General features: G+C 41.4%; 8 protein-coding genes across 21 annotated transcripts; 6 read left to right on the top strand and 2 right to left on the bottom strand.

Annotated features, from left to right (window-relative positions):
* Positions 1-26,678: 26,678 nt before the first annotated feature.
* On the top strand, positions 26,679-79,479 carry ubr2 (ubiquitin protein ligase E3 component n-recognin 2). Of its 4 annotated transcripts, none has more exons than XM_080449821.1 (48): positions 26,679-26,776; positions 36,974-37,236; positions 37,610-37,688; positions 38,125-38,232; positions 40,078-40,208; positions 40,535-40,673; positions 41,595-41,657; positions 42,782-42,902; positions 44,761-44,786; positions 44,855-44,933; positions 45,738-45,826; positions 47,674-47,772; positions 50,225-50,388; positions 50,483-50,582; positions 50,990-51,118; positions 51,504-51,687; positions 52,057-52,118; positions 52,452-52,562; positions 52,962-53,027; positions 53,524-53,643; positions 58,333-58,396; positions 58,975-59,099; positions 59,880-59,932; positions 60,588-60,690; positions 60,782-60,830; positions 61,426-61,580; positions 62,890-62,992; positions 63,989-64,098; positions 65,024-65,104; positions 65,507-65,679; positions 66,638-66,840; positions 67,607-67,700; positions 68,256-68,423; positions 69,238-69,329; positions 69,413-69,485; positions 70,239-70,387; positions 70,840-70,895; positions 71,614-71,710; positions 72,444-72,511; positions 73,020-73,158; positions 73,542-73,638; positions 74,495-74,622; positions 74,724-74,832; positions 76,047-76,103; positions 77,124-77,201; positions 77,521-77,691; positions 78,049-78,150; positions 78,638-79,479. In XM_080449821.1, the coding sequence occupies exons 1-48, from the start codon at positions 26,690-26,692 to the stop codon at positions 78,777-78,779; spliced, it is 5,259 nt and encodes a 1,752-aa protein (XP_080305947.1). In that variant the 5' UTR covers positions 26,679-26,689; the 3' UTR covers positions 78,780-79,479. The 4 variants fall into 4 exon arrangements, with proteins under 4 accessions (XP_080305947.1, XP_080305946.1, XP_080305945.1 ...); XM_080449820.1 differs by lacking the exon at positions 44,761-44,786 and adding an exon at positions 44,688-44,713; XM_080449819.1 differs by lacking the exon at positions 44,761-44,786 and having other exon boundaries at positions 44,829-44,933.
* A 9,626-nt stretch (positions 79,480-89,105) lies between these two features.
* Positions 89,106-97,433, top strand: prph2b (peripherin 2b (retinal degeneration, slow); the record flags this gene model as incomplete). Its single annotated transcript, XM_080449718.1, has 3 exons — positions 89,106-89,686; positions 95,260-95,506; positions 97,233-97,433. The coding sequence occupies 3 exons, from the start codon at positions 89,106-89,108 to the stop codon at positions 97,431-97,433; spliced, it is 1,029 nt and encodes a 342-aa protein (XP_080305844.1).
* Positions 97,434-103,179: 5,746 nt separating this feature from the next.
* Positions 103,180-130,767, top strand: znf318 (zinc finger protein 318). Of its 3 annotated transcripts, none has more exons than XM_080449814.1 (19): positions 103,180-103,682; positions 107,029-107,144; positions 108,317-108,737; positions 110,049-110,273; positions 112,340-112,569; positions 113,422-113,637; positions 113,688-113,709; positions 114,620-114,700; positions 115,593-115,744; positions 116,332-116,478; positions 116,679-117,121; positions 117,447-117,541; positions 117,851-117,950; positions 118,463-118,539; positions 118,987-119,247; positions 123,512-123,706; positions 124,420-124,516; positions 125,015-125,133; positions 127,017-130,767. In XM_080449814.1, the coding sequence occupies exons 1-19, from the start codon at positions 103,344-103,346 to the stop codon at positions 130,101-130,103; spliced, it is 6,423 nt and encodes a 2,140-aa protein (XP_080305940.1). In that variant the 5' UTR covers positions 103,180-103,343; the 3' UTR covers positions 130,104-130,767. The 3 variants fall into 3 exon arrangements, with proteins under 3 accessions (XP_080305940.1, XP_080305938.1, XP_080305939.1); XM_080449812.1 differs by having other exon boundaries at positions 123,509-123,706; XM_080449813.1 differs by lacking the exon at positions 113,688-113,709 and having other exon boundaries at positions 113,422-113,656; positions 123,509-123,706.
* A 5,114-nt stretch (positions 130,768-135,881) lies between these two features.
* Positions 135,882-153,221, bottom strand: LOC308100745 (deoxyribonuclease gamma-like). 7 transcript variants are annotated; one of them, XM_080449832.1, is made up of 11 exons: positions 152,704-152,871; positions 152,167-152,252; positions 147,393-147,481; positions 147,112-147,198; positions 144,155-144,267; positions 143,479-143,591; positions 142,864-143,021; positions 142,202-142,298; positions 141,259-141,370; positions 136,571-136,640; positions 136,156-136,292 (listed from the first exon to the last, which is right to left on the bottom strand). In XM_080449832.1, the coding sequence occupies exons 1-10, from the start codon at positions 152,705-152,707 to the stop codon at positions 136,612-136,614; spliced, it is 888 nt and encodes a 295-aa protein (XP_080305958.1). In that variant the 5' UTR covers positions 152,708-152,871; the 3' UTR covers positions 136,156-136,292; positions 136,571-136,611. The 7 variants fall into 7 exon arrangements, with proteins under 7 accessions (XP_080305955.1, XP_080305954.1, XP_080305956.1 ...); XM_080449834.1 differs by having other exon boundaries at positions 141,298-141,370; positions 152,704-152,866; XM_080449831.1 differs by having other exon boundaries at positions 136,163-136,303; positions 152,704-152,868.
* Positions 153,222-156,290: 3,069 nt separating this feature from the next.
* Positions 156,291-165,537, top strand: LOC308100743 (intermediate filament protein ON3-like). Of its 3 annotated transcripts, none has more exons than XM_080449824.1 (11): positions 156,291-156,624; positions 157,679-157,887; positions 158,593-158,653; positions 159,326-159,421; positions 160,339-160,503; positions 160,787-160,912; positions 161,940-162,160; positions 162,718-162,758; positions 163,104-163,145; positions 163,739-163,780; positions 164,225-165,537. In XM_080449824.1, exons 1-11 carry the CDS (start codon positions 156,373-156,375, stop codon positions 164,296-164,298), a joined length of 1,329 nt encoding a protein of 442 aa, XP_080305950.1. In that variant the 5' UTR covers positions 156,291-156,372; the 3' UTR covers positions 164,299-165,537. The 3 variants fall into 3 exon arrangements, with proteins under 3 accessions (XP_080305950.1, XP_080305952.1, XP_080305951.1); XM_080449826.1 differs by having other exon boundaries at positions 163,104-163,149; XM_080449825.1 differs by lacking the exon at positions 163,739-163,780.
* A 7,433-nt stretch (positions 165,538-172,970) lies between these two features.
* ppp2r5d (protein phosphatase 2, regulatory subunit B', delta) lies at positions 172,971-197,402 on the top strand. Its single transcript, XM_080449823.1, has 17 exons — positions 172,971-173,083; positions 174,512-174,586; positions 180,028-180,202; positions 180,756-180,955; positions 181,870-181,980; positions 183,037-183,129; positions 183,297-183,427; positions 184,096-184,155; positions 184,534-184,642; positions 184,834-184,887; positions 184,981-185,151; positions 185,974-186,101; positions 188,133-188,234; positions 189,662-189,734; positions 189,955-190,002; positions 190,899-191,009; positions 194,404-197,402. Exons 1-17 carry the CDS (start codon positions 173,051-173,053, stop codon positions 194,542-194,544), a joined length of 1,815 nt encoding a protein of 604 aa, XP_080305949.1. The 5' UTR covers positions 172,971-173,050; the 3' UTR covers positions 194,545-197,402.
* A 9,262-nt stretch (positions 197,403-206,664) lies between these two features.
* On the bottom strand, positions 206,665-214,633 carry mea1 (male-enhanced antigen 1). Its single transcript, XM_080449835.1, has 4 exons — positions 214,551-214,633; positions 211,935-212,230; positions 210,990-211,098; positions 206,665-209,496 (listed from the first exon to the last, which is right to left on the bottom strand). The coding sequence occupies exons 2-4, from the start codon at positions 212,187-212,189 to the stop codon at positions 209,321-209,323; spliced, it is 540 nt and encodes a 179-aa protein (XP_080305961.1). The 5' UTR covers positions 212,190-212,230; positions 214,551-214,633; the 3' UTR covers positions 206,665-209,320.
* Positions 214,634-214,795: 162 nt separating this feature from the next.
* dnph1 (2'-deoxynucleoside 5'-phosphate N-hydrolase 1) lies at positions 214,796-221,342 on the top strand. Its single transcript, XM_080449836.1, has 5 exons — positions 214,796-214,878; positions 214,988-215,133; positions 215,579-215,653; positions 216,952-217,062; positions 220,229-221,342. Exons 2-5 carry the CDS (start codon positions 214,998-215,000, stop codon positions 220,345-220,347), a joined length of 441 nt encoding a protein of 146 aa, XP_080305962.1. The 5' UTR covers positions 214,796-214,878; positions 214,988-214,997; the 3' UTR covers positions 220,348-221,342.
* Positions 221,343-235,000: the final 13,658 nt, after the last annotated feature.

Genomic DNA, 235,000 nt, shown 5'->3' with positions numbered 1-235,000 from the left:
ATAATATTCCAAACACTAAATGTACTTAAAGGTCCTATGACATGGCCAATTTTTCATTTTCATTCTCCAAAAACAATTATAAAAAATAAATGAAGCAATTGAAAAAACACGGCCCCCACACACATTAGAAGAACAATATCAGTCACCAGAATCAAGGACATGTGTTTTCAATGAGTCTAATGTGGTTAAAATGGAGTTTGAAGTTACAATGGGTTTGTAATGGAAGGGGGCGTGTGTAAAAAAAATTATATCAAATGTCTAAATACTGACTCAAGCAGCAAAAGCTCGCTGAGTAGATGTTAAAATGACCCCAAACATGTTTGAAAGTGAAATATCCCTTTAAGTTACAGTACTCAAGTAAATGTACTTAATTACTGTCAGAATACAAGCACAGCCCAAACAATCCAGGACAAGGATACGTACACCTTGACATGAAGTGAACTCCGCCCTCTGTTCTGATTACAGCTGATATATAAATGTGTTTTATGGCGTTTTATGGTATGTGATATCGTTGCTGTAGGGTGGAAACCTTGTATGTCCACAACCGTCCTTTTTTAATAGGAAACGGTTGTGATCGCGACACGTTGTGATCTTGTAAATCTGCTATTTTCACTACTTTTGTGCAACACTCTTGTATGATGAAGTATGGCGTTCATTTATGAAAAAAAGAAAAGAAAACATAAAACGTTGAAATGTGGAGATACAAGGTCTTCTGCCCCACGACAACGATAATATATTGTCAGGTTGTTATTAGCAAAAACACAGTTGATCACAGTCCAACCTGGAGAGAAGAAGACTGACCTCACAACCACCACCAGCTTCTTTTTTCCCCAGAACCAAATCTCAACAAACATACAACAGCAATATTTGGGAAGGACGGTGGACGATAGTGGACAATACTCCCCTTTAGATGTGTACAGCTTGCTATTGGAGCCAGAGAGACAGCCTCATCACAGTTGTTTTGGGGTTATAAACACTATAAATTATGATCTAAGTCGCTGTCATCAGGTCCGACATGACTAAGGACAAACGTTGGGGTCAGGGAGGCTTGGACAACCCAGGACTGGAGCTGGACGATGTCACTTTCCAGGTGAGACTGCTGCTGCTGGAATCAATCCAGTATTCATAATTACCGGACATACCTTGGTCTTTTGTTCTTATTTTGTTACTTAGGCTTGTTTTTTCTTGGCCACAGTGTTTGCATGTTATATAAACAGATGCTAAGTTAATGGTTTACCTGGTATCCCATTAGTTTCAATGTGATTGTTATTTTGATGGTATATTGTTTAGCAGTGGTGGAAACCACTCAAGTACTGTAATTAAGTTCAATTTTGAGGTATTTGTACTTTACTTGAGTATTTCCAATTTCCAATACTTTCTGATTTGATTCATCATGGTTAAAGTAAACATGCTTTGAGAACGCACTGATTGGCTGTAATTTGCTTGCAATGCGTTGTGAGCTTGTCAATCGGCGGCTAAGTTAATCACTCCAATGAAAAGCAGGAGCCAACGCTGTATCTAAATTAGTAGCCTACATCTATACAGTGGTGGACAAAGTACTCAACTCCAGTACTCGACTCCAGTACTAGAATAAATATATAAAAATATATTATCTATGCACACGTGCATGCTTAAAAAAATACTTAGATATTCAGAAGTGCAAATTACATTTTCTTGTATCATAGCACTATATTGGCATTTTGTTATTTCCCCTGTCTCCAAAATGTAAAGATTTTCCAGAAATGTTAAATCCAGAAAATAGGGAAAATAGCCGGTCTACAAGACAAGCTCACAATGGGCATGTATGTGAGCATGTAGATCGGCTATTTTCACTATATTTGAAACAAGGCTTAAGTGATTAATTCATAATGTAGGCCTTTTTACCTTCATATAAATGTTCATATAAATGTAGTCGAGTCAAAAGTACAATATTTGTCTTTGAAATGTAGTGGAGTATCCAAAAATATTATATATATATTTATTATAATTTAGTTTTTTACCGTCCACGACTGTATGTTTATCCTGTGTGCACTGATAGATGTGTCTGCTCTGTCACACCCAGCTCAGAGTCCAATTAGTTTGGACTCGGGCCATGTGTGACTGATTAAATCAGCTATCACCCATTCTTAATCACATACACCAGGCACCTGCATGTTTATGTGACCTGCTGGCCAGTAGGTCTGTGAGATCCTCCTCATCCCAGGGCCTGCTGGTTGTCCCACGCAGGAGATTAAAGACGTGATTGAGCCTTTGTGAGTTTTTTGTGGTTCCACAGATAGAAAACCCATACATTTTCCCCTTAGAGATTTTCGAAAATATTTATATAAATTATTTTAAGCCTGGAACCAAGCCATCCAGGCTCCTGGTGAATCATGACCATAAAACATTTCATTCTGTGTTTCATTTGAATATTTAATATTATTACACGGTTGAATGCTTGATTCTGATTGGTCAATCGCTGAAATCAGCGGTGTGTTATTTCTGAATAATGACGATGAGCTCAATAACAGACCGCTGTCTAATCAAAGCCTCAGAGCACATGTTGCGCTGCTTGAATTTTATGCTGTATCCAACATGACAGCCATGTAAACAAACACACGTCATTTACAACTAAACATTGCTCTCAAGAATGTTTTTGAAAACATTTGAAGCGAGATCCCTTTAGGATCATTAAACACCTCGGCTTCGCCTCGGTATTTAATCATCCTGTTGGGTGTTATTTCTCAACAACTACCACTGTGGTGTCAATTATCCCTTGCATTTTATATACTGTATTTAATAAACACCCTTTTGGGGGGGGGGGGGGGGTTTCAAATATTTTAGAATGTACTTACTTACTTATACCCACACCACAGCACTGATAACTAGAAAGGTGCGCTCCTCTGGGCGCAGATCTCCGCCAGGCCAGGTTGACTATAGACAAATCCACAGACGCGCTGCCTGTAGCTGCCTGTAGGCGGCCATTGCTGCGGTGTCGCGTCCGCGGAGCGTTGACACTGCAGCAATGGCTGCGCGCAGGGCAGCGCTACGTGGATTCGTGAATACCCATGTCAGTGGCGAGGTGCAACCATCAGGACACGAGGAAGCTGAGGGGGGAAAGAGAGTTTGTACAACAGACCGCACGCAGGTGCCTATAACTTTGATCAGAAGTGGGGTAGACAATTTTTAGGGTCCCCAATGGTTCCATTTGTCGGGTCCATAACTTTGGGACAAGGATTTGCGCTATGTGGCACTGCGTGGTTTCAATGTTCAGGTCTGTGACTTTTGAGAGTGTACAAATGGAACCAAATGAGTTAAAGTAACACTTTTGCAGAGCAGGTGCCATAGATTAAAAAAAACTAAATTGAAATGGGTGTCCATGGCATGGTCTAATGCATATCAAACTGGGAGTCCTTGAAATGAAAAAGGTTGACCATCGCCGTACTGATGGTCAATGTGTTTGTGTGTCTCTAGACAGACAGTCCAGCTGTGTGTCCCCAGACCTATCAGCCCCCCAGGAAAGTGTCTTCAGCCTCAGGGACCTCTAGGACAGTGAAGGCAGTGGTCCGATGGGCATCGTACACCTGCAGCCGCTGGAAACACTCCGCTAGACAGAGAATCAGGAGAAAACTCACTGGTATACACACACACACACACACACACACACACACACACACACACACACACACACACACACACACACACACACACACACACACGCAATTTTCTCTCTGTGCGTTTTTCTCTCTACAATCACAGAGGTGTGCTGGAAGTGGTTTTCAGCGGGGGCTGCCAACTTAAGTATGATTGTTTTCTTGCACATCATACAGTAGGTGCACCTATAGACCTCAATGATGTGCACTCACTGTGCACTGTTCACATCAAAAGCCAGGTGCAGAATAAACTAATACACTAACAACCAAAACACTAGTTGTATGGTGGCACAGCAACATCATCATCAACAACAACAATAAAGCCTATTAGCCTGCAGAACCAAAACCAAAACTGCACAGCAGCAGATTTACAAAGGAGAAAAAAAGGCTTGCTATTATAGTCCTGCAAGTATAGGTTAACTGCACAGTGCACGGTTAAATAAAGTGAAGTCTTACCTTGCGCCAAGCGTTGCCTTGTGTTACAGTTGCTAATGAAACGTTGCGTCATGGTACTGTTACTTTGCACATGCAAACTAATTAGATACATAGACAACTAAATTAGATGTATCTAGACTTACGTGCCAACTGTTCATTTCTGGCTCATCAGGTTTTAAGATGCAGATGCTTTCTGACAAGGCAGCTGACACAGGCAGGCACACAAGAACACACAACATTCAACATACGTGTCAGCGCAGCCTCTTTGAACAGCACTGATGTAGTGATGTTGTGAAAGACAAAACTGCTTGGTGTTTTATTGGACAGTCAACTGTCATGGGCTGAACATATTGATAGCATTATAACAAAAATGGGAAGAGGCATAGCGATGGTCAGGAAGTGCTCCACCTACTTGACATCCACTATCATGGGTCAAGTCATTCAGTCTCTGTTTTTTTGTCATCTTCACTACTGTCCTGTCATATGGTCAGCGGCAACTAAGTCGGATCTGAACAAATTGCAACTTGTTCAGAACAGAGCTGCCAGACTGGCACTTCATTGTTCATCACGCACTAATATCTCATAAATGCGTACATGCGTACTCGCCTGTCCTGGTTATCTGTCGAACAAAAACTGATCTGTAGTCTCCTTATGTTCTTCAGGAACATTATTTTAAATCAAACACCAGATTATTTTTGCGAACAGTTATTAAAATCAAACAACACACACAATTATTTTACCAGGAATGCCAGCCGTGGCCTTTTAACACTTCCTGCCCCAAGAACTAATCTCCTCAAACATACAGTTATATATAGAGATATATCCTTCTGGAATTTGTTGCCATCTCACATTCATCTTATGCAAAATAACTTATCCTTCAAAATATTGTTAAAGACACACTTGTTGCAGCAGACCACATGACCGGAATCTTAATCTTGTGTTGTATTTAATTTTTGTATAATGTAAGGCTATGTAATTATGTATTTTTCATGTTTTATTTTTGTATGCATCTTATATGGACCCCAGGAAGACTAGCTGTCGCTTTGGCGTCATCTAATGGGGATCCATTCAATAAACAATAAACAATGTTTCAGAGCGCTGAAAACCTTAGCTGCATTCATGTAGTTCACTCAACGTCGTATCGTGAATGTAAAAGGTATCCACATGTCCTACGGATGTCTGTAGTTAAACCCAGGCGGTGAAATCATATTCCGCTGTGAAACAACTGTTTAATTTGGGTATTTAGAGAAGCCGGTCGCGTTTTTTGCGGCGTTTTAAATGAAAGGAGGTGTCATTCACTGCCACCGTTTTTCCTTTTCTCCTTTGTACATATTGTGTTTGTATTTGTTGATGTATTAGGCCTGTTATCCTTTTTTATCCCTAATGTCTGACTGTACTACCTGCTGTTTACATTTCTGACCAATTAAGTATTCAACCAATTAAAATACGGTGCATAACAAAGCACTTGTTTCGTCCAGGTGAGCTGTTGACCCTGAAGTACAAAGGGCTGGCTGAGGACGAAGATGAGGAAGAGGAGGGTGACGTCACAGACGGAGCAGCCAGACTTCTCAATAAGAACCTCCTGGATCACTTCAGAGAGCTGGCTGCTAGCAACCAGGAAACTGACCAGGTACTGACCACTACCAGGAAACTGACCAGATACTGACCACTACCAGGACACTGACCAGGTACTGACCACGACCAGGACACTGACCAGGTACTGACCACGACCAGGACATTGACCAGTCACTCACCACTAGTAACCAATAAACTGACCAGGAAACTGACCACTAGTGACTAGGAAACTGACCAGTTACTGACCACTAGAGACCAGGAAACTGACCAGGAAACTGACCAGATACTGACTACAAGTAAATGAGCAATTTGAGTTCTCCTGTGAGGTGCGAGGCCACAGGATGTTAGTGTCTAGGTCAATGGTTCTCAAAGTGGTACAAGTCCATGGACCCTCAGGGTTGAGGGGGTTCTAAATTTACCCATGCAAGTCTGTAACTCTGACAGTATACAAATGGAACCAAATGGGTCCATTTGGTTCCATTTTTATTCTGTCTGAGTTAAGTTTGAGAACCACTGGTCTAGGTCAACTTTGACGATGGAGAGGGCCACTCAATTTCCACACTCACTGGAGGGGGCCACATTGTGCATCTGTACTGTTACCACCAGTATTATACTGTAACCCATCACTCAAATCTAACATAATAGTCATAAATGTAATAATAAAGGGATATTAAAAACAAATTTTCTGTGTAATATTTATTTTATTTTATTTCAGACGCATTTATAGTTACAACAAAAAACACCATACATACAACAATACACAAATAACACAAATACATTGGGCATACAAAAAAGTAAAATGTTGGCTAATACAATGGACTGAAGAAATGAAAACGGGTCTGTCTGGAATACAATAATATATTGTCTCTGTTGGGTGGATATCTCATATTATGTCCAAAACTTTTCAGGATCCAAATTGAAAAGTAGCTCGAGCTTGTAGATCTGCTACTTTTGATGCTTTTGTGTGACGCTGTAGTAAGATCAAGTAGGGCGTTAATTTACGAAAAAACACAAAAAGTTAGAATATGGAGATTAGAGGTTTCTGCCCGACAACAACGATATCAGTATTGGGATCATTTTGATCCATTGCATTAAGTGAAGTGTGGCCTCTCTCTCTCTCTCTCTCTCTCTCTCTCTCTGTGTGTGTGTGTGTGTGTGTGTGTGTGTGTGTGTGTGTGTGTGTGTGTGTGTGTGTGTGTGTGTGTGTGTGTGTGTGTGTGTGTGTGTGTGTGTGTGTGTGTGTGTGTGTGTGTGTGTGTGTGTGTGTGTGTGTGTGTGTGTACTGTAGGTGGATCTGCAGTATTTAGACACATTGATTTCAGATGGAGCAGATCCCAACAGTACAGACAAATATGGACAGACGGTTCTGCATGAGGTGAGACCATACACATTCACAACATGCACACACACACACGCACGCACGCACGCACGCACGCACGCACACACACACACACACACACACACACACACAGTGTTTCACAAACACTTAAAGGTAGGGTAAGTGATATTTTTTGGTTAAAACAAAAAGTATTTTGTTAAAAGGTTAAAATACTATATTCTGATAGTAATCATTGCTATAGAGTGTTTTTTCAGTAAAAGATGTCTCCCTGTCTCTCCAGCTCTTTAATAAACGGTAGGTGTCAAAATCTCAGCCAATCAGGAGAAAGTACCCATTTTAAGCTTAATTTGTATAGTGTTGCAGTTCAAATTTTGCCTGCTCATTTCTTAGTGTCATCACTTCCAATTTCACTTGTTTAATCTGTATCCTGATTGAGTTCTCTGTCCTGGTTGGATAAAATTGGAAATGAAACTGAAACTGAAACGAAACACATCAAACAACAGTTTTCTAATATTTGTTTTCATTCTTATTTATTTTTTTAAATCTAACATTTTCAGAAATTAAAAAGACATTTCAAACATTTGTCAAGAGAATTGCATACATAAAAAATAATTAAAACACTTTTAAGAGGTAGTGAAAATAGCCGATCTACAAGCTCACAGATCTTGTAGATCTGCTATTTTCACCAGTTTTGGGTCCCGGGGAGACATAAAATGTCTCTTTTGTGTCACGAGCTAAAACGTTTGGGAACCACTGCCATGAACCATACCATATACTGTGACCATATTTGTCCCTCGAGAAACGATAATATCACCGATACGCAATATCTGCCATAATTATGTTCATCTTTACGTTATTTGACATCACACTCACATTGGACAGACCAGATATTGCTTGAGTGCTCCAGCACATGTGTTAATTTTCAACACCAGGAAGCTTTTCTAAACAAAACATTTAATTCACTATAATCAGAATCAGACACAATACATAAACTATGAAACAAAGGCAACATAATCATAACAATAAACCAGTTAAAATCTATTCATGATGTGAGCACTGTTTTTATTTGAACCACAATTTGAGTCCTCTGTTAAAAAACATTGCCAATCTGTGGGCATGCTGCAAGAAATGTAATCTATGATACGTATCGTACATCTGTGTAACTGAAGAAGAAGAAAAAAAGTCAACTAATTACATTTACTCAAGTACTGTACTTAAGTAAAATGTTTAGGTACTTTTACTTTACTTAAAGGTAGGGTAATTAATATTTTTTGGTTAAAACAAAAAGTATTTTGTTAAAAGGTTAAAATACTATATTCTGATAGTAATCATTGCTATATAGTGTTTGTTCAGTAACATATGTCTCCCGGTCTCTCCAGCTCTTTAATAAACAGAAAATACATTTTTCGGTAGGTGTCAAAATCTCAGCCAATCAGGAGAAAGTACCCATTTTTAAGCTTAATTTTTATAGTGTTCCAGTTCCAATTTTGCCTGCTCATTTCTTAGTGTCATCACTTCCAATTTCACTTGTTTAATCTGTATCCTGATTGAGTTCTCTATCCTGGTTGGATAAAATTGGAAATGAAACTGAAACTGAAACGAAAATGCATTTTCTGTTTAATAAAGAGGTGGAGAGACAAGGAGACTCCTTTTACTGAACAAACACTCTATAGCAATGAGTACTATCAGAATATAGTGCTATTTAACACTTATTTTAACCAAAGCAAATCACTTACCCTACCTTTAAGTATTTCCAATTTTTGGAAGGCAAATATTGTACTTTTACTCCACTACAATTATTTTAAAACTTTAGTTACTAGTTAGGCTACTTTGCAGATTTTTATTATTATTATTACAAAATATACATTAACCATTACACTTTGGCTATTTGAAAATAGCCAATCTACAAGCTCAGAACACGTCGCGACACGTTGTGAGCTTGCAGATCTGCTATTTTCAAAAGATTTTAATACATTTTATACAGCATGATACCTTGTGAAACGGGACATTCTGCATAATGAGTACTTTTACTTTTACCATTGTTCTCGCGTTAATTCACATTAATATTGTTTGAAAAAAAAAACTTCCGAACGATGATGTCACTGGTAGGTGGGTTTCTTAAGTGTCCATAACCCTCCTATGAGATAGACCGACTAGAAAGAACTGGTGCCATATTATAATGAGCATTAGTGAGGACCAATTACATGAAGATTTGATAGAGAGTTGAAAATGGGTGAAGTCGTCCTTTAAGTAAGAAAATCAAGTACTTTTTCCACCACTGTGTATAGATCTCCAGGGCGTGGAATGTGGATGTGATGTGGTTCTTCCTGGAACGGGGTGCTGACCTCCACAGACCAGATGGGTTTGGGGTCACAGCCCTCCATGTGGCAGCTGCACTGGATTACCAAGAAATGATCCACTTCCTGCTGGACCATAAAGGTACTACACAATACACAACCTCATGGGTCTTCAACAGGGGGTCTGGGACCCCTATAGGGAATCCTCAGAGTTACTACAGGGGGCCGCCAAATAGGAATAGGAACTTTTTTCTTTCTTTCTTTTTATTTTAATTTTTACATTAACCACTGTCAAATAATTCTGAAATAAGTATAATTTAAGAGAACTCATAGTTTTGTGTGTTTGTGTTTTTGTATCCATCAGAACAGCTGATGTGTAGCTATCGCAGGGAACATTATTCTTGAAGTGACATGTACCTTTGACCATGTAAGCAACCATTGGTGTAGATCAGTAGATCAATATCTTCCCCAGCTACAGTTGTGTGAGCCAACGCCTTACCCTGAATGTGTGTGTGTGCAGGGCCGGATTAGCACTATGTGGTGCCCCAGGGCGACCTCAAGTTGAGGTGCCCCCCGCGAGGTGCCCCCCCCCCACCCGAAATCGTGCACTCGCGCGTTTTGTTAGTTTCTTTTCGGTTTTTGGTTACTTTATTTCGGTTATAGGGTTAGGGTTATGTTAAGGTTATGTTATTTAATTCTTTTTTTTTGGGTAGGCCCAACGGCCTATGGGTAATCCGGCCCTGTGTGTGTGTGTGTGTGTGTGTGTGTGTGTGTGTGTGTGTGTGTGTGTGTGTGTGTGTGTGTGTGTGTGTGTGTGTGTGTGTGTGTGTGTGTGTGTGTGTGTGTGTGCGTGTGTGTGGCTCCACATTTAGTTTCCGTTGTTTCTTTCTGACCAAGTGTCCGTACGGGCGGGAAATGAGAATGTGTTGTGCTGTCCTCTTCTCTGCAGTGGACATCGAGTGTCGCACTGTCAAAGTCCAACAGACTCCGCTTCACTTTGCTGCCAAGAACGATGCAGTTGAAGCCGTCAAACTGCTGGTGCAGGCGGGAGCCGACATCAACAGCAGAGACTACAAGAGCAGAACTCCTCTACAGCTAGCCGCTAACCTGGGTACTGACAGTACTGTAGCGTTAACATCACAGGTTCAATCCCTCTAACACAATGGTTCTCAAACTTTTACATTTCAAGGTCTCCCCTTAGTAGTAATCATTGCTATAGAGTGTTTGTTCAGTAACGGGAGTCACCTTGTCTCTCCAGCTCTTTAATAAACAGAAAAGGGATTTTCTGGTCAGGATACCAATCTTATACAAGAGAGAACTTATACAGGATACAGGTTAAAAAAATGTAATAGGAAGTGATGACGCAAATAAATGAGCAGACAAAACTGGAACAAAATAAAATGTAAGCTGATAAATGGGTTTCGAGCGTTTCGAGCTTGCAGATCTGCTACTTTTATATATATATATATATATATATATATATATACATATATATATATATATATATAAATAGATAAGAGGTTTCTGCCTGACAGCAACGATATGATGTTTTCCTAATCCTCTCCTCATCCCTTTGTGCGAGTGTGTGTGTGTGTGTGTGTGTGTGTGTGTGTGTGTGTGTGTGTGTGTGTGTGTGTGTGTGTGTGTGTGTGTTTGCGTGTGCGTTCAGATCGTAGTGAAGCAGCCAGAACTCTGTTAGGCTTGGGGGCGGATGCTGGTGTGAAGGACATTGACGGACAGCTCTGTATCACCGCTATGATTGACAGGATGATGCCAGTGGTGAGAAAGTCCCGCCCACTGCCTGCCAGAAGGGCTGTGATTTGACGATCTGTGATTTGAAGATCCTTAATGGGCATTGTTCAAATCTGCTTAGCTGTGCCAACATCACTGTAGGCCTAACGGCATAATCGCTTTTATAAAACGGTTACCCAATATGGCAACTTGGAAATCACTGACTTATTTTTCTTGTTGCTTTTTACCCCTTTTTCTCCCCAATTTAGTCGTTATCACCCTCCCCGCCCGGCTAACCTCCCCCGAACACGGGTCAATTGTGTTCGTAGAGACTGATACATATATATTTTTAAAGCAAACTTTTGTAACTCAAATCTTTGCTTCTGGGGGTCCCTGGAACAACATATTTTGAGATGGGGGTCCGTGGCCAAATACATATAATTTTGGGTGTTTGAGCACCACTGATATAGCAACAATAGTTTTTAAAAAAACTGATTTTTGAAGACATTTTGTAGAATTGGCCTCAGGTCTTAATGGGTTAATGGGCTGTACGCTGATGATGTTGTGGTGTTTTATCAGGCTCATCTTGCCCTGAAGCAGTTCCATGTTCAGGACAGGATGACCAGACAGCAGTACTACCACCTCCACCTGCTGGAACCACCTCAGACTGACACCGCGGAACCTCAAGGTATGCTGTGTACCCAAGCCCCCAGAACCCAGTGGTTGCATTGAAGTGCATTGGACATGCTGGCCATTCATAGGTACTGCAGCTTAAAACGGCTGGGACCACTGTACATGAACGAGCGAAAACGGTTTCGACCAATGGGATCGACTCACGAGCTTGCGCACAAGCTTGTGCACGGGGCTGCGCACCGAGGTGACGCAAAACGCGTCACCGATGTGACGCAAAAAGTGTCACAGTGGCCCCAAATAGGCATTTGGGGCCATCACACTTCACAACCCGGAAGAAGGGGTGATTTCGCCTCATGCGCTGGGTGAGCAACTCAATGCAAGTGGATGGGAGAGGATTTCCGGTGCCCTCTCTATTATTTTTGGGCGGTGTAGCCGCCCCTATAAGTGGGGTTGGGACACCTCATTAGTACACATTTGCTGTACTGTGATTGGCTCATTAGTACACCCCTAGCTGTACTGTGATTGGCTGACTCTATTGGCTGACTCTATCCAGCACTGTGATTGGCTAGCGAGACACATGATGACATTAATAACCTATAAATAGGACTATGCACTTAAAAAAAAAAATAATAATTAAGTGAGCTTCCATCACTGTGATGACCACTGTGATGACCACACCGCCCACTTCACACTGGGTGTGATTTTTTAACTCTATGTGTGTACCACAGTGCATGGTTCTCCAACCCTTTTCTGGATCTAGGGCCCACTTGAAAATCTTGAAAGCGTTCGAGGGCCCACCCATCTTGGAGATATCTGTTCATCTGATCCAATTTGTTTGTATTTGTCTTTTCAGAGAAAGTTGTCAGTGAACCCACAACTCCAGTAAGTACCCGTCAGTAACATCACTACAGTGACAACATCTCACAGACTCACACACACACACGCACACACACACACACACACGCACACACGCACACACGCACACACGCACACGCACACACACACACACACGCACACACACACATACACGTTCAATATCACTGTATCGCTGTAGTGACATAGTGACAGTTCAGTATCACTGTATCGTGTGTCTGTGTATGATCTAGAGTAAACTATGACCCTGTAAGCAGTGTTGGACAAAGTATACTCAAAAGTAAACAGAACAGAAAAAGGACACTAGTAGAGCCCTGAGGGACTATATTCTGATAGTAATCATTGCTATAGACAGTATAGAGTGTCTCTCCAGCTCTTTAATAAACAGAAAATATATTTTCAGGTAGGTGACAAACTTTCAGCTAATCAAGAGAGAGTACCCATTAATCAGCTTCATTTAGTGTTCCAGTTCCAATTTCGTCAGCTCATTTCTTTGTGTCATCACTTCCAATTTCACTTGTTTAATCTGTATCCTGTCTGAGTTCTCTATCCTGATTGGATAATATTGGTATCCCAACCTGAAAATGCATTTTCTGTTCCGAACAAACACTCTATAGCAATGAGTGCTATCACAATATAGAGCTACTTATTTTAATCAAAGAAAATCACTTACCCTACCCTACCTTTAAGTAATGTACATAAGTACAGTACTCAAGTAACAGCCCACCACTGCCTGGTAGAGGTGACCTAGCTTGTTTCTATACTTGTTTGTACTTCTACTCCACCACATCTCAGAGGCAAATATTGTACTTTTATTCTAAATATTGTACTTTTACTCCACTACAATTATTAGAAAACTTTAGTTACTAGTTACTTTGTGGATTTTGATTATTAGTACAACACATTAACCACTTCAGCCCTATTTCAACTATTTGAAAATAGCCGATCTACAAGCTGACAACGCGTCGCGATGCGACGCGTTGTGAGCTTGTAGATCGGCTATTTTCAAAAGATTTTTATACATTTTAGACATATGATAACTTGTGAAGCGGGACATTCTGCATAATGCATGAGTACTTTTCCTTCTAAATGTAAGCACATTTTGATTGTGTTGACCTCTGACCTCTTGTGGTGTGTCAGTTGGAGTGCATCGTGCATCATGGTCGTCTGGAGCTCATCATGCATCCTGTGGTCCTGAAGCTCATCGACATCAAATGGAAACTCTACGGCAGGTTGGGATGGATCATCATTTTAAAGAGCATGCTCTTTAAATAAAATTGTGTGGTGTTTTATTGTGCGTTTGTTTTTTACCCCAGATACCACTGGAATAATGTTTTAGACAGAAGAATATAAACTGTATTTTGGAGGGGGAAAAAAGAAACAATAATAATAATTTGAATCACCGGACGGAAACTAATGGACTAATTCCAATATTTCTTACACTACTCTTGTGAGCTTGTCTATATCTACTATTTTCAGCAAAAGCTTTCCCCACAATAACAGAAAACAGCTCAAAACTCTCCTCAACCATATGGGGTTTCAGTTGTTAAGCTCTCATTAGGAGGTACATGTCGGTGTGTGCGTGGGTGCGTGCGTGTGTGCGTGGGCCAATGAGATGAGGTTTCTCCGAGAATCATCCTTCTTCTGTCTGTCCAATCATGTCCAGATTGGGGGCGTGGCTATTTCTTGTCCTCAACTTCCTGTTCATCGTTGCCTGGACGGCGTTGGCGATCGCTGTGTCGGCCCGACAACACACACCTGAGATCTTCCCACTGGTATCACACGCACGCACGCACGCACGCACGCACGCACGCACGCACGCACGCACGCACGCACAAGATAAAATCTCACCGTATATATGTACAGTTTTTGTATATTATACTAACCAAAACTAAACTGAAATTGAAAAACGAATGAATATTTTTTGTTATGAAAAAGATATATATATATATTTTAAAAACGTTTTAGCGCGGAAAAAGGTGGGGGGCGGCCACACCCTTTCGCACCCTAACTGAGGTGCCTGTGGTTGTAGGACTGGTGGTGTGTGTCCCTGCTGTGCGTAGCGGTGGTGCTGACGGTAGAGGAAGTGTTCAGGGAGATCTCAGACATGTGTCGCTCACGCTTCAGACGCAACCTCTGGAAGGACTGGTCGTCACGGCGACTCACTGATGACCTAGCAAACACACACCCAATGTGGCCCGAGGTAACACACACACACACAGTTTTTGGTGTCTTATAATCCCGTAAGGGATGGGTTTTATGACAAAACACGAAGAACTATAAAAAATCATTCATTCATTCATTCATTCTTTCTCTCTCGCACGAACGCACGTGTTGTGTTGTGTTGTGTTGTGTTGTGTTGTGTTGTGTTTTGTGAAGGAGAGACATTTCCTGGAAAATCAAATCAAGGAGGTGAAAAAGAAAAAGGGGAACTACATACAAGACCTCTGGTACACACACACACACACACAAACACACTCAAGCACACAAGCATGCACGCACACACATATTCACACATACACACTGGTCATTATGTCATAATGTCGCTGTCGGACAAAAAAAATGTAAAGAGTCGCACAACGCGCCGCATTGTGAGCTTTTTTGTTCAACACTCTTGTATGACGAAGTATAGAGCATTAATTTACGAAAAAGAATGATAAAAAAAACATTAAAAGTTGAAATATGGAGATACAAGGTTTCTGTCCGACGGCATGCAGCATGTGATAGTTTTTTGTTCCGTTGCGTGTGTCAGGAACCTCTTTGATTGGTTGTGTTTGTCAGGAACCTCCTTGATTGGATGTGTTTGTCAGGAACCTCCTTGATTGGTTGTGTTTGTCAGGAACCTCGTTGATTGGTTGTGTTTGTCAGGAACCTCTTTGATTGGTTGGTGTACGGGCTCCTGGCGGTGGTGTTTGGCATCCTGGTGGCGGCAATGTTTGTGCGTTCCCCAGCGCTGCACACCACCAGTCTGAGAGTGTTTGCTGTGGTCATCATCTTCCTCTGGCTCCGCTTGATGAAGCACGTCAGAGCCTTCAGGTATTAGCAAACCTTTATTAGAATGTTTATAAATATGTTTGAACTTACGGTGCTGCAGCACTGGGAACCAACATCTGGGCACCAACGTCACTTTTGCCTTGGGCAAAAGTGAAAGAAGACTCTACTACTATCGGGTAAAGAGCGCCAAAATATTGAAACAATGGCTGCTGAAGAAGCGGTAAAGCGGTTAAACGCGCTGGCAGCACCCGCTGTTGGAGCTAATTATTCATTGTGTGTGTTCAGTAAAATTATATTTAATTTTTTGTGTGTGTTCATTAACATTATATTTCGTTGTGTGTGTTCAGTTAAATGGTATTTCATTGTGTGTGTTCGGTAAAATGATATTTCATTTATTATGTGTTCAGTAAAATGATATTTCATGGTGTGTGTTCAGTAAAATGATATTTCATGGTGTGTGTTCAGTAAAATGATATTTCATGGTGTGTGTTCAGGGTGATGGGGCCGTTCATCGTCATGTTGGGGAATATCATCGGGGACGTGATGCGTTTCTTCTTCCTGTACGCTGAGATATACATCCCCTATGCCTGTGCATTCTGGATTATATTTGGAGGTGATATATAAATATTATTTTTATAAAATCTTCTATTCTTTAAAATGTATTATTAAAAAAGATTAAGGCCAATTAAAACTACAATCCGGAACTTATCTTAACCACTTAAACCCTATACACACTTGATTGTGCTTTTGATTATTATTACAAAATATACATTAACCACTTCAGCTCTATATGTAGATCAGCTATTTGAAAAAAAAAGCTGATTCTCACAACGAGTTGCGATGCTACACACTGTGAGCTTGTAGATCTGCTATTTTCAAAAGATTTGTATTGTATTGTATTGTATTTTACTTAAGTAACAAATGTGAGTATTTCTTCCACCAGTGTGTGTGTGTGTGTGTGTGTGTGTGTGTGTGTGTGTGTGTGTGTGTGTGTGTGTGTGTGTGTGTGTGTGTGTGTGTGTGTGTGTGTGTGTGTGTGTGTGTGTGTGTGTGTGTGTGGAAGTGTACATTCGATCACAGCCTGGAAGAGGCATTCCTTACCAAGATGTTAAAGTACCAACGTCTCAAGGATGCTATTATACAGCTTGGTTACAAATGTAACCTGCATTGGCTAAATCTGTTCAGTGTCTGTGATAAATTGATAATTGGCAGTCGCCACATATGGAGGAGACGATGCTTCCTGTATCCTGAAACACTTGTTGTTGAGTTTCCCCAGTTGTTGCATCTTCTATTGCTTGTGTTCAAGAATTCCTTGTTAGGCCAGGACAGCTGTCGTAGCGGCAGTGGTGGAAAGTAACTAAGTACTCAAGCACTGTACAAATTTGAGGCACTTTTACTTTACTAGAGTATATCCAATTTTCAATACTTTTACTTCTACTCCACAACATCTCAGAGACATTGTACTATTACTCCACTACAATTATTTGAAAACTTTAGTTACTAGTTTGTAGATTTTGATAATTATTACAAAACATACCACAAACATATTAACCACTTCAGCCCTTTATACATTTTGGCCATTTGAAAATAGCAGAACTACAAGCTCACAATGCGTCGCGGTGTGACGCATTGTGAGCTTGTAGATCTGCTATTTAAAAAATATTTGTATACGTTTGAAAACTGTTGAAATGGGACATTCTGCATAATGAGCACTTTCTACTTTTGGTACTTTAAGTGCATTTTGATATGAATACTTTTATACTTTTACTCAACTACATTTAGAATTCTGGACTTTTTCTTGTAATGGAGTATTTCTACATTGCAGTATTGATACTTTTACTTAAGTTAAAAAATTTAGTACTTTTTCCACCACTGCGTAGCGGTCAGGGCACCTAGGCTGCTAATGCACAGCATGTCAGCATGTCGCGGGTTTGAATCCCGCTCCCGACGACCTCGGATGCGTGTCACTCCCCATCTCTCTCTCCCCATCTCCTGTCAGTCTACTGTACTGTACTGTATGGTAAAAATAATTCCTTGTGAAATGTGAACGCAAACAAAGATGTTAAATGTGTGTGCAGGCATGGCGTCCATCCCCAGCATGCAGACGGTGGGGGCGTTGCTGTACAGCCTGTACCGCCTCACCCTGGTGGACGAGTACGACTTCGACGCCATGGTGGCGGCAGACTCTCTGATGGCCCACATGCTGTGTGGCAGCTTCCTGTTCCTGTCCTCCATCCTGTGTGTCAACCTGCTCATCGCCCTGCTGTCTGACACCTTCCAGAGGTGTGTGCGTGTGTGTATGCGCGCGCCCGCGTGTATGCGCGCGCCCGCGCGCGCGCGTGTGTGTGTGTGTCAAGGTTTCCGTTAGCCGGTATACATTGGCCATCGACCGATAAGGAAAAACATCGCGGAAAAGGCAGTTCACTCATCCATCATCCGCCCTCCTGACTTTAATTCTGTTCTTTTTGGCAAGCGACACCTGCATGGTGGAGTAGATGTGCTTTAGGAAACTATAAACACAGGAACAGATTGCATCTGTGATAAAGTGGAAAGAAGAAGTTTCAATAAACTAATTAATAATAAAGTGTTCAAATAATTGTAGTTGCCTCTCAGATGTAGGGGAGTAGAAGTATAGCCTAAATGATGATAATAGAAAAGAAAGTAAAATAAAAATTTTACTTAACCCATTTACTGTAGACGAGAGGTCAATGTTTAAAAAGCCTTCTAAATCCTTACCTGCGAATCTTCTTTTTATTCCAATTTTGTATTATTCCAATTTTCTTAATAATAATAATCCTGTTGCTATATACATGGCAACAACTAAAATGTCACAGATGCTTTCCCGGTTTTAAAGGTATAACAGCGTATAGGCTTTCCCGGTCTTAAGTACAGACAGTACATGATTAAATTGGCTTCGTCACTTTACTCCACTGCATGTCTAGAGTACATAGTGTCATGATAATGCACCATTGTGGATTCATTGTGTGTGTGTGTGTGTGTGTCCGTGTGTGTGTGTGTCTGTGCGTGCGTGCGTGCGTACGTAGGGTGTATGAGAACTCCCAGGCCAACGCGGTGATGCAGCAGGCGTCCGTCATCCTGCAGGTGGAAGAGGCCCTGCCCTGCCTCCGCCGTTACTACGACAACCAGCACATCCACCGCCACTGTGCGCCCCTGGCCGAGTTCTACGATCATGACATCATCAACTCCACCCAACACCACGCCATGAGCCACCTGACCTCTCAAATTAAGGTGTGTGTTTGTGTACGGCACTGTTTCCAAAACATGTGTGGGTCGTGGATCCATTTTCATGAGTGAATATCCCTTCATTTTTTGTTTTGTTTCCACAACCCGTTGTGAGTTTGTAGATCAGCTATTTTCACTAGTTTGGGTCCCGGGCAAATGTTTGATTTCCCTTTTGGGTCTTGAGCTAAAAAGTTTGGGAACCACTGGTGTGTACGGTATGATGCATACAACCGCCATGTCGCCGCTGTCGAGTGAAACCCTGACAGCGTTCCTTTTTATTATCGTTGTTAAGCGGTGCTTCCGCTTCTACGAGTATGAGCAGGGCATCAACAGTTGCAGCTGATTGCAACACAAAGATGCAACCAATTACACTAATTAAACACAAACAGGAGACACGGCGCAACATATTCGCCACTAAGACATGCACACACACCAGCTTCCACACATCAAATAGAGTAGTACCGTCTGAATACCAGCACATACACACATAGAATAGTACCGTCTGAATACCAGCCCCACACATCAAATAGAGTAGTACCGTCTGAATACCAGCGCCCACACATCAAATAGAGTAATGCCCACACATCAAATAGAGTACCATGTGAATACCAGTGCCCACACATCAAATAGAGTAGTACCATAATACCAGTGCCCACTTATCAAATAGAGTAGTACCATATTCAAATAGAGTAGTACTGGTTGAATACCAACACCCACACATCAAATAGAGTTGTACCATCTGAATACCAGCACCCACACATCAAATAGAACGTGTTGTTGTTGTGTTATGAGGTTTTATTGGTGGTTTTCTGTCCATTTGTTTGGATGTAACAGGAGATCATGGATGAGTTCTTACAGATCCAGAGAGACAGCAGCACAAAGAAGGGTCACAGCTGCAATGAAACACATGATGAAACACACTCTGACACTGGGTCTGTACACACACACACACACACACACGCATGTACAGACACACACACACACGTGCGTGCACGCACGCATGCACGATAAGCACACAATGTGTGCATTATTGCATTTTTAGACTTCAGAAGTTGTTAAAATTGTTGAATTAATGTGTCTCAGTTTGTTATATATTATATAAGTGGAAATCGTGGGGAAATAGCACAATTTCCAAATGTAGTGCTGGAGAAACTCTTTGTTTGTTATAATACAATATATTATATTATAATATGATATAATATAATATAAGACAAAATAAATTAGCTGGTGCAATTATGCTGTATCTTTCTGTCTGTCTCTCCTACACTGTCTCCCTCTCAGCTTTCTGTCTGTCTGTCTGTCTGTCTGTCTGTCTGTCTGTCTGTCTCTCCTACACTGTCTCCCTCTCAGCTTTCTGTCTGTCTCTCCTACGCTGTCTCCCTCTCAGCTTTCCGTCTGTCTCTCCTACGCTGTCTCCCTCTCAGCTGTCCCACTGTCTGTCTCTCCTACACTGTCTCCCTCTCAGCTTTCCGTCTGTCTCTCCTACACTGTCTCCCTCTCAGCTGTCCTACCGTCTGTCTCTCCTACGCTGCCTCCCTCTCAGCTGTCCTACTGTCTGTCTCTCCTACACTGTCTCCCTCTCAGCTGTCCTACTGTCTGTCTCTCTCACAGTGGTGGTAACATGCAGTTCTCCTCTCTGCCACTAGGGAGTGCTGGTCTCCAGTGCAGGAAGAGGATGAGGAACAGGATGGGGTTGGGGTGATGAAGGTGTTAGAGAGAGTCCACGTGGAGCAGCAGAAACAGTGTCAGGAGCTGAACGCTCTCAAAACACAACTAGGGGAAATACACAACCTGTTGAACACACTGCTGCACAACACAACACAACACAACACAGGTCTGTACACAACCTTTGACGAACACACTACTATGTTTGTTGCTGCTATGTCTGATTTGTTTTGATAGGTGGTTATTTTTGTAATATAGGCTCTACACACAGCAGCCATATTGGAAAGAAATTGGGCCTCTTCCTTACTTCCTTCACAGGTCTTACCAATGATACTAATGAAGGCTATGTTCCATTTACTGTAGCACAGTGGTTCTCAACACTTTTGAATTTCAACGACCTCCATAACTCTGAGAGTGTACAAATGGAACCAAATGGATCCTTACGGGGTCCATTTGGTTCCATGTGTACACTCTCAGGGTTACACACCCGTAAGAGGCCATTTGGAACCCACCTCAAGGAACCATGAAGGTCCATAGACCCCACTTTCAGACCCACAGGTGTAGCAGAGTGTTTCTAATGAGCCAACATGCACAATATCAGCAGCCTGACTCTGTTTCACCGAAATGGAACAGAGCCTTCATTAGTATCATTGGTAACACCTGTGAAGGAAGTCAGGAAGAGGCCCAATTTCTTTCCAATATGGCTGCTGTGCATAGAGCCTATTGGTATTAATAATGAATATACTTGCACCCAATGTCCAATGTGTGTGTACCCGTATGTGTGTTTGCGTATGTGCGTGCGTGCGCGTGTGTGTCTCTCACTTTAGAGGACTGATGAATCAGAGTTCCTCAGGGGCTGACTGCCCTGTCAATCAGAGCTGAAGATGACGTAGGCTCCACCCCCAACAGCAAGTAGCATGGAACACATGGAGGGACAGAAGAAGAGAAGATTGGATGACAGATTGTAATTAACTAAAGAGTTCATCTATAAAACAATTGTGTAAATAATAATGTAAATATTTTAAAAAGCCTTTGACTAATGCATGGCAAACCTGCGCGTTGCGGCACACAGCCTTCATCAGGGTGACTAAATATATATATATTCAAACTTTTTTGCAGGCTGTCATCTACAAGCTCGGCTATGTTTGAATACCTGAAGCATACATTTGGGTGAAAGTGGTTGAACTGATTTTGATGCTATTCTAACAGATTTTGCCGTGGACCCCCCTTAAAGACGGTGCCCCCCCCCCTAAAACATAATCATCAGGTATTATGGTTATACTAGGATGAAGATTTTTTTCAAAAAAGTGTACAGAAATTGTTAAAATTATGTTTTTATGTGGACACGGCTCCAGTTCATTAAGTATACCTGGTTCTCACCTTAGCACCTCCTCCACCACCTTAGCACCACCCACCTGTCCTAGTCCCTCCTCCTCCTCATGCCCACACCTGTTGTGTTATGATAATGAGGGGGAGGGTATATTTTTACTATGTCACTAAAGCGCTGTTTCTCTATTGGCACATTTGACCCTCAAGGTTTCAGCCTCCAGGTAGAAACTCAAAATAGTCAGAGAAGACATAAAACTCCATAAAAACACCACCAGGGGGCTTAATGAAGTTCTATCAACCTCATAGACACATGAAAAACAGAAAAAATGCAAAACCATGGCACCACCTCTTTAAGCATCCCTGGGGGTCCCTGGACCCCAATTTGAGAACCACTGAACTACATAACCCAAAGTGTAATTTTTTGTTTTTTATGAAGGTTAAAGTTCAATATTGTTATAGTAGCCATTACTATAGAGTGTGTGTTCAGTAACAGGAGTCTCCACCTCTCTCAAGCTCTTTAATGAACAGAAAATACATGTGTGTGTGTGTGTGTGTGTGTGTGTGTGTGTGTGTGTGTGTGTGTGTGTGTGTGTGTGTGTGTGTGTGTGTGTGTGTGTGTGTGTGTGTGTGTGTGTGTGTGTGTGTGTGTGTGTGTGTGTGTGTGTGTGTGTGTGTGTGTGTGTGTGTGTGTGTGTCAAGGTTTCCGTTAGCCGGTATATATGTGTGTGTGTGTGTGTGTGTCATCATTTCCAAGTTCACTTGTTTATCCTGTATCCTGTATGAGTTCTCTCTCCTGATTGGATGAAATGACTATCCTGATCTGAAAATGTATTTTCTGTTATATAGAGCTGGAGAGACTGGGAGACCCCGGTTACTGAACAAACAATCTATGCAAAACACTGATAATAACTATCAGAATATAGAGCTAAACTTATTTTAACAAACAAATAAAACAAAAACACAGCTGTAATATACTTGTATAATAATTGTATAATAATGTAATAATAATACTGTCCACAGTTTTAATAAATGGTAAAGTGTACATAAAGTTGTCTCTGTTATTGTGCTGACATCAGTAGTGTATTCCACAAAGAAGGATTAGTGAGTTGACTGCATTTAGTCAAAATGTTAAGAAATCCTTGAATTTCCATTTAAAAATTCTCTCAAAAATCGCAAACGCTTCTCTGTGTTAAGAAATAAAAGCGCTTCCTCTGGATGCCTTTTAAGTTTAGGCAGTGGGTGTTCAGCTATACATTTAACTTATACCACCGAAGTGGAAAAAGCGGCACTCTAAAATAAAGGACACAAGACAGGCTCAGATACAAATTCTCATTTATTGAGAACGTTTACGTGTTTCGGCCTCAGCCTTCCTCAGAGCAGATTCAAAAGTGATAATGGGGGTGTAGGCCCCTCTTTTAAGCATACACATAATCATCCCTAGCCCCGTTTGGAACCTCACTCTCCACGATGGCTCCGAGATGAGGTCCCGCTGTACCGGCTCCCGGCAGAGTCGGTCCAAACGTAGTGAATATTACCTTTTTCGCAACTTCGTATCCAAAAAGTAAAGGTAGTCCCAGACACCTACAGATGTTTAAGATTCTTATGGAACGTAACATTTTTAGGCAGGGGTTGATTATTTTTTTTTATCGCTTATTTAGTCAGCTTGTGCCATGTTTTCCCATTCAACCTGGAAGAACCCCTGACGGCAGGTGCCAGTACTGCTTCCGATTCGGCTACAATGGGAAAACATGGCACAGGCTGACTAAATAAGCGTTTTTTTTTCAACCCCGGAAAAATCTTAAACATCTGTACAGTAGGTATATAGTACTTTTGTTAGAAGGATAACCCCTTGAGATGCACCATCTAATTTTCGAGGGGGTCCGTAGCACAAATGAACAGGACATACAATATACAACAAGTACATTCATGCAGACAAGACAAGAGCTCCCCCTAAGCTAGCCACTCCCACCCCACCGGTTCAACCCCAAGTAGCAGAATTCATATGGAGACAAAACCCATTAGAACAGGAAAACCATAATACAGATACAGACATGCTCAATCAGAGTACAGGGTACTGGCATTGAGCATTAAGCAAAACAGTATATACATGCATCCATAACTAGAAACATGAACAGGGTGTTAGAAGGTGAATGAAAATGTGTGTCTGGGACTACCTTCACTTTTTGGATACGATGTTGCGAAAAAGGTAATCTTCACTACGTTTGGACCGACTCTACCTCTTCCGGGAGTCGGTACAACAGGACCTCATCTCGGAGCTATCGTGGAGAGTGAGTTTCCAAACGGGGCTAAATCATCCCCACCTGTGTAGGGGGGAGGTCCTTGCTTGACAATCAGTTGATCAATTACACCATATTACAGTCACAGACAAATTAGCAGTTCACAACAATATCAGTACACACAATTACAGATCATGAAGAAATCACAGACATTAATTTTTTTTTTTAGACATCACATCATGGTTGAAATCATCTTAATGGCACAGAATGACCACATCAGGGACTTAGAACACATCAGAAAGACTTTGAACACAACAAAAAATAGACCTCAGAAACGCCAATACGATTGACAGTGCACATTCCTTGTTTATAAGAAGGGTTTGTAGAAGAAGTCATCATTTAAGCCCTGCGGTTGCATGGTGTTGAGTTGATAAATCTAAAAAAATTCTCTCTGAGACAACCTTGGGGAGGTTACCCCCTCCAGGGGCAGTAACTTGTTCAACCCATATAGTTAAAAATAAGGTTCAACCCCTACAAAGCGCCAAGATGAGGGTGAACCATGATTTGCCTCAAGGTAGTGTTTAGCCATGGCTTGCTCAATATTTCCTGTATAGCAGTTTTGTGTTCAGTGATCCTCACATTATTTTGTTTATACTTTGTACCTGTCAAAGGATGTGAGAATAATTTGCAATTGGTGGCATTGTGGCATTGTGCACACTGTCCACATCTATAGTTACCCTTGAGGGACAGCCAGATGGAACGTTAAGGCCTAGATGATGAGTGAACCAATTTGTCTCTAAGAGTTGGGGCTCTTCTGTGTGCAAAGAGAGGAGAATTAGTCGTTATGTTATAACACTGATAATACCTATCAGAATATAGAGCTAGAGTTATATGGAGCAGTTCCATCTGTAAAAATAAGCCAATATGTTAATATTATTTGTTTGATCTGTTTAGAGCAGTAATTGAAATCTGACACAAAACACAATCTTGGCGGCTTCACATCTTTTTTTACGTTTTGTTAGCAAATCGTTCCTTGGAATCTGTTGAGCTTGGTTCACAGATTGATCAAGGATCATGACAGGGACTTTGTTGTTAAATGTTTCTAGTGAGGAATAGTTCCGTCTGATTGATTGATTGATTGATTGATGTACTTTATTTAGTAAGACATGAGAACAACAGTACATGGAAGTACAAATTCACAATACAAGGTCTACTAAACTGGAAGACTCATTTTTGAAAGTGAGTAGGGTTTTACACTCCTTTACTCCTTTTGGTAGGGCATTCCACATTTTTGATGAATAGCATGAGAACGAGTTCATTCCCTTTGTTGAGCCAAATCTGGGTTGAACATGATTCGTGGAGCTGCCTCTGGTGTTATGATCGTGGACTTCATTAACGTTTTGGAAGTATTTTGACAAATACAGGGGGATCCCAATGTTGTGGTGTATCTTGAAGACCAGGCCCATAGCAAGTTGCTGTACTCTGTCCTCGACCCTAAGCCATCCAATCCTAGCAAAATGAGCAGGGGTTAGATGGGTTTTGTGATTGAGGCCAAGAAGTAGCCTTACTAGTTTGTTTTGGGATGTTTGGAGCCTTGTTTTTAAGGCCTTGGAGGTGTTGTGATACCATGAGGAGCATGCATAATCGTAATAACCTTGTATGAGGGCCCCTGCAAGAATCTTCAGAGTATTCTTACTGACTAGACGTCCAATCCTATACAAAAAGCGTATTCTTTGGTTGACCTTTCTGATCACTCTTTCTGCGTTTTTGTTACCGGAGAGGTTTGCCTCCAAGATGGAACCCAGGTAGGTAATTTCCTCCTTTCTTGTGATAACATCAACCACTACTTTGATCGTGAAACTCTCAGCCTTGCTAAGGTTAGAACTGGACCCAAAGAGGATGGATTCAGTTTTATCCAGGTGTAATGATAGTTTGTTGTCAGAGAGCCAGATACAGATCTTGTTGAGTTCAGAGCTGAGAGTTTTCTCAACCTGCAGCCTATCCCTGTCCGAAACCAGCAGAGCCGAGTCATCTGCGAACAGGAACAGTTTGCAGTCGCACGCTGAAGACATATCGTTGACATGTATCAGGAACAGTAAAGGTCCTAGTATACTGAGACCCAAGAACTGTCATGTTGGAATGTTGCGTTTCAGGTGACTGGGATGGTTTGAGCTAAAATGTAATAAAGCATTTATTTCCATGGGTTTTCTATACATTGTGGCTGTGGCTGTAAGTTGAGGCAATAAACTACCATATGCCTAAAATATCGGATGTGGCTGTAAGTTGAGGCAATAAACTACCCTATGCCTAAAATATTGGGTGTGGCTGTATAAGTTGAGGTAATAAACTACCCTATGCCTGAAAATATAATCGGCTGTGGCTGTAAGTTGAGGCAGTAAACTACCCTATGCCTAAAAATGTAATCGGCTGTGGCTGTAAGTTGAGGCAGTAAACAACCCTATGCCTAAAATATCGGCTGTGGCTTTAAGTTGAGGCAATAAACTACCCTATGTCTAAAATATCGGTTGTGGCTGTAAGTTGAGGCGATAAACTACCCTATGCCAAAAATATCGACTGTGGCTGTAAGTTGAGGCAATAAACGACCCTATGCCTAAAAAAAGAAAAAGAAAAATCAGCTGTAGGTTTTCTGGTGGGTTTCCGCTTCCTGTTTAGTGGCTCGCGACGGAGACACAGGATAGATCCAAGATGGCGGCCGTGCAGCCTGACAGGGAGCTGCAGACTTCGGCTTTATGTCAAGAATTCGTCAACTTCTCCGCCAAGGACACCGCCTCGGTGAGTACATGATGTCACCGTGTGACGTCACCAAGGCTGGCATACGTCACGTGGCGTCTTTTGACGTGTCATGATGTCATATTAGCCGTTTTATCCCAATAAACATCTGACGTGTTTGTTTCACCCGAAGCATCAGCAGCCCAGCCCCAGTTTCCCCCAGTGTTGCCATGTCCGCTTATTATAAGTGACTTTGGGCTTGTTTTTCTGCAAAGTTGCTTGTAAATATTGGTGGTTGTGTTTTTTTGGGGCTTGTTCCTAAAGTGCAGTTGTTTATTTGGACTTGTTTCTAAAGTGTAGTTGTTTATTTGGGCTTGTTTCTAAAGTGTAGTTGTTTATTTGGGCTTGTTTCTAAAGTGTAGTTGTTTATTTGGGCTTGTTTCTAAAGTGTAGTTGTTTACTTGGGCTTGTTTCTAAAGTGTAGTTGTTTATTTTTTAGCTTGTTTCTAAAGTAGTTGATTATTTGGGGTTTGTTTTTGTTTCTAATGTGTAGTTTATTTGGGCTTGTTTCTAAAGTGTAGATGATTATTTGGGCTTGTTTCTAAATTGAGTTGTTTATTTGGTCTTGTTTCTAAAGTGTAAGATGATTGGGCTTGTTTCCCAATGTTGTTTAAACCAGTGTTTTCATTTTCAAGTCAAGGACCCCCAAATTCATATGTATTTGTCTGCGGACCCCCATCTGAACACATTTTATGCCAGGGACCCCTATACAAGATTTGTGTTGTTAAAATGTTTTGAAAATAGCAGATTTTGCGAGCTTGTAGATCGGCTATTTTCAAACAGCCAATGTATATTTCTTATATTTTATTATTATTATAATATTATTATATTAATATAATATTATAAAATGTTATATTTTATATTATATTTATTATGTTTAAAGTGCTCATGTGGCCCATATAGTCGCTTCTTTTGGGGCTTGTTTTCATAGACGTGGTTGCTTATTTGTCTCACAAGATCTGGCAACACTGCTAGTCTCCCCCTGTCTGTCTGCAGGCTAAAGCTAACAGGCTAGCCAGCTCGCCTTTAATACAAGAAAAATACCTTATTTATTCCTCCTGTCCTCGGGTTTGTTCGTTTGTCTTTAACGTTTTGACGACAAACTGTGCTTGTTGACCTGGTTTTAGGGGCTGACACGCTTCAGAGGTGTCATGTTTTGTTGTTTTTTACTTCGTATCAAAGAGAGAATCTGTAATGTCACGTTAACATGGGGTTTAAAGGGGGATGATGGACACAGACTTAAACAAACACCAACAATAACAATAAAACAGATTTAAAGGGGGATGATGGACACAGACTTAAACAAACACCCACAATAAAATAGATTTAAAGGGGGATGATGGACACAGACGTAAACAAACACCAACAATAACAATAAAACAGATTTTAAAGGGGGATGATGGACACAGATGTAAACAAACACCAACAATAACAATAAAACAGATTTAAAGGGGGATGATGGACACAGACGTAAACAAACACCAACAATAACAATAAAACAGATTTTAAAGGGGGATGATGGACACAGATGTAAACAAACACCAAACATGACAATAAAATGGGATATGGACACAGCCATAAACATCAACAATAACAATAAAACAGATTTAAAGGGGGATGATGGACACAGACGTAAACAAACACCAAACAATGACAATAAAGCAGCAGTGGAGGCATGTTTTTATTCTCTAGGGTCACTATAATAAGCATTATGATCCACAAGTTACACTACATGACTTTAAACTTTATTTGAAGAAGTTTTGTTGTTGTTTGTTTATGGTTTGAGCATTTTGTTTAACCACTTAAACCCCATATACTTCATGTTGTTGGTCAAATAGAGACAATAACCGATCTACAAAGTACAAACTTGTATGAATGTTATCTACTTTATCGTATCTACGAATGTTATCTACTTTCAGCTATTATGACATGCAAAGCATATGGTTCATGAGGATAAATGTGGTTTATACAAATACATGTTGACTTGACAGTGTGTCAGTGATTGTAGTCGGTTGTTATGTGACAGCTTGACAGTGTAGATTGTAGGCTATAGTGTAGCTTGTAGGCTATATGACAGTGTAGATTGTAGGCTATATGACAGTTTGTAAGATTGTAGGCTATGTGACAGTGCAGATTGTAGGCTATGTGACAGTTCATAGATTGTATGCTATGTGACAGTGCAGATTGTAGGCTATATGACAGTGTAGATTGTAGGCTATATGACAGTGAAGATTGTAGGCTATATGACAGTGTAGATTGTAGGCTATATGACAGTGTAGATTGTAGGCTATATGACAGTGAAGATTGTAGGCTATATGACAGTGAAGATTGTAGGCTATATGACAGTGCAAATTGTAGGCTATGATAATGTGACAGTGCAGATTGTAGACTATGATAATGTGACAGTGTGTAGGCTATGTGACCGTTTGTAGGCTGTGACAGTGTGGATTGTAGGCTATGTCACAGTTTGTAGATTGTAGGTTATGTGACAGTGTAGATTGTAGGCTACATGACTGTACAATCACTGACACTGTCACACAACATTCTACAATAACTGACGCTGTTTGCCTAAACAACAGACATAAGTTCCATTGTTTAATGCCAAAAACACAATTAAATTGTTAATCGCAATTATTTGTCTGACAATTAATCGTCAACTTAAATTTTGTAATCGTGCCAGCCCTTATATTTTGGTTATTTTTTGACTTTTTGTGTGCTGTTTTAAGTACTGGGAGCTGATGATAGGTGTTGTTGTAAGTACTGGGAGCTGATGGTAGGTATTGTTGTAAGTACTGGGAGCTGATGGTAGGTATTGTTGTAAGTTCTGGGAGCTGATGGTAGGTCTTGTTATAGGTACTGGTAGCTGATGGTAGGTGCTGTTGTAAGTCCTGGGAGCTGATGGTAGGTCTTGTTATAGGTACTGGTAGCTGATGGTAGGTGTTGTTGTAAGTCCTGGGAGCTGATGGTAGGTGCAAGTCCTGGGAGCTGATGGTAGGTCTTGTTATAGGTACTGGTAGCTGATGGTAGGTGTTGTTGTAACTGTAAGTCCTGGGAGCTGATGGTAGGTGCAAGTCCTGGGAGCTTATGGTAGGTCTTGTTATAGGATCTGGTAGCTGATGGTAGGTGTTGTTGTAAGTCCTGGGAGCTGTTGGTAGGTCTTGTTATAGGTACTGGTAGCTGATGGTAGGTGTTGTTGTAAGTCCTGGGAGCGGATGGTAGGTGCAAGTCCTGGGAGTTGATGGTAGGTGTAAGTCCTGGGAGCTGATGGTAGGTTTAAGTCCTGGGAGCTGATGGTAGGTGTTGTTATAAGTTTTGGCAGCTGATGGTAGGTCTTGTTATAGGTACTGGGAGCTGATGCTAGGTGTTGTTGTAAGTACTGGGAGCTGATGGTAGGTGTTGTAAGTACTGGGAGCTGATGCTAGGTGTTGCGCTCCACCTCAGCAATCCATCTCCCATGGGTCTAGCACATTGAAAAGGGGACAGCCTCCCTCGTTCTTTGCCGATACCGACAATAAGCCACTCCAACCTACCTGCCTACTTACTTACGTACTTATTATAAGTTATATCTTAGAAACTTAAATACGTTTTACTTTGATTGGAACATTTTCTATCTTTTCTTTCTTCTTTTTTTTCCTTCAAAATATCGGTAATATATCAAACATTGGTGATAGGTGGTCTAGGACTCCCCCAGAAATTGGGATCGGCACCATACCCAGAAATCTGGCATGCATGGCTCAGGCTAGTTCAGTGATTCACAACCCTTTGAACTTCAAGGACCCCCACTTTGATATCTATGCATTATTAGGCCACAGACCCCTGTTAGATACGGTTGTTTTTAATCTCTGGGACCCCCAATCTACACCGTATAACCACCAGTGTTCATTTAACTCTTGAGACTGAGAGGGTACACATTTGTAACCCCTCAGAGTTACATACCTATAAGTGTCCATTTGAGGGTCCCAACTATTCAATCATTTAGCTGGGGACCCCCTGGAACCCACCTCAAGGACCCCTTGGGGGTAGGGCTGTCACGATTACAAATTTAAGTTGACGATTAATTGTCACACAAATCATTGTGATGAACAACTTAAATGTGTTTTTGGGGCATTGAACATGTGAATACAATATTAATTTCTACTTTGGTTTTTAGGCTTCATTATCACACATTGCACAGGTCAGATATGACAAATAACTTGAATATACAAAATAATTACTGACACATTTAATAATTGTATACCATACTATAAATACAAATTGCAGAAATAGCTCTACAAGCTGATACATCTGCTATTTTTGGTAAATGTTTGACAATGTTTCAACATGGCAACAATAGTGACGATTATGCAAAATAATTGTGATTATCTCAAATAATTGTTGTGTGTGTGTGTGTGCGTGTGCGTGTGTGTTAGAAAGGTAACCTACATTTCCTCCAGGTCAGTGTGTCAGACACGGTGTGAACATGTAACATCATAATATGTTTGCTCTGTGGGGTTAATCTGCAAACCCATGCACACGTATGCATAGGTCTGTCAAAATTATTACATAGTTGCCTAATCGCAATTATTTATTAATCGTTTCCATGTTGAGAAAGGTTCATACATTTTGAAACACTTTCAAAAATAGTAATATTTCTACTATTTTGTAACACACTTTGAATATAAAATATGGCATATTTTGGCCATAATACACCATAATATATACGTTTTTGTCATATCTGCAACCGTGCAACTTTTGTTTACAAGGCCTAAAAAGCCACACAATTAATTGTAATGACAATAATCGTCAAGTAAAATGTCATAATTGTGACAGTCCTATGTATGCATGCATGCGCGCGCGCGTGCGCGCACACACACACACGCAAACGCACACGCACACGCACACACTTCTAGTTGGATTACTATGCTTTTTAGGACGGCAATTTTCTTTTGTCATTTTTAACTCTAAAGGTACAATACACAACAGGAACATTTATTAATATATGCGATGAATTCACATTTATTCAAACTCTTGTTTGTGGGATGAGTACATCCACACAACGCGGATATTATGTCGAAATAAAGCAATGTAATTATTATTATCCTACTATATAACCTCTGTCATCAAAACCCGTCTGTTCTGCCCGGTTCTCCTCAGTGGATTGAGAAATTGATCTGAACTTGCGCACAGGTATTGACCATTAGCATATGCACACAACTGTGATGCCTGTTTTTCCCAAAATGTAAGCTGTTTATTAGCAGATATTATTAGCAGATATACAAGCTCATAGTGTGTCACTTTGTGCCACGCCATGAGCTTGTAAGTTGTAGATCTGCTATTTTTGAAAAATCTTGAACATTTGTGCAAATCTTTGAATATATATTTCTTAAGTGATTTTTTTTTACTCAAATATTTGCTTCTGGGGGTCCCTGGAACAAAATATTTTGAGATAGGGGGTCACACGCCCAGCCAAATACATATCATTTTGGGTCTCCTTGACATGAAAAGGTTTGAGCACCACTGATATACAGTAGCAACATACGTTTTTCTGAAAACTGTTTGGATTTGTAGAATCGGCCTCGGGTCTCAATGGGTTAAACTGAGTAGGGCTATCACAATTATGAAATAATATGTGTGACAGAAAGTTCAGGCAGACTTGAGTTGACAGGTAGAAATGACTGATTGGTTGGAGACACTGAACAGCCTGTCCCTGTGGCAAAAAGCACTGTGTGTGTGTGTGTGACAAATAACTTGATAAGAATGTTCATATTTTCAACCATTTTCAAAATTTGTGGAAATAGCCGATCTGCATTTTTCAGCATGGAAATTATTATGACGATTATGCACAAAATAATTGAGATAATCTCAAATAATTGCGATTATGTAATAATTGTGACTGGCCTGGCCATAAGTCCACTATTTATCTATTTTTCTCTTTACGGCTGTGAGGGTCCAGGGTCTACTTGTCCACCAAGATGTTACAAAATGGGACAAAACACCAAATAGACTCTGTGCATTTTCCTTTTCCCAGAAGGCGGTGTAATGCAGTGGTGTAAAGTAACTAAGTACATTTACTCAAGTATTGTACTTAAGTAATATTTTGAGGTATTTTTACTTTACTGGAGTATTTCCAATTTTCAGCACTTTTGCTTCTATTCCACTACATCTTAGAGGCAAATATTGTACTTTTACTCCACTATAATTATTTGAAAACTTTAGTTACTAGTTACTTTGTAGATTTGTATTATTATTACAAAACACACATGACCCACTTCAGCCCTGTATACATTTCGGCCATTTGAAAATAGCAGATCTACAAGCTCACAATGTGTGAGCTTGTAGATCTGCTATTTAAAAAAAAAATGCTATTTTCACATTTCACCCATTTGAAAATGGGTGAAATGTGACATTCTGCACTTTTACTTTTGTACTTTTAAGTATATTTTGATACCAATACTTTTGTGCTTTTACTCAAGTACATTTTGAATTCTGGACTTTTACTTGTAAGGGCGCGCTCCCACCGCACTTTTATTTTACCTCTGGGGCAGAATCTGCCAATGCTTTGTCAATGCAAATGCGTGGATTCCTGGTCTTGCGGATTTTTTCCAAGAATCTACGCATTTGCATTAACAAAGCATTGGCAGATTCTGCCCCAGAGGTAAAATAAAAGTGCGGTGGGAGCGTGCCCTTACGGAGTATTTCTATATTGCAGCATTGATACTTTTACTTAAAAAAATTTAGTACTTTTACCACCACTGGTGTCATGAACATTTCCTGTTCCGGGTAGAGTTTCCCCCCCAAGACAAAAAAAAACCCACACCATCTCCGGTTAACTTCCTGTATCTGTGTGAAGTAGGTGGCTGCCTTTTTGAGGAGACCGGAAGCAGGTTGGAGGCTATTCATTCCAATGGAAGAGTGAGCGTGAACACAGCTTCTGAACCATTCTGTAGCCCATTGGTTCTCAAAGTGGGGTCCTTGGGGGGGGGGGGGGGGTTACCAGGGGGTACCCAGCAAAATTAGTTAATAAAGCGTCACAATCATTTTAACCCCTTTATCCATATTTTATACTTTGGCTATTCAAAAATAGCAGATATACAAGCTCATAGCGTGGCACCCACCGAGTGCCGCGCTATGAGCTTTGTAGATCTGCTATTTTTGAAGAATCGTGAACACAAATCTTTGAATACATATATTTTTTTTTTAAGCGAACATTTGTAACTAAAATCTTTGCTTCTGGGGGGTCCCTGGAACAACATATTTTGAGATGGGGGTCCGCGGCCAAATACCTATCATTTTGTGGGTCCTTGACGTGTGTGTGTGTGTGTGTGTGTGTGTGTGTGTGTGTGTGTGTGTGTGTGTGTGTGTGTGTGCGTGTGTGCGTGTGTGCGTGTGTGCGTGCGTGCGTGCGTGCGCCGATCAGAGCTCATTCTGCTGACTCCAACATGTGTAAAAGCACTATCTCAGCTGTTCTTAAAAGGGACGTAATCCATGTGCACTGTGTGTGTGTGTGCCTGCCCCATCCTCAAAGAGAGAGACTGTGACCACAGTGTGTGGTTCATCACACTGGGCAACACCTAGCCGGTTGAGTGTCTAAGTGGAAGTACCGGAATTTGATGATGACGTTGTTGCTTTTCAAATCTGTTTAAATTCTCCATGAATGAAACGAGTGTTGTGATTGGTTAAAAAAGACAGTTTCCGGGGGGAAATACATACGATGGATTTACATCGTACGTGTTTGCAGATCTACAAACACGTCGCATAGCGATGCTGTTTTGAGCTTGTAGGGCATTCACCGAATAGTCGAATATTCGAATATTCGAATATCAAACCGACTATTCGACTATCAAACCACTATTCGATTATTAGAGAAAAAATTAAATTTTTGTGTGGCTTTTCTACAGCAGACATGCAGCTGTGAGCTCTGGTGTGACGTCAACTCGCATTCCTTAAGTCAAGTCATCAATGCCATTAAAAAATAAAAAATAAAAAAAAATATTATTTTATTTTTTATAATCAAATCGATTAATCGAATATTCGAATACTTATAGGTCGAATAATTCGAATACTAAAAATCACTATTCGTGAATGCCCTAGCTTGTAGATCGGTTATTTTTGCTACTTTTGTGTGACACTATTAGTATTGTGACGAGGTAGGGCATTAATTCATGACAAATATAAAAAGTTGATGTATGGAGATAAGAGATTTCTGCCTGACAGCGACCATATTTGGGTTGTTTTGTAGACAGACGACTACTGTGTGTGTTCAGAGATGCTGGACTGCTAGCTGTGTGTGTGACTGTGTGTGTGTGACTGTGTGTGTGTGTGTGTGTGTGTGTGTGTCCTGCAGCAGTTAGTAATGCGATCCTGGAGAACAGCATGCAGGCTGCAACCTCACTGACGCACATCATGGTGTGTGTGTGTGTGTGTGTTTGTGTTTGTTTGATAGAGCATCAACAGGCTGTTGGTGTTGGGTACAAACACACACAATCCAATACATATCGTTGCTGTCGGGCAGAAAACTCTTATCTCCATATTTTAACTTATTGTGTTTTTTCGTAAATTAACGGCTTACTTGATCATAATACAGTCACAGTCACACAAAAGCATCAAAAGTAACAGATCTACAAACTCTAAACGAGGAAAGAAAGTTTTGAGCTTCTGGGGCCAAGATAGCTGATCTTCAAGCTCACATTGTGAGCTGCTTAAACTTTAGAAACCGTGAACTGTATCAGTTAGCAGGTTAGTCCTGTTTAACTCCTACAGTACCTGCTGTCTCTGTATCGCATTACTGGTTCTTTTGTAGGCCAGCCTTTTGTTTACCTTTTGTCAGTCCGGTCTCCATGGTGACAGACATTGCCCACCCAACGGTCAGCTCACTTCCTGTATGACTGTTGAAAGGCCTGTCACAATTATTACATAATCGCAATTATGTTTTGCATAATCGTCACAATCATTTCTATGTTGAATGTTCATATATTTTAAAACAATTAAAAAAATAGTGCAAATAGCAGATCTACAAGCTGAAAATGTGTCACGATGTGACGCGTTTCAGCATTGTCTCTTTTTCAGGTTCTACAATTTGAGGGTCCCTCCTTAACACATTCCACGCCAGAGTTTAATCTCATAATGTACTCACCAGTGCCAGCGTTTTATTGTTTTTTTTATTTATTTATTCACGTCGCCACAGACCTCGTTAAATCCCTTTTATCTAGCATAAAACTGTTTGTAAACACAGCGGCGATCCGACTGCGTCGCCCAGTGAAATCCCCTTCAAAAACCCAGCCGCCATCTTGTAGTTACAACGGTTTATGTTAAACAGCGATCAGCGACGAGAAAAACTACAACCGAGAAAATGGTGCTTTAGTGTCCGCTTTAAAATGGAGGCGGATGGCAACGAAAATATCCGGAGAAGAATAATTCCGCTTCCGGTGGTGCTACAATGAAATGTGACGTAGCGAACGAGGCCTACAATGAAATTTCAACCTGTGAGTAAAAAAAAAAAAAAACTGCGACTGGCACGTGGCGGCTTTAAATAGGTTCGCATAGATATACGCGACTGGCACTCGACTATTGATGAATCCAGTGGTTCTCAAACTTTGTCACGTTAAGTGTTAACATCCCAACTTTCCCTAGTAGTTACTTGTCATTTTCATATCGTTCTCATCAGTGTTAATTTTGACAGCAAATCTTGATTTAGTTTATGAATAAAAGGACATATAGTTTTAATCATGTTTTAGTCATCTGAAATGTTTTAGTTTTAGTCTAGTTTTAGTTGACTAAATATCATAAGATTTTAGTCGACTAAATCTACAGTTGATTTTGTCGACAAAAATGTAATTTAGCGGGCCTTGATGGCGTCGTAATGAAAGTATGAAAGTAATGAAAGTATGCATTCTGAAAGTAGCTGATGTACAAGCTCACGCTGCGACGCGTTGTGAGCTTGTAGATCAGCTATTTTCAGAGCGCACCGCCCGAGCGCAACCAAACATAAAATGACTTCTCTTTTAGTTCTACTGGATCTCTTCTCCACTAGTCCCTCCCTAACATTTGTCTAGTTTTTATTTGTTGACGAAATTGTCAATATATTTAGTCTCAGTTTTAGTCATCATAGCTTAGTTTTTATTTCGTTTTCGTCGACGAAAAGGTAGTCGACGAACATTTTTCTCCCCATTTTTACTCGACGAAATGAACACTGTTTTCCCCATCCCTGTTCCCTCTCTCCAGTCATGGCTCCTCCAGTCTCCAGACCTCTGCAGTCAGATCTATGGCCACCTGGCAGCGTACGTGCCCCGGATCTACTGCCTGGGCCCCAACCTCAACCCCCAGAGCGAGGACCTGCTGTCCCAGATGCTGCTGCTGGCCCCTCTGGAGTGGTTCCTGTGTGGAGAGGAGCCCGCCGTGGGCCTGGCCAAGCTGGAGGAGAACCAGTCGCCCTCGCACCTCTGTGGACACGTCTTCAAAGTGGGAGAGCCAACCTACTCCTGCAGGTTTGGTTTTGGCGCACAGCGGTGGTTCTCAAAACTTTTTCACGTCAAGGACCACCCAAAATTATATGTATTTGGCCGCGGGACCCCCATCTCAAAATATTTAATTTCAGGGACCCCCCAGAAGCAATTGGGGGTTCCTTGGCACAAAACAGTTTGAGAACTACTCATTTAGAAAGCATTTGTAGATTCGGCCTTAGGTCTTAATGGGTTAATCTCTCTTGCATTTTTTGTCTTTTGTTAGAAACGATGTTGCAACAAATTCATGTCTGAGTGTCAGACATGAGCCGTTTGTGTCATGTCGCAAGACAGGTGATGTTTATTTTATAAAGCTTTATATTTTCTTTATTTTCTGAAGTAATTTCTTGTCTTTCAGGGAGTGTGCGGCGGACCCAACTTGCGTCCTGTGCATGCAGTGTTTCCTGGGCAGCGTTCACAAAGAGCACCGCTACAGGGTAACACACACACACACACACACACACACACACACACACACACACACACACACACACACACACACACACACACACACACACACACACACACACACACACACACACACACACACACACACACACACACACACACACAGAGCCACAGACACAGAGAGAGAGAACTGTCATACACAGGTGTGTGTGTGTTCCTGACATAATGGGGACAGTTAAGTCCCAAGTAATTCAATTGCTCACAAATGTGGTCTACTGTATGACAGGAATATTGTCATTGGTGCCTAAGTCAGGTTTTCAATGACGGCCACTGTCTTTTGCAGGTGTGTTTGTGTGTGTGTGCGTGTTTGTGCACTTAACTGTACAAGTCATCTAGCCTGAATTGATGTCTAAACTCTTGTGTGTGTGTGTGTGTGTGTGTGTGTGTGTGTGTGTGTGTGTGTAGATGACTACGTCAGGTGGAGGAGGGTTCTGTGACTGTGGAGATGACGAGGCGTGGAAAAAGGCTCCTTCTTGTCAGAAACACCAGCCTAACATCACAGACTCACAGGAGGTAAACACTAGTACACTTACACTAACTAGTAACTCAGATGTTTCCAAAATTCCAAATTGTTCAACATTTTCCATTTTTGGGGGAAAATAGCAGATCTACAGGATCAGGTGTCACGTATCAAATCAAATCAAACTTTATTTATATAGCACATTTACAACAATCGAAATTGACCAAAGTGCTGTACATAAAGGATCAACAGAACAGGCCTGTGCGACAACATAGTCACAGGACATGCAAAAAATAAAAGCATATGAAACTAGATAAAGTGCTCCTCGGAGCACAGGTCTCCGCCAGGTAAGGTACGTTATTGTGGCCTCCTGGTGGCGCTATAATAGGCCAATGTGAAAAGGGTGCCATTTATTCTTAGGCCTTTCACGGCAATCTTTTGTTCCGAAAATGTGTTTTGCTAAATTAGACCTGCTGGTGGCGCTATAACAGGCCAATGTGAAAAGGGTGGCATTTCTTCCTCTGCCTAGAGGGAATGTGCGTGTGAAGTTTCACGGAAATCGCAAGCTGCGTTCATGATTTGAGGCATTTTGTTCAAAACGGACCAATCCTGCAAACTTTGGAAGCAAACCTTAGCCAATGAGGATGGAATATGGGAAATCGGACAGATCCGTGTTGATCACATGACTATAGAGATACTGTATACCAATTTGCATGACGTTTGGATAAAATCTGTAGGAGTGAAATAAAAAAATGGTTTTGCACAAATTCGCCTCCTGGTGGCGCTATAACAGGCCCATGTGAAAAATTTGAGGCAGAGGTTCTGAATTGGCAGGGAGTGAGTGTGCACAGTTTCGCAGCGACCGGGCCAACGGTGCCGTAGATTAGCTGCTAATGGACGGACAGGACACACGGACGGACGGACAGGGTGCAAAACATACTCTCTCGCCATGCCTTCCGGCCTGGCAGGGACAACTAGATAAGACAAAGACTCAAACAACATTAAAAGCTAGAGAAAAAAAAATTGTATTGAGTACAGATTTAAAAACCCCAATAGTCTGTGCACTTCTAATGGGAAGGGGTAAGCTGTTCCAGAGTGTGGGGGCAACAGCAGCAAAGGCACGGTCACCCCTGGTTTTGGGAACCTACAGAAGCAAATTGTCAGCAGACCTCAGAGCCCTAACTCGGGAGTAAGGTTCCACAAGTTCACCGAGATGTATAGAGTTAATGTGATTAAATTGAAGTAACTACACTTTAGAAACCTCCATCAGACTGCTAAACATGTAGGTCTGGTGAAGCCCCCCCCCCCCCTCGAGGACGTTGGACTATTCCACTTGATGGACGCTAGTAGCAAACATTTAAACACATAGGTTGCATATTAGTTATATTATTTTATCATGCTTTTAAGTTTTTTTCATGCTTTTAAGTAGTAGTTTTGAATGTAGTTTGTGTCTTTTATAGTGACCTAGGTATATATGTATTGACTGTATGGTGTCTTTTAACCACTGCACAAATGAACTTCCGAAAGGAAAATAAAGTTGTTTGAAGTTGAAGTTGAAGTAGAAAGTCAAGTGACTTTACAGGAATACAGGCCTAAAGTCGCTTATAATAAGCAGACTTGGCAACACTGCTGACTACCCATGATAATCACCTATCTGTCACCTATTTGAGTGTAACCAATCCTGAATAACTATGCAAGTGGTCACATATTTGTGTGTAACCAATCCTGACTAACCATGATCATGGTCACATATTTGTGTGTAACTAATCTGACTACGGTAACTATGGTCATGGTCACATATTTGTGTGTAACCAATCCCGAGTACCCATGATAATGGTCACATATTTGTGTGTAACCAATCCTGACTAACCATGATAATGGTCACATATGTGTTCCAGGACCCTCTGTCTCAGCTGTCAGATGACATGACGGCTCGCTGTCACAGCATGTTTTCTGTCATCCTCAAATACGCCGTGGACATGCTGACCTGGGACCAAGAAGACCAGCTTCCACTGGGACTGGAACCCCCGTACGACACACACACACACACACACACACACACACACACACACACACACACACACACACACACACACACACACACACACACTAGAGATACAGTAGGCGTTTGGATTTTTTTTGTTGTAAATATGTTTAGTATTGCGTGGTTAAATGCTCTCAAACGTACAATGTTGCTGTGAAATGTACAAGCCTTGAACACAGCAACCGTATCATATGTACCATATAGTCGCATTTTTTTGTAAATTGATGCCCTACTTTGTCAATTTGTAGTTACATCATATCGTTGCTGTCGGGCAGAAACTTATCTCCATATTTTGTATGTGTGTGTTGCAGAGAGCGGGCGGATACGTACTACTGCATGCTGTTTAACGATGAGGTTCACACCTATGAGCAGGTGATCTACACGCTGCAGAAGGCCGTCAGCTGCACTCAGAAAGAGGCCGTCAGCTTCGCCACCACCGTGGACAGAGATGTGAGTTCAGCACAAACTCCACAACTACAATTTTGTCGCTGTCGGCCAGAAACCTCTTATCTCCATATTTAAACTGTTTGTGTTTTTTTCGTAAATTAATGCCCCTACTTGATCTTACTGCATCGTCACACAAAAGTATAAAAATTTGCAGATCTGCAAGCTCAAAATGCTGCGCGGCGCAACGCGTTTTGAGCTTGGCGATCTGCTACTGTTTTGGATTTTGAATCCTGAAAAGTACACATTTTTGACCTTGAAAAACGATTTAGCTCTCTTATCCAGAGTGACTTACAATAAGCAAGATAAACAAATACATGGAATGCAGAGAGACAGTGTAGTGCCTCAGTAAATTAGGATCACAAGCAAACCAAGATCCTTGCATCAGTCTAAACAACGTACTTGTCACGATCTGCAGTTTCTTTAGCCTAATTTGGGTTTGCCCGGGCTATTATTTGCAGTTTCTTCAGCCTAATTGGAACTGTAACAAAATAATGGCCTGGTGCAGGCCGAGGGAAAAAAATTATAAAAGCCTGCTGCAAATAGCCGCCTGGTTCCTTTTCAGCGCCCGGGGTCATAATCGATTTTGCGTATTAAACGCCCCGGCTACTATTTGGAAATATACGGTAGTAACTATAGGATACCAGGTAAACAATGAACCTAGCATCTGTCTAATAACATGCTATCTACATTTTAAAAAAGTAACATTGTGGTCAAGAAAAAAGCAAGCCTTAACGCTTTAAACCCACCAGGCGCACAAGCATAAGCACGCGGACGCTGATGTTCTTCCGCTCAATGAATGCAGCCGTTCTCACCGGCCGCGCATGGACACTCCATTCGTGCACGCGAAGATTTTTTTCCCCCGCTTAACATGATTTAATATACTGTGTGTGTGTGTGTGTGTGTGTGTTTGTGTGTGTGTGTCAGGGGAGGAAGTCAGTTCGTTTTGGAGACTTCCAGTTCTGCGAACAGGCCAAGACAGTCATAGTGGTGAGTTGACTGTTAAACACTGTACAATACTGTAGCATATCAGAATCAGAATCAGAATCAGTTTTATTGTCACATCACAGGTTTACAAGGTAAAAAAGTGGGTGAAATTCTTTTTTGTACATCGTTCCCATCGCAACGTTAGTTTCCATAGAAAGAAGAGGGGGGGGGGAGAAGAAGAGGGTGGGGGGCAGGTGGGAAGGAGATCAAAACAAGAGAGCAACAGAAGGCCAGACAAGTTATCTACATATTTACAAATTACCTGAGATAATAAAAAAAAACTAAAAAAACTAAACTAAGGTGCCTGAGCATAGCAGCAATGTATTGTATACTGTGCATGTTATACTTATACTGTGCATGATAGACAATGGACGTTAAGGTGCTTAGAGGAAAAGGAGCACAATAAAAAAAAAAAAAAAAAAAAAGACCCATATACTGTGATTGATCATAGACTGTAAAAAAAAAAAATCATACTTTACCAGTTGCACGCTGGTATCGTGCACCGAAAAATAGCCCATCTACTGCTATTTTTGGGCTTTAGTGTCATGGTTAAAAATGGCATTCAAACTGGGAAGGCACCCGTGTCATTTTAGATTTTTGCGTTGGCTATTCAAAAATAGCAGATGTACAAGCTCACAGCACGTCACTTCGTGCCGCGCTGCGAGCTTGTACATCTGCTATTTTTGAACATTGTTGAAAAATCTTGAAAGTGTGCGAGAGTACTGATTTTGAAGGCATTTGTAGAATCGGCCTCAAATACAAACCTTTGTGGGGCGCCCGCTGCCGGTCTAGCGTTCCAGGCGCATTCCACATATAGGCTCCAACAGCGCATTGCGGGTTCAAGTCCCGATCTTTGCTGCTTGTCTCTCCCCGTCTCTCTCTCCCTGTTTCCTGTCCGTCTCTCCACTGTACATACTATCAATAAAGACAAAAACAAAAAAAGTGTCCCCAAATTTGGCTCATGTCAGGAACACACATACACCTGTGTATGACAGCTCTCTCTCTCTCTGTGTGTGTGTGTGTGTGTGTGTGTGTGTGTGTGTGTGTGTGTGTGTGTGTGTGTGTGTGTGTGTGTGTGTGTGTGTGTGTGTGTGTGTGTGTGTGTGTGTGTGTGTGTGTGTGTTTAGAGGAACACCAGTCGGCAGTCTAAACCTCTCAGGGTCCAGGTGATGCATTCCTCGGTGGTGGCTCATCAGTGCTTCGCTCTCAAAGCTCTCACCTGGCTAGGACACGTCATAGGGTACTCAGGTGAGTCCTAGATCAAAAAGACCAAAAACCCTCAGGAAACGTTGGTGTCTTTTTAAATAAACTTTTTGCATCGTGGCTAAGAGCTGTGCGGCCTCATCCTTTGTCAATACTTTTACCTGCCGTGGCCAGCACCTCATCAACATAGGTGTGCTCTCCCTCCTCTATGTTTGCCTAACGAGTCCTAGATCCTTACCTCCTCCTCTCCTAACTCCCTCTATTCTATGCCACTCTGTTCTGTTCTTTTCTATTCGTTGTACATTTTTGACAGCAAATTCAGTTTTTTTAATACAATTCCATGTAGTTTTTGTCAAATTTTAGTCATCTGAAATGTTTTAGTTTTAGTCAAGTTTAGTCTTTAGTCTTTTTTTACACCACGACCCCATATTATGAGGGAACTTTTTTTGCGACCTCATCAACCCCCCCCCCTAAATGTAACTCTGCGAGGGTACAGATGGAATTAAATGAAAAGTAAAGTACAAATACATGGACCCGTGGTCCATGTATTTGTACTACCCGCCCATAAGCATTTAGCCAAAATATGTTGTTAGAAGTTCTAGCAACATATTGCTTGAGACAGAGTTTATTGATCCAGCTCCCCGATTTTATCTTTGGCCACCGGCTGTGGCGTTCTTCTCTATCGCGGTAGCTGTTGGCAACTGGTCTGGTTGTCTTGTCTTTGAGAATGATCTCCCCACTCGCTCGGTAATGTTACATCGCAATCTAAATTTTACTCCGCGAGAGTACAGATGTAACCAAATGGACCCGTGGTCCACGTATTTGAACGTAAGTCTAAGTAAATCGTTTATGAACAGCTAAAATCTGTTCGTGTGCCTCAGCCTCTGCAAGGGCTTGTGTGTGTTGTCTTGTGCTGATGCTTGTTCTCGGTCGGTGTTGGAGGCGGAGCTGTGTGTGTATGCGGAGTGGCCGTCCTCTTCACGTTGGTCGTGACGACCTCACTTTTCCCCCCTTTTTTTTTACCGTTTCTTGCAACAAAAAAAAATAAGACGTTTTTGCTTGCCAATGCGTAACCGCAACGGCACCTTCCCGCGACCCCACTTTGGGTCGCGACCCATAGTTTGAGAACCGCTGGTCTAGTCTTTAGTTGATTAAATATCATGAGATTTTAGTCTGCTAAATATACAGTTGAGGCCGTGATGGCGTCGTAATGCCTGATTTATACTTAGCTGTGTGCCAAAAATAGCCGATTTTTGGAGCACGGCACCCAGCATAAAATGAACTGGATCTCTTCTCCACTCGTCCCTCCCTTACATGTTTGTCTAGTTTGTATTTGTTGCCAAAATTGACAATATATTTAGTCATAGTTTTAGTCGTCATAGCTTAGTTTTTATTTCGTTTTTATTTAGTTTTCGTCAGTGAAAAAAGGTCGTCGAAAGTTTTAGTCGTCGAAATTAACACTGCTTGTATTCTAAATGCCGAATAAATAATGGACCTTGATCTGAAAAGGGTTGAAAGCCACTGTGATACATACATACATATATACTATGTTCTACTGTGTTGTGTTGTTGCACAGTATCACATTGCCAGCAGCTCAGTGGCCTTGTGGTTAGAGTGTCCTCCTTAAAATTGGGAGGTCAGGGTTCGATTCCCTGGCCGGGTCATACCAAAGACTATACAAATGGGACCCAATGCCTCCCTGCTTGGCACGTGAATCAGCATCAAGGGGTTGGAATGGGGAGTCCCTGTGACATACTAGCCTCATGTCCAGGGGGGGGTGTACTGTATTTCATTGTGTTCGTACTAGTTAATACTCATCTGTGTTTGCAGATGCTCTGAGGAGGGTGCTGTGTCAGGTTGTAATACATAGTGTTACATTATATATTATTATATTATATTACAGATGCTCTGAGGAGGGTGCTGTGTCAGGTTGTAATACATAGTGTTACATTATATATTATTATATTACAGATGCTCTGAGGAGGGTGCTGTGCCAGGTTGGTCTACAGAGAGGACCTGAAGGAGAACAGTCTCTGGTCGACACTCTGATGCTGTGTGACTCCAAGATGTGGAAAGGTAACACCTCACTGACCGACCGACTGTTTACTGACTGTTTACTGACTGTTTTAGTGATTATTTCTGTACTTGAAGTCGAGCTGAAATGAAAACTAGAAAAATGTGCTCCTCAGAGCACAGGTCTCCGCCAAGGCAGGTAGCTTATTGTGTGTGGGCCAGCAAAGTTTCACTGCAATCGGACGCTGCGTTCATGATTTGACGATTTTGTTCAAAACGGGCCACTCCTGCAAACTTTTGAAGCCAATCTTAGCCAATCAGGATGGAATATGAAAAATCGGACAGATCCGTCATGATCACATAACTATAGAGATGATGTGTACCGATTGCCGTGATGTTTGGACAAAAGAGTAATATCCAAAAATGGGTTTTGCAAAAATCGGCCTCCTGGTGGCGCTATAACAGGCCGATGTCAAACATTCGGGCAGAGGTTCTTCCATAGACCTCCAGGCAGTGTGTGTGCACAGTTTCACACCGATCGGTCCAACTATGCCGTAGATTAGCTGTACACAAACAGACAGAAAGACAATTGCTAAAACATAGTCGCGGCCTGGCAGAGACAAAAATGAGTTTGTAACCCTTTTAGATGAAATGCTGGGTCATATTTTGCACATGTTGAACAATATAGCCAAAGAATAATAATCTTGCACACAAAGCTATGATACATTTAAGCTGCAGACACTAGAGGGCAGTGTTGTATGCAGTTAACCTCCGTGTGGAGCTTGGTTTTCCAAGTACAAATGAAACCGTCTTCCAATGTATTTGTGTGTTTGTGAATAACTTTGTTGTGTGTGTGTTTGTGTGTAGGAGCGAGGAATGTGTACCATCAGCTGCTAATGAGCAGCCTCCTCATGGATCTGAAATATAAGAAGCTGTTTGCCATCCAGTTCGCTAAAGTAAGAATTGTTGTATTTTTTGTAAATTTAAAGTGAAAAACTTTATTACACACACACACACACACACACACACACACACACTTTACCGTAAATAGCAGATCTACAAGCACACAGCGCCTCGCTGTGCGAGTCGTTGTGTGCTCGTAGATCTTCTATTTTCGACTAATGTGGTTAATGTAAAAGAAAAGTTCCAATCTCACAATGATTTGGCGTGTAGTAACTCTGAGGACCCCACCAAGGGGTCCCCTGCTGCAGACTTTATATCGTATCGTATAGTTTTCCTACCAGCCAGATTATTTACTCATCAAAGACTACTTTTACTAGAGTGGTAAATGATTTACTCATCCAAGACTACATTTACCACAGTGGTGCATGATTTACTCATCAAAGACTACATTTACCCTACATTTGGTTATTCTGGGTTCCTGTAGCAGTTTCCCCACTGCAAATGAATAGTAATACATAGTAGCCCAATTCTTTTTCTTAGGTTAATGGTTAATGAACCGCTACCGAGTTTCGGTTAACGGTTATGACAAGCATTCAAAATGGTCATCCAATAATTACTTTTATTTCTACAAATATGGAATGTGGCCACAATAAATTCCCCACAGGCCGGATTTGGCCCGCGGGCCGCTAGTTGAATATATAGGCTATATAGGGTAAGAAATTAACTTTGTTCCACTTTATTCCACTTAAATTATTTTCGAGGGTGTTTTTTTTTTTGCTTTTCAGGGGCACTGAAAACAAATTATGAATATGTTTATTAAACATAATTTTCACTGAAAATTCAACTCAGTTAACGACCTTAAATGGTTAACTTAATTCATTTTCTATATTAAAGGTAGGGTAAGTGATTTGCTTTGGTTAAAATAAGTGTTAAATAGCTCTATATTCTGATAGTACTCATTGCTATAGAGTGTTTGTTCAGTATTAGGAGTCTCCTTGTCTCTCCACCTCTTTATTAAACAGAAAATGCATTTTCGTTTCAGTTTCAGTTTCATTTCCAATTTTATCCAACCAGGACAGAGAACTCAATCAGGATATAGATTAAACAAGTGACATTGGAAGTGATGACACTAAGAAATGAGCAGGCAAAATTGGAACTGGAACACTATAAAAAATAAAGCTTAAAAATGGGTACTTTCTCCTGATTGGCTGAGATTTTGACACCTACCGAAAAATGTATTTTCTGTTTATTAAAGAGCTGGAGAGACAGGGAGACATCTGTTACTGAAAAAACACTCTATAGCAATGATTACTATCATAATATAGTATTTTAACCTTTTAACAAAATACTTTTTGTTTTAACCAAAAAATATCACTTACCCTACCTTTAAGTCCACATCCCAGTTCAAGAGGATGAGGCATGTTGCTCTAATGGATTCAGTGGATTTTGGGTGAAATGTTCCTATTAAGTTGTGGGAGCAAGGGGTTTGACCTCTGACCTGACCCAGAGGGCAAAGGTCAACCTCTTCCACCTGCTGCTCCTGTCTTGTCTTGTCTGTCTGTTTGTCTGTGTGTTTTGTCTTGTCTCTCCTTCTGTCTCTCTGTCTGTTGTCCTGGATGTCTGTCTCTATGTGTCTATATGTATGTCTGTCTGTCATCCTCCTGTCTGTCTGTCTGTCTGCATGTCTGTCTGTGTGTAGAACTACAGGCATCTGCAGACAGACTTCATGGAGGACGACCACGAGAGGCTGGTGTCGGTCACGTCTCTGTCTGTCCAACTCTTTACTGTCCCCACCGTGGTGAGTACTGTCTGTCTGCAGCGCTTCCTGCTCCGCCCACACACACGCCTGTCTCTCTCTCTGTCTGTCTGTCTCTCTCTCTGTCCACTGGTCCTCTGGTAGAACTATGAGCGCTTGCAGAGTGACTATGTGAAGGACGATCATGATAGAGAGCACAGCATCACCGACCTGTCCGTCCAAATATTCACTGTCCCCTCGCTGGTGAGTACACTGTGTGTGTGTGTGTGTGTGTGTGTGTGGGTGTGTGGCTATACTTCTGAGGAGCAAATGTCCCCACAGATATAGTAGAATATGAGAAATAGACGTTGCGTGAGGAACGTGTCCTCACAAGAGAAACGGGTTGTTTTATGGTTGGAAAAACATATGTTTTAGAGAATTATTAGTTATTAAGGTTAGGTTTAGAATCAGGCATTTAGAAGTTTAGGGATTAGAGTTATGCCAGATTTTTTTTTTAACGCATGGTGGTGCTTGTTTCCATTGTGGTCCATTGTACTCAAGTCATCGTCGTGACATACAATACATTGCTTATCAGCAAACAACACTAAAAGCAGCAATTACATTAACAGAAAATAATTGGGGTGGGAAGGGGGCAGAGGATGTCATGCAGGTTTTGTGTCTCTGGGGGCAAGCTAGTGGCGGACCAATTTATCTAAGTCCAATTATATTTGGATAACAGCTGTGTTTTTTAGGTCTGATTTAAATCTGGCTCAGGGAACTGAGAAGTTTCATGTCTGGCACACTGGCACCAAAAAGTGGCAATGCCTGGTAGGGCATGCCACAATGTAGCAGAATGCACTTTTCCCCACATGTTTGCTGAATTTAACCCATTAAAACCGGGAATGCATCTGTGTAACCACTTACACCATTATTTTATACTTTGGCTATTCAAAAATAGCAGATATACAAAACATTTTGAGATGGGGGTCCGCGGCCAAATACATATCTAAAAATGTTTTCTAAATCCTAACAGTATGTTGCTATATCAGTGGTGCTCTGACTTTTCCATGTCAAGGACCCCTAAAATTATATGTATTTGGTTGCAGACCGCCATCTCAAAATATTTTGTTCCAGGGACCCCCGAAGCAAATATTGGAGTAAAGGCTGGGTATCCCTTGCTGGGAAAAACTAAATAATTGTAGATTTTTAAATAAAAATGTATTGATTCTTTAGAATGTCTGACTAGCCTAATATTGTATTGTAGAACGTCTAATATCCTACATATTGTACGGTAGAACGTCTAATAGCATACAGTACATATTGTATTGTAGAATGTCTAATATCCTACATATTGTATTGTAGAACGTCTAATAACCCACATATTGTATTGTAGAATGTCTAATAGCCTACATATTGTATTGTAGAACGTCTAATAACCCACATATTGTATTGTAGAATGTCTAATATCCTACATATTGTATTGTAGAATGTCTAATATCCTACATATTGTATTGTAGAACGTCTAATAACCCACATATTGTATTGTAGAACGTCTAATAACCCACATATTGTATTGTAGAATGTCTAATATCCTACATATTTTATTGTAGAACGTCTAATAACCTACATATTGTATTGTAGAATGTCTAATAGCCTACATATTGTATTGTAGAACGTCTAATAACCCACATATTGTATTGTAGAATGTCTAATAGCCTTCATATTGTATTGTAGAATGTCTAATAGCCTAGATATTAGAAAATACTGTGCCAATCAATGCGCCTTATCCCTTCGCATCACGTCCTGCTGCTCTATCATCATTCAGCTGATGAAATGGTTGCTTGCAACAGTCCTTAATGGCCTTATTTGCTGCATGTGTGCCATTGCTACTAGCACAAAGGACTCCCTTGCATCAGGGGAGGACGAATCTGTCGCTTGGTGTGCTTCATCTGCCCCTCTCCACATGGTGAAGGGGTGAGAGCAGGGTTGCCATGTCCACTTATTATATGCAACTTTGGGCTCGTTTTTCTGTGTAGTTGCTTGAAAATATTGGTTAGTTGCGGGTTGCGGCTTTTTGGGCTTGTTTCCAAAGTGTACTTCCTTATTTAGGCTTGTTTCCAACTTTCTTAATTATTATTTAAACCAGTGGTTCTCAAATATTTTCATAAAGAGTTTTTCAAAATAGCAGATCTACAAGCTCACAATGCGTGGCATCGCGGCGCGTTGTGAGCTTGTAGATCGGCTATTTTCAAATAGCCAATGTATATAGGGTTAAAGTGCTCATGCGGCCTATATTCTTTTGGGCTTGTTTTCCTAGACCTGGTTGCTTATTTCTCTCGCAAAACCTGGCAACACTGGGTGAGAGTGGTTCAAACTAGCAATACAATACATGTTTAGAACTTAGAAAGTATCTTCCATAACATGAATAGTCTCTAACCCTAACCCATAAAAGTAAGGTTAACGCCTCAAATCTGATGATTTGTGGAACAGCAGCAACATAGGCTTAGAATGATAATCATTAAACTTTCAGTCGATGAGATTTTATTTTTGCTTTATTCCATGGGCCCAAACCTAATGGGCTGAGAGCTATAGTCCTCTGTAGTTCCAACCCTGTCTCCTTCAACACTGTACTACTACTGTGTGTGTGTGTGTGTGTGTGTGTGTGTGTGTGTGTGTGTGTGTGTGTGTGTGTGTGTGTGTGTACGTGTCTGTCCAGGCTCGCATGTTGATGGTGGAAGAGGACTTGATGAAGACCATCATCAGATGTTTCGTGGACCACCTGCGACACAGAGACCTCCAGGGCCGCTTCCAGTTTGAGCGCTACACGGCCCAGCAGGCCTTCAAGTTCCGACGAGTCCAGAGTCTCATAGGAGACTTGAAGTAAGAGACCGCCCTGACAATCCTGTCTTTAACCCATTCAGTCCGGGAACGCATAGGTTGAAAGTGGTTAATTGTGTCTGTCTGTCTGTCTCAGGTATGTGTTGATCAGTAGACCCACAGAGTGGACAGACCAGCTCAGAGAGAAGTTTCTTGAAGGACTCGACACCTTTCTGGAGCTGCTCAAATGTATGCAGGTAGGTTGGTCCATATCCATGTCAAGAATACAGTTCAATATTGATTTAGAAAAAAACAATGGTTGCCCACCAGCGTTATTTAATTGAAAAGTGATGGCTCACTATCCTGGCATGCAGACTGATTCGCTCTGTTCAGCAGACATGTTTTACTTTTAACTTTTTAGCTTCTCAGTCTGGCAGTCTTCCTACTGTATGTGAAAGGGGGCGGTTTCGGACGCCCAGGCGTGGAAGACTGAGAAGCAAAGTTAAATTAATTAATTAATCAAAAAGTCATCTGAACGGAGCGAATCAGTCTGGATTTCCGGCTAATGTCATATTTTTCTCTCTGCCGTCTGCCACACCCTCTGTCCTGTCTGTCTGTCTGTCTGTCTGTCTGTCTGTCTGTCTGTCTGTCTGTGTGTGCGCAGGGCATGGATCCAGTGGTCAGACAAATAGGTCAGCACATAGAGATGGAACCAGAGTGGGAGGCGGCCTTCACTCTGCAGATGAAACTGACACACATCATCTCTATGATCCAGGAGTGGTGCGCTTCTGACGTAAGACACGCGCGCGCACACACACACACACACACACACACACACACACACACACACACACACACAGTCACACACACACCCCATAAAGCCTTGAATTCATGGAGATTTTGTATGTTTGTAATCCAATATTTGACCTACATTGACATACATTGTTTTTGTTTTGTTCCACTTTTGCTTAGGCCAGGTAAACTCATGTTTTCTCATGCCAATAAAGCCCCTTTGAATTTTAAAATTGATGTGTGTGTGTGTGTGTGTGTGTGTGTGTGTGTGTGTGTGTGTGTGTGTGTGTGTGTGTGTGTGTGTGTGTGTGTGTGTGTGTGTGTGTGTGTGTGTGTGTGTGTGTGTGTGTGTGTGTGTGTGTGTGTGTGTGTGTGTGTGTGTGTAGGAGCGTGTGTTGACGGAGGCCTACAGGAAGGTGCTCTGCACTCTGAGCCAGTGTCACAGCAGCTTCACAGAGGGGGAGCAGCCCATCGTGCTGGCCCTGGCCGGGCACTCTGTGGAGACCATACGCTACCTGGTGTCCCAGGACAAGGTGTCCATACACCTGCCTGTCTCCAGACTGCTGGCTGGTAGGTCCATGCACACACACACGCATAGTGGCACAGAACCTTCTGTTTTGGTTTCCTCTAATATTGATATCCTCTCCTCTCCTCTCTCCCCTCGTCTCCCTCGTCTCCTCTCCCTGTCCACTCTCTCCTCTCCTCTCCTCCCCTCCCCTCCTCTCCCCTCGTCTCCCTCCTCTCCTTTCTCCACTTTCCTCTCCTATCTCTCCTCTCCTCTCCTCCCCTCTCACACTTTTTGCACTCAAATAATCTGGAAATAATTTCTCAAACTTTTTGGGTATTTTCCTTTCGACAAATATATGGTCATGTATATGTTTTTTGGGGTGTTTTTTGTCAATAAAAAGCATCAACCAATCAAACCCACTCCCCTCCCAGGTCTCCACGTCCTCCTCAGTAAAACAGAGCTGGCGTATCGGTGTCCTGAAAACCTGCCCCTGGTCAGTGGCACACATTTACATTATAGTGTGTATATATACTGTATATGAGGTGTGTACTGTTTATATTGTTTATTGTGACAATGTGTGTACTGTGTATAATGTGTGTTGTGACGATGTGTGCATTCTTTGTGGCGTGTTGTTCAGAGTGATAGATGTGTGTACTGTTTATAATGTGTGTTTGTGTGGTGTATTGTCCAGATTGTGTACTGTTTATAATGTGTGTCTATGTGGTGTGTTGTCCAGAGTGTGTACTGTTTATAATGTGTGTCTATGTGGTGTGTTGTCGAGAGTGTGTGCTGTTTATAATGTGTGTCTATGTGGTGTGTTGTCCAGAGTGAGCTCAGCCCCCCCATGCTGATAGAGCACCCCCTGCGCTGCCTGGTCCTCTGCGCCCAGGTGCATGCTGGGATGTGGAGGAGGAACGGATTCTCCCTCATCAACCAGGTAGTCTGTCTGTCTGTCTGCCTGCCTGCCTGTCTGTCTGTCTGTCTGCCTGTCGGTCTCTCTCTCTCCCTCCGTATATATTCTTCATTCTGTGCTGTTACAGTAGATCCCTGTGCATTTTATATTTATATTTCCCATAATGTGAGAGTAGATCCCTGTGCCCTGTGTGTCCCTCTGCATTTTTGGAGTGCGGGATCACTGAAAGAAAACTACAAGTGCGAGCTGATATATACAGTATATATTATGTTATAGTATAATATGTTCTATGTAAAGTTGCTTCAGAATGTATGATTGACTAGATCTCTGTTTTAGGTCTATTACTACCACAACGTGACAGAGATAGATCTCTGTTTTAGATCTATAACTACCACAACGTGACAGTAGATCTCTGTGTTTTAGATCTATTACTACCACAACGTGAAGTGCAGAGTGGAGATGTTTGACAAAGACCTCATCATGCTGCAGGTAAGCAGCTGTACACTGGCTACAGTATTATGATCTATTCTCTACGTTGGATCACAATGATCTACTTCAGTGGTTCTCAAAAAGTATCATGTTTATCATTATCAAATATTCTGTGCCAGAGACCCACTAAAAGAAGATTGATTTTGTTAAAGAAAATCATGATTATTCAAAAATGTCCAAATATTTTCATAACAGATCTACAAGCTCACAACGCGTTGATATGCAAGTCGTTATGAGCTTGTAAATTGACTATTTTCAAATAGTCAATGTATAAGATAGGGTTAAAATGGTAAATTTTGACTTTGATGCTATAATAGCAAATTTGCTGGGGACCCCCTGGAATGTCCCCTCAAGGAACTCTGCGGGTCCCCGTGCCCCACTTTGAGAACCATTGATCTAGTTTATACAGTAATTTTACGACTAATGTGATCTACTCTGTAGATCACGTAATCTACATCACCTCACTGTTCTAAGTAAAGTGATGTGCTGTCATCAGGTCGGGGCGTCTATGATGGATCCAAACCATTTCCTAATGATAGTCCTCAGTAGGTTTGAGCTCTTCCATGTCTTCAGCTCCGTGGACTGCAGGAAGAGATACAGCCGAGACACCAACAAGGTACCCGTCTCACCCCCCCCCCCCCCCCCCCCCACCCCGCCATCCTACACTTGAGTCGTTTGGATGACTTGCATACGTGGACCGAAAAAAGGCGGTGTAAAAGCTCCCAACACGTCATGCTGTCGGCTATTTTAATATGTTAAAACCAATTGATAACTGTCGAGTGGTGACAGTCTTTTTTAAAAACAGAATGAGCGCAACTGCTAGTTGTAAAAAGGTGGAATTGTTCTTCATGAATAGCCAATCATACAGTTAATACACAGAATCTCTGTAGTCGTTTATAGTTCACGTATCTCGAGAACCGTTTGACCGACCGATTTCAAATTTAGCATACGTGTTGCAGACGACCCGAGGGAGTGCAGTGTGCGGTGTCGAGTTGGTCAGATAGGCTGTTGTCCAGAACCTCCAATCCGACTGATACGCCCATCCTATATTAAAATTGGCTTGAGGGAGAACGGGCTGGCCGGCTGGCCTTCCGGCGGGCAGACCACGTTCTCACGCTCATGTCACCATGACTTAGCTATAACCATATAAGGAGTGTGTTGTCTAACCTCAATGTGTCGTCGCGGCATCAGGCGCAAACAAAATCAGTCAGCTCCATATATGGGCACAAAAGGGGGCATGCCCATATTGGGCATATACTGATGATATCAGGGATCTCCATATATGGGCATAAAAGGCACATGGACTGATAGATAGAGATCTCCATATATCGGCCATATACGAGCACTGACAGATACAGAGATCTCTTTATTGTGCGATTTAGGTGTGTAGTTGTACAAAAGGCAACATCAGCCTAAGCTTGATTGTAGCCTAAATAAGTTTCCGTCTTACACCGATAGACGGATGTGTTCCGCTCAATCTTCCTCTACATTTTTCAGCTTTCCACAGTAAAAAACTAACAAAAAGGAAGCCTTTTGCACACCTACAAAGGCCACAGCTGCGTAGAAGACCAGAAGAGGGGCCCAATAATAATAATAATAATAATGGATTTTATTTATAACGCACTTTACATTTCAAGAAATCTCAAAGTGCTTACAGAAGGCAAAGTTTAAAAACAGAAACATCACACCAATAAAAGAAAACAACAACTAAGAAACTGAATAAAACAATTAAAATATGGGGGCATAAAGCCTAGAGGTAAAACCAGCTAAAAGAATGCTTTGCTAAAAAGGTAGGTCTTTAATCCTCTTTTAAAGCAGTCGACCGACTGTGGTGCTCTCAGGTGGACAGGGAGGGCGTTCCACAGTTCGGGGGCGACCGAGCAGAAAGCCCGGTCGCCCATGGTGCGTAGATTGGCCTTGCGGGTGTTGAGGAGGTTGGTGTTTGAAGAGCGGAGGTTGCGGGTCGAGGGTTGCAGGGAGACTAGGTCCTTGAGGTATGAGGGAGCGTTGCCGTGGATGCACTGATGTGTCAACAGGGATATTTTGTATTGGGTCCGGAAAGCAACGGGAGCAAAGCAATGTACTGAAAGAAACAAAACTCCTGCACACTGTCTACAAATGCAAGAAAGCTTCTGTTAGACCTTCATCAGGTTATCTTAAGGAATTTCCACAGGAAAACTAGGGGCGCTGTTGCGGAGGCTTTCTCCTCAAATGGTTTGTTTGATAGGTCGCCATAGTTAACCGCTAAGTTTGAGTGAATCCTGGTTATCGCGGCTATTGCTGTTAGTGGGTCCACATCACGGACACCGTATTTGGCTATGACTGACCACCCAGAACCCCTTATGGAGATCTTAGTCTGAAAACATGGATTCTATATTTGGACATGGCTGGCCTTGGGAATCCATATATGGATATCGCTGACGCATATTTACATGTCAGGATGACATGAGACATCTAACCAATGATACATATATAAGGAGACAGCCTCCAGGGAAAGAAGAATTCAACCAACACTCTTGAATTCCCCAACCGTCTCTTACCAGACTTGGATACCATTTACAGTACATATCTTCAAGACTTTATCGTCAGGTTTCATCAACTTACGTAAGGATCAATCTTGACTCGACGCCTTTACCTGGTTCTTCTTGACGGAGCTACCTTTGAAGCTCATTACTCAGACATCTCGGTTCAAGTCCTAAATTATATTTGAGGAATCTTATTTGATCCCTGTTGGAGTTGTTGAGAAATGATCCGCTGGACGCTGCACGGAGGACCAAATAAACACAATCATGCTGCTGTTGTAGTAGGACGCAAAGTCTACTCATTTGGATGGGCCATGAATGACAGGGATGATCTGATTGGTGTGCAGGTCTTCAACACCGTGTCTTTACAGTGGATGGAGGTGTCCCCAGTGACACCTGGACGAGGAGAACATCACTTTGAAGTTCCCTCCAGACGCTGCAACCACACAGCTGACCCCCCCAAATGTAGATATCGCCTAACAGCTGTGCTGATAGGCGGCGATATCTACATTTGGGGGGGTCTTAAATTAAACACGAGGAAGTACTGCAACGTGCTTTATGCATTTGAAGTCGACACCCACAGATGGTTCAAGCCTGAGGTTTCTGGAACGGTTCCAGAGGCGACTTGCTACCAGTCAGCCTGTGCCTTGGGGAATGTCATGTATATCCATGGCGGATACACCTTAATATCTGGATTCACTAATGACACCTACAAGTTGGACACCACCACAATGGTCTGGTCTTTAATTAACACCAGAGGAAAAACACTGCCTGAATTTCCTCACCCTGCCACCATCATTGGAACGAAGATGTTTGTATTTGAGCGATATAGCGACCACCTCAAAGTGTTTGATACAGAGACCAACTGCTGGCTGAACACGCCTCGTGCGCAGCTTCTTGCAGAAAAAAATTTTGGTCATTCAGCTTTTGCCTACAATGGAGAGCTGTACATATTTGGATCCCTCAATGATGGAACACTGTTCAAATTCAATCCAGAGACCTTATCCTGGACAAAGGTTGTGCCCAAAGGGAAAATCCCGTTTGGGATCGATCATATGTGCTGTTGCATTGTGGGAGATCGTGCCATCCTCTTAGGAGGATGTGAACCAATCAATGGCCTTTGCATCTTAGATTTAAATCCTAGTCTGAAGACCTTATGCAAGCTATCTGTTATTGAGTACAATTTGGAGCAGTCAGGACTCCCACACAACATCAAGTGGGAACTGGCAGCCATGACTACCAACAGCCAACATAAATAAGTAAAGACAGGGTCGTAGTCTCATGTGAATCTCAGACTTCATAATGACAAATGTTAGACCTCAGTCACCTATGTATGATCTATCTATAACATAATGTCTCCCTATTTGGGCAAGGATTCATTCCTATGTGACTGCTATGGACTTCCATTATGAAATTAAAGGGAAATCTATCAAATATAAAAGGGAAAAAAGACAAGAAAGAATACATTTAAATAAAAAAATAAAATAAAATGAAAACAATTCAGACCAATCAGAGCACCATTGAATTCCATTATAAGATGTAAGATTAACAAGTTTAATATTTCCCTAAAAATAAATACTTAAAAAAAAAAAAACTTAGATGTTTTATAAAACAAAAACAAAAAATAATGAAATGTGGTTTTAATGGACCATGTCACCATCAATACAACACATGTCACTTCCTGTTGGCTCATATATTGTACACAAACATTAGTACATTAATGCAAGGGTTTACAATTGGAGGTTCATAGGCCACTAGTGGTCCGTAAAGGCATTACACGTGGTCCCTTACCGTGCATTCACTAATGTAGGAAAGAGAAGATCTTATTTAACTTTTCCTTCTTTGTCTCCGCCAGGCTGGACGGCCAAAGGCTGGATACTATGTTTTCACCCAGTCCTGTCCGTCCGTCCTTGTGTCTATGAGCAGCTTATCTCCGGCTAGCCTGGGATCAATACCCTTTTATTTTCGGTTTTCTGTTCTGGACCGGAATTAACTACGTCATCAGGCGGCCGGAACCCACACATTTGTTTAGTTTGGTATAATCGTTTTGTTTCTTTTGGTATAATAATCGTTTGGTATGTCCCATCTTTTAACTCGTAGCGCGACTAGCAAGACTAAACTAATTGATTCGCATTATGTGGGGAAAAAAAATGATAGGACGCCAACCGGAACACACCACCGGAACCCAATTATTATTATTTTCTAAACCGGATCACAGGGCTCAGGTTTATAATGAATATCAGGCTTTTCTCCGCGGTAGAAAGCCTAGTGACGCGAGGTTAATCTGCGGCACCTTTGGACTTATTTTAACCACCAAATCTTTGCGTGATTGGAAAAAATAAATTCTCTAACAACTTGAACCCTAGCTTCCCTATTCTGAGGAGAACTCTAGGCAAAGAGGATTGGTGTAGAGTGAAAAAAAGAGCAGACCAAGTACACAGTGAAAGGTCAAGTTTACTAAGTAAGAAAAAGTGTTTAAGAACAAGGGGTTGTTCCTGCAGGCGTGGCATAAATAATAGATCCTGGAATTGTAAATGAGGGCAAAGACAGAGCCAAGTTGAAGGTACTATAAAACTCCTATAGGACAGGGGCATTATTGAGCAAACATTTATTTCTGACCAAGTTTGGACTTGTGAACTGCAACTTTAAGTGGTTGCCATTCACCGTAACCGACTGCAACAGCAGAACATCATTCAACGTCAAATCTACTTTATTGATGCTCTCTCTCTCTCTCTCTCGCTCTCTCTCTCTCTCGCTCTCTCGCTCTCTCTCTCTCTCTCTAGGATGTAGTCCAGCAGAACAACACATTGATTGAGGAGATGCTTCACGTCATTATGATGGTTGTGGGTGAGTTCATGTTTATTGTTTAATATCAATGTTCTGTGTTGCAGAACAATACACCTGACAAACACCATGTACGTTCTTCACACTGGCAGCTAAAAAGCTGCTACAGGATACCATTCATTTTCAATGGAAGCCAGCGACATGAAGATAATTGTGACAGGCCTAATGCTGCGTCGCTTTGTATCTTTTGTAGCTGCCTGTGTGAACGCGGCATTTGTGTGTGTAGAATATGACAAGAAATGGTTGTTTCATGGTTGACGTTTACAATTCGAAAAATATTCAGGTCGGGATTAGGATTAGACATTTAGAGGTTAGGTTTAGGGGTTGGAGTTAGAGTTAAACATGATTTATTCTTAGTTGCGTGCCAGTGTCATGCACCGACAAATAGCTGATCTATAAGCTCACAAAGCTCACTTGCGACACCTTGTGAGCTTGTAGATTTTTCGACTTTAAAAAAAGAATACGGCAAAATGTATTAAAAATGGCATTCATAAAGTCGCTGTCCTAAAATGTTGATGTCCTCACAAGTATAGTAATACAAACCCATGTGTGTGTGTGTGTGTGTGTGTGTGTGTGAGTAGGAGAGCGCTATGCGTGTGGTTTGGGGCAGGTCCATCCCTCTGAGGAGATCAGAAGAGAGATCGTCCATCAGCTCTCTATCAAACCCATGTCTCACAGCGAGCTGGTCAAATCTCTGCCTGAGAATGTAAGATATGTCTGTCTGTCTGTCTCTGACCGTTTGCCTGTATATCTGACTGTCTCTCTCATAGAGTTACCAAAGTCCTGACGTCACTCTCGCTACCACCCCGGTCACGGAAGTATTCTTTTTTCTATTGAAAATCCTAGATCGCGTCATATAAGAACTGTGTTCCAAAAATAAACGAATCAGCCCAGCGAATTCTGTTTATGACATTGGTTCTCAAAGTGGGGTCCCCAGCAAAATGAGTTAATATAGCGTCACAATCATTTTAACCACTTTAACCATGTTTTATACTTTGTCTATTCAAAAATAGCAGATGCTATGAGCTTGTAGATCTGCTATTTTGTTTTAATCCCTGGCACAAAATATTTTTGAGATGGGTGGTCCGCAGCCAAAGGCATATCATTTTGGGGGTCCTTGACATGAAAAAGTTTGAGTACCACTGGTTTATGATATTGAGTTACATTTGATAACATCTGTGTTTGGAGAAATAAAAACAAACATTTTCTTATTTCTTTGGATAACTTGGTACTTTTTCACCGTAAAATCGGCCTGCTGATTTGTTTATTTTTGGAACATAGTTGACGTGATCCAAGATTTCCCTATGGTATTTTCAATGTGAAATAATTACTCTGTGACCCAGGGGGAATAACGGCCTCTAGTGGCAGTGATGGCAGAATTCGGTGCTCTATCGTTTGTAGTATTAATGGTTCCAAAAAATGTAATACAAATAAATCCAAATAATGGTTCTAGAATATATATTTACTGAGTACTGTTTGCTTGCAGGAGAACAAGGAGACGGGGATGGAAAGAGTGATCGACACTGTGGCACTCTTCAAGTAAGTATCGTTTTGTATTTTGTTGCTGTCGTGCAGAAACCATTTCACTTTTTGTATTTGTTTTTGTAAATTAACTCCCTACTTGATCATACTACAGCATCACACAAAAGCATCAAAAGTAGCAGATCCACAAGCTTGTAGATCTGCTACTTTTCATATTTTTTCATTCGAATCCTGAAAAGTAACATACAGTATGAGGTTTTCACCCGACAGAGACGATTTCAAACATGAAATGCAACAGAAAAAAACATTTTCAAGCTAACGCTGATACAATGACAAATGGACGGCATTCATACTACTTATGTCTCACATTCAAACGTCAATGGTTAGAACTTCCTACTCTGTCGGGTGGAATGTCCAAATCTTTTTTTATTATTATTACATTTCTTTTTTTAAATAGTGCAAACAAGTACAAGCTCACAACGCTTGCAGATCTGCTGTTTGCACTACTTTTTGTGTGACACTCTTGTATGACGATGTAGGGCGTTAATGTACGGAAAAACAAAACGACAAAAATGTGAAAGATGGAGATATGAGGTTTCTGCCCGACGACGTCACATCATTAATACATTTTGTGGATGCTACTGGATAAAAAGTGAATAATAGTGAATAATTGTGTGTGTGTGTGTGTGTGTGTGTGTGTGTGTGTGTGTAGGAAGCCAGGTGTGACAGGTAGAGGCCTGTATGAACTCAGACCAGAGTGTTGCAAACTCTTTAACCTCTACTTTTACCACTACTCCAGAGCTGACCAGTCCAAGGTACACACTCTATCTCACTCACTCACTCACTCTTACACACTGGATGTAGAGGTTGTCATGGTAACCTCCGTGTGTGTGTGTGTGATTCCAGGCAGAAGAAGCCCAAAGGAAACTGAAGAGACTGATTGGAGAAAACTCTGGTAGTTATTATTATTATTTTACCTACCTTACCCTACCTTATTATTAAGGTAGGGTAAGTGATCTTTGTTTTGTTAAAACAAGTGTTAAATAGCTATGAGCTTGTAGATCTGCTTTTTTTTTATCATGCAAATCTTTGAATATATATTTTCTAAAGCGAACATTTGTAACTCAAATCTTTGCTTCTGGGGATTCTACAAATGTCTTCTGAATCCTTACAGTTTAAAAAAAACTAAAAACTTAATGTTGCTATAATATCAGTGGTTCTCGAACTTTTTTCATGTCGAGGACCCAAATGTAATTTGGCCACGGACCCCCATCTCAATATATGTTGTTCCAAGGACCCCCCAGAAGCAAGATTTGAGTTACAAATGTTCGCTTTAAAAATATATATATATTCAAAGATTTGCACAAATGTTCACTATTTTTGGAAAATAGCAGATCTACAAGCTCATAGCGCGGGGCTTATATATCTGCTATTTTTTAATAGCCAAAGTATAAAGTAATGGTTTTAAGTGGTTGCACAAATGCTTTTCCCGTTCTTAATGGGTTAAAATCCTAGCGCCGACCTCTCTGACATGCTGTCCTTCCTCACAGCTCTGCCTCCACCAGTGCTGCCTCCACTGTGTCCGCTGTTTGGCAGTCTGGTCAACCTGCTGCAGAGTGACGTGTTCCTGGTCATCCTGGGAGCCGTGCTGCAGTGGGCCGTGGAGCCTAGCACAGGACACTGGTCCGAGTCCATGCTGCAGAGGGTGAGAGAGAGAGAGAGAGGGAGAGAGAGAGAATGAAAGGGACATGGACTGACGGATATAGAGATCTCCGTTTATGGGCATAAAAGGGACAAGGACTGACAGATACAGAGATCTCTATTTATGGGCATAAAATGGGCAAGGACTGACCATATACTGTAGGAGCATTTCAGTCGGATCGGCGGTGCGACGTGGGCACCTCTAGTACTATAAAATTGCCTGAATTTGGTATGAGTCTCATGTGCTATTTTCTACTAAGCTTTCGGCATACTAAAAAAGAAGTTTGTCATACTAAATCGTATATTGGTATGTGATTTGGGCCAGGGCATTGTAGAGAGGGGGGGGGGGGGTTGATTGAGGCAGCGATGCTTTCTGTAGATTTTTTTGCACAAAGGGATTTTAACCCATTTCAATCCGGGAACGCATCTGTGTCATTTTGGAATTCTTTGGCTATTCAAAAATAGCAGATATACAAGTTCATAGTGCGGCATGCCCGCGCTATGAACTTGTAGATCTGCTAGTTTTGAAAAATCGTGAAAATGTGTGCAAATCTTTGAATATATATATATTTTAAAGCGAACATTTGTAAAATATGTTGTTCCAGGGACCTCCGGAAGCAAAGATTTGAGTAAAAAAATTGTTTTAAAAAATACACGTATTCAAAGATTTGCACAAAATGTTCAAGATTTTTTCAAAAATAGCAGATCTACAAGCTCGTAGCGCGGCACTCGGTGCCGTGCGATTAGCTTGTAGATCTGCCGTTTTGAATAGCCAAAGTATAAAATAATGGCTATAGCTCAAATCTAAAATGACACAGATGCGTCCCCGGATCGAATGGGTGAAACCACTTTAACCCATTTAGACCTGAGGCCGATTCTAAAAATGCCTTCTAAATCCTGACTTAAGTTTTCTGAAAAACGTCAAATATTTGTTATTGTTGCTATGTACTGTACATAGCAACAAGAACCCCAAAAGGTGTTCCCGTCCTGAAAGGTTTAGTTGCAAATAGGGGTTCCCGTCCAAAATGGGTTAAACCCTATATTGTTGACTGGAGTCCCTCGCTGAAAATAGCTGATCGACAAGCTCACAACGTATCGATCGGCCACAACGGTTGTCGATCTGCTATTTTCTGTGAAAGCTTTCCCCACAATATGGATGATGGGGTTTAAGTGGTTAGGCCAATGGAATGGGTCTTTTATTCAACTTAGGTTCAGGATGCCATTTATCACGACCTTGAAACAGCCATATTAGATTTGAAAGACTTGTTTTTTTACATAATTCCTGTTATGTTTAATCGTGTGTGTGTGTGTAGGTCCTCCATCTAATCGGCATGTCACTATTGGAGGAACAGCAGCAGATAGAGAACAGCTCTGGAGACGACGACATCCTCTTCAACTTCACTAGCAAGATATCACGTTAGTGTACACACACACACACACACACACACACACACACACACACACACACACACACACACACACACACACACACACACACTCGCACACACACACATTTAATAATGTATGTCCACATAAGAGATACACTACAAGGAAACAAATATTTACAAGGTGCTGTAAAAAATATAAAGTCAGCAAATCTTGAACAACTACCCACACACCCGCCAAGTAACAGCGTCTTTGCCGTATTTGGCCGCTACCAATGATAGAAGAGATTGCACAGAATTTTGCAAACCGTATAGCAGCTTTTTTTTCAGCATCGCAAGTTGTTGGAAGCCTTCTACAACCAACAAATCATATCAAATCAAACTTTATTTATGTTGCACCTACAACTTATCTCTGATAGTATGGAGGTTCCTCTAAGCTAGAGGACACACACACACACACACACACACACACACACACACACACACACACACACACACACACACACACACACACACACACACACACACACACACACTCATACACACACTAATACACACACACACACACACACTAATACAGACCAGCAGTTTGAAGTTCATATTCTTTCTGAGATAAACGTGACATCCCACTTCTCCCTTCATAACCGTTGCAGACTGGATATTATTATGTCGATATTGTGTCTTAATCAGCAGAGGAGAAATTCACATTCATCGCCAGTGTAAAACTTCATACTTAAAAGGGTTAGGGAATGCACCGATATATAATTGGTATCGGACGATATTTTACAGTATCTGTAAGTATCAGCAAATAAAGTTGATGTTCATGGCAGTAGCCGATATTTATCACTTGTTCGGAACTCAACACAGTGTTTTGTTGAGTGTTTCTCTTATAATCAGTCTGTTATCACAGTCACAGAATGTTACTGCCTTCAAACTACAAACCAGATTGTCAACCCCTTCTGTAAAAACCTATATGTATGTGTGTGTCCGTGTGTGTGTGTGTGTGTGTGTGTGTGTGTGTGTGTAGGTCCAGTTGACAGTCCCAGTAACTCGGCCAGTATTCTGGCTCTGTTAGAGACTCTTCACAACGCTCCACACCTAGAGGTCCATAAAGACATGGTCCACTGGATCCTGAAGGTACACTTTTTACCTAGAGGTCCATAAAGACACGGTCCACTGCAGTGGTTCTAAACCTGACATGATTTTGGGAGGGGGGGGTCCCCAGATGACAATCAAAGACTTTTAATTATGATTATTTTGGGGGGTCACGGCCTGAAAAGGTTGAGAACCACTGGTCCACTGGATCCTGAAGGTAAACTTGACCCGTGATGGCTTTGTAATGCCCGATTTATATATGCCCGAAAATAGCTGATCTACAAGCTCACAATGCGTCTGCGACACGTGAGCGTGACACCCGCTCACAGCCAAGCACGAAATTACTTAGTCTTAGTTCTACTGAAGTGGTTCTCAACCAGTGGTCCGGGGACCACCAGTGGTCCTTGAGGGGGTTCCGGGTGGTCCCCAGCCAAATGATGGAGAGTTGGTAACTAAATGGACCCTTATAAATAAATAAAGGACCTTGATATGAAAAGGGTTGAAAACCACTGTTCTACTGGATCTCTTCTGCACTAGTCCCTCCCGGACATTTTAGTCTAGTTTTTATTTGAGGACCCCTAGGGGGTCCTCAGAGTTACTACAGCGGGGGCTGCCAAATATTTGTGTAATATGATTTTTTACACAACCACTTGAACCCTAGCGTCCCTATTCTGAGGGGAACATTAGCCAAAAATAGCAGATCTACAAGCGCACAACGCCTCTAAACGAGGCGTTGTGAGCTTGTAGATCTGCTATTTTTTGGCAAAGAGGTTTAGGTGTAGAGGGAAAAAAAAGAGAACAAGTAAAAAAAAAAAAAGTTTAATCTGAAACACAATTTTATACAATATGGAGGGGGTCCCTGCTTCATCTCTCTCTCAGCTAGGGGGTCCTTGGCCTCAAAAACGTTGAAGACCCCTGTTCTAGTGTCATGTCCCAATGTTCACTGTAGTGTTTCTTTGGTCTCCAGGTGGTGTCCAGCAACAGAACCATGAGAGAACGATCTGCCTCTACGTCTGCTGACACAAGCAACACACACACACATGACGAGGTCTGACACACACACGCACACATACATACACACACGTACACATACACACTCGTGAGTGCAGACTGACGCAAACAACACACCTGCTTACAACCATTTTTACACTCTCAGAGTTAAATAAACACTAAGAATTTTGCAGTGTATATTGGGGTCCTAGAAATGAACATTTTATCAAATGGGGGTCCGTGGCCTAGTACAGTAGTTCTTTAACTTTTAAGGACCCCCAAAAGTATTCATTAAAATTGTACTTGGCCATGGCCAAAAATAAATAAAAATATATATATTTAAAAAATGCCAAAATGCCAATCTACAAGCTCACAACATGTAGCATCACGGCGCTTTCTAAGCCGATAAGTGGTTAGACTGATTTTGATGCTTTGATCCGTGTTTGTCGCCGCCCTGCAGGCGGTGCGGGACAAGGACAAAGCAGAGAGGAAGAGGAAGGCGGAGCTGGCTCGCCTGCGCAGGGAGAAGATCATGGCTCAGATGTCCGAGATGCAGAAGCACTTCATCAACGAGAACCGAGAGCTGTTTGAGCAGAGCCTGGACGAGCTGAAGGACACCCCTGTTTCTGACAGGTACGCACAAGCACAGTGTTCTTTTTCACAGTAAGGGGACGATAATGATTATTGTTTATCGTGATAAAAAAAAAACAGAACTCTCTCGATAATCATTTCGCGGACATTGGTAATGGTGAAATTGTTCTCCATCGTACAATGGGATCAATTTGCCTTTTTGCCGATCTGCAAAGAGTGCACTTGGTACGCTCTTTTTTCACTCTACAGCGTGTTTTGGGGCGAGTGTTCTTGTATTCCAGCGGCTCAGTGACGTCATTTTGTAGTATTCCACTCACCACGGTGGGTGGGTGGATGATTAAAACTGGAGCATGTAGACCCCCTTAGGAGACCATTTTGTGTACCGTTTTGCTCCTAGCGGCGAAGCGTGGGTTGGGCCTATCATCCTAAATTAAGCATATTTGCTGCAGTTCCAGAGAAAAGGTGGCATACCTACAGTATGAATAAATGAGGGGTTAAAAATAAAAGAAAATCTCTCCCTGTCTCTGTCTCTGTCACGTCTGTCTGTCTGTCTGTCTGTCTGTCTGTCTGTCTGTCTGTCTGTCTGTCTGTCTGTCTGTCTGTCTGTCTGTCTGTCTGTCTGTCTGTCTGTCCGTCTGTCCGTCTCTCTCTCTCTCCCTCCCTCCCTCTCTCCCAGTTCTCCCAGTATGGCTCCAGAGGTGTTGGTGTGTGAGGGTCCTAACCTCTCTGTCTGTCTCTCTCTCTCTCTCTCCCAGTCCTCCCAGTATGGCTCCAGAGGTGTTGGTGTGTGTGTGGGTCCTAACCTCTCTCTCTCTCTCTCTCTCTCTCTTCCAGTCCTCCCAGTATGGCTCCAGAGGTGTTGGTGTGTGTGTGGGTCCTAACCTCTCTCTCTCGCGCTCTTGCTCTCTCTTCCAGTCCTCCCAGTATGGCTCCAGAGGTGTTGGTTTGTGTGTGGGTCCTAACCTCTCTCTCTCTCTCTCTCTCTCGCTCTCTCTTCCAGTCCTCCCAGTATGGCTCCAGAGGTGTTGGTGTGTGTGGGCCCCGGTCGTGCCGGTCCTAACGAGCAGCGTCAGCTGGTCACCTGCATCCTCTGTCAGGAGCAGCAGGAGGTCAGAGGTCATGGCCAGGCCATGGTCCTGGCCGCTTTCGTCCAGCGCTCCACCGTCATGTCCCAGAACAGAAGCACTCCACTGCCCGACCCAGGTGTGTGTGACGTGTGTATTATTTGTGGGTTTAGCCCATTCAATCCGGGGACGCTCTGTCATTTTAGATTTCTTTGGCTATTCAAAAATAGCAGATATAAGAGTTTTTTTTTTTTTTTTTTAATCGTGAAAATGTGTGCAAATCTTTTTTTTTTAAGCGAACATTTGTAACTCAAATCTTTGCTTCTGGAGGTCCCTGGAACAATATATATATATATATACATATATACATATACATATACATATATATTTTTTTTTTCTCGCTTTAAAATATATATATTTAAAGATTTGCACAAATTGTCACGATTAAAAAAAAAAAATAGCCAAAGAAATCTAAAAATAACAGATTCTTTCCCGGTCTAAATGGGTTAAGCCAATTCGGAAACAACGCTGAAGTTGATAAGGACATAACATTCACAACGTCAACTCCCAGACATTTCATTAAACCTGTGGTTCTCAAAGTGGGTCCAGAGACTCCAGGTGTCCTTGAGGGGACCAGCTAAATGAATGATTATAGCATTACAAAAATACGCAACGTGTTATCATTCAACACCCGAAATATTATCAAAGTATTCTATGGCACCCCTGGACCCACTTTGAGAAACCCTCCTTTAGAGAGTGGAGTCACAAGGGCATAGTCACTATAAAATATATTTGTATAAACCAAAAGTTTGCATTATTCGATTAAATTGCTCCTGTGAAACAAATAAGAAAGGACATCATTTTGTGTGTAGCTGTATATAAACGTATATGTTTTGTTTCTTCAGAGCACCATGATCCTCTGTTCACGCACCCCGACCTGAATTGTGGAACTCACACAGGGAGCTGTGGTCACATCATGCACGCGTCCTGCTGGCAGAGGTGGGTACTGCAACAACACAGCTGGTACATACCGTACCGTGGTGGCAGCTTGAAAACCACCACCGGTATTGTAATTGTATATCAGACATGAAGTCCACATAACCAGCTCTGACAGTGTGATAAAACCTGGTTCTGGAAACGGATCCAAATGTGATGGAACGGATTCCCGGTTCCTCAATGTTGGATCCGGTTCCTCTGGATCTCAACCCTAGTGACATGCTCTTTTATGTGACTCTCAGAATCAAGTCAGTGGTCCCTTCACTTGTATCCATGTGTCTGTCTGTCTGTCTGTTTTGCTTGGTCAAGTGACTGATACAGAGTAGGGCGGCAACTACTGATTATCGTCATAGCGATTAAATTGGTTATATATCAACGAATCAATGCAACGTTTTTTGTAATTTATTTTTTATATTTGTTTTTATTTTTATTTTCATAAATGATTAAAGCAATTAGTCAACTGTTTTACCCCTGATAGTCATTTGTCATTTGTCTTTACATTGTACTGCTTGTAACGGCTACAATTCTCTCTCACTCTCGTATACTTTGTGTGTGCAGGTACTTTGAGGCGGTGCAGGCCAAGGAGCAGAGGAGGCAGCAGCGTCTCAGAGTTCACACCTCCTACGATGTGGAGAACGGAGAGTTCCTCTGTCCGCTGTGTGAATGTCTGAGTAACACCGTTATACCTGTCCTACCCAGAGTTATACACACCCAGCACTCACACAGGTACATACCAGCGTTCCTCTCCTGTGTGAATGTCTTCATTTTTTTCTCTTTTTTTAGTAGACGATAATTGTTTACCCCTTTTTTTCTCATAATTTATCCATTTACTCCATCGTCTGTTATAGTATGTTATACTATGTTATACTCAGTATGTTACACTCAGGCCCATCGTTTCTAATTCTGTAAGTTATTCTCTCCATTTCCAATGTTTCTTTCCATTTCTTTTTTAACAGTGGACGTTTTAGCCAATTATTAAATTCCTAGTAATTTGTTTTAGGGCGGCAACTCAATTTCCAGTTTTGTCTGCTCATTTATTTGTTTCATCAATTCCAATTTCGATTGTTTATTCTGTATCCTGCATGACCGACCTAAAAATTCATTTTCTGTTTACTATAAAGAGCTGGAGAGACAAGGAGACAAGCACTCTATAGCAATGATTGCTGTCAGAATATAGAGCTATTTAACTCTATACCGTAATTCACATGACAAAAGAAACAGATCTACAAGCTAACAACGTGTCACAATCTGATGCATTGTTATTGATCTGTTCTCCTCACTCGAGTATAAATCAGTCAACACTACAGAGATATTACATTGTACTAGGCAGCATGCTGTTTATGGGCCTCGTACTCCAGCACGCTATGCCCTAGGATAGGTAATGTTGTAAAAATGTGGCACGGAATATGGAATGGAATTCTCTGAGTCTACTGCATGAGTAGACACGAAGTGTTGCCTTAAATGTAACACAACCGTGTGTGTGTGTGTGTGTGTGTGTTTGTGTGTGTGTGTGTGTGTGTGTGTGTGTACACGTGTACAGTGGTGAACAACTGAGTTTGGAGGAGTGGGTGAAGTTGACGGCTCAACAAGTTGCTGCTTTGCACACGAATGCCAGGAAACACAGTACACAGGGTGAGTAGTACTTCTACTACAACAGCTAATACTATTTTCAATGCCTCACAAGTATAGTAATGCAAAACTGTGTCTGTGTGCAGGTGAAGAGGAGGAGGAGCCAGTTACAGAGGCGTGTCCTGCACCAGAAGGCTTCAGATTGGAACACACTCCCAGGTCAGACTCTGCCCACTCTGAACACGCCCTCATTACTAATGATTCAGAGTAATAGTAATTAGACTCTAAATTAGGTCCCAAGTACGAACCAAATCCAAATCTCTAGGTACCGGGCACCCATAGAAATGGAAGGAATCAAATCAGAATCGATAAAATTCTAATCATTTAAGCCAACGCTAAAATCTAAAATGTCACGGATGCTTTCCTGGTTTGCAGAGTCGGAATCGGAACGGAATCGATAAAATCCTATTGATACCCATCCCTAGACTTAGTCATAGGGACCAAATCTCTTTGTCGTTGTGAGCTTGTCATTTTTTTGATGAATGTTCACCCCAGAATAGGGATGCAAGGGTTAAAGTTTTAGATCCAATACTTTTTTCATATCGTTGCTGTCGCGTGTCCAAAACTGTTCCTTTTTTATTATTATTTTAAAAATAGTGAAAATAGTTAACCTACATATACAAGCTCACAATGCATGTGTAAAGAAGGATTTCATATCGTTGCTGCCAGGCAGAAACCAGCTAACTCCATTTTGACGCTTTTGCATTTTTTTTCCATAAATCAGTGCTATTGAAACACCCTTTACGTCTGTGTGTTGGTAAAAAAATATATATATTATCATAAAAATCATAAAAATGTGCCAATTATTTGGGGGCCTACTTTGGCCACGAACCAAGTTGAGAACCAGTCCTTTCCACTCCTGGTTGTGTAGTATTGTTATAGTATTGTTGTGTGTATTGTTGTTTTGTGCAGCAATCCGTTCTCCAGTAGCATTAAGGAGATGCTGACGACCTTCGGCACGGCGACCTACAAGGTCGGCCTGAAGGTCAACCCCAACGACCATGACCCCCGAGTCCCCGTCATGTCCTGGTCCAGCTGCTCCTTCACCATACAGGCTATAGGTACGCACGCACATGCACGCACACACACACACACACACACACACACACACACACACACACACACACACACACACACACACACACACACACACACACACGTTGAAAAACGTATGTTTCTATATCAGTGGTTCTCAATTTTTTTCATGTCAAGGACCCCCAAAATGATATGTATTTGGCCGCCGACCCCCATCTCAAAATATGTTGTTCCAGGGACCCCCAGAAGCAAATATTTGAGAAAATGTTTTGCTTAAAAAATATAAATATATGCTGTATTCAAATATTTGCACAAATGTTCAAGATTTTTCAAAAATAGCAGATCTACAAGCTCATAGCTTGCCGCGCTATGAGCTTGTATATCTGCTATTTTTTAATAGCCAAATGATCAAATATGGATAAAGTGGTTACACAGATACGTTCCCGGTTTGAATAATTAGTATTTTATCTGTTTACAGAGAGACTGTTGGCGGACGAGGAGAGGCCTTTATTTGGAAGTTTACCCTGTAGACAGGTAATTCTTGTTTTTATTAGTTTCAGTGTTTTTTTTCTTTCTCTCCTCTACAGAGCTCTGTATGTCATCCTTTTCATGCCTCCACTGGCGACACCCAGGTTTCTGGGTCGTGTCCATCATTTATTCTCCCCAATTTAGTCATGTGTGTCAATCCACCTGCAGCACAGCAGAAAAAGTACCATGTGTCCATGTGTCTCCTCTGATGCATATGAAGTTAACACCGTTTTTATTCATAAATACATACATCACTTTTTTATTGCATTGATATTGAACGGTTTGATGAACTGGTTCAAGTTATTATGGAACTGGAATGAACCATTTGCTTCCTCTTTTTTGGGGATTTAACCGCTTAAACCCCAGTACCCATATTGTGGGGAATAAAAGCTTTCGCTGAAAACAGCAGATCAACAAGCGAAAGCTTTCCTATCCCCACTATAACCGGAAACTGAAAAGACACTAGTACCCAGCCCTGAGGGACTGGGCCATAGAGGGTTTAAGTGGGCAATATAATTCACATTTTTTACTGATGTGGTTGAGTTTATTTAATAGTGTTTCATGCTGTGTGTGTGTGTGTGTGTGTGTGTGTGTGTGTGTGTGTGTGTGTGTGTGTGTGTGTGTGTGTGTGTGTGTGTGTGTGTGTGTGTGTGTGTGTGTGTGTGTGTGTGTGTGTGTGTGTGTGTGTGTGTGTGTGTGTGTGTGTGTGTGTGTGTGTGTGTAGGATGACTGTTTGACCTCTCTGTGTAGGTTTGCCTCAGCCTGTTGGATGTCCTCTCCACTGTCCACAGTGCACACACACTTCATCAGACTGCTGTCAGGTACACACACACAATTGTATTTATTCAATTGATAGTTATTGCAAGTTCACAACATGGCCCTTTGACCATCTCAATCTGGCCCTCAAAGTCCTAAAAGAAAAACAAAATGACCCCCCAAAAATCTACGTCTTAACCCAGAGGTATTTTCATATTTTTTTAGCCAGTGCCAGAGTTTTTCCATTGAAAAAAATAAAGTACTCAGGAGCCGAAATACAGCATTTTTAAGTTTTAAGTTAACAAGGAAGTGGATAGGAGTCTAGATCTTTGACTAATCATATCTCCTTGGTCTTTGGGTGAAATTGAAAAAATGATTATTATTATTATTATTTATTTTTATTTTTATTTTTTTACTTCGCGTAGATCTACGCGATTGGCACGTGGCGGCTTTAAATAGGTTCGCGTAGATCTACGTGATTGGCAGTGAATCAGTTAATAGGCAGCATTATGTTAATTGTTTTAATTTAACTTGACTCCAATTAATTATTGGTAATTAATATGTACCATTTGACTACATACCTACATTCCATATTCCATCCGTTATGTACTCAAATGTTAAATGTTTGTTTATAATGTAACAGAGAAACAGTCTGCCTTGAGTCCATATTTATAACGCATATAATGCAATATGTTTGATAATGTGAGTGATACAGTAACACTCTAAAAAAGTAGTCTGTCATCATGTCTACCAAACAACAAAGTTTCACAACAACAATTATTGTGTGTGTGTGTGTAGCTGTTGTCCCAGACCCTCAGGTTCAGAACACTCCATGTATCCTGGATGTAGACATGTTTCATCTGCTGGTGAGTTTGTCTGTCTGTCTGTCTGTCTGTGTGTCTCTCTCCCTCTCTTAGTTACTGTTGTAACAGGTTTCTTTACACATGTAAACCTGTGATGTGACAATAAAGATTATTCTGTAACAAGTTTACTTAAAGGTCGGTTCTATAATGCATTATAATGTTATACTCGTTATAAATGTTAATAATTATGCATAACAATAAACAAGGTTTATGAAGTATTATAAGTGCTGGTCATAATTCATTATAAGCTCAATGGAACAGCACATTATAACTACCATAACTTAGTCAGTTATACTGTAAAGTGTCTTCCATATAAGTTGGTATGCATAATTATAAACATTAAAATGTGTTATGAAGCCTTATAAACGTGACTATAATGCATTATATATGTAACTATAATGCATTATAGAAGTGATTATAATGCATTATAGAAGTGATTGTAATGCATTATAGACCCGACCTTTAAGTAAAGAGTCACAGATGATTCTGATTCGACCGTCTTGCCTGTCAGGTATCCAGTGTGATGTCATACAGTTCGGTCCAGTGTCTGGACCAATCAGGACAGAGTACACTTGACTCCGCCCACCTGCACCTCTTCAGCCTGGTGACTGTGGCTCACCTGGTGCAGACCCTGATAACATCTGTACCAGGTACACACACACACACACACACACACACACACACTGCATACATCCTATATTAGAATTGGCTTAAGGGAGGACCGCGGGAGGGCGGGCAGACGGACCTCTGATGTCGCGCTCATGTCACCATGACTCAGCCATAACCATATAAGGAGTTCCCAATGCAGCTATGCCCAAATATGGACTATTAGATATACTGATGACATCAGGGATCACCATATATGGGCATACTGTAAAAGGGACAAGGACTGATACAGAGCTCTCCATATATGGGCATATCAGTCGGATTGGCAGTGCGATGTACGTGGCCCGAACCTCTAGTGTTTCAAAATCACACAATTCTTCTAAAATGTGTGTGTGTGTGTGTGTGTGTGTGTGTGTGTGTGTGTTAGGGGAGGTGGCCATGGATCAGGAGTCAGGAGGAGCAGAGAAGGAGGAGGAGGAGTTAACCTTCCTCCTCTACAACAAAGTCAGAAGTCACCTGAACAGGTAACACACACGTTTTTTTTTACATTGGTTGCACTGGTGCACCTAACCTTTGCTAAAATCTTTGCTTCTGGGGGTCCCTGGAACAACATATTTTGATGGGGATCGGCGGCCAAAAACATAATTTTGTGGGGTCCTTGACAAGAAAAATTTGAGCACCACTGATATAGCAACAATAGTTTTTCTGAAAAATGAAGACATCTGTTTAGACATTTGACAGTTACAAATGTTCACTTAAAAAGATATATATTCAAAGATTTGCACAAATGTTCACGATTTTTCCAAAAATAGCAGATCTACAAGCTCATATTGTGGCACTCGGTGCCGCACTATGAACTTGTATATCTGCTATTTTTGAATAGCCAAAGAAATCTAAAATGACACGGATGCTTTCCCGGTCTTAATGGGTTAAGCAATATCAGTGGCCTAATCACAACGAAGCAAACAGAAATGTACATGCAGTTTGTGACGCTCCAACAGTATGGACACGTTTGGAGTAGTTGTCGGGGGGGAGGTGATTTGCTTCCCGTCCATCTATCGCTAAGCAGAGACGTCGGGGGGGCAAAGCAGGGTTTTTTTTGTGTCCCTTGGGTCAGTCCTTCAGGGCAGGCAAGAGCTCACTTGGGAAAGAAAGGCCTTGTCTCTATGGTGGCTACGCTTCTCTCCCCACTAGAGAAATGGTTGTTTAATGGTTGAAAAAAAGATTTTTCAAAAATAGCAGATGTACAAATACGTGTGTGTGTGTGTGTGTGTGTGTGTGTCTGTGTGTCTGTCTGTCTGTCTGTCTGTCTGTCTGTCTGTCTGTCTGTCTGTCTGTCTGTCTGTCTGTCTGTCTGTCTGTTTGTCTGTCTTGTCTCAGTCTTCCAGAGGTGTGTTCAGGATGGCATCTGTGGCGTTGTGTGAAGACAGGAGTCCTGCCGTTCCTCCGCTCAGCCGCCCTGTTCTTCACACACCTCAACTCCACGCACACGCCGCCCGCACTGCAAGGTAACACACAACACCCGCACTGAACTTTGAACCAAAAAAGGAATTATAATTTTTTTAATGGCCCAGTAACATCAAGAAGTAACTTTTCTGTTTGTGTGTAGTTCCAGGTCCTGGCCAGTGGGAGGCGTTGTGTTCCTACCTCAGTCTGCCCTCCAACCTGCTGCAACTTTACTACAGACACCGCCCACTGATGGACACACTCATACAGGGGTACACACACACACACACACACACACACACACACACACACACACACACACACACACACACACACACACACACACACACAAAGGTGTGTCACTAACCGCGTAGGACTGAATAACCGAAATGAAGTCACATAGAAACATAGATATTAACAGAATATTAATGGAATCAATCACTTCATCACGTCATCATTAAATATAATCGAATTGTTCGAATTGTTCCTCATACAATATATACCGAATGAGATATAGATATGTATGTTACAATACATGTTTTAGCCTCTATTTGAACTGCCCACACATACTGTAGGACTGCAAATTTATTTATTGATATGACTTTACCAAATATGGTCCAAATGCCCATTACTAACACGCACACATACATTTGTATAACTATACATGTGAGGACATCAACATTATAGGGCAGCGATTTTATGAATGACATTTTTACAGTCTTCCCATTTTTAACCCTAATCTTGAAGCCGCAAATAGCTTTATCTACAAGTTGTGAGCTTGTCGCTAGAGATTTTCGGTGCGTGACATTGCCGTGCAACTAAATGTAACTCTGGCATAACTCTAACCCCCAACCGCTAAACCTAACCTCTAAATGCCTAATCCTTAAAGGTTTCATGACATTCAGTTTTACAACACATTAAAAGTCTTTGTCATGGTCCTTCAAACGTGTATACAAAGTTTTAACTGAAAATTCCACTCCAGTTAGCCTTTGCAGGTGTTTTTCTCTCACATTTCTAAAGCCTTTTCAACTGCAATGAAAAAATAAATCTTTGCTTGCGGGTGTCGCTGTTGAGGGATTTTGCCTGTCAATCATCACCTCTGCTCCGCCCCCCCCAAAGGAAAGGATAGGGGAGGGGAGGGGCGAGGAGGGGAGTGGGCGGGATTAATGGCCTGTGACTTCACTATCCAAGGGCCAATCTCAGATTACTTTTCAGCCTAATTATTCAGAAAACCCCAGACCATAGAAAATCCACTGAATGTTCAAAGTTCAGTTTTTTGGGGTGTAATTGAGGTCATAAACCCCCCCCCAAAAAACATAAAAAAAAGTGAAAATGAATGTCATAGAACCTTTAATCCTTTTCCTAATTGTAAATCTAAATCCTAACTCTAAATTATAATTTTTTTTAACCATAAAACAACCATTTCTCTTGTGAGGAGCAGGAAAAGGGTGGTAACTGTGTTGTCATTGTGTCCTCCTGCTTGTAGGTGGTGCTGTCATCCAGGGGTCAGACAGGCTTTGCAGAAAGACAGTCCTCTGGTCAGGTAAGGGGACTTCTGATGCTTTCCATCAACAGACCGAACGAGAAGTTTGTGTCTAAACATGAGCACCTCTAACCCAGGTATTATCCCGGGGTTTGGGGTTCGGGTGGACCCTTGAAGACCTCTACTGCAGTGGTTCTCAACCTTTTTGGATCAGGGCCCACTTGAAATTCTCAAAAGCGTTCGCCGGCCCACCCATCTGAGCACTCTACACGGCAGTCGACCGGCTGCAAACTTTTCGGATGGAGGTCCCTTACGGGTCCATTCGTACACTCTCAGAGTTAAGCCAACTCTCCACCGCGCCCGACTCGGCCGCGGAAGGCGTTGGAAAATCCTGTAGTGTAACGCCAGCTTTTGTCGACTAAAATCTGATGATATTTAGTCAACTAAAACTAGACTAAAACTAAAACATTTCAGATGACTAAAATATGACTAAAACTAAATGGAATTTTATTCAAAAGACTGTGACTAAAACTACATAAACATTTGCTGTCAAAATCAACACTGGCCGGAACTGATGCAGACCGCTGGCGTGGTGGAATTAGCCGTGGGTGGCGACGGCCAGGAGCGGGTTCTTCCTGCACCGGTCTTCAGCCACGGCGCAGCCCAGCAGGCCGTGGGCGGCGATGTAGTCTGGGAGACTCCTTAAGCCCAGCCCGGTGCTGCAAAAAAAGCAGATAAACAATTGTGTGAATCAAACTAGAAAAGATCTCCGCCAGGCCTGCTCGCCTACCCAGGGCTGTGTTAGTCAATGTGCAGCCGTCAGTACACGACTGAGAGATGGCTGAAGATTTTAATGGTCTACATTTAGGGCCGAGCTTCTTCGTCTTCTCTCTGATTCAGTGACAATGTGTACTATCACTTCATAACACTGCAGTAGAGGTCTTCGCAGTTCCACCCCCTGAACCCCAAAACCCAGGATAATACCTGAGACTAGTCCAGGTTCAGTGTTTAATTATTATGTGTGCATTTGTTTCGTTTGTGTGTTAAAAAGACAGCGGACTGACTTCCTGTTTCCTGTAGGTATCCCAGAGAGTCCAACAGACTGATAGAGCTGCCTGAAGACTACAGCAGTCTGATCAACCAAGCTTCTAGCTTCACGTTAGTATACACACACACACACACACACACACACACACACACACACACACACCTTATACATACTTACCTATGCACAATTTTACATCAGTTATTTAGATATTATTAACCAGTGTTTTAACATAACTGTGTGTTGTAAGGTTATTAACTGTAACAGTCTGTAACTAAAAATCTAAAATGACACAGTAGTTCCCGGATTGAATGGGTTAACAGTGTGTGTGTTGTGTGTTGCTCAGCAGTCCCTGGTCAGGAGGAGAGAAGTCCAGAGCCCCTACGCTGTGTCTGGTGTGTGTTAACAATGTGTGTGTTGTGTGTTGCTCAGCTGTCCCCGGTCAGGAGGAGATAAGTCCAGAGCCCCTACGCTGTGTCTGGTGTGTGGATCCATGCTGTGCTCCCAGAGCTACTGCTGTCAGACCGAGGTGGAGGGAGAGGATGTAGGAGCCTGCACCGCCCACAGCTACATCTGTGGAGCCGGACTGGGAATATTCCTCAGGTAGACAGATCTCTCTCTCTCTCTCTCTCTGTGTGTGTGTGTGTGTGTGTGTGTGTGTGTGTGTGTGTGTGTGTGTGTGTGTGTGTGTGTGTGTGTGTGTGTGTGTGTGTGTGTGTGTGTGTGTGTGTGTGTGTGTGTGTGTGTGTGTGTGTGTGTGTGTGTGTGTGTGTGTGTGTGTGTGTGTGTGTGTGTGTGTGTGTGTGTGTGTGTGTGAGACCTGGAAAGCCTATATTGTTGTTATACCTTTCAATCCAGGAAAGCATCTGCATCATTTTAGTTGTTGTTACTATATATCGTTGCTGTCGGGCAGAAACCTCTTATCTCCATATTCAATATTGTGTGTGTGTTTTTTTTCAGGGTCAGAGAGTGCCAGGTTTTGTTTCTTGCTGGTAAAACTAAAGGCTGTTTCTACGCTCCGCCTTATCTGGACGATTACGGAGAGACAGACCAGGGCCTGAGGTTAGACATCACACACACACTCTCAACTCAAAAGTGTATTTATAAAGCACATTTAAAATGACAGAAGCCAACCAAAGTGCTATACAGGGCAACAGAATAAAACATTAAAGTACGACACGGTAAAAAACTAATGGGAATGCAATTAAAACAAAAAGCAACACGCACCTGTGATTGATATAAACTGATCTAAGGAGTAGATGATAGTCTCTTTTAGTACGTCTACTAAACGGAAACCAGCTAATTAGAATCAAGGATTGGGACTAACTGTTTTAGAATCTTATATAAGATCTGCAAGGAGGGGGGGGGGTCCCCTTCCACACACACACACACACACACACACACACACACACACACACACACACACACACACACACACACACACACACACACACACACACAGTTACACATGTTATGGTGTTTGTTTTTATAGCCGTTAAACTCACAAATGTATGTGTGTGTGTGTGTGTGTGTGTGTGTGTGTGCGCAGGAGAGGTAATCCGCTGCATCTTTGTTCGGATCGTTATCTAAAGATTCAGCGTCTGTGGCGACATCACAGCGTAACCGAGGAGATAGGCCACGCCCAGGAAGCCAACCAGACTCTGATGGGCATTGATTGGCAGCACCTCTGATGTTGGCCTTGCCCCTACCCCCCCTACCCCCCCACCCCTACGGACTCCGACCACAGCCACACGGTTGTGGCCACGCCCTTGCCAGACTTTGACCACACCCGCTCTGCAATGGCCACGCCTACAAGAATTGAATTGCCCCTTTTATCAAACTAACCAATAGGCTTCTTCCGAGCACTGGTTATGCCTAATTTATGCTCGCGTGATGAAGTCGCACGTCGTTCTTTTCGGCACGTGACACTGTCGTGCGACGTTGTATGAATCGCTCTTAATGCCTAATTTCCACTGAACTCTGTGTGTTCACAAAAAAGTTTCATTATTTTTTACGTGCTCGAGGCAAATGACATACGAGAAAAAAAGAAGAAAAAATAAACGGAAGGAGGTGTTTCGGAGAAGTTTAAGGAACAAATAAAACCACACAGAGCTCAGTGGAAGCGAGGCGTCAGAGATGAGCTCAGAATGGAGATTTGTACTCATTTGAATTGTTGGTTGTGTTTTTTTTATTTGCTTTTTGACAGACGTGTTTATGGTTGTTCTGCTCGTCTGTCGCAGGATGCATGTTTGATTTGATTCTCCATCTTCACTTTGTTTCAGCTTCAGGGTTCTTCTTTCTGTTTTGTTTTTAACTTAATAAATATGGTTCGTGTCGACGAACCCTGTATCGTTTATCTGTAGGAAGGACTCATTAAATCAATGAATTGAAGCATTTACCTGCTGTCTTTCTTGTGTGTGTGTGTGTGTGTGTGTGCGCGCGCGTGTGTGTGCGTGCGTGCGCGTGTTCCCAAGTCAGAAGTTCCCAAAGTCTTCTATGTCAACACCCCCAAATAGTTATAGCCTCTGGCCTCTATAACTACAAATGGCTTAAAAGAAAGGAAATAGAAGTTCATTTTCTTCTGTAATTCAAAAAGTTTAACTTTCATATATTATAGATTCACTGCACATAATGTGAAACATTTAAAACCTTTTTTTTATTATGGCATACAGCTCATGAAAATCAAGAATCCATATTCTGTATCAAAATATTTGAGTATTACATAAGACCACTCAAAAAAAATATTTATACAAATATGTTGAGCATCCGAAAAGCATGTTAATTTATGCACTCAAAACTGGATCTGGGCTACTTTTTAACAAATTACTTCATCAATGGGGCGTGGCATGGAGGTGCCACTGTTGAGGTTTTATGGAAGCCCATGTTTGCTTTGATAGCAGCCTTAAGGCTCATCTGAATTATTGAGTCTAGTGTCTCACCTTCTTCTTGACCAGTTTTGGGACTAACTACTTTTTGCGGTTACTAGTAACATAAGTAGTAACTTTTTCCTTGATCGGTAATACGTTATAGTTACTGACATTTTAATGGCCGCGTAACCGCGTTACTCGTTACTTTATGTGAAAATAGAGGATTAAAGGTTTATAATCCGACTTCTAATTCCCCACTACTAGCCATGTCTGTGGCTTCCCCTCCGCTCGCCACAGCTGCGGGCAGCAGGGCTACTCGCTCAGTGTTCAAACTGTTGGTGTTGAGAGGGGACGATCAGGGCAATCAATTCTCACCTTTTTCTTGTCTCAAAAAAGGAAAGGTATAATCCCGTTAAGCTACAGATACCTGTAGTTCCGACCGCCTGTCAATATGTTTTCGATGGGTTGAAACATCAGTTTAAACATTTTTTTTAGCCAGCCTGCAACTCCATGTTGAATATAGACGTGTTCATTACCGGGAACGTGCATGCACTGCACGTTCGTGAACATGGAGTGGAGGCGCGTTCAAGATCACGTTGAGCCGTCTGCTCCAGTCTAGAGCCAGGCAGAACTAAGAATGACATGATTTCAATGTTGTTGTTGAAGACATTATTCCTAATTATAACTAGTTACTTTTTTCTTTTTTTTTAAGTAACTTCCCAACCACTGCTCTTGACAATACAACATAGATTCTCTGGGGTTCAGGTCAGGCCAGTTGGCTGGTCAGTAAAGCACAGTAATACCATGTAATACCATCAGTAAGGGTGGGAAAAGTACTCAAATGTTTTACTACAGTATAAGTAAAAGTATCAATACTGCAATGTAGAAATACTCTTGTTACAAGTAAAAGTCCGGAATTCAAAGTAAAAGTCGTACAAAAAAGTATTGCTATCAAAATGTACTTAAAGTACCAAAAGTAGAAAGTACTCATTATGCAGAATGGCCCATTTCACAAGTTTTCAAATGTATAGAAATCCTTTGAAAATGGCAGATCTACAAGCTCACAATGCTTCGCATCGTGACGCATTGTGAGCTTGTAGATCAGCTATTTTCAAATGGCCGAAATGTGTGTTTTGTAATACTAATCAAAATCTACAAAGTAACTAGTAATGTAAAGTTTTCAAATAATTGTAGTGGAGTAAAAGTACAATATTTGCCTCTGAGATGTAGTGGAGTAGAAATAAAAGTACTGAAAATTGGAAATACTCCAGCAAAGTAAAAAATACCTCAACATTTTACTTAAGTACTAGTAGTTTTGGCACTGTGAGCAGCTAGGTGCCAAGTCCCGGACCGGGAACCTTGGCCGCTCGACCTCCTGAGTCTACAGTATCTGCAGGCAACAGCCACCACCTGGGTGGATGTGAACAGTCTTTGACCTCTGCGGGAAACAAGGAACTCACACCTCCACCAATAAGGTAGCACCTTGTAAGGTTCTGTCCTGCTTCTAATGGCTGATAGAACTTCATGATGCATGTTGTTGTCGGGCAGAAACCTTGTATATCATTTAAACTTTTTATGTTTTTTTCCCCCGTAAATTAATGCCCTACTTCGTCATACTACAGTGTCACACAGAAAGTTTTATAAATATTGATACGATGGAAAGTATTAACAAGAGCTTGTGACTAAATAACTACATTGCATTGGATCCATTGGAACACATCAGGTTCTTCCTCCTGAAAAGTAACCGTTTGTACATAATAGGTTTCCACCCAACAGTGATGGTGTATCACTACTTCCTGGACTAATGAGAAACAATGACATGACATAAAAACAAAAGTTCCTCTCTCACTCCCAGTTCTACTTTACAAACATGTTTCCTGGAGTTCTCTTCTATAAACTGTCTGATCCTTCACCCAAAACATTCATGCAGATAGACTTTGTTTTGTCTAATTAGTAGCTAATTATTTTGACCCCTTTTCCTCCCTAATTTTGTCATTATCCCAATTAATTCCTACCGACACAGATTTCTTTGCTTTGATTTTTTTCTTTATTTTTTACCCCCTTTAACGCCCCAATTTAGTCGTTATGGCGATTAATTCCTCTACACATTTCAGTGTGTTGTCACTGCTGTTGTATCCTACTAGCTCACCTGCCAGTAAGGTGCCCCCACCGGGAGGACGTAGTGCCTCCATCCTACTCCTACTAGTAGGGGGTACTAACCACCAAAAATGGCCAAATCGTTACGCGGCGGATAAAAGCATGAAATTTGATACAGATGTCCCTTGGGTCATCCTAAAACATCCTAGAAGGGGTGCCCAAAAAAATCTTAAACAGGAAGTGAGTTATGGACAAAATTCAAAATATATCATTGGCCACCTAAACTGTTGACCGTTGACTCAAAAGACACCAAAAGAATCTCCAAAAAGCATAACATTTGGCACATATGTCCCTTGGGTCATCCTAAGACATCCTAGAAGGGGTGCCCAAAGGAATCTGAAACAGGAAGTGAGTTATTGACTAAATTGAAAATGGCCGCCTAGTGTTGTCGATTGACTCAAAAGACAACTAAAGAATCTCATAAAAGCATACAATTTGGCACACATGTCCTTTTGGTCATCCTAAGACATCCTAGAAGGGGTGCCCAAAAAAATCTTAAGCAGGAACTGAGTTATTGACAAAATTGAAAATGGCCGCCTGCAGTGTTATCTATTGACTCAAAAGACAACTAAAGAATCTCATAAAAGCATACAATTTGGCATACATGTCCCTTGGGTCATCCCAAGACATCCCAGAAGGGGTGCCCAAAAAGATCTTAAACAGGAAGTGAGTCATTGACAAAATTGAAAATGACCGCCTACAGTGTTGTCGATTGACTCAAAAGACAACTAAAGAATCTCATAAAAGCATACAATTTGGCATACATGTCCCTTGGGTCATCCTAAGACATCCTAGAAGGGGTGCCTGAAATCATCTGAAACAGGAAGTGAGTTATTGACTAAATTGAAAATGGCCGTGTACAGTGTTGACAGATGATGCAAAAGACACTCATAAAAAATAATCTCATAAAAACATGACATTTGGTACAAATGTCCCTTGGGTGATCTGAATGCATCCTAAGGGGTGCCAAAAAAAAAGTTTTAATAGTCTCTAAATGGAAAGCACTCCTCCCACACGGGCTGCACTGCTACAATATTCAAATCGAGCAGCCAATCTGGCATTTGGTCCAGAAGCCTGAAAGCTATGCAATCTCTACCATCTCGTGTCGTATTGAGTCTGCATAATATGCAGACTGCCATGGTCAACTGTTTAAACAGCCATTTAGAATTTCTTCGACATGGTCCTTTCCTAAAAAGTTTAATAAACAAGCAAACAAACAAATAAATAACCCCTTCTAGGATATATTAAGAAGCACTCAATGTACGTACCAAATTATACACTTTTATGACGTCCCTTTATGTTTTCTTTTGTGTCAACTGCTTTAGGCGGTCACTTCCTGTTTAAAACCTTTTTGGGCACCCCTTGTAGGATGCGTTCAGATCACCCAAGGGACATTTGCACCACATTTCATGCTTTTATGAGATTCTTTAGGTATCTTGCATCATCTTTCAACACTGTAGGCGGCCATTTTCAATTTAGTCAATAACTCACTTCCTCTTTCAGATTATTTTGGGCACCCCTTCTAGGACGTGTTAGGATGACCCAAGGGACATATGTGCCAAATTGTATGCTTTTTGGAGATTCTATAGGCTTTTTGAGTCAATCGCCAACGCTGTAGGCGGCCATTTTCAATTTAGTCAATAACTCACTTCCTGTTGAAGACTTTTTTGGGCACCCCTTCTAGGATGTCTTCGGATGACCCAAGGGACATGTGTGCCACATTTTATGCTTTTTGGAGATTATTTTGGTGTCTTTTGAGTCAACGGTCAACAGTTTAGGTGGCCATTTTGGATTTTGTCCATAACTCACTTCCTGTTTAAGATGTTTTTGGGCACCCCTTCTAGGATGTTTTAGGATGACCCAAGGGACATCTGTATCAAATTCCATGCTTTTATCCGCCGCGTAACGATTTTTCACTTAGTGCCCCCTACTATACTCTTTAGCGCTCCCTACTGACAGGTGCTGCCCCAGCCTGTAGGAGTAAGTACAGTGACAAAGATCATCCTCCCTGCCCGGCTTCCCTCCCTCGAACACAGGTCATACCACTGTGCCCTAGTAGGCTTGCTGATTTTGTGTGTGTGTGTGTGTGTACCCAACTTATCTCGCAAACCACTGGAACGGTCAGTGGCAGATTTCTGGTGCACACACTATACACATTACTGGAACCTGTCTTATTTTTAGTACGTAAACTCAGTGTGTGTTTTCATCTTCAAAGATCTTCAACAACATCATACCTGTCATCTAAGATGACGGGTATGACGTTGTTCCTCTCCCCCTTTGACCATCCTTCTGTATGTGTTCCTGAAGAAATGGATCAAACTGTGCAAATAGTTCCAGCAATCCGAGGTCATTTCCATTCCTCTGAATGCTAGGCCTCTCTCACTCAGGAACTGTATTAAAGCCACAATGCGCCTTAAAATAATGTTTGTTGACATTGATTCAATAGAGTAGCACTGCCCTCTAGTGTCTAGCAAAATGAATCATAGCTCCGTTTGAAAGACTGATTGACAGGTGCTGGTCATAATATAAACAAATACAAGTCATTAAACAAAAATACTGCTAATGATATTACACAACAATAAAAATGCATAGTTTAAAGATGTGATTGTAGTGAGGGTGTGTCTCTGTGAATGTCTTCCCAATCACAACTCTCTCTCTCGCTCTCTCTCTCTCTCTCCCTCTCTCTAGCTCTCTCTCGCTCTCTGTGTGTGTTGCGTGCCACAGTTTGTGACTCCGTCCTTTTAACTCTAATACACAGCAATCCTCAGTCAGCTTTCTAATCTGTTCACGTGTCCAACCAAGCTAATCACACACACACACACACACACACACACACACACACACACACACACACACACACACACACACACACACACACCTTACTAGAGTGTGTAAGCTGCTGCAGCAGTAAATGACCCCTGCATGGCCCTTGTGACTTGAGTCAAATGGTGTCACCATCATGCACTTGTTGCTGAATAATACGTTAATTAACGATTGTATTTGCAGCAAGAAAATAGATTTTGTAAATGAATGTCCTACTTGATCATACTACAGCATCACACAAAAGCATCAAAAGTAGTAGATCCACAAGCTCGAAACACGGCGCAAAGCGACGTGTTTTGAGCTTGTAGAACTGCTACTTTTGCCATTTTGGAATTTGAATCCTGGAAAGTAACTGTTTTCCACCGGACAGAGAAGATTTATAAAAATTATAATAATGAGGAGACAACACTGGAAGTGAAAGTTAAATTGATGCTGATAAATTGATGATACTCTTTCCTGACTGTATGTAAACAGTATGGGGGGGGCAAATATCACAGGGAGGGTGTGAGGCCTAGACGTACATGGAGGTACTGGTAGTCCAACATTCTAAACATGTTGCACAAAACCATAACTTGCTTTATATACCTGCATGATGTCAATGTCTGACTTGTCATACAGAAAAACATGTCATACAAGTAGTTGAAAATCACAAGTGTGAACGTGCATACAGCATTTAATTCCCCCCCGTCTTCCCCTTTTGCATTAGCCTGGTAAACCATCCCGGTCGGTGAATTCTCATTTCATTTTCATTCAGCAGAAGGTGAATTCCACCACCGGGCTACTTTTGCGTTCCCTAGATTGGCTTCCGGTTGCACCCAGTACAAAATACTGGTGATGATGGTCTACAAGGCAACCAAAAAGGCATGGCACATCCATCCCCCATACCTTGAGGACATGATCCAACCCTACAACCCTTCCCGCTCACTTAGATCAGCTACTGTAACACAGGAATGCTGTCTGTGCCTTCCATAAAACACCCTGGACAATATTACACATGTCCTAGTGTAGACTCTAGTCTTCTGTGGAAAAGAACTCTCCTTGTAGCTCCTTTTTTTGATGGATGCTCGTTTACTATGCAGATGTGTATTGGTCTCTTGTTCTCACAATTTATTTATTTAGATTTGTTTCATTGACCACAGATGTTAAGAATGTTATTTGCATATTCTTTGGACGTATAGGTTCATTGTTTACCTGGTACCTGTTCTCTCTTCACAGTATGTGACTCTTCACCGCATGTGTAAATCACTCCGGATAAGAGCATCTAATAACTATGCCTAAATTGTATATATCTTTTTTATTTAGAGTAGCCAATTATTTTTTTTACCCCATTTTCTCCCCAATTTAGTCGTTGTACCAATTAATTCCTCCCCACACACATTTCTGTGTGTTGTCACTGCTGTTGTATCCTACTGACTCACCTGCCAGTGAGGAGCCCCCACCGGGAGGACGTAGAGCCTTCGTGCTACTCCTCCCGCCCAACACTCCCCACTGACTGGTGCCGCCCCCAGCCCGTAGGAGTATATGCAATGACCAATATCACCCTCTCCCTGCCCGGCTTCCCTCCCCCTGAACATGGGCCAATTGTGTTAGACGCCCGACAAAGCCAGATGCACCTCGGTGGATTCGAACCCACAACCTCCGTGGTGATGGGAAGAAACTTTACCACTGTGCCACTCGAGCACCATAAAAATGTAATTGAAAATTTTAACAGAAAAAAATATTTCCTTCTTTGTTTCTTTGTTTCTTTGTTTCTTTCTTTCCCCCCGTCTTTTCTGTCTTTCTGTGTGTTTCTGTCGGTTCATGTGCGTGTAATACCTGGAGCTGGGGTCATTTTAGGGTCATCTGAGGGGCAGAGCTGTTTTAAACTGGGCTAAACTGGTCCAACTCTGCTGGGACCTCTGGAGCTTAACGTATGAAAATAGTGCGCGCACATCCGTTAGTCCAGGTGCTTAGTCAAACAAAGTATAATGAAAAAGAATAAAGTCTGCACACTGGTAGTTGCAAAAAGCTCCAGAATGTATTGCTCGTCAACGTTTCGGCCTGTTCAGGCCTTCATCAGGACATATGATGTGTTCTGATGAAGGCCTGAACAGGCCGAAACGTTGACGAGCAATAAATTCTGGAGCTTTTTGCAACTACCAGTGTGCAGACTTTATTCTTTTTCACCTCTGGAGCTTAACCCTTAACCCCAACACACACCCCTGGATACTGCTTCAACAGCATCTAACACTTTTATTACAGTATCATTATTATTATTATATGAGCATAAAAGGTTGAAAAATACAGATTGTTTCAAATCTGTTTTCACTCAGGCCTCATTCAGTCAAGACTGTGGTTGTACTGGTCAGCTCCTAGTGACCAACAGTAGAAGACCGTAGTTGTACTGGTCAGCTCCCAGTGACCAACAGTAGAAGACCGTAGTTGTACTGGTCAGCTCCCAGTGACCAACAGAAGAAGACTGTGGTTGTACTGGTCAGCTCCTAGTGACCAACAGAAGAAGACTGTGGTTGTACAGGTCAGCTCCCAGTGACCAACAGAAGAAGACCGTGGTTGTACTGGTCAGCTCCTAGTGATCAACAGAAGAAGACTGTGGTTGTACTGGTCAGCTCCTAGTGACCAACAGTAGAAGACTGTGGTTATACTGGTCAGCTCCTAGTGACCAACAGTAGAAGACCGTGGTTGTACTGGTCAGCTCCTAGTGACCAACAGTAGAAGACTGTGGTTGTACTGGTCAGCTCCTAGTGACCAACAGTAGAAGACCGTGGTTGTACTGGTCAGCTCCTAGTGACCAACAGAAGAAGACTGTGGTTGTACTGGTCAGCTCCTAGTGACCAACAGTAGAAGACCGTGGTTGTACTGGTCAGCTCCTAGTGACCAACAGAAGAAGACTGTGGTTGTGACCAACAGAAGAAGATTGTGGTTGTACTGGTCAGCTCCCAGTGACCAACAGAAGAAGATTGTGGTTGTACTGGTCAGCTCCTAGTGACCAACAGTAGAAGACTGTGGTTGTACTGGTCAGCTCCCAGTGACCAACAGTAGAAGACTGTGGTTGTACTGGTCAGCTCCCAGTGACCAACAGTAGAAGACTGTGGTTGTACAGGTCAGCTCCCAGTGACCAACAGTAGAAGACTGTGGTTGTACTGTCCATCTGTGCGTCCGTCCATAATGTCTGTCCGTCCGTCCCAGCCTTTGTTAACGCAATATCTCTGGAACGCCTTGGAGGGTCTATAATGGCATTTGGCAAAGACCTCCACTTGAACTCAAGGATGAACCGATTAGAAGCTCATCAAAGGTCAAGGTCACTGTGACCTCACAAAATACGTTCATTAGATTATTTCAAAGTCTTCATTCACCGTATAATGAGTCTGGACAGACACTGATGGCAAATGGTTGGTGGTGGCAGTCCACCGCAATGCCGTATTTCTAGTTTTATTCATATCTTGACCATGCACCCATATGTATAATTGACATTGTGCCTTCTTGTTATGTGACATTTTCTTTCTTTCTTTATCCTTATGAACTGCAAAACGTTGGGAGCCTAATTGTATATAAATAATTCCACCCTCGCTTTTAAACCATGTGTGAACTTGTGATGTGGAGTTGAAGCTGCTGCTGCTGGAGGGTTTGTCTCCGATCCCAGCAGCTATGGTGGGAGCTTCTTGCCCAGCAGGAGGCTCCTTCAGGATCCCAACTGGCTGATGCTTAAAACAACAAACCAATTAGATGGTAAGACAGCAGATTAGAGCCACAGCTAATCTCCTGCAAGTGGCATTAGGGCAGATTACCTGGAATTAGGATGACGTACGGGCAGTCAGAGGCTCGTTCGCAGAGACTCACGCGCCAACGCTTTCTTTCGCAGGAAAGTTCTCCATCTGGAATAAGCTGTTGAATCCGGACCGCCATTTAGGAATATTTATTATTTGGATTACCATTTTTTTTTGTATTTTTTTAATTATTTTTTTGTATTGTTTGTCCAGCAGCAGTATGGACATTCCTGTTCCTGATGGACTTATGGTCGGACGGTTGCGTTGCTCAGCTCCCTCCTGCATCACGTTACTTTCCAACTGAAGACTAAACCATCGGATTAAAACAATTTAATAATATAGAACGCAGCAAAAATATATTTGAACTTTTCGTCTAAGCTTTAGTTTTGAATTTGCGGTTGAAAACATGGCGTTTATGCCGGTGAAGTTTGACCTGCCTAAGCGCGTGAAGCTGGCCCAGGGACTGTGGCTGCTCTACTGGCTGTCCGTGATGGCCGGCATCCTCATCTTCAGCATGGGCATCTTCTTCAAGATCGAGCTGCGGAAGCGCAGCGAGATGATGGACAACAACGAGAGCCACTTTGTGCCCAACCTGCTCATCCTGGTGGGGCTGGTGGCGTGCGCCGTCAACGCCTTCGGCGGCAAGGTGTGCCACGACTCGCTGGACCCCGCCAAGTATCCCAAGTGGAAGCCCATGCTGGAGAAGTACCTGCTATTCTGCTGCGGCTTCAACGTGGTGCTGCTGGTCACCGCCCTGCTCTGCTTCCTCATGCAGTTCGCCATGTACCTGACGCTGGTGGAGGGCCTGAAGAACAGCATCAAGTTCTACAAGGACACGGACACGCCCGGCCGCTGCTTCATGAAGAGGACGCTGGACATGACGCAGGTCGAGTTCCGGTGCTGCGGGAACAACAACTACAGGGACTGGTTCGAGGTGCAGTGGATCAGTAACCGCTACCTGGATATGAGCAATGAGGAAGTTAGAGAGTGAGTAACATATTTAATAACAACACCTAGAATGAATTGTGCTGCTATAACGGCAGAGCTGGGAGTTATGGGAGCATGATTGACCGTTGTGATAAGGCTGCAATACTGTACGTCATATCGACCAGAACTTCTAATAAGTTCTACCAGGGATTTGAACCCAAGAGCTCCCACATTTCTACTGTTGAGCTATGAAGGGCATCTTCTTTGAGCAGAGGATGAATTGCAATACCTGTTGTCAACCAGTAGTGGTCCTACTACCCGACCACAGGATCTAAAGGCCAGTCCACACCAATGCAACTCCTTGCAACAAAACCGACCAGTTGCAGACCGGTGCCATTTGGGGATGATGGTGCAAGGAGTTGCATTGGTGTGGACTGGCCTTAAATATCTTAATATAAGGAGACCAAATACAACCACCACCACAGTGGTGTTAGTTATATTGTATTAATATACTGTACCATGCAGATTGTTCAAAATAATGTTTTATTCACAAAGAAAGTTTTGCATTGCAGCTTTTTAATGCAACTGACGTTACAGAGTTGCACTAGTTTTAACTGGGCCTTCAGGGAGAAGAAGCAGAGGAAATGCATGCTCTGTGAGTCAGAGGACAACCGGATGGTTCTGGATGTTCTAAGCCTCCTAGCAGCTTTCTGCAGGAGGGGGCAAAGACCTCATTAAAACATTAACATCCCACTAAGTAATCCAGGAATAATCTACTGTTGCCAAGGAGGTTAGTGAGACAAACCACTGGCAGAGGAGAGAAAGGGTTAAATATAGAGTGTGACAAAATTAACCTCGTATATAGCGTAGAAAGACTATCAGATATCGATACCGAAACGTCTGGTGATATAAAACTAACAGCGTCGCAGGAAACAATGCAAAGACTTTACTAGTCAAGGTTCTTCATATCGGATTGGTTTTCAAAGCTGTAGGTTTGTTAGCAGTTGTTTTTGCTGCTGTTCTAGAACCATGCATACATCGAATTTAGATTTCCCCAGATGTTTTGTATAGGTGGAGATCGCTGAAATTTAGGCTACCACTGCAGGTGAAATGAACTTTAAGGATTGTTAAGTAGGCTACTTAAACACTGTATGATTTGTTGACCGGGGTTCCCCAGGGGTCTGTACTTGTACCCCTCCACCAAATATCTTGATTTACTCTCGGGATGTTTTCATATTAGGACATGAGCAGAATAGGGGACGCTAGGGTCCATGTGGTTAGGAGGTCGACCATGAAGGAAGCTAGGGTGAGTGGAGACAGGCTGATGATCCAGATTGTGATAAGAACATAATCTACCTGGAGCTGGATTTTCCACTGTCCTCCTTACAACTCAAACACACACAGACTCATAAACAGGCCACTGTTCTGATCATGAACATACATGTGTTCATATTCCATATATACAGTATGGAGTAATGACATCACTCAGTTGACATCACTCAGGCCCATGGGAAATATGGCAGCTGTCCAATCAGTGTGCTGAACTAGGTGTTCCCCAACTATTCCAAGCCAAGGACCACAAATTGCCATAGCCTCTGGCTATTGTGTAAATGACTTTTAAAATTAAAGAAGAAGAAAATAAAATGTAGAACACGTTTAATGATTTATCTTAGAAAGGTTTAGAAATGTGTTGCTGATTTGCCAAAATAGGGATGAAAGTGGTTAAACTACTCTCATGAATTGAATTTGAAATGAAACAAAAAATAAATAGCCTAAATAAACTAGATTTTCAGGCCTGAAAATCTATTTTCAATACGACGTAGGTAATATGCTATGAGGCTAACGATATATATTCCCTTTTCTTCTCCTTTCTAATTGGACTCCCTGGCACCCTCTGAACAGCCCCCCACTTTGAACACCTGTGAGCTGAACTTTCATATTGAGCAACCTCGCTGCTGACGGAACTGGCCATGACAAACATAGTTAGTTCAGTTAGTTTATTTAGTTTATTTATTTCGTTCATGATTTAACAAAACAGTTGAACATAAGGAATAAAGGCAGCAAGATAACTATTGGCCGAAAAGGTATGGGCTGAAGCCGAAGCTTATTATGCCCACCTTATTAATATTTAAATTAATTGTCGCAATAGAAAAAAAAGGAAACATAGATGACATGCAGCCATCAAACACAGCGAGGAGACACCGCAGTTTAGCTGAGAGCAAAGAAAACCGTGACCTCCAGAGGGTCACATCGTGTTTTGGGCCAACTCTCAATTTTGCTGGTGTAAAACTAAACAATTTATTATGACTTTGATTTAAAGCTACACTATGTAACACTTTTAGTGAATCGAAATGTTATTTTGAACCCATCTGCATGGTACACAACACAACTGCAGTGGTTGTAGGCCGTCTCCTCGCTCTTCTATTGAGACATTTAGATCCTGTGGTCTTGTAGGACACCTACTGGTTGACAAGTGGTACTGCCTGAAGGAAGCAATCTCCCCTGAGCAAGCAGGCATGCTCCATTAAGTGGTAAAGATTTCAGCATTTGCACAGGGGACCCCGGTTCAAATCTCGGGTAGGACATGAAAGTTAGTGTTTTTTGTTTGATTGAATACTTTATTTGTCAGAAATGTGAACAGTGCGTGGTAATAAGGCTAAAAGGATAACACAAAAAAGTCCTGGGGACTTGTTTCCATTGTGGTCCTATGTATTCAATGCATCAACAACAGCTTTAAAGGAGTAGTTCATCCAAAAAATGACTTATTTTCTATCAATTACACACCTGATGTGGGAGTTTTTTTTTTTTTTGTCTTATTCCTCTGATTCCTGAGACAATAATTTGCTGACCGGGTCATCGGTCAGTAGGAGAGTCAGTAGGAGAGTCAGTAGGAGACTACTCACTCTTTGAAGTCAACTACTGGAGACTGCACCGGTCATCAAATTATTGGCGGAGGAATGCGACAAAAGGCGCACCTAGGCTCCTATGTAGCCTGACAGTGCATCGCGGGTTCGAGTCCCATTCCCGACGATCTTTACTGCATGTCTCTCCCCATCTCTCTCCCTGTTTCCTGTCAATCTTCACTATACGCTATAAATAAAGGCAAAAAGAAAAGAAATGCGACAAAAACAAAAAAATCTCCATGAATTCAAGGCTTCATGGGGTGATATAAAATAAGTATTTTTTTGGGTGAACTACTCCTTTAATCTAGAGAGACAACGTGAAATGAACAGTCTCCCGTTCTCTGTTAAGCACATGAACCCTAGTGTCCATATTCTGGGCATATAGGTGAACATTCTGCAAAAATTGGCTGATCTACAAGCACGACAGGTTGGGAGCTTGTAGATGTAGATCAGATCTATTTTCAACCAAAGCGCTGGGGGACCCTGTGGTCAATGCCGTTTATAGGGTTTAAGTGGTTAATAGGAATGGCCCATTCACTGTTAATAGGAATGCTCCAAGCTGACAGCATGATTGTCAATACAGGAAGGAAGGTGTCACTACCCTTTAAGAGGATCTACGTGTTTTGTCATGTATAGATGTTAATGCACTTAAGAGATATAGCTCACTCTCTCTCTCTCTCTCTCACTCACACACACACACACACACACACACACACACACACACACACACACACACACACACACACACACACACACACACACACACACACACACACACACACAGGCGCGTGAATCAAAACCACCGACTAACCAGAAATATCAGATGGATGTATTTTATTTAACCAGCTGCTAAAAATGTAATGCCCTGTAGTGTATAAAGTCAAACTCATATTAAGTAGAATAGGTTACCTGCCTGTGTTCAGACTGTCTGTAACAGAATCATTTTTTATTTGATTTACAAGTTAGTAGCTAAACTAGACTGACATCAAACCAGCCCATAGAGAGGGACTATAGGCTAATGATGTTGTGCTACTCCAGTTCTTACAATTATATTTTATACCGTATCTCTTTGACTGCCGAAGGGGCCAGCAGTCTAGGCAAGGCAGTTTTTATTTGTATAGCACAATCTCAACAAGGCAATTCAATGTGCTTTACAAAGATCATCAAGCAAAGGAAACTAATTATAATTATACAATTATAAAATGACATTAGGATGCATAAAACAAAAGAAGTAAAAATAACAGATAGTTACAGTACAGAAGAGAAAGAAAAAGAAAAAAGGCAGCGGCACGCTGCTGGTGTTTCCAAAACTCCCATTGTAAACAATTAAAAACAATTAAAAAGAAGCAGCACCTTAGCACACCATCGGTGCTTCATTCACGAACTGCCCACCTGACACCTTGTTATCCATAGATTGCAAACCACACTGCTATTAGACTCTGTGTCTTGTCTGTCTGTAAGTCCAAGCATTTCATAGACCGCTACTAGCTGTAAGACATGTAACCGCCACAATATAATTAGAAAAAGAAAACGTATAAATTCATACATATATTATATACACAGCAGGCATTTCAGATGCTCTCACCCAGCGTGACACATACATCAAATGCATAGAGACAGTGTAGTGCCTCAGTGACCTACTGTAGGATCATAGGTAAACCAAAACCTAGCATCAGTCTTAACATGGACTGTGTGCTTAACTGTGTGTGCAAGTGTGCGTGTGTGCGCGTGCGTGAGCAACGTATTGTCAATTTTGGGTTGTATTTGCTGCCGGGTGAAATCCTCTAAAAGTCTACTTTGGACATCCCCCTTCTGTTAATAAATGTTTATGCCCAGTGGGGATATGTTTTATCCCTGACTGAATTAAACATGTGCATTTACTTTTGGGAAATGCATGCTCACAACGTGTCATATTGCAACACATTTTGAGCTTGTAGATCTGCTATTTTAACTATTTGCCATACAACGAAGTATATAGGGCTTACAGTAAGTGGTTAAGAAAATGCCTCCCTCTCTGTTTTTTTCACTGTGTAAATATATCCTCTTCAAGTTTTTTTCAGGCCAAGGACCCCTTAGCTGAGAGAGAGACAAAGCAGGGATCCCCACTACATATGTTGTATAAAATTGTGTTCCATATTAAACGTTTTTGTTTTAAATACTTTCAGGGTTTCAGAGCTAGCTCACCACATTTAGCTGATTGTCTCATTGTCAAGTATTCCACAGATTTTAATATTTATTTCAAGTGCAGCTTTGATGGCTACATAGATTGGTTTGACAACACTATCACCAGTGTTGTGTAAATTAAATGTTATGTGTTTGTTTATTTACAAATGATCTTTGCTAATAATATGTTGGATTCATATTAAAGCTGCATTATGTAACTTTCCTCTTGTACCCCGGTACCCGGTTGCTGAATGTTTTACCATTGAGCTAATAGAGCCTGCCTGCTTGCTCAGGTGATAATTGATTAAAAAAAAACTTGTGTCAGATCCTGTGTCTAGGTGAGACATGACCTTTGACACAATCTAAACAGTCTTCAACAGGACTCTCAAAGTGTGGTCCAGGGACTGGGTTCCTTGAGGGGATTCTAAATTGACCCTTACAAGTCTGTAACGCTGACAGTGTACAAATGGAACCTAGGTTCCATTTGTACACTGTCAGAGTTACAGACTTGAAATTCAAAAGTTTGGGAACCACTGCTCTAAACGTTTCCATGTGTCGTCCCCTCAGTCGTCTCAAGAGCAACGTGGAGGGCAAGTTCCTGATGGACAGCGTACCGTTCAGCTGCTGCAACCCGGGTTCTCCGAGGCCCTGCATCCAGCACCACCTGACCAACAACACCGCCCACTACGACTACGACCACCGCATCGAGGAGCTCAACATCTGGACGAAAGGCTGCAGGGACGCCCTTGTGTCCTACTACGGAGGAATGATGAACTCCATCGGAGCACTGGTCCTCTTAACCATCATATTGGAGGTAAGACACACCCAGGTGCGCACACGCGGTTGTATAAAAAGAAGGGGAAAAAAGCTGCTCTACAAGCTTGTAGATTGGCTATTTTATTAGTGTCACAACACGGAATGCAACTAGGCACAACACTAAACCCAACCCCTAAACCTAACCTCTAAATGACTAACACTAATCTTTTCCTAATTGTATAAGTCTAACTCTAAAAACCTTTTGTAACCGTAAAACAGCCATTTCTCTTGTGAGGATCTGGAAAATTGTCCTGTCAGCGTCTATTCCTCAAATTCCATTATACTTGTGGGGATATTTGGCCCTGACAAGTATGGCAATAAAAGCACGCACACACACAAACACGCACACAGGTACACACAGGGATGTAACCAATATTAAGAATGATATTTAGAGAGCATGTTGTTTAGCCAGATTCTATAGGTTTGATGTTTACCTGGCATCTTTGAAGCACGGAATAGTTTCCTTTGGACTGTATTTACATGACCATTTGCCCTGTCGTTTTGCTGACTGAGGTTCATTTTATTTACTCTGATCTTATACTTTGTAATTCACTCTGGATAAGAGTTGATGTTAAATTCTTAAATTCTAAACCTTTATCATTGATAAACCAGCCTTATCGTTAACAAACAGAATGTTTTACCTGCGCGTGATGTCACAGAGGGAGGGGTCAGTGCATGCTTAGCAGGTTTAATCTGGACAGGATCTCGTTGCCATGGTGACAAGCTGGCTGTTATCTGGGTCAAAACAAGTTTAACCTGAATACTGACGTCAGTCAGCAGGATATAGGATCACAACCCCTGCCGGACACTCTGAACTCACTCAATCCATCGGCCGATCGATCGGCCGATCAATCAATCAATCAAGTTGTGCACCAAAAACACCAGATTTACAAGCTCACAGCATGCTGTCATGCTGTGATGTGTTGTGAGCTTGTAAATCGGCTATTTTTGGTGCACAACACAGCGTGTGACTAAGGAGAAGCGAGAGAAGCATGCCTATGAGAGAGTAACGCCTGACTATTATGTGGTGGTTTACACACCTCCACAGGACAACCGTGGGGCGTAGCAGCTTTTGGGGTGGCAGGAATTAGCATCACAATTTCAGAATTGGGTGGAAAAAACCCTAACCCCAAGAAAAAATGTTTTAAAAAGTAGAAACAAATTTAGACTAACAATGTAGGAATACAGACGTTTTGATCGAGAAACACTTCAACAGGATTATGTATGATCCTAGACCAGTGACATTACAAATGGCAGCAGTCTGGACTTTACAGACCGCTGCCATTTGGCAATAATGGCCGCGAGTAGTTGCAAGTTGCAGTTGCATTGTTTCCACACCAATGGAACTCCTTGCAACAAAACCGTTTTAAGGCCATTCCACAACAATACAACTATGCAAACACCATTGGGGATAATGGTTGCAAGGAGTTGCAAGGAGTTACCAGGAGTTGGTGGCTTCGCGGCCCGTTTCGAGCTTGTGGATCTGCTACTTTTGATGCTTTTGCGTGACACTGTAGTATGATCAAGTTGGGCATTAATTTACGGAAAAAAAAGAAACACAAAAAGTTAAAATGTGTGTGTGTGTGTGTGTGTGTGTGTGTGTGTGTGTGTGTGTGTGTGTGTGTGTGTGTGTGTGTGTGTGTGTGTGTGTGTGTGTGTGTGTGTGTGTGTGTGTGTGTGTGTGTGTGTGTGTGTGTGTGTGTGTGTGTGTGTGTGTGCCACAGTCTGTGGATATGGCTGGTCTGAAGTACCTCATCACATCCTTGGAGACCCTGACGGACCCCGACAACCCAGAGAGTGAGAGTGAGGGGTGGCTCCTGGAGAAGGGTGTGAAGGAGACCTTCGACGACACCATGGCTAAACTGAAGGCACTGGTCTCAAAGAACACGGTGGAGGAGGGGGCCGGCGAAGCTCCAGCTACCTGAGACCCCCCCCTTTCTTACCAGAGGACAGTGGTCTCTCTCACCCCCAAACCCCCCCCCCACGGTGCCCAAAGAGAGGAGAGGAGAGGAGCCATGAGGAGTTAAAGAACACACATACACACACAAACATATGCACGCACGCACCCACACACGCACACATATACGTACGGTGACTGCAATGGAAATATGTCACGTGACTTTATTGCGATATCCTGAAAGATTAGGTATTCTATGCATGTACAGTATGTGTATTGTTTTTTAATTTATCAAAATAAATCGATCAATCAATCAATCAATGAAAACGTAGATGAGCTCCAGAAGTTATTTGAATGTTTCTATTGTTCAGAAGAACTGAATATGTAAATATTTTCAAATGAGAGTCTATTTTTAAAATGGTTCCCAGGAAACAAAAACAAAAACAAATGCTGTATATAATAAATTGGGGTTGAGATTAAAATCAAATGAAAATGTACACATTTATAGATAAATATCTATTATACAGACCCAGAAACCATCAGGCCTGTTACCTCTATGATGTACAGTAGACATGAAACTTGACACACACACGCGCACACGCACACACACATACACACACGTTTCAATTGCTCTGCCTGAACTGAAAAATACATCTCACTTCCTGTCCCTTACACTAAAGTGTGTGTGTGTGTGTGTGTATGTGTGTGTGCGTGTAAAGGAGGTGCTGATATCATGGCAGCTGTCATCAATGTGTTTACAGGGAGGTCAGATAACCAGATGGCCTACTGCTGTCTGACTCTGACAAGCGAGGAATACAGCTGCAGTCTCTTTGTAGGACGGCCATGTCTCTGTGTGTGTCAAGTTTCATGTCTGCTGGCCTGGGGATGCAAAAATAAGTGTAACCCCAGTTCTTTGAGATGACGAGCGAGATATCTCGCTCGTCATATCAAAGAACCGGGGCTACGTTCATGTCTTCTGGGAAGCAAAGGAACAACGCTCCTCAGCGAGGAGGTGTTAGTTCTGTGGGCTCCGTTGGAGAGCACCTGCAGGGGTCACAACACCTGGATGTTTTGTATCGTGATGCCTCATTTACGTTCCGTCGTATGGTGGTGTCACGGTCCTGAAAATGGCCGATCTGCTGTACAGCAATCTGATTGCCAAGCATTCCGTTGAACACTTGAGGGAGTGTTGCGTCAATTAAACATTCCGGACATCCCGCAGAGCTTTGTGGGAACGAGACGTGAACTAAAAATGCGTTGTGAGCTTTTATATTGATTGCATATTTTCAGTCGGTGACGCCATCGTACAATGAAGTGTAAATAGGGCTTAACTGAAAAGAACAGATGTATCAGTTTGACAGATATAAATGTAGAGATTAAGATGGTTTTCAGGTTTTCAGAATACACGAGGAAGAAGTCTTTAAGTTACCAGATATGTAATATTTGTATTTTTATTTCTTCTCAGAATGTATTATAATTTTTTTGTTCTTGTTTCTATGGAGAGTAACGGATTGGGTGAAGCTTGTAGCAGTTCTGCCTGTATGATTAAACACATTGTGAGTGACAGCGCACGTGTGTGTGTGTGATTCTTTATACAACTATCGGTGTCTTCTACATCCCTGTGTCTTTGTGCACATTAAACATCACAGGTTTGAGCCCCCACACACTGTCCCAGCGTCCCATTACAGGTTTGGACAGTTCAAGAATCAAAAGGGTGTATTTGTCACTCACTCATACAGGTACAAACAGTGACATTTTGGCATGTTCAACAACAAGACAATATAACGACAAGATAATAAGAAGAATACTACTGGACATAAGTAAAATAGGAAAAAATATTACATTTACACCTGGTATCAACATCCAGATTATATCCACAAATTATGAATCCAATTACATTTACACCTGTTGTTAACATGCCTTTCATATCTAGATTATATCCAAATATTATTAATCCAGTTTACATTTACACCTGGTATTAACATCACAATCGACTAACAATTGACAGCTAGCGGCAATTAGCAAACAATTCGCCAACAGCAGTATGGGTTTATGGCAAGGAAGAACGCTTATGATAAGGGGCCGAGAGAGGAAGTGTGGCATTTCAAAGTCAGGAGTGGGGGAGAAGTATGTCAGAATGTAAATGAGGATAGCGTGACAGTGGTGAGGAGTGCGTTAGGAGGCAAAAGTAAAGGAATTCATGGAAGACAAAACCAGGTAGTCGAGAACTTCAAATATCTCGGTGCCTGGACTGCTTTGACGGAACAGGATCTGAATGTCCGGAGGGCACTTGGCTGGAATGCCCTGCATGGGATGAGGATAGCCGTAGATTACGACTCTCCAAACATGTACAAATGCAAAAAAAAATATGTGCTTACCATTGTGCCCCAAATGTTAACTCACTCTACAGGGTTCTGGTGCAATGTGTAATAATCCATATTTTTCAATAAATAAGTGTTTTAATCCCGTCTGTCTTTTTCCCCCTTTGTTTACTTCCTGTTTACATTTAGTGTAATTCCGGATGCGCTTCGTCACTACCGCCCATTGGGAATTTCCGACAGAATCGGCCACAGACGGGATTAAAACACTTATTTATTGAAAAATATAGAATATGGAACATTGCAATAGAACCCCTTAAAGTGAGTTTACATTTGGGGCAAGAAGGTAAGCACCTTTTCTTTTGCATTTGTACATGTTTGGAGACCCTACGGGCTTAGGAGCTGGAAATCCAGTGGGAAATGGGGCGATGGTCGCTACGACTCTTGTAGATTGAAAATGTCAGAATCGATAAAATACATCTACGAGAGTCGTAATCTACGGTTAGGATGAGGAGAGTGTGGAAATCTGACATGAAGACCTCAAGACGCACAGCTCTTTGTGGCTACATTGGAGTCAGCACTGCTGTGCAGGGCGGAGACATGGACCCTCACATTACAGCAGGTAAAGGCCCTGGATGCCGTCTACACAAAAATGCAACAAATGGCAAATAGGTGTCACATGGACGGACCACATCAGAAACGTGGACCTCTACGGGGGCCTCCCACAGGTCAGGTCACAGACAAGAGAGAGAAGGATGAGGCTGGCCGGGTACTGTCAGGCACCCGGAAGTGGTGGCGAGCAAACACTGTGGGAGCCAACCCAAGGATCAGCTGGGAAAGAGATGCGCCAGCTACGTAGACACACAGCGGAGCTATCAAAGCTCAGACTAAAGAAATGTAGATCTACAAGTTGATCTACTATTTTTGAAAAAAATGTAAGTGGTTATCCATGACTCACTTCTTTTCATTAGCTTTTAATCATCATTTCTATTTATGTTCAGTTTCTATTTGGTAAATAAAATGGTGCATTTATATAGCGCTTTTATCCAAATCGCTTTACGTAGATTGTGCATTACATTCACCCATTCACACACACATACACCGATGGCAGAGGAAACCATGCCAGGCACCAACCTGCTCATCGGGAGCAATTAGGGGTTCAGCGTCTTCAAGGACACTTCGACACTAACTCTGGAGCCCGGGATCTGAACTGGAAACCTCACGGCTTCCATCCGGCTGCTCTATGGCCACTCTACCCCTGAGCCACTGCCGGCCGCCCGTGTGTATGGGTGCATGTGCACATGCATGTTTTCAAGTTGATGTTGTTATGTACAATGTTGCAATGTTGATTGCAAACGTGCTCTAAATAAAGATTGTATTTCATTAAACTAAACTGAATTGATTGATTGATTGATGTAGTTTATTTAGAAAGACATGAGAATAGTACATGACAGTACATAACAGTACATGGAAGTACAAATTCACAATACAAGGTCTACTAAACTGGAAACCCTCATTAAGCATTACGCTTGTTTAAGATGAGAACCCCATGCACACAAATCATGATGAAATATAAGAGGCAGGCAGATATACACACTACTATACAGAATGTCATACAATCAGCTTTCAGGTTACTGGTATGACGAGAGAAAAAAAATAATATATATATATACAAAAGAGGAAAATGAAGGAGGGGGGGGGGGGGTAGGGAGGGGTAGGTTAAGACTTAGACAGGGGCCATTTCCGAATTGCAGCCTCCTGAAGGTGTATCTTTAGGGCAGTTTTGAAAGTGAGTAGGGTTTTACACTACTTTACTCCTTTTGGTAGGGCATTCCACATTTTTGATGAATAGCATGAGAACGAGTTCATACCCTTAGTTGAGCCAAATCTGGGTTGAACATGATCAGTGGAGCTGCCTCTGGTGTTATGATCATGGACTTCATTAACATTTTTGAAGTATTTTGACAAATACAGGGGGATCCCAATGTTGTGGTGTATCTTGAAGACCAGGCCCATAGCAAGTTGCTGTACTCTGTCCTCAACCCTAAGCCATCCAATCCTAGCAAAATGAGCAGGGGTTAGATGGGTTCTGTGATTGAGGCCAAGAAGTAGCCTTACAAGTTTGTTTTGGGATGTTTGGAGCCTTGTTTTTAAGGCCTTGGAGGTGTTGTGATACCATGAAGTGCATGCATAATCATAATGACCTTGAATGAGGGCCCCTGCAAGAATCTTCAGAGTATTCTTACTGACTAGGCGATCAATCCTCCACAAATAGCGTGTTGTTCGGTTGACATTTTTGATCACTTTTTCGGCGTTTTTGTTACCAGAGAGGCTTGCCTCCAAGATGGAGCCCAGGTAGGGTAATTTCATCCTTTCTTTTGATGACATTATTATGAAGCTAAAGCTATGTTTACTAAAACGTTAAATTATTGTTCATTTGACAACAAAAAAAGGTTGTTGTTTTTTCTTTATCCTAAAGTAATAAGTATTGATTGATTCTTCCCTTCTCGTTGTGAAGAAATGCTGTCAATTCAATTAAAATTAGCTTGATTGGCATGGGAGAACATACGTTTACATTGCCAAAGCACGTGTCAAAATATAATAAAACATTACTTAAGGAAATGGGTAAAGTATGGCTATATACAGTAGGAGGCTCCAAATTGGAGCCTCCTACTGTGTATAGCCTAATACTACACGAGGAATGTGTGACACAATGCTGTAGCCTCGTTGTAAGCATGTTATATGGGACTAAGCTGTCATGTCTCTGCTTTACCAGTGGAGGGCAGCAACATACCGGAAGCGCGTGTGCAGCCAAAACAGAAGATCACAACACACTAAAATCAGACCATGAATCAGACACAAACATCCCAAGTATTCCTTCAGTACAAGAGCCTCATCGTACAGAAGCCCTTTCGTGTGTGTGTGTGTGTGTGTGTGTGTGTGTGTGTGTGTGTGTGTGTGTGTGTGTGTGTGTGTGTGTGTGTGTGTGTGTGTGTGTGTGTGTGTGTGTGTGTGTGTGTGTGTGTGTGTGTGTGTGTGTGTGTGCGTGTGCGTGTGCGTGTGTGGTGTAAAGCCTTTATATATATCTATGGTGTAAAGTAGCTATCTACTTAAGTACAATTCTAAGGTATTTTTTTTACTTTACTTTGTACTTTTACTCCACTACAATTATTTGAAAACTTTAGTTACTAGTTAGTTTCTTTGTAGATTTTTTATTATTATTACAAAACATGTAGTTTTGTACATATTTTAGTACTTTAAGTACATTTTGATACCAATACCTAGAGTACTTCTACATTGCTGTATTGATACTTTTACTCAAGTAAAAACATACTTTTTCCATCGCTGGTCATATTAGCATTTTATTACATAACGTGGTCGAGGTTTTATTTTGAAACACACGAGCGGAAGTGCGTCTCTGTGTCACTCAGTAGTGTTAACTTAACGCTAGAGCGCAGAGCGCCGCCATGATGAAGAACCACAGCCAGGCTGCAACTCTCATTTAGACGCTATTATTGTTTATTTCCACGCAGTAAAGCGAACAAACAGACAGGCTGTGAACGACTTAAATAGACTTTTAACACGTTTAAACACAGGATTAAGGCTTTAGTGTTGGCGTGATGTACCGTGGAGGAGGACGGCCTCCGCCGAGAGGAGGCTATAATGCTGCTCCTCCGTACGAAGGAGGGGGAGGAGGAGGCCGCGGTCCTCCTCCCGGGCCCGGCGGCTACCCGCCTCCCTCCTACCGGGAGGAGCGCGGCCGCTCCCGGCCTCCTCCTCACTACCAACACCACGGAGGAGGAGGGGGTGGAGGTGGAGGAGGAGGAGGACCCCCCGAGCCCTACCGCCGCTCCCCTCCCCGGAGGAGGTATCCTTCACCCGGGGCGGGAAGGGACCGGGGCCCGCCGGACCGCGGACCGCCGGACTACTGGCCTGGAGGAGGACCTAAAGTTAGAGAGGTAAACTACTACTAATGTTAAGTTAGAGAGGTAAACTACTACTAATGTTAAGTTAGAGAGGTACTAATGTTAGGTTAGAGAGGTAAACTACTACTAATGTTAAGTTAGAGAGGTAAACTACTACTAATGTTAAGTTAGAGAGGTAAACTACTACTAATGTTGAGTTAGAGAGGTGAACTACTACTAATGTTGAGTTAGAGAGGTAAACTACTACTAATGTTGAGTTAGAGAGGTAAACTATTACTAATGTTGAGTTAGAGAGGTAAACTATTACTAATGTTGAGTTAGAGAGGTAAACTACTACTAATGTTAAGTTATAGAGGTAAACTATTACTAATGTTAAGTTATAGAGGTAAACTACTACTAATGTTAAGTTATAGCGGTAAACTACTACTAATGTTAAGAGATAAACTACTACTAATGTTAAGTTAGAGAGGTGAACTACTACTAATGTTAAGTTAGAGAGGTGAACTACTACTAATGTTAAGTTAGAGAGGTAAACTACTACTAATGTTGAGTTAGAGAGGTAAACTACTACTAATGTTAAGTTATAGAGGTAAACTACTACTAATGTTAAGTTAGAGAGGTGAACTACTACTAATGTTAAGTTAGAGAGGTAAACTACTACTAATGTTAAGTTAGAGAGGTAAACTACTACTAATGTTGAGTTAGAGAGGTAAACTACTACTAATGTTAAGTTATAGAGGTAAACTACTACTAATGTTAAGTTATAGAGGTAAACTACTACTAATGTTAAGTTATAGAGGTAAACTACTACTAATGTTAAGTTATAGAGGTAAACTACTACTACTGTTAAGTTATAGAGGTAAACTACTACTAATGCGAAGTTGGAGAGATAAACTACTACTAATGTTAAGTTAGACAGGTAAACTACCACTAATGTTAAGTTAAGAGAGGTAAACTAACTACTAACGTTGTTAAGTTAGAGGTAAACTACTAATGTGAAGTTAGAGAGGTAAACTAACTACTAACGTTGTTAAGTTAGAGGTAAACTACTACTAATGTTAAGTTAAGAGAGGTAAACTACCACTAATGTTAAGTTAAGAGAGGTAAACTAACTACTAACGTTGTTAAGTTAGAGGTAAACTACTACTAATGTTAAGTTAGAGAGGTAAACTAACTATGGTACTAACGTTGTTAAAGGGTAAGACCACTTTGGTAGAGGTTTGGGTTGTGTAGTTACCTTGCCATGATGTAACTCCAAAGGTAGACAAGAAATAAAAAATAATTGCTCCATTGATTAGAAATTGATAATTCAAAAAATGCTCCTCATTGACTTACATTGTACGGTAAAACAGCTCTCAAAGTCACTCTTTTAGCTCATAAATGAACCCAAACATAGCTGATTCAGGCAATACAGAACATCACCAAACCCAGTACTGTTTTTTTTTTTTTATAAAAATGTCAACTTCCTGTTGATTTTACTATTTGAAGATCTGGATCCGCGGATCCAGTCCAGGTTTTCTACTTATTAAAAATGGCAAAATCAACAGGAAGTTGACATTTTTATTAAAAAAAAAAACAGTACTGGGTTTGGTGATGTTCTATATTGTCTGAATCAACTTTGTTTGTGTTCGTTTACGTGCTAAAAGAGTGACTTTGAGAGCTGTTTCACCGTACAATGTAAGTCAATGAGGAGCATATTTTGAATTATCAATTTCTAATCAATGGAGCAATTATTTTTGATTTCTTGTCTACCTTTGGAGTTACATCATGGCAAGGTAACTACACAACCCAAACCTCTACCAAAGTGGTCTTGCCCTTTAAGTTAGAGGTAAACTACTACTAATGTTAAGTTAGAGAGGTAAACTAACTACCGTACTAATGTTGTTAAGTTAGAGACGTAAACTAACACTAACTTCAAGTTAGAGAGGTAAGCTACTAACGGTGCTACTGACGTAAATAACTGTTAACAGGATAGATAGGTTGGCACTGGGACATCTGGGTAGTGGGCACCTCGATGTAAAATTGGCTATTTTGTCCAAAATGTTAAAAAAAAAAAAAAAATTAAGTTACGTTACTGTATACATATATTTAGACATAGGTAACTAACAGACTGGATAGCAGCTGGACTTATCTATTAGCTTTTGTCAGAAATGTAAACAGCACGTCGTACAGTTAGACATTAAAGCTAAAAGCATAACACAACGAAGTCCTGGGGACTTGTGTCCATTGTGTCCTATGTATTCAATTCATAAACATATTATACAAAATTAATACAATAAATAGATGGGAAAATTACATTTACCTCCCCTTTTGGTCTCCTGAATGATGTTTTTTTTTACGCCAAATTTGAAAGAAACCAGTGTTAAAGGGCAAGACCACTTTGGTAGATGTTTGGGGTTGTGTAGCTACCATGCCATGATGTAACTCCAAAGGTGGACAAAAAATCAAAAATAATTGCTCCATCGATTAGAAATTGATCATTCAAAATATGCTCCTCATTGACTTACTCGAAGCTGGGTACTCGCTCCAGTCCGGGGGACCCCCGTATGGTAAAACGACTCTCAAAGTCACTCTTTTAGCCCGTAAACAAACACAAACTAAGTTGATTCTGACAATATATAGAACATCACCAAACCCTGTACTGTTTTTTATTTTATGAAAATGTCAACTTCCTGTTCATTTAACTATTTGAAGATCCGGATTCGTGGATCCAGTCCGGGTTTTGTCCCTAGTAAAAATTGCAAAATCAACAGAAATGTGTTTAACTTTAGCTTTGGAAACTTTAGCCTCGGTGCCCCCCCCGAGGCACAATTGGTCTGCTGGAAACCCTGGGTTAGGCATAGTTTAGGAATAAGGTTAGGTTTATGCATAGTTTTACTGAGGTTACATTGAGGAATAAGGTTAGGTTTAGGCATAGTTTTACTGAGGTTACGTTTAGGAATAAGGTTAGGTTTAGGCATAGTTTTACTGAGGTTACGTTTAGTAATATTAAAGGTTAGGTTTAGGCATAGTTTTACTGAGGTTACGTTTAGGTTACGTTTAGGAATAAGGTTAAGTTTATGCATAGTTTTACTAAGGTTACGTTGCAATACCTGGTGGCGACCGTTCCGAGGTCGCCAGATTTTACCCGGGGCGAGCATTCTTGTATTGCTATAGGTTATATACAGTATGCAAACATGTGTATAGGCACGTTTTGCCAATTCAATATCAATCAATCAATCGGTTCTACCAACAGTGAACATTACCTAGGTAAAGTAACAAAGCTTTGTAGTTACTGTAATTGACAACATGAAACACTGAACTCAATAAATCAATAAACAACAATGTCATGAGATTTTATTTTGCTTTAATCCATGTGTGTGCGTTTGTTTGTTTTCAGAGATCTCCTTCTCCGCGGGGAGGAGCGATGCCACTTGATCATAACCTTGTTATCACTGTTGGCAATGAGTTGACAGGGCCGCCTGGCTCTGCCCCCCCTCGGCACCTACAGAACAGGTAACTGTACGAGACAGAATTCACAGGAATGCTACGCACACACCAGTCCCTGTAGTGGTGCGGAAGGATCCAAGTGTCTAGTCTTCTATAGACATCAAAGTGGCTGCACGCACTTAATAGCTCAAGTGCCAAACTTCATGAAAACCTTCGGAACATATTTTTTCAATAAGATGGAGTTAGAGTTTCGCTTTACTGTGGAGAAAATATTACTCCAAACTAAGGACACAAGGAAACATGACAGTCTCCAGTACAGTTCATATTAACATCATGACAGTCTCCAGTACGTATTCCAGTTCATATTAACAACACCAGTTTACTCGGACCGATTAAAAGTTGGCAGCGACACAAGGTGGGAAACTGGGAATGCATTCCATTATCTGGCTATACCCGTTGTACTCGTCAGATAACTTTTTGTACCTGTCTGAGTATCCAGTGTGATACCAATTAGTTTATGATGATGCCAGCAAAGGGATATCCATATATAGGTGTAAACGGTCATATAACTACAGCTGGTACAGTGACACAATCGTAATGCAAGGCTTGGATGATCCCTGAAGTCGATTGGTTGGGTTTGCCGATCAGGGCAGATAGAGACAGACATTCTGTGATTTTTGTTTTTGTTTTGGACAAACGCCGGTCCGACCGATTTCCCACTCAACACATTCTCAGGTCACCGGCACCACAAACCAAGTTTGAAGTAGGTTGGGTTGGACAGTGCATGAGTTATGCCCTGGATAGTTGCACACAAAGACAGACGCAGATTTCAGAATTTCTGTCCAGTCTCCAGTACATATTCCAGTTCGTACAGACATCATGACCGTCTCCAGTACATATTCCAGTTCATACTGACATCATAACCGTCTCTAGTACATATTCCAGTTCATATTAACATCATAACCGTCTCTAGTACATATTCCAGTTCATATTAACATCATAACCGTCTCTAGTACATATTCCAGTTCATATTAACATCATAACCGTCTCTAGTACATATTCCAGTTCATATTAACACCTTATCAGTCTCCAGAATATATTCCAGTTCATATTTACATCATAGCATTCTCCAGTACATATTCCACATCGTATTAGCATCATAAGTCTCGTCTACTTCAATATTTCAGGTCATATTAACTACATCATGTTCATATTGTGTTACTGTGTTTATTTCACAGAGATGCTCCACCAAGGTCCAGTCATGACCGTGGCACCAGGAGGCGGAGTCCGAGCAGGGACAGGGAAAGGGGGCGGAGCAGGGGGAGGAGTCGCAGCAAGGAGCGAAGCAGGGCCAAGAGCCGCGGCCGGAGCAAGAGCCGCCCCCGGAGCCGAACCCGCAGCCCCAGCCCCGACCGCGCCCGGGCTCGTAGTCGCGCTCGCAGCCGGGTTCGAACTCCCAGTCCGGACCGCACCAGAGCCAAGAGCCGGGGCCGAAGCAAGAGCCGCGCCCGGAGCAAGAGCCGGGACCGGAGCAAGAGCCGGGGCCGGAGCAAGAGCCGGCCGCGCAGCAGATCCAGATCCAAGTCCAAGTCCAAGTCCAAGTCCAGGTCTAGGAGTCGCAGCAGAGGCCGTAGCAGAGGCCGGAGCGTAGCACGCAAGGTACTTACTTTACTTACTGCTGTTGCTGTTCTTAATTCATCTATTAGCACATAGAGTGCCAGATGTTTTTTTAAACAGGGTACAGCCAGTGGCAGCGTTTTTATCGATTTTTACCTTTTCAAGTAGTCACAAAATATTTTCCGTGATCACCGTCCTCACGGCGATCCCCTCATTACACACACAGGGGTCTCGTAGAATCGGGGGGAAAAAAAAATCTGATCGCGGTAATCCGTTCCATAATTGCAGCCAGTTGAAAATGGCATGTTTCGCCAAAAATACATAGTAAAACACAGGAGTCGAGATACAGAATATTTCCCAAATACTTTAACCAGGAAGTGAATGGAGCTGTAAATCTTTGGAATACATTATCTATGGTTCTGTTTGGAGAAAAGAAAACGGCTATAGCCGGTTTTGGCACTCAACGGTTGGATTTGAAAAAACAGCTATAGCCGGTTTTGGCACTCAATGTGTTAAGACCTGAGGCTGATCCTACAAATCCTTCTAAATCAGTAGATCTCAAACTTTTTGGTGGCAAGAACCTCCAAATCTTTTTCACGATTTTTCAAAAATGTTCAAAAATAGCAGATGTACAAGCTCACAGCGTGGCAAGAAGTGACGCACTGTGAGCTTGTATATCTGCTATTTTTTTTATAGCCAACGCTAAAATCTAAAATGACATGCTCTCCCGGTTTTAATGAGTTAATTATTTGTTATTGTTGTTTTATTGCTGCTACAATGCAAATGCAAAATAATTTTACTCTATTGCTGCTTGTATATCGTCGCTGTCGGGTGGAAGGAAACCTTATGTCCAAAACATAACTTTTCAGGAAATGGAAAAAAATAACCTGTGTTCCAATGGAGTAGTTATTATTTAGTTGTTGAATGTTAATACACAGATCCTTTTGTCCATTTCCTTGAATAGACAGCGACGATATGTTACATTACTTTCCTGGCCAACACTGATAGATTTTTTTGTTTTATTTGTTTATTTCAGACACTGTTAAAAGACAAAGAATACATAAAACAAACAAAATAAAAACATATGACAAATACATGTAGTACTCTAGAGTGCATGGAAAAGGGCATAGGATGATGTTTAAAACGTATCTACTCCTACCCCGCATTGCTCATTGTTATTTTCTATCAAATAACATTTAGAAATACAATTTAAAGATTCAAAATCTATGTAAGAAAAATACTCTGGAGACAAGAGACAAGAAACAAACAAACGACTTATTGTGTTCATCTTCAGAGCTTATTACAATATCCTTTCAACATTGGATGTAACGATGAAACTCTTTGATCTTTCAGCCTAGTCGTGAGCGCAGCCGCAGCCGTAGCGTGAGCACCAGCAGCACCAGCAGCAGTCAGAGCAGCGGGGAGGACGACGAGGGCAAGAAGAAGAAAAAGAAGAAGAGCGAGTTCCAGGAGCTGGACATGGCCAGGAGGAGGAAGGCGTTGGAGGAGACCCTCGGCCAGCCCACCAAGTCCATCCTGAAGAAGAGACTGGACTCTGAAGACTCCACTCCTATCAGGGTACTTACTGGGAGAACTGGTTCTCACTTTATTTCTGTGGTGTGTTGTTAGTTAGTGGTCGATGGCTGAAAGAATCCCTCGAGATGTAGATTAACCACTTGAACCCCGTCATCCATATTCTCAAGGGAACATTCGCCAAAAATAGCCGATCGTGAGCTGGCTATTTTTGGAAAAAGACTTTTGGTGTAGAGTAGACGGAAAGAAAAGCGGTGAAAGTACAGTTGTACCACAAGTCTGGTTCTCTTTAGACAAGAGGGTCTTTTGGCCAATCGAACTAATCGGTTGAATCGATTATAAAAAAGAGAAAGGATTCTAATAATAGAGGGATTTTAATGCTAGAGGCTTTACTATTATTATTTGGTAGGTTATTTATGACCAGTGGTGGGCATCTGCATGGCGGATCCACATGGCGAAAAAGTCGCCATGTTGGTTGATTTATCAGTGGTTCTCAACCTTTTGGTGTTCCCAGATGACAGTGAAGTGAAACTTTTAGGAGTTTAAGACCTTTTTAATACCTACAAATCATCAAAAGTAATCAACAAACTATACTATAAAAACTGGTGAAACATTGGCCAAATTGTCAAATAATATAAGAAAGAGGCAAACATTGTGAAAATAGCCGATCTGCTTTCAGATCTGCTATTTTCACAATATTTACCTGTGGAACCGAGTCAAACCAAATGTAATGCTTCAATTCCTACAATTCCAAGTGCTTGTCAGGGTGGGGGGGGCTTTTATAAATGCAACTTTTGTGGCACATAATGTGCTATAGTTTTCAATTGTTAACCATAATATGGGGGATTTCTTTTGTGTACCCCTGGCTATTAGAAATTATTTCTAGGCTTGAGTACTTGGCATATCTCCCGATAATATTCAATTGAATGTACGTATATGTCACAGGTAGATTGGCATTCCAGGTAGATTGGAAGTGGAGCGCTTGTTTTTAGGCTCGGGGCGGGGCTGCGATGCGAGGACGACGAGAACACAACATGGATACTTACTGGCCTCAGTGGCGCACTTCGAAAATCATTGGACTCCCCATCCACTACCACTGGGAGTCTGGGTTTGACTCCCGCTCGGGACATTACTTTTTCAAACAACCGCGGACTATTTTTTTTCGCCGATAAAGTATAGTTTTGGACCATGACGGAGGCGCGCCGGCTCAGGAGACCTTGAGGCCAAGGAGTCGCGCCCGAGCGCCTCCAGGCGCGAGTGCCCGCGACGACCGGCCGATGGTCTCCTAGTCGACTAAGCGCCGTCCGAGTTATGTACCGATAGGCACAGAATAGTAAATGATGTTGTGGGGACTGCGTTTGCCCCGCTATGGTTTGCCCCAACTGCCACTCACTGCACTAACATAGCCCGCCAGCCCCGCCTCCTCAGTCTCGCCCCCTTGTTCGCGGGTGTGCGCGCGCGCGCGTGCATGTGCGCGTATGCGTGTGTGCGTGCTCGTTTGTGTGCGTGTGCATGCGTGCGTGTGTGGTGTGGGACTCATGTGTGGCTTGCATTGCCCTCTGGCGTTGGTTCTACAGAATTGCCTGGGGGGCGGACGGGCGGTGAAAACAAGCGCTTATTTTCCATTCTACCTGGAATGCCAATCTACCTGTAACATATACACTACAGTGCAGAGAACATAAAATAAATCATATGTTCTGTTACATGTCTTTAAATACAGTAGCATAAATGGACCTTTGAAGGCTGCAAATGGTAAGCCTTGATAATATATCGTCTGTCATGTGGAAATCTCATTATGTCCAATACTGTTGGTTTTCAGGATTCAAATAAAAACACAGCAAAAGTAGCAGATCTACAAGCTCAAAACCTGTCACTTTCGAGCTTGCAGATCTGCTACTTTTGATGCTTTTGTGTGACGCTGTAGTATGGTCAAGTAGGGCATTAATTTATGAAAAAACGCAATAAGTTAGAATATGGAGATAAGAGGTTTCTGCCTGACTGCAACGATATAAAATATAGTGTTTAAAAGAAATGCTGTACAGACCCTATGTTTGAGAAACGGCGCTCCAGAACGTGTTCAACAACGTTCTCCTTCCTGTTCCCTGTCCCAGAGCGTGGACTCGCCCCGAGGGCTGGACACGTCCAGCATGTCCCGCGTGGCGGAGCGCCTCCTGGGGGCCGTGAAGGGCATGGAGCCCGACTCCCTGGCCTCCATGCTGGCCCAGCTCAGAGAGCACCCCCACATGGCCCAGCGGGCCGGCCTGGACCAATCAGAGATGGCCGGCCTGCTGGAGCTGCTGGGGGGAGGAGGAGCAGGAGGAGGAGGCAAGCAGGACGACAGGTACGGAGGGAGGCGTGTCAAAACCAGCAGGACGTTTTAGTGCAGTGCTTCTCACATGTTCTAATTTCAAGAATGCCCAGTTTGATATGTATTAAGGCACGGCCCCCCATAACTCTTGACAGTGTACAAATGTTAGCGTCCATTTGGTTCCATTTGTACACATAGCCGTATTTTGCTTGTCTTAAAGGAGTAGTTCCCCCAAAAAATTACTTATTTTCTATCAATTACACACCCCATGAAGCCTTGAATTCAAGGAGATTTTTTGTTTGTCGCATTGCTGAGCCAATAATTTGATGACAAGCAGAGACTCAATTGAGTACTGACTACTTGACCAGCCACCCAGTCATGAAATTATTGGCTCGGGAATGCGACAACATCATCTGGTGTGTAATTGGCAGAAAATATGAGGAGTGTCTCTGCTTCCATGGGGGGGGGGGGGAGCGTGTCACTGCAACCCTCCGTTCTGTAGTTATTGGCTGTTGAATATAGCTTGTTCTGGCCAAAAACGCGGAAAAACCTTTAACATTAGACAGGACGGGGCTGGGTTTGTTGTCATCACATTATTTCCGGGTATACTCTTCTCCGGAAGTCATAGGATCACTCATAGGTTGGCGAAGAGCGCCATCTAGCATAAACACTGAAAACACTGTTTTGACGTGTTACACATCATTGGCACTGTGGGCTTTGGAAAAAAATGTGTTACACTGAATTAAGTTAAGACCTGGTACAGACCAAAAATATCACTTGCCCTACCTTTTTAATGTTATGCTTTATTATTATATTAGAAATGATTCAAACGATTAATGCAACAAAAAAAAAACAATTGTGATTAACCCACATGATTGCGATCAGGCGATTCTATACTAACCGTGACAGGCCCAAAGACGACATCGACGACGAGGAGAAGTTCTTGTACGGAGACAGCAGCGAGGAGCCCAGACCTCCTGCTGGGACGACCTCCTCCTCCTCCCACCACCCTGGGTACTCTGACCTGTACGCTGACGTGACGGAGGACTCCCTGTATGGAGACTTGTACCCTCCACAACAACAACAACAACAACAACAACACACATACAACCTGACACAGGTTAGTACCCCCCACAACAACAACAACAACAACACACATACAACCTGACACAGGTTAGTACCCTCCTCCACAACAACAACAACACACATACAACCTGACACAGGTTAGTCACCGCTCAATCTGGGAACCCATTCGGTAAAAAGAAAAGGGGGGGAAGAAAATGTCTTTAGTTTTTGCCTCTGGGGGCACCGCCTCTTTATTTGTGTAGAAACACAAACTCGTTTATCTCTCCTCCCCTTTCTTAGTCCACTTCCTCCCGGGTCCTTCTGTGTTTTTGTTCCTACTAACAACAACACTACATGTTTAAGGCAGTGGTGCTGAGTCACCACTTAGTCTCGCGTAGCCAGACAACTATTCCATAATCTCCGAATGCTATATATAGCAGTGGTTCTCAAACTTTTTCATGTCAAGGACCCCCACTTCTGATATTTAATTTGGGTGCGGACCCTGATCTGAAAATGTGCTGGGGACCCCCAGTAGAGAAGATTTTGTTCAAAATCTTCCAAACATTTGAGATTTTTTTAAATATTGCAGATGTACAAGCTCTGAGCGCTGTGAGCTTGTAGATCTGCCATTTTTGAACAACCGTCATCTGTTCATTGCAGCGCAACGCATTGTGAGCTTGTAGACCTGGATGTTTTCGGTGTGCAACACCGCACTCAACTAAGTATAAAAAAGCTTTTAATGGAGATGCGGTGTACGGCATAGATTTCTACACAGAGTGGGCAATTCTTTCAAAATAAAATATTCCAGTTTCAGTTTACTCCAGTCTCAAGTTCAGAAGAGTTTTGGTTCTCTTGAATGCTGCCTTCGAGAACGGCATGGAAAGATGTACTTGCATTTCTTTCACCATAGAAAATGCTGAATTAATGGTCTGGAGAGGGCACTTTTTTACAGACGGGTAAAAGGGCAGGGGCTCAAGCCCTGTTTTTCATGTCTATGTGTGCACGTGCCTGTCCTCAGGTGCAGTCCAGTGGGACAGAGGGACCGTACCAGACCAGCAGCAGACCCAGCATAACTCCAGACCACAACATCACTGTTCAGGTACAATGTCCTTTTACTGCAGTCTTTCCCAGACAGTGGGCCGGTGTCCATTTTTGGACCAATTCTTTTGGGTCTTGATGAGTACATATCCCTTTTTCGTTATCTACATGTTTTTATTATTATTATTTCAAAATATTAAAAAGCAAAAAAACGTCAGAGAAATGCCATACAATATTAAAAACTTAAAAAGTAGTGGAACTAGATTGCCTCTGTCCAATAGTCTGGGTCGCATTGGATTTCTCTTTTGGGTCTTGAGCTAAAACCACTGCTTCACAGCTCCTGTACCACTCCCTTTTATCCTGTTAACCAATCAATAAACCTTATTTCACAAATAGCGAAAATAGCTGAAGCTGATATAAGCTCAAAACGTTTCAATGTGTTATGCGTTTTGAGCTTGTAGGTTGCTGTTTTTAGAAAATTTTGGAAATGTCATTCTAATTCTCGTCAAAGTTAAAAAGTAATTTCTAGACAGCATGTTATTTAGACAGATGCCAGGTTCTTTGTTTACCTGGTATCCTAATAGTTTCAATGTACAAATTACTATTTTGATTGAGTACATTGTTTAGACTGATGCTAGGTTCTTGTTACCTGTGATCCTAGTTTACCGAGGCACTACACTGCTCTCTCTGCATTTGACGTATTTGCGTATTGTAAGTCGCTCTGCATGAAGAGCGTCTGCTAAATGCCTGAATTGTAATGATTTTCCTTCAGCCCTGGTGTTAACGATGGTCTGTTTGTTAATGAGATGAGATAGACTGAATTAATCCACGCAGGGAAGTGAAGGTGTGTTTTATTTGGGTGTGGTTGTTAAGGTGTCCAACCCCTCCTCCTCCTCCTACCGTCCCGGCACGGAGCCCCTGTTTACACTGTTGTTATGCGTGTGGTTGTTAAGGTGTCCAACCCCCCCTCCTCCTACCCTCCCGGCACGGAGCCCCTGGAGGAGAGCGAGCGGCAGGCGGTGGAAGAGTACGAGAAGCTCCAGGACCTGCTGAAGACCATCGGCCTGGACCTGGGCGTGGCTGACATCAGCAAGATGGCCGCCAGGTAGGGGGACATTAGCAAGTTGTCTTGAAACATTCCAAGGTCCTTCTGTAGTTGAATCAGCGGGGGGTGGGGGGGGGGGAATTCTCTGAAACGTAATCATGATTTAATAATTGTTTTCCTACATATATTTATTTAATGTTCTATTCATCATACAAATATGCCATTGCCTGCATCCCGATTGGTACAACAGATGTTTGTATAAATGTTTTGTGTAAATGTTTATCGCTGTCGGGCAGAAACCTTTTATCTCCAAATTTCAACTTTCATCATTTAATGCCTTACTTTGACAGGCAAGTGTCAAGCTAAAGTAGTGAAAATAGCCGATCTACAAGCTCAATTGTGAGCTTGTAGATCGGCTATTTTCACTATTTCTGAAAATCTTCGTTCCTTTACCTGAAAAGTAACGGTTTTGGACGTAGGAGGTTTCCACCCAACAGCCGCGATATCATAAGCGATATTAACGCTTTCATGTTGTAGATGAGGGGAAAGTGGGATGTTCTCAGAAAGATCACAGCTTATGAAATAAACGATCAATCAATAAAGTGAACTATGGATTTAATGTCAAATGTGTACCCCTACCTACCCAGGACCAAGGAGCGTCTCCAGGGTAGCAAGCCCCCGCCCAAGACCCCCACCCGCCGCCCCGACAGGAGGAGCGAGCGGCGGGATTCGTCAGGGAGGAGCTCTGAGGGGAGCGAGCGTGGAGGGAGGCACCGGAAGAGACGGAGGAGGAGGTTTGTTTTGTTGTATGGTACAGCAGTTAATCAAACTAATTGATTGCATTTATATTTTTAGGGATGGTTACATTGTTGTTATGGTCGATAACTGATTTTATTTTCAGTCTTGAGATTTCATTCCGCTTTAATCCATGTGTGATGTCTCTTCCTGTGCGCCGCAATGACAGCCAGTGTTGTATTGTGCCTGTGTTTTGCAGTGACAGTCGCAGTTCAGACAGCAGCAGGAGCAGCAGCAGAGGAAAGAGCTGGAGCAGCGACGAGGATCGCAGTCGGACCCGCCGCAACAGGTCTCCTCCCTCCTCCACCTCCTCGCTGCCCCGCAGCGTAAAGGAGGTGAAGACGGAGAAGCAGCAGCAGCAGCCTCCTCCTGCCGCCCCCGACCCCAGAGCCCAGCACCCCCAGCCCATCCCCCACCACCCCGCCGCGATGTCCCCTTACGGCCAGACCCCTCCCCCCGGCATGGTGCCTCCCAACTACCCCCCGCCGGGCTACTACATGCCCTACATGCCCCAGCAGTGGCCGCCCATGTACCCTCCCCCTGGCATGGTCCCGCCCCCCCAGCAGAGTCCCCACGACGACTACGGCAGCCCCCCGGACCCCTACAAGCAGCCCTACATGAAGCCAGCCCAGACTGACCCCGGTAAGACCAGTTAGCCAGTCCAGAATGACCCGGGTAAGACCAGTTAGCCAGTCCAGACTGACCCGGGTAAGACCAGTTAACCAGTCCAGACTGACCCGGGTAAGACCAGGACTGCAGTAATAATGATTCATAAATCATCGTTTACAGTTACACCTATTTGATCCTGCGGGAGCGGGGGTCCTTTTTCAGCTTTACCCAGCTTTTTGCTACCCAAGTGCTCAGACTTGAGCGCTGGGAGGGAAGCAGATAGGGGTGAAGTGTCTTGCTCTGAAATCGAACCTATTATCCTATCGGTATAAAACGTAAAGTGTAATGTTTCCATCAGGATTACAGAGTTCCGTTCAGGACAAGAGGGAGAGCAGAACGAGTCGAGATTCCAGCGTCTCTGAGGAGCAGAACAACCAGAGTCAAAAACAAAAGGTTTGGACAAAACCAAACGCACCATAATACCCAACAACACAATACGTCTCGTCGTCTTTGCAAATTAACAAATATTATTAGCATTATTGATTTGATATATGATATGATATAATATCGTCTCTGTCGGGTGGAAACCTCCAAAACTATTACTTTTCAGGATTCAAATTCAAAGATCAGCTCTACAAGCTCGGGCATTAATTTACGAAAATAATTAAAAAAAAAGTTAGAATATGGAGATAGAGGTTTCTGCCCGACAGCAGCGATATGATAATTGTTATGGTTATTTTCTCATTGTTTGTGTGTGTGTAGGTTCTAGAAGAGAGGGAGAAGCTGAGGACGGAGAGAGACATTCGTATGAAAAAGAAAGAATATCTGATGAAGGAGCTGGAGAGACTCAGGAAACAACAAGGTGACCAGCAACCAGTGCCTTGCCCAAGGGCAGCTTCAGCTCTCTCCGTCTTCTCCACAGCTGTACAATGTTATATAATGATATTATCTCTGGATGTCATTGCGTTTGACAGAAATAGTGCTGCATTATTCCGGGTCAAACGCCCTGAACCGTAGAAATTAATATACTGAACTAAATATACAGTTGAGTTAGTCTATTAACATTTCACGGGTTTAGCTAACGTGTAAGCGTCCACTCATTCAGCTTGTCAATCAATCTTTTAATTTACAAACTAAGATAAGCAACTCTGGGCCGCTCACTTCTCTTAGCAGTACAGGTCAGTACTAGTCCATCCCTAACAATTTTCGTCTAGCTTTTATTTGTTGATGAAATTGTCAGTATATTTAGTCATAGTTTTTGTCATCACAGCTTAGTTTTTATTTTCGTCAGTGAAAACAGGTTGTCAACAGACATTTTTCGTCTTAGTTTTTAGTCTAAATTAACACCGGTTGTATTTGGTGTGTGTTTTGTAGGCGAGCTGCTCAGAAAGAAGCGCAGAGAGAAGGACGGTCATAAGGACCCTCTGCTGTCGGAGATCAGCCGTCTGCAGGTACTAGGCATGGGACTATTCACCCACCATTAACCCTGACAACATCGACAACAGGCTCTCTGCACAGCAGCCATTTTGGAAAGAAGCTGGCCCTCTTCCTCACTTCCTTCACAGGTGTTACCAATGATACTAATGAAGGCTCCTTCTAATAAAGACCTCCATAACTCTTAAGAGTGTAAAATGGAACCAAATGGACCCGTAAGCACGTGAGAGGGCCATTTAGAACGCCCTTAAGGAACCATGAGAGTACCTGGACCACACTTTGCACTTTTCCAGTGACCCTGACTCTGTTTGACCAGAATGGAACGGAGCCTTCATTGGTATCATTGGTAACACCTCTTTCTTTCCAATATGGCTGCCGTGCATAGAGCCTGTTAATCCCAATCAGAAATATCTTTTAAAAAATCCAATTGAAATAATCCATAATGGTCCCACCCCCGTCTGCAGGAGGAGGTGATGAGTCAAATCTCCGACCTGAGGAAGGAGCACGAGGCGGCCGAGAAGAAGCGCTCCGAGATCGACAAGGTGGCCCTGATCCTGGGCCTGACGCCGGGCGAGCGGCCCCGCCGCCCCGCCCGGTCCGCCCCCGCCGCCGCCGCCAAGCAGGAAGACGACTCGCCGCCGCCGCAGAAGAAGAATAAACGCGACCGAGGTGGCAGTCCCGAGAAGCGCCCCCAGTCCTCCTCCTCGTCCGACGCCCCGGCCAAGGTAGTAAACGCATCCACCACCATAGCGCCACTCGCAGACACACGGCAGGAACTACACCACGCTGTGGTCTAAAAGCATTGGTTCTCAACGTCTGGTCCGGGGCCCACCTAGGGCTGTTACGATTGCAAAATGTACGCTGATGATTAATTGTAATATAAAAAATTGCGATTAACGATTTAATTGTGTTAAAAAACACAATTTCTGTTTGCCAAAAATTGCACAGGGCAGATATGACAACATAACTCAAATATATAAAGAAATTACTGTCATTTGATCATTTTATAATTTCAAAGTAAAAAATAATGATAGTAATAGTGGAATTAGCTGACCACTTTGTGACGCATTGTAAGCTTGTAGATCTGCTATTTCTGCTTTTTTTTTAATATTTGAAAATATTCCAACATGGAAACGATTATGACGATTATGCAAAATAATTGCGATTAGACGATTATGTAATAATTGTGACAGGCCTAGGCCCACCAGGGGTCCGAATGGAACTATTTTTTTAAAATCTCTGGTACCCCAATCTACACTGTAAAATTAAGACCCGTAACAGGTCCATTTGGTTCCATTTGCACACTCTTGAGTTACAGACCCGTAAAGGTCCATTTGGACCCCCCTGGTGGTCCCCGGACCCGATGTTGAGAAGTTGAGAACCATTGGTTTAAAGTGTCAAAGGTCATTAGTAGGGTTTAAAAGAATATTGTATTAACTGTGTGAAACGGAGAAAAACTGTACGATATTAATCCCCCCATAAAGACGTTTATAGTGTTTTGTTAAGTAACATTTAACCTAATTGATGTTTATATAAAAAATTCAACCCTAGCTATGACCTGTGGCCTTTAAACACATTATAACAACATTATAGAGAGCAGTCTACATTATAGAGAGCAGTCTACATTATAGAGTACATTATAGAGAACAGTCTAACTACATTACAGAGAACAATGTAACTACATTATAAAGAACAGTAACATATTGTAGAGAACACTACATTATGGAGAACAGTCACATTATATAGACAAGTCTACATTATAGAGAACAGTAACTACATTATAGAGAACACAGTAACATGCACTAACATTAGGACATTATAATGAACATTCTTTATTGATAGAGAGCTGTCTATAGAGAACAGTTTTATCCTAATAGATTACAGTATAAGAGCAGCTCAAGGTGGCTACAGACATTGGCCAGTTACTGGACCGTATTTAGACCGTTATATAGGTGAGTATGTAGCTAGATGGATGGATATATAGATTAAATAACAAACAAACCAAACAATCTGCAATCCATAACTTTCATGTTCTACCTGGGATTTGAACCCGGGTCCACAGCGCCAGCACACACATTTCTACTGTCGAGCTATAAGGGACTTCTCGTTTGAGCGGAGGCTAAATTGTGTTGCTCAGTTGTATTACCGGTAGTTATATTGCATTAACAAAACTCTACCATACAGATACCATGCTCATAGTAATGTTTTATTCACGCATAACAAATTATGGATTGCGGCTTTAAGAACCAATCCACAGGGGTGAAATGTTTCACAACGTGACTAGAGACTTAGTTAGTCTGAAGAAAGCTCCACGGAACCCCAGCACAGCCAGATGAAACCATACTGCCATGATATCTGCAGTGTGCGAGGAGGGAATTCATAATAATTGATGATTCTCTATTTAAAGACTGAGCTATAGCATCTTAAGTTAATGACTAAGACCTTTGTTTTAGTCCTTTGTTGTTACAGCATGTATTATACTTCAGCTTTAACTCCCAATGATATAAATGAATATGTCACATTTTGGTAATGATGAGAAGGAGGAGGCCGCACAACTCTTAGCCACGACAATAGTCTTCCACAGGGTTTTACATTTTGGTAATGAAACTGTTAAATTGTAGTGGTGTTCAACAGATTCAATGTTGAACAGGTTAAGGCCATAATGTGATAACTGGTGATGATACTTTTCCTGCTGTAATCATGACCTACAGTATAAAGGGCTATTCACACCAAGCATCATAACTACAACTAATAATGATAACTATGATTATAATTATGCGAGCGATACTGTATTGAGTTTTGAAAGGCAGCAACTGTTGAAAAAAACAACAAAGACATTGTGTGAGGAAAATATAATGCAACCTCTAATTTACAAATGCTCATGTGATGTTATACGTACATCCATACGTTTTGCGGTATACATTTACGTGTAATAATCGTGAAACCGTGGTTATTTCTCTCACTATAATTGTACCATCAGAATCTATAATTGTCCCACTCCTAGTCAGAGCCCACACACAGAGGCAGAGGGGGAGAGAGAGATCTGTGGTGCTGAAAAACACCTGCAATAGGCTATATGGATAATCTGACTCTGATTATTAATTATAAGAGGCAAGATAGTTGTAGGCTGCCCAAGGTAATAACAGCTAGCCCTCCATTCATAATCGTCTCCTTACGTTAATAGTGACAAAACTACCACTGATTCCGAGGTTGTCTGAGACGTGATTGCGTTCCAGATGTCCTGCTGATGAATTTTGATTGGCTGTCAGTGTTTCCATCGTTCATGAATTCGCTCTTAATCCAAACGATATCGTTCACCACTATCGTCGTAGTTATTGTTGTGGTGTGGATGCTGCCATCCACTTTAGTCAGAACACTCTTTATAAGTTATCGTGTTTGGTGTGAACACTGAACAGCCCTGGAGGATCATGTTTATTAGCCTGGTAAACCATCCCGGTCGCGTTAATTCACATTATGGGTCTTGGGGCATAAAGGCCAGACCAGTGTGCAGAAGACGCATGATAATGTGAATTCACGTGACCGGGATGGTTTACCAGGCTACATGTTTGTGTGTGATCACTGTGACGTGTATGACCAAAAAAAAAAACATTTAGCGAATGCATTTATTAACATCACAACAACTATTATTATTATTATAGTTATTATTATTAACTAGATGTTATTTGGAAAATTCTCTTGACATTTTGATTGACACGGTTGAAAATACGAGTGCCAGCTGAGGGCTTTGATCCATTCATGGACAGTAACAGAGGACCGGTCTCATTAAGTTATTGTTCACATATAGTACTTATCATCGCTGTTGGGGAAACAGAAACCTTGTTGTTCCATATTTCATGCGTTTATGTTTTCAATGTATGCCTAATTTTATACTTTGTCGCATGACAGTGTTGTGCAAAACAATTGCTGATCTAAAAGCTCACAACGCGTCAATATGCAATGCATTGTGAGCTTACCACTTTTGATTTATCTATTTTGAAAGTGTTCACCTATATGATCAAAATAGGGAGGCCAGGGTGAACGTGGTTAAGTGTGTCTGTGGGTTTTATAAACATTGAACTTTTTGGGGGGAAAAGTAACATTTTTTTGGACATGCAAGGTTTCCACCTGACAGCGACAATATATCGGGGCCCTATCCTGCGCCCTATGTTGCCCCTTACCCCTTATGGCTAAACCTTTTTGGCATTTGTTACTATTTTGAAAAACATTTTAAAATCGTGAAAAACTCAAAATAGCTGATCTACATCTACACGTTGTGAGCTTGTAGATCGGCTATTTGAACCATTTTAAAATGTTTTTCAAAATAGTAAAAAATGCTTAGAAAGCAAGATACGGTCTCAGTCTCTTCTCATAGGACCAGAATGCAGATATGTGGCAGCCTGTTTCCGCCTCTAACTAAACTTAAAAAGGGGCAGAATTTCTTTCTCTTTCTTTTTCTCTTGCAATTGCAGAATTCTGAGTTTTCTTTGTCACAAATTTGATGGGGAAAGAGCAATTGCAAGGGAAAAGAATTGAAATAAATGGATCAATTGGATATTATGAACTTTGATGGATTTGCAGGGACTGATTGAAATGATTAAGTAATAATTATTTTAATGTTATTGTGATGACGAGGCTGTTAACGGAGCTCATCAAAATCGGATTGTCTTATATTGGTCCTCAGCACAGTCAATTTAAATCTGACGTTATGACAGATTTGAGCGCCTAAATAAAAGACAGTTGGATTTTTCGTAAATATCGGTTGAGTAACTTCATCCTGTCTGGGACCCAGATCAACTCAGTGGAAGGTAAGATATTTTATATCCATTTTTAGGATTCAGGGGCTGAGAGTTTAAACAAATCATTCTTCAGATGTTTCTGGGATGTTTCTGCACTCGTTTGTGTGTGTGTGTTTGTATGTGTGTGTGTGTGTGTGTGTGTGTGTGTGTGTTCCTGTAAAAATTAACTTCATTAACTTGTGTTTCTTAGCAGAGCGCCGCTACGTTGAAAAACCAGTCTCCAGAAAAACCAGAGCTGCCCGTCACTGCCCCGGCCCCGCCCCCGACTCCGCCCTCTGAGCTGTTTGAATATTATGACGCGGGAAACCACTGGTGCCAAAACTGTAACGTCACCTCGGGGTCCATGTTTGATTTTTTCACTCACTTACACTGCAAGTCGCACCGGAAGGTTTGTGTCAGTACTTCTATAATAACCACGGTTCTATGAACACCTGAAATATTATGTCACTTGTGTTACATTACTAAGGGCTGTGTATATTTCACTTGTGTTACATTACTAAGGGCTGTGTATATTTCACTTGTGTTACATTATTAAGTTCTGAAATGCAGTATATATCACTTGTTTTACATTACTAAGGGCTATGAACGCGTCTTGTAATATTATGTCAATGGTTTTATATTTTCAAGGGTCAGGAGCATGGCGTACCATAGGACCATATTTCATACAGTAGTCTCTTTCTTTGTTAGTAATACTACTAATAAAGCTCTTGTATTGGGAGATATTACTGATATAACTCTATATTGGTAATATTACTATTATATTTTATTAGCAATATTACTAACATTGACTTGTTCTTTGTTTATTGAAATTGTATTGATTTGGGTATCGATCACTTTGCAATTATTAATGATAAACATTGTAGAGCATACGTGGAATGTAACTCACAGTGTTTTGTATTCCGAACATTCAAGACTTTACAGGATCGAGAATATATCATGAACTTTACAGCATTGAGAACAATACAATATAAACTCTACAGTAATAAGAATATATGGTGTAAACTTTGACTGGTAGACGGCAGCTTTGCAGCCATTTTCATGATCAACACTTTTAAGTGTTTGGATACTTACTTAACTCTAATTCTGGGCCCTTTTTCTCAGACGCTGGACCCGTACAACAGACCTTGGGCTTCCAACCCGACCAAAACAAGCAGCAAGACTTACTCTGCTGAAGAGAAGATGACCAAACCGGCTAAAGGTACTTCACCGTCACCAGGATTTCACCAATCCTGAGCTTTGTTTAAATGTTTTTTTATTTAATGATTGAGCTGTTAAATGTTTTAGTAATCCCCTCCCTTCAGGTCCGGCTGTCTGCTGCATCTCCTGTTGTTGTGTGTCTTTAAGAAAACCTTGACTCTGAAGTTCTGAAACACTTCGTCCGCTGTGCAGAACGGACTCGCGTTCGGAGCTCCGCTGTCCCTTCATCCAAAAAAAAAAAAAAAACTTTTCACTGTTCTCATCAAGTCCACGTGGATTATATTATGCATTGTGCTTGTATTATGCAGCATATTCCGTTTAAAGAAAAAATACACATTGTCCTGAGATTAAATTCTGAATGAGTTTGACTAACCGTTGTCGTCTCATGACAGGTTGTGAGAGCAGGCCGGCCGGCATCCAGGTAAACATGAATGACTGCAGCCGTTGTTGCTGTCTTTCAGGTTAACTCTGCTTTGCTTTCTCTCTGTTTTTGTTCCAGGGTCCGAGTTCTTGCTCCCCGTCAGAGGTTTCTTCTGCGTGCAGTGTAAAGAGTTTTATGGCGATGCCATTTGTGCCGAGGAGCACGTGACGACGCACGCCCACAATGAGAAATACAAGGTACACATCGGACGTGGGCCTGCCTGGAGAGTAGACCGTTGATTGATTTTAATTGAATACTTTATTAGACAGAAATGTAAACGGCATGAGGTACAGTCAGACACTTAGGCTAAAAGGATAACACAAAAAAGTCCTGGGGACTTGTTTCCATTGTGGTCCTATGTATCCAATTCAACATAGCATAAAAATAACAAACATAAAACACTAGTAATGTACAAAGGAGAAAAGGGAAACATGTCGGCAGTGATTGTCACCTCATTTCCTCCAGTTTAACCTGTTTGTTAGGGTCTGGCTGTTTGATGCATATCTCATACTCTTTTTCTAGAGGTTTCAAAACCTTGCCATGATGTAACTACAAATATTGGTGAGATGTCTTCCAGTAGTTGCTCTGTGGGCACTTGGGTGGCACAGGGCTAAAGGGTTTGAATCCACTGCTGGTGCATCTGGTCTGGCCGGGGCGTCTGTCCAACACAACAGGCTCTATGCACAGCAGCCATATTGGAAAGAATTTGGGCCCCTTCCCTACTTCCTTCACAGATGTTACCAATGATTTGAATGAAGGCTCTGTTCTATGTAGTGCAGCGAGTGGTTCTCAAATGTTTTAATTTCAAGGACCCCCATTAACTCTGAGTTACACACCCTTAAGGGTCCATTTGGAACCCTCCTCAAGGAACCATGAGGGTCCCTGGAACACACTTTGAGACCCACTGGTGTAGCAGAGCGTTTCCAGTGAGCCAACATGCACAATATCGGTACCCTGACTCTGTTTGACCGGAATGGAACACATCCTTAATTAGTGTCATTGTTAACACCTGTGAATGAAGTAAAGAAGCGGTCCAATTCTTTTTCCAATATGGCTGCCGTGCTTAGAGCTATTGGCCCGTGTTTGGGCAAGGGAAGTCGGGCGGGGAGGGTGATCGTTGCTGCTGCACGTACTCCTCCAGGCTGGAGTGGCGCCTGTCAGTGGAGAGTTCTGAACCGTGGAGGAGCAGGACGGAGGGCCCTCCCAGTGGGGGCTCCTCACTGGGAGGTGAGCCAGCAGTAGGCTACGACTGCGATGGGAGCACAGAAATGTGTGGGGAGGAATTCAGTTTGTGTAATGACAAAACTGGGAGAAAAATAGGAGGTAATTATAATTGGTTACTCTAAATTTGAAAAGAATAATGATACAAAAATTATTATTATTGTTGCTTTCTACATTACGAACTGATAATCCAAAAATGTCTCCCCATTGACTTACATTGCACAGTGAACCTTTTTTTCACCTTTTAGTGAACCATTGCTGCTGTTGTTTCTTAATAAAAATGTCAAATGTTATTACAGTATTTGAATTTCATTTGTGTGCTAAGTGACTTTGATACCTGTTTCACTGTGCAATGTACAACGGGGAGATTATTTTGGATCATCAGTTTTCAATCAATGGAGCAACTATGATATTGCACCAATTTTTTAAGTTGCATCATGGCAAAGTAACAACACAATTGTTGAAACATCTGTAACGATAGGTTTAGTTTGTATCTGAGGAATCGGTGATGTTAGAATGATCCACAGGTCTAAAACACCTCTACAAAACTTCACATCCTGTTTATGTTCGCTGACAGTCGTGTTCCTCTTAGGTTGATATCACATTTCTTTAAATATATATATATAACTGTCAATCTCAACATAAGAACATTGATAGATCTTTGTTAAAGCATTTCTACTAGGGAGAGAGGACAGAAGAAGCGCTTCATGATTCATTTAAATGTTCATCTGCTTTTTCTTTTAAGATAAATGTTATGACAAATGAAGCACTTCAGATTATTGTCTTGGTTGATGAGCACAAATGTGAGGCAAGAAGAATCCAAACAAGTGTGTCTGTGTGTGTGTGTTGTGTCCAACAGAAACAGATGCACGAGAACCCCCTCTATGAACAGAGGAGGAACTTAGACCGTCAGGCCGGCCTCACGCTGGAGGCTTCCAACAAGAAACGCAAACATGAGGAGGAGCTGGGTAATGGCAAGGAGAAGGAGGAGTCAAAGTCAAAACACAAAAAGGAAAAGAAGGACAAAGACAAAAAGAAGGACAAAGAAGAGGAGGTGAAGAAAGCTGAGAAAGAGGAGGATGGAGATAAACCCAAAGCTCAAGCAAAAATCAAGAAAGAGGAAATTAAACCTGCCAGGAAAGAGGAGGAAATTAAACCTGCCAGGAAAGAGGAGGAAGAGAAGACCACCACACAGGACAAAAAGGATGAAGATGAGAAGTTCAAACCCATCAGCAAGAGGGAAGATAAGGGCAGGCACATCAGAGAGAGAGAGGAAGAGGAGGAAGACAGGTCCAGGTATAGTAAGAGAGATGAAGAGGACAGGTACAGATACAGCAAGGAGGACGACAGGTACGACAAGTACCCCACACGCTCCCACAAAGACGACGACCGTTCCTGGTATGGCCGCGGAGACGACCGCTCCAGATCCGGCCGATATGGGGAACCCAGGTCCAAATACGACAGGGAGAAAGAAGACGTCAGAACCAAGAATGAAAAGGAATCTAAACCGTTCAGAAAGCCAGAGCCTTCTAAAGAGGAGCAGAGACCAGAACCCAAAAAGGAAGCTTTTGGGCCTCAGCCAAAGCCGTATGAACCACCCAAAGTCCTGTGTGGTCCCAGTCCGGCCATGAGAGCCAAGCTGCGCAAGCAGAGCGCCGAAACGGCCAAAACAACGGCCCCGCCCACCCCCACCACTACCACCACCACGACCACCACACCTGCTCCATTTGGAAAGTTTGTCTGGAAGAAGAAGGAGAACGTTTTAGCCAAGGAGGCTGAGCAAATTGCGGCCCAGTTCCTGAAAGAAGATGAAGCCGCCGTCCAGGAGCGAGAAACCATTCTAGCCGAAGACTCATTTGCAAAGTCTGTGGCCGTCGCACAAGAGATAGCTCAGAAGCTGGCTGGCGGGCGCGGGGCCGCTCCTCCTCCCTGGACCAACCAGGGTGCCGGCCGGGGCAGGATCCGACCCAACCTTCCCGCTCCGAGTCCTGCCATGATGATGAGGAAGTCGGCCATGTTCTCCAAACCAGCTCCTCTCCCTTCCTTCCTCAACTACGTCTCTCCCAGACCTCAGCTCTTCGCCACACCTGGTCCGTTGGGAGATTTCAATCCTGTGGTACATGGTTACCAACACAATACACCTCCACCTGAGGTTCCATCACAGAGTACAGCTGAAATGAAGGATGACACCGCTAAAGAAACCCCTGCATCGTCAACACAATCTATGGTAACAGCCACAGTTCCTGTGGCGAAGGTGACAGAATCTGTGGTGATGGCTACAGAAAGTATATCGACCAGAGCAACTGTGGCAAAAGCTACAGGATCTGTGGTAACGGCTACAGAAAAAATAATGGCCATAGGACCTATGGAAAAACCTACAGAATCTGTGATAGCGGCTACAGAAGATTTAACAGCCAGAGCAATTAACTACGCTTCAGCATCTATGGTAACAACGGCTAGAGAAACTATGGTAACAGCTGCAGAATCCATGCTAACCACTACAAACACCACCATGGTGGCAATAGAGCCTGACTGTTTCGTGCCAGGTGTCCCACGGAGCGAGCAGACTCGGGCTGTGTTCGTCAAACCGCCACCTTTCATGAATAGTGGTGATGGAGCTCAGAAGTCTGAGAAACTCAAGTCCAACCTGGCCGCAGCCAAAGCTAAAGATCTGTTTGATATCTTCTATAGCAGCATTGGACCCTCGGCTCTGGCTCTCGGCCCAACAGAAAAGAAATCTACTGGCAGTGGCAACAAAAAGATCAACTCTCCTGCCTCTCAAGCACAGCCTCAGGCAAATCCAAGTCAAGCAGAACCGCCACAGTCCACTGTAGCCCAATCCAAACCAACTCCCCAACCTGTGCCACAGTCCCAGAAAGTACCTGAAAGCAGCCACACTGAAGTTTCATTATTGGCTCCTAAATCTGAGCCGGTGGAGTCCCAACCTCCCTCCCAAGCTACACCCCAAAAAACACCTGAGACCCAGCCACCTCCCCTTACCCAGACCCAGCCCCTTCCTGATATCCAACCACCACCCCAGATCCATTCACCACCCCAAATCCAACCCCTACCCGAGATCCAACCACCACCCCAGACTCAACCCCTTCCTGAGATCCAACCCCTTCCCGAGATCCAGCCACCACCCCAAACCCAACCACCTCCTGAGATCCAATCACCACCCCGAACCCAGTCACCACCTCAGAAAGAAACACTTCCTGAGACCCAAACACCCCCCCAGACACAGCTACTTCTCGAGACCCAATCACCTCCCCGGACCCAGTCACCCCCCCAGACCCAGTCACCCCCCCAGACCCAGTCACCTCCCCGGACCCATTCACCTCCCCAGACCCAGTCACCCCCCCGGACCCAGTCACCTCCCCGGTCCCAGCCAGATCCGGACACCCAACCATCACCCCAGACACAGCTACTTCCCTTGACCCAATCACCTCCCCAGACCCAGCCTGAACCCCCATCTGCCCTTGATTCTCATCCATCCCCAGAGCCTCTTCTTCAACCCACGCTAGACAGCGAACACCTCCTCCTTCAGCACATCACCCAAGCTGAAGCTGACCTCGACCCCAAGCCCTCTCCTAAAGCTAAAAAAACCTCCCCTCAGGGCAAGAAAACTCCTCCGGCTCGCCGGGGTCGACAGACCCGATCTGGTACCCGGTCCCAGACCAGGTACCAGACCCGCAGACAGCAGCAACAGCAGGAGCATTCCGACACAGAATCCGACTCTGTTCTGGAGTGTTCTGAGCAGACCTCCCAGGACGCCACCGGGCAGGAGACCAGTGACCCGGGTTCTCAGGCTGAGAATGTGACGCCCCAAGACGACCCATCTAACGTTGAGAACCCCGACAATCCCACAACCCCCACCCCCGAAACCTTAGGGCTCCCATCAGACATGATGACGTTGGGCTTTGAGTATGACTTCAGCTTTGAGTAGAAGCTGAACCAGGGGCTGTTTTAATTTCAGTGTAACATTAAAGATGGTCAGTAGATGATAAACCTGTTTGTTCAGTCGACCTGCAGGCAGCTTGAGATGTGACTCAACGGCTGGAGTAGAAGGACTTGACTCTGAAACCATCAACCTTTTTTATGTTGATAAAAGCAAATGCTGTCTTTTACAAACCTTTGGAGAGGTATATTTGTCCCTGGTTCTGACAGCAAATCTCTTCTTTCTCTGTCAAAGTAACATACTGTATGTATACTGTGTGTGTTGACGAGCTCAGACTCATGTTCATTTCTTCTTTTTGTTTTATTTCCTCATTACGTCAAGACAAGGTGTTATTGATTACAGGAGCCACAGATCTCATGGTCACCAAGAAAGCCACAGATGGTAAAAGTAGCTCAGCATGGACCAAACGATTCCCCTGAAGAATGTTGGTTTGTATGACGACCTCATCATGCGATGTTCCCCTTTATAGCACAGAGAAATCAAATATTCCACAAAAAAAACAAAAAAACATTAACTCATTTTTTATGTTATTTCCTAGCCTGCTGATCTGTGTACTTGTAGCTGAAAGAATCAAAAAAAGACAAAAAAATAAGCCTGTCCTGATGATGTTGCATAATTTGTGTTCAAATAAAAAAATAAATGGTGACAGTTGTACAGCCATGTCTGTAGTTTCATTCACATGAATCCAACACCCTGCTTCATCCCTCTCTCAGCTAAGAGGTCCTTTGGCTGTGTTGGATGTTGAATAATATATTGTAGGTCTGCAGTGCTCTAGTTCAGTGTTCACCAAACAGTGTGGGGTAAAGATCCTTTTTGGTTTTTATAGTTTTTTCATTTCAAAATATATTTTTTAGAAGTCAAAAACAAATCTATTTTCATTAATTGAAAATATTTTTTTTCAACAGAATTCCAAACATTTCATCAAACAACTTTAAGAAGTAGTGAAAATAGTAGCTCTACAAGCTCGTAACACGTTGCTATGCGACGTGAGCTTGTAGATCTGCAATTTTCACTAGTTTGGGTCCCGGAGAGACACCAGATTTCTCTTTTGGGTCTGAGAGCTACAGTTTGGGAACCACTCACTGCGCTAGTTCAGATGTGTGAAGGTGATACTTTGATTATCAGACTGCAATCCACTGCTGGCTCAAAGTAGAGAAGTAATTGGCTCTCTGGGATCAATACAAATCGATTTTAAAATGATGGCTTTTTCATTTTGAAATTCTCAAAGCCAGATGTGGTACACAGCTCACACACAGCTATGGTGTAGTTGGTATAATGTCCCTTTTTATGCATGAAGTAACTGCAAACACCTACACAAGACTTCTCTGGGGATAGTTGCAAAGTTTGACCACTAGATGGCTGTATGGTATCAACTGAAGAAAATAATAGAAAAAAACATTTATATAGATCTCTGCAGCAACAGACATTGTCTTAATTTAGTTCTAGGTTATACCTGTGGCCTGCAATTGGTACTGTATGATATAAAATGTGAATCTGTTAAATCTTTTGATCAGCAAGGGGGACAGAATAAAGTAACCTTGAACTTCAACCACAAGAAGTCATTGTGTATTATAAACTTGCTTTGCTACCCGATAATCCAAGTCATTGTATTTATGCTCTTATCTCTGTCACCTCTTTGCACAGTCTATATAAAACATAGGTACATGACAAATAGTGTTAAGTACATTTTGAGGTATACTTTATACTTTAGTATTTCATTTTGTTGGATACTTATACTTATTCTCCAGTACATCAATTATAGTATACTACAGTTACATTTGACAATTTAAGATTATGAATACAAAATGTTATATGTAGTGATAAATGATCATACGTTATTAGGGTAAAGTACCCAGGATGGCTTACCAGGCTAAACCGTAATACTTAAACTCAAGTAACATTTTGACTACGGGATAATATAACATACTTAACATATTTGTACATTGAAGTATTGCTACTTTTGAAAGGCAAACGATGTACAGGAAGTCAACACAGGACTACAGAGGTTCTCAAACTTTTAATTTCGAGGACCCCCCCACGGACTGCTGGGGGTCCCAGGACCCCAGATTGAGGACCATTGGAGTAATGGTAATGCAGACGAGTGTTGCTGACCCACATGAAGATATAGGTAAGACACGTCATCCCACTGTGGGTGTAAATATTAACCCCAACATATTTACACCTTTAAATGAACACACTGTTTATTACAGTGTGGTGTTAATGAACACACTGTTAAATGACAGTGTGGCTTTGGGGTTCATATTTACACCTTTAAAATAACACTGCTTATTACAGTGTGGTGTTGCGGTTCATATTTACACCTTTAAACACACCTGCCAACCTCAGACCGTCCGATAACAGGAGATTTCCTGTTAAACTCTTTTTAACAGAGTAGATGTAATTTCCAGTATTCTGGTGGATTTGGGGAGTTTGACACTTTTATCTGGCGCCAGATAAAAGTAAGTAAAGCGCTTTACTTACAGGATCCATTTAAAAAAAATGAGAGACATGACACTTTATTAGCGAGACAGTCTTTTATTATATTATTCCTCATTTTGCTGGTTTCCCCTGAAACCCCTTTACTGTTACATAGTGGAACTGCCTTAGAATCTCTGCTGATGATGTGGCCATAGCTGAATGGTTAGAGCCTGCCTGGCAAGCCATAAATTCCAAGTTCGATCCCAGGCCTCAGCAATGTGTCAAAGTGTCCCAGAACAAGACACTTCAATCAATTACACACTCCATGAAGCCTTGAATTCATGGAGATTTTTCCTGAGCACAGACTCAGACATAATTATTGGTTGGATCGGCGGTCCCAGTAGGTGTGAGGGTAGCGTAGCGGCCAGAACCTGAGTCTAGTAGAACATAATCACACTTTTTTTTAGTGTGACATATGATCTACAGCCTGTAGATCATGTGTTTACCTGTAGACTACAGGTAAATAAAGGCAGAACCCCCCCCCCCCCCAAAGAAAGAGAAAAAATATAATTATATATATATATATATATATATATATATATATATATATAAATTACAGTGTGGTGTTGGGGTTCATATTTACACCTTTAAATTAACACCGTTTTTACAGTGTAAGATGTAGTTGAGCTTAGCTTCAGAACAAAATTAATACTGTAGTTGTTGCTTGGTAGGATATAGGTAGGGGCTACTAGAACTGTAGCGTAGTCCGCAGATTGTGACCTAACAAAAGATGTGACTCCAGAGAGCACTTTTTTGCCACTTCTGAGAAATCCATGAATGTAGCAATAAGGTGAAAAGATGGGTTGGGAGGTCACTTATAAATAAAAGTTGATAAAAAAGGCCTTTTGAAATCAAGGGCAGTAATTTCCTCTAGCGTCAATCTGATTGTAAACAATTTTACCAGAATAAGTTTATAGGATTTAATACAGTATCACAATCATTTGAACTGCTTTATCCATTTATACATTGTTTATTCCAAAATAGTAGATCTACCAGTACCAACTTGTGACTGCTGTGTACATCTGCTAAAAAAAAATCTTCTCTTCTGGGACTCCCTGGCACAACACATTTTCAGATGGGGGTCCGCGGCCAAATACATAAATTCGGGGCGGGGGTCCTTGACTAGAGAAAAAAGGAGGGGGTCCGTAGGCCCCGGTCAACAAAGTATATCAGGTTTACAAGGGTCTTTCGGCTAATTCGGCTAAAGCAGTTCATCTGTTTCAATCTGCTTCTGTTCTCTGCGTCTTCCCTCCTCTGCACATGCACTGGACTCAGATATTTTACTTAAGTAAAAGTAGCAATACCACAACATAAAATACTCTGTTACAAGTAAAAGGCTTTAAAAGCAAGGCTTCAAACATCCCAAAACAAACTAGTCAGGCTACTTCTTGGCCTCAAACACTGAACCCATCTAACCCCTGCTCACTTTGCTAGGATTGGATGGCTTAGGGTTGAGGACAGAGTACAGAAACTTACAATGGGCCTGGTCTACAAGATACGCCACAACATTGGGATCCCCCTGTATTTGTCAAAATACTTCCAAAACGTAAATGAAGTCCACGATCATAACACCAGAGGCAGCTCCACGGATCATGTTCAACCTGTTAACCTAAACCTTGAAATTGAAAAGGTGGAGAATCACTGAGCTATAACTGCTACACTCTTTCAGAGTCAGGCTGGCGTTTGAGAGTAAGTGAATGGCCATCCTTGAAACCTATAGTTTATATTGAAAAATATAGTCATACATACTCGTTATAGATGCAGGGTTTTCAACTGGTGGTCCGTGAAGGTATCTGCATGTGGTCCCTGACCAAGCGTTGAGTAAAATAGGAAACTGAATCCCTGTTCATAGTTGATTAATGTGTAACTGATTAACTTTCTTACAATTAATTGGCCCATGTTCGGGGGAGGGAAGCCAGCTGAAGTGCTCCTTTAACCACTTTAAACCTGGTATCCCTATTTTGGGCAGTTTATTATCAGAGGCAAAAAAGTGACCACTTAAAAAGGGTATAACACTTCTGATGTCATTTTAATGTTTACTCTGGCTTTTGTGACACCAAACAGTTTATTTTCTATTGGCTTGATTCAATATTTAGATATTCATTTTATCAGACACACCCCCTTACTATAACCCATTGTAACGTCAAACTCTATTTCAACCATGTTAGTAAGTAAGTAAGTAGCTTGGAGAGGCTTATTGTTGGTATCATCCAGAGTGGTCTGTCCTGTCCCAGAGTCTATCCCTGTTTCATAATGCTCTGGGAGATGGATTGCTGAGGTGGAGCGCAACACCTACCATCAGCTCCATAAGAAGCTGGCAAGCTATGGTGATGAGATTGACTTGAGAGATAGTTTTCTGATAGAGGGTGGGACTGACGGTGCTGTTGTGGGTGGGACCGACGTGGTTTCAATGGAGTCGCAGCAGGTCAGTGCCCTGTGTTATGTGAGACAGAGGTGTCCCTGTTCAGTGAACCAGGAGACGTGGCCCTGTCTAAAGAGAAGCTCATTGCAGAGCAGAGGAACGATGTGGAGTTGACAGAGCTGGTTGACAGTGCTGTTACTGAGGAGGAAGTGGAGTCCATATCAAAGGGGTATTTTCTGAGTGACAACCTGCGTATGCGTAAATGTTCTGTGGAAAAAAAACCTGTTTACTGCAAGCTTTTGGTCATAGACCTCCTTCAGGCAGAAAGTGAATGCAGCATCGTTCAAACTTACATCACTTCATTAGTTTGTCTACTGAGACAAGAAACATCAAATTACATCAAATAATTTACAATATACATGTAACAGAACAAAGGAAGAAAAAGAGATTCTATGACATGCAGACATCAGGCAGTAGCTAACATACAGCATAGAACATATTCTGTTGAGGTCTTATTTATTTAAAAAGCTACCTTTTCAAGTTAAACTGACCGGTGCTGCGTAACTCCACCTCAACAGGGTAGTGGTCACTCACTTTTAGAGCCTGTGGGCAAAAACGGTTGTGCGCATATTATTTTATTGTAAAAATGTTCCTTCTTTATGAACACATGGGTTAAAGTTCTCACTCGCCACGACTGATTTCAGTCATGTGGAGTCCATAGCAGCCAGCATGTCTTCTATGGAAACATAGACGCGGTTATTCGTTATTTTAAGATTAAAGAGTATTCGAAGTGGTCAAACTAGCAATAGAATAAAGAGTGTTTGAATTGGTCAAAGTAGCAGAATAGAATACATGTTCAGAATAATCTTCCACAAAACCCTAATGGTCTCGGATATTTCATAAAAGCAAAGATTAAAGCCTCAATCTGTGATTTCTTCAATTTGTGTAGAATAGCAAGAACATAGGTTTACGAAAATACCTAAACATAATTCTAATAAACAAAATGTTTCAGTCATGAGATTTTGTTTTGCTTTATGCCATGTGAACATACACCAGCTTTAATTAGAAAATGTTTTATCCAATCAGCACTGGCCCCAAAAATCATTCTAAATGACCAGAAAAAATAAACTGATAATAATAATAATCACAGAATCAAGAACAATACAGGAGCCATATAATGTAAGATTCATTGGACAGCTTCAATGAGGTGAACATATAATCTAACATTCATTGGAAAGCTTCAATGTGGAGACCCTGTGTTTCAGCAGGATGATCTGTAGATGAAGTTTCTCTCGTTCCAACAGAAGGTTTTCCTTTTGAAGTTTCAGCACGTCCATCTGTAAGCTCTCTGGGAGCAGAGCACACACACACACACACACCTTTAAAAAAATCCCACGATTATCCCACGATTTTTTCACCCGGTGCCAATTACACACACACCACACACCTTTAAACCTGGCATCCCATGTCAACATAGGTGGACATTTTTACAAATTTAAATTGCGTATTTTTAAGTTCCAAAACCTGGAAAAAATAGCAGTTCTACAATGTCACAGCACGTTGAAATGCTCGTTGTGAACGAGAAAAATCTGATCAACATCAAGTTGCCACTCACACTACAACCCCGACAAAACAGATCCTTGGACGACGCCATCGCTACAGCACTGCACACCACCCTCTCACACCTAGAGAGAGACAAGTCCTATGTGAGAATGCTGTTCATAGACTATAGCTTAGTGTTTAACACCATAATCCTCATCAAACCCAGCAATGATTTTCTATAAGAACTATGCCAGGTGGTGTGGATGGGAATAAAAACTTCTGCCCCCCGACCCTCAGCACGGGAGCCCCACAGGGATGTGTTCTGAGCCCCCTTCTCTACTCCCTGTACAATACAACTGCGTGGCCATGCACAGTTCCAACCAAGTGGTCAAGTTTGCGGAAGACACCACAGTGATATAGGCCTGATCACAATGATGAGACAGCCTACAGGAGAGAAGTGGAGAACCTGTGGTGCCAGGAGAACAACCTGGCTCTCATCGACAAAACAAAAGAGCTAATCTACAGGAGGCCTCGTAAAGAACACCCATCCAGATCGGCGGTGCTGCAGTGGAGAGGGTCAAAGAGTTCAAATTCCTCGGGGTGAACATCACTGATCTCACCTGGGATGCGTAGACAGAGTGGGTAGTGAAGAAGGCACCGCAACGCCTCTACTTTCTCAAACAAAGCGATAAACAGAAAGACTAAAGAAGGCCGGCATGGGCCCCTTTCTACAGAGGCACCACAGAGAGCATCCTGACTGGCTGCTTCACTGCCTGGGGCCTGTTCCTCGAAAGGTGAATTAAATAAGCCTGGATTTAAGTCAAATCCAGGCTTGACAAAGTCGGATCCGTATAGCCTGGTTTATTCGGTTCCTGGAACGCCAAGCCAGGCTGAAAAGGAGCGACTTTGTCGAGCTAGGCCTTGTCAAGCCAGGCTGTGTCGAGCCAGGATAATGAAGCCAGGCTTCACTTATTTCTATAAAAGACCATGAAAGTCGATAGCAGAATCCTTGAACTTGACCAATCATGGAGCCCAAAACCAGAGCGGCGTTCTTCTCTGTGGCTGAACAGCAGCACTGCAGCAGCTCATGGAATCTTACAAGGAAGTAAAATTTATAATAATCAAGAAAGGAAACACGGCCGCAATAAATATAGATCCAGGGAGAAAGCGTGGCAAAGTATTGCCGACAAATTAAATGCACAAGTTGTCCAAAAATATGCAATTAATTTATATACAAATCCATAAATATATAATTCAGTTAGGTTTAAACATAAGGAGTTTAAGTGAATGTTGGAATTATAATTATAAACACTTAGAATAATTTTCTAATTTCTAATTTCTAAAATCGAAGATCTACAAGGGAAAAGCTTGCCTTTTGGCGGCCGGGGGTCCACGGTCCACGGGGGTCAACGGGGGTCAACGGGGGTCCGGGAGTACACGGGGGGCCGGGCCCCCCCGTGTACTCCCGGACCCCCGTTGACCCCCAACAGAGGTCCGGGGTATACGGGGGTCCACGGGGGCGGGGGTCCACGGGGGTCCGGAGGTCCATGGGGGTCCGGGGGTCCATGGGGGTCCGGGGGTCCACAGGGGTCCGGAGGTCCATGGGGGTCTGGGGGTCCACGGGGGTCCACGGGGGCGGGGGTCCACGGGGGCGGGGGTCCATGGGGGGGCGGGGGACCACGGGGGCGGGGGTCCATGGGGGGCCGGGGACCCCCGGCCGCCATAAGACAAAAACATTTCGGGCTTGTAGATCTTAGATTTTCGCATAAGAATTGAATAAGTGTAGAAAAACTCATTGGTTTATGATTGGAGTCATTGGACTAACAGCTATTTCACAAAACTTGAAGAACAAGGCACTGGATTAATAAAGCTTGGCTGTTAGCAGCAGGCTAACTTCACAGCTAAATTGCCATGGTAACTAAGCTAGGCTTGCTTCAATTCTCTTTTGAGGAATCGGATAAGGCTAAACTTAGCCAGGGTGAACTGGCTAAACTAATCTTCAAGATAATTCACCTTTTGAGGAACCGACTCAGCTCTAATCCTGGCTAAATTAAGCCAGGATAGGTGGTAAAGCCAGGCTTTAGCTCTAATTCACCTTTTGAGGAACAGGCCCCTGGTATGGTAACTGTACCAACCTCAACCACAAGGCAATGCAAAGGGTTGTGCGAACAGCCGAGCGCATCAGTGGATGCGACCCCTCCCTATCCAAGCCCTATCCAACGAACGCTGTGTCAGCAAAGCCTGCGGAATCATCAAAGACCCAAGCCACCTTAACCATGGACTGGTTTCAGAAAATGCTGCATGAAAAATGCCTACGCAGTCCCAGTCTCAGGGCCAACAGCAGCAGACTGCTAATAAGCTTCTTCCCCCCGTACAACCAGGCACATTACATGAACAATCTGACAAGAATAAAAAATAAACCAGGCCAGAAGAAAACAAGCTAAACTACCTAAACTCTATATAGAAGCTACTGTCGAGTAGTTTATTGGTACTGTGGCAGTTACTGATAAATGTACATTGTAGATACACTGATACATTTTTATTATCCTACTAGTATAAAACTGCTGACTTTTTTTGCTCTTGTTTTCTCGCTTTCTTTTTCTTTTCTTCTTCTTATTTTTACCTACTGTATGCTGCTATGTTGTCTGAAGGAAGCCTAACAAAAATAGGGTTTACTCTGCTGTACCTGTACACAAGATAACTTTGAACCTTGAAAACTGTTGCTATAACTGAATAAATATTTATGTATGAAAGAGAAAGGCATTTATAAGATAAGTTCAGTCAGACAACTCTTGGATTAAATTTAGAATATACATTTTATTGAGCATAGATATATGAAGCATAGTTTGGCGTCAGGGCTCTGTATCTATTCATTCCCTGTAAGCATGAACATTTTAATAAATGTTACATGCCAAATAGAATTACAGGGAATGAATTAAGACCCCCAATGGGAATCTAGAAACAGAGCCTACAGGTGGATGCCGGGGAGGCGGTGGGATTGAGAATCTTCATGGGCAGCAGCAGACAGCGAGGTAAGCGACAGACAGCGGATGATACGGCAGGAGACAGCGATGACAACAGAGGAGAGCAACAGCAGCACGACAGCACAGCCCGAGAGAGAAGCCAGAATGAACAGGTAGGCAGAGAAGTTTAAATAACCGCCCAGATCAGGAGAAGAGTGCATGTGACTAGTCACCTGATCAGGTTGGCGCTCTGCCTTGAGTTGCCTGCCTGAACTAGCTCCGCATCATTCTTTATTTAAAAGATACCTTTTCAAGTTGGGAAAAAAAAAATCCCCCAAAAATTGGGATCCCCCTGTACCTGTCAAAGTCCACGATCACAATACCAGAGGCAGCTCCACGGATCATGTTCAACCCAGCTTTGGCACAACAAAGGGAATTAACTCTTTCTCATGCTATGCAACAAAAATGTGGAATGCCCTACCTAAAGGAATAAAGGAGTGTAAACTATACTCACTTTCAAAACTGCCCTAAAGAAACACCTTCAGGAGGCTGCAATTCCAAACTGGCCCCTGTCAAAGTCTTAACCTAGCCCCCCCCCACCCCCTCCTGAACTCTTCTCTTTTTCTTTTGTACATATTTCTTATGTCTCATACCAGTAACCTGTAAACTGATGGTATGACGTTCTGTATAGTAGTGTATATCTGTCTGTCTCTTATATGTCATCATGATTTGTGTGCATGGGAACTCATTTTAAACAAGCTTAGTGCTTTACGAGTTATCCAGTTAAGTAGACCTTGTATTGTGAATTGTACTTCCATGTACTGTTTCCCATGTCTTACTAAATAAAGTACATCAATCAATCAAGTTCAACTGAAGCTGTTAAGTTGATTTACGCGAAAATCTCCAATTCTTAGCATTCCTTCTCAGCAGTGACTCTTACCCTTCCCTAACGCTGCATTGTGCACACGCATAAGAGAATATCTTTGTGAAGGCGCCGAAAAAATGTGTCAACTTTTTTTTACATTCTTTAAAACAAGTGGGCCCGCAAATTGGGAAAACACCAAGATTAGTAAGTAAAACAAATATATAATATTAAAAAGAATAATGTAAAAAAAAAAAGAAGAAAAAAGTCATGGTATTTTTCTTTAAAACCTTGTAAAATTATTTTTGATTGATCATATAAAACAAATATCGTATGTTGAGTGGAAACCTCATGTCCAAAACTGTTACTTTTGAGGATTCAAATTTAAAAAAGCATCAAAAGTAACAGATCTACAAGCTACGAGCTTGCAGATCTGCTACTTTTGATGCTTTTGTTTGATGCTGTAGTATGATCAAGTATGGTGTTAATTTACAAAAAAAACTCAAAACGTTGAAAGGTTTCTGCCTCAACAGCAACGATATGCTCTAGCATGTTAAGTGGTCAGATGGGTGAGCTGTGAACACTGACCAAGAAAAGGACCACTGCTTTAAAACAGTGGTTCTCAAAGTGGGGTCCGGGGGCTACCAGGGGGTCCCCAGCAAAAGTAGTTAATATAGCGTCACACTCATTTTAACCGCTTTAACTATTATTTTATAATTTAGCTATTTCTGAAAAATCTTAAAAATGTGTGCAAATCTTTGAATATATATATATATATTTTTAAAGCGAACATTTTTAACTCAAATCTTTGCTTCTGGGGGTCCCTGGAACAATAGATTTGAGATGGGGGTCCGCGGCCAAATACATATAATTTTGGGGGTCCTTGACATGAAAAAGTTTGAGAACCACTGCTTTAAAATGTGTTTTCCTTTTTACCTTCAGTGGGTGTACAGTGTGCCAGAGGTGGTGTCATACCGGTTGTGTGTTCTGCCTGATCACTGCTGCGTAACTCCACCTCAACAGGGTAGTGGTCACTCACTTTCAGAGCCTGTGGGCAAAATCATTTTAAATTAAGAATGGACCACAATGGAAACAAGCCCTCATGACGTTTTGTGTCATCCTTTTAGCATTATTGTATAATTGTACCTCTGAAACCATTTTGCAAACTGTTAATAAAGTATTCAATCAATCAATCAATCAATGCCCTGACGAAATATCCACACACAAGCACATTAGTTCTACACGGACGGAGGCAAAAACATAGAATGTAAATGTATAGGAAATTAGCTGTGGACATAAAGTTGCTTGTTTTGAAACTGGAACAGAACTAATATTAACCACTTGAACCCTGGCATCCATATTCTGTTATGTCATAAATAATAGGGAAATATTTGGTTAAAAAGACAAACATTTTGGAAAACACAGATGTATAATATAAGCTCACAACGTGTCACAAACGCAAACGTGCTGTGAGCTTGCGTAGTTATATTGCCTATTTTCGGCGAAGAGAATTGGTGTAGAGGGAGAAATAAATTGCACCATTTAGACTCCTGGGGGAGCAGCAGGTTCAAGTGGTTAACATGATATCAACATTTCTTACCCATCCTACAGTATATACTTAGTTGAACAGTCCCCCATTGGTCTATACTAGGCCCTCTCCTGTTTCCCCCTCTATATTACACTAAATATCTTCACCAAAAATAGCTGATAACCTCACATGTTTGTGAGGTTGCAGCTCTGCTATTTTGCGAGACACTGAATGTTCAGCCCAGAATATATAGGACACTATAGGATTCATGTGGTCAAGACAGTCTTTAAGGCACTGTGTCTGAAATCATCATCATATCAGATTTTGAATATAATGAGTCCATAAATTCACCTTTTTTTCTGTCATTTCAAACGCTGTTTGGAAATTGAACGGCTTTGCTGAGTGTGGAACAATGGCATCCAGCATGTCCTGTCCATACACAACGATCCTACGAGGGAGACACGCATTATTATTATTATGCTGACAGCCAGTGGTGGAAAGTAACTAAGTACATTTACTGAAGTACTGTACTTAGGTACAGTTTTTTTTCACTTTATATCTACTACATCTCAGAGGCAAATATTGTACTTTTTACCCCACGCATTATTTGACAACTTTAGTTGCTAGTTACTTTGCAGATTTTGATTATTAGGACAAAACATGCATAAACCAACTAAGCCCTATTTTATACTTCAGCTATTTTCAAAAGGAACTTAAAGATTTTGAAACCTTGTGAAATGAGACTTTCTGCATAATGAGTACTTTTACTTTTGGTACTTTAAGAACAATTTGATGCCAATACTTTTGTACTTTTTCTTGAATACAGAACTTTTAACTTGTAACAGAGTATTTGTAGCCTATATAGTGGTATTGCTACTTTTACTTAAGTAAACAAATTTGAGTACTACTTCCACCACTGCTGACAGCTTGTGCACTTAATTCAAGACAAGAAAATCCTCTTTTCCGGCCTTCGGTGTGGATGCCAGTTCTAGTAGCAGAGAAAGTGCACATGCCTGTCGTAGGTGTGTTCGTTCCCCGTGTTAGCGGTCGTGTCCACATCATCGCCTATCAGCCAGTGGAAGTTCTTGTCACTGCGGATGCGGATCTCTTTCATGTCCTTATCTGAGACATACGCCCCGTCTGCGTTGAAGTCCCCAAGGATCATTATGTTCTAGGGGAGAGATAAGAGATCCACATACCGGTTATCTGTGTTTAAAATGTCCCCAAGTAACTTACAGTATCAAAATCAAAATATGATTTAATATTATACCTGTACATAAGATGTAATGATAAAGACCACCTTGAACCTTGAACATAGTGATGTTGCAGTAGTAGTGTTAAGCACTAGAGATATTCTACACGTATACTGTATCTGCTGCTAAGTGATGTCTTACCCACACAGGAGTTTTCGTATTTACTGTATATTTCATATTGTCCTGTTATCTGACTTTTGTCCCTTTCTATATATTCTAATGACTATTCTTTCTAAATGCAAATCTTTGGGAGCTTGTATGGAAAATAATTTCACTCACTCTTTTACACCTGATTATTATTAACTTATGTGATGATATGACATGAAGTTGAATCAGGAGTAGTAATATTGCAGTAGTAATACTTTGCAGACTCACGTCACTCTTCCATTTGTCTTTGACCACCAGGAAAACCTCATAAAGCTCGTCCAGCTCTTTCTCAGAGTCCTTTGGTGTGGTGTGAACCGGGATCAGAATGATGTCTTTCAGCACTGGAACAAAAATGTCAAAGTTTTGGAAAATCTTCCCAAAATACAGACACCAGGGATAATGTGGTTCAAATTAATATTAGCACACTGTGGCCATATAAGGTCACGGTGTGTAAAACACAAACTCGATTAACCTGTCTATAAAATGTCTATTATGTCTATCTCGCCAGCCCGTCAAAGCAAACAAATAAAACAAAGACCCAAGCCAAACAAACAAACTCAGGCACCTGACAACGGAAACGATAAAAAGGTGCCTTCGTGTTTACCGAAGACTTTGTGAAGTGTGATCATGGGATTAATGCTAGGGTTAGAGAATACACAAATTACAGACCTGCACACGACTACACAAGACACATTACATTATGTAACAGCTAGATGCCCGTTACACCCCCCCCCCCCTTTTTTGTTTTTTTTGCAGAAAACCTGTTCAGTTTGTGTGTTTGTCCGCGGCCAATTACACATTGATTTGGAAGGGGGGGGGGGGCTTGACATGAAAAGGTTTGCTTCATGGAAGGTGAGGAAACCCACCAGTGTTGTGTGGTTTGAAAGGAGAGTAGGAGACCCACCAGTGTTGTGTGGTTTGAAGTGCAGAATGTACGGCTCTCTCTGGAAAACATCCACGTCGCCCACCTGGTTGTCCTCGTACTGATAACAGTCGTGCAGATCCACCACGTCATCCCTGACAAAGACACAGTGACATGCTTGCATGATGCTAATGATGCTGTAGCCTACATGTATCGTCACTGTCGGCTAGAAACCTTGTACATCGTCTGTCGGGTGTAAAGTCCCAGAAATGTTACTTTTCAGGATTCATATTCAAAAACAGCAAGAAGTAGCAGATCTACAAAAAAGTAGAAGATCTGCAAGATCTTGTAGATCTGCTACTTTTGATGCTTTTGTGTGACATTGTAGTATGATCAATTAGGGCGTTAATTTACGGGGGGGGAAGCAGAATATAGAGATAAGAGGTTACTTTTAAGGAAATGTATAGAAAGAAAGGGGAAAATCAAACATTGTGTTTCAATGGATCTTATGTATTATCCAATTATTTAGTCACAAGCTCTTGTTAATACTTTTCATTGGTTAAATGGGGTTAGAAACTCACACATAACTCACTTTCAAAAATGTTCGCTAATAGGAGTGTCAAGTGTCAGGGACACTTTGACAAATGAAGAATATTAACCCAAAGAATGTGATTCTTACCTTTTGAAAGGATTTTAAAGGAGATGACAGGCCCTCTCTCAGAGATCTAGTCATTCTACAGTAAGTTGTATAGCTGCATGGCTCTTAAGGTACTTTATTTGCAGTGTTGAGAAATGTAATCAGGAAGTGGTTCCAATAGGTTCCAATAAGTATTATCCAATTATTTAGTCACAAGCTCTGGTTAATACTTTTCATAGGTTAAATATTTATTTTAAAAAAATATTTGCTTCCAAAGTTTGCAGGAATGGCCTGTTTTGTACGAAATGCCTCAAATCATGAACGCAGTGTCCGATTGCCGTGAAATTCTGCACGCACATGCACATCCCCACAAGGCCAAGGAAAAAAAATCCACAGAATCCAGGGAAAAACATAATGTTGATTGTATGACCTACAGTTCAAGAGTTATAGGCCAATGTGAATCTGCCTGTTATAGCGCCACCATGAGGCTGATTTGAAAAATGTCAGGTGGCATTTCTTCCTTGGCCGAGTGGGAGTGTGCATACAAAAGTTTCACGCTGCGTTCAGAAATTTTGTACAAACGGGCCACTCCTGCAAACTTTGGAAGACAATCTTAGCCAATAAGGATGGAATATGAAAAATCCGACAAATCTGTCTTGATCACATGACAATAGAGATAGTGTACCGATTTGTGTGATGTTAGGACAACATTTCTAGGAGTAATATAAAAAATGTGCTTTGCACAAATCGGCCTCCTGGTGGCGCTATAACAGACAGATGTCAGACAAAATAGCCTGCTTATTTTGTAAAAAAAAGTCATTTTTACCAATTACCTGAATGCCCCCGCCCCCCAGTTAAAAATCACTCTAACGATAGAAAGCAATACATATATTTTTTTAACACTCATCTTTTAATTATTATCATTACAAACTAATAAAAGAACCCTTGTTGTAAAAAAAGAACTAAGTTGTCCTTTAAAGGTATCATGACATTCATTTTCACTTTTTTTATTTTCAATGTTTTATTTGGGGTTTTATGACCTCAATTACACCCAAAAAACCTGAACTTAGAACATTCAGTGGATTTTCTGTGGTCTGGGGTTTTCTGAATAATTAGGCTGAAAAGTAATCTGAGCTTGGCCCTTCGACAGTGAGGTCACAGTCGATTAATCCCGCCCACTCTCCTCCTCGCCCCTCCCCTCCCCTATCCTTTCCTTTGGGGGAGGCGGAGCAGAGGCGATGATTGACAGGCAAAATCCCTCACCAGCGACACCCGCAGGCAAAGATTTCTTTTTTCTTTGCAGTTGAAAAGGCTTTAGAAATGTGAGAGAAAAACACCTGCCATGGATCACTGGAATGGAATTTTCACTTAAAGCTTTTTGTACACTTTTGAAGGACCAGGACAAAGACTTTGAATGTGGTGTAAAAGTGAATGTCATTAAACCTTTAAGTGTCTCGCTGCAGGGACATGTTGACGCTTTGACACAGGCAGACATGCAGGCCCGGAGGCAAACCGGCAAACCGGTTACCCTCTGCCTTACGTGCCTTTTACTAATTGGTATCGTTGACAATAAAGTTGAACCTTGAACCTTGAACCTCTGGTTCAAAAATGTTAGTAGCAGTGTTAAGTATCTTGCTCAGTGACACTTTGACATGTCATGCAGGGAAAAACTTTAGAAATTGTATTTTTTTTTTATGTACTTAAAGAAAATGGGATATTTACTCGTGACCAGTGGTGTAAAGTAACTAAGTACATTTACTCAAGAACTGTACTTCAGTACAATTTTTAAGTATTTTTTACTTTACTGGAGTATTTCCAAATATGCAAATATTGTACTTTTACTCCACTACAATTATTTGAAAACTTAAGTTACTAGTTACTTTGTAGATTTTGATTATTATTACAAAACATACATTAACCACTTCAGTCCTATATACATTTCAGCCATTTGAAAATAGCCGATCTGCAAGCTCACAATGCGTCGTGATGCAACTCATTGTGAGCTTGTAGATCTGCTATTTTCAAAGGTTTTCTATACATTTTATAACTTGTGAAATGGGACATTCTGCATAATGAGTACTTTCTACTTTTGGTACTTTAAGTACATTTTGATACCAATACTTTTGTACTTTTACTCAAGTAAATGTAAAATTCTGGACTTTTACTTGCAACAGTACTTCTACATTGCAGTATTGATACTTTTACTTAAGTAAAAAAATGTGAGTATACTTTTTCAACCACTGAATGTGACCAATTGTTGCAAACCTGGCCAAGCTGCTGAAAAGGATATTTGAAAGGGCTATTTCATGATAGATGTAATAATACAGTATGTGGTATAACATCATAAATAATTTAACTTCACCTGTATAAAAATAAGAACTGCTCCTTATACCTGGACCTTCCCAGGCGCACACTGATTTTAAGAGTGTAGTGATGGGTTGTGTTGGCACTGTGAAATAGGACAGAGGAAAACTCAGCAAATAGAAGACATACAGACACAAATGTGTCATTCATTTTATATGAAAAACAATTGCATGTAGAATCACACTAAAGATCCGATACACCCTAGGGGCGTTGATTGGCTATTTTTGCAGATTGTTTGTCCCAGAATAGGGAGGCTTTTATGGGCTCATGTAAGATCACCTGTTGAGTTCTTTCAAGAAGCGGTTGACTGAAGCTCCACTCACGTCCACCACCTCCAGAATGACCATGATGTCGTACCGAGACACAATCTACAATTCACACAATAAGGAAGAAACTCAGCAATGGTGGAAGAACTACTCAGTTCTTTTTTTATTATTATTACTTAAAGTGGCTTGTAGATCGGCTATTTTCAAATAGCCAAAGCAGGACTGAAGTGGTTAATGTATGTTTTGTAATAATAATCAAAATCTACAGTAACTAGTAACTTACATTTTCAAATAATTGTAATGGAGTAAAAGTACCATATTTGCCTCTGAGTAGAAGTAAAACATATTGGAAATTGGAAATACCCCAGTAATGTAAAACAAATACCTAAAAAGAATTGTACTTTAAAGTACAGTACTGGAGTAAATGTAACAGTTACTCCCCACCACTGAAACTCTGACAGAATGAAAAACTGGTTTGAAACCAGATATAGATACTGTAAATGGATACAGTATAGATAGCAATCTAACTGGTGCATCCGACACCGTCATCACCACGATCAGCTGCAACAAAACATAACAAAATAATAAAAGGACAACCTTGTAGTAACGTCACGTGCAAACCAATCCCTGGGCGTTGCCCAAAACATCCACGCCATGCAACTGAAGGTGGCAACACCTAACACCACAGAGGGGCTAAACTAGTCATTCATTCATTAAAAGGTGTTGTAAGTGATACTGTAATGATTCAAATAAGTGTTAAATAGCTCTATACTGATAGTAATCTAGACCCTCCAGAAAAAACGCGGGCACAAATCCTTGATTATGCGGGCAAAAATCATTGATTATGCGGGCTAAAATCCTTGATTATGCGGGCTAAAATCCGAGATTTTACGATGAAATATGCGGGGTCTTTATGTGATTTTATGCTGTGAAATTGCGTGAAGTTGCAAAATATCCGCAAAGGTGCGAAATATACAAAAATATTGTTGCATATTTTGCATATTATGCAATGCGCATATTATGCGATACTATGCGATGCACATATTATACGATGCTACAGTATGCGATGCGCATATTATGCGATGCTATGGGATGCGATGTGCATATTATGCGATGCAATGCGCATATTATGCGATACGCATATTATGCGATGCAGCCTTTTTGGAAAAAAAAAATCCCCCGTATAATTATGCACCATTTTGCTGATTATGCGGTAAATTATGCAATCACATAATCGTGTTTTTCTGGAGGGTCTAGTAATCATTGCTATAGACTCTATAGAGTTTGATCAGATCAGTAATATTTTTTTTCAGGTCAGGATACTTGTTTTATCCAATTAGGAGAGAGAACACAATCATATACACGAATCCACGGAGCGCTGCTCTGCGCGCAGCCATTGCTGCGGTGTCAACGCTACACACCGCGACACCGCAGCAATGGCTGCCTACAGGCAGCGCGTCTGTGGATTCGTCTATAGGACAACCAAGTGATTTTGGAAGTGACAAAACAACGAGCAGACAAAATTGGAACAAGATTCTCTCCCCTGATTAGATAAAATTGGTATACTGACCTGAAAATGTATTTTGTGTTTAATAAAGAGCTGGAGTGGACCATACCACCGGCCTTGCGGTCCGGGCACCTGGGCTGTGGTGTGGCCTGACAGTGCATCGCGGGTTCGAGTCCCATTCCCGGCGATCTTTGCTACATGTCTCTCCCCATCTCTCTCTCCCTGTTTCCTGTCCATCTTCACTAATACTCTATAAAATAAAAGCCCAAAATGCTTTTGAAATAAAGAGCTGGAGAGACAGGGAGACTCCAAATACTCTATATAGCAATGATTACCATCACAATATAAAGCTTTAACTTAACTTTTTTAACTAAAGACATGCTCCAAGTAATATAAATGTGTTAATTAATTAATTTGACTTATTATCCATTTGATATTGTATATTTTACACAGATTGGGGCTTCCCTTGCTTAGCTAAAGAGTTGAAATGAAGATTTAAACCAAAATAATCATTCATTCTAGGTCAGGGGTGGGCAACTTTGATGATGGAGAGGGCCACTATATTTCCAAACTCACTCCAGAGGGCCACATTGCATATACTGTCTCGCCGTATTTTAACTTTTTTCACCATTCTGTCACACAAAAGTAGCAAAAATAGCCGATTTACAAGCTCAAAACAGGCCCGGATTGGACGGTCTGGCACTTCTGGCAGATGCCAGAAGGGCCGGGCAGTCTGGGGCTGCGGCCAACCCTAAAACCGAAATAAAGTCACCAAAAACCAATATTTCAAGCAATTTTTCGCCAATTAACCGAACCCCCGCTATGGGCCGGTGAAGATCACAAATGCCAGGGCCGATTTTCTGTGCCAGTCCGTGCCTGGCTCAAAACATGTCGAGCTGCGACACATTTTGAGCTTGTAGATCTGCTATTTGTGCTAATTTTGAATTGGAATCCAGATTTTTGTGCTTTTTTTTTATTGGTATCCTGAAAACTTTTATTTTATTTCAAATGCATTTAGTTATACTTATGTTATGTTACTGTATGAACTTAAATACAACTACATTGGACATAAAAAGACAATAGAATTTTAATACTAGTCATTAAGCTACTAATATAGACTGAAGTAGTTAAAGCGGGTCATGTTTGCAATTGTAAAAGCTGATAATCTATCAGTATTCCGATATTAACCTGCAGGCAGCATTAAGTGAAGGTGGGGGCCGCATGTGGCCCCCGGGCCACTAGTTGCCCATGTATGTTCTAGGTTGTAGCTGCATGGCCCAAGGTGTGCAGTGTTGAGCAACTTACTCAGGAATATTACTTGGTATGAAAAGTATTAGGTTACTTGTTTACCTTTGCTACGTCCCCCCCCCCCCCCTCTTCTGAAACAGTCATGTAACCGGTTTAGCCAGCTCCTTTTAAAACTAGCCTACTTCAGGCTAGACAATTAACCTCAAGGGAGGAGTCAACTATCATCAAAACTGCACACATTGTAGCCTCTCAAACATGACGGTACACCATCGTGTGTGTGTGTGTGTGTGTGTGTGTGTGTGTGTGTGTGTGTGTGTGTGTGTGTGTGTGTGTGTGTGTGTGTGTGTGTGTGTGTGTGTGTGTGTGTGTGTGTGTGTGTGTGTGTGTGTGTGTGTGTGTGTGTGTGTGATCAGCCTTTGGTGGAACGTATTATGGCCTTGGGATACAACTGTCAACTTAATGTCCTTGTGTTTGAGACTCTGGGCCACGTTCACAAACTTGTGCTCCGTGGACTGACATTGGGAGGATTGCAAAAGACAAATGCATACATACTTGAGTAGCCTAGTTAAGGGGGGAGAAGAAAAAAAAATCATCTGTCACTTTCTGTATAGTAAGTCTTCAATGTATTATTTTCTTCTGTGTGTTAATAAGCATGTGCTGCAGTTGCATCTGGTTTGACCGTAATGTATACCTTCATCTGATCAGTGTTTGGATCTATTGTGTATTGAGCTTTTTGTGCAGATCCAAATAAAATAATTCAAATATAATTACTCATTTGCAAATTGTAATCCCTTACACCAGGGGTTTTCAACTGATTGTGAATCAGGGACCGCCACCCTGACTAAGAATCAACCTGGGGACCACTGTTGTGTTGGGAGGGGATATGGGCGTTGTGTGGGGGGAAATCTTGAAATTAAATAATGACTTGTTACCGCAACAAATTAAATCAAGCCCAGTCATTATTTAACTGAAATATGCTAGTGGTCCAGAGCTAAAAAAAAGATAGAGAATCCTGATCTATTCCCATCCCATGGTTACCCATATTCCGTTCTCTTAACCTTCTATATTAAACTCATGTTAACTGATATACTGATTGTAACTTGTATGAGCGAGCAGACAAATGCGATTATGGGCACATTTCCTAAAAATGATGACTTAACCAGGTCACCCTTTTTCTGTAACTGACAACATTGACTCGCCATCATAGGTCACCAGGTCATTTAGTGCACTTTAATAAGAAAATACATTTAAGAAAATACATTTTTAAAATATTCACTTTACTAAATGCATGGTCAGGGACCACATGCAATACCTTCACAGACCATCAGTGTTCCACGGACCACCAGTTAAAAACCACTGCCTTACACTACTGGTTACAGGGGAAAGTCATATTACAGTAATACGTTGCTTTGTAAGTTACTGTCCAACACTGTTTGTTTCCCAGTGATCAATTTCTCAGTGATGGCTGGGAGGCAGCCGTCACCTACAACTGGCTACAAACAAAACATCTGCAATCTGACTTACTAATCGCTGTCCTGGATTCTTTTTACCATGCATGACCTTAACACAACCACACCTACTGTCGTGCCAAGGACCCCCAAATTGATATACATTTGGCCGCGGACCCCCATCTGAATAGGTTTTGTGCCCCCATAATAGAAGATTTGTGTAAAAAAAAAAATGTGTTAAAAAATGTTCAAGATGTTTTGAAAATGTTCAAAAATAACATATGTACAAGCTCGCAAGCTTGTATATCTGCTATTTTTGAATAGCCAACATGGATAAAGTGGTTAAAATGATTGTGATGCTGACGCTGTATTAACCCATTTTGCTGGGGACCCCATCGAAACCCCCCCAAGGACCGCTGGGGGTCCCCGGACCCCACTTTGAGAACCACTGGTGTAGCCTACACCTACCTCCCACATACATACATACACACACTCACACGGTGTCAGTGTATGTATGTATGTGTGAGTCACACCATTACATTACACCATTACAGTAACCATTGTAAAACAGGATTATTCTATACCTTGACCAACGTTGAGAGGACATCGGGATCGGAAATCTTAGCCAGTCCAAATCTCTGTACGTTGAAAGATGCGATCTTCATAATGCCTAGAAAAGAAGAGGTTGTCAGAGGCTACTCAGTCAGTAAGATCACTCGCCTTTGAATCACAAGGTTCTGGGTTCGAGCTAGTGCAGGGGTTCCTAAAAGATACAAACTTACGAAAATACGTTATGAGTTAACCACTTAAACCCCATTTCAAAAATTGTGAAAATAGTCAACGCGTCGTGAGCTTAGATGTAGATCTGCTATTTTTAATACCTTTGATTTTTTCTTTTTACATTTCTGAAATTATTTTGCTTTTTTTTGTATTTTCTCTTTCTCACATTTCAGATTTTCTTTTTTAAATCTTTTGAAATAACAGAAAATGTTTAGGAAAAAAAAAAAAGAGGGATTATTTACTCACAACCCATACAAATGGTTGCAAGACCCAAAAATGGGTCCCAACCCATAGTTTGGGAATAGACACCCTCGTCGCTCAGCTGATCCAACCTTAATTACACATGCAAGAGGAGCGAGAGGGTCACCAGTCACCAGTTGCCGTTCAGTTACTGTTGGCATGTCATGGCCACAAGGTATAGGATGTGAAATAAAATGTGCCATCTCGTGGGCACTACAACTGTGGTGTGCCCACTAGATAGGATGTAGTGGGCACATCATGTAGAATATTTTGAAACGATGACTTAAAACTCAACCTCGACAGATCACCTCGCCTCTTCAGTATAATAATATAATACAGATTTTGAAATTGTCTAAAGTATTTTAGTAGATTTTTTTTTTCGACTCTCAAATCTACCCCCACACACACACAAAACACATAGATAAAACATTTTCGCAGCACAGAAATGTTCTCTCATACACACCTTTTTGTTTTGGTCTCCTCTCTACTGTACTGTTGTCTCGCTCCTCATCTACAGTGTGAGATGTTGTGTGAAGATAGAAGCGTTATACTCAACAGAGGCAACAGAATAATTACCGTGGGAGCGTAGGTGGAACTATTATGTGCTATTGTTACGTGTTTTGTTGCTGTGTGATGACAGTTGGAGTATCAGTCATGATGAGACACAGCATGACCGACTACTGAAGGACTTCGGGTTGACAGACCAGTTTTGTGTTCAGTTCAGTTCCACACACTTAATGAACCCAGTAGTTTTGAGCTCGAACGAGTCTTAGCAAGCTAGAAATAAAAGAGCCAAAACTGTCCTGATTATGCAACCGAGAGAACAGAAAATGTATGCGTGGCAATGAGCGAAATTCCCAGTAAATTCTTACAGCTCAGTAAAACAGCACACTCTTAACTCTCTGAATTCCATACCTGTAGTGACTGTGTACATACTAACATTCCACATACACCGAGTCCATAACTTAGTGTCAATGGACCAGTGGTGGAAGAAGTCAGATTAGTTACATAACCCATTTAGACCTGTCACCTGAGGCCCATTCTAAAATGCCTTCTTTCGTGTATCGTAATAGTAATAATATGTAAAATATGACGACGATAATATGACAATATAATATCGACATATACTTTTGTCACATCCACACTTTTGTGGATGTGATGGTGCAGACGTGTGGGCTCAGCCGACTCCCAGTCCCGCTTCCAGGAAGTTGCTAGCCATGCCCTTGTAGACAGGTCCTCAGGGACGGAACCAAGCATCTCTTGTGCTGTCCTGTTGTAGGGGTGACGGGACTTGAGTCTGCTTAGTTGTTGTTTCGTGCAGGATATGCCAGTCATGTTCTTGGGTTTTCCTTGCAAGTGCGAGGGTAGCAGCCTCTTTTCGGAGGCCGGCCGGGGCAATTCCAGCTAGGACTGGAAGGTAGGACGCGGGGTGGGCTTAAGGAAGCCAGTTATGATCCGAAAGGCATTGTTGATGAAGCTGGAGCACTGCCAGACCTTCGTGGTCGACCGTCGGGATGGATACCCGTCCTGGCGTGGGCTTGCATCCCCCCCGACTTTTTACGCCTTGGTCTGCCAGCTTGACCATGATTGGGTGGCGACATTGGTTTCACAAGCTGGTCTCTCACCAGCTCTCGTTACTTGCAGGGGAGGCCGTGTGAAAGTGAAGGTCTTCTCCCCCCTATGCCTTTTAAATCCTTACAGCTTCCTGAAAAACTCATGTTGCTATAGCTAAAATCTAAAATGACCGGATTAAATGGGTTAAGTAAAAGTAGCGATACCACAATATAAAACATACTTATCATATAAGTAAAAGTCCCAGATTCAACATTTTACTTAAAAGTAATGGCATCAAAATATAGGCTACTCAATGTAGAAGTACTCATTATGCAGAATTAATTTTTCAAAATCTTTAGAAAATAGCCAACCTACAAGCTCGTTGTGAGCTTGTAGATCGGCTATTTTCGAATAGATAATGAAGTATAACATAGGCCTTAATTGGTTCATGTATGTTAATAATAATCTAAATCCACCAAATAACTTGTAACTAAAGGTTTCAAATAATGTAGTGGAGTAGAAGTATAAAGTATTTGCAAAATGGACATAGTTACTCATGTAAAGTAAAAGTTCTTCAAAATTGTACTTAAGTAGAGTACTTGAGTAAATGTACCACTGCATATGGACCAACACCTTGTTTTGCCTCTTTATAACATTAGCCTTTATTGTCCCGTTTATAGTTGGGGAGTATAATCACAGTTTCAAGAATATAAAAATTATATATGAGAATGAATGTATGTACCGTAGGCATTTCCTTTAACCACCCTATCCACAAGTTTCTGAGAGAGTGCACTGGGGAAAATTATGTGTGAATTATGGGCAACAATTCCTTTTGTCAGTCATTCAGTTAATTAAAATTTCATTTGAGTGATCCTTGTCAGTAAGCAATAAAGTGGGAACACAACTTGTCAGAAATCAAAAAGGGTCATAATATAGTCTGCTTACTTACCCTATAAGATCTCCATTCCCCCAGGTGATTCTAATTAATGGTCAATGCTTATTATCAAGCGCTGAAGTCACTTAAAAAGCACCATTTAATCTCCATGCAGAGATGCAGGTGTCACAGCAGTAAACAGCAGCCAGTCAAAATGAAAACACAGAGCTAGGGCTAGGCTACTGCTAAGAGCAAGAGCAAGAGCCATTGATCATTCATTTGAATCAGCTGTGTGGAGGGAGATGTTGTAGGGAAAGTAGGCTCTAGGCTGACTATTGACTGACATGGATCACTCAAATGAATTGAATGACTGACAAGACAACAGAAAGTGATGTCCATACTTATGGAACACTGGAAACTCTGGGCCCCCCAGGGTTCTATACATGGTAGACGCATTGTGACCCTGTAGATGGGCTATTTTTGCTGAATGTTCGCCTGTTGTGATGTGAATATATAGGGACGCTAGGGTTCATGTGGTTACGTTTCTAGCAATTCACACAGTAACATCTTCAGTGTTAACTTAATTCATCTGTTTAATAACTAAGTTATGAAGTTGAAGTTCAAAGGGATCAATTAAGAGCTCCCTCTGGTCCCCCACCCCCCCCCCCCCCCCCCCCCACAGACTTTTCAGTCCCTGCAATGGATGAATGTCAACATAAACAGTGGAACAAAACCAAAATAAACAGCCAGAGGGATGTCTTTCTGCAGGACAACACACCAGCATAATTATATAGTGGCTGATAGAGGGAAAGAATGCTAAATCAATATATAAATACATGTAATATATTATTTTTTTTCTAATTTAGGCTCAAAGTTACCTAGTCTGCCTTTAATGTTTCCTACGCAAAATATATATATTATTTGTTTTAAGACATTTTGAAAATAGCTAATATGTAGATTGGCTATTTTCACTGTTTTTGAAATAGGGCTTAGGGCTTAAGTGGTTTTTGGACACACCTGTGGCTAAATACTGCCTCCTTGGTTCTATTCAAGGAGGCAGGATTCCTGGCCCACGGCAGGAATGCAACCTGTTTGTATAGCGATGGGTAGCTGGGGGCCAGACAGGGACCCGGGGAGGGTGGTATGTGACACACCGACTGGTTCCTCCACATTGGTGAGCCAAATAACTTCACTATCAAGCCACACCCTGTGTTGTGCGTATAAAAAAGGCTACCTCGCTCTGGCATGACACACAGGACACCTCTCACCGACACGCTAATCCTCTCTCCACACCAACAGGGACTCCTTCTCCACCACCGCACACCACGACCACCGACCAACCATGAGTGTGAGGAACCAACGCAGCGGCCTGTACAGGGCAGGGGGTTTCAGTAGCACGTCTCTGGGGTCCTATAACAGGACCAAGGCCAGCTTTGGACCCCACCTGGGGGGTCCCATCACTCCTGTAACGTTCAACAAGAGCCTACTGGCGCCGCTCAACTTGGGCATTGACCCCACCATCCAAGCTGTCCGCACCGGCGAGAAGGACCAGATCAAGGGCCTCAACAACCGCTTTGCGTCCTTAATCGATCAGGTAAGAGAGGCCTTGTTATCACGAGTTGAGAAAGTTGAATGTCTGACTTACAGCGCGACATGACATTGCTTCATGTCATGTCATGTCCGGTGATGTGACACGTCCTGTATTGCAGAATCACAACTAAACTAATACTGGAACCCCCAATCTACACTGTAAGATCCTCAGTGTTCGTTTAACTCAGAGGGTGTATGATAACCATTTAATGGACCCCAAAGGGTCCCATTTGGTTCCATTCGTACGCTCTTGGAGTTACAGACCCCGTAAGGGTCCATTTGGACCGCTGGTGGTCCCCGGACCCGAAACAGTGATTTATGACATAAATTCATAGCCTGGCATCGAGTATTCAACTGACATTACATTCTAAAAGCCAGAGGGTTTTAGTGCATCATTTGTGCATCAATTTATGGTCAAGTACTCTGAATAGTAACGCTGACAATCCAATCCATTGCAGTTATTCAGAATCAAACATTTAGTACAGTCAGTGGTGGAAAGTAACTACATAAGTACATTTACTTAAGTACTGTACTTAAGTAACATTTTGAGGTCTTTGTACTTTACTTGAGTATTTCCAACTTCCAATACTTTTACTTCTACTCAACTACATCTCAGAGGCAAATACTGTACTTTTACTCCGCTACAATTATTTGAAAACTTTAGCTACTAGCTACTTTTCAGATATAAATTATTATATTAAGAAACATACATTAACCACTTTAGCCCTATTTTATACCTAGGCTATATGAAAATAGCCAATCTACAAGCTCACAACGCGTCGCAATGCGACGCGTTGTGAGCTTGTAGATCGGCTATTTTCAAATATTTTAGTACTTTTACTTTTGGTACTTAAAGTACATTTTGTTGCCAATACTTTTGTACTTTTACTCAAGTACATTTTGAATTCTGGACTTTTACGTAACAGAGTATTTCTATATTGCAGTATTGGTATTTTTACTTAAGTAAAGCATTTGAATACTTTTTCCACCACTGAGTACAGTCAGTATCAAACACCTGTTAATGGTTTGTTGGCTTTGTTTGTTTGTGTTTTTCCCAGGTGAGATTCGCGGAGCAGAAGAACAAGATGCTGGAGACCAAATGGAAGCTTCTGCACGAGCAGACCACCGCCTCGTCCAACATCGAGCCCATGATGAAGGCCTACATCTTCAACCTGCAGAGGAAGCTGGACATGGTCGTCAACGACAAGAGCAGGCTGGACCAGGAGAACCACAGCATGCACAGGAGCGTGGAGGACTTCAAGACAAAGTAAGACATTAACCCATTAGAACCGGGAACACATCTGTGTAACCACTTATCCATTATATTATTATATTATATTATATGTAACCATTATACTTTGACTAAAAATAGCAGATTTGCAAGCTATGAGCTTGTAGATCTGCTATTTTTTGGAAAAATTGTGTTTCTTTTTGCAAATCTTTGAATGTAGTATATATTTTTTAAACATACGTTTTTAACTCAAATGATTACTTCTGGGGATTCCAAATCCTATTTTATTTATTTTTTGTATTATGTTGCTATACATCAGTGGTTCTCAAACTTTTTCATGTCAAGGACCACCCAAAATTATATGTATTTGTCCGCGGACCCCATAGAAACGGTAGCCTTTCTCTTTCAGCATGCTGAAAAAGAAGCCGTTGCTCTTCACGTTGAATAAAACACAAAAAAAGTTTGAAATCTCGTTTGAAATGACCAAACCTGCCTACCGATGATGTCACTGGTAGGTAGGTTTCTGAACTGTCCGCAGCCCTCCTCTGAGACACATTTCTGTGCCATCTTATAATGAGCATTAGATTAGTGAGGAGCAATTATATAAAGATAGGTTGGAAATTGGCGCGTCGTGGTACTTTAAGAATTGCATGTTTGTGACGTTATTCTTAGTCACATACGTAAATGTAACTAGATATGACACTAACAGGTGTGTTTTTGTTTTCCTGTGTCTGGTTTCAGGTATGAGGATGAGATTCACAAGAGGAATGAAGCAGAGAATGAGTTTGTCATTCTTAAAAAGGTACAAATCATCGTTATACAGTACTGGAAAATGCATTAGTTATTTCCAGTAAATAACAGCAACACCACTTTCTTAACCTCAACAAGCAAACAATTTTCATTGAGAGATTCAAATATCTGCATAGTGTAAAAATAAATAAAAATCTATTGATTTGCATCCATTTTTACATTCTCTGAGTTCAAATTAAAACTGGGGATTTTACTGTGTGTTGTTGCAATGTTTATCCGTGGTTGTTAACCTATTGGTTCTCAAAGTGGGACCCCCAGGGGTCCTTGGGGGGGTTCCAGGGGGTCCCCAGCTAAATTTGTTAATACAACATCACAATCATTTTAACCACTTTAACCATATTTCATAAAGTGGCTATTTAAAAAATATCAGATATACAAGCTCACAGCACGTCACTTTGTGCCGTGCTGCGAGCTTGTATATCTGCTCTTTTTGGGGAGAAAATTGACAAATCTTGACATTTTGAACAATTTTGAATTTGTTAAACATAAATCTTCTCTTTTTGGGGGGTCCCTGCACGAAACATTTTCAGATGGGGGTCCGTGGCCAAATACATATCAATTTGGGGGTCCTTGACATGAAAAAAGATTGAGAACCACTACTGTGTTGGGAGTGGGACATGATGTACAACACATATGTATCTGATGAAATGGTGTCTTCATCTAGGATGTGGATGCTGGCTATCTGTCCAAGGTGGATGTGGAGGACAAGGTCTCCAGTCTGGTGGAAGAGCTCAACTTCCTCAGGACACTCTATGACACGGTAAAGCATCTTCACACAATTCATCACGTCGTTGATTCTAATAAAGTATACAGTACCTATCCACACCAACACAAACCCTAGCGTCCCTGTTCTGGGCATGTCATCATTATAAGCAAACATTCAACAAAAATCGGCTGAAAATAGCCGATCTACTAAGCAGTGGTGGAAAAAGTACTCAAGTTTTTCACTTATCAATACTGCAATGTAGAGTAAAAGTACAAAAGTATTGGTATCAAAATGTACTTAAAGTATCAAAAGTAGAAAGTACTCATTGTGCAGAATGTCCCATTTCACAAGTTTTCAAATGTATAAAATGTGGGAAAATCTTTTGAAATTTGCCGATCTACAAGCTCACAATGCGTCGCATCGCGACCCATTGTGAGCTTGTAGATCGGCTAATTTCAAATGGCTGAGATGTAAATGGTAAATGATGCATTTATATAGCGTTTTTATCCAAAGCGCTTTACATAGAATGTGCATTACACTCCCCCTTTCACACACACATTCATACACCGATGGCGGAGGAAACCATACACGGCACCAACCTGCTCATCGGGAGCAATTAGGGGTTCAGTGTCTTGCTCAAGGACACTTCGACACTAACTCAGGGGGAATCCGGGATCGAACTGGGGAACTCACAGGTTCCCATCCGGCCGCTCTACCGGCCACTCTACCCCCTGAGCCATTGCCGCCCCAAAATTGTACTTAAGTACAGTACTTGAGTAAATGTACTTATAGTTACTTTACACCATTGGGGCCAAGTATATACCTCTGGGGGACCTCAGGTCAATGAAGTATAAGATTTTAAAGGGTTCAAAATAATGTATTTGAGCTATAAAAACCTGACCGTTGCAATGCTAAAGCGTTTACCATCATGGTGTTTTTTTGTACTCATAACGTTGTTGGTTTTGCCACAGGAACTGAGAGAGCTGCAGGAGAGCCTCAAGGAGATGTCTGTGGTCGTCCAGATGGACAACTCCCGCGGTCTGAACATGGACCAGATCGTGTCCGAGGTCAGAGCCCAGTATGAGGAGATCGCTGCACGGAGCCGCACGGAGGCCGAGAGCTGGTACAAGGTCAAGGTGAGGAGAAGATCAGTGGTGGACAGTAACTAAGTACATCTACTGGAGTTCATTCCATTTCAAACCTTTATTTATTCTCAAAGGACATTGAGGTTGCCCTCATTTGCAGTGTCGTTGAGATGCATCACAGTACAGTTTCATTTTCACATCAATATTCATATAAACAATACAAAACAAAAACAAAGCAGAAACTTCCCCCTATCGTGTGTTACAACACAAACCTATCAGGTGTGTGTAGACTAGTAAGTTAACCAACTAAACTTCTTCTACTCAATCCCACCAGTTTGACCAGATGGCCTCCACGACTGACCAGTACAACAGTGAACTGAGTCAGACCAAGGGGGAGATCGCAGAGCTCAAACACCTGATCAGCCGTCTGCAGAACGAAATCCACAATGTGAAGGCACAGGTGAGTACGGTACACACCGTGGAAAGTAATTAAGTACACGTACTTAGGTACAATTTTGAGGTACTTTTACTTTACTGGAGTATTTCCAATGTTCAATACTTTTACTTCTACTCCACTACATCTCAGAGGCAAATATTATACTTTTTACTCCACTACAATTATTTGCAAACTTTAGTTACTAGTTACCAATAGATAGATAGGTGTAGATTTAGATTATTATCACAAAACATACATTAACCACTTCAGCCCTCTATATATTTTGACCATTTGAAAATCGTCAAATGGACGATTTGACGTTTAAAAAAGAAATATCTTAATAGTTATAGTTAGTTATAGTTATAGTTACAGTTATAGTTACTAGACCATACCGTGGGGGGATATGCGCACATGATTTGGCAACCCGGGAGCCAGTGAACACAAAAACGCTAATAAACAGCTGACATTTGGGGAAAGCGAAAAACGGGCCTCGGTGTTCCGTGCACATGGTAATGGTCAATGGCTGTGTGCAAATTCAGATCAATTGCTCCTGCCACTGAGGAGAACCGGGCAGAAGAGATTTTGGGCTCACCACCACAGGGGGCCCCAGAGAAATGAGTTAGACATAGCGGCACAATAATTTTAACCACTTGGCTTTGGGTATTCAAAAATAGCAGATATACAAGCTCATAGTGCGGCACCGAGTGCCGCACTATGAGCTTGTAGATCTGCTATTTTTGAAAAATCTTGAAAATGCGTGCATATCTTTGAATATATATATATTTTTAAAGCGAAGATTTTTTAACTCAAATCTTTGCTTCTGGGGGTCCCTGGCACAAAACATTTTCAGATGGGGGTCCGGGTCAAATGTATATCAATTTAGGGGTCCTTGGCATGAAAAAGGTTGAAAACCACTGCTTTAATCCAACTATAGGGATTGATTATGAATAGATTATTTTATTAAAATATCGATTATTAATGTTTTTTTTAAATGGATTAAATGGATTCTTACGATTAACCGTTGCACCCCTATAATCTCCAATGTCCTCAGCGTATCAAGCTGGACGACCGGATCGCGGAGGCAGAGGCGACCGGCGCAAAGACGGTGAAGGACGCCGAAGCTCGCATCAGCGTCCTGAAGCAGGTTCTGCAGAGCGACAAGTACAACATGGCCGAACAGGTCAGAAACTACCAGGAGCTGATGAACGTCAAGCTGGCCCTGGACATCGAGATCTCCACCTACAGGAAACTCCTGGAGGGAGAGGAGGAGAGGTGAGTGCCTGCCTGAGATTTAAATGGTTAACAATGTTCAGTGGACCACTGGTTCTCAACGTGGGGTCCGGGGACCCTCAGAGGACCTTGATGGGGGGGTTCCATGGGGGGTCCCCCAGCTTAATGATTGATAGTTAGTAACCAAATGGACCCTTAAGGATCTGTAACTCTGAGAGTGCGCTTACGAGTCAGTTTTGGCTCCATTTTGTACGCTTTCAGGCTTAAATTACCACTAAGGATTTTTACAGTGTAGATTGGGGGCCCAGAGATAAAAATCGTATCACATGGGGGTGGTGGGGGACGTGACGTCACACCATTTGAAGTAATAACAGCGAACCTCTCAAGATGGCGCCACCTTTCCACTGAACTCAATGGATGGGGGCCGCCATGTTGTGACAGCCAATGCAGGTTGAAAACGTGTACTAAAAATGCACATTGAAAAAGTAGTGCACATTGTAAAGTGCTTCGGATAAAGGCACAATATAAATGCACCATTTACCTTTTTTCAATGCTCTGGGTTGTGAAATCTTACAGTGTGTAACCTCTGTCACTCACAGGATTGGACATCAGTCTATCATCAGCATTCACAACAACAGCGGTAAGCATTTCACACCTTCAAATGTACACAGCACACACTCAATAGTGTTTGAAGCTTACTGTATAAGACACTCATAAGCAGTGTGACATGTTGTGAGCTATTTTCACCAGCATACATCTATTAGTATAAATATAGGCTTTAGTCAACAGTTTTCAACGTGGGATCCAATGTTTGTAGATTAACCACTTAAGACATATTTTATACTTTAAAGTATGTCAGAAATAGGCAAAATAATGTTCTATTTGGCTGTGGGATTGCATAATACAGGTTGTGTAAAACGTGTAAAAAAAGGTGTCTACAGATGTATTTGTAGTCGGTGTTCTTTAACTGCTCTCTTTCCTCCAGGCCTGTATTATGAACCTATATGCACGTATCCAGGACCAAGACGTACGTATGTAACAACTTTTCTTGTAAATGAATGCCATGCTTTGTCATACTAACTGCAGTGTCACACAAAAGTAGCAAAAATAGCCGATCTACAAGCTCACGCACAACGCGTGAGCTTGCTTGCTTTGATTGCTTGATGCTTGCTTTTAAGGGAATGTGAAAGAGGTTAAGTGTGCGTGTGTGTGTGTGTGTGTGTGTGTGTGTGTGTGTGTGTGTGTGTGTGTGTGTGTGTGTGTGTGTGTAAAATATTGAACCAATGAAAAGCATTGACTGGAGCTTGTGGCTGTGGGTTTCTGTATCGATGGAGTAAACAAACTTGTGAGCTTGTAGATCTGCTAAAGTTTTTATACATTTGAAAACTTGAAACTTTTGTACTTTTCCTCAATTACATTTTGAATTCCAGACTCTCACTTGTAACAGAGTATTTCTACGTTAAAGTATTGATACTTTTACTCAATTAAAAAATGTGAGTACTTTTTTCACCACTGATTTTACCACTGTGGGGCTTCGACAATGTTTGCTGCCTAAACAGCTTAAAATGTGGGACCCTACGTAGATTTAATCAAACTCTACTTTTCTTCTGTTCCCTCCAGACTCTGTGCTGAAGTTTGATGAATCAGAGATCGAACGACCAAGTAAGTATTTTACAACTGTGGTGGGAAACTTATCTCTTTCAACTTTTTGTGTGTTTTTTTTCCCCGTAAATTAAGGCCCTGGTTCAGTGGTTTTCAACCAGTGGTTCGGGAACCGCCAGTGGTCCTTGGGGGGGGGGGGGGGGGGGGGGGGGGGGTTACCAGGGGGTCCCCAGCGAAATTAGTTAACATAGCGGCACAATCAGTTTAACAACCACTTAGCTTTGGCTATTCAAAAATAACAGATATACAGTACAAGCTCTATGAGCTTGTATATCTGTTATTTTTGAAAAATCTTGTGCTGGGGACCCCACTTTGAGAACCACTGTTCTAGATCCCAAGAGTTTTCTGAAAAAGTATGTTGCTATATTGTGTGTGTGTGTGTGTGTGTGTATATTTATAAAATAAATCTGTTTTTAATGGGTTAAACTGCGTTCTTTCCTGCAGGCTCCCCTGGGATGAAGACCCCGGTTCTCATCATGACCACCGAGACCCAGGACAGCACCATCAACTGGAACTGAAACTGAAACTACAGTACAGGAAAAATTTTTGTAAAAGGAAGTATCATGGTTATTATTAACAGAGCCTGGTTACTGTGTTGTGCTCGTATCCCTTACATACGAGTGTAATAGCCTACGCAGAGTTTACTAAACCCAACGTACCTGTGTATTCACTTATGCCTTATACAGTACTTCATAATATTTGCCATTATTTGGCATTTTGAATACTGACAAACGTTAACTCAGTTGCATGATCGTTTAAAATCCAATGTATAACTACGCATCCGGATGTTGCTTTTGTTGTTTTACATTCATTGTCATTTGTGAAATAACGTCTTCATGTACTGTTAGGGACAGCCTTACTGTCTTTCCATTCTCTGTACCAGTAGTATAAAGTAGTGTAACTAAGTACATTTACTCTCAAGTACTGTACTTGAGTAAATGGGAATTTTTACTCAGTACTTTTACTTCTACTCCACTACATCTCAGAGGCAAATGTTATACTTTTACTCCACTACAATTATTTGAAAACTTTAGTTGCTTTGTAGATTTAGAATATTATTACAAAACTTACATGAACCACTTCAGCCCTATACATTTCGGCCATTTGAAAATAGCCGATCTACAAGCTCTATTGACATTTTATACATTTGGAAACTTGTGAAATGGGACACTCTGCATAATGAGTAGTTTCTACTTTTGGTACTTTAAGTACATTTTGATACCAATACTTTTGTACTTTTACTCAAGTCATTTTTTTTATTTCCGCACTTTTACTTGTAACAGAGTACTTCTACATTGCAGTATATTGATCATTTTACTTAAGTAAAACATTTTAGTACTTTTTCCACCACTGCTTCATGCTGTATACTGTTGTGAGTACTGTACAACATAAGGATGGTCTGGAGAACTATACTGCTCATGTAATTAAACTTGTATCTCAGAAATACAACGTGCCTGTGACTTTGTTTGCTAAATAATCATTTTAATTTAATGTATTCATTTTTTTGTATACATAGTATAGCTATCAGTGAAATACATGTATAAAAAGCTCTTTATTTCACAAAATAATGTGTATATTGAAGGAGCCATTCTGCCTGTGATTGGCAGGCAATGACATAAGGGACACAGGTGCAACAGGCCAGTTAATGAATGGCATGGTATGGGCACGCTGGGGAGATTTTCCTTTTTTTTTTACCGTTCTTTGGTATTATGTGATTCCCTGTTACACTAAATAAATGGGAACCTCACCCAACAGCAGCTTTTGGTTTGGACATTACATCATTGAAACGCGTCAACAACGGATTTCCCTGTGCCCAGCCGAGTGGCGAAATGTTTGTTTGAAATAGTCACTACAGGTATGAGAAACTCCTGAGTCAAAAGTTTCTTACACACTCAGCCCTGCGCCAATCAGAGTTACAGTACACTAATTTGAAGAAGGGGAGGCTCTATGCACAGCAGCCTTATTGGAAAGAAATTGGGCCTTTCTTACTTCCTTCACAGGTGTTACCAATGATACTAATTAGGGCTCTGTTCCATTCTGGTCACACAGAGTCAGGGTGCTAATATTGTAGCCCGGTTGCTTAAGACCAGATTTTTGAAAAAGGGGGACACGGCTGACAAAAGCGCCAATTTTTTTCTACATGCTCTCCATCACCATAAGTTTCATTTTGGATGGGGAGCCACGTCAAAAAGATGGCAGAAGGCGGCCATCTTGGATCTCAAAGATGGCCACCATGTAATATCTATAAGTGCCAATATCTCGGCTTCAAAGCCACTTAGAAGGTCAATCTTGGTGTCAAAATATACATTTTCTGGGTCGAGGAATGCAATAAAGCTATTGAGAATTCCACTAGATGTTTATTTGTGCCACGATCAAATAAATATGGTCATTCTAGCAACATATTTACATAATTTTCAACTCGGTTAGCAGTCAGACACAGAAAATGGAGCATGAAGTGAATTGACATTCAAATTATCTGTCCCATTGACAACTGCAAAGCTCTGTGCAATTCCAGTGTGCCTTCTTGCATGAGCACCTTGCACCACAACCAAGTTTACAACCGCACTTGACCAGTTCATTGCAGGCTTTTGACGCCATCGGTAGAATGCTCCACACAGGGAGCCAGACCTGGTTGTTGTCATCCAATGTCCATCCCCATCCTTCTGGACTGGGTGTCGGCTGCTGGGCCAGTTCAGACGTGGACCAGATCCCAGACTGGTAGGCAACTCGCTTCACGTGCTGCAACAGTGAATCTTGCGTTGGTGGAATGTGTTCCATCGTTTTGTTCTTCTGGCAGAACAACTCTCGCCGTGCTTCATTGACAGATTCCAAATCACTTGTCTTATCATACATGATGACTGTGCAACGCTCAAGAAGCTGAAAGTGTTGGGCATCTATGGTCACTGAAGTGTATGGATTTTCTGCCATGTAGTTGAAGGCCTGGGTGACCTCAGGGTAGGACTTCCATGCCACCCATGCTGACTTCTTTCCTTTCCCGCAGAATGCTGATGTTGTGTCACAGCCTGTGTAACAGTGGAAGATTGGAAGTGTGCTGTGGACTTGTCTTTGCCCAGAGCATGGCAGATGGTGTTTTTATGAACATAGGTGTAGTTCTTGCCAGTGCCAAAAGCAACCCAGATGTCTGCAGCTGGATACTTGGTGAGCAGGGCATGGAACTTGCCGATGAGGATAACGACAACATCCGTATCCACAGTGCGTATCAAGCAGGTAGAACAGCCATGTTCCAGGGCATCAAGCAGGTGAATCAATATCCTGGTGTCGGCCTCTTCGTGGTTACATGGCAGCATGGAGTGGCTGGTGTCTGTGCCGACCGGACGCAGGAAATCTGGCCAATTCCCCGGCAGCTTGTTCTGACCAGCCACCTTCCGTCGTATCCCTTTGCCTCGCTTCTCCCTTGTTGACTCATTTATGCTGCTGGTGATGTAAGTATCCCAGACCACATCAACTCTTTTGGAGATCTACAAAGTCCAATCCATTGTGTGCAAGAGACGAGATTGGCAAGGGGCAGGCAAAAATCTAAGGCAAGGGGTCGAAAACCAAAGGGGCAGTCAGAGAAGGCAGAGGTACCGGCAATGGCTGGGCAAAAACGTAGTATAGAAAACAGAACAGAGATCAGTTAGGGCAAAAAACTTGATTTTGAACAATGCTTGAGAGCTTGGGTAAACACAAGGCAATCTGGCAAGAGACTGGAGAGAGACTGAGGCTTAAGTACTGTAGGCATGATTGCAGGTGAGTGAATGCAGGTGGTCACACTGGCAGGAACCAGATCCAGACACACCCACACCCTAGGGACTAACAGGACACAGGTGGAGATAACTAATAATCACAGGGAGGAGAGACAAGGCAGGTAAACAGTAACTAGGCAGACAGGAAACAATAGGAACGATACTACAAAATAGATAGGAAAAATAGGAAATAACAAGAGTCAGATCTGTCAAAGTTTAATAAACACACACACACACACACACACACACACACACACACACACACACACACACACACACACACACACTCTGAGATGTTGTGCATAATCTAGACGAAGCATGCATAATTGTGTACATATATTGCCAGAATTTACCAAATTATCTAATATTGGCTGAATTAGTCACTTATTGATATTCCCTATAGTTTTATTGCATTCCTTGTCCCAGAAAATGTATATTTTGACACTAAGATTGACCTTCTAAGTGGCTTGGAAGCCGAGATATTGGCTTTTATAGATATTGCATGGTGGCCATCTTTGTAATCCAAGATGGCCGCCTTCTGCCATCTTGATGACGTGGCTCCCCTTCCAAAATGAAACTTATGGTGATGGAGAGCATGTAGAAAAAATTTGACGCTTTTGTCAGCCGTGTCCCCCTTTTTTTGTTAACAGCCCTGACTATTGTGCATGTTGGCTCACTGGAAACACTCTGCTACACCAGTGGGTCTCAAAGTATGGTCCAGGGACCCTCATGGTTTCTTGAGGGGGTTCTAAATGGCCCCTTACGGGTGTGTAACTCTGAGAATGTACAAATGGAACCAAATGGACCCTTACGGGTCCATTTGGTTCCATTTGTACACTCTCAGAGTTATGGGGGTCCTTGAAATTAAAAGGTTTGAGAACCACTACTGTGCTACACTAAATGGAACAGAGCCTTCATTAGAATCATTGGTAACACCTGTGAAGGAAGTAAGGAAGGGGCCCAATTTCTTTCCAATATGGCTGCTGTGCATAGAGCCTTCTACAAAAGACACTGGTGTTTAAAAACTGTGTATTAACAGGACAGAGGCAGAGGAGAAAACTGTGAAATCAGCTGGAGCAGTGTGGGCGTGGCCTCAACGCCACTGTGGCCTCAGGGCGTACCTTTTTTATTTGAGGGACAGAAGGACAAAGTGAGGGAGGGGCCACAGCAGCCACGGCCTTCATTAATTGATTGATTGAAATACTTTATTAGTCAGAAATGTAAACAACATGACGGTCGGTACAGTAAGACATTAACCCATTAAGACCGGGAACGCATCTGTGTCACTTTGGATTTCTTTGGCTATTAAAACAAAAATCAGATATACAAGCTCATAGTGCAGCACCGAGTGCCGCGCTATGAGCTTGTAGATCTGCCTTTTTTTTCGTGGAAAATGTGTGCAAATCATTGAATATATACATTTTTAACTCAAATCTTTTGCTTCTGCATGGGGGTCCCTGGAACACAATATTTTGAGATGGGGGTCCGTGGCCAAATACATATCATTTTGGGTGGTCTTTCACATGAAAAAAGTAGAGAACCACTAATATTATAGCAACATACATTTTTTTGTTTTTTTAAACTGAAGACATTTCTAGAATCCCAAAGAATAAAGAATGTCTGCTTTAAGAAATTATTATTATTATCATTCTTTTTTTTTTAAGCAGATCTACATAGCCAATCTTTTGAATAGCCCAAAGTATAAAATTAAAACAGTATGCGTTCCCGGATTGAATATTAAGGCTAAAAGGATAACACAATAATATGTGTCATCATGGCATGATGAAATTCCTGTCCTGCACCAAAGCATGCCAACCATGTCTGCTGTGAAGTCATGCCATAGCAAGCCGCACCCTGACTCCACAGCAGACACAGTCTAGTGACACAGAGACACAGAGAGGAGGAATAACAACAACACCACCTTGATGTTATGTTATATACGGAAGAATGTGTTACACACACAATGACAGCTGTCTAAGGTGTAATGTGTGTCATCTCCTTATAGCTGTCAACCAATGTGGTGCTGCAGAAGCCTCCATACTGATGGGACCTTACATAATCAGTATTCACAAAAAGAAAACGAAACTATATAATCCTATATTATATTAGTATATCTATATACTATACCATATTACTATACTATACTATACTATCTATATACTAGCTTTTTACAGTGTGCCTATTAGTCTTACTATACGTCTGAGCCCCTGTGAAACAAATATACTGTGTATGAAAGGTGTTACAGTACTGTATACAAATACATTTGTATACAAATACATTTGTATACCCCCACATATTTAGAATTGTTTGTCTCATTTGTCAGATTTGGAAAGGACATAACAAATTGTCTGGGTGGGGGGGGGGTGCCATGTGCAGACCCCTGGATAAGGGTAGGAAAGGACACAAGATAAAGAGATCATAAAACCAAACATTCTATCACACATCGACATCACCAGACTTAACAAACATATCACACATCACCAGACTTAACAAACATATCACACATCACCAGACTTAACAAACACACATCACCAGACTTAACAAACATATCGCATCACCAAACTTAACAAACATATCACACATCACCAGACTTAACAAACATATCACACATCACCAGACTTAACAAACATATCACACATCACCCAGACTTAACAAACATATCACACATCACCAAACTTAACAAACATATCACACATCACCAAACTTAACAAACATATCACACATCACCAAACTTAACAAACATATCACACATCACCAGACTTAACAAACATATCACACATCACCCAGACTTAACAAACATATCACACATCACCAGACTTAACAAACACACATCACCAAACTTAACAAACATATCACACATCACCAGACTTAACAAACATATCACACATCACCCAGACTTAACAAACATATCAGAGCATCCCAAGGACATAGTAATGGGACAGTTGGATTTGCACTTGGTGGTGGAGGAAGTGACACTGGCTGTGAACTTGAACTTGAAAATAAGAGCTGAACGTCTAAAATAAAACTCTTTTTCATGCCTGTCTTGAGATGAGAAAGGTGAGTGTGTTAAAATATGGAGGGCTGGAACTGCACCTTCCCCAGTCTGCCTCTTGCTGTGCCTCCCAGCCAGAACAGCCAAGACCTCTGTAAGTAGCAATAACGACAGAATTATATCACTTATCAATATCATCATGAGACGACAATTGGGCTATGCTCTGCCTACACATTCATTGTGTTGTGATCCAGGCTAGCCTTTAAGAAACCTTCCCCCCTTTATCTAATCATCAGCTTTCTATTACCTGGCTCAATAATTAAGAATACACAAAGCAGAGTGGACTTGACAGTTATGACGCTTCATGTTATTCAATCGTTGGAGGCAGCCAATTCAAATCATCATCTCAGTCCTGGTTATTTTAGTTCTTCTGTCAATACCCATTTCACTTTCCCACTATTCCTATTGAGAGAATCCAGTTTGTTGGCGAGATGGTGAATGGAATCGCTACTTTTGGTTCCTTGATCACAGAGCACAGAAGAAATTGATACAAATTATTTGGAAGGCTCTATCAAAGTTCAACGTCACTTACTGTAAATGTTTTCTTTGATTTGCCGTCTCTATATCCAGGCACCCTGCTGGCTGCCTTCTTCTCCTTCTATGCCCGGTTTAAGTTCCCTGGTGGTGTCATATCCCTCAGGATCCCCAATGCAACACTGGTTGTGTTTGGGGTAATGCTTTCATATGGATCTATTGTTATGTGAGTGAGTCATTAACCACTTGAACCCAAACACCCCATTCGATTTGATTAACACATTGTAATATAAAATAGAAACAATACATATACCTCTGTACTTTTTGCAAACTGTTAATAAAGTATTCAATCAATCAATCACGTGAGCTATTTTTGCCCAATATGACATGTCCAGAAAAGGGACATTGGGTTCATGTGTTAAATAATCAATAAGGATCCAATAATGTTAACGTGAGGTGGAAACACTCCTACAGATACTCCAAGAAGCTGTCTGGCAGAGATAATTCACTTCTGACCAATTAATTAGAAACTCTGCCCAGTAGAACACAGACCAACGCCAAAGTGGCAGTTTGTCTATTGCCCACACTCACTGCCAGGTTGCCTTTTTGGCCAGTCAGCAGGAAAAGTGAACCAGTTCTTCCTTGGACCAGGACCAATGGCAGTGGTGGACAAAGTACTCCATCCTAGTAGGCCTACTTGAGCCAAAGTGATACTCCTGGTCAAATATTACTCAACTACAAGAGAAAGTTGCCGAGTCAAATTTCCACTTGAGTTAAGGTAGGCTACTTGAGTAGTAGCTTTAAAAAAATACTCAAGTAGAACATGCTTTTTTAGAAATACTTGAGCATTCAAAAATAAGGATTAAAAAGTACATTTTCTTTTTAACATCAATGCGCAATTAACATTTTGACAAAAATGTTAATTGCGAAAGATTTTCCATACATTTTGCAAAGCTATAAATAATGGTGAAAATACCAAATCTACAAGCTTACAACGTGCATTGTAAGCTTACTATAGCTGCAGTGGCATCAAAAGTACAACATTTGTCTTTGAAATGTAGTGGAGTGAAAGTCATAAATATCCCAAAAAACACAAATACTCAAGTAAAGCACAGATACACAAAAAAGTTACTTAAGTACAGTACTCAAGTAAATGTACTTCAGTCCTGCTGACAGTGACTGACAGATGGGGGTGAAGGTGCAATCATGCTCACCACCTAGCACTCACCTCTCCTTGTATCACTTCTTGTACCTCACCCCCTAGCACTCACCTTCAGACTTCACCTCACCCCCCAGATGTACGGTATATTTACACATTCACTTCTTGGATGTACATTACACCTACACCAGGGGTTCTCAAAATGTTCAATGTTGCTTGATTCAGTATTTAGATATGATTGGTTGAATACTTTATTTACATTTTGTATAGTAGGCTACAGTGGTACTACAGTGGTATACAATATGATGCTAAAAGGATACACAAAAAGTCCTGAGGGCTTGTTTCCATTGTGGTCCTGTGTAGTAGATGTTAGGTTGATGTGGTTTCCTAAATACTGATCTGATCTGTTAAAGTTGTAAATTGCAATTGCAACTTATGAATCATAAGAGTAAGACTGCAGACATCAGATTTATGAAAGACAAGGCTGCAGGGCATATCCTCTGGTCACAGGATTCCACGGGTCACCAGGTTGCGTGTAACAGCCAGCAGCATCGCCTCGCCCTTGTCATAATAAAACTCTGAAAACCAAAGTAATTTCCTCATTGGCCAGGAGGACAGGAGGCGGTCCGCTTTCTGTCCAATTACAAAAATAAATGCCACGGTTCGTCGCTAGGCAGGTTAAAGGCCCCGTCAGCCAATCAGGTGCCTCCGAGGCGCAGAGCGCAGACAGACCGACGCAGCGAGCTGAGAGGAGCCGAGCGACAGCGTCTGAGTGCCGGGGAGCTGCTGACGGATGTCCCGCTGAAAAACCTCCAGCAGCAGCAGCAGCATCCATCACCATGAATAAGACCAAGAGCAAGAAGGACAATAAGGTGAACATGGACATGATGATGAGTGATGATAACATGAACACCAGTCATAATGTGAAGGCTTGATTGCGTGACGGTGTGAATGTTAATATTAATGTGTTTTTATTGGGCATATGGAGCTAGCCATAGCGGGCTATAGCAGCCATATTACCCAGTTATAACGTTAATGACAACGATAGGTTGTTGTAGAGTATTATGTTGGAAATATACACATTATATTATTGCTTTGCATATTTTTTTAATTTTTTTATGATAAGTTGGATTTTTTTCTTTTTTAATTAAATGTGCAATTACAAACGTGACGTGTTATTTTAATGGAGTATTTTATAGCTTTTTATTTTATTCAGTTTTAAATTATTTTGTATATTTTTTAATTTCATATACATTTATTAGATTATTTTCATTTTTTTTGTATTGGGGGGAGGAACTGTTACTGTAGCTTGTTGATGCTTGTTATAAGGCCTAGCTAAGCTAATACGTTAGCTGCATTAGTGTGTTGAATCCAACATTCATTGATTGATTGATTGATTGATTGATTGATTGATTGATTGATTGATTCATTGATTCATTGATTCATTGATTGATTGATTGATTCATTCATTCATTGATTGATTCATTGATTCATTGATTCATTGATTCATTGAGTCATTCAATCATTCATTCATTCATTCATTCATTCATTCATTGATTCATTGATCCATTCATTGATTAATTAATGAATTAATTGATCAGGGTCTGAAGGACAGTTGGTCTTCTCTTGATAAATCCATGAATCCAGTGGTTAACAGAAACCCTGCACAATACATGATGCTACATCAGCTGTCTAGCTGTAAATCAACTCATATTTTATTCAGTGTTTGCTTAGATATAATACCATGGTTAAATGTGCTGTGTGTTCTATTGGGGGGAATGATTACTGTTATTTATCGTCAAATATATGCTATATATGATCTAATAATACCGTTTTACAGTATATATATCCTCAAATATACTGTCGTGTACTGTACTGTATAACTAATGAAATTCTCAATGAAGCAGTGTAGGCATCATTTGTGATGCTGCGTAAAATCCAACTTGTCAGCTTCACACCGTTTAGTCCAGCCAGAATGTATATTGTATATATATATATATATATATATATATATATATATATATATATACCTCATATGTCCAAAACTGTTACTTTTCAGGATTCAAATACAAAAATAGCAAAAGTAGCAAATCTGCAAGAGCTTGTAGATCTGCTACTTTTGATCTGCTACTTTTGATCTGCTACTTTTTGATCTGCTACTTTTCTGTGACGCTGCAGGATGATCAAGCAGGGCATTCATTTACGAAAAAAACACAAAAAGTTAGAATATGGAGATAAGATGTTTCTGATATAGATGTATGTAACAGAGTAAATAAACAACAGTGTGTTGTGGTTGACAGGAGCCGGTGAAGGCTGCTAAGAGCAGCAGTAAAAACAGCGGCAGTAAAGAAACGCCAGCGGAGAACTCTGATGAGGTGAGTCTGTCAGTCTGACAACCTGTTTAGACATTTACAGATAAACCACTATATTCTGATAGTAATCATTGCTATAGAGTGTAACGCAGAGAATAATGTTTTAGGTGGGTTGCCAAATTTCAGCCAATCAGGCGATAGTACCCATTTATCAGCTTAAATTTTATAGCGTTACAGTTCCAATTTTGTCTGCTCATTTATTTGTGTCATCACTTCCAATTTTACTTGTTTATCCTGTATCCTGTTTGAGTTCTCTCTCCTGATTGGATAAAATTGACATCCCGATCCAAAAAAGCATTTTCTGTTTACTAAAGAGCTGGAGAGACAATCTGTTACTGAACACTCTATAACGATGCGTACTATCAGAATATATAGTTATTTAACACCTACTTTAACAAAGGAATATCACTTGCACAACCTTTAATATACTGCATAAACATTATATTACATAGACTATGAAGACATTATATTACATACAGACATATCACATACTGAATGCACACGTTTTATCTTCTTTTTTTATGACTGATAACTGGCCCTCATTAACGGTTAATTAACTGTTAATTAAAATGCACCATTTAGAATGGATTAATGTCTGTGACTCCCTCGGGTTTCAAATGAACACCCTGCCAGGACTGCATGTACGGCCATAAAACTGCTACAGGGAACCCAGCAAAACTAAATAATGGTAAATGTAATCCTCGATGAGTAAATAATGGATACTATATCCACCACTCTGGCTACTAGTAGGGAAAATGTATTTCTTACGTACATGCACTGGAGAGGTTTGCTGTCACAATCTACTGGGTCATCATGGATTAAACCATTCAATCCGGAAACGCATGTGTGTCATTTTAGATTTGAGTCATATTTAATATTTTGGCTATTTAAAAATAGCAGATCTAAGCTCATAGCGCTAAGAGCTTGTAGAGCTGCTATTTTTGCTTAACTCAAATCTTTGCTTCTGGGGGGGGGTCCCTGGAACAACATATTTTGAGATGGGGGCACGCGGACAAATATATATCATTTTGACATGAAAAAGTTTGAGGACCACTGACATAGAAAAGTTTTTCAGAAAACTGAAAGTGGGGTTATGGTGGGTATGGGGCTTAATTGGGCTTCAACTCAACCGGGTCTGTTTGGGTTGGATTATAATTTCAGGCCTCTAAAGCAGTGGTTCTCAAACATTTTCATGTCAAGAACCTCCAAATTGACATGCATTCTGCAGACCCCTATCTGAAAATAATTTCTGCCAGGGAAATGTTTTCAAGATTTATCAAAATGTTTCGAAAATAGCCGATCTATAAGCTCAAAATGGGCAGTAATGGGACGCGTTGTGAGCTTGTAGATCGGCTATTTTCAGACAAAGTATAAATAAGGTTAAAATTGTTAAACTGCTCCTCGTTTGCTGTGGACCCCTGGGGGTCCCCAGACCACACTTTGAGAACCACTGCTCTAAAGACATGATAAAAAATATTATTGTAATTTGTAGAATTGAGAAAACAGAAGAAACAGTTAATTTCCGCAAACATATCACACTTAAGAACTCAAAGGCAAGAGTGTTCTTCAGTGTGCTTAGATTCTGTTCTTACCTAAGAACAGATCACAGCTAAGAAAACATTGGAGTATACCCAAAAAAAAAAGGGTTTAAGAAGAAATGTCCTCTTAAGAACGGTTGCTGAATGAGGCCCAATGGCTTCTATTTCAGCATGCTCACTTCCTAGGAGTGAAAGAGAAAGGCCGTAGTTTCAATTAGCTTGGAATTCCCATCAATAATGTCACTGGTAGGCAGGTTTCTGAACTGTCCACAGCTTTCCAATGAGACACAGAGTGAGTAGACAGAAATGGTACCATCTTATTATGAGCATTAGTGAGGACCTAGTATATGAAGACACGGTTTTAATGCCTTTTAACAGCGACTTTACAACTTTTGTTGAGGCAAAAGAACAAACAATTGCCTTATATTGGCTTACAGACTACTCAGCAACGCGTTCAGAGAATATCTCTTCTTCATTGCTGCCTGCAGAAGAGATATTCTCCAAACGCGTCTCCCTCCTTTTAGTTTTTGCTTGGATTTCTGCCTCCTTGGGAACCCTGGTACTCTCCACTTTTTTGTGTGATACATATTGTTGCTGTCGGGCAACTATCTCTGTTTTTACATTTTCTTTAATAAATCAGTGCTAGTGAACACCCTTTACGTCTGTGTGTAGGTTTTACAAATATTGAACCAATGAAAAGTATTAACCCATTCAATCCGGGAAAGCATCTCTGTCATTTTAGATTTCTGTATATATTCTTCATGCAAGTCTTTGAATATATATATATATAACATTTGTAAAATATTTTGTTCCAGGGACCTCCAGAAGCAAAGATTTGAGTTAAAAATGTTGTTTTAAAAAATGTATTCAAAGATTTGCACAAATGTACAAGATTTTTCAAAAATAGCAGATCTACAAGCTAGTAGCGCGGCACATGGTGCCGCACTATGAGCTTGTAGAACTCCTATTTTTGAATAGCCAAAGTATAAAATAATGGTTATAGCTCAAATCTAAAATGACACATGCGGTGATGATAATATCACATTCAAGTATCTGACAATGTATAAAGTCACCATACCAACTTTGATGAGGCAGTATTGTGTTGTTTTAAAAACATGTTTGTTTTTTTCTTTCACGCTGTTTCAGAAATGACAGATTAGGACGTGGACGTACATTATCGCCTCGATCGCAATTATTGTGCATAATCGTCATAAGAATTTCCATGCTGAAAAACGTTCATACATTTTCAAATTGCAGAAATAGCAGATCTACAAGCTCACAATGCGCAGAGAGGCAAAGTTTTGTGAGCTTGTAGATCGATTATTTCATTATTTCTAGTTTTAAAAAAAAAATCTTTGTACAGTATATTGAAGTTATTTGTCATATCTGCTCCAAGCAACATGTTATTTACGAAGCCTAAAAGACAAACAGAAATGTTTTTTTCTTTTTCAATGTTAATGCCAAAAACCCAATTAAATGATTATTTACCACAGTCATTTGAGTGACAAGTAAAATGTCATGACGGCCCTAAATGTCCCCGTTACCTCTAAATGTCTCTGAAACCTCAGAGACATTTGGTTCCATTTGTACACTCTCAAGAGTTTATTTTTTTTGTGGTCCTTGAAATTAAAACAAGTTTGAGAACTGCCGTGCTAAATGGAACAGAGCCTTAATTAGTATCATTGGGCCTCATTCAACAACCGTTCTTAAGAGGAAATTTGTTCTTAGGACCCACTCACGCAGTTTTCAAGAAGATTTTGGCATACACCAATGTTTTCTTAGCTGTGATTTGTTCTTGGGTAAGAACAGAATCTACAAACACTGAAGGGCACTCTAGGCACATTTGAGTGCTGATTATGTTTGCGCAAAATAACATTTTCTTCCGTTTTCTTCAATTCTACAATTGTATAATATAGGATTTAAATGACAATAATATTTTTTTTATCATATCTTTAGAGCAGTGGTTCTCAGCAGTGTGGTCTGGGGAACCCCAGAGGTCCTTGAGGGAGTTCTCGGGGGTCTAAAGCTAAACAAGGAACACTTTAACCCTATTTTATACTTTTTTTTTGGGATAGCGCATCAAACTATTTTCGACATTTTGATAAATCTTGAAAAAAAAAGAAAAATGCACAAATCTTCTCTTATGCGAGTCCCTGGCAGAAAATATTTTCAGATGGGGGTCTGCAGCCAAATACATTAAATTTGGGGGTCCTTGACATGAAAATGTTTGAGAACCATTGCTTTAGAGTTTTCAACGGTTCTGAAAATTACACTCCAACTCGAACAGACCCGGTTGAGTTGAAGTCCAAACCCCATCCGTGTTTTTGTAGCCAGGTCTAAGAAAACAAGCCCAAAGGAAGCAACTAGGCCACATGAGTACACACACACACACACACACACACACACACGCACACGCACACGCACACGCACACGCACACGCACACTCACACACACAGCTATTTGAAAATAGCCGATCGACAAGGTCACAACGCACTCACAACGCCTCACAGTGCGTTGTGACCTTGTAGATGTGCTATTTAAATTTTTATTTGGCACCCCTCTGCCTGTAGTAACTCTGAGGACCACCTAGGGGTCCCGGACCCCCTGTTGAAGACCCATGATCTAGAATTCTAGAGGGATAACATTGCCTCCAATATTTTCTACAGATTGTTATTGATTTCTTGGTTTATATATTTCTGTCATTAAAGGGATATTTCACCTTCAGACATGTTTGTGGTCATTTTTACCTCTCTGGCTTTTGTGTTTCACCACAGACCTTGAATCAGTATTTAGATATTTAATATTCATTTTATCAAACACGCCCCCTTCCAATGTAAACCCATTGTAACTTCCAGGTTAGATTAATTTAAAACACACGTTCCTGCTTCTGGTGACTGATATTGTCCTTCTAATGCATGAGTGGGCCGTTTTTGTTTTTTAATATTTTCTTCAATAAATGTTTACATTATATATATATATATATATATATATATATATATATATATATATATATATATATATATATATATATATATATATTTAACATGGTTAAAATGGAGATTGAAGAATATCTAAATATTTAATCAAGCAACTTAAAAACTTTCTGGGGTGCAACACAAAAGCCAGAGTACACATTACAATTAGCCCCAAGCGTCTTTGATAGTGAAATATCGCTTTAAATCACTTTCAGGTGGGGAAACAAAGGCCATGTTTTATGGAATGTAAATTGAATGACATTTTCGCTGTTCACTGGTCTGTCTGGATGAATATAGGATGTATATAGGAACTAAACATTTTGGTGTTTTGACATTTATAATGTATGGCTTGTCTGTGCGTGCCATGTGTGTGTGTGTGTGTGTGTGTGTGTGTGTGTGTGTGTGTGTGTGTGTGTGTGTGTGTGTGTGTGTGTGTGTGTGTGTGTGTGTGTGTGTGTGTGTGAGAGAGAGGGGGTTAGGGTTATTGACAGACAGACAGACAGACAGACATACAGCAGTACATTATGAAAGCTACTGTAACAGCATTTATTGATCTGTTAGTCTATGAACGGATCCATGATGTGTGATCTGTATAAAAGGGACATAAAAATAAAACAAAAACAAAAAAAATTGTCACACCTGTGCAGTCCCCAAACTCCCCAATTTTCCCTTCCATCTACTGTATGCTGCCATACAAAGCCAAATGGCAGTAATTACATAAATAAATATATAATAATAATAATAATAATAATAATAATAATAATAATAATAATAAAATAATAAAAATATAGTGTGTGCGACTGTGCGTGGTGGTTTGGCATGAATCCCATAATAATGTATGATTAATAATAATGTTGTTAATTGTCCATCAGTCCATCATATTCATATACAAACATGATGATTAATACTTATGTATGTCAATCATCACCAGGCCCAGCAGCAGCAGAGCAGTAAGAGGCCCAGTAACAGCACCCCCCCTCCCACCCAGCTCAACAAGATCAAGTACTCGGGGGGGCCTCAGATCGTCAAGAAGGAGAGGAGACAGAGCTCCTCTCGCTTCAACCTGGCCAAGAACAGAGAGCTGCACAAACTACCTGCTCTGAAAGGTACAGGAATGTTGACAAAATATATACTATTATTCAAAATGTCTCTGAAACCTCGGAGACATTTGGTTCCATTTGTACACTCTCAAGAGTTTTTTGTGAAATATGAAATAAAAAAAGGTGGCCAGTGACTTTGACCAGTTTCACTTTCAAAACATCATGCATGTCACACAAACAGAATGCGGCACACAACACCAATGGTTTTGATAATGTGGATTGTAGAAGTTAAATGGTGGATTTGTGGATAGGACTCTATATGAACAAACTTGTTATATCAACAAAACGCATCGCATTCTGTTTGTGTAACATGCATGATGCAGAGGTTTTGAAAGTGAAACTGGTCAAAGTCATTGGCCACCTACTGTAGTATCATTGGTAACACAAACAAACATAAATAAATATATGTATATTTTTTTGCCGATACCGATATTGACCGATAACGGCAAATATCGGCCGATACCGATAAGTGGCCAATATATCGATGCATCCCTAATTTTTGGACATATGAAGTTTCCACCTGACGATATAACGCCTCACTGACCTCCTGTCTCCTCAGATGCGCCCCCCATCGAGCAGGAGGAGCTGTTTGTCCAGAAGCTGCGTCAGTGCTGCGTCCTGTTTGACTTTGTGACCGACCCGCTGAGTGACCTGAAGTACAAGGAGGTGAAGAGAGCCGGTCTGAACGAGATGGTGGAGTACATCACCCACAACAACGACGTGGTCACCGAGGACATCTACCCTGAAGCTGTTATCATGGTACGCACACACACACACACGCACACAAGCACACGCGCACGTGCACGAGCACTCACACACACGCACACGCACACGCGCACGCGCACGCGCACACGCACACGCACAAGCACTCACACGCACGCACGCACGCACACACACACACACACACACACACACACACACACACACACACACACACACACACACACACACACACACACACACACACACACACATTAACACGGGCACTCACACATGTACGCACGCACAGTGGTGGAAAAAGTACCCAAAGGTTTTACTTAAGTAAAAGTATCAATACTGCAATGCAGAAGTACTCTGTTACAAGTAAAAGTCCGGAATCCAAAATGTACTTGAGTAAAAGTACAAAAGTATTGGTATCCAAATGTATTTAAAGTACCAAAAGTAAAAGTATTAAAATGGTTGAAAATAGCCTAGGTATAAAATAGGACTACGGTGGTTAATGTATGTTTTATAATGTAATTATTTATATCTGAAAAGTAACTAGTAACTAAAGTTTTCAAATAATTGTAGTGGAGTAAAAGTACAATATTTGCCTGTCAGATGTAGTGGAGTAGAAGTAAATGTATAGACAATTGGAAATTGAAAATAGTAAAGTAAAAGTACCTCAAAACTGCACTTAAGTACAGTACTTGAGTAAATGTACTTAGTTACTTTACACCACGCACGCACGCACGCACGCACGCACGCACGCACGCACGCACGCACGCACGCACGCACGCACGCACGCACGCACGCACGCACGCACGCACGCACACACACACACACACACACACACACACACACACACACACACACACACACACACACACACACACACACACACACACACACACACACACACACACACACACACACAGTTTTCAGTCAGGTTTTAATGCGTTGTTTTATTGCAGTTTTCAATCAACTTGTTCCGGACACTGCCTCCATCGTCCAACCCGACCGGAGCAGAGTTCGACCCTGAAGAAGATGAACCCACACTGGAGGCTGCCTGGCCTCACCTACAGGTAACGACACAACATGCACACATGAGCTCATTCATACACACACACGGTCGCACATCACGCGTCTGTGCGCTCAAGCACGCGCGCGCAGACACCAGTGACAACACACGCACAATACGCTCATCAAAATTAGAAACCAAATGCACAATGAAGACAGCAAAGACATACTAAGAACTTAAGTTAATTGAAGAACAACATATATATTTACCATATACGTACTATACAACATATGTTGTAGCCCGTCCCGTAGCACTTGATCTAACCTTGATGACCATGCAGTCTTATGCAAAGGTTTAAATGAATTTAGGTAGCATGTTATTTTGACAGATGCCAGTTCCATTTGTTGACCTGGCATCCTATAGTTTGATGATGATATTATTCTGTTTAGACAGATTGCTAGGTTCTTGGTTTACCTGTGATCCTAGATTACTGAGGCACGATGCATTTGATGTATGTGTTTACTTTGCTTACTGCAAGTCGCTCTGGATTCAATTATTTATGTTGTACAGTGTTACAATTATACTGTAAACATATTATTTAACTTCATGAACCCTAACATCCCTATTCTGGGATGAACATTCGGCAAAGAGGTTTGGTGTAGACTGTAGACGGAAATACCAACTACTAGGGATGCACTGATATGGAAATTCTTGGCCGATATGTTTAAAATAACATGATTTCCCCCTTTTGTGCCAGGGAAACAAATACATCTTCATTATAAGAAATAACTGTTCAGAATCTGCAGAAACACAACATAATTGTGTCCTAACTCCTGTAACTTCAACCAGCAAAAAAAAAAGAAAATCAACCGATGTTGACCGATAGTGGCAAATATCGTCCGATACCGATATGTGGCCGATATGTTGGTGCATCCCTACCAACTACCCTAACCCTAGTATAGATCCCTGGGGGACCTCGGTCAACTAAGTTTATAAAGTTTAAGTCGATATGGAATTTTATGTATGTTTTCTCACTTTGGGAAAGCATTAAAAAGGTTTGACTATCTATCTATCTCTCTCTCTCTTATTTGTCTTTCTTTCTGTCTGTCTGTTCCTCCAGTTGGTATACGAGTTCTTTCTAAGGTTTCTTGAATCGTCCGACTTTCAGCCAAACATTGCCAAAAAATACATCGATCAAAAGTTTGTTATGTCGGTAAGTAACGCTGACCTTTCACCGTTAGCCCCCGACTCTGACCTTAAGGTTGAACCTCAGTATTGAGTGTGTGTTTGTGTGGATGCGATGTTTATTTTCTCTAGTTGTCTTTAATCATTGTTACAGCATAGTATGTTTCAATAACTATAATACAATCATGCCCCTAGCTGCTGGAGCTGTTTGACAGTGAGGACCCCAGAGAGAGGGACTTCCTGAAGACCATCCTCCACAGAATCTACGGGAAGTTCCTGGGACTGAGAGCCTACATCAGACGACAGATCAACAACATATTCTACAGGTAATAAATCAATAATATATCCCACAGCTAATAGATTAATAATATATTCTACAGCTAATAGATCAATAACATATTCTACAGGTAACAGATCAATAGGATACAGGTCCAACGGGTGCGTAACAATTGTGGGCACCTCAATGTTAAAATGGCCATTTCTTTCCAAAATGTACAAAAATAAATAATTTGTAAAATGTTCTGAAGTAATGTAAAATATACATGATTTGAACATGCATGGTACAGGGTTCCCGCGGTCATGAAATTCCTGGAATTATTTTGAAATGAGAAAAACTGTTTCCCAGGCCTGGAAAAGGTTTGGAATTAATTAAATGCTTTGGAAAATGTTATACATGTTTTTGGCTACTGAGTTTGTTCATAAAAACATGTCACAAAACATGTCTATGTGAAATACCTGCGGCCTAAGGTTTAAAGGACGTCACGTGACAAAAATAATAGATTCTATGCTTGGCTGCGCGTGGGTGCACTCCGAAAAAAGCCATTCTACAAGCTCACAACGTGTCATGTACCTGATACCGCTGGCGCTGTGGTAGCCTAGCATGCAGATTAGGTGACGGTATAGGCTACTTAAGGAAGACAATTGCCAGCAGTTAACGGTACTTCACACCCCATCAGATGTGCAACCCAACCCTGTCTCTCCATTCTCTTCCCAGGTTTATATACGAGACAGAACATCACAATGGTATTGCAGAACTACTGGAGATATTGGGCAGGTAACACACACACACACGCACACACACACACACACACACACACACACACACACACACACACACACACACACACACACACACACACACACACACACACACACACACACACACACACACACACACACACACACACACACACACACACACCTATCAACATACATCAAAAACTGACTCCTTACCCTCCTTCAAAACCATCATAAAAGAGCACCATTGTATAATCGTACTGCTGTACTATTTAATACTGTTAATAAAGTATTTAATCAAAAACAAGCATGCTTGAATATACCTGCAAGCACATATGTACACTGATGTCAGTGAACTTTAAATCTCTCCCCCCTCTCTCTCTCTCCCCCCCTCTCTCTCTCTCTCTCACTCCAGTATAATCAATGGTTTTGCTCTCCCTCTGAAAGAAGAACACAAGATGTTTCTGATCAGAGTGCTGCTGCCACTGCATAAAGTCAAGTCTCTGAGTGTTTACCATCCACAGGTACAAACACACACGCACCCACGTGCACACACACACACACACACACACACGCACACGCACACGCACACGCACACGCGCACGCGCACATGCACACGCACACGCACACACACACACACACACACACACACACTTCATAATGCACCAATACACATCCTTAAAAGATGTGTCTGTCTGTCTGTCTCTTTCCCTAGCTAGCGTATTGTGTGGTCCAGTTTTTGGAGAAGGACAGCAGTCTCACTGAGCCGGTGAGTAATGGCTTAATCGGCTTAATCTAGTAGTATGACTGTAGTTCTAACATGTTAATCACCTCTCCTCTCCTCTCCTATCCTCTGCTACAGGTGATAATAGGTCTGTTGAAGTTCTGGCCTAAGACCCACAGTCCTAAGGAGGTGATGTTTCTTAACGAGCTGGAGGAGATCCTGGACGTCATCGAGCCGTCAGAGTTTGTGAAGGTCCAGGAGCCTCTGTTCAGACAGCTGGCCAAGTGTGTGTCCAGCCCTCACTTCCAGGTGCACGCACGCACGCACACGCGCGCGCGCACGCGCGCACGCACGCACACGCACGCACGCACACACACACACACACACACCAGTGTTAATTTCGTCTACTAAATCTACGACGAAAAATGTTCGTCGACTACCTTTTTTTCACTGACGAAAACTAAATAAAAACTAAGCTATGATGTCTAAAACTATGACTAAATATACTGACAATGTCGTCAACAAATAAAAACTAGACTAAAAAGTCATTTTATGCTTAGTTGCGTGCGGGTGTCGCACTCCAAAAATAGCCGATCTACAAACGTTGTGAGCTTGTAGATCAACAATTTTTGGCACGCAGCTAAGTATAAATCAGGTATTTACGACGCCATCACGGTCCACCAAAATACATTGTATTCAACTGTAGTGCGTCGCATCACCACGGAAAAATAGAATAAATATTCGGTGACTCATTGTCTATTTCTTGCTTCAAATGTTTTCAAAAACATTCTTGAGAGCAATGTTTAGCTGTAAATGACATGGTGTGTTTGTTTACATGGCTGTCATGTTGGATACGGCACACAATAAAGCAGTGAAGATTGAGTCTTTGATTAGACAGTGGTGTGCTATTGAGTTCAGCGGTCATTATTAAAAAATTACACAACGCTGAATTCATTGATGGACCAATCAGAATCAAGCATTCAACCAAGCCGTGTAATATAGTTTTCTATTGCATTGTTTTATTATTGTCCAAACGTGTGAAACTGTCTCTCTCTGTATGTGTGTGTGTGTGTGTGTGTGTGTGTGTGTGTGTGTGTGTGTGTGTGTGTGTGTGTGTGTGTGTGTGTGCAGGTAGCAGAGAGGGCGTTGTATTATTGGAACAATGAGTACATCATGAGTCTGATCAGTGACAACGCTGCTAAGATTCTCCCCATCATGTTTCCTGCTCTTTACAAGAACTCCAAGAGTCACTGGAACAAGTAAGACACACACACACACACACACACACACACACACACACACACACACACACACACACACACACACACACACACACACACACACACACACACACACACACACACACACACACACACACACGTGACAGGTGTTTTTCGTACTAAGTTTTAATTTCTAAATGTTGGCCCTTTAGTTTAGCCTAGTTGGGTCTATTGTAATTGTTTTGTTGCCTATGCTGTTTTTATGCCTTGCTTTTAATTGTAGCACTCTGAGATTCGTGAGAATGTAAAGTGCGTTATAAATAAAATGTATTATTATTATTATTATTAAAGTACAGCGCAGTTTGCGCTCTCTTCTCAACTGCACAGCAAAAAATTATAATAATAAAGAAAAGAAAAATCCCACGTCGACACGCAAAATATTGAGTCGTTCTAATTAGGGGTGGGACGATATGGGTACCTCACGATACGATATATATCACGATATTATGCCCACGATAACAATATATATCACGATATTCGACGATATTCGATATATTGCGATATCACGATATTCGATATATATTGCAAGAAATGTCACCAACGATATATCACGATAGTCCTTGTATTCAATTCATAAACACATAAAATAGCACCAAACAGTTCAAAATCATCATTACACAAATACAGAGTAGGAAAAACAACGTATCACAAACAGTAGTATATCGGCAGTATATCGATTATTTATCGCGGGAGAAAGTATCGCGATATCGATAGATCGTCCCACCCCTAGTTCCAATCCCTAGTCTGGTTATAGTTTCATGTATGAATAATGCCATAGGTGTCAAAGAACATAATTAACTGATCACATGTTTCTTCGAATATCATTTTATATTTTTTATACATTTATGGACAAATTATTGAAGTTGGCGTCGATAGACTTGTGGTTAAGGCACATACCACTATATAAGCTCTGTTGCAGCCAGACAGTGAGTCGCGAGTTCGATTCCTGAGCCCGACAACCTTTGCTGCCTGTCACTTCCCATCTCTCTCTCTCCCTGTTTCCTGTCAATCTTCACTGTGCTATCCAAATAAAGCCAGAAAAGACCTCAAACAATATCTTAAAAGAAAGAAAAGGATTGAAGCGTTGGAACAAACCCTCAGTCATTGGGAATGTCAGTTTTGCCATAGATGATTTTTTTCCTCATGTGAATAATGTTATCAATTGATATGGATCCATTTATACCTCTGATTAGATTAGATTCTTTGATCTGAGATGGGAGTTCAATGATCTATGAAAATTAAATTCCAAGACCTTCTCCTTGGAGAATTTTAAGCCCAAAGGGAAATTCCCTCCTTTGTTGGTTGGGTAAAATGTGCTGTTGCATGGTGGGAGATCGTATCATCATCTTTGGAACACGACTCATCTTACATATCTTGCACCTAAGTCCTAGTGTGAAGACTTTATGCCAGCCAGCTGTTATTCAGTAGGCCTACGGCCTGGAGAAAGTCAGGACTCCCACACAGCGTCAGGTGGGAACTGGCAGCAATGACAACGGCAACAGATAACAGTTTAATAGAAAGAAAACAAAAATGGATGGTTGGTTTGCTGGTTGGCCGGCTGGCTTGTTGGCTGAATGGATGGATGGATGGATTTACTGGAAAGTAAATTAATGCTGGTTGAAGTTACATGATTTAATATTGTGTGCTATATGAAATGTAAGCTTACCTTAACCCATTTGGACCTGAGGCCGATTTTAAAAAATGCCTTCTGAATCCTGACTTAAGTTTTCTGAAAAAAAATATTTATTCAAAAATTACAACAAATGTATGTTGCTATATACTGTAAATAGCAACAAGACAAAAAACAACACAATTCAGAGCAGTGTTGAGAGTAGGCCTATTGCATTGTAATGCGTGGACACATGGACTGACATGTAGAGTTGGCTCAATTCTTACCGTTTTCTGTATTGTATCAAAAAAAGGAAAGATAGGCTCGGTATGCGTATGCTACCGTATGCTGTGAAGTTTCTGATCTAAGATCAGTGTAATAACAGTGTGTTTGCGTTTCAGAACCATTCACGGTCTGATCTACAATGCTCTGAAACTGTTTATGGAGATGAACCAGAAACTGTTCGATGACTGTACACAACAGTACAAGGCTGACAAACACAGGTAACTCTCGCTCGCTCGCACGCACGCATGCACACACGCACGCACGCACACACACACACACACACTAAACTGACTCTTTTCAAGCTGACTACTAAAGGCGGTTACACACCGGCGAATATGCGAATATACGCAAAATTCGGACTCGTTCCGAATAATTAAAAGACGCTTTTTTCGCTCCGCGAAACTGGTGTGGAAGCTTGCATTGACTTTATAAGGTTTTAAAAAAAAACGTATTATTCGCATGAAAAAAATCGCCCCGGTGTGTAAGGACCTTAACATTGTTGACCACATGAACCCTAGCACCCCTATATTGGGTGGAACATTTCCCGAAAATAGCCAATGGTGAAGATCTTTAGTGTAGCCCATAAGAATAAGGTCAGCTTTGTATCGGGCTCACTAGTGTGGTAATAGCTCTGCATTTCTAGTAGAGTTCTCAACGGGCCTGAAAATTAAGGCTCGGCTCGACCCAGCCCAAGTAAGGTGAAGGCTGAACCGGGCCCAATCTGACAATTACCATAATTGTAGGCCAGAGGCCCAATAGCCAAATGGTTCCTCCGCCGCCTGTGTGTGAATGCATGTGTGAATGTGTGTGTGAATGTGTGTTTGAATGGGTGCACATTGTAAAGCACTTTGGATTTACCATTTTACTGTATAATGTTTAGGTGCTTTTACTTCCAATACTGCATATTCACACTCCACTACATCTCAGTGACAAATATTGCACTTTTTACTTCACTACAATTATTTGACAGCATTAAAGGGATACTTCACTTTCACATAAAATAAACATTTAAAAAATATATTAAAAATAAATGAAAAAAGTAATGGAAAAATCACGGCCCCCTCACGCATTAGAGTGTCCTACTAATGTGTGAGGGGGCCTTTATTTTGCCATAACTTCTTTAATTCTTTTGTAATATATTTTTTTAATGTTTATTTTATGTGAAAGTGAAGTATCCCTTTAAGTTACACATTACTTTGCAGATTTACATTATTATTCCAAAATATGTGTACATTAACCGCTTACTTTGACTATAAAAAAATAGCTGATATCTTCATCCAAAGAGCTTGTAGATCTGCTATTTTCAGCCTGCTGTATGACTCTAAATGAAGCATACTGTCCGTGAATAGAAAACGTTCCTCTGCATGCGGTCTGAAGTCATTCTGTCCTGAATAGACGTTTGTGCATTTTGTGACTGATTTCCCATTCATTGCTTCTGCAGTACGTTTAATCATTAAGAGCATTTTTTCTGTTTTTTGCTTTGGAGATCATTGGTCATTGTACATTAAATAATAATAATAATTTAATTGTGTGTGTGTGTGTGTGTGTGTGTGTGTGTGTGTGTGTGTGTGTGTGTGTGTGTGTGTGTGTGTGTGTGTGTGTGTGTGTGTGTGTGTGTGTGTGCGCGTGTGTGTGTGTGTTTCAGAGAGAAGTACAAGCTGAAAGAGAGAGAGGAGATTTGGCATAAGATTGAAGAACTGGCCAGACACAATCCCCAGGTCTGTCTGTCTGTCTGTCTGTCTGTCTGTCTGTCAATAACCAAGCACAACATTAACATTTTAATTATATTGATTGATTGATTGACTGATTTAGTGTGTGTGTGTGTGTGTGTGTGTGTGTGTGTGTGTGTGTGTGTGTGTGTGTGTGTGTGTGTGTGTGTGTGTGTGTGTGTGTGTGTGTGTGTGTGCGCGCATATTTGTGTCCTTTCCCTCCCCCCAGATACATAAGCTCCACCCACTCCGCCCTGGACTCCACCCACAGGAAGAGGTTAGTTCAGACTTCCTGCCTAAAACTGATCTGAAATCAGCAGACAAAACTGCATTCATGCTATTCACACAAAATGCAACCAAGAACCACAATCACTATGAATTCTACCACAAAGAAAAAACGCTAAATCAGTGGTGCTCAAACGTTTTCATATCAAGGACATAAAAAAGTCATACGATGCCATACAGTATTGTAGGCAGCTGTCAGATCCACAAGGACGTCTCTGGCCTTCTTCTTAATCGAAACGCTGTCCTCGATGTGTTGAGACATCAGAGCGACTTGATCTACAGTCGATCTCCCAGGTCGCAAACCGGCCTACTCACAAGGGAGCAATGGGTCAACAATCGGTTCGACGCGGACGTAGATAAGGTGCTCGAGGATCTTGAAGGGGATACAGAGCAGGGAGATGGGACGATAGCTCTTATCTTAGGATCCTCTTCTTCAGGCTTGTTCGGCTTAGGGATCGCCACAACTAGGGCTCTTCTCCAGATTTTGGGGATCTTGAGTTGGCGCAAATGGAGTCAGGACCCGGAGCTTTTCCTGGCTTTAGGTGCTGGAGGGCGGCAGCAAACTCCTCTGGTGTGAATTCACCGGAGACGTTAGCGCTGCCAGGTGTTGGGACACTTCTTTTGCCACGAGTTGTGCTGACTCGCAGTGTTTATTCTCATATAGGCTACCCCATTTATCACAAATTGTGATGTGATTTTATTTGCAGAAATGGGCCACTGTGCTAACACACGCACGCACGCACACGCACACGCACACGCACACACACACACAAATAAAGCACCTTGAAACTGTTTGTCCAGATTCAGAACAGCTGACGTGTTCCTCTGTGTGTGTGATCACGATGTGTGTGTGTGTGTGTGTGTGTGTGTGTGTGTCTGTGTGTGTAGTACATGTTGTACAGTGACGGCGGTCTAGCGTTGTACTCCATGGAGACAGACACTCCCACGGCTGAAGACATCCAACTGCTGAAGAAGACTGTAGAGAATGAAGCCACACCGGTAACGCGCGCGCGCACGCACGCACGCACGCACACACACACACACACACACACACACACACACACACACACACACACACACACACACACACACACACACACACACACACACACACACACACACACACACACACACACACACACACACACACACACTGGACATGGACTTATACTGTATGTTGGTGTGTTTACTGTTTAAGTGAGAAAACAATGTTGCACATTAAGCAAATCATCTGGGGACCCCCATAATCATTTGGGGACCCCCATAATCATTTGGGGACCCCCATAATCATTTGGGGACCCCCATAATCATTTGCGTCCACAGGTTGAGATTCACTGTACTAGAAATTTGACCATGCGAGCATCGGGCAGCATCACTTATCAACCAGTTCTACCCAACCCACAGGGTGTAAATGTATCAGTAGAAGAGCAGGGAGACAAATACAACCTCCACAGTTGGGTTAGTTATATTGTATTAAAGGTAGGGTATAGAGTGTTTGTTCAGTAACGATGTCGATGTCTCTCCAGCTCTTTAGTAAACATAAAATGCATTTTCAGGTCGGGATACCAATTCTATCCAATCAGGAGAGAGAACTCACACAGGATACAGGATAAACAAGTGACATTGGGAGTGATGACACAAAGAAATGAGCAGACAAAATTAGAACTTGAACCACTATAAAAGTTCTTCTGATTGCCTGGAATTTGGTCACCCATCTGAAAATGTATTTTCTGTTTATTAAAGAGATGGAGAGACGGGGAGACTCCTGTTACTGAACAAACACTCTATAGCAATGATTAGTATCAGAATATATTGCTTTAACCTTGTAACAAAAAACTTAAATAACCAAAAAATATCACTTACCTTTAACACTCTACCAGTTTGGTCAAAGTAACATTGTATTCACAAAAAAATGTTACTTTGTTCATGTGTTAAAGCTGCAATCCATTACTTTAAGTGTATAACGTTATCTTTTTATGATAGAGCATGTTAATACAACATAATTAACACCACTGTGGTGGTTGTAGTTGGTTCACCTGCTCTTCTATTGAGACATTAAGATACTGTGGTCTGGGAAGACACCTACTGGTTGGCAAGTGGTACTGCATCAAACTCAACTCTCCTTCCCAAAGGTGCTCTCTGTTATAGCTCAACGGCAGAGGTGGACAGTAACTAAGTACATTTACTTGAGTGCTGTACTAAAGTAATTTTTTGGGAGTATTTGTTGTAGGTTTTATGCTGGTCACTCCGCTTAATTTAAAATAGAAATATTGGTTCTCTTGACCCAAACGTAGAATTAACATTATATGACGCTATAGGCGATAATTTCATGTATTTTCTTAAAAACACTGAAAATTGCTGATCTACAAGCTCACAAGCTGTATATCTGCTCTCTTCACAGTTTTAGCATGGCATCATTACGTGACAAGGTATAAAATAGCGCTTCAGTGCTTCATAATAAAATAACTCGGCTAGTTTGTATTGATGATGTTGTGGTCACTTTTAGTTCTGGTAGTTGTTAGTAGCAGCCAATGCTTACACAGTAAAACATTTATTTGAATCTGAAGAATGCACAAATAGAGCCTTTATTTGGTTCCATTTGTACACTCTTCTGAGTTAAATATAGATACTTGTCCTTGTCCCTTTTATGGGCATAAATCGAGATCCCTGATGTCAGTGTACAGTATGGCCATATATGGATGGACCTGGCCCCTTTTGTGCCCATATATGGAGCTGAGCGATTTGTTTACGTTTAACTATCAATAAATCGAAAAATCATAAAATCCATAAAATCCTAAGGTGCAGTGAATTAAAACTGAGCAGCATATCAAAAACAGTAGCATCCAGCATTTATCAAAACAGATAACATGGCAGCATGACATACTGTACAGCAGCACAGCAAGGCAGAACAGTGAAAGTGCATTTATTGGGGCATAGAGTTCACCGGTCTAACAAGAAGCTGCTTTTAAGCCTTTCAGTTCTATATGGACCGCAGCCGCTTGATTTTTTTCGTTAATGATTAATTGTTGTACAAATAATTGCGATTATTTATTTAATTGTGTTTTGGGCATCGAACATTGGAACATGTATAAATGAAAAATATGGTGGAAAGTAACTAAGTACATTTACTCAAGTACTGTACTTAAGCACAATTTTGAGGTATTTGTACTTTACTTGAGTATTTCCAATTTCCAATACTTTTACTTCTACTCCACTACATCTCAGAGGCAAATATTGTACTTTTACTCCACTACAATTATTTGAAAACTTCAGTTACTAGTTACTTTTCAGATACTGTATAAACTATGATATAATGAAATATACATTAACCATTAACCACAGCCCTATTTTATACATAGGCTATTTGAAAATAGCAGATCTACAAGCTCACAACGCGTCGCATCGCGACGCGTTGTGAGCTTGTAGATCGGCTATTTTCAAATATTTAGTACTTTTACTTTTGGTACTTTCAGTACATTTTGATGCCAATACTTTTGTACTTTTACTCAAGTAAATTTTTGATTTTGGATTTTTACTTGTAACAGAGTATTTTGATATTGCAGTATTGGTACTTCTACTTAAGTAAAGAGTTTGAGTACTTTTTCCACCACTGTGTTTGGCCTTATGCGAAATATACAAAGAAATGACGGACAATGACCTATTATCATAAGTAATGCAAAATGGCCAAGATATTCTAAAATGTCAAAAAGAGCCGATCTACAGTCTCACACACCTACTGCCTCACGTCTTGTGATGACTTGAGATCTTGTAGATCTGCTATTTTGGCTATTTTTGAAAATGTATGAACATTTTTCAAATGTATTTAAAACTTTTTTTCAAAACTTTTTGCCCCACATGCCCCAAATAGGTACCATATACCCATGTTGAAAATGGTTCAAAGAGTGTGTACAACAACGACATGGACATAGTAATGGAAATACGACTTCTACTACGATATCTGTTAAATGTTTAATACAGATGAATGGAAACGATTATAGGGGTTCGGGTTCAAACAGCTTATGGGCCGGGTGAGTGGGGTCCTCCACTATATTTGCATATACAGTGAAATGAGGTATCTGCATTTAACCATCCTAAGTAACAGGAGCAGTGGCTGCTATGGGAATAGCACCTCGGGGGGGAAGTTAGGGGTTAAGTGTCTTGCTCAGGGACACCTCGACAATTTGCTGAGGTCTGGAATCAAACCTGGGACTTTCAGTTTCCCAGGCGGGCTAAACCATTCAGCTATGTTGATATTAAAACAAAAAATCGTTAGTTGCAGCTTTATTGCAAAATATATAAAAACATGCTTGTTCACGACATACAGTAAGTACTATTTATAACGTTATTGTAATTTCCAGCGTTTCAAATGATCTGTCCTCACTGTGTTCACCAGGGAACCAAGGAGGTGAAGAAGGAGAACAAGGTGATGATGAGGAGGAAGTCGGAGCTTCCTCAGGATGTTTACACCATCAAAGCTCTGGAGGCTCACAAGAGAGCCGAGGAGTACCTGACAGCCAATCAGGAGGCTCTCTGACCCTGCAAGGCCTGACTCCTCCTCCTCCTACTCCAGGGAGTTTAACGGAAAGAAAGACTCCTTATTGGACAAGGAGTCTAAACACACAGAGACTCCACTTTGGACAAGAGGGCCACCAGGGGAAGTTGACCCTGGAATGACCCTGGAATCATTGGGTGCACTCGTTTAAGGACACCCGCTGCTCTGGCTGGTCACTTGACAAAGGGCGCAGCGTTTCGCAGTAACTGAGCGCATAACCACTTTAGCCCCAGCGTCCATATTCAGGGGGGAACATTAGCCAAAAATAGGCGATCTACAAGCTCGCAATATGTTGTTTGGGTCCCGGGCAAACGTTGTCAAATGTTTCTTTGGGAACCACTGCTGTAGACATGATATCCAAAGTGCTCCTCCGCTCCAAACGCACTGTCTGTGGACACGGCCCTTATAAACCACTTAAACCCCAGGATCCACATTCTGAGGGAAAACGTCCCCATTTGCTATTTTCTTACAAAGATATTTAATGTAGAGCGAAAACAGAAAAGACACTAGTGTAGAGCCCTGAGGGTCTGTGCTCAATCATAATAGGGTTTAAGTGGTTAAAGAGTCCATAGCAGCAAAAACAAACCCGTCTCTAAACATAAGTATTTTACTTTTGGGAGTTTTCCGCCGCCATGTGGACTTGGTTTTTTTCTGACCAAAGTGGATGGGTCTTTGTCCACAGAGCGTGTTTCCTAGGATGCCGCTGCTCTCGCTGTACTTGCTGCTCTTGGTTAAAAGCACTGTTGTGACGAGCTGTGTGACTCTGAGCATTGCGCTGAAAAGTTTGAGAATATTTATGCACGTCTAAAAACCGCTAGATGAATGTGTTAGCGATGCATTTTGTTAGTGACGGATTTTGTTGCCGTCGCGTTTTATTGGCGGCATGTTTTCTGTTCAAAACTGTTACTTGTCAGGATTCAAGTTAAAAAATAGCAAAAGCAGAAGATCGACAAGCTCGAAACGCGTCGCTTTGCGCTTCGAGCTTGCGGATCTGCTACTTTTGATGCTTTTGTGTCAGTGTGTAGTATGATCAAGTAGGGTGTTCATTTGCGAAAAAACACAAAAAAGTTAAAACAAGATAAGAGGTTTCTGCCCCAACAGCAGCAATATATTGAGTAGGTGTTCACTGAAATGAGATCATTCTTTCATAAAGAGGTTTAGATTGAGATGGCTGCTTGTCCATGCTGATTCAGACCCGGCATGCGATTTTTAAATCGAGCGCAAACTCCGCCCAGTCGGTACGTCAGCACCCGTCCTGCCCCCCCCCCCCACCCGGGGAGATCCTTAAACGAGTGCCGTGCACCCACTGATCTGGGGTCAGTGTTCTATAGGCCAGGCGGATGGATGATGTCATCATCGCACGGCCGCCGCACAGGACACAAACTGACCCCTCGTCAGTGTTTAGCCACGGTTTCCAGGGCAACTTCACTCCGGAGGCCCCGCCTCTTCACCTCATCCAATCAAATCATGTGCTGTCCGCCTCCTGACCAATCAACCCCCCCCCCCCGCCACACAGACACACACACACCCCAAAGCTGTCTGTGTGGCATACACACACACACACACACGCACGTGCACAGATTGTATTACCATTTTTTGTTGGTTGTTGGTTTTTTGTTTTTTTTGTCTGTGTTGCCATGGGGATGGCATCAGTGTTACTGCCGCTCACCGAGTCACATGTCACTTAGGGCTGTCATCACATTTTCGTCAATGATTTATTGTTGTACAAATAATTGCGATTATTTATTTAATTGTGTTTTGGGCATCGAACATTGGAACATATATAAATGAAAAATATGTTTCTGTTTGGCCTTATGCGAAATATACAAAGAAATGACTGACAATGACCATTATAAAAATAAGTAATGCAAAATGGCCAAAATATTCTAAAATGTCAAAAAGAGCCGATCTACAGTCTCACACACCTACTGCCTCACGTCTTGTGATGACTTGAGATCTTGTAGATCTGCTATTTTGCCTATTTTTGAAAATGTATGAAAATTTTTCACATTTCTTTAAAACTTTTTTTCAAAACTTTTTGCCCCACATGCCCCAAATAGGTACCATATACCCATGTTGAAAGTGGTTCAAAGAGTGTGTACAACAACGACATGGACATAGTAATGGAAATACGACTTCTACTACGATATCTGTTAAATGTTTAATACAGATGAATGGAAACGATTATAACGATTATGCAAAAATAATTGCGATTAGGCGAATATGTAATTATTCCTCTGCCTTCCCACTGAGGATGCATAGAGAGACCAAAGGAAACCATGCAAGGAGAGAAGGAAACAAGGAAATATGTTTTAAGACCAAATGAGCTGTTGTGTCCTCTGAATCGTCCTGTTTCTGATGTTTCCAAATTTACATTTAAAATGGCCAAACATATTTATATTTTGGAGTAAATAGATTTTTTTAAGTGGCCAACATGTATCTTAAATATCGTGAAAATATATTCCCATGCTCCAAAATATATTTTCAAATATTTGTTTTACCTTTATTTTTCAGCCTGATTTCTGTCTTTATTTTTCTTTTTATGTGAAATATATGTTATTATGTATATTGTATGTGGTTTTTTTTGTGTGTTTTTTTTGTTTGACCAGTGAGCTGAGTGTCTGTGGACGGGGCTTGGTGAACTGAATGCAGAACAGCCTGTGTGCATAAACATAAGCCTGACTTAATTTACGGCATGACGCGCCAAAAATCTAAATTATAAGCTCACAACCCTCACAACACGTCGCATTCAGTGATCTTATATAGATCGGCTACTTCCAGCCCATTAAGTTGCATAAAGTAGGCAGTAGTTAAAAGCTGTAATGTGTTTCCAGGTTAAAATCTGCTACATCTGGGTTAAAGTTCTCTGATTTCAGTCATTTGGATTCCATAGAAGCCAGCATAGCATGTCTTCTATGGAAGCATGTTGCGCTGCTAAAATAGCCAATCTACAAGCTCTCAATGCATTGCAGATGCATTGAGAGCTAGATCGGGCTAGATCGGGCACTATTACTAAAACATCATCATTTTACATATTGTGTTAATTGTTTACAATTCTGTTGTTTATTTAGCTTTAATCCATGAGTGCTAGTCGATAGCGGCGAGCTGCAAGAAACCAAAAACTGGTATGATGCGCTACATGCTTTGATGGCAGGGGAAGACTTGAGCTCAGACGGCCTGTGATTGAATGAAACATATTCCATCCACCACAGCTTGCCGACTTGGAAAGGCACGCTCGCCGGTGAACAAGACCGCGGCAGGCTGTTTGGCACAAGTCCACAGGTCCACCTCACGAGCCTCAAGTCCTTGCTTTACTTGTCTTCCCCTGCCACCCTACGGAAGAAAACATATTTTGCCACATCCGTGGTACAAACCGGAAGTTATTGGACTACCTTTTAAGCAGAAGCCAATTTCCAATACTCCTTAATGTCCTGCTGCATGGCGGTATAACGGTGAAATTTGTGACCATCTTGTGGACTTCACATAAACCTCAATCTCCGAACGTAAATCCCAGCAGTTTGTTTACTGACAGAGTTAATATTCTGTTAATAACAGTGGTGATTAACTTTCGGACATTGACGTTATATGAAGTCCACAAGATGGTCACATATTTCGGCGGGTCACCAGTTTCAGCTTAACACCACCATGCTGGAGGCAGAAATTTGAGTATTGCATGCAATTTGACAACAGAGTCTGTAATGTTGGTTTTAATGTGAACCCCGGGTTGCTGGGAAATGTAGTCACCAGATAATCCTCGCTGGTTGAAGAACAGGGACTGAAATTTAAAGTTACGGTTCCTGTTCCTGATTGGTTGGTTTGGTTCATGTCATTCACTCTGATGGAACAGCTTAAGGCCAATTCATGCTTGGAGGCGACAAGTGTCAGACGACGAATCACATGACAAAGATGATACGACAAAAAAAATGTTTTCGCGGAGGACGTCCGCCGACGGTTTCGCGTACAGCAGTGATTCTCAACCTTTTCAGGCTGTGCCCCCCCCCCCCCCCCCCATCATATTTGAACTGGGGACCCCCCACCCTGACAAGCACTTGGAATGTAAGAGTTGAAGCATTTTGACTCGGGTTCGACAGATAAATATTGTGAAAATAGCCGAACTACAGTTGTTGTGAGGCGTTGTGAGCTTGTAGATCTGCTATTTTCAACATTGTTGCCTCTTTCTTATATTATTTGACAATTTGGCCAATGTTTGACCAGTTTTTATAGTATAGTTTGTTGATTACTTGATGCAGTAATTGTCTTTTTCTTTTCTTTGTTTTATTATTTTAGGTATTAAAAAGGTCTTAAAAGTCCTTGAATTGTCACATCACTGTCGTCTGGGGATCCCCTTAAAATCATGCAGGGAGGGGGGGTCACGACCCACAGGTTGAGAACCACTGGCGTACAGTACCTCTGGAAAAAATAAAGGCCACAGACGCTTAATTAATGAAATGACGCTGTACTCTGATTGGCTGGGAAGACGAGGTAAGCTCCGCTACCACAGAGATGCACGAGACCACCTTCACTTCCTTGTTTACCTGTTCTGGTGTCACAGACAGTATGAATGCTCAAATCTCAGAATGTAGTGAGACACGCAGTGAGACGCGTAGCTCCACACTTGTCGCCCCACGCATAGATTGGCCTTCACCCCTCCAGTTTCCGGTTGCCATGGTTACTATTGTTGTTTACCCATTGTTGTAATCTCCATATTTCATTTTTCTCCATCTGGCTTTTCTCTCCTCTTTTGATCGAAAACATTTCCTCAGTTTAACCTCATATTATAAGACCTTTGTTTTTATACTGTATGAATATTGTTTTTTTATTTTAATATCAAATTTCTCTAAGTGACCAAGCAATATTCTTTTGATGAAACGTATTCCTGTACCTGTGCGCAGAAACAATCCTCCTTATAAGAAAAAAATATATATATATATATTACAGATGGAACAAAGTATTTAAAACAGATGTTGTTTTATTGTTCAGGCACAGTATACAGATGTGTACTGAATATGGTTGCTGACAGGCAGAAACCTTGTATCTCCATATTTCAACTTTTTTCATAAATGAATGCCCTATTTCATCGTACAAGAGTGTCGTGCAAAAATTGTGTAGAGCGGCTATTTTTGCTACATTTTGAAAGTGAAAGTGTTTGCTGTGTCTGTGGGTTTTATAAATATTGAACCAATGAAAAGTATTAACAAGAACTTGACTTAATAACTACATTGGAACACAGGTACATTTTTTCCTATTCCTGAATAGTAACGGTTCTGGACCTACAAGGTTTCCACACGACAGCGACAATATTGTTTATGTATAAACAATATTGTATTAGTATTAGTGCCACGCCCCTTCACCTGTTAATGTTTACATTGGCTAGTACACCACTGGCTCCACCCACTTCTGAATAACTGCTACTTCCCCCCTTCTTTTTCATTGGTCAGTTGGTTTCATTTGCTGCACGTTGACCCCCCCACCCTTAGGGTGTCATTCTGAGCTTTGCTGTCAATCACTCTGAGCATTCCAAAAGGTGGGGACAAGCCCCTCCCCCTCTGGACGCTGGACAAAATGGAGTCTGACTCATCTGGAAAAACCAAGTCCATTTTTACACAGCTTCATTAAAAGGAGCACTTCACCCATTTTAAACCTTATCTTCATAATAATTGATCCTTACTAATGCTCACTATAAGATTACATCATTTCTGTATACTAATTCTGTGTCTGTGGACAGTTCAGAAACATGCCTACCAATGACATCATCAGAAGGCAGGTTTCGTAATTTCAAAAATGGTTTAAAACTTCTTATTTTTTTAATGCAAGAACAATGGCTTCTATTTCAGCATGCTAACTTTACAGGAAGAGAAATGCTGTAGTTCCTATTAGCTTGGAATCCCCATCGATGATGTCACTGGTAGGCAGGTTTCTGAACTGTCCACAGTCCACCAATGAGACACAGAGTGAGTAGACAGAAATGGTGCCATTTTATAATGAGCATTAGTGCATTAATGATATGAAGATAAAGTTGAAAATGAGGGAAATGCTCCTAGTGTAAACGTAAACTCGTTTCAAAAGAAATCTAATTCAAATTGTGGAAGAAGTGCAACATAAAATGAACACAAATTACTTTTTGATAGATATTTTTTTGTATTAAGTATAAAAGAACATTTAACTTTAATTATACTATGAACTAGCAAACAAGTAAATATAAAATACACATAAACTGAACTTTATTTTATTTAACCACTTAAGCCTTCTTCAAACAATTAAAACAAATATCTGATCATATTGTGAGCTTTCAGATTGGCAATTAATTTAGGAAAATCTTTGAACACTTTTGAAACGTTTCTACACATGCTCAAAATGGCGACGCAAGGTTGAAAGTGGTTAAGAATCGGGGAACATCGGCTGCCGTTACCGATGCCGTAAGAGAAAGATCGAATAACGGCCAAACCGGCATATCAGTCGGGCTCTAGTGTCAACTTAACTGAGGATTATACTGTGTGAATCTTCACCTAAACTCCTCATAATGTCGAACGGCTGACTATAATATGAATTAACGACGATTTAGTCCCAACAACGTCTGTCAAGAAAGGGATACCCTTGGTGTGGTCTGAAAAACCCAAATCTGCGGCCTAATGTAAAATCGAAACGGGGCAGTGGTGGAAAAAGTTCGACATTTCTTTACTTAAGTAAAAGTATCAATACTGCAATGTAGAAACACTAGATTGTTACAAGTAAAAGTCCGGTAATCCAAATTTACTTGAGTAAAAGTACAAAAGTATTGGCATCAAAATATACTTAAAGTACCAAAAGTAAAAGTACTCATTATGTCCAATGTCCCGTTTCACAAGTTTTCAAATGTATAAAAATCTTTTGAAAACAGCAGCTCACAATGCATCGCAATGCGACGCATTGTGAGCTTGTAGATCGGCTATTTTCAAATGGCCGAAATGTATATAGGGTTGAAGTGGTTAATGTATGTTTTGTAATAATAATCAAAATCTACAAAGTAACAAATAACTAAAGTTTTCAAATAATTGTAGTGGAGTAAAAGTACATTTGCCAAGACAAGTATTGAAAATTGGAAATACTCCAGTAAAGTAAAAGTACCTCAAAATTGTACATAAGTAATTGTAATTAGTTACTTTCCACCACTGAACCAGGGTTCCTTGACATTTCAGAATCACTGAAATAAAGGGGTTTTGTCCCAAAGACTTGTGTAGTTCCGCTGCATCTCCAGTCATTCTGTACATAACGCGTAACTCTTTAAGTAGATAGAACATATAGTATGAGTCTGATTTTGTACAGATGTTCATGTATGTACAGATGTTCATGTATGTACAGGAAGAAAATAGAAGTCCAAAATAAAATGGTCATGTTTGACATCAAGAGAACTGAGCTGTGTGTATTTTCTCACAGCCTGCGAGAGAGCTCTAACTGTTATGGTTGTTGTTGTTTTGTTGTTAAACCAACACTTTCTACTATTGTGATAGTAATCATTGCTATAGATTGTTTGTTCAGTAACTGGAGTCTCCCTGTCTCTCCAGCTCTTTATTAAATACCCATTTATCAGCTTATTTTTTTTATAGTGTTCCAGGTCCAATTGTGTCTGCTCCTTTCTTTGTGTCATCACTTCCAATTTTACTTGTTTAATCTGTATTGTGTGAGTTCTCTCTCCCGATTGGACCAATTTGGTATTCCAACCTGAAAATGCATTTTCTGTTTATTAAAGAGCAGGCGAGACAGGGAGACTCCTGTTACTGAAAAAACACTCTATAGCAATGATTACTATCATAATATAGAGCTATTTATTAACACTGTTACTGAACAAACACTCTATAGTAATGAGTACTATCAGTATATAGAGCTATTTAACACTGTTACAGAACAAACACTCTACATAACAATGAATACTATCAGAATGTAGAGCTATTCAACACTTGTTTGAACCAAACCTTTAAAACTCTATCTTGTGATAGTAATCTTTGCTATAGACAGTGTTGGGGAAGCTACTTTGAAAGCTACAACTACTTCACCATGGCAGTAGTTCGAACAAACTACACCATGGGAGACATGTCGTTTGTATAACTACATAGTTATACAAGCTACATAGTAAAACTAGTTCAACTACTTTTCTTTTTTGGTTCTTTAGCGCTAAATTGAGAATGTGCAGGTGGGTTATATGAAATAGAATATATAGTCTACAAAAAAGTCTCATGCCAGTAATAAAAAGGCCTCTCAATTCAGTTTTAGCGCAAAAAGAAAGTTGACACTTTTTTGTTGTAAATAAAACATCTGGGTTCTTCTAGGTTTTAAAAATAAAGACTAGAGGCTTAAAAGACTTTAAAAAAATAAAAAATAAAGTACAATCCGTATCCAAGATCATAAATCTACTCAAATATGGTTGCGCTAATTCAAAATACATTTTACATTTAGTGCACTTTTAACAAATGTGCTAAATTACAAAATAAAGGAATATTTCACTTTCAAATAAAATTAACATTAAAAAATATATAGAAAATAAATGAAAAAAGTAATCACGGCCCCTCACGCATTAGAATGTCCTTCTTATGCTGGAGGGGCCGTGATTCTTCCATTACTTTTTTCATTTATTTTTAATATATTTTTCAATGTTTATTTTATTTGAAAGTCATATGTCATATAACTTGTCATCTATGGTGCTTCCTATGGTGCTTCCTTGTCATCTATAGTGCTTCCTATGGTGCTTCCTTGTCATCTATGGTGCTTCCCTGTCTTCTATGGTGCTTCCTATGGCGCTTTCCTGTCTTCTATGGTGCTTCCTTTGGTGCTTCCCTGTCTTCTATTTTCTTTTTAATAAAAAATGTTTTAGAACATTCTTGTTTGTATTACATGTATTACTGATTACTTGAGTACAATGGAAACAAGCCCCTGGGTTTTGTATAAAGTATTCAATCAAACAAATCAATCAAACAAACAAACAAACAATGAATCACTTATTGGTTTGACAGCTGTCTTAATGTGAGGTGTGAAACAAAGCAAATAATCACACAAAAAAAACTACTATAATATATCAATAAAAAAACATCATCTTCATTACTTTAATTTCACATTGTGTCAGTGTTAATTTTGTAGACTAAAACTATGACGAAATTCTTTTTTCACGACGAAAACAAAATAAAAACTAAGCTATGATGATTAAAACTATGACTAAATATATTGACTTAGTATAGTCTGACTTTTTATTCTTTGACAACTTAGTATAGTCTGACTTGCTTTTTGTCTCATATTGTAGCCTAAGTCTACGGTTTCTAATCCTACTATAAATCCTGTTTCAATTGTCCGTCGATGTAACTAGATCTAGATGCATCTGTCCATTATCGTGGATCACCTTATTTTGGTTTCATGATTGGCTGGACAGTGAATCACCCTCACAGAGCAGCATGTGTCCAGTTTATTTCTTTCTTTCTTTTTATCGCAATGCTTTTATACCGTTTTTACGTCCCAGATCAACGTAATACATTTAAGAATGTGTGGGCTGTACAAATGTGCAATTATATTATGTATCTTTAATTATCTCTGCTCAATTACATGCATTCCGTGACACTGTGTAGCATTCTCTACACTGGAAGTTATGAAGCTACCTTGCTTGTAGTTGTAGTGTTGACTTTATAATACAACACCAATAAAATAAATCTAAGCAACAGGTTGAGATGTATGCTGCTCTGTTAACATTAGTAGTTCATTTTCCTAAAGTATGATTCATTGAGAGCTTTCTTTCATCTGTGCAATGCTGTCACATTAACCGTCTAATGTCCGAGGCCAGAAAGCAACATATAATATGAACCCATTAAGACCTGAAATGCATCTGTGTCATTTTTTTATTTGAGCTAAAAAGCATTATTTTACACTCAGATCTACAAGCTCATGAGCTTGTAGATCTGCTATTTTTGACAAAATTGTGAAAATGTGTGCAAATCTTTGAATATATATATTCTTTTAAAGCAAACATTTTTAACTCAAATCTTTGCTTCTGGGGGTCCCTGGAGCAAAATATTTTAAGATGGGGGTCTGCGGCCAAATTCATATCGTTTTGGGGGTCCTTGACAAGAAAAAGTTTGAGCACCACTGACATACAGTAGAAACACACTTTTTTCAGAACACTGTTGGGATTTAGAAGACATTTGTAGAATCGGCTTCTGGTCTTAATGGGTTAAGTATTACAAATATAAAGCATTCTAACGCACTGTTATCTCTGGAGAGACCTTCTTTGCAAGGTCGGGATCCATTATCATGAGGGTGAGTCACTGTCCAGCCAATCACTGCTCTATGATTGCAGGTATGTTGATTCTAATCAAATTACTGTATGTGATTTATTTAACCGGGCTTTGAAACCACCACAAAAGGGCGACGTAACTCCTTTAGAATCTATCCTGAATCCACTGGCAGCTGTCTCCACCAGCCCTGTTTCATGTGCAGTATGTAGTGGTACACATGATGTCTCCACCAGTCCTACTTCATGCATGTACTGTACACTGGTACACACGATGTCTACACCAGTTCATGTATGTAGTGTACACTGGTAAATAAGGTGTAAAGTAACAAAGTACATTTACTCAAGTGCTGTACTTAAGTACAATTGTGAGGATACTTTTACTTTACTGGAGTGTGTCCAAATTTCATTTACTTCTACTCCACTACATCTCAGAGGCAAATGTTGTACTTTTTACTCCACTACAATTATTTGAAAACTTTAGTTAGTAGTTACTTTGATTTAGATTATTATTACAAAACATACATTACCCACTTCAGGCCTATATATACTTTGGCTATTTGAAAATAGTCAAAGCTCACAACGTGTCGCATTCAAAATATTTTTAACCTATGATAACTTGTGAAACGGGACGTTCTGTATAATGAGTACTTTTACTTTTGCTACTTTAAGTATATTTTGATGCCAATACTTTTAATCAAGTACATTTCGATTACCGGACTTCTACTTTGTTTCTGCATGGCAGCAGATACTTTTACTCAGATAAAAAACAAATAAATTTACTTTTTCCACCACTGGTAGTACACATGATGTCTCCACCATGCCCTGCTTCATGTATGTACAGTGGTACACATGTACGTGGTGCAGTACATGCCTCCTTCCTAATCTTCTTACAAGGTCCCTTTGTCAAATTAACCTTCAATTCTCACATTTCCTACCTTGCATTAATAATGTTCAGGGGTTCAGGGTGTACATGGGTTACTTCTCAGCTTGAGCCAAGAAACAATAAGGGACGCCCAGAAAAAGATAAAAACTCTTGAGGCAACATTAGCCACAAAAGAAGAACTACAGTGCAAGCTCACAACGCGTTGCAACGTGTTGTGAGCTTGAAGATCTGCTATTTTTGGCAAAGAGATTTGGTGACAGATAAAAGTCAAAGTACAGAGACAACTCAGGTCCAGTCTAGAGGGTTCAAGTGATTAAAGGGATACTTCACTCTCGGGCCGGGGACACATTTAAAAAAAATATTAAAAATAAATGAAAAAAGTTATGGAAAATTCATGGCCCCCTCACACATTAGTAGGACACTGCGTGTCGTGAGGGGGCCATGAATTTTCCATAACTTTTTTCATTTATTTTTAATATTTTTTTTAAATGTGTCCCCGGCCCGAGAGTGAAGTATCCCTTTAACGAACCACAAACTTGTAAGATGTGTGTCATTGATTGATTCCCAAAAATAGTATGGAACGAAGCATCTGAATTTGTTTCTTCACTCATTTATTCAGAATTTTCATACACACACATTATATATATATATATATATATATATATACACATACATATACATATATATATACATATATATTTATTCATCAATGATCATCAATGATTCAGTTACAGGTATGTACATAATAATCAGCACAACACGAAGAAAATGGTTAAAACAAGAAGACGGGTCAAATAAAAGGTGAAGATGAAAGGCTGTACAACAACAGATTGCTGTTGTCTAAAGGTCAAAAGGTCAGAGTGGAACCATGTTGTCCGCCCACCCAGAATGTAAGTGATCACCTACGGGTGTCAAAAGGAACTAAGGGTTTTAAATGTGTGCAGCAGCTGGACGGTTCTCCCACACTTAAAAGACAGTGGTTCTCAAAGTGGGGTCCGGGGACCCCCAGGGGCCCTTGAGGGGGTTCCAGGGGGGTCCCCAGCAAAATGGGTTAATGTAGCGTCAACATCAGTTTAAGCACTTAAACCCCCTATATACATTGGCTAATTGAAAATAGCTACACAAATCTTTTATGGGGGTCCCTGGCACAACAGCTTTTCACATGGGGGGGGGGGGGGTCGGTGGCCAAACACACGTATGAATTTGAGAGTCCTTCACATGAAAAGGTTTGAGAACCCTTATGACTTATGAGACACCAGACATGAAGGTTAATCAAAGGTATCAAACAACACTATGAAGGCTGCAACACACTGAACCCCAAACTAAGCCAAACTTTTTGAATGTTTCGGCTTCGGCAGGACTTGCCGAACAACGTTCTCTTAGGGGCCTTGTCCATCTGTCCATTCTGTCCAATGAAAGCATTTCATGAGCGGAGGAGCGCTTTGCAGATCCTTGTTGTCGGGCAGAAACCTCTTATCTCCAAATTTTTTATTTTACTACAGCGTCACACACACATTTTGAGCTCGTCGATCTGCTACTCTTGCTACTTTGGGATTTGAATCCTGAAAAGTAACAGTTTTGGACGTATGAGGTTTCCACCCGACAGAGACGATAATCACTTGAAGGACGACTTCACCCATTTTCAACCTATCTTCATATAATTGGTCCTCACTAACGCTCATTATAATATGGCTCCATTTCCGTCTACTCTGTCCGTCTCTCAGAGGAGGGATGTGGACAGTTCAGAAACCCGCCTACCAGTGACATCATCGATGGGAAACCAAGCTAATAGAAACTGCGGGCTTTGAAAAAACAAAACAAAAAAATCTGTCTACCGATGATGTCACTGGTAGGCGGGTTTCTGAACTGTCCACAGCCCTCTTCTGAGACACAGAGTGAGTAGACAGAAATGGTACCATCTTATCATGAGCATTAGTGAGGACCAATTATATGAAGATATGTTTTAAGTGGGTGAAGTCGTCCTTTAAGACCTATTTTTTACTCTGTCGTGCGATGTGTCGTGCGGGGAAAAAAATCCGACCTACAAGCTCACAACGTGTCACGACGCGCTGTGAGCTTGTAGGTCACCTGGTACTAGCTATTTTCCGACAATTCTCACCTATGACATGTAAATATGGATACCAGGTTGAAAAGTGGTTAATAGTGTGGTCACGATTATTGGAAAGGAGGATTTCGAGATAATGAGGTAATTACATTATATTATGGTTTGTACAATGTTCTGGTTATTAACCCCTTGTGTACCGCTGAAGAGATGAAGGCAAGATGCAACGGCTGACCAAATAAGATGTCTGAGTTTGAACTACTTGAACGGTAGCCATGTCATAACAGGCAATCATTTGGTGAAAATAGGCAAACATAAGCCAAAAATAACATATCTCCGATCGGTTTGCCCATAGGATTAATCGGATATCGGCAATGTTTCAGTATCACGTATCCCTACTTTGGAATGTAACAGTGAAATATTAGATTTAACTACTTAAATCCTTTTCTTAGTAAAGTTGACCGGATTCCCAAGGGCTCTAGAGTAAGCCCCCACCTGATTTCGCTCTCCACTAAATATCTGTGAGCTTGTAGATTGGCTATTTTTTGCAGAATGTTAGTCCCACAATGTAAACGCTATATTTCATGTAGTTAAAGCTGAATTATGCAAGTTATTTTGGTGAATAACAAGTTATTTTGTGCAATTAATTTGTATGGTAGAGTATGTTAATACAATATAACTGATACAATTGGGGTGCTTGCTTCTCCCTGCTCTTCTATTGGGACATTGGTTTTGTAAAGAATTTTGACCTAGAAGGTCAAAATGAAATTTCTCCCCAGAGCAAGCAGGTGGGCTCTATTAGCTCAGTGGTAAAAAAAAGAAATAAGACAAATTCAGCTCTTCCGCAGGAGAACATTTGGGGCGGAACAGGAAAAGTTACAGGGTGCAGCTTTAGATGAACTCAAAGAGTTTCAGATTTGGGTCGACACCGTCTTCCAAGACTTTCCGGGGTCGGGTTGGTTGGCTTCAGGCGGGTTCCTGGATGAAGTCTGGGAGTCGTGACGGGGTTGTGGTTTTTGTTGATGTTTGGGTCCTGTGTGTGTGTTTGTATTACTATACTTGTGAGGACCAAACGTCCCCACAACAAGTATAGTAGAATGTGAGAAATAGACATTGTGAGGACCATTTTCCTGGTCCTCACAGTGTTAGAATTATGCTTGATTATAACTAGTTTCTCTCTGGTGCCGTGCGCCAAAGATTAGCCTTGTGAGCCATTTTTTTTGTTTTAAGCTCACAGTAAAAATATACTGCCAAAGATTTGCGAAAATGGCATTCGTAAAAGCGCCGTCCTAAAATGTTGATGTCCTCACAAGTATAGCAATACAAACCTCTGTGAGTGAGTGTGTGTGTGTGTGTTTTAGTTGCTGTTGTTTTTACAGTTCAGTTCAGTGAGGACTGCAGAGCTCTGCTTGGTCTGCAGGGGGCGCTCTAGTTGTTGTTTTTACAGTTCAGTGTGGTGAGGGCTGCAGAGCTCTGCCTGGTCTGCAGGGGGCGCTCTAGTTGTTGTTATTACAGTTCAGTGTGGTGAGGGCTGCAGAGCTCTGCCTGGTCTGCAGGGGGCGCTCTAGTTGTCGTTTTTACAGTTCAGTGTGGTGAGGGCTGCAGAGCTCTGTCTGGTCTGCAGAGTGTGCTCCACCATGTCCTTCCACTGGTCCTCAGACAGCTCCCGGGCCCAGGCCGGCACGCCCAGCATGGGCAGCGCCACCAGAGCCATGGTGCGCTTCACCAGCTCCACGTGGTCTACAGGAGAGGGAGGGATGTCACTAGGCTAGCTCTGGTCCAAGGGAGTAGCAAAAGTGTAGTCTTCATTTTTTAGAGACTGCGCTACCGGCGATATGAAACAAACGCCTGAAGAGTCACATAGCGTTAAAAGGATTCCTGGTTAATAAGCCAAATATGCCTTAATACATTATAATTGTCCTCTATAATGTCAAATTAAAAACACCTTCAATATTTTTTTAATTTTAGAAATAGTTCATCTTTCGGGGCAATGCCCGTCACAAGTTGATGATGTAAATTGGGTTTTCCGTTCATATGAACGTCAGATCTCATAAACAAATATATATATATATATATATATATAGCTGCAAGCAGCGATAAACAGGGCCAAGGAATGAAAGGCAAAAAGCAATATGCAATAATAGCACAATAAGACATAGAAAGAGTATAGATTGAACTTGAGACAAAGCAGCCCATGCAACTAACATATGCATTCTCAACAGCTGAGCAGAGTGCTGAGGGATTGTGGCTAGCATGCAGGGGAGCAATCCAGGGTTAAGAACCTCACTCATGGACACCTCAACCCCTGGCCATAGACAGGAATCGAACCCTTGACCTTAGGACTCACAGGCTGCCACACTGCCAATTGAGCTATAGCTTCGTCCAGCCTGATGGTGTCTGTTGAAGATCATAAACTCTTGCCTTCTGTCATGAACCAAGCCCCTGTTTCACTAACACTAAGGTCGGGTTCACAAACCATTTACCAATAGAGAAATTGTATGTCTCCTCGGAACCGAAACTAGTGAAAGTAGCCGATCTACAAGCTCACAAAGCGTTGCTATCTGAAATGTTGTGAGATTGTAGATCGGTTATTTTCACAAGAAAGTATGTCATACATTGAAGAAAAAAAATACGCTCAAATAAGCATTTCAAGTTATCTTTAACAATTGCACATGCATTAATTGATGCAGTCATGTTTTGTGCGATTCAATTGAAATGTAGCCTGCATGAGGTGAGGCTTGAACCGGGGACCTTGTGTTTAAGAGGCATGTCCCTTACTGACTCAGCCATTCGATCCACAGACCTGACCGTGTGAAAAAGGAGCCCACACAGATGACACAGTTTCACGCAAATTGCTCAAAAATCCTGGGTTTAAGTGTTTTGTCATGGCCCATAGGCTCAGGTTTTTAGCTGCGGTGGACTGCGGTGGACTGTACCACTCGTCCTAGGATATAATAATATCATATAAAGGTAAGAAAAAGGTTGGGCGGAATTCTTCTTTAACACATTCACTGCCAGGTATTAATTAATGAATTCATCCAAAACTGCCTGCGTTTTTACCTTATTTTGACAATCCACGGAGACCCACGGAAGCCACGATGTGGACACAGAGGCAGCGGGGCTGTGGATGGGGTCGCCAAAATAATTCCCTCATGCTATACGTTTTTTTTGCGAACCCCTGTTTAGAGATGTATTAAGGCATATCTGTCCAGGGATCCTTTTAACATCATTACCTGGGTTCATGGGGATGGAGGCGTGGCTTCGTTCGACCGCCGCCCCCTCTGGGTCAGCTTCTTCATCACTGTCTGAAGGCGGAGCCTGAGGCAGGTGCAGACCCAGGGCCTGACGACACACACACACACACTTTAATTTCAAGGACCACAATAACTAGAGAGTTATAGACCTGTAAGGGTCCATCTAGAACCCCCTCAAGTAACCCAGAGGGTCCCTGGACCTCACTTTGAGAACCACTCCAATAATATGTATGCAATACTATAATGTATGATTGAATTTGTGTTCGTCCAAAATTATATCGACTTTTTTAAATATAGGAATCGTTAAATGGAACCAGGAATCGTTAACGAACCAGAATAATTTCTTTCTTTCTTTCTTTACTTAGACGGGAACACATTAATGAACATTCCATACATGAAAGTGAAAATAATCTGCTGAACATGATCTAATGTAAACATGCCCGATCTAAAGGTCTCATGACATCACATTTCTATTTGTAAAAATTTTCAGTTTTTTTGGGGGGGTTTTCTGACCTTGATTACACACCCCAAAAAAAAATAGCAGATCTGCTACTTTTATATGACACTGTAGTATGATCAAGTAGGGCATTCATTTATGGGGAACAAAAGTTTGAATATGGAGATAAGAGGTTTCTGCCCGACAGAAACGATAAATAGTAACAACTAAAATGACACAGACACTTTCCCGGATTTAAAGGCGTATAGGCTTTCCAGGTCTAAACGGGTTAAAATTTAAATCCTAAAAGAAAGGTTCCTCAACCCTACCTGTATTCTCTAAAAGGATCCTCAACCCTACCTTCATTCTCTCTAAAAGGATCCTCAACCCTACCTGTATTCTGTAAAAGGATCCTCAACCCTACCTGTATTCTGTAAAAGGAGCCTCAACCCTACCTTCATTCTCTCTAAAAGGATCCTCTACCCTACCTGTATCCTCCCGTTGACTTGGTGGAGTTGTTGGTCCGTAGCGGCGTCCGTCTCGTCCCCTTGCTCCGGTGCGTCCGGCTCCTGGTTGAGGGGCTGGTAATAATACCCTCCACCTCCTTCTGTGTCTTCCCCCTCCTCTATGTCCTCCCCGCTCCACTCCTCCCCTCCACCGGCCTCCGGGGGCAGCGCTGCGTCCACGGGCTGGTCCTGGACCAGATCGTCATCACAGTTTGGTAGGATTCTCTCTGGACCCATCACAACCGCCGGCCGCTGCTGGACTACAACTCCCACAAGCCCTGAAACATTACAATCAAAGATGGTTAATTTTTGAAGATACACCATCCCAATCGGAGCCACTAGAGGCGAAATGGTACACAAATCCTACATATGGTCTCCTAAGCGGTCTGATCTCACGAATGTCCGATGTTTACTGGTGTTAGATCCCGTGAGAGTGTGTTGCTGGGACAGAGAGAGGTCAATAATTAAGTAGATTTTCTACTGATTTGTCTCTGAAAAAAAGCCATTTTAGTATGAAAATCTTGGGAACATTTTGTGGCTTGTGACAATGTGGTCCAATATTTAGTTCAGTGACCATGGGACTAAAGAATGGTTCAGAAACTGTGTTCACGTTCACTCTTCCATTGGAAACAATAGACTCCAACCTGCTTCCGGTCTCCTAAAAAGGCATCCACCTACTTCACATGGATACGGGAAGTAAACTGGAGATGGTATGTCTTTATTTTTTTTGTCTTGGATTACAACTATTAACTGATGGACCACAACTCCCACAAGCCTTGAAACATCACAGTTATTAACTGATCTAGCAGGTCTACAGTATAGCTGCTATTTTCTTATTTGTTTTTTTATTTTGCCATTTAATTTTGTATTTTACTATTGTTATTTTACTGTATATTTTTTTAATCTATTCTACTGTTTCCTACCTCTTCGTATGTTCAATACTTTTGGGCGTCTTTTAGGTGTTTCTTATAACATCTTTTAAATAGACAGTTAGACTCTTATGGAGGGTCCCTGGCCCCATTTTTTTTTATTTTATTGCCAACAGCCAAATACATCGATTTAGCTAAATTAATTAATATTGCATCAACATCAGTTTAACCACTTTAACCCGGCCTGTATACGTTGGCCAATTATAATATAGCTGATCCACAAGCACAACGCGTCTGCTTGTAGATCGGCTATTTTGAAAATATAAAAAAATATATATATTAGTGAAACATTTTAACAACACAAATCTGCACAAAATATGTTCAGATGGGGGTCCGCGGCCTAATACAATAGTATATTTAGGGGGTCCTTGACAAGAAGACATTTTGAGAACCACTAAACTAGAGCAGGGGTCCCCTAGGGAGTCCTCAGAGTTACTACAGGGGGGGGGGGGTCTCCAAATCTTTGTATGATAAGAACTTTTTCTTTTGTTTTACATTAACCACTTGAACCCTAGCATCCCTATTCTGAGGAGAACATTAGCCGAAAATAACCGATCTACAAGCACACAACGCCTCGCACTGCAAGGCGTTGTGAGCTTGTAGATCTGCTATTTTCAGCAAAGAGGTTTGGAAAAAGAGCAGACCAAGTATACCTGTAGAGTGAAAGTTCAGGTCTACTAAGTACCTGGGGGTTTAAGTGGTTTAAATGTCTGACAATTATACACATTAACATGAATCCAACATACTGTATTAATAGAATCTATGAAACAAGTTTAATCTGCAATACAGTTTTATACAATATGTAGTGGGGGGGGGGGGGTCCCTGCTTCATCTCTCTCTCAGCAGTGGTGTAAAGTAACAAAGTACATTTACTCAAGTACTGTCATGTCCTTAAGAACAATTTTGAGGCATTTTTACTTTACTGGAGAGGAGACAGTATTTCCAATATTCAGTACTTTTACTTCTACTCCACTACATCTCAGAGACAAATATTGTACTTTTACTCCACTATAATTATTTGACAGCTTTAGTAACTAGTTACTTTATATATTTTGATTATTATTACAAAACATACAATAACCACTTGACAGCCCTATATATATATTTAGTCTATTTGAAAATAGCAGATCTACAAGCTCATAATGTGTAGATCGGCTATTTTCTAAAGATGTATATACATTTGAAAACTTGTGAAATGGGACCTTCTGCATAATGAGTACTTTTACTTTTGGTACATTTTGATGCCAATACCTTTGTACTTTTACTCAAGTCAATTTTGAATTCCTGACTTTTACTTAGTTGTAACAGAGTATTTCTACATTGCAGTATTGATACTTTTACTTAAGTAAAACATGCGAGTACTTTTTCCACCACTGTCTCTCAGCTAAGGAGGTCCTTGGACTGAAAAACGTTGCAGACCCCTGACCTAGAGGTTGTTGTTAACAAAACCACCTACAACAGAGGGTCTGATCTTTATAACAATTCATTCATTTACTTGTCATTGTCGTGACTCGTGACATCATATATATATATAATATATATATTAATTTATCATCATCCATCATGATAAGTTCTATCATAACATATATTATCATTATCATCCATCATGACATCATATATATATATAATATATATATTATTATGAGCATCCATCATGATAAGTTCTTACCTGAAGGGGATTTTGAACCTTTTTATGCTCAAATAAACCCGTCGCCGTCGACCCTCCAGTTGCTTCTGCTTCTACTGTTGTTGTTGTTCCGGGTCGAGGTTACTTTCGTGTACGTCACGATAGGAAGTCGACGTCCCGTGTGACGTCAGCGCGCACGCTGGGACGTTTCAATATGGTTCCACTTCTGCGCATGTGTGTGTGCTCATTTGCATACAGGGCGCCAAAGCAGCAGCGTGTGTCGTGTGTGTCAGTACAGAGACAGTAGTACCAGTACAGTACCAGTACAGAACCAGTACAGATTACATAACCAGTACAGTACCAGTACAGAACCAGTACAGATTACATAACCAGTACAGTACCAGTACAGAACCAGTACAGATTACAGAACCAGTACAGTACCAGTACAGTACCAGTACAGATTACAGAACCAGTACAGATTATAGAAGAATGCATTTTTACTTCTGTGGCAGCATCCGTGGAGGCAGACAGGACGTGGAGATCTATCAGACTATAGTGAAGAAGTTGCAGACTTTTGGAAAAGTCCTGACTGAACACGTGAGTCACAATGAAGTGACAGAGAAGGGTGAGTTATTGTTATTATTATTATTATTATTATTATTATTATTATTATTATTATTATTATTATTATTATTATTATGAAGTAACAGAGAAGGGTGAGTTGGTTACATGCTCAGAGTTACAGTAATGTTACCTCAGAGCAATAATGTTTCAGTATGGTTACAGACAGTCTGTTCTTTTTTCTTTTCTTTTTTACTTAAGTAAAAGTAGCCAATAGCACAATATAAAAATACTCCGTTACAAGTAAGGCCTGTATTAAAATTTTGACTTGAGTAAAAGTACAAAAGTAGTGTGTGTGTGTGTGTGTGTGTGTGTGTGTGTGTGTGTGTGTGTGTGTGTGTGTGTGTGTGTGTGTGTGTGTGTGTGTGTGTGTGTGTGTGTGTGTGTGTGTGTGTGTGTGTGTGTGTGTGTGTGTGTGTGTGTGTGTGTGTGTGTGTGTGTGTGTGTAGGTGACCCTGACGCGGAGCTAGTTGGAGATAAGTTCATCCATGACAGAGACTTGGAGTGGCTGAACATGTCTGATGGTAAGAACAGAAACCTTGTATCTCCATATTTCTCCGTTTTAGTTTTTTCATGAATTAATGCGATATATTATACTTTGCGTTATGACAGTGTCACGGCAAAATTCGCAAAAATAGCCGATCTACAAGCTCACAATGCGTGGCTGTGAGCTGTTTTTGAAAGGTTTCACCGATAATTTTGTACCCAAAAGGCTAGTATTAAGAAGAGCTTGTGACTTAATAATCACCCATGCAAAACAATAAAACACGTGCAGACCAGTCGAGTGCTCCAGTATATTTTATTTGGGTAGTCTCTCCTGTGCCCAGGTATTATTATTTTCTCTGATGCAAGTTCCCTGTTGAGCAGCGACGAGACCTTCTACCTTCTACTGGTTGAAGCACGGTGGACTTCTCTTTACCTAAATAATAACACTGGATTGGATCCATTGGAACACAGGTTTTTTATTCCAGTCCCTGAAAAGTAACGTTTTTTTGGACATAAAAGGTTTCCACCTGACAGTTTGAAATGAACCTGGTTACTGTTGTGAAGTTACACATTAAAGGTCCAGTTAAACTTTGTCAGTTTTTTATTCTTCTTTGTTTTTCATGTAACTTTCTTCTTCTACCCTGGATTTGAACCCGGTTTCCTGCACAAGTGCTGACATTTTTGCCATTGATCTAATAGAGCCTGCCTGCTTGCTCAAGGGATAAATTGAATCCGTGTCAGATCCTGTGTCTGGGTGAGACATGACCTTTGACACGACCTAAATGTCTCAATAGAAGAGCAGGGAGACAATACCCCAATTGTATACGTTATATTGTATTAGCATACTCTACCATACAGATTGGACAAAATTACATTATATTCATTAAAGAAAAGTTACATAATGAGGCTTTAAGTGAGATGAGGGTTTAAAATCACATTTCTCTTTTATTATAGAATGTAAATACATTCATGCAGGCCCTTTGCTGCATGTCTTTCCCCATCTATCTCTCCATTGCATTGCAGAGGAGGCCCCACCGGGAGGATGTGTAGAGCCTCCGTCCTACTCCTCCCGCCCAGCACTCCCCTGCTGACCGTCCCAGCCCGTAGGAATACTGGCAGGTGACTCAGTAGGATACAACAGCAGTGCAGGGACAACACACATAAATGTGTGTGGGGAGGAATCATTTGGAATAACGACTAATATGGGGAGAAAAAGGGGTAAAAAGAAAAAAAGAAAAAAGGAAAAATTACCCAAATGACCAAAGCCATTACATGTCGTGTCCATTCAAACATTGAAGAAACATCAAAGAGGTTTTGTTGTGTCTTTGTGTTTCAGTGATCGTTGCTGAGGTAACACAGCCGTCGCTAGGTGTGGGTTACGAGTTGGGTCGGGCTGTGACCATGAAGAAGAGAATCCTGTGTCTGTTCAGACCTTCATCAGGAAAAAGTAAGACTCAACTCTTACCTCTAGGGTTTCTTTTTGTTTGTTTGTTTGTTTCTTTCTTGGGGAGGAGGGGGCTATTTTTGTCCTATATGTTATTTCAGCTGTTGCTGTTGTTATTCATGGCTGCCAGTTCCCACCTGATGTTGTGTGGGAGTCCAGAATGCTCCAGACCGTGCTGAATAACAGCTAGCTTGCATAACGTCTTCAGACTAGGATTTATATGTAAGATGGACAGGACAGTGTATGCTCCAATGAGGATAATACGATCTCCCACCATGCAACAGGACATACTAGCATACATCGCCCAGGGGACGTCCCCCTTGAGCTCAACCTTCCTCCAGGCGAACGTTTCTGGGTTGAATTTCCACAGATCATTGAGGATCCTGGTCGGGGTCCTTTTGGAGCCACCAAATATGTACAGCTCTCCATTATAGGCAAAGGCTGGATGATGGCAGCGTCCTTCTGGAAAAAGCAGAGGATGCAATGCAGAAGGAGGGCTCAGCCAGCTGTTGGTCTCTGAGTCAAACACTCTGATGTTGGTGTTTTTCCACTGGCCCTCCCAGCTACCGAATACAAACATCTTTGTCCCAATGATGGTGGCAGAGTGACGTGATGAAACAGGTTGTGGATTACCTTCGGTGTTAATTAAAGACCAGACCATTGTGTTTGTGTCCATCTTGTGGATGTCGTTAGTCAACAGGGCCTGGCTGGATCCTCCATGGATATACATGAGCTTTCCCAAGACACAGGCTGAGTGGTCATCCCTCGCCTCTGGAACCGTTCCAGAAACCTCAGGCTTGAACCATCTGTGGGTGTCGACATCAAATGCATAAAGCACGTTGCAGTACTGCGCCGTTTTGGCAATATGCCCTCCCCAGATGTAGATGGTATCTTCTATCAGCACAGCCGTGTGCCTTCTGCGACTGTAGGGAACCTCACGTTCTCTTCTTCCAGTTGTGACTGGGGACAACTTCACCCAGCGCAGTGTCGCTGTGTTGAAGACAAGAACCACAGTCTGATCACTGTCATTGTTGTCCTCTCCAATAGTGGAGCACAAGGTGTACACCTTGTGCTCCACTATGACAGCAGCATGGATGAATCTCTTTGGGCCTCCGTGTACCGTCCAACAAAACATTTCACACACCAGCAACACCTTCAATCAATGTTGCTCAATAGTCTTCCTGTGAAGTTCTTTCACACAGGTCGCGATTTGTTGGTAAATGATGTTTTGTTTCTTTGACAATTGATTTTAAAGGACAATTACATGGTTGTGATGTCATTGTGTGATGATGTCTGTAAGTTTTTATGTGTTTGTTTTACTATGACATCACCATCATGATGTTCTCTCCATATTTGGGCATATTGGGCCTCATTCACAAAGCTGTTTGTAAATTTCCTAGAGTAGAGTTTAGTGTATATCTTTTAAGTAAAATCTGACATGCGATTCATGAAAGGGAGTGTAGAGCCTTGATTTGTGTGGATCACCCTTCGTAAATGAAAAATCACACCCAATGTGAAGTGAGCGGTGCTATTTATGAGTTAATTTCATCATGCATCTCGGTAGCCAATCACAGCATGTCCTGCTAAGTGACGTGCTTACATTTTTTACATTATTATTAATTTCATCATGCGTCTCGCTAGCCAATCACAGCACGTCTGCGAAGTTTGAAGTTAATTTCATCATGTGTCTCGCTAGCCAATCACGGCACGTCCTGCAGAGCTTAGCCTATGGGCGTGTTTTCCACAGCATGGCGTCACAGCGAAAGACAAATTTTCACGACGGAAAGAAAAACTTTCGCCACGGATGGGTCCTAAACCCTCTTATAGGAGCGGTTACACCGCTCCAAAACGCATTCACATGTAGACAATTGTATTGGTCCACGTCCCATTTAACACCATAAAAGGCAACAGGAAATATCCAATGTGCAAAAAAAATAACTGATCTGCAAGCTTACAACGTGTCACGTCGCACCGCCTTGAGAACTTGTACATCTGTTCTGTCTGGAAGCGAGTCCCTCGATCGCGATGGATGAACTGAACGTCAACAAAGTAATGTTCTCATGTGTATTGAGAAAAATAAGTTAACAAAGTTTAACCCCACGAACGAATAATAGGCTAATACAACTGGAAAGGATATTATACAGTATAAGCCTTTTCTACTGAACAATTCTCACCTTTGTTAAGTAAAAATTATGCTGGAATCCAGGGCATACTGGAACCCTGCTATCCGATTACTATTGATTACTCCGTCCTTTGGATTAACATATCCTAGCCGCTGTCCTACGTCGGGATGGGGAATGGAGTAATGGACACTAGATTTCATCCATACCGTACGTATCCTTATCAGATAATATAAAGACCTAGTAGGCTATTGTGTGGTAAGTGAATAACTAAACATTGGAGGTGCGTCTGTTGCATATAAGGCATGATCGTCTATTTTAATCAATACACAAAATTGTGGCCACACACACAATGTGACGTATAATTCTAAATGTTTTAACTGAAAAATAAATAAAAATCACTTTAAATTTGCATCATGTCTATAAGCCCCATAGGCCTTTGCATTTAAGCATTAAGCTTTATTTTTATTTTAAATTGTTGTGTGTTAAAATGTTGAACTCTTGATACAGAAATAAAAAACATTCATTCATTCATTCAACAGAGATCGTTTAACAGACATATATTTTTCTTTCCTTTTATACGTGATGAAATGTTTGGCAAAGGTTTGGCACTATTGTAACTGATTTTGCTTGAAGAATAAGGCATTCTAATAACAGCTACGCATGGTTTGTGTCACATAAGACTGCCCCAGAGCAGACGTAAGTGTACCTACGCCAAAACCCACAGACAAAACAAAAAGATGAATCAGACTCTGTTCACGGAAATGTGCGGATTTGTTCAGAAGTAAAATATCTGTACGTATCCAAGCTTAGTGAATCAGGCCCATTGAGAGTAGTAACCTAACCACAAGGCCACTGAGGTGGTTCATATTGAGAGACAGTCACAAAAAAGATTTCTGAGCTTGTTCTTCTATTATTCTATCGATTACTTCAAAGAATCGACACAATGAAATGCTAATTGATTGTTTTTATAACTGAGTAAATCCATTATTCTGATTAAGTGACAGTCCTATCCTAGGATGCTAACAATAGTTGTGTATTGTGTGTAGGTCTGTCTGCCATGATCCGAGGAGCCGAGGATGGACATGTGGTCCAGGTGATGGACTACAACCCTCAGCAGATTGAAGACATACTGGACCAATACTTTAAAACCCTGAACAAACCCTGAGGAACACCTGAAATACTGGACCACTACTTTAACACCATGAACCAGAGCCCTGAGGAACACCTGAAATACTGGACCACTACTTTAACACCCTGAACCAGAGACCTGAGGAACACCACTTTACTCACCAACACACATTCAACAGATCAACTTACATTATTTAAATGAATCCTCTTTTTTTCTCTGCTCTGTTCTGTTAGGAGTTCACATGCAGCGTTCTGAAAGTTCAAAGGTCGTGGTCAGCATCTAGAAACAACAATTACACTCAAACATGACTTACTATACATTATACACCAATATCCTAACAATACTTTAGATGGTTTAACATCATCTTTTCTCCTTCATGTTTGTTTAGTTTCTGTCAGACAGACAGACAGACAGACAGACAGACAGACAGTGTTGTTCTATGTAGGACGGACAGACAGAAAGACAGACAGACAGATATTTCTTAGAATCATAAATCAGTAACTCATGTCTACAGTACATTCAATGTGTTGTCTAAACTGGGACCAATTAATTATCAAAATCAATCAAACGTGATGATTGTAAAAAACGAAATATTTGTCCTGATGTTTGTTAATGTGCTGTCCTTAGAAAACACTTCTGTCCACTAGGTGTCACTCTAGCCTCATCACAATAAAGTCCAACTGTGTAGAAGAGTTTGGTTTGCTTATCTCTGTGTTTCTAACTTTATATAAAACATTATAAGTGTTGGTATAGTTCTTCTCTGCTAAATTAACTCAGCAATTTACTGTATAGGAAACATTTATATCATTAGATGTCTCTTTATTTTAGATATATCAAGATTTTTACTATAGATACTGTTTTCCTTAAGACAACATTTACAGCACTGAACAACATGTAAACCAACTACTGACAGTTTCTATGTAGAATACAATGTTCACATCCTAGATCAGTAAAAAGGTTGATGTAAGTGATTTTGGTAACTCTTTACATGAAGGTCGGATAGGCCTATATAATGCATAAGTATCACATGTATAATGCATTATAAAGCATTTATAAGGCATCATAGCACTTGATATAAATGTTTATGTATGTCTACATTTTATGACAACTTAGAAGGTTTATGAAGTATTGTAAGTCTTGGTCAGCAGAACAGAACTTTAACTACCATAACATAGTCATTGTTATAAAGACACAGAGATGTGCTCTAACTTATCATAACGCATTATAAATTAAATGCTTCTGAAATGGAATTGTATAAACGTCAATATAACGTTATATCATGATATTAGTCAACATAGTATAATACTCTGTTGCAGGGGTCTTCAATGTTTTTCAGGTCAAGGACCCTTTTAGATGAGAGAGAGATGCAGGGTCTCCCACTACATATTTTACAAAATTGTGTTACAGATTCAACTTTTCATAGATTTCATAGATAGCTTCATATACTTGTTTGACAGCACTATCATCAGTGTTGTGTAAATTATAGTTTTTTGGCTTGTTTACACATATTTTCTATTAATATGGTGGGTTCATGCTAATGTGTGTTTTCAAAACATTGTCAAACATTTAACCACCTTCAAAAAGAGGAGCTAGTACCAGTTTCCCTGTAGACAGACGACCCCCTCCCCCCCCTCCCCTTTTTTTGTATATATTTTTTATTTTTCATGCTCTTTTTTGTACATAGTGGTATTTTTTCTCTGTATTTTTATGTTGATTTTTGAACTGTTTGGTTACTACTATATATGTCTATGAAATTAATTCAAGGACCCCAACGGAAACAAGTCCGCAAGGACTTTTTGGTCGGACCTTTTAGACAAAAGTATTATAAATGTATCAATCAATCAATGAATAAACTAGACCTTTGGCTTTGTACTTAGTCTAATATTTTTTCCCTCTATACCAAATCTCTTCGCCCAAAATAGCTGCTGTGACACGTTGTGAGCTTGTAGATCTGCTATTTTCGGATAATGTTGCCCCTATAAAAGGGATGCTAGGGTTCAACTGGTTAATGTAAAAAAATATTTGGTCCCTCCCTTTTTAAATTTACAATTTAAGCATTTAGCAGACGCTCTTATCCAGAGTGACGTACAGTAAACAAGGTAAACACATACATAGAATGCAGAGAGACAGTGTAGTGCCTCGATAGCATCACAGGTAAACCAAGAACCTAGCATCAATTTAAACAATATACTATCAAAATAATAATCTGTACATTGACACTATAGAATACCAGGTAAACAATGAACCTAGCATCTAAAGAGCATCTAAAGAACCTGCTATCAAAATTGTAACATTGCATACAGAGCTGGTCAGCTCCCAGTACAACAGCAGAAGACTGTGGTTGTACTGGTCAGCTCCCAGTACAACAGCAGAAGACTGTGGTTGTACTAGTCAGCTCCCAGTACAACAGCAGAAGACTGTGGTTGTACTGGTCAGCTCCCAGTACAACAGTAGAAGACAGTGGTTGTGTTTTTAGTTACAAGTTAATTTGTAGATTTTGATTATTATTACAAAACACATTAACCACTTAAGCCTACAAGCTCACAATATTTTCAAAAGATTTGTTATGTATTTTGAACGTCTGAAATGGGAAATTTATTTGATACAACAGATGACAATAATATAATGAAAAGACACCTCAAAATCTGCTTTTGTTGAAAATGTCTGCTGAGATGAAATGATCATTCTATCCTTCTATAGGCAGAGAGAGGACCCTACTGAGCATGTGCACAAGAAGTCTCACCCCTCTAGCTTATTTCTGATTAGAATTATTGAGTGTGTTACGTTTGCCCCCTGTTACTTTTGAACCGTGTCTCCCCTACTGGTCAGCTCCCAGTGACACACATATGACTGGTGCCACCGAAAGGTCACATGAAGACCTGAGATCCACATTGGAGTCACGTCGTTCGCATGTGGATCCCGAGTTCCACATGATTCAATTGTCTTTAATTAGTGTTTACATTACTTAATTACATTACTGTAAGTGCTATACTTTCAACATACATACCGGCTCAGTGGACTTGTGGTTACAGTGTCTGCCCTGAGCCAAGGAGGTTGTAGTTTGATTCCCAATAAGGCCATACCAAGGACTATAATATGGTACCCAATGCCTCCCTGCTTGGCACTCTACATTTCTCTGATTTCTCTGAAAAAATTAAATTGACCCTATGGGAGAATTGTCGGTAGTCTGTCATATGGCTGTGCTTTGTATTGTTTTGTCCATCCATCCATCCAAAATTACATCGTTTGTATTTTTGTATTTGTGTTACTTAACCGCCTCTTGGCCACTTAAATAAAGGTTGTAGCCTACTTTGGCAATACTATAGTGTCACGCATCTTGCTATCTATCTATCTATCTATCTACAGTATCTATGAACATGCCACACATAGCTACTGCACACCCTTCTTCACTTAATCGACCACATGCACCCCACACACGCACGCACGAGCGCACGCACGTCGCACGTCGCACACACACACACACACACACACACACACACACACACACACACACACACACACACACACACACATACACACACATATACATACATATAGCAGCTGTGTGCGTAGATTAGCAGCGGAAGGACAGAAACAATAGCTAGCTTCAGTACAGCTGCTTCAACAATACTGAAACAAACAGACAGACAGCTCTCTGCAGCTGTCTGTCTGTCTGTCTGTCTGTCTGTCTGTCTGTCTGTCTGTCTGTCTATCTGTCTACATTCTAATGCATTTCATCCATTCATCTTCAACAGAACTTAACTGCCTTGCTAAAGGGCAGCTTACAACATACAAGGGAATGAACCAGCAACCTGGCACATGAATATAAACAGACAGACAGATAATCATATTATTTCATAGAAAGCGGCAAACAAAAAAAACAATTATGTTTTTTCACAATATTTATCTGTGGAACCGCAAGTCAAACTAAATCTAATGCCTACAATTCCAAGTGCTTGTAAGGATGGGGGGTTCCCAGTTGAAATATGATTATTTTGGGGGGGTCCACAGTTCATATTATGATTCATTTTAATGAACAACTCACCCAGCACATACTCCCCTCCTTACGGGGTTTGGGAACGCTTTTTTGATGACATCATGGGGCACATTCATCACAAACTACCTCTGTGCACAAGCACCTGACTCGAGGCCATTGGTCAAAACCCTTTTCGCTCGTTCAATTCATAGACATATAAAGGTAGACGCCTCCTCCTAGCCTGGTTCCAGACCATAGACCCCGCCCATTCTCTGAGTGGACTGGCCCTCTTGGTCTGGTGTTGAAATGTGAACCTAGGATTTATTCGGTACAAAAAGTACCGTCCAATGAGAGTCGGAGTTGGAGGTGGGTCTAATGACAAGCCAATCAGCGAATATCTGCTAAAGCAAGCTGTGCAATGCCTGTCAGATGTAGGCGGATCCGTGGATCTCTTGTGATTGGTTTAGGGAAATTCGAATGCCCTCCCCCTTGTAATCGCAGACAATGGAGACAATTTCAAACTGAAGCTCCACGCTAGCCTGGTAAACCCTCCCTCCGGAAAATCTAATTTCCATTTGATTTCAGGAAGGAGTCTGGCCTGAAGGCTTGTATGGGCGTTTCTAGCGCATTACCAAAACACCGAGCCTATCAGCGTCGTCGCTCATCGTTCTGTGATTGACAGCGAAAGTTGGCCAATCAGGTGGCGAGTTCGAGTGAGCCCGAATGGCACCGAATTTCTTTTCGTAACCCAGCCCTTAACCCTTTAAGAGGCAGCCACGCAGCAACTAGTCAGTGGCAGCTTGCCTTCTCTAAAATGTCGGGCGCGATACAGGTCGCTCCAACAAACTGCGCAGAGGCCAATGAAGTATCTAGGTTTCTAGAGTAATATATCTGGAGGACAGACTGCCCCACCCCGAGCAATTCATTTCAATGAAAGTTGCTCACCAGTGCATGAAGTACCCGGAAGAACGCTTTACTTCCGCAATTCTCTTGATTTGAGCACCAAATTCCCAAATGCGGAAGACTTGAGCACTGAACAAGCGCACTAGCCTAGGGTTTCAAATGGTAGAAGCGTGCGCAGTGGCGTTTTAAATGCGGAAGTATTGTAATCCCAGATATGACCACCAGGCGATGGCAGCTTCACTGTGGTTCTGGTGGCTTGCAATACCAGATTTGGCCACTTGGAAATCAGCGCTTCAAAATTCTCCCTTGGTCCTCGGGGCTTAGAACCTATGATGTGTGTGTGTGTGTGTGTGTGTGTTTGTGTGTGTGTTCCAAGAACACTTCAGACTTCAAAGGAGATCGTCTGCCACACTGGAAATAGACACGCATGTCAACACCAACACCCCCCCACACACACACAGACACACACACACACACACACACACACACACACACACACACACACACACACACACACACACACACACACACACACACACACACACACACACACACACACACACACACACACACACACACACACACACACACACACACACACACACACACACACATCAGTGCCACTCAGCTTCCAACAGTGACATGATGAGAGAGAAATATAATTAGAATATGATGGACAAACATCACCATGACAACAAACATCACCATGACAACTAACATCACCATGACAACAGACAGACTGTATTCTTTGAGACACACATACAGGTATTTCGGGGCGTGGCTGAATCCGCCATTCCTTCGCCGGGTCAAACAACACAGCTTTCACCATTGGAATTGCATTACAGAACGTACACATTGTTCCATTTGATGGGTTTATTTCATCATAGCACAAAGTATGGTGAAGTATAGTGCAGGTAATTGCAACAACCACCGATCTTGTGAAAAATGTAAACGGGACCGCCAAATATTCGAAACTTTCCACGATTCTGCCTATAATCATATGCCCTAACGAGGGACATGATTTTCTCACAAGTTGTGCTATTTGGACATTTTAAGACAAAAATAAGTAAATAAAAGAATGTGGAGGAAATTAATCAGTTGTTTTGGGATAGTTTGCAATAAAACAGGTTCAAGTATTTACAACATATATCAAGAACAACGCAGCGGCTGTTGGTAATCAACACCAGCGCATCAGCAAACAACAAAATATTTCAAGATTTGAATGAATTAAGTAAGTACTACCAGGACTCTTGTCGAAAATGTTCTCGAACTCAACTGATGGCCATGTTTGAGGGTTATTAGTCCAGACATCGGCTAATGACATCGGTATTAATGGACATTCTTTACGTCCACAAAGTGTAGATTTTTGCTTATACAAATACAAATCACAAAACAATAAATAGAATATGAGAAACATAAAATCAGTCCAACCTACAGCCAGCCCACATAATATGCTCACAGTCTGTAGAGGCTGTTGCGCCAATGTCTCCAAATCATGGAAGAGAATCGATTATGATAGGTTCTTGATCGTTATCTTAAACCCCCTTGCTGTTTGATCACACACAGATAAAGAAAGACACGTGACACACGAGATCTCTTTTACTCGTACGAGGATTGTAAACGACCATGTATCTCACTGGACACGATCCCAACTTACAATGGCGCATCCTCCCCTCTGCCAAGCACTTTATTATCAAAAGACAGGAGAAAGGAGGAGACAGTGGAGTGGAATTCTACTAGCTGATAAGGACTGTCAGACATATTACACATTGGATTAATACATTGCAGGAATTCAATTAAATGAATACAAATCAAAGAAAGAACTTATATACACACATTATAATATATATCTCTGTACACAGATATTATAAACTGGTCCTAACATTCCCTCCTGTTGTTCATTTAATTAATACTTCTGAACATCAATCACATTTTTCTTGCCTTCACATTTCAAAATGAACATCATAACAGGATTTTTATTAATCAACCCAACAACTCAAACATTTGCCTCTTCGCTTCCAGTGGCCTTGGGACTAACTTTCTATGTCACTCTCAAATAGGGCTTGAAAGGAATACACACTCTCGTGTGGAGTGGAGCACTTGGGACAAATCTCGTCATCAGTCTGAGACAACGCCGCATGTCTGCACGACCTTTTCATTGACCATACACTAATGGTCTTGCTTTGCGTCACTAACATTCTTGGAATTAATGTCATCTGAAATAAAAAACACCACATGTCCTTTTTATCAGAAACGCAGACCCCTCCACTCGCAGCAGTCAAAAGGTCAAGAGTCCATCTATTCTGGACGGCCATTAACGACGCTGACTCAAACTCACGGTTTTGGGCCTCTTCATGGTCATTGTAGCATTGAGGAACAGGCTACGTCTATAGTTAATTGTCTCTACACGTAACATAAGCTTTCCCACTCCAAGATGGGGAAAGAGAGACAAACCAACCTTATTGGCACGGGATTACCAGTGAGATTGTATTTTTCTTACAACCTCCAATTCTTAGTTGATCTAAACAAACACGGGGGAGTCAGCATTAATGTCTGTTGACAATTGTGTTCGTTGATCTGACCCTTCTTCACAGAGCCAGCGTGGACATAACAAAGGTTAGGCTCCCGAGTGACATACAGGCTTAACAGTGCTATTTAGGGCGTATTTCAACTGATGGTACGGTTTACACGGCAAATAGCTGCTGTTAGTTCAAAGTCATTTTCTCCCAAGGCTCACCAGCGATATTGGATTTCGAGGCATGTCACTTCTCATGACCAGTTGTGTGAAGCAGATATATTTATATGTGTGCAAACATAAACATTCACATTTTAGTCTTAGCGATTTGATTAGCGTAAAAATATACCTATATATATTTAGATTTAGACGGTGAGAAACATTTTCGTCAACACTCCTCGATTTACGAGTAACTTTAATAATACAAATATATAATACACTCATAGAAATTAAAAAACTCACAAAAATACCAGGGGTGCAATTCTAAGTGTAATAGGAATGGGGAAGGGGATTATTCTAATGGGAGTCTTCTCCAGGTTTGGGTCTGACCGTAGCGCTATCAGCTCGGCCCCACCCGCTGCTGGCTTTAGCACTCCTATTACTTAAATGTCTGATAATGTTCGAACCAATTTACAGTGGCCTTTTGTGGATCCAAATAACACGTTTCACAGCAATTGTGTTGGTGACCAGGACTCGGAACGGACCCTCTCAGCGCAGAGTTGGTCCTGGTCCTTTCGCTTGATGATCTTTATCACGGCATGCAGATCACCAGTGCTTCAGTCCCTGTAGGGAGAGAGAAAAGACTAGACAGATAATTTGCACTTTGGACTATTTTCATGTAAAGCTCCACTAATGTGATGCATTATGGCTATGGCCGTTTTGACACATCTGTACTTCAATCTAGTTTTACAGTATCATCACTTTTCAATAAGTGGAAATAATAGTCTTACATATGGCCTTTCGTTACCTTTTCATTGTCTAAAAACATGTACAAAACTGTGTAGCATAATTTTGAAAATTATAAGTGTGAAAATGCTGCTTAATTATATATTATATGTGTACCATCCCTCCTGTTTGAGATATGACCTATGGTCATGACTCAACTTCAGATCCTAAGTGTGAAATGGTCTGTGTCACTGGTGGCAGACATAACAAATAAAAACTCCCATCTGAAGCGCGACTAGGTTCCTTTGCTATCTTATCTACATAAACGTTTCCCAGGCGTAAAAGTGCCTCTGCTAGTCTACTGTGCAGCAAAAAAATAAACAAAGTAGAAAATGCATCTTGGCATCATGTCTAACTTTCTAGTCTTGGGCTTTTGTGCATGCTGAGTGAGTGGCCTAGGAAGCTAGATACTTTATTGCCCGTGACCTGTAAGTGCTTTAAGAGCTTACTTGTGGTTTTCCACACATACCTCACGTGTGGGAGATGCTCCCAAAAATAAATCAACACAAGAGATAGCGTGAGACAACTGAGAAACGTGGCCTCAAAATTTGCTATTTCCCTTGAGAAATTGGCTGGACTTAACAAGCCCTTGTGGAATACTCAAATGAGTAGAAATACTTAAAAAATTTGTACAGATACTTTAAAGTTCCCAAACTGAGTAAAAATACTCTAAACTGAAAATTATTTGGGCTTCTCCTGTTCTTTCTTGGCTGGACTTCACACGCACACACACACACACTCACACACTCACACACTCACGCACAGGCAGGCTCACTCGAGCGCACACACACACTCCAGTAATCAGTCTCTGTCTCTCTGTCTCTCTCTCTCTCACGCACACATGTGAACACACACACACATGCAGACAGTCAGACAGACACACTCACTCCTCTCACACACACAGTACCTGACACTCTCCAACGTAAGTGACGTCATTCCACATGCTTCAAACACACACAGTCTTTTCGGTACATGAAACTACACACATGCACGTATACAAGCACACACGCACGTCATAACCCATTTGTTCACACTACTGTTGCTACCCTTCACACTTTACATATAGTACATATGTATTACACCCAAACACCACATTCACTTACAATTCATGTACACTAACACCTGAACACACATGCACACTCTCTCTCTTCCTCCTTTCATGCAGAAAAATAACTTCTAGGTGGACTGTACTGCCATGTACTGTGATTCTCATGTTGTTACTAAAAAAAAATACATTCATCCACACACATACATACACTCTTACTCTCATTTAAACATCACTCCTTCCATGTCGTTGTGCACCACGACATGGAATTTTGAAATGTTTAAATGATTACTGCATCTATGTGGGGCAATTCATACAGATCACGAAAAAAATGCACAATCCACTCTCTCATTTACACATCTTTTAGACAAAACAAAACATGTTCTTCTTACTACAAAACTCTCTCTCTCTCGCTGTCGCTCTAATGCGCACAGCCTCCTACCTTCTTCTCTTTCTCTCTTCTCTAATCATCCCAGCCATACATATTGCATGACTCGCAAAGAGCCAGTCCGAAGAGAAGATGGCCCTTACGACCACATATACAACATGAGTTGGGGGCCCTTGGTTGGCCTTTCTCTTTCCTCGTATCATCCCATCCATGTACTGTTGTGTTTGATCTACAATCAGCCACAAAGTGGCCCATACAACCACACCTAAAACATGAGTTGGGGGCCCTTGGTCGGCCTTTCTCTTTCCTCGTATCATCCCATCCATGTACTGTTGTGCTTGATCTACAATCAGCCACAAAGTGGCCCATACGACCACACCTAAAACATGAGTTGGGGGCCCTTGGCTGGCCTCTCTTCTTGCCCTGCTTTGGCTTATCTCCTTCGTTGGTAACATCGACTACAATCACTTGTTTCACAGGAGCACCTGTATCTTCTTTTTCCTTCTCCATATTAGCAGTCAATTACTATTATGTGGGTGAAAACTTAAATATGTGTGGTTCTTATAATGTTCTGTTCAATGTGTAGAAATTATTTTATTCACTGTAAATATCTTGTTCTTATCCTAACTAAGTGTATTTCAACGTTTCTAGGCACTGCTGTATACTGGTCAAAAACTGTATCACACCCAAATATTCACCACGTTCACCACGTGTTGGACTAGCCCAGGGGATCAGCTAACTTATCACATTCAAACCACACACCGTACACCCCTGAGAGTCTTATGGGGGTTATACAAGATATATAGACTAAACATAGACAAAAGGATCATGCCCTGGAAGGTCCACCACGTGTCGACTTGCCCCAGAGGATAAATCACTGAATCCTCTGGAGGGAGTTAATCAGACTCTTTATCTTATTAACTACCGTGACTCTCTCTTGAACTCACACAAAACTCGTTCTCAGTATACTCTTGCAGCTAATAAAATGCAGTGGCCCCCGCCACTACAACACAACTATAACTGTAGTTGCTTATCTATGCACAACTACAACACACTTGTCAATATTACACCTTAGTAATAACAACAATATGTCCACACAAGGACCACACTTGTCAATATTACACCTAAGTAATAACAACAATATGTCCACACAAGGACCACACTTACATGTTTCTTATAGGCGTGTGATCACGTTCAGATTTCGGCAGTCGTTCGTCGAAGAGAAGATTTCGGACTGGTGAACACCGGCCTGGTGCGACTTTACACCCCAGGGCTTGCAGGACCCTCTCAGATCTCTGGCTATCGATAGACTTGCGATGCGTCCTCTTCTCCTCTTCCAAAAACGACGTAGAAATCCGACACGAAGGACCAGTGAAATGATAGGTTCTTGATCGTTATCTTAAACCCCCTTGCTGTTTGATCACACACAGATAAAGAAAGACACGTGACACACGAGATCTCTTTTACTCGTACGAGGATTGTAAACGACCATGTATCTCACTGGACACGATCCCAACTTACAATGGCGCATCCTCCCCTCTGCCAAGCACTTTATTATCAAAAGACAGGAGAAAGGAGGAGACAGTGGAGTGGAATTCTACTAGCTGATAAGGACTGTCAGACATATTACACATTGGATTAATACATTGCAGGAATTCAATTAAATGAATACAAATCAAAGAAAGAACTTATATACACACATTATAATATATATCTCTGTACACAGATATTATAAACTGGTCCTAACAGATTAGAACAGGGCTGATTAAAATCACAATAACACAGTTGTCAGACTCTTCTAAATGACACATTAATTTGTACATTACTGTAAAGTTCTTAATAGGGCTTGACACCCACAAGTTAACAAACAGCTGGCTGGCGCTGTGCCATCTTGGGACCATCACCAGCAACTGCAAAGCATCATTGTATGCAACCTTAAGTTTTTGCATGCTGCTAGACCTGTAGTTACTCCACAGGTGAGCAGTATACAACGGTGTACAAAATGCTTTAAAAAGTGAAACCTTAACATATTTTGACTTCTATATTTTGCTACAATGTCTTTTATAAATCCACATAATCACAACATATCCAAGAAAGGAGCACCGGTCTGCCTTTTTCCTATGGTCTCTATGTTCTGAGTTGACCCGGCAACATCATGGCGGATGATCGATATATTTTTCCTAGAAAATAATGCACATATTATGATGCATGTCAAGTCAGAACGGTTCCGTATATATATCGTTATATCCACCATCAGCTTTCACAGCCGATTGTGAAGTACAAGCTTACAAAAGATAATGACATTATAGCCCTGTCTACGAATCAAATCAATATTTTTTACAATCAATTGCAAAAAAGAATTTAAAAAATCCCCAAAGTCAATGCTTATTGGAGGTTTGATTATTAATTTGATTGTATCGTCGTTGCCGTTATTTACTGTATGAATAACTGCACACTCTGCCAAAGGGGCGCCAGTGGCTCAGGAGCTAGAGTGGCTCCTTTTTGAAGCGGAAGGTTTCCGGTTCGATTCCAGGCTCCCCCTGGGGTTAGTGTTGAAGTGTCCTTGAGCAAGACACTGACCCCCTAACTGCTCCTGATGAGCAGCATGGGGGGGGGATAAAGTGAGTAATTGACTTTACTTTATCCATATTGTATTATGTTGTCTATTAAAAAATAGCAGATACAAGCTCACAAGCTTGTATCTGCTATTTTTGAAATAATGAAATGTAATATATTATTGGAAAAATTGTTATAGTTTTGATATGTTTTAACACAAATCTTCTATTTCTAGGGGTCCCTGACACAAAACATTTTCAGATGGGGGTCCATCTGAAAATTCATCCAAATACAATTTGGAGGTCCTTGACATTAAAAAGTTTGAGAACCACTGCTTTAGGCCACAATATGCTAGCAGCTCTTACTGTACAATACTGTATGGCCCCCACCAACAATTTCACCTGTGTGTGTGTGTGTGTGTGTGTGTGTGTGTGTGTGTGTGTGTGTGTGTGTGTGTGTGTGTGTGTGTGTGTGTTTGTGGGGAGGGGGGGTCAAGGGTCAAACACACCATGTTCATCAATCAGCTACAGTTTGGATGTGATGGTGGGAGGTCTCTGGTTTCCGCGGCAACCGGACAACAACACCTGCTACTGTCACTCTCAGGGACAGTGTGTGTGTGTGTGTGTGTGTGTGTGTGTGTGTGTGTGTGTGTGTGTGTGTGTGTGTGTGTGTGTGTGTGTGTGTGTGTGTGTGTGTGCTCTCTCTCAGCAGCTGTGATGGCATGCTTGTTACTCTTCAGTTCAGTTTAACTTTATTGTCATGTTGTCTATTAATAATAATACTAATAAATATGTGTGGTCTGGCTCTCTCTGAATGCAACGAAATCAGATATTAGAGGGAACTCAAATAGCAAGACCCCCCCCTAAGCTACAAACCCACAGATGGCAATCAATTAGAACATTTAGGCACCAGGCCTGAGGTCAAAGGGCAGCAGGGATTTTACATTTCATCAGTGGTTGGGTCCAGGGGTCCTCAAGGGGCTTCCAGGGGGGTCCCCAGCTAAATGATTGGTAACTCTCAGAGTTGCACACTGTCATTTGCACACTCTCAGAGTTACGGGGGTCCTTGGCCCAAATGTATAGTAAACTGGGGGTCTTTTAAATGAAAAGGTTTGAGAATCACTGTAGCACATTATAACCTCTAGTCTTCCAGGCCACCAGGTGCTTTTAGGGGGGTGGGGCAGAAAACTGGGCGTGTGCATACCGCCCACCTCCACCCCGTCCCCCCGTCCCCCCGTCCCCCTCACCCCCCATTTCTGAGACACCAATGGCTACTGCCTCAAGGTCCTCACATATCTGACAGATAGACACACACACACACACACACACGCACACACACACACACACACACACACACACACACACACACACACACACACACACACACACACACACACACACACACACACACACACACACACACACACACACACACACACACACACACTGCAGATTACAGGCAGTTAGTGCGAGAGGAATCTCACAGCTGCGACAAATACATTTCATTCATTGAGGAACAACCCCTCACCACGCACACACGCGCATGCACGTGCACGTGCGTGCACACACACACACACACACATTCCTGAGAGTCGGTTGGTTCAAAGCGTCAAATTTAGACAACAGACAATGAACCCTGAGATCAGCTTACAACAACCACCACTGCGCGCGCACGCACACACCCACACACACACACACACACACACACACACACACACACACACACACACACACACACACACACACACACACACACACACACACACACACACACACACACACACAGAGATTTAACCACTTAAACCCCATTATGTTTGACCCTGAGTATAGTCCCTCAGGGCACTATACTAGTGTTTTTTCTGTTAAAGCCTTTTCGCTGAAAATATTAGATCTACAAGCTTGTACATCAGCTATTTTCTGCAAAAGTTTTCCCTCCGAATATGGATCCAGGTCATCGGTCAGTAGGAGACTGGAGTCTCCGCCGGTCATCCAATTATTGGCTTAGGAATGCAACAAAAATAAACAAAATCTCCATGAATTCAAGGCTTCATGGGGTAATTGATATAAAATGCTGTTACAGCAGTGTTTTGGGCGGGAACCCCTATTTGTAACTATACCTTTCAGGACGGGAACCCCTTTTGGGGTTCTTGTTGCTATGTACAGTATATAGAAACATACATTTGTTGTAATTTTTGAATAAATTTGAAGATAATATTTGAAGATTTTCAGAAAACCTAGGTCAGGATTTAGAAGGTGTTTTTAGAATCGGCCTCAGGTCTAAATGGGTTAAAGAGACCTGTAAAGACACTGTTACAGTAGTGTTTTAAAGAGACCTGTAAAGACACCGTTACAGTAGTGTTTT

Source organism: Gymnoscopelus braueri (genome assembly GCF_963280865.1).
Source record: "Gymnoscopelus braueri genome assembly, chromosome: 14".
In the NCBI taxonomy this organism is placed as follows: domain Eukaryota; kingdom Metazoa; phylum Chordata; class Actinopteri; order Myctophiformes; family Myctophidae; genus Gymnoscopelus; species Gymnoscopelus braueri.
This window is presented reverse-complemented; position numbering and strand designations above follow the sequence as displayed.

Coding starts and splice junctions, on each gene's coding strand:
- ubr2 (XM_080449819.1), top strand. CDS start 26,690: ATGGCGGCCGTGCAGCCTGACAGGGAGCTGCAGACTTCGGCTTTATGT. Junction 40,674..41,594: donor CCACCACCGTGGACAGAGAT/GTGAGTTCAGCA, acceptor TGTGTGTGTCAG/GGGAGGAAGTCAGTTCGTTT. Junction 77,692..78,048: donor GGACTGGGAATATTCCTCAG/GTAGACAGATCT, acceptor GTTTTTTTTCAG/GGTCAGAGAGTGCCAGGTTT.
- znf318 (XM_080449812.1), top strand. CDS start 103,344: ATGTACCGTGGAGGAGGACGGCCTCCGCCGAGAGGAGGCTATAATGCT. Junction 107,145..108,316: donor CCTCGGCACCTACAGAACAG/GTAACTGTACGA, acceptor TTTATTTCACAG/AGATGCTCCACCAAGGTCCA. Junction 110,274..112,339: donor AAGACTCCACTCCTATCAGG/GTACTTACTGGG, acceptor TCCCTGTCCCAG/AGCGTGGACTCGCCCCGAGG.
- LOC308100745 (XM_080449828.1), bottom strand. Junction 147,482..152,166: donor TCCTCTCAACGTTGGTCAAG/GTATAGAATAAT, acceptor TGTGAATTGTAG/ATTGTGTCTCGGTACGACAT. Junction 136,304..141,258: donor ACACTGTACACCCACTGAAG/GTAAAAAGGAAA, acceptor CTCTGCTCCCAG/AGAGCTTACAGATGGACGTG.
- LOC308100743 (XM_080449824.1), top strand. CDS start 156,373: ATGAGTGTGAGGAACCAACGCAGCGGCCTGTACAGGGCAGGGGGTTTC. Junction 162,161..162,717: donor CTGGAGGGAGAGGAGGAGAG/GTGAGTGCCTGC, acceptor TGTCACTCACAG/GATTGGACATCAGTCTATCA. Junction 163,146..163,738: donor CACGTATCCAGGACCAAGAC/GTACGTATGTAA, acceptor TGTTCCCTCCAG/ACTCTGTGCTGAAGTTTGAT.
- ppp2r5d (XM_080449823.1), top strand. CDS start 173,051: ATGAATAAGACCAAGAGCAAGAAGGACAATAAG. Junction 180,203..180,755: donor CAAACTACCTGCTCTGAAAG/GTACAGGAATGT, acceptor CTGTCTCCTCAG/ATGCGCCCCCCATCGAGCAG. Junction 184,643..184,833: donor TGAGTGTTTACCATCCACAG/GTACAAACACAC, acceptor CTCTTTCCCTAG/CTAGCGTATTGTGTGGTCCA.
- mea1 (XM_080449835.1), bottom strand. CDS start 212,189: ATGGGTCCAGAGAGAATCCTACCAAACTGTGATGACGATCTGGTCCAG. Junction 211,099..211,934: donor AAGTCAACGGGAGGATACAG/GTAGGGTAGAGG, acceptor GTGTGTCGTCAG/GCCCTGGGTCTGCACCTGCC. Junction 209,497..210,989: donor CTCCATCCCCATGAACCCAG/GTAATGATGTTA, acceptor CCTCTCCTGTAG/ACCACGTGGAGCTGGTGAAG.
- dnph1 (XM_080449836.1), top strand. CDS start 214,998: ATGCATTTTTACTTCTGTGGCAGCATCCGTGGAGGCAGACAGGACGTG. Junction 215,654..216,951: donor GTGGCTGAACATGTCTGATG/GTAAGAACAGAA, acceptor TTTGTGTTTCAG/TGATCGTTGCTGAGGTAACA. Junction 217,063..220,228: donor CAGACCTTCATCAGGAAAAA/GTAAGACTCAAC, acceptor TATTGTGTGTAG/GTCTGTCTGCCATGATCCGA.